The sequence below is a fragment of the Lissotriton helveticus genome, chromosome 4_1, assembly GCF_964261635.1.
Source record: "Lissotriton helveticus chromosome 4_1, aLisHel1.1, whole genome shotgun sequence".
NCBI lineage: Eukaryota > Metazoa > Chordata > Amphibia > Caudata > Salamandridae > Lissotriton > Lissotriton helveticus.
Genome location: NC_136063.1, coordinates 23,617,327 through 23,905,684, shown reverse-complemented (window position 1 = coordinate 23,905,684; position 288,358 = coordinate 23,617,327). Strand labels below are relative to the sequence as shown.

General features: G+C 45.8%; 2 protein-coding genes and 1 long non-coding RNA gene across 4 annotated transcripts; all 3 read left to right on the top strand.

Moving 5' to 3' along the window:
- The first annotated feature begins 86,106 nt into the window (after positions 1-86,106).
- On the top strand, positions 86,107-155,586 carry LOC144826918 (uncharacterized). Its single transcript, XR_013609970.1, has 4 exons — positions 86,107-86,240; positions 100,535-100,648; positions 125,638-125,808; positions 155,392-155,586. It is a non-coding gene; the product is annotated as an uncharacterized LOC144826918 (long non-coding RNA).
- Positions 155,587-165,643: 10,057 nt separating this feature from the next.
- LOC144826917 (lymphocyte antigen 6E-like) lies at positions 165,644-194,549 on the top strand. Its single transcript, XM_078685375.1, has 4 exons — positions 165,644-165,784; positions 176,081-176,200; positions 186,992-187,135; positions 194,180-194,549. The coding sequence occupies exons 1-3, from the start codon at positions 165,733-165,735 to the stop codon at positions 187,132-187,134; spliced, it is 315 nt and encodes a 104-aa protein (XP_078541501.1). The 5' UTR covers positions 165,644-165,732; the 3' UTR covers position 187,135; positions 194,180-194,549.
- A 47,336-nt stretch (positions 194,550-241,885) lies between these two features.
- Positions 241,886-287,827, top strand: LOC144826915 (lymphocyte antigen 6E-like). 2 transcript variants are annotated; one of them, XM_078685374.1, is made up of 4 exons: positions 241,886-242,041; positions 248,566-248,685; positions 258,063-258,251; positions 287,493-287,827. In XM_078685374.1, the coding sequence occupies exons 1-3, from the start codon at positions 241,990-241,992 to the stop codon at positions 258,248-258,250; spliced, it is 360 nt and encodes a 119-aa protein (XP_078541500.1). In that variant the 5' UTR covers positions 241,886-241,989; the 3' UTR covers position 258,251; positions 287,493-287,827. The 2 variants fall into 2 exon arrangements, with proteins under 2 accessions (XP_078541500.1, XP_078541499.1); XM_078685373.1 differs by lacking the exon at positions 287,493-287,827 and adding an exon at positions 278,042-278,411 and having other exon boundaries at positions 241,887-242,041.
- The last annotated feature ends 531 nt before the right edge of the window (positions 287,828-288,358 follow it).

Below are 288,358 nucleotides of genomic sequence, written 5' to 3'. Positions count from 1 at the left end.
CTGGGAGTGGTCTGTACTGACAGCCCACTCCCTCCTCACTCCCAACGGTGCATGCCTGTCACCCTGGGGAGAGTTCTTTACTGAGAGCTCACACCCTCCCCACGCCCTACAATGCATGCCTGTCACCCCGTGGAGTGGTCTGTATTGAGAGCTCCCTCCCTCCGCTCGCCCTACAATACATGCATGATACCCTGGGAGTGGTATGTACTGAGAGCTCACTCCCTCCCCACGCCCTACAATGCATGCCTGTGCCCCGGGGAGTGTCCTGTACTGAGAGCTTACTCCTTCCCAACGCCCTACAATGCATGCCTGTCACCCTAGGAGTGGTCTGTACTGAGAGCTCACTCCCTCCCCGCGCCCTACAATGCATGCCTGTCACCCTAGGAGTGGTCTGTACTGAGAGCTCACTCCCTCCCCACACCCTACAATGCATGCCTGTCCAAAGGGATTGGTCTGTACTGAGAACCCACTCCCTCCCCACGCCCTACGGTGCATGCCTGTCCCCCTGGGGAGTGGTCTGTACTGAGAGCTGACTTCCTCCCCACGCCCTACAATGCATGCCTGTCCCCCTGGGGAGTGGCCTGTACTGAGAGATCACTCCCTACCCACGCCCTACAATGCATGCCTGTCACGCTGGGGAGTGGTCTGTACTGAGAGCTCACTCCCTCCCCACGCCCTACAATGCTTGGCTGTCACCCCGGGGAGTGGTCTGTTCTGAGAGCCCACACCCTCCCCACGCCCTACAATGCATGACTGTCACCCTGGGAGTGGTCTGTACTGATAGCTCACTCCCTCCCCACGCCCTACAGTGCATGCCTGTCACCCTGGGAGTGGTCTGTACTGAAAGCTCACTCCCTCCTCACACCTTACAATGCATGCCTGTCCCCCTGGGAAGTGGTCTGCACTGAGAGCTCACTCCCCCCCACGCCGTACAATGAATGCCTGTCACCATGGAAGTGGTCTGTACTGAGAGCCCACTCCCTCCCCACACCCTACAATGCATGCCTGTCACCCTGGGAGTGGTCTGTTCTGAGAGCTCACTCCCTCCCCACGCCGTACAATGAATGCCTGTCACCCTGGGGAGTGGTCTGTACTGAGAGCTTACTCCACCCCACGCCCTACAATGCATGCCTGTCACCCTGGGGAGTGGTCTGTTCTGAGAGCTCACTCCCTCCCCACGCCCTACAATGCATGCCTGTCACCCTGGGAGTGGTCTGTACTGAGAGCTCACTCCCTCCCCACGCCCTACAATGCATGCCTGTCACCCTGGGGAGTGGTCTGTACTGAGAGCTCACTCCCCCCCACGCCCTACAATGCATGCCTATCACCCCGGGAAGTGGTTTGTACTGAGAGCTCACTCCCTCCCCACGCCCTACAGTTCATGCCTGTCCTCCTGGGGAGTAGTCTGTACGGAGAGCTCACTCCCTCCCCACGCCCTACGGTGCATGCCTGTCACCCTTGGGAGTGGTCTTTACTGAGAGCCCACTCACTCCCCACGCCCTATGGTGCATGCCTGTGACCCTGGGAGTGGTCTTTACTGAGCAATCACTCCCTCCCCACGCCCTACAATGCATGCCTGTCACCCTGGGAGTGGTCTGTACTGATAACCCACTCCCTCCTCACTCCCAACGGTGCATGCCTGTCACCCTGGGGAGTGGTCTGTATTGAGAGCTCCCTCCCTCTGCACGCCCTACAATACATGCATGATACCCTGGGAGTGGTATGTACTGAGAGCTCACTCCCTCCCCACGCCCTACAATGCATGCCTGTGCCCCGGGGAGTGGTCTGTACTGAGAGCTTACTCCTTCCCAACGCCCTACAATGCATGCCTGTCACCCTAGGAGTGGTCTGTACTGAGAGCTCACTCCCTCCCCACGCCCTACGGTACATGCCTGTCCCCCTGGGGAGTGGCATGTACTGAGAGCTCACTCCTTCCCAACGCCCTACAATGCATGTCTGTCCAAAGGGAGTGGTCTGTACTGAGAACCCACTCCCTCCCCACGCCCTACGGTACATGCCTGTCCCCCTGGGGAGTGGCATGTACTGAGAGCTCACTCCCTCCCCACGCCCTACAATGCATGCCTGTCCCCCTGGGGAGTGGTCTGTACTGAGAACTGACTTCCTCCCCACGCCCTACAATGCATGCCTGTCGCCCTGGGGAGTGGCATGTACTGAGAGCTCACTCCCTCCCCACGCCCTACAATGCATGCCTGTCACGCTGGGGAGTTGTCTGTACTGAGAGCTCACTCCCTCCCCACGCCCTACAATGCTTGGCTGTCACCCCGGGGAGTGGTCTGTACTGAGAGCCCACACCCTCCCCACACCCTACAATGCATGCCTGTCACCCTGGGAGTGGTCTGTACTGGGAGACCACACCCTCCCCACGCCCTACAATGCATGCCTGTCACCCTGGGAGTGGTCTGTACCGAGAGCCCACTCCCTCCCCACGCCCGATGGTGCATGCCTTTCCCCCTGGGGAGTGGTCTTTACTGAGAGCTCACTTCCTCCCCACGCCCTACAATGCATGCCTGTCCCCCTGGGGAGTGGCCTGTACTGATAGCTCACTCCCTCCCCACGCCCTACAATGCATGCCTGTCACCCTGGGAGTGGTCTGTACTGAAAGCTCACTCCCTCCTCACACCTTACAATGCATGCCTGTCCCCCTGGGAAGTGGTCTGCACTGAGAGCTCACTCCACCCTACGCCCTACAATGCATGCCTGTCACCATAGGAGTGGTCTGTACTGAGAGCCCACTCCCTCCCCACACCTTACAATGCATGCCTGTCACCCTGGGAGTGGTCTGTACTGAGAGCTCACTCCACCCCACGCCCTACAATGCATGCCTGTCACCCTGGGGAGTGGTCTGTTCTGAGAGCTCACTCCCTCCCCGCGCCCTACAATGCATGCCTGTCACCCTGGGAGTGGTCTGTACTGAGAGCTCACTCCCTCCCCACGCCCTACAATGCATGCCTGTCACCCTGGGAGTGGTCTGTACTGAGAGCTCACTCCCTCCCCACGCCCTACAATGCATGCCTGTCACCCTGGGGAGTGGTCTGTACTGAGAGCTCACTCCCCCCCCACGCCCTACAATGCATGCCTATCACCCCGGGAAGTGGTCTGTACTGAGAGCTCACTCCCTCCCCACGCCCTACAGTTCATGCCTGTCCCCCTGGGGAGTAGTCTGTACGGAGAGCTCACTCCCTCCCCACGCCCTACCGTGCATGCCTGTGACCCAGGGAGTGGTCTTTACTGAGAGCCCACTCCCTCCCCACGCCCTATGGTGCATGCCTGTGACCCAGGGAGTGGTCTTTACTGAGCAATCACTCCCTCCCCACGCCCTACAATGCATGCCTGTCACCCTGGGAGTGGTCTGTACTGACAGCCCACTCCCTCCTCACTCCCAACGGTGCATGCCTGTCACCCTGGGGAGTGGTCTTTACTGAGAGCTCACTCCCTCCCCACGCCCTACAATGCATGCCTGTCACTCCGTGGAGTGGTCTGTATTGAGAGCTCCCTCCCTCCGCACGCCCTACAATACATGCATGATACCCTGGGAGTGGTATGTACTGAGAGCTCACTCCCTCCCCACGCCCTACAATGCATGCCTGTGCCCCGGGGAGTGGTCTGTACTGAGAGCTTACTCCTTCCCAACGCCCTACAATGCATGCCTGTCACCCTAGGAGTGGTCTGTACTGAGAGCTCACTCCTTCCCCGCGCCCTACAATGCATGCCTGTCACCCTAGGAGTGGTCTGTACTGAGAGCTCACTCCCTCCCCACACCCTACAATGCATGCCTGTCACCCTAGGAGTGGTCTGTACTGAGAGCTCACTCCTTCCCCGCGCCCTACAATGCATGCCTGTCACCCTAGGAGTGGTCTGTACTGAGAACCCACTCCCTCCCCACGCCCTACGGTGCATGCCTGTCCCCCTGGGGAGTGGTCTGTACTGAGAACCCACTCCCTCCCCACGCCCTACGGTGCATGCCTGTCCCCCTGGGGAGTGGTCTGTACTGAGAACCCACTCCTTCCCAACGCCCTACAATGCATGCCTGTCACCCTGAGAATGGTCTGTACTGAGAGCTCACTCCACCCAATGCCCTACAGTGCATGCCTGTCACCCTGGGAGTGGTCTGTACAGAGAGCCCACTCCATCCCCACGACCTACAATGCATGCCTCTCACCCTGGGAGTGGTCTGTACTGAGAGCCCACTCCATCCCCACACTCTACAATGCATGCCTGTCACCCTGGGAGTGGTCTGTACTGAGAGCCCACTCCATCCCCACGCCCTACAATGCATCCCTGTCACCCCGGGTAGTGGTCTGTACTAAGAGTCCAATCCCTCCCCACACCCTACAATGCATGCCTGTCACCCTGGGAGTGGTCTGTACTGAGAGCTCACTCCACCCCACGCCCTTCAATGCATGCCTGTCACCCCGGGGAGTGGTCTGTACTGAGAGCTCACTCCCTCCCCACACACTACAATGCATGGCTGTCAGCCTGGGGAGTGGTCTGTACTGAGAACCTATTCCCTCCCCACGCCCTACGGTGCATGCCTATCCCCCTGGGGAGTGGTCTGTACTGAGAACTCACTCCACCCCACGCCCCAAAACGCATGCCTGTCACCCCTGGGAGTTGTCTGTACTGAGAGCCCACTCCCTCCCTACGCCATACAATGTATGCCTGTCACCCTGGGGAGTGGTCTGTACTGAGAGCCCACTCCCTCCGCACACACTACAATGCATGCCTGTCACCCTGGGAGTGGTTTGTACTGAGAGCTCACTCCCTCCCCGAGCCCTATAATAGATGCCTGTCACCCCGGGGAGGGGTCTGTCCTGAGAGCCTATTCCCTCCCCACGCCCTACAATGCATGCCTGTCACCCTGGATAGTGTTCTGTACTGAGAGTCCACTCCCTCCCCTGTGGTAAATAAATAAATAATACCCTATTTTTGACTATGCATATAGTATAACAGATAGCTCAATAAATAAGAGTCAAGATTCGAGGTAGTAGGAGTTTCTGCAGGTTTATTACAGCATAAGGACAGGATCAGGACAACCTGCATAGGAACAGAATGACAGGGCCCAGCAGGACAACTGGGGCCCAGCAGGGGAAAAGAGGCCCAGCAGCTGCTGGGGCTAGGTCTGGGATGAGCGCGCTAACATTCAATAACAAAACACAGGCATATATACATAGCGCGAACACATAGCATTACATTGCAGTAGGCGTAGCAGTGGGTGGAGCAGAAGGCGTGACGCGTAGCAGTCGCGAAAGATAACAGTAAAAAGAGGTGTAACTGGGAGTATACATAGACATGTGATGCAAACGTAACAGAATATGTCATGAATGGGCGGAAACATAGGAGGGGGCTACCTAAGGAGCCGGGACCTCTAACCTAATGGTGCGCGAAAACTGGCAATGACGTGTTACTAGGAGAAGCTGGGGGCTACGAACTCTGTGCTAGGAGCAGAGACTAGAGTCTGGAGGGTCGGAGCGACATGTACCTAAACCCTATCTGGTATCTGATGTTTAGGGAACATGTTGATATAAACTAGAAGTCATGAGGGGAGAAGCTAACTTGACTCTAAGACTGGACCATGCATTATTCTACATGTAGTGCGTGATGAAGAATATTAAATGACCATTAATACAGTATTTCTCTAACATGGAGACGAGAAGGCTAGACAATGACGGAAACTATTGATGCAGTTCAGTAGCTTAGGAATGCAGAAGAGGAGGACTGAACTGATAACTGGAACTATAACATACTTTTGGCAGACTCAGAGGCAGAGCCAAGCTGCACCGGGCACTGCGAGGCAGGAAGTAAGTGAAGGGTCGAGGATACAGGTGGGGGCTGTATCGCTCCTCAGCGAGGCTTTCAGGAGACAGGAGCTGAATCTGATGTCCGGGCCCTTTTGAGGCCTGGAAACGGGGACTTTATAATGGAATAACGTGCACACTGAGAAACGTGGCAACATTACTTTACATAGGCCTGATATTCGTAGTATTCACGAGGACTGGAAAATGACATACCAGAGGTGGACACAACTGTAATTGCGTCATTAATCAGACATGGGGAATAACATATGCATATTGGTCATGCACACATAACATATGATGGATGAGGCGTAGGGACACAGAACATGGCAAAATTTACTTTTCCACATTCCCTCCTTGTCACTACGTTTCCATCAGGAAACATCAATTTTCATGATACCGTCTATCATTTCATACAGTACCATTTGCTCGTCTCGAATTGTCTTGGAACGGGATTTAGAACGGGGCTTGGGACTAGGAATACAAGAGGTAGCACACATGCCGCAAATCGCAGGGCCACATTGTATACAGAGGCAGCAGCTAAATATGATCGCTACTGCTATACTTAGAAAGGACAGGACTTTCCATCCCCATGCGGAAATTATATTCCAGAACCAACCGGACCATGTCCAGGTGCCTGGATCTTGATGTAACAGATGGGCAATTTTATGGAGTCTGGTTATAGCTGAATAAACAGACGGCGCGTTATTTGGAATGAAAATGCAGCAACTAGATCCGATGACTCTACAGGCCCCGCCCCTATCGGCCAGTATGACGTCAAGGACGAGACGATTTTGCAAAACGACAAATCTCATAGCAGATTGTTCTTCGGTTAGGTTACCTAAAGCAGAGGCAGTCTCATTTACTACAGCTTCAAGGGTTCTTGTTAACCTACGGATCAGTTTACTATTCTGGACAGGTCCTACGAAGAAGAAGAAACCTTTATTGAAATCTGTATACTGTTCTAGAGTAGTTTCAGTATAATCGACAATTGGGGACTCCCTTCTATGCCTAATGTGTACTAGACGTGTGTTTCTGTGATAATCAGATGGGGCTAGAAAAACAGGTGGCAGTAGGAAGGCAATGTAACAGGTTCCCTCCCAATCGAGGGGCAGACGGACATATGCAGTTTGACCACAAATAAAATAAGAATGACGTGAAGCTTTGAAAACAGATTTCCCACTGTCACTATACTTGATAACAGTAGTACATTCACTATGACCTATATGTACAGAACCATAACTACGGACACATAATTCGCCTTTGACAGGTAGTACTGAAATAGCAGGTAAGTCTGGAGTAGTATCAGACTGAACATTCAGGACCATGAAATTCGACGAATAATTACCTAAATTATATACTTCATTTTCTAGATCTAAACCTGTTCTGTGGGGGAGACCTTGCTTGTCTGGAAAACATGTACTGTTAAGAAAAGACATATCTGTTGAGGATGACGTTAACGTGAACCATGCTCCACACGAACCATTATGTGAGAATGGATAAGGAAAGAGTGGCAGAACTCCCTTTGATGTCTGGAAAGGGGGGAGTCGACCACACACCCAACAATTAGTGGCATTGCTGGTCTGGTGTGAATAATGTAACATACGGATGAATGTGTTGTTACGCATAGCGAGGCGGTAAGAATATTCGTGAGGAGGCAGATCACTAAATGTGTGCTCTACTGTAGCATTAGCAGACATATTTACATGAGGAACCGGGAAATACAGATAGAAGGCATAGCTGGTGCAGGAAATCATTATGCTGAAGAATAATACGAAACTCAGAAAAACGATACATCTGATTGAACTTCGACTGACTCTCTCACTATGGGGGTCTATTTTATACATGTCAGAAACAGTCTAACCGTTTCACCTAGGGGAGGACTTATACAATCAAACTGACTGACTTATTTTACTAGACCTGAGCTTTAACTTATACTCCTGTTGCGGAGTTTTCTCTAACAAGGGAGGGGTTGTAATAATGTCTTGTGCGGGACAGTCCTTTAAAACAATGTTCTGGCAATCTTTCGAATCCTGGAAATCCTTGGAAATGTTTTTGGAGACTGATTTCAATCCATTGAAAAGTTTTACATGAGAAAGATGGACCCACCCCTTCCTGCCTTCCAACTTGACGGCAGTTCGGGTGGTCAAGAGGACCTGACGTGGCTCCTTCCAACGTGGTTCCAGCGGACTTGATCTGTCGAAATTCCGGACCATTACTAGGGAGCCTGGAACGATCTCGTGCGGTGCCACCTCGGTATTGTCTGGAAATGCGGCGGCAACCTGTGAACGACATGAGTTGAGGGCAGACATCAAGGAAGCTAGGTAATCTGTCAGCATATTACATGAAACATCGGTAATACTTCGGGGTCTAGGAGTACCCCACATGTTAGGGGGGCGGCCGAATACGACCTCATACGGGGACAGACCTGATCTGGAATGTGCGACCATGCGCATATAAAACAAAGCGACTGGCAGAGCTACTAACCAGTCCACACCTTTGTCCTTACAGACTTTTGCAATGCGGATTTTCAGAGTCTGATTATGTCTCTCTACGAGACCGGCTGCTTCAGGATGGCGTACACAATGGAACTTCCACTGGTACCCTAACAAAAGGGAAACGTGCTTCATGAGTTCGGATGAGAATGGTTGACCGTTATCAGAATATACGACTCTAGGGAGTCCGTATCTAGGGAAAAATTCACGAACCAACTGCTTGGCAGTGGTCGCGGCTGTGTAATCTGGGACTGGATATGCTTCTGTCCACCTGGACAAAGCGCATACAACTACAAGGACATACTTGAAACCTCGACATCGCTCCATCTGAATATAATCCATCTGGAGGACCTCAAAAGGGTGGTCAGGGGGCTGGAAACCACCTTGTTCCACCGGGACACTTTTACCTGGGTTAAACTGACAACATATCATACAGGTACGGACTTTCTGCTTGGCTGCAGCTCGTAAATGCTTGTTGAACCAAATGTTCTGGATACTGTCTAACATAGCTTTTTCTCCTAAATGTGCTGGACTATGTGCGGTATTGATAATGACTTGAACCATAGAGTCGGGGAGAAACCATGTGGCTCTACCCTTCGTTAACCATCCTTGATCTGTCTGGACCCCTCCTTGTTCAGACCATTTCTTGATTTCTTCGGGAGTAGCATGTAACTGAATATCTATGACATCTTGTGTAGGGTCCTTAACTGTCATGCATGTAATCGGATCTGAAGTATGTGTCATGTTAACTGGACTGTCTGGAGTCTGTGCTGTAAGCTTGGCTGTGCGGTCTGCTAGATCGTTACCTTGGGAAATAATGTCTGTAACTTTCGTATGTGCTTTGCATTTCATGATAGCAATGGATGTCGGTAAATGTATGGCATCTAACAGGGCTTGAATAAGGAGACCATGCTGAATCTTGGTTCCATGAGAAGTCATGAAACCTCTCTCCTGCCAAAGCACTCCGAAGTCGTGTACAACTCCGAATGCGTAACGTGAATCTGTGTAAACATTAACTTTCAGGTTTTTGGCATGTATACAGGCTTGTGTCAGAGCGACTAGCTCTGCTGCTTGAGCGGACAGGGTGTCAATACGGTGTGTTTCAATAACTTCAGTGTCAGTAGTCACTGCATACGCGGCGACTAGTTCTCCTGTACTAGTTCTCATACATGAACCATCCACATAAAGTGTCAGGTCAGGATCTGGTAACGGAATATCTGTCAGGTCTTGTCTTGGCTTTGTCGTAATGTTAACTACTTCCACACAGTCATGTGGGTCTGGATTTGAATTAACTGATGGTAACAGTGTAGCAGGATTCAGAACGTTGCAGCGTCTAATTTCTATGTGTGGCTGGAACAGTGTCAATTCATAACCTGTTAAACGTGCAATTGTCAAGTGCTGAGTTTGTGTTCGGTTTAAAAGAACTTCTACTGAATGTGGGACTTGTACTGTCAGGGAATGCCCTAAAACTATGGAATCACTTTGTCTGATAGCTAGTGCTGTGGCTGCAACTGACTTGAGGCACGCAGGCAACGCCTGGGCTACTGGATCTAGTGTGCTCGAAAAATAAGCACAGGGCTTGTATTGTCCTGCTTGATCTTGTGTGAGAACAGATAATGCTGTACCTTCACGTTCAGTAACAAAAAGTGTAAAAGGCTTACTGTAGTTCGGTGTAGCTAGAACTGGAGCTTGACATAGGGCTTTCTTTAACTCGTTAAAACTAAGTGTATGTTCAGATGTCCAAGGGAGGACAGTCGATACGGCTGCCTCCTGTGTCGTTAACTGTATCAGTGGCTTGGCTAGAAATGCATACTGGGGAATCCATTGTCTACAATAAGAAGTAAGGCCGATAAAGGCACGTACCTCCTTCTGGGTTCTGGGCTGGGGAAGACTCGCTATTAACTGGATACGGTCTGGTGTCAACTGCCTACCCCTCTTGGACAGCAAGTGTCCTAAGTATACCACTTGCTGGACACAGAATTGGAGCTTCGAAGGTGACACCTTGTGCCCCATCTCGGCTAGGAAATACAAAACTGTAAGTGATGCACGCTCGCAGTCATGTTCAGAACGGGCAGTGATCAGTAGATCATCGACATACTGGAGTAGGGCAGTGTCAGTTGGCATGTGAATGTTGTCTAGTTGTCTCTTGAGTGCCTGACTGTAAATACTAGGACTTTCTGTGAAACCTTGAGGAGCGCGTGTAAACATATAGCTCCTTCCATTTAAACAGAATCCGAAAAGAAACTGGCTATCTGGATGAATTGGAACACTGAAAAATGCATTCTTGAGGTCTATGACAGTGAAAAACATGGCTTCGGAATCAATGGCTGTTAACAGGGAAGAAATATCTGGGACAACTGGGTACTGAGGAATAATACATTTATTAAGCTCTCGTAAATCAATCACTAATCGATATACTGGGGGTGCATTTGGATCAGTACGTTTCATGACTGGAATGATCGGAGAATTACATACATTGGAGTCAGTTTCTACGACTACTCCTTGAGCCATGAGCTCGTCAATAATTTTGGATAAGGCTGCTACAGCCTCAGGTGGCAATCTGTACTGTCTGATTCGGGGTAACACTACACCTGGTTTGAGAGTCACACGATAGGGTGTGATTTGCATATAACCTACATCAGTTGGACCTTGCGCCCATAAATGCTGTGGAACATTAGACAATCTTGAATCAAAATCTCGTAATACATAGTGACCCTTAAAGTCACGTAGGAACAGACGTATTCCCTCTGGGGAACAGCAAATAACTGCACCTAACTCTTTCAGTGTCTTAATGCCTAATAGGTTTTCTGGACATGACTTAGTAAGTAACAGATCAGTAGTACGGGACAATGGACCTACTTCTAGAGTAACTGGCTTAGATATCTCATTAACTATTGGCTTTCCTGAAAATCCAAGGGAAACATTTCTTGAGCCTGAGAGCGGAGCCCCTGGAACTTCGGCATGACTAATTGTGGTCCTACTTGCCCCTGTATCGATCAAAAATTTTCTGTCTTTCCCTAATACTTGACTGTGAACATAGGGACCTTCTTGATCTACAGGTATCTCGATGAGAGGCAAGCCTACCTCCCTCTCTAGGCTGTTTCATGAATATGACTGGTACTCGGGATACTCGGACTGTGCATACTGGTACATCTGCGATGTAACGTGCTGTGTTGCAGCTATAGGCTGCGGTGCTGTAACTGTCTGTTGCGCATTCTGTGACTGAGGAATCTGTGAAACTTGTTCTTGTCTAGGCGGACGTGGTCTTTCTTTAGTCTTACCAGTAGCTATGTTGTGTTTCAGAACTGCACACTCGTTTATAAAATGACCTGGCTGTTTACAATAATTGCAGTTCCCTTTAACGGGAGCTGCAGAATGACTGGCTTGATTCGGACCCCTCTTCTGACTGTCTTGAGGAACAGATTGTGCAACTAGCACTTTCATTTTCGTGTCTTTCATACGTTTTCTTTCGTGTTCTTGCTCTTCCCTGATTCTATTCTGGTGATACTGGAGCATCTGGAGCATCTGGGACGGAGTATTTGCTTGCCAGGTGCTTTCGACTTTTAAAACTCGATTTTTAATTTGTGGACTTGAATTCTCGACTAATTTAGTAACAAAAAGATGAGGGTATGACTCACTACTTGTCTTGAGACCACTGTTAATACTGAAACATTTTTCAAATCTAGAATAGAAATCACTAATATCTTCATCTTGTTTCTGTTTACAGGCTGAGATTGCATCCCAGTCTTCCTTCCTAGTTGTCAATAATCTGGGTAAAACTTGAATCAATAATTCTGGTAATTCTTTACATTTATCTCCAAGACCGATACCTGGTACTCGTGCCTTGTCTTCAGCTTCTAGAGCTGTCCAATCGATCTTTTTCTCTCCCACCTCCCATTCTTTTTCCTTTAACTTTTCATATACCCCTGCGGGTAACAGGACCTTTAACATTTTAATGATATCTGGGTAAGTGTATTCTCCCATACGGAGCATGTCTTTTAATTCTCTATGGAACCCTGCTGGATCTTTGTCATGACAGGGAATTAATTTCTTCATTTCAAGAAGTTCCATCTTTGAAATCGGAGTGTATACAAACACTCGTTGCATTACGCCACCCGCCCCTTGGACTGGGTGGACTTCTCGTAACGGATTCTGTCTGTCTATGTAGAATGGTTTACTTTCTGGGGGTGAGACATGAACAAAATGTGGGTTCAGGAACGTTCTATATTTGTGGCGCTGTTCTAGAATGACACTAATTAAATCGGTACCTAGACCTCTCCATTTATACTGGAGTAACTCGTTCAGGATATCGTGTAACGGACCTGGATCAGAAAGTTGACCCTCATACAGAGTAATGAGGTGCTGGATCATATACATACCCACCAGTCGTTGCTCGGCTGGGGGCAATTTCAGAAACATTTGTGCCACTATTTCGTCTGGAAAAGTGGTAGAATCAGTAATCCATCGGACTGCTGATCGGGCTAGTTCTTGTTCATGCATGGTACTTAATTCACTGTAACCGACTCGTGATTTCAGAATGTGATCGGTAGCTTGAAATACTTGTTCTAGAGACCCTTGTTCTGGTGCTGTATGATGAAAAATAGACTTGTGTTCTAGACGTAAATGGCGATCTGGGAATCTAGATTTTCCTACATACGCTATTCTGGCGGGATTCTCGTTCTCTTCCTCTTCAGGATCAGAGATACTTTCTTTCTCGCTTACTTGTGCTGCTTTACGCTGTTCGTGTAACCTTATTATTTCTTTACGAATTTTCTTGTACATACTCTCCATGGCACCGACGGTCTTGTGCTTACCCTCGGCTATATTATCACTCCACCTTGTCAGGATTCTCATTTCGGCGGAATCTTTAGACGGGTAATCTTGTTCTCTTATTAGACAATTGATCAGGAACTTTAATATCATGAGCTGAATCTCGGCTTTCCTTTGAGACATAATCTCGCCAATACTTTCTGGATCATCCCCTGTACGGATGAAACGATATATTCTGTCTAGATCTTCTTTCATATTCGGTAAGGTGACTAGATACTCGGTCACTCTCCTTACACGTAAGGAATATAAAACCATAGTATATTCGCCTGGAACTGGATCATAGACACATTCGTTAAGGGCTTGCCTGATTTCTGTAACAGACTTATTACTTTTAGGAGTACGCTGTGATGCTTGAGCATGTAATTCGAGTGCTGATAAACGCTTGTGTGGCGGCGGGGTTTGAGGAGGACCTCCCCCTGCGGCCCCTAGACTAGAGTCGTCTACTGAGGCTCTACGTCCTGGCAGAGTGGGAAATGGAACTGTAGGCTGGACCGGGGGTACCGTAACAGGTACTCCGGTGTCTGGAGGAGCGGGAAGTGCCTGATGTACAGGGACTGGCGGAGCGCGAACAGGATTTGCATATTCGGGGACTGTGTCGTCCAGATAGGACGAAATAAAAATATCAGCTGCGGTCGGTTTGTGACGTAGCTTGGTCGGAACTAATGGTGGCGGGAAATTACTGGATGCCTCTGGGGTCGTTTTTGGCAAACCTTCGGCAAGAAGAGGATACATACCCTTAATGAGGGCATGCCTCTGTCTGTCTGACTGTTCTGCTTTGACTTGTTCACCTATCTCGATTAATTCTCTTTCTTGGGCTCGTTCCTGGGATTCTCTACTTAACTCTGACTTTCTGACTTCTTTTTCCGTTCTTCTATGCGCCTCTTTACGCCATAACTCGATGGCATCTTTCTGTGACTGTCTGGCTTTCTTTTTCCATAATGCTTCTTCTACTCGCATGATACATTCGGCATCCCATGTACCCGATACGGGCCATCTATACTTTTCTTCTAACTGTTTGGTATACTCTACCCATAAATCTAGATACAATATGGCGCTTATGCCATGTTTCTGATACATAAAGTGACCTGGACTGTCCCTAGGCGGGACAGGAACCGCTTCCTCTAACAGACCCTTTCTAGTTTTTAACTGACGTAACTTGGAAAATATAGGCATGACTGAACTGTAATCTGGACACAATACAATACACAATAAAAACACGAAATCACATCGCACTCATACCACAACAGTAAATTACATGAAGAACATTATAAATAACAGTTCGAACAGAATATTACCTGGAATACTGAAAACAGAAACAGAACAGAATTCTCGAGAACGGAACAGACTAGAGTTACTGGATGCACTGCTGTAACAGTACGGAACATACCGGTCCCATAAAGGAACGCATCAAGACCCGTATCCACCTAGGTGAACACTTCGTTTGTGGGCTTGGGTACCACCAACCCACGGACCAGGAGTCAATTTAGACTGACCCTGTCTAGATACTACCCCAGCAATGGTACTCACCGGGCAGCACGGAACGGAAAGCCTCGGACGGGACTGGACGACGGACGACGAACTTCGGACTTCGGACTTCACTTAGAGGTGGGCCTCCGGATACCTCGGACCTTGGACTCTCGGCTTGGGCTCTGGTCGGGACTCGCCGCGTTCCTCCACCGTCTCGTTTGGATGCTGGACCGCCTCCTCCGTCTCCTCCGTGGGCCTGAGGGATACTTGAAGCAGAAATATCTGCACTTGGCCGGTATGGTTCCGTCACGGCTGCAGAGGGTCAGGGGGTCGGCGTGGCTTCACCGACGCGTGGGGAAAGGGCAAGTCCCTATTCGGGCGCCATTATGTGGTAAATAAATAAATAATACCCTATTTTTGACTATGCATATAGTATAACAGATAGCTCAATAAATAAGAGTCAAGATTCGAGGTAGTAGGAGTTTCTGCAGGTTTATTACAGCATAAGGACAGGATCAGGACAACCTGCATAGGAACAGAATGACAGGGCCCAGCAGGACAACTGGGGCCCAGCAGGGGAAAAGAGGCCCAGCAGCTGCTGGGGCTAGGTCTGGGATGAGCGCGCTAACATTCAATAACAAAACACAGGCATATATACATAGCGCGAACACATAGCATTACATTGCAGTAGGCGTAGCAGTGGGTGGAGCAGAAGGCGTGACGCGTAGCAGTCGCGAAAGATAACAGTAAAAAGAGGTGTAACTGGGAGTATACATAGACATGTGATGCAAACGTAACAGAATATGTCATGAATGGGCGGAAACATAGGAGGGGGCTACCTAAGGAGCCGGGACCTCTAACCTAATGGTGCGCGAAAACTGGCAATGACGTGTTACTAGGAGAAGCTGGGGGCTACGAACTCTGTGCTAGGAGCAGAGACTAGAGTCTGGAGGGTCGGAGCGACATGTACCTAAACCCTATCTGGTATCTGATGTTTAGGGAACATGTTGATATAAACTAGAAGTCATGAGGGGAGAAGCTAACTTGACTCTAAGACTGGACCATGCATTATTCTACATGTAGTGCGTGATGAAGAATATTAAATGACCATTAATACAGTATTTCTCTAACATGGAGACGAGAAGGCTAGACAATGACGGAAACTATTGATGCAGTTCAGTAGCTTAGGAATGCAGAAGAGGAGGACTGAACTGATAACTGGAACTATAACATACTTTTGGCAGACTCAGAGGCAGAGCCAAGCTGCACCGGGCACTGCGAGGCAGGAAGTAAGTGAAGGGTCGAGGATACAGGTGGGGGCTGTATCGCTCCTCAGCGAGGCTTTCAGGAGACAGGAGCTGAATCTGATGTCCGGGCCCTTTTGAGGCCTGGAAACGGGGACTTTATAATGGAATAACGTGCACACTGAGAAACGTGGCAACATTACTTTACATAGGCCTGATATTCGTAGTATTCACGAGGACTGGAAAATGACATACCAGAGGTGGACACAACTGTAATTGCGTCATTAATCAGACATGGGGAATAACATATGCATATTGGTCATGCACACATAACATATGATGGATGAGGCGTAGGGACACAGAACATGGCAAAATTTACTTTTCCACACCCCACGCCCTACAATGCATGCCTGTCACCCTGGGAGTGGTCTGTACTGAGAGCTCACTCCCTCCTCACACCCTACAATGCATGCCTGTCACCCTGGGGAGTGGTCTGTACTGAGAGCTCACTCCACCCCACACCCTACAATGCATGCCTGTCACCCCGGGGAGTGGTCTGTACTGAGAGCTCACTCTCTCCCCACGCCCTACAATGCATGCCTGTCACCTGGGAGTGGTCTGTACTGAGAGCTCACTCCCTCCCCACGCCCTACAATGCATGCCTGTCACCCTGGGAGTGGTCTGTACTGAAAGCTCACTCTCTCCTCACACCCTACAATGCATGCCTGTCACCCTGGGGAGTGGTCTGTACTGAGAGCTCACGCCCTTCCCACGCCCTGCAATGCATGCCTGTCACCCTGGGGAGTGGTCAGTACTGAGAGCTCACGCCCTTCCCACGCCCTGCAATGCATGCCTGTCACCCTGGGGAGTGGTCTTTACTGAGAGCCCACTCACTCCCCATGCCCTACGGTGCATGCCTGTCACCCTGGATAGTGTTCTGTACTGAGAGCTCACTCCCTCCCCACGCCCTACAATGCATGCCTGTCACCCTGGGGAGTGGTCTGTACTGAGAGCTCACTCCACCCCACACCCTACAATGCATGCCTGTCACCCTGGGGAGTGGTCTGTTCTGAGAGCTCACTCCCTCCCCACGCCCTACAATGCATGCCTGTCACCCTGGGGAGTGGTCTGTACTGAGAGCTCACTCCCCCCCCCACGCCCTACAATGCATGCCTATCACCCCGGGAAGTGGTCTGTACTGAGAGCTCACTCCCTCCCCACGCCCTACAGTTCATGCCTGTCCCCCTGGGGAGTAGTCTGTACGGAGAGCTCACTCCCTCCCCACGCCCTACCGTGCATGCCTGTCACCCTGGGGAGTGGTCTTTACTGAGAGCCCACTCCCTCCCCACGCCCTATGGTGCATGCCTGTGACCCAGGGAGTGGTCTTTACTGAGCAATCACTCCCTCCCCACGCCCTACAATGCATGCCTGTCACCCTGGGAGTGGTCTGTACTGACAGCCCACTCCCTCCTCACTCCCAACGGTGCATGCCTGTCACCCTGGGGAGTGGTCTTTACTGAGAGCTCACTCCCTCCCCACGCCCTACAATGCATGCCTGTCACCCCGTGGAGTGATCTGTATTGAGAGCTCCCTCCCTCCGCACGCCCTACAATACATGCATGATACCCTGGGAGTGGTATGTACTGAGAGCTCACTCCCTCCCCACGCCCTACAATGCATGCCTGTGCCCCGGGGAGTGGTCTGTACTGAGAGCTTACTCCTTCCCAACGCCCTACAATGCATGCCTGTCACCCTAGGAGTGGTCTGTACTGAGAGCTCACTCCTTCCCCGCGCCCTACAATGCATGCCTGTCACCCTAGGAGTGGTCTGTACTGAGAGCTCACTCCCTCCCCACACCCTACAATGCATGCCTGTCCAAAGGGAGTGGTCTGTACTGAGAACCCACTCCCTCCCCACGCCCTACGGTGCATGCCTGTCCCCCTGGGGAGTGGTCTGTACTGAGAACCCACTCCCTCCCCACGCCCTACAGTGCATGCCTGTCACCCTGAGAATGGTCTGTACTGAGAGCTCACTCCACCCAATGCCCTACAGTGCATGCCTGTCACCCTGGGAGTGGTCTGTACAGAGAGCCCACTCCATCCCCACGACCTACAATGCATGCCTCTCACCCTGGGAGTGGTCTGTACTGAGAGCCCACTCCATCCCCACACCCTACAATGCATGCCTGTCACCCTGGGAGTGGTCTGTACTGAGAGCCCACTCCATCCCCACGCCCTACAATGCATCCCTGTCACCCCGGGTAGTGGTCTGTACTAAGAGTCCAATCCCTCCCCACACCCTACAATGCATGCCTGTCACCCTGGGAGTGGTCTGTACTGAGAGCTCACTCCACCCCACGCCCTTCAATGCATGCCTGTCACCCCGGGGAGTGGTCTGTACTGAGAGCTCACTCCCTCCCCACACACTACAATGCATGGATGTCAGCCTGGGGAGTGGTCTGTACTGAGAACCTATTCCCTCCCCACGCCCTACGGTGCATGCCTATCCCCCTGGGAGTGGTCTGTACTGAGAACTCACTCCACCCCACGCCCCAAAACGCATGCCTGTCACCCCTGGGAGTTGTCTGTACTGAGAGCCCACTCCCTCCCTACGCCATACAATGTATGCCTGTCACCCTGGGGAGTGGTCTGTACTGAGAGCCCACTCCCTCCGCACACACTACAATGCATGCCTGTCACCCTGGGAGTGGTTTGTACTGAGAGCTCACTCCCTCCCCGAGCCCTATAATAGATGCCTGTCACCCCGGGGAGGGGTCTGTCCTGAGAGCCTATTCCCTCCCCACGCCCTACAATGCATGCCTGTCACCCTGGATAGTGTTCTGTACTGAGAGTCCACTCCCTCCCCACGCCCTACAATGCATGCCTGTCACCCTGGGAGTGGTCTGTACTGAGAGCTCACTCCCTCCTCACACCCTACAATGCATGCCTGTCACCCTGGGGAGTGGTCTGTACTGAGGGCTCACTCCACCCCACACCCTACAATGCATGCCTGTCACCCCGGGGAGTGGTCTGTACTGAGAGCTCACTCTCTCCCCACGCCCTACAATGCATGCCTGTCACCCTGGGAGTGGTCTGTACTGAGAGCTCACTCCCTCCCCACGCCCTACAATGCATGCCTGTCACCCTGGGAGTGGTCTGTACTGAAAGCTCACTCCCTCCTCACACCCTACAATGCATGCCTGTCCCCCTGGGGAGTGGTCAGTACTGAGAGCTCACGCCCTTCCCACGCCCTGCAATGCATGCCTGTCACCCTGGGGAGTGGTCTTTACTGAGAGCCCACTCACTCCCCATGCCCTACGGTGCATGCCTGTCACCCTGGATAGTGTTCTGTACTGAGAGCTCACTCCCTCCCCACGCCCTACAATGCATGCCTGTCACCCTGGGGAGTGGTCTGTACTGAGAGCTCACTCCACCCCACACCCTACAATGCATGCCTGTCACCCTGGGGAGTGGTCTGTTCTGAGAGCTCACTCCCTCCCCACGCCCTACAATGCATGCCTGTCACCCTGGGAGTGGTCTGTACTGAGAGCTCACTCCCTCCCCACGCCCTACAATGCATGCCTGTCATCCTGGGAGTGGTCTGTACTGAGAGCTCACTCCCTCCCCACGCCCTACAAAGCATGCCTGTCACCCTGGGGAGTGGTCTGTACTGAGAGCTCACTCCCCCCCACGCCCTACAATGCATGCCTATCACCCCGGGAAGTGGTTTGTACTGAGAGCTCACTCCCTCCCCACGCCCTACAGTTCATGCCTGTCCTCCTGGGGAGTAGTCTGTACGGAGAGCTCACTCCCTCCCCACGCCCTACGGTGCATGCCTGTCACCCTTGGGAGTGGTCTTTACTGAGAGCCCACTCCCTCCCCACGCCCTATGGTGCATGCCTGTGACCCTGGGAGTGGTCTTTACTGAGCAATCACTCCCTCCCCACGCCCTACAATGCATGCCTGTCACCCTGGGAGTGGTCTGTACTGACAGCCTACTCCCTCCTCACTCCCAACGGTGCATGCCTGTCACCCTGGGGAGTGGTCTTTACTGAGAGCTCACTCCCTCCCCACGCCCTACAACGCATGCCTGTCACCCCGTGGAGTGGTCTGTATTGAGAGCTCCCTCCCTCTGCACGCCCTACAATACATGCATGATACCCTGGGAGTGGTATGTACTGAGAGCTCACTCCCTCCCCACGCCCTACAATGCATGCCTGTGCCCCGGGGAGTGGTCTGTACTGAGAGCTTACTCCTTCCCAACGCCCTACAATGCATGCCTGTCACCCTAGGAGTGGTCTGTACTGAGAGCTCACTCCCTCCCCGTGCCCTACAATGCATGCCTGTCACCCTAGGAGTGGTCTGTACTGAGAGCTCACTCCCTCCCCACACCCTACAATGCATGTCTGTCCAAAGGGAGTGGTCTGTACTGAGAACCCACTCCCTCCCCACGCCCTACGGTGCATGCCTTTCCCCCTGGGGAGTGGTCTGTACTGAGAACTGACTTCCTCCCCACGCCCTACAATGCATGCCTGTCCCCCTGGGGAGTGGCATGTACTGAGAGCTCACTCCCTCCCCACGCCCTACAATGCATGCCTGTCACGCTGGGGAGTTGTCTGTACTGAGAGCTCACTCCCTCCCCACGCCCTACAATGCTTGGCTGTCACCCCGGGGAGTGGTCTGTACTGAGAGCCCACACCCTCCCCACGCCCTACAATGCATGCCTGTCACCCTGGGAGTGGTCTGTACTGGGAGACCACACCCTCCCCACGCCCTACAATGCATGCCTGTCACCCTGGGAGTGGTCTGTACTGGGAGACCACACCCTCCCCACGCCCTACAATGCATGCCTGTCACCCTGGGAGTGGTCTGTACCGAGAGCCCACTCCCTCCCCACGCCCGATGGTGCATGCCTTTCCCCCTGGGGAGTGGTCTTTACTGAGAGCTCACTTCCTCCCCACGCCCTACAATGCATGCCTGTCCCCCTGGGGAGTGGCCTGTACTGATAGCTCACTCCCTCCCCACGCCCTACAATGCATGCCTGTCACCCTGGGAGTGGTCTGTACTGAAAGCTCACTCCCTCCTCACACCTTACAATGCATGCCTGTCCCCCTGGGAAGTGTTCTGCACTGAGAGCTCACTCCACCCTACGCCCTACAATGCATGCCTGTCACCATGGGAGTGGTCTGTACTGAGAGCTCACTCCCTCCCCACACCCTACAATGCATGCCTGTCACCCTGGGAGTGGTCTGTACTGAGAGCTCATTCCACCCCACGCCCTACAATGCATGCCTGTCACCCTGGGGAGTGGTCTGTTCTGAGAGCTCACTCCCTCCCCACGCCCTACAATGCATGCCTGTCACCCTGGGAGTGGTCTGTACTGAGAGCTCACTCCCTCCCCACGCCCTTTAATGCATGCCTGTCACCCTGGGAGTGGTCTGTACTGAGAGCTCACTCCCTCCCCACGCCCTACAATGCATGCCTGTCACCCTGGGGAGTGGTCTGTACTGAGAGCTCACCCCCCCCCCCACGCCCTACAATGCATGCCTATCACCCCGGGAAGTGGTCTGTACTGAGAGCTCACTCCCTCCCCACGCCCTACAGTTCATGCCTGTTCCCCTGGGGAGTAGTCTGTACGGAGAGCTCACTCCCTCCCCACGCCCTACCGTGCATGCCTGTCACCCTGGGGAGTGGTCTTTACTGAGAGCCCACTCCCTCCCCACGCCCTATGGTGCATGCCTGTGACCCTGGGAGTGGTCTTTACTGAGCAATCACTCCCTCCCCACGCCCTACAATGCATGCCTGTCACCCTGGGAGTAGTCTGTACTGACAGCCCACTCCCTCCTCACTCCCAACGGTGCATGCCTGTCACCCTGGGGAGTGGTCTTTACTGAGAGCTCACTCCCTCCCCACGCCCTACAATGCATGCCTGTCACCCCGTGGAGTGGTCTGTATTGAGAGCTCCCTCCCTCCGCACGCCCTACAATGCATGCCTGTGCCCCGGGGAGTGGTCTGTACTGAGAGCTTACTCCTTCCCAACGCCCTACAATGCATGCCTGTCACCCTAGGAGTGGTCTGTACTGAGAGCTCACTCCTTCCCCGCGCCCTACAATGCATGCCTGTCACCCTAGGAGTGGTCTGTACTGAGAGCTCACTCCCTCCCCACACCCTACAATGCATGCCTGTCCAAAGGGAGTGGTCTGTACTGAGAACCCACTCCCTCCCCACGCCCTACGGTGCATGCCTGTCCCCCTGGGGAGTGGTCTGTACTGAGAACCCACTCCCTCCCCACGCCCTACAGTGCATGCCTGTCACCCTGGGAGTGGTCTGTACAGAGAGCCCACTCCATCCCCACGACCTACAATGTATGCCTCTCACCCTGGGAGTGGTCTTTACTGAGAGCCCACTCCATCCCCACACCCTACAATGCATGCCTGTCACCCTGGGAGTGGTCTGTACTGAGACCCCACTCCATCCCCACGCCCTACAATGCATCCCTGTCACCCCGGGTAGTGGTCTGTACTAAGAGTCCAATCCCTCCCCACACCCTACAATGCATGCCTGTCACCCTGGGAGTGGTCTGTACTGAGAGCTCACTCCACCCCACGCCCTTCAATGCATGCCTGTCACCCCGGGGAGTGGTCTGTACTGAGAGCTCACTCCCTCCCCACACACTACAATGCATGGCTGTCAGCCTGGGGAGTGGTCTGTACTCAGAACCTATTCCCTCCCCACGCCCTACGGTGCATGCCTGTCACCCTGGGGAGTGGTCTGTACTGAGAGCCCACTACCTCCGCACGCACTACAATGCATGCCTGTCACCCTGGGAGTGGTTTGTACTGAGAGCTCACTCCCTCCCCGAGCCCTATAATAGATGCCTGTCACCCCGGGGAGGGGTCTGTCCTGAGAGCCTATTCCCTCCCCACGCCCTACAATGCATGCCTGTCACCCTGGATAGTGTTCTGTACTGAGAGTCCACTCCCTCCCCATGCCCTACAATGCATGCCTGTCACCCTGGGAGTGGTCTGTACTGAGAGCTCACTCCCTCCTCAAACCCTACAATGCATGCCTGTCACCCTGGAGAGTGGTCTGTACTGAGAGCTCACTCCACCCCACACCCTACAATGCATGCCTGTCACCCCGGGGAGTGGTCTGTACTGAGAGCTCACTCTCTCCCCACGCCCTACAATGCATGCCTGTCACCCTGGGAGTGGTCTGTACTGAGAGCTCACTCCCTCCCCACGCCCTACAATGCATGCCTGTCACCCTGGGAGTGGTCTGTACTGAGAGCCCACTCCCTCCCCACGCCCTACAATGCATGCCTGTCCCCCTGGGGAGTGGTCAGTACTGAGAGCTCACGCCCTTCCCACGCCCTGCAATGCATGCCTGTCCCCCTGGGGAGTGGTCAGTACTGAGAGCTCACGCCCTTCCCACGCCCTGCAATGCATGCCTGTCACCCTGGGGAGTGGTCTTTACTGAGAGCCCACTCACTCCCCATGCCCTACGGTGCATGCCTGTCACCCTGGGAGTGGTCTGTACTGAGCAATCACTCCCTCCCGATGCCCTACAATGCATGCCTGTCACCCTGGGAGTGGGCTGTGCTGAGAGCTCACTCACTCCCCATGCCCTACAATGCATGCCTGTCACCCTGGGAGTGGTCTGTACTGAGAGCTCACTCCCCCCGCCCTACAATGCATGCCTGTCACCCTGGGAGTGGTCAGTATTGAGAGAGCACTCCCTCCCCACGCCCTACAATGCATGGCTGTCACCCTGGGGAGTGGCCTGTACTGAGAGCTCACTCCCTCCCCACGCCCTACAATGCATGCCTGTCACGCTGGGGAGTGGTCTGTACTGAGAGCTCACTCCCTCCCCATGCCCGACGGTGCATGCCTGTCCCCCTGGGGAGTGGTCTGTACTGAGAGCTCACTTCCTCCCCACGCCCTACAATGCATGCCTGTCCCCCTGGGGAGTGGTCTGTACTGAGACCTAACTCCCCCCCCCACGCCCTACAATGCATGCCAGTCACCCAGGGAGTTTTCTGTATTGAGAGCCTACTCCCTCCCCATGCCCTGCAGTGCATGCCTGTCACCCTGGGAGTGGTCTGTACTGACAGCTCACTCCCTTCCCAAGGCCATACGGTGCATGCCTGTCACCCTGGGAGTGGTCCGAAATGAGAGCTCACTCTCTCCCCACGCCCTCCAATGCATGCCTGTCACCCTGGAGTGGTCTGTACTGAGAGCCCACTCCCTCCCTATGTCCTACAATGCATGCCTGTCACCCCGGGGAGTGGTCTGTACAGAGAGCTCACTCCCTACCCACGCCCTACAACGCATGCCTGTTACCCCAGGGAGTGGTCTGTACTGAGAGCCCACTCCCTCTCCACGCCCTACAATGCATGCCTGTTACCCCGGGGAGTGGTCTGTACTGAGAGCCCATTCCCTCCCCACGCCCTACCATGCATGCCTGTCACCCTGGGGAGTGGTCAGTACTGAGAGCTCACCCCCTTCCCACGCCCTGCAATGCATGCCTGTCACCCTGGGGAGTGGTCTTTACTGAGAGCCCACTCACTCCCCATGCCCTACGGTGCATGCCTGTCCCCCTGGGAGTGGTCTGTACTGAGCAATCACTCCCTCCCGATGCCCTACAATGCATGCCTGTCACCCTGGGAGTGGGCTGTGCTGAGAGCTCACTCACTCCCCATGCCCTACAATGCATGCCTGTCACCCTGGGAGTGGTCTGTACTGAGAGCTCACTCCCCCCGCCCTACAATGCATGCCTGTCACCCTGGGAGTGGTCAGTATTGAGAGATCACTCCCTCCCCACGCCCTACAATGCATGGCTGTCACCCTGGGGAGTGGCCTGTACTGAGAGCTCACTCCCTCCCCACACCCTACAATGCATGCCTGTCACGGTGGGGAGTGGTCTGTACTGAGAGCTCACTCCCTCCCCATGCCCGACGGTGCATGCCTGTCCCCCTGGGGAGTGGTCTGTACTGAGAGCTCACTTCCTCCCCACGCCCTACAATGCATGCCTGTCCCCCTGGGGAGTGACCTGTACTGAGAGCTCACTCCCTCCCCACGCCCTACAATGCATGCCAGTCACCCAGGGAGTTTTCTGTATTGAGAGCCTACTCCCTCCCCATGCCCTGCGGTGCATGCCTGTCACCCTGGGAGTGGTCTGTACTGACAGCTCACTCCCTTCCCAACGCCATACGGTGCATGCCTGTCACCCTGGGAGTGGTCCGAAATGAGAGCTCACTCTCTCCCCACGCCCTACCATGCATGCCTGTCACCCTGGAGTGGTCTGTACTCAGAGCCCACTCCCTCCCTATGTCCTACAATGCATGCCTGTCACCCCGGGGAGTGGTCTGTACAGAGAGCTCACTCCCTACCCACGCCCTACAACGCATGCCTGTTACCCCGGGGAGTGGTCTGTACTGAGAGCCCACTCCCTCTCCACGCCCTACAATGCATGCCTGTCACCCCGGGTAGTGGTCTGTACTGAGAGCCCACTCCCTCCCCACGCCCTACAATGCATGCCTGTCACCCTGGGAGTGGTCTGTATTGAGAGCTCCCTCCCTCCCCACGCCCTACAATGCATGCCTGTCACCCTGGGAGTGGTCTGTACTGAGAGCCCATTCCCTCCCCACGCCCTACGGTGCATGCCTGTCCCCCTGGGGAGTGGTCAGTACTGAGAGCTCACGCCATTCCCACGCCCTGCAATGCATGCCTGTCACCCTGGGGAGTGGTCTGTACTGAGAGCCCACTCACTCCCCATGCCCTACGGTGCATGCCTGTCACCCTGGGAGTGGTCTGTACTGAGCAATCACTCCCTCCCGATGCCCTACAATGCATGCCTGTCACCCTGGGAGTGGTCTGTGCTGAGAGCTCACTCACTCCCCGTGCCCTACAATGCATGCCTGTCACCCTGGGAGTGGTCTGTACTGAGAGCTCACTCCCCCCGCCCTACAATGCATGCCTGTCACCCTGGGAGTGGTCAGTATTGAGAGATCACTCCCTCCCCACGCCCTACAATGCATGGCTGTCACCCTGGGGAGTGGTCTGTACTGCAAACCCACTCCCTCCCCACGCCCTACGGTGCATGCCTGTCACCCTGGGGAGTGGTCTTTACTGAGAGCCCACTCCCTCCCCACGCCCTGTGGTGCATGCCTGTGACCCTGGGAGTGGTCTTTACTGAGCAATCACTCCCTCCCCACGCCCTACAATGCATGCCTGTCACCCTGGGAGTGGTCTGTACTGACAGCCCACTCCCTCCTCACTCCCAACGGTGCATGCCTGTCACCCTGGGGAGTGGTCTTTACTGAGAGCTCACTCCCTCCACACGCCCTACAATGCATGCCTGTCACCCCGTGGAGTGGTCTGTATTGAGAGCTCCCTCCCTCCGCACGCCCTACAATACATGCATGATACCCTGGGCGTGGTATGTACTGAGAGCTCACTCCCTCCCCACGCCCTACAATGTATGCCTGTGCCCCGGGGAGTGGTCTGTACTGAGAGCTTACTCCTTCCCAACGCCCTACAATGCATGCCTGTCACCCTAGGAGTGGTCTGTACTGAGAGCTCACTCCCTCCCCGCGCCCTACAATGCATGCCTGTCACCCTAGGAGTGGTCTGTACTGAGAGCTCACTCCCTCCCCACACCCTACAATGCATGTCTGTCCAAAGGGAGTGGTCTGTACTGAGAACCCACTCCCTCCCCACGCCCTACGGAGCATGCCTGTCCCCCTGTGGAGTGGTCTGTACTGAGAACTGACTTCCTCCCCACGCCCTACAATGCATGCCTGTCCCCCTGGGGAGTGGCCTGTACTGGTAGCCCACACCCTCCCCACGCCCTACAATGCATGCCTGTCACCCTGCGAGTGGTCTGTACTGAGAGCCCACTCCCTCCCCACGCCCGACGGTGCATGCCTGTCTCCCTGGGGAGTGGCCTGTACTGATAGATCACTCCCTCCCCACGCCCTACAATGCATGACTGTCACCCTGGGAGTGGTCTGCACTGAAAGCTCACTCCCTCCTCACACCTTACAATGCATGCCTGTCCCCCTGGGAAGTGGTCTGCACTGAGAGCTCACTCCACCCTACGCCCGACAATGCATGCCTGTCACCATGGGAGTGGTCTGTACTGAGAGCCCACTCCCTCCCCACACCCTACAATGCATGCCTGTCACCCTGGGAGTGGTCTGTACTGAGAGCTCACTCCACCCCACGCCCTACAATGCATGCCTGTCACCCTGGGGAGTGGTCTGTCCTGAGAGCTCACTCCCTCCCCACGCCCTACAATGCATGCCTGTCACCCTGGGAGTGGTCTGTACTGAGAGCTCACTCCCTCCCCACGCCCTACAATGCATGCCTGTCACCCTGGGAGTGGTCTGTACTGACAGCCCACTCCCTCCTCACTCCCAACGGTGCATGCCTGTCACCCTGGGGAGTGGTCTTTACTGAGAGCTCACTCCCTCCCCACGCCCTACAATGCATGCCTGTCACCCCGTGGAGTGGTCTGTATTGAGAGCTCCCTCCCTCCGCACGCCCTACAATACATGCATGATACCCTGGGAGTGGTATGTACTGAGAGCTCACTCCCTCCCCACGCCCTACAATGCATGCCTGTGCCCCGGGGAGTGGTCTGTACTGAGAGCTTACTCCTTCCCAATGCCCTACAATGCATGCCTGTCACCCTAGGAGTGGTCTGTACTGAGAGCTCACTCCCTCCCCGCGCCCTACAATGCATGCCTGTCACCCTAGGAGTGGTCTGTACTGAGAGCTCACTCCCTCCCACACCCTACAATGCATGCCTGTCCAAAGGGAGTGGTCTGTACTGAGAACCCACTCCCTCCCCACGGCCTACGGTGCATGCCTGTCCCCCTGGGGAGTGGTCTGTACTGAGAACCCACTCCCTCCCCACGCCCTACAGTGCATGCCTGTCACCCTGGGAGTGGTCTGTGCAGAGAGCCCACTCCATCCCCACGACCTACAATGCATGCCTGTCACCCTGGGAGTGGTCTGTACTGAGAGCCCACTCCATCCCCACACCCTACAATGCATGCCTGTCACCCTGGGAGTGGTCTGTACTGAGAGCCCACTCCATCCCCACGCCCTACAATGCATCCCTGTCACCCCGGGTAGTGGTCTGTACTAAGAGTCCAATCCCTCCCCACACCCTACAATGCATGCCTGTCACCCTGGGAGTGGTCTGTACTGAGAGCTCACTCCACCCCACGCCCTTCAATGCATGCCTGTCACCCCGGGGGGTGGTCTGTACTGAGAGCTCACTCCCTCCCCACACTCTACAATGCATGGCTGTCAGCCTGGGGAGTGGTCTGTACTGAGAACCTATTCCCTCCCCACGCCCTATGGTGCATGCCTATCCCCCTGGGGAGTGGTCTGTACTGAGAACTCACTCCACCCCACGCCCCAAAACGCATGCCTGTCACCCCGGGGAGTTGTTTGTACTGAGAGCCCACTCCCTCCCTACGCCATACAATGTATGCCTGTCACCCTGGGGAGTGGCCTGTACTGAGAGCCCACTCCCTCCACACGCACTACAATGCATGCCTGTCACCCTGGGAGTGGTTTGTACTGAGAGCTCACTCCCTCCCCGAGCCCTATAATAGATGCCTGTCACCCCGGGGAGGGGTCTGTCCTGAGAGCCTATTCCCTCCCCACGCCCTACAATGCATGCCTGTCACCCTGGATAGTGGTCTGTACTGAGAGTCCACTCCCTCCCCACGCCCTACAATGCATCCCTGTCACCCTGGGAGTGGTCTGTACTGAGAGCTCACTCCCTCCTCACACCCTACAATGCATGCCTGTCACCCTGGGGAGTGGTCTGTACTGAGAGCTCACTCCACCCCACACCCTACAATGCATGCCTGTCACCCCGGGGAGTGGTCTGTACTGAGAGCTCACTCTCTCCCCATGCCCTACAATGAATGCCTGTGACCCTGGGAGTGGTCTGTACTGAGAGCCCACTCCCTCCCCACGCCCTACAATGCATGCCTGTCACCGTGGGAGTGGTCTGTACTGAGAGCCCATTCCCTCCCCACGCCCTACGGTGCATGCCTGTCCCCCTGGGGAGTGGTCAGTACTGAGAGCTCACGCCCTTCCCACGCCCTGCAATGCATGCCTGTCACCCTGGGGAGTGGTCTTTACTGAGAGCCCACTAACTCCCCATGCCCTACGGTGCATGCCTGTCACCCTGGGAGTGGTCTGTACTGAGCAATCACTCCCTCCCGATGCCCTACAATGCGTGCCTGTCACCCTGGGAGTGGGCTGTGCTGAGAGCTCACTCACTCCCCATGCCCTACAATGCATGCCTGTCACCCTGGGAGTGGTCTGTACTGAGAGCTCACTCCCCCGCCCTACAATGCATGCCTGTCACCCTGGGAGTGGTCAGTATTGAGAGATCACTCCCTCCCCACGCCCTACAATGCATGGCTGTCACCCTGGGGAGTGGCCTGTACTGAGAGCTCACTCCCTCCCCACGCCCTACAATGCATGCCTGTCACGCTGGGGAGTGGTCTGTACTGAGAGCTCACTCCCTCCCCATGCCCGACGGTGCATGCGTGTCCCCCTGGGGAGTGGTCTGTACTGAGAGCTCACTTCCTCCCCACGCCCTACAATGCATGCCTGTCCCCCTGGGGAGTGGTCTGTACTGAGAACCTATTCCCTCCCCACGCCCTACGGTGCATGCCTATCCCCCTGGGGAGTGGTCTGTACTGAGAACTCACTCCACCCCACGCCCCAAAACGCATGCCTGTCACCCCGGGGAGTTGTTTGTACTGAGAGCCCACTCCCTCCCTACGCCATACAATGTATGCCTGTCACCCTGGGGAGTGGTCTGTACTGAGAGCCCACTCCCTCCGCACGCACTACAATGCATGCCTGTCACCCTGGGAGTGGTTTGTACTGAGAGCTCACTCCCTCCCCGAGCCCTATAATAGATGCCTGTCACCCCGGGGAGGGGTCTGTCCTGAGAGCCTATTCCCTCCCCACGCCCTACAATGCATGCCTGTCACCCTGGATAGTGGTCTGTACTGAGAGTCCACTCCCTCCCCACGCCCTACAATGCATCCCTGTCACCCTGGGAGTGGTCTGTACTGAGAGCTCACTCCCTCCTCACACCCTACAATGCATGCCTTTCACCCTGGGGAGTGGTCTGTACTGAGAGCTCACTCCACCCCACACCCTACAATGCATGCCTGTCACCCCGGGGAGTGGTCTGTATTGAGAGCTCACTCTCTCCCCACGCCCTACAATGAATGCCTGTGACCCTGGGAGTGGTCTGTACTGAGAGCCCACTCCCTCCCCACGCCCTACAATGCATGCCTGTCACCGTGGGAGTGGTCTGTACTGAGAGCCCATTCCCTCCCCACGCCCTACGGTGCATGCCTGTCCCCCTGGGGAGTGGTCAGTACTGAGAGCTCATGCCCTTCCCACGCCCTGCAATGCATGCCTGTCACCCTGGGGAGTGGTCTTTACTGAGAGCCCACTAACTCCCCATGCCCTACGGTGCATGCCTGTCACCCTGGGAGTGGTCTGTACTGAGCAATCACTCCCTCCCGATGCCCTACAATGCGTGCCTGTCACCCTGGGAGTGGGCTGTGCTGAGAGCTCACTCACTCCCCATGCCCTACAATGCATGCCTGTCACCCTGGGAGTGGTCTGTACTGAGAGCTCACTCCCCCGCCCTACAATGCATGCCTGTCACCCTGGGAGTGGTCAGTATTGAGAGATCACTCCCTCCCCACGCCCTACAATGCATGGCTGTCACCCTGGGGAGTGGCCTGTACTGAGAGCTCACTCCCTCCCCACGCCCTACAATGCATGCCTGTCACGCTGGGGAGTGGTCTGTACTGAGAGCTCACTCCCTCCCCATGCCCGACGGTGCATGCGTGTCCCCCTGGGGAGTGGTCTGTACTGAGAGCTCACTTCCTCCCCACGCCCTACAATGCATGCCTGTCCCCCTGGGGAGTGGTCTGTACTGAGACCTCACTCCCTCCCCACGCCCTACAATGCATGCCAGTCACCCAGAGAGTTTTCTGTATTGAGAGCCTACTCCCTCCCCATGCCCTGCGGTGCATGCCTGTCACCCTGGGAGTGGTCTGTACTGACAGCTCACTCCCTTCCCAACGCCATACGGTGCATGCCTGTCACCCTGGGAGTGGTCCGAAATGAGAGCTCACTCTCTCCCCACGCCCTACCATGCATGCCTGTCACCCTGGAGTGGTCTGTACTGAGAGCCCACTCCCTTCCTATGTCCGACAATGCATGCCTGTCACCCCGGGGAGTGGTCTGTACAGAGAGCTCACTCCCTACCCACGCCCTACAACGCATGCCTGTTACCCCGGGGAGTGGTCTGTACTGAGAGCCCACTCCCTCTCCACGCCCTACAATGCATGCCTGTTACCCCGGGGAGTGGTCTGTACTGAGAGCCCATTCCCTCCCCACGCCCTACCATGCATGCCTGTCACCCTGGGGAGTGGTCAGTACTGAGAGCTCACGCCCTTCCCACGCCCTGCAATGCATGCCTGTCACCCTGGGGAGTGGTCTTTACTGAGAGCCCACTCACTCCCCATGCCCTACGGTGCCTGCCTGTCACCCTGGGAGTGGTCTGTACTGAGCAATCACTCCCTCCCGATGCCCTACAATGCATGCCTGTCACCCTGGGAGTGGGCTGTGCTGAGAGCTCACTGACTCCCCATGCCCTACAATGCATGCCTGTCACCCTGGGAGTGGTCTGTACTGAGAGCTCACTCCCCCCGCCCTACAATGCATGCCTGTCACCCTGGGAGTGGTCAGTATTGAGAGATCACTCCCTCCCCACACCCTACAATGCATGCCTGTCACGCTGGGGAGTGGCCTGTACTGAGAGCTCACTCCCTCCCCATGCCCTGCGGTGCATGCCTGTCACCCGGGGAGTGGTCTGTACTGACAGCTCACTCCCTTCCCAACGCCATACGGTGCATGCCTGTCACCCTGGAGTGGTCTGTAATGAGAGCCCACTCCCTCCCTATGTCCTACAATGCATGCCTGTCACCCCGGGGAGTGGTCTGTACAGAGAGCTCACTCCCTACCCACGCCGTACAACGCATGCCTGTTACCCCGGGGAGTGGTCTGTACTGAGAGCCCACTCCCTCCCCACGCCCTACAATGCATGCCTGTCACCCTGGGAGTGGTCTGTACTGAGAGCCCATTCCCTCCCCACGCCCTACGGTGCATGCCTGTCACCCTTGGGAGTGGTCTTTACTGAGAGCCCACTCACTCCCCATGCCCTACGGTGCATGCCTGTCACCCTGGGAGTGGTCTGTACTGAGCAATCACTCCCTCCCGATGCCCTACAATGCATGCCTGTCACCCTGGGAGTGGTCTGTACTGAGAGCTCACTCCCCCCGCCCTACAATGCATGCCTGTCACCCTGGGAGTGGTCAGTATTGAGAGATCACTCCCTCCCCACGCCCTACAATGCATGGCTGTCACCCTGGGGAGTGGTCTGTACTGCAAACACACTCCCTCCCCACGCCCTACGGTGCATGCCTGTCACCCTGGGGAGTGGTCTTTACTGAGAGCCCACTCCCTCCCCACGCCCTATGGTGCATGCCTGTGACCCTGGGAGTGGTCTTTACAGAGCAATCACTCCCTCCCCACGCCCTACAATGCATGCCTGTCACCCTGGGAGTGGTCTGTACTGACAGCCCACTCCCTCCTCACTCCCAACGGTGCATGCCTGTCACCCTGGGGAGTGGACTTTACTGAGAGCTCACTCCCTCCCCACGCCCTACAATGCATGCCTGTCACCCCGTGGAGTGGTCTGTATTGAGAGCTCCCTCCCTCCGCACGCCCTACAATACATGCATGATACCCTGGGAGTGGTATGTACTGAGAGCTCACTCCCTCCCCACGCCCTACAATGCATGCCTGTGCCCCGGGGAGTGGTCTGTACTGAGAGCTTACTCCTTCCCAACGCCCTACAATGCATGCCTGTCACCCTAGATGTGGTCTGTACTGAGAGCTCACTCCCTCCCCGCGCCCTACAATGCATGCCTGTCCCCCTGGGGAGTGGCCTGTACTGAGAGCTCACTCCCTCCCCACGCCCTACAATGCATGCCTGTCACGCTGGGGAGAGGTCTGTACTGAGAGCTCACTCCCTCCCCACGCCCTAAAATGCTTGGCTGTCACCCCGGGGAGTGGTCTGTACTGAGAGCCCACACCCTCCCCACGCCCTACAATGCATGCCTGTCACCCTGGGAGTGGTCTGTACTGGGAGCCCACACCCTCCCCACGCCCTAAAATGCATGCCTGTCACCCTGGGAGTGGTCTGTACTGAGAGCCCACTCCCTCCCCACGCCCGACGGTGCATGCCTGTCCCCCTGGGGAGTGGTCTGTACTGAGAGCTCACTTCCTCCCCACGCCCTACAATGCATGCATGTCCCCCTGGGGAGTGGCCTGTACTGATAGCTCACTCCCTCCCCACGCCCTACAATGCATGCCTGTCACCCTGGGAGTGGTCTGTACTGAAAGCTCACTCCCTCCTCACACCTTACAATGCATGCCTGTCCCCCTGGGAAGTGGTCTGCACTGAGAGCTCACTCCACACTACGCCCTACAATGCATGCCTGTCACCATGGGAGTGGTCTGTACTGAGAGCCCACTCCCTCCCCACACCCTACAATGCATGCCTGTCACCCTGGGAGTGGTCTGTACTGAGAGCTCACTCCACCCCACGCCCTACAATGCATGCCTGTCACCCTGGTGAGTGGTCTGTTCTGAGAGCTCACTCCCTCCCCATGCCCTACAATGCATGCCTGTCACCCTGGGAGTGGTCTGTACTGAGAGCTCACTCCCTCCCCACACCCTACAATGCATGCCTGTCACCCTGGGAGTGGTCTGTACTGAGAGCTCACTCCCTCCCCACGCCCTACAATGCATGCCTGTCACCCTGGGGAGTGGTCTGTACTGAGAGCTCACTCCCCCCCACGCCCTACAATGCATGCCTATCACCCCGGGAAGTGGTCTGTACTGAGGGCTCACTCCCTCCCCACGCCCTACAGTTCATGCCTGTCCCCCTGGGGAGTAGTCTGTACGGAGAGCTCACTCCCTCCCCACGCCCTACGGTGCATGCCTGTCACCCTGGGGAGTGGTCTTTACTGAGAGCCCACTCCCTCCCCACGCCCTATGGTGCATGCCTGTGACCCTGGGAGTGGTCTTTACTGAGCAATCACTCCCTCCCCACGCCCTACAATGCATGCCTGTCACCCTGGGAGTGGTCTGTACTGACAGCCCACTCCCTCCTCACTCCCAACGGTGCATGCCTGTCACCCTGGGGAGAGGTCTTTACTGAGAGCTCCCTCCCTCCGCTCGCCCTACAATACATGCATGATACCCTGGGAGTGGTATGTACTGAGAGCTCACTCCCTCCCCACGCCCTACAATGCATGCCTGTGCCCCGGGGAGTGGTCTGTACTGAGAGCTTACTCCTTCCCAATGCCCTACAATGCATGCCTGTCACCCTAGGAGTGGTCTGTACTGAGAGCTCACTCCCTCCCCGCGCCCTACAATGCATGCCTGTCACCCTAGGAGTGGTCTGTACTGAGAGCTCACTCCCTCCCCACACCCTACAATGCATGCCTGTCCAAAGGGAGTGGTCTGTACTGAGAACCCACTCCCTCCCCACGGCCTACGGTGCATGCCTGTCCCCCTGGGGAGTGGTCTGTACTGAGAACCCACTCCCTCTCCACGCCCTACAGTGCATGCCTGTCACCCTGGGAGTGGTCTGTACAGAGAGCCCACTCCATCCCCACGACCTACAATGCATGCCTGTCACCCTGGGAGTGGTCTGTACTGAGAGCCCACTCCATCCCCACACCCTACAATGCATGCCTGTCACCCTGGGAGTGGTCTGTACTGAGAGCCCACTCCATCCCCACGCCCTACAATGCATCCCTGTCACCCCGGGTAGTGGTCTGTACTAAGAGTCCAATCCCTCCCCACACCCTACAATGCATGCCTGTCACCCTGGGAGTGGTCTGTACTGAGAGCTCACTCCACCCCACGCCCTTCAATGCATGCCTGTCACCCCGGGGGGTGGTCTGTACTGAGATCTCACTCCCTCCCCACACTCTACAATGCATGGTTGTCAGCCTGGGGAGTGGTCTGTACTGAGAACCTATTCCCTCCCCACGCCCTACGGTGCATGCCTGTCCCCCTGGGGAGTGGTCTGTACTGAGAGCTCACTTCCTCCCCACGCCCTACAATGCATGCCTGTCCCCCTGGGGAGTGGCCTGTACTGATAGCTCACTCCCTCCCCACGCCCTACAATGCATGCCTGTCACCCTGGGAGTGGTCTGTACTGAAAGCTCACTCCCTCCTCACACCTTACAATGCATGCCTGTCCCCCTGGGAAGTGGTCTGCACTGAGAGCTCACTCCACACTACGCCCTACAATGCATGCCTGTTACCATGGGAGTGGTCTGTACTGAGGGCCCACTCCCTCCCCACACCCTACAATGCATGCCTGTCACCCTGGGAGTGGTCTGTACTGAGAGCTCACTCCACCCCACGCCCTACAATGCATGCCTGTCACCCTGGTGAGTGGTCTGTTCTGAGAGCTCACTCCCTCCCCACGCCCTACAATGCATGCCTGTCACCCTGGGAGTGGTCTGTACTGAGAGCTCACTCCCTCCCCACGCCCTACAATGCATGCCTGTCACCCTGGGAGTGGTCTGTACTGAGAGCTCACTCCCTCCCCACGCCCTACAATGCATGCCTGTCACCCTGGGGAGTGGTCTGTACTGAGAGCTCACTCCCCCCCACGCCCTACAATGCATGCCTATCACCCCGGGAAGTGGTCTGTACTGAGGTCTCACTCCCTCCCCACGCCCTACAGTTCATGCCTGTCCCCCTGGGGAGTAGTCTGTACGGAGAGCTCACTCCCTCCCCACGCCCTACGGTGCATGTCTGTCACCCTGGGGAGTGGTCTTTACTGAGAGCCCACTCCCTCCCCACGCCCTATGGTGCATGCCTGTGACCCAGGGAGTGGTCTTTACTGAGCAATCACTCCCTCCCCACGCCCTACAATGCATGCCTGTCACCCTGGGAGTGGTCTGTACTGACAGCCCACTCCCTCCTCACTCCCAACGGTGCATGCCTGTCACCCTGGGGAGTGGTCTTTACTGAGAGCCCACTCCCTCCCCACGCCCTCTGGTGCATGCCTGTGACCCAGGGAGTGGTCTTTACTGAGCAATCACTCCCTCCCCATGCCCTACCATGCATGCCTGTCACCCTGGAGTGGTCTGTACTGAGAGCTCACTCCCTCCACACACCATACAATGCATGCCTGTCACCCTGGGAGTGGTCTTTACTGAGCAATCACTCCCTCCCCACGCCCTACAATGCATGCCTGTCACCCTGGGAGTGGTCTGTACTGACAGCCCACTCCCTCCTCACTCCCAACGGTGCATGCCTGTCACCCTGGGAGAGGTATGTACTGAGAGCTCACTCCCTCCCCACGCCCTACAATGCATGCCTGTGCCCCGGGGAGTGGTCTGTACTGAGAGCTTACTCCTTCCCAATGCCCTACAATGCATGCCTGTCACCCTAGGAGTGGTCTGTACTGAGAGCTCACTCCCTCCCCGCGCCCTACAATGCATGCCTGTCACCCTAGGAGTGGTCTGTACTGAGAGCTCACTCCCTCCCCACACCCTACAATGCATGCCTGTCCAAAGGGAGTGGTCTGTACTGAGAACCCACTCCCTCCCCACGGCCTACGGTGCATGCCTGTCCCCCTGGGGAGTGGTCTGTACTGAGAACCCACTCCCTCCCCACGCCCTACAGTGCATGCCTGTCACCCTGGGAGTGGTCTGTACAGAGAGCCCACTCCATCCCCACGACCTACAATGCATGCCTGTCACCCTGGGAGTGGTCTGTACTGAGAGCCCACTCCATCCCCACACCCTACAATGCATGCCTGTCACCCTGGGAGTGGTCTGTACTGAGAGCCCACTCCATCCCCACGCCCTACAATGCATCCCTGTCACCCCGGGTAGTGGTCTGTACTAAGAGTCCAATCCCTCCCCACACCCTACAATGCATGCCTGTCACCCTGGGAGTGGTCTGTACTGAGAGCTCACTCCACCCCACGCCCTTCAATGCATGCCTGTCACCCCGGGGGGTGGTCTGTACTGAGAACTCACTCCCTCCCCACACTCTACAATGCATGGTTGTCAGCCTGGGGAGTGGTCTGTACTGAGAACCTATTCCCTCCCCATGCCCTACGGTGCATGCCTATCCCCCTGGGGAGTGGTCTGTACTGAGAACTCACTCCACCCCACGCCCCAAAACGCATGCCTGTCACCCCGGGGAGTTGTTTGTACTGAGAGCCCACTCCCTCCCTACGCCATACAATGTATGCCTGTCACCCTGGGGAGTGGTCTGTACTGAGAGCCCACTCCCTCCCCACGCACTACAATGCATGCCTGTCACCCTGGGAGTGGTTTGTACTGAGAGCTCACTCCCTCCCCGAGCCCTATAATAGATGCCTGTCACCCCGGGGAGGGGTCTGTCCTGAGAGCCTATTCCCTCCCCACGCCCTACAATGCATGCCTGTCACCCTGGATAGTGGTCTGTACTGAGAGTCCACTCCCTCCCCACGCCCTACAATGCATGCCTGTCACCCTGGTGAGTGGTCTGTACTGAGAGCTCACTCCACCCCACACCCTACAATGCATGCCTGTCACACCGGCGAGTGGTCAGTACTGAGAGCTCACTCTCTCCCCACGCCCTACAATGAATGCCTGTCACCCTGGTAGTGGTCTGTACTGAGAGCCCACTCCCTCCCCACGCCCTACAATGCATGCCTGTCACCCTGGGAGTGGTCTGTACTGAGAGCCCATTCCCTCCCCACGCCCTACGGTGCATGCCTGTCCCCCTGGGGAGTGGTCAGTACTGAGAGCTCACGCCATTCCCACGCCCTGCAATGCATGCCTGTCACCCTGGGGAGTGGTCTTTACTGAGAGCCCACTCACTCCCCATGCCCTACGGTGCATGCCTGTCACCCTGGGAGTGGTCTGTACTGAGCAATCACTCCCTCCCGATGCCCTACAATGCATGCCTGTCACCCTGGAAGTGGTCTGTGCTGAGAGCTCACTCACTCCCCATGCCCTACAATGCATGCCTGTCACCCTGGGAGTGGTCTGTACTGAGAGCTCACTCCCCCGCACTACAATGCATGCCTGTCACCCTGGGAGTGGTCAGTATTGAGAGATCACTCCCTCCCCGCGCCCTACAATGCATGGCTGTCACCCTGGGGAGTGGTCTGTACTGCAAACCCACTCCCTCCCCACGCCCTACGGTGCATGCCTGTCCCACTGGGGAGTAGTTTGTACTGAGAGCTCACTCCACCCCATGCCCTACAATGCATGCCTTTCACCCCGGGGAGTGGTCTGTATTGAGAGCTCCCTCCCTCCCCACGCCCTAAAATACATGCATGTCACCCTGGGAGTGGTCTGTACTGAGAGCTCACTCTCTCCCCACGCCCTACAATGCATGCCTGTCACCCTGGGAGTGGTCTGTACTGAGAGCCCATTCCCTCCTCACTCCCAACGGTGCATGCCTGTCACCCTGGGGAGTGGTCTTTACTGAGAGCTCACTCCCTCCCTACGCCATAGAATGTATGCCTGTCACCCTGGGGAGTGGTCTGTACTGAGAGCCCACTCCCTCCCCACGCACTACAATGCATGCCTGTCACCCTGGGAGTGGTTTGTACTGAGAGCTCACTCCCTCCCCGAGCCCTATAATAGATGCCTGTCGCCCCGGGGAGGGGTCTGTCCTGAGAGCCTATTCCCTCCCCACGCCCTACAATGCATGCCTGTCACCCTGGATAGTGGTCTGTACTGAGAGTCCACTTTCTCCCCACGCCCTACAATGCATGCCTGTCACCCTGGGGAGTGGTCTGTACTGAGAGCTCACTCCACCCCACACCCTGCAATGCATGCCTGTCACCCCGGCGAGTGGTCTGTACTGAGAGCTCACTCTCTCCCCACGCCCTACAATGAATGCCTGTCACCCTGGGAGTGGTCTGTACTGAGAGCCCACTCCCTCCCCACGCCCTACAATGCATGCCTGTCACCCTGGGAGTGGTCTGTACTGAGAGCCCATTCCCTCCCCACGCCCTACGGTGCATGCCTGTCCCCCTGGGGAGTGGTTAGTACTGAGAGCTCACGCCATTCCCACGCCCTGCAATGCATGCCTGTCACCCTGGGGAGTGGTCTTTACTGAGAGCCCACTCACTCCCCATGCCCTACGGTGCATGCCTGTCACCCTGGGAGTGGTCTGTACTGAGCAATCACTCCCTCCCCACGCCCTACAATGCATGCCTGTCACCCTGGGAGTGGTCTGTACTGAGAGCCCATTCCCTCCCCACGCCCTACGGTGCATGCCTGTCCCCCTGGGGAGTGGTCAGTACTGAGAGCTCACGCCATTCCCACGCCCTGCAATGCATGCCTGTCACCCTGGGGAGTGGTCTTTACTGAGAGCCCACTCACTCCCCATGCCCTACGGTGCATGCCTGTCACCCTGGGAGTGGTCTGTACTGAGCAATCACTCCCTCCCGATGCCCTACAATGCATGCCTGTCACCCTGGAAGTGGTCTGTGCTGAGAGCTCACTCACTCCCCATGCCCTACAATGCATGCCTGTCACCCTGGGAGTGGTCTGTACTGAGAGCTCACTCCCCCCGCACTACAATGCATGCCTGTCACCCTGGGAGTGGTCAGTATTGAGAGATCACTCCCTCCCCGCGCCCTACAATGCATGGCTGTCACCCTGGGGAGTGGTCTGTACTGCAAACCCACTCCCTCCCCACGCCCTACGGTGCATGCCTGTCCCACTGGGGAGTAGTTTGTACTGAGAGCTCACTCCACCCCATGCCCTACAATGCATGCCTTTCACCCCGGGGAGTGGTCTGTATTGAGAGCTCCCTCCCTCCCCACGCCCTAAAATACATGCATGTCACCCTGGGAGTGGTCTGTACTGAGAGCTCACTCTCTCCCCACGCCCTACAATGCATGCCTGTCACCCTGGGAGTGGTCGTTACTGAGAGCCCATTCCCTCCTCACTCCCAACGGTGCATGCCTGTCACCCTGGGGAGTGGTCTTTACTGAGAGCTCACTCCCTCCCTACGCCATACAATGTATGCCTGTCACCCTGGGGAGTGGTCTGTACTGAGAGCTCACTCTCTCCCCACGCCCTACAATGAATGCCTGTCACCCTGGGAGTGGTCTGTACTGAGAGCCCACTCCCTCCCCACGCCCTACAATGCATGCCTGTCACCCTGGGAGTGGTCTGTACTGAGAGCCCATTCCCTCCCCACGCCCTACGGTGCATGCCTGTCCCCCTGGGGAGTGGTTAGTACTGAGAGCTCACGCCATTCCCACGCCCTGCAATGCATGCCTGTCACCCTGGGGAGTGGTCTTTACTGAGAGCCCACTCACTCCCCATGCCCTACGGTGCATGCCTGTCACCCTGGGAGTGGTCTGTACTGAGCAATCACTCCCTCCCGATGCCCTACAATGCATCCCTGTCACCCTGGGAGTGGTCTGTACTGAGAGCCCACTCCCCCCGCCCTACAATGCATGCCTGTCACCCTGGGAGTGGTCAGTATTGAGAGATCACTCCCTCCCCACGCCCTACAATGCATGGCTGTCACCCTGGGGAGTGGTCTGTACTGAGAGCCCACTCCCTCCCCACGCCCTACAATGCATGCCTGTCACCCTGGGAGTGGTCTGTACTGCAAACCCACTCCCTCCCCACGCCCTACGGTGCATCCCTGTCCCCCTGGGGAGTAGTTTGTACTGAGAGCTCACTCCACCCCATGCCCTACAATGCATGCCTTTCACCCCGGGAAGTGGTCTGTATTGAGAGCTCCCTCCCTCCCCACGCCCTACAATACATGCATGTCACCCTGGGAGTGGTCTGTACTGAGAGCTCCCTCCCTCCCCATGCCCTACAATGCATGCCTGTCACCCTGGGAGAGATCTGTATTGAGAGCTCACTTCACCCCCACGCCCTACAATGCATGCCAGTCACCCAGGGAGTTTTCTGTATTGAGAGCCCACTCCCTCCCCATGCCCTGCGGTGCATGCCTGTCACCCTGGGAGTGGTCTGTACTGACAGCTCACTCCCTTCCCAACGCCATACGGTGCATGCCTGTCACCCTGGGAGTGGTCCGAAATGAGAGCTCACTCTCTCCCCACGCCCTACCATGCATGCCTGTCACCCTGGAGTGGTCTGTACTGAGAGCCCACTCCCTCCCTATGTCCTACAATGCATGCCTGTCACCCGGGGGAGTGGTCTGTACAGAGAGCTCACTCCCTACCCACGCCCTACAACGCATGCCTGTTACCCCGGGGAGTGGTCTGTACTGAGAGCCCACTCCCTCCCCACGCCCTACAATGCATGCCTGTCACCCTGGGAGTGGTCTGTATTGAGAGCTCCCTCCCTCCCCATGCCCTACAATGCATGCCTGTCACCCTGGGAGTGGTCTGTACTGAGAGCCCACTCCCTCCCCACGCCCTACAATGCATGCCTGTCACCCTGGGAGTGGTCTGTACTGAGAGCCCATTCCCTCCCCACGCCCTACGGTGCATGCCTGTCAACCTGGGGAGTGGTCTTTACTGACAGCCCACTCACTCCCCATGCCCTACGGTGCATGCCTGTCACCCTGGGAGTGGTCTGTACTGAGCAATCACTCCCTCCCGATGCCCTACAATGCATGCCTGTCACCCTGGGAGTGGTCTGTACTGAGAGCTCACTCCCCCCGCCCTACAATGCATGCCTGTCACCCTGGGAGTGGTCTGTACTGCGAACCCACTCCCTCCCCACGCCCTACGGTGCATGCCTGTCCCCCTGGGGAGTAGTTTGTACTGAGAGCTCACTCCACCCCATGCCCTACAATGCATGCCTTTCACCCCGGGAAGTGGTCTGTATTGAGAGCTCCCTCCCTCCCCACGCCCTACAATACATGCATGTCACCCTGGGAGTGGTCTGTATTGAGAGCTCACTCTCTCCCCACGCCCTACAATGCATGCCTGTCACCCTGAGAGTGGTCGGTACTGGGAGCTCACTCCCTCCCCACGCCCTACAATGCATGCCAGTCACCCAGGGAGTTTTCTGTATTGAGAGCCCACTCCCTCCCCACGCCCTGCGGTGCATGCCTGTCACCCTGGGAGTGGTCTGTACTGACAGCTCACTCCCTTCCCAACGCCATACGGTGCATGCCTGTCACCCTGGGAGTGGTCCGAAATGAGAGCTCACTCCCTCCCCACGCCCTACCATGCATGCCTGTCACCCTGGAGTGGTCTGTACTGAGAGCCCACTCCCTCCCTATGTCCTACAATGCATGCCTGTCACCCCGGGGAGTGGCCTGTACAGAGAGCTCACTCCCTACCCACGCCCTACAACGCATGCCTGTTACCCCGGGGAGTGGTCTGTACTGAGAGCCCACTCCCTCCCCACGCCCTACAATGCATGCCTGTCACCCTGGGAGTGGTCTGTGTTGAGAGCTCCCTCCCTCCCCACGCCCTACAATGCATGCCTGTCACCCTGGGAGTGGTCTGTACTGAGAGCTCACTCCCTCCCTATGCCCTACAATGCATGGCTGTCACCCTGGGGAGTGGTCTGGACTGAGAGCCCACTCCCTCCCCACGCCCTACGATGCATGACTGTCCCCCTTGGGAGTGGTTGTTACTGACAGCTCACTCCACCCCACGCCCTACAATGCATGCCTGCTACCCTGGGGACTGGTCTGTACTGAGAGCCCACTTCCTCCCCACGCCCTACAATGCATGCCTGTCACTTTGAGAGTGGTCTGTACTGAGAGCTCCCTCCCTCCCCACGCCCTACAATGCATGCCTGTCACCCTGGGAGTGGTCTGTACTGAGAGCTCATTCTCTCCCCGTGCCCTACAATGCATGCCTGTCACCCTGGGGAGTGGTCTGTACTGAGAGCTCACTCTCTCCCCACGCCCTACAATGAATGCCTGTCACCCTGGGAGTGGTCTGTACTGAGAGCCCACTCCCTCCCCACGCCCTACAATGCATGCCTGTCACCCTGGGAGTGGTCTGTACTGAGAGCCCATTCCCTCCCCACGCCCTACGGTGCATGCCTGTCCCCCTGGGGAGTGGTTAGTACTGAGAGCTCACGCCATTCCCACGCCCTGCAATGCATGCCTGTCACCCTGGGGAGTGGTCTTTACTGAGAGCCCACTCACTCCCCATGCCCTACGGTGCATGCCTGTCACCCTGGGAGTGGTCTGTACTGAGCAATCACTCCCTCCCGATGCCCTACAATGCATCCCTGTCACCCTGGGAGTGGTCTGTACTGAGAGCCCACTCCCCCCGCCCTACAATGCATGCCTGTCACCCTGGGAGTGGTCAGTATTGAGAGATCACTCCCTCCCCACGCCCTACAATGCATGGCTGTCACCCTGGGGAGTGGTCTGTACTGAGAGCCCACTCCCTCCCCACGCCCTACAATGCATGCCTGTCACCCTGGGAGTGGTCTGTACTGCAAACCCACTCCCTCCCCACGCCCTACGGTGCATCCCTGTCCCCCTGGGGAGTAGTTTGTACTGAGAGCTCACTCCACCCCATGCCCTACAATGCATGCCTATCACCCCGGGAAGTGGTCTGTATTGAGAGCTCCCTCCCTCCCCACGCCCTACAATACATGCATGTCACCCTGGGAGTGGTCTGTACTGAGAGCTCCCTCCCTCCCCATGCCCTACAATGCATGCCTGTCACCCTGGGAGAGATCTGTATTGAGAGCTCACTTCACCCCCACGCCCTACAATGCATGCCTGTCACCCAGGGAGTTTTCTGTATTGAGAGCCCACTCCCTCCCCATGCCCTGCGGTGCATGCCTGTCACCCTGGGAGTGGTCTGTACTGACAGCTCACTCCCTTCCCAACGCCATACGGTGCATGCCTGTCACCCTGGGAGTGGTCCGAAATGAGAGCTCACTCTCTCCCCACGCCCTACCATGCATGCCTGTCACCCTGGAGTGGTCTGTACTGAGAGCCCACTCCCTCCCTATGTCCTACAATGCATGCCTGTCACCCGGGGGAGTGGTCTGTACAGAGAGCTCACTCCCTACCCACGCCCTACAACGCATGCCTGTTACCCCGGGGAGTGGTCTGTACTGAGAGCCCACTCCCTCCCCACGCCCTACAATGCATGCCTGTCACCCTGGGAGTGGTCTGTATTGAGAGCTCCCTCCCTCCCCATGCCCTACAATGCATGCCTGTCACCCTGGGAGTGGTCTGTACTGAGAGCCCACTCCCTCCCCACGCCCTACAATGCATGCCTGTCACCCTGGGAGTGGTCTGTACTGAGAGCCCATTCCCTCCCCACGCCCTACGGTGCATGCCTGTCAACCTGGGGAGTGGTCTTTACTGAGAGCCCACTCACTCCCCATGCCCTACGGTGCATGCCTGTCACCCTGGGAGTGGTCTGTACTGAGCAATCACTCCCTCCCGATGCCCTACAATGCATGCCTGTCACCCTGGGAGTGGTCTGTACTGAGAGCTCACTCCCCCCGCCCTACAATGCATGCCTGTCACCCTGGGAGTGGTCTGTACTGCGAACCCACTCCCTCCCCACGCCCTACGGTGCATGCCTGTCCCCCTGGGGAGTAGTTTGTACTGAGAGCTCACTCCACCCCATGCCCTACAATGCATGCCTTTCACCCCGGGAAGTGGTCTGTATTGAGAGCTCCCTCCCTCCCCACGCCCTACAATACATGCATGTCACCCTGGGAGTGGTCTGTATTGAGAGCTCACTCTCTCCCCACGCCCTACAATGCATGCCTGTCACCCTGAGAGTGGTCGGTACTGGGAGCTCACTCCCTCCCCACGCCCTACAATGCATGCCAGTCACCCAGGGAGTTTTCTGTATTGAGAGCCCACTCCCTCCCCACGCCCTGCGGTGCATGCCTGTCACCCTGGGAGTGGTCTGTACTGACAGCTCACTCCCTTCCCAACGCCATACGGTGCATGCCTGTCACCCTGGGAGTGGTCCGAAATGAGAGCTCACTCCCTCCCCACGCCCTACCATGCATGCCTGTCACCCTGGAGTGGTCTGTACTGAGAGCCCACTCCCTCCCTATGTCCTACAATGCATGCCTGTCACCCCGGGGAGTGGCCTGTACAGAGAGTTCACTCCCTACCCACGCCCTACAACGCATGCCTGTTACCCCGGGGAGTGGTCTGTACTGAGAGCCCACTCCCTCCCCACGCCCTACAATGCATGCCTGTCACCCTGGGAGTGGTCTGTGTTGAGAGCTCCCTCCCTCCCCACGCCCTACAATGCATGCCTGTCACCCTGGGAGTGGTCTGTACTGAGAGCTCACTCCCTCCCTATGCCCTACAATGCATGGCTGTCACCCTGGGGAGTGGTCTGGACTGAGAGCCCACTCCCTCCCCACGCCCTACGATGCATGACTGTCCCCCTTGGGAGTGGTTGTTACTGACAGCTCACTCCACCCCACGCCCTACAATGCATGCCTGCTACCCTGGGGACTGGTCTGTACTGAGAGCCCACTTCCTCCCCACGCCCTACAATGCATGCCTGTCACTTTGAGAGTGGTCTGTACTGAGAGCTCCCTCCCTCCCCACGCCCTACAATGCATGCCTGTCACCCTGGGAGTGGTCTGTACTGAGAGCTCACTCTCTCCCCGTGCCCTACAATGCATGCCTGTCACCCTGGGAGTGGTCTGTACTGAGAGGCCACTCCCTCCCCACGCCCTACAATGCATGCCTGTCACCCTGGGAGTGGTCTGTACTGAGAGCTCACTCCCTCCCCACGCCCTACAATGCATGCCTGTCACCCTGGGAGTGGTCTGTACTGAGAGCTCACTCCCTCCCCATGCCATACGGGGCATTCCTGTCACCCTGGGAGTGGTCTGTATTGAGAGCTCCCTCCCTCCCCACGCCATACAATACATGCCTGTCCCCCTGGGGAGTGGTCTGTACTGAGAGCTCACTCCACCCCACGCCCTAAAATGCATGCCTGTCACCCGGGAAGTGGTCTGTACTATGATCCCCCTCCCTTCCCACGCCCTACAATGCATGCCTGTCACCCTGGGAGTGGTCTGCACTGAGAGCCCATTCCCTCTCCACGCCCTACAATGCATGCCCGTCACCCTGGGAGTGGTCTGTACTGAAAGCCCACTCCCTCCTCACAACTCATACATTCTTGGATACACCTCAACACTCATACACACATGCATTCTGACATACACACACACACAATCATAAAGACCCATACACTCTGTCCTACATACACATTTCACATACACCATAGACACATACACCCTTTCCCACTCTCACACAGTCACAGAGACACACACAGCACATTTTGACACTCACTCACCCATACATACATTCTTAGATACACCCAAACAATCATACACAGAGCCACACTCTGACATACAATCACACACACAATCACATGAACACAGACACTCTCTCACACACTCACACACATAAACAAATGCAGACACATATTTACCGACTCTCAAACGCAAGCACAGTTTCACACATATAAACTCAGAAGCACACACTTTTACACTTAATCGCATACTGATAATACATAGATACGCATTTCCTTACATCCTATCACATATGCACAGGGACACCCACACATACATATATTCTTGGATGCACCCAAATACTCGTACACAAACATGCATCATGGCATACAAACACACACACAATCACACAGACATATGCATTCTCTTTCAGTTTCACACACATGCAAAAACACGCCCACACACATATTCTAGCACACATAAACACAGTCACACACGTGTACACACACAAATATATGACATACAACATATATATATATAGTGGCCTTGCGTGGGTTAATAAATCGCGTTTTGGGTTTGCATCGTACATGTTCCACGCTGTGCTGTGAAAACATGACTCAAACTACCTCATAAATATTCACCAAAGTGTTTAGTAAGTGCAGAGGTATCTGTTCGGAGACAGCACTCCTTTACCAAATCATACTATGCAAAGGCTTCTCCAAGTGCAGAGTGTATGCAGAAATGCTACTGCGCTGTCACTCCCCCCTATCTAAAGATTTCAGAAGGTCATGCTGTCTTTTCAGAGACGCTGCTCCCTAAAGTAACCTTTGTACACAATGGCTTTGCCCAATGTGTCCGTCCTTGCAGAAATGGCACTTCATCTCCAGATTGGCACTTAACCTTCATCTCCACTAGCATTTCATATACAACCATACTGTGAACAAAGTTCGCTTTGTACACGATTACGGTGGTGATGCCAGATTCATCGCAACTTTTAGGCCACCCACAAATTTAGGGAAATCAGTATACAGAACAAACAAAATAAGTGTTGGTGCTTTCCATGTATATGCACTTGACACTTGGGGTGTAGTAGCCAAAACCAGGGAGACCTTAGTTTGGTGTACAAGTAATCAAGGAAATACAGGGAGTGGGTGACCCCAAAAAAGAGAGGACCAAGACAGAGAAAGAGAGACCCGCTATCTAAGGTTAAAATTACCCCCTCATTAAGGACCTACTTTAATGCAGCGCCCAAGGTAGCAGTGTTGTAAATTACCTGCGATTAGGTTAAGCATTAGCAGAAGACATCTTGTATTTAGAGATTATCTTGTCCATGTGTGGAATCCATTTTGTATTTCCATCGGCCATTTTGTTTGCCATGTGCTCGCCTTGTGCTCTGTCCTACCTTTATGTTAACTGCTCATTAATTCTGCCTAGAGACAGATTATATTTAGCTTCTGCCACTCCACGCATGCTCAGTTGAGCTTGCAGCTGTCCCTAGCATGTAACTGTCAGGATGTGTTTACTCCAACTAGCTAACTGTTAGCTCCTCCCATTTGTCGACTGTGCATTTTCTGTATGACCTTGTATGTACCTATCAGCAGCAGTTCTCACTTGTACCGCCTTCATTTGAGCCCCTGTGCGGGTATAAAAGGACCCAGCTCCTTCCAGTCAGTGTGGTACTTCATGCATTACCGAAGGGTGTTGTGTGAATGTATTTCCACCTCATGAGGTTTAATAAATACTTTGTTTTCTATTCCAGTTTCTGTGCCAACTTCTATTCTATGGTCTGAGGACTCTGTGCAGAGAAGGAAGAAACCCTAGCACTGGTAGGCCTTGCTGAGGCCCACTACTACAGTAGAATGAAAAAAAATCCACGCTGACTTCGGTGAATTCAAGAGTGGACGGAGCTATCGTGAGCCCTAATAGATTCCAGGTATTAGGTGAATCTCTTGAACGTTGGGGGCCTTTATTCTTAGCTCTCCAAGCAAAGCAAATATCACTACAGGTAGATGTAGGAGCTCTCCTCCCCTCCGTTAAAATGAATATGCAGCTCTCCCAAACAGAGGCACTAAGTAGTAAAATCTCACCAGGAGCACAGACTAGCATAGATGTTGAGCCCCTGGGTGACATAGCTGGTACTCAACTGCAACATAATTTTCAAATGCAGGCACAACCACAGACACAACCGCAATCAGTTACAGACCTCATTCCTAACTATGGAGGTGTAGAATAGATTTGAGACTTCTAAAATAAATCAAAAAGAGATTAGAGCATCCTGCGACAGTTTGGAGAAAAAATTGGATGATATTACAGCTAGGACGTTGCAGCTGGAGTGTGCAGTAGGAGACTTAGAAGAGAAGTCTGAGGAAATTTCAAAGGAGATCACAATTTTAAAGGGTAATGAGGCTATGCTAAAGGAAAAGTTAGAATCAATGGAGAACAATCAGAGAAGAAACAATATTCATATTCTAAGAGTTCCGGAAGGGTCTGAAGGAGAAGATATCAAGTTTTTTGTGGCGCGATTAATTAAACAAGGTGTTCACATAGAATGCTCAGAAGAAGACTTGATTAAAGATATACAGAGAGTCCATACAGAACCCTTCATACCAAATGCAAAGAAATCACAACCCAGGAGAATACTAGTCAATCAATCAATCAATCATATCATTTGTAAAGCGCACTACTCACCGGTGATGGTCTCAAGCCGCTGGGGTGAGGTATGCTGCTACTGCTCGAAAAGCCAGGACTTGAGGAGTTTTCTAAAGGTCAGCAGGTCTGAGGTCTGCAGTAGGTGGATGGGAAGGGTGTTCCAGGTCTTGGCGGCGAGGTGGGAGAACAATCTGCTGCCGGAGGTCGCTCTTCGGAAGCAGGGGATTGTGGCGAGGGCAAGGGCGAGGTAGGCGGAGCGGAGCTAGCGGGTGGGGGTGTAGAAGCGGAGTCCCGTGTTGTGGAGTGCCTTGTGTGAGTGGGTGAGGAGCTTGAAGGTTATCCTTTTTTTGACCGGGAGACAGTGCAGGTCTCTCAGGTGGGGTGATTTGTGGCTGTGGCAAGGGATGTCGAGGATCAGGCGTGCAGAGGCATTCTGGATGCGTTGGCGCAGTCTCAGGAGTTTGGCCGAGGCTCCTGCGTAGAGGGCATTTCCTTAGTCCAACCTGCTGCTGACAAGGGCCTGGGTGACAGTTTTTCTCGTTTCAGTGGTGATCTACTTGTAGATCCTGCGGAGCATGCAGAGGGTGTTGAAGCAGGAGGAGGAGACAGCGTTGTCCTGTTTAGTCATGGAGAGGGTTGAGTCGAGGATGACCCCTAAGTTGCGTGCGTGGTCGGTGGGTGTTGGGGCGGTTCCTAGTGCGGTTGGCCACCTGGAGTTGTCCCAGGCCGAAGGGGTGGATCCGAGGATGAGGACCTCCGTCTTGTCCGAGTTCAGCTTCAGTCGGCTGTTTCTCATCTATTCAGCGACTACCTTCATTTCTTTGTGACGGTTGATTTTGGCCGTCTGGGGGTCCTCGGTGAGGGAGAGGCCCAGCTGGGTGTCATCGGTGTAGGAGATGATGTTGAGGTCATGCCGACGGGCAACGTGGGCGAGCGGTGCCATGTAGATGTTAAACAGAGTTGGGCTGAGGGATGAGTCCTGGGGTATGCCGCAGATGATCTTGGTGACTTCAGAGTAGAAGGGGGGAAGGCGGACGCTCTGTGTTCTGCAGAAAGGAATGAGGTGGTTCAGTCCAGGGCCTTCTCTGGGATACCAGCGTTGTGGAGGCGTGTTCGTAGTGTGTGGTGGCAGACCGAGTCGAAAGCGTCTGACAGGTCCAGGAGGATGAAGCCCGCCATTTCTCAATTGTCCAGCAGGGACTTGATGTCATCGGTGGCGGCAATGAGGGCAGTCTCAGTGCTGTGGCTGCTGCGGAACCCAGACTGGGTAGGGTCCAGGATGTTGTTCTCCTCGAGGTAGCGGGTCAGTTGTTCGTTGATGGTCTTCTCGATGACCTTTGCCGGGAACGGGAACAGGGAGTGGGGCCAGATGTTCTTGAGGTCCTTGGGATCCGCCTTGGGTTCCTTGAGTAAGGCGTTGATCTCGGCGTGCTTCCTTCTCTACCGGAAGGGTGCTGTTTTGAAGGATGTGTTGATGACTTTCCGGAGATGGGGTGCGATTGCTCTGCTGGCTTTTTTGAAGATGTGGTGTGGGCATGGGTCTGACGGAGAACCAAAGTGGATGGTGTTCATGATCTTGATGGTGTTGTCATCGTTGATGTTGGTCTAGTTAATTTTTGTAAATAGATGTAGATGTGATTGTCTTTGATAGCAGATCTGATGTCTCCCAAATTTCAGCCAGTAAGCAATGGGAATGTGGTAAACTGATTGAGCCATTCAGGAAATGGGGGGCGACAGTGCAATTAAGATTCCCTGCTAGTTTGAGGATTATGCATAATAATAAAATGTAGACTTTTCAAAATGTAGAGGAAGCAGAAGCATTTTTCAAATTAACATCAGACTCTAATGAAAATTAGGAAGTAGAGAATGGTTTTAGCACCGGTTCGATAACTTCCCTATAGCCTCTACCCCCTATTTGATATCTCTACAGACTTATGGGTATATGGTCCATAGCTCTGCATTTTTATTTTTTATCTCATTTGTGGCCACAAGTAGCTTTGTCTATTTTGAGTAAATGTATATTTTAACATTTTTTTCATGCACTGAATAATGTTTGTCTTATAGATCTCGAACCTCTGGAAGTCTCCTCAGGCGTAGGCCATGAACAAAACAGAAGAGGAGGGTTTTCCAAGCGAGGGAAAGGGGGGAGCACAGTCACAGGTGGAGCAGCAAAGGGAAAAGATACAAAAAAATAGTTGTCCTCTTTTAATGCCCTGGAACTCTGATCATAGGGGAGTGATGAGAGTGAGGATTAGAAAATGAGCACCACTAGGGAGGTTCATATAGAGGTACTGGCTTGGAATGTTAATGGTCTTAGAGTGAAGCAGAGAAGGGAATCAGGTTTACAATATATAAAGGATGCCTCTGCTCAGATCATAATCCTACAAGAGACTCATTTATCAAACAAGGAAACTATGGAGATTTTTAAGTCCAGAAGATGGATTCAGAAAGTAATATGCACAGACTACCAATTAACCATAAGAGGTGTGGATTATTTCTGTTAAAACTAACCCCCAAATAGTCATTGAATGTAGCAGAGTTGATAAACTAGGCAGATGGGTAATAGTCAAAATGAAATGGTATAACCAGATCTATACAGTGGTCGGCTGCTATGGACCAAATTTAGATGACCCCATCCCATTTAGCAATTTACTCTTAGAACTCTTAGACTTTCCTGACCCTATCATAATGTCGGGAGATTTCAACGTGATGCTGGATGATAGGCTAGATCGTTCCACCAAAAGTAGTGCTACACTTCACAATAAAACACCCTCTCTAATCATTAACTCAATTTAAAATGTAGGCTGGTGTGATATCTGGTGGGAAAGGAAGGGGTCTTTAAAGAGTTTTACGTTTAACAACAAATATAGGCATCAGTCGAGAATAGATTTATTTTCAATCGATCAACTTATAAAAGACCAGGTAAGGTATGTTAGCCATGTAGGATCTCATTTATCGGATCACTCAGTTGTAACCCTACTTTTGGCCCCATTAAACACGGAATGCCAAAAAGGATGGGCCATCCATCGTACCATACTGACGGATGAGGAGAGAATGAAAGAACTAGGGATAGAATCCCAGCGTTTTTTAACAGAAGCTAGATAGTGCCCCAATAGGCGTAGTATGGGACGCCAGCAAAGCCTTTCTAAGAGAAAAGCTAATGTCTATTCAGACCTATAAATATAAACAACCTAGGGCAGAAATAGTTTCCATCGAAGAGAAAATTAACATTTTAGAACAACAGATGCAGACCCAAGAAAGGACAGAGGAAGATGGGGTGGCTGCTATTGAAGTCTTGAAAGTGGAGTTAAGGGTATCCTGGAAAGAAGAGTACAGGATAGATGGAAAGCTAGTAGACTGGCCCATTTTAATAATGTAGAAGGCTAAGGCAAGTTAATTGCCCGGAGGATAAAAAATGACCAAGCAAGGAACTTTATAAAAGAGTTAAAATTGAATGGGCCAGAATCTCTAGTTAGATCAAGGGAAGGGATTGAAGAGGCTCTAATTAGTCATTTTGGGGAAGTGTATTCTTAAAACCTAGTTACAAAGGGAGAGAAAGTGAAAGAGTGGCTGGGTCGAGCAGCTCCCCATAAGCTCTCTGAGCCTCAAAGGGAAGATTTAAATAGTCCAATTCTAGACTCTGAAATAAGGAATGCTATTAAAGCAGGGAAAATGAATAAAGCTGCAGGGCCAGATGGTATCCCTGCTGAGATATATAAAAAGTTGGAGAGTTGTTTAGTCCCGGTAATGGGTAGATTGTTCATGGAGACTTTTGAGGGTGGTAAGGAGATCCCAGAATCTTTTAATGACACCATCATTACTCTGATCCTCAAGCCAGATAAACCATCTAACTTGTGTGACTCCTACAGACCCATCTCATTACTAAACTCAGACAATAAAATCTTTGTGAAAGTGTTAGCAGATAGACTGAGTGGAGTATTGGATGTGCTACTAAACGAGGATCAGAAGGGTTTTATGCATCGCAGGGAAATTAAAGATCTAACCTACAACCTAATTGGCCCAGTGGACATAGCAACCACTTTTAAAATACCTTTAGCAGCCATTACCGTGGATGCAACAAAAGCATTTGATTGGATTAACTGGTCATTTTTGCAGGAAATTTTACAACTTTCTAACTTAGGGGATAATTTTGCAGGGCAATAGCTCTCATATACAAGAATCCTACTGCCACAGTTTTAGTGAATGGAAATATATCCAGTAGTTTTAATATCTATAGGGGGACTAGGCAGGGATGTCCTCTATATCCGCTGCTTTTTAACTTGTACATCGAGTCGCTGGCCGAAAAGATAAGATGTCACGAGGGCATACAGCCTTTTATTCATCGGGAATGGGTGAAAAAGTAGGTCTGTACGCAGATGATTTAGTAGTGTACACCTCAGACCTTAATACAGCATTACCAGCAGTTTATGACCTGGCAGCATGGTTCGGTCAGCCCTCTGGGGATGAGATTATTAAAAACAAAACGGTTGTAATGAAATGGAATATTAACTCACAACTAAACTGTGTTAAGGAAGAGATGAGGTATCTAGGAATTCAAATTGTGCAGAAAGTAGAGCAAATCCCTGAAGTTAATTATGTTATGTTAAATTGTTATGTTAAATTGCGTTTATATAACGCTCGGCTACTCTAACAGAGTGTCCCGGCGCTTTCCACAGGCAGCTCAAGTGTAGAACAACATAACAAGAAAAAGCAGACTCAAAAGAAAAAGACACCCACTAAACAGAAAGATTAAAAAGCCAGGTCTTCAGATTTTTCCTGAATTGAAGCAGATTGGGGATACTGCGTAGTGCCAACGGAAGCAAATTCCACAGCTGGGGGGCCTTGAGGCTAAAAGAGCGCCCCCGATGCGGGCCTTCCTCACACGCGGAACCACAGCAGTGAAGAGGGATTCAGAGCGCAGTGAGCGGGCAGGGCGATAGAAAGCCAATCTCTTCTGCAAATATCCCGCACCTGAGCCAAACAATGCTTTGTGCATCAGCGTCAGGGATTTAAACATAATCCGCTTCCGGATCGGCAACCAGTGGAGTGTCTGCAGCAACCCAGAGGCTCGTGCTCGCCTATGCAGACCAAAAATCGCACGGGCTGCAGAGTTTTGTACCACCTGCAGGCGCTGGACCAAGTAATCCCGGAGGCCTAAGAAAAGGGCATTGGCATAGTCTAGCCTGGATCCGATGAGCGCCTGCACCGTAATCCGCCTGTGCTCCGCAGATAATAAAGGAAGAAACTTGCGGAGCATCTTCATAATGCCGAAACAGGTGCCGGACAGGCCGAGAACGTGCGCTCTAAATGAGAGCTTGTTATCCAGCTTAACGCCAAGGTTCTTGGCAACCAAAGAGGATTGTGCCGGGGACACATAACGGCCGGCCACCATTGCCGCCACTCGGGGTCGGTGGCACAACCAAAGAATAAAACCTCCGACTTGCTGGAGTTGGCCTTCAGACTGTTCCGCTGGAACCATCCAAAAACCATACCCAGACAGTCCCGAATTCTCTCCCCATCAAATGGCTGATCTTTACCACATGGGAAACCCAGATCGTCTGGCGGCGGCCATCCAAAAAAGATGTAAACCATTTGAGCACCGTCCCCCTTAGGCCGATGTCATAAAGCCTGGCCAGGAGCGCCTCATGGGGGACGGTGTCGAAGGCCGCCGACAGGTCCAGCATGACTAACATGGCCTTGCCACCCACATCCCAGGTCTCCCTGATGATCTCTGAGACCTCCACCAACGCCGTTTCCGTGCTAAAATTGGGACGGAAACCGGATTGGGATGGATGGAGCAAATTGTTGGATTCTAGGAAGCTCGACAAGACGCCATGAACATGTTTCTCAGTGATCTTAGCCAAAGCTGGGAGAAGTGAAATTGGCCTGTAATTGGCCAAAACCTCGGCATCAAGACCAGGCTTTTTCAGGAGGGGGATCACCATCGCCCTTTTCCAGGTGCGTGGGACACTCCCCTCCCTCAGGGAGGCATTGAGGATCGGGTTGACCAGAGGGTTCACCACCGCCGCCATCCCAGCCAAAAATTTGGCAGGGCAAGGGTCAAGTGGCGAGCCAGATTTAAGACTGGCCAGCAGCACCCGGGACGCATCACTGGAGACCGGTGGAAAGTCTACCAGCACTGCCGTCGACGTGGACGATGTTCCATGTCCTGCCCCGGGGCCGCAACAACCCTCCTCCGAGCTCTCCAAGAAGGAGGCCTGAATCGCCTTAATCTTGTCGGTGAAAAAAGTGGCAAGGTCACACGCCCACGCATCTGATGATACTGGCGGGGGTGAGTAGGAGCTCGGGGTCGTGAACTCCTTCACGATCGTGAAGATCTCCTTACAGGAGTTCGCCGACACCTCAATCCTCCTGGCAAGGTATTCCCTCTTGGCACCAAGAATATCACGGTGATAGGCCTTCACAGCCGACCTGTAGGCAAGTTTAGCCTCCCCGTCATATTGAAGGCGCCAGGCCTGCTCAGCAACCTTGCATTGGCTGCGAGCCACACGCAGCGCCTCCGTGAACCACGGCGCAGATTGCCGTATTGCCGTGGACCGGGGGGTTGCCCTTGGGGCAAGATCGTCCAGCCTCTCAGTCAGCCACCGCTGCAAAGCTTCAGTGTCTCTTTCCGGATCCCCCGAAAGATGACAAGGATGTTCCATGAGCGCCTGTTCCAACATAACAGGCGTCACTCTGTGCAACGCTCTCGAGGCTGATCTATGCACCGTGGGGGCGCAGTTGTCAAACCACCCATTCTCCAGCACGGAAAACCTAATCAGTCTATGATCCGCCCAGAGCACCGGCAGCGTTTCAATGTCAGCAATTGGGACTGACGAGAACACTTGATCGAGGGTATGCCCTTTCTCATGTGTAGGCCCTGACACAAACGGTGTCAGGCCAAGCGGAGATGTAATGTCCAGCAATTTAATCACATCCGGATTCATCAAGATGGAAATTAAAATCGCCTGCCAGCAAGCAGTGCTGTGCAGACAGCGCCAGCTCTAGAATGGCTGTCTGTAGGTCCTCCCAAAAAGAACCCACCGGGCCGGGTGGCCTGTAAACCAACAGCCCCTTAAACGCTTGACCCGGGGATAGTCTGAGCAGAAAGGCAAGGCACTCAGAGCCCTCGATGGGATTCACGGGAAGAACTGAACAAGAAACGTTCTTCTTCACCACCACAGCGACTCCACCCCCCCTTCCCTTAGCTCTATCCTGCCGAAAAATGTTATATGTAGAAGGGATGGCAGTAAAGATGTCCGGGTTGGACGCCTCTCCCAACCAAGTTTCGGTCAAAAGAAGACATAGAGGATTTTCCCTGACAAGAAGGTCATAAATGTGCTGGGCATGGCTTCCTACTGACCTCGTATTGAGCAGCAGGCAAAGATGTTTCACACGCGCCTCGGCTGGCCTATGGACGCTGACCGGAATCCCAGTAGGCGACCAGCCGCAGGCGGGACAGCGTCGTTTGCCCTTGTGGCACCCCGGAAATACTGAGCGACACGAGCAAGATGAAGTACGCATGGCGCGTAGCGTCGCCGAAGTGTAGTGGATCATCCTCACCCACGCCTGGCCGGACCGTCGCTCTCTGCCGCCCCGCCGCCTCCGGGACATGGACGGGCGCAGACGGGCAGGACTCCCGCACGACTCAGGCTAAGCGAAGGCGTCCACCTGCGCGTCCCGCTGCGCGTAGGGAGTGACTTTAAATAGGCTCTCCAGTGAGCCCTTGGCGCGCGAGTCCGCTCCAAGATGGCGGCCGCCGCCGGATGAGAAGCCCCAAACAAAGATGGCGCCCGAAGTTGACCCACAGGACCCAAAACCACCAAAGTGGTGGTGCTTTAGAGGCACAAGGTGAATAAAGCTTTAGGGAAACTCATACTCAGTTGGTCCCATCTCCTGTTAACAATTTATGGCAGAGTAAATCTAGTGAAAATGGCAATTCTGCCTAAGTTTACCTTTCTGTTCCAAAATATCTCAATGGCTTTTAAAGAAATTTGGCCAAAAAAATCTCAATCAAAGATTAGTAGCTTTATTTGGGCGTCGAAAGGGACCAGAATTGCCTGGAAAAAACTCAGATGGCAACATGATAAAGGAGGCCTACGATTACCAGATCTGTCTTATTATGCCTGGGCTGTCTTACTTAAAGGAGAAAAATGTCTATTAAGTAAACCAGACAGCTCAGATACTGGAAGGATGTTTAAAGCTATGTTATCTGAGGTACAAGGGGGTGAGCATGAGTTCATACAAAAATATGGAGACCCACAATATTTTAAAAAGGTGCGATTAAAGACCCTGCAGACCTTTGCAACAATTTGGTTCAACATCAGGAGAGATGTCAACATAAGTTATTACAGTGAACTTGCCCCGGTTTGGGATTCTCCGGGGTCCCCAGAATGGTCAAGAGATAGTCTGGCACGTCCTCTGAAAGAGGCAGGGATAACAACCTGGGGTCAATTGATGAATGAAGCGGTGCTGATCTCTTGGGAGGAGGCCCAGAAGATAGCCGATGGGAAACTGTCATAATTTAAATACCTGCAAATGAAAAGTTGGAGCCTCACGGATAGGAGAGACGCAGGACAATAGAATGCTTTAGAAACCCTAATAATATCTGGTGGACCCAGTGGAAAAGAGGTGGTGAGATGGTATTGGATTCTAGTGGAAGGCTCGTATGGGGACCTCAATCTGCCAGGAACACTGTGGGAAAAGAACTTGCCGGGAGAACAGTCGACACATTTATGGCAAGTATCTTGTAACATGCTATACTCCACGGTACGTGCTGTAAATTTAAGGCAGAACCACCTTTTTGGCCTCCACAGGGTCTACTGGACGCCATATAAGTTGGCAAAATATGTTAAAGGTGTTACCCTGAAATGTCCCAAATGTGGGGAAGAAAGAAGTAATGATGAACATAAGTTCTTGGAGTGCCCAGCACTACAAGCCTTTTGTAGGAATTTGAGTGATATAGTGTATCTAATACTCGGAGTGCAGCTCCAGGTAAGCATACCTCTTGTATTCTTTGAGCTACCAGAGAACCATGACTCTCTCACTCAAAACACTAAAAATCGAATTTTCTATTTAGTGTTGTTGGCTCGCAGGGGAATATGTAAAAAATGGATTAAAGCTATACCCCCAAACAAAGCAGAATGGTTATACTCAATAAAATACATAGTTACGTTAGACAGAGCTTTAACGTGTAGGCCTAAATGAGTTATGGCTCCCTTTTGAGAAGTCGGTAAATGCCGGTGTGATTATACAATAATAGTCCTATGATTAGGCCTTTATACCATTTTAGCTTGTTCACCCTGAAGAGAGGGTCTGGTAGTTGACAAGGCTACCTATGGTCGGAGTATGAGAAGCAAGGTATAGTGTGTTCCAACTTAGGTCAAATAAACAAAAGGGCTCTGGATGGTACTATTTTCAGGGAGACTCCGGAGATCGATACTTATACCTTTTGCGGACCTGGGCTGATGAGGACGAAGAAAAGAAAAAAAAAAGAAATACCAAAGTACATAAAGGAGTCCAAAAACATGAGATGCAGTCAAGGAAGAAGTTCTGCAAAACTTTTGTTGTGTATCGTGTGATTCATTCTCTCTACAGGTATTCACATTCTTTTGTTAAAACCTAATATCTAGTGCAGACAGACAGACAACCAACACATGTTTTGTCATAGAGACTTTTTCAAAGTTGAAAGGTTTGTCAAAAGACAGTAATCTTTGTAAACGTGTGGCAAACTTAATGCCTCACTGCAGTATACAAGTGTGGCAAATAAATGTGGTAAGCAATGAAAGGAAAACGTGTGCATGGAGCTCAGGTAAGCCTTAAGGTTGTCTGTGTAGTATGTGAGGAAAGTATGTAGGCAGAATAAACAGTAAAAATCAGGACCTTGACAAGCCTGGAAAGGTGGCGAAGAATCCTAGGTATGTTGCCAGAACAAAACAAGTCCTTTGAAATTCACTGGACAAAAAAACAAAGGTTAAACTAAGTTTATAGTTAGGGAAAATGTAATTTAAAACATACAAATTTAAAATGAAAACCACTTAAGTTCACCAGTTGCTTATCTGAGCGTACTATAACGCGCGTCTCCTCCTGCACTGCTTTTGACTTCACATATATTATTACTGTTGACATCCCAAATAACATAACTGATGATACCACTGAGGACATCACTGATGACATCACTGATGACATCGTCCACTACACTGGTGTTTAAGTTACTGTACAAACCAGCACAACATTTTTAATAAGGGGCAAATATAAGAAGCATTTTGGAAGTTGCAAGCAGCCTACTCACAGATTCAAATGCTTTTTATTACATACAAACACCATACTGAAATTCTACATTTGAGTTCGCAAATGGGTATTTGGAAGAGGCATGTTTAGGGCATCCCTTTCTAGTGCCGTCTCGGTGTGTTATGGAATTATGTTTTGTGACCACATTCTGGTTGTGAACCAATAATATTTTACCACGTCATCAAAGGAGGAGGTAAGTCATTCACAAATGAGATGGCACAATAAAGCAAAGAATAATCGATTGGGCTCTGTTTTCTTTTTTTTGATGCGCTAAAGTTCTAATTTCAACCATGGTGTAATTTTATATGTACGTATCCCATGTGATTTAAATCTGAAGTGTCTATGCTGATATAAATACCTTATGGCTTCTTTCAATGTGATTCTGGGAAGCAAAGGCTAAAATTAATGCAAGGCATTGGTCTTTCAATGCATGTTAAAATCTTAAAATTCAATATTTCAGGTCAATGATTCTTACCTCTATAAAGGTAATACACCAATTTTAATCTCTATCTCCTTGTGAAATCATAGTCAACATTTTATTGTGATAAGTATCCAATACCCTAGAAGGTAACATACCATAACCTAAAATCATTAATTACTTACACTGGTATAAATCAACCTTATTAGTTGTAGACTAAGTATTCCTTACCTTAAACTAATGAAGTTCTCCAAATTATAAATATGTGCAATGCAAATTGCGAATACTTTCATAAATCCAAAAACCTTTTATACTTCCAACATCAATATTAATGTAATGTGTCACTCCTACAAGAATTATAAAACAATTTGTAACACCACAAGCTGGCCATTTTAAATCCAAATAAGAATACATCAATGTTAGGTTCTACCGTGATGATGTGTCTGCCACATTCAACACCCATCTGTAAAGTCACACGCTATCTTTGTTAATAAAATACTACTAAGCCCTACCGTGGCTTATCTTTGCCGCGCTATCCCACAGAGGACAGGGTTCATTACCTTCATATATCGTAACCAGACAATAGGTCCCCCAAATACCAGGCACCTGAAGCAAACAATATACAAGAATACGCAGGCTGTAAAATTTGTCTACCATGCGGGCCAAGTGAATACAAAACTTCATAAGTACTCAGGACAGGTACATACCTTCTCATGCCGCAACTGCACCCGATTACAGCCGAAGTCACCAAGGTTTCTGGGTTCACAGCAGAAGTAGCTTGAAGCCGAAAGTATCAAAGGACTATCCCGCGTCATGCCCGGAGTCCGCACCACCTTGGTGTGGTAAATCCTAGTTTAAATTGCTCTTATAGCCTTATAGCCCACCATAGAGGGCTATATCGGCTATTAGAACATTGGAATGTTGGGAGCTCCATTGAAAACAATGGAGTGCTCCGGGCTTATAATGGCTGGTATAAGCCTGGAGCTCCAACATTCCAATGTTTCTTTGTTCACAGCTCTGGCTGTGAACAAAGGCTTCAGGGACCCTGAGGGGATTCCAATCACCTCACGCTCCCTGAAGGCTTTGTTTTTTTTGTTAGAACATTCTGTCCTCTGGTGACAGAATGTTTTAATAGCCTTATAGCCCTTCGTAGATGGGCTATATACCGCTACTAAAGTCCCTATCCCTTGTTAAAGGCCCTCGCCTTCGGCTCGGGGCCTTTAACGCTGGAGAGGGCCTTTAATAGCCGGTATAACCCTCTATGGCGGGCTATAAGGCTATATTAAAGCCCCTCGCCAGTGTTAAAGGCCTGAGCCGAAGACGAGGGCCTCTAACAAGGGAGAGGGACTTTAACCCGTTGCTAGTGCTGCCGTCGGCCCCACCCACCTTTTAGAACGCCCGCACTGCGCCGAAATAACGGCCACAGTTAAGGCGTTAATGGCAGGTATAGCCCAGCTACGAAGTGCTATAAGGCTATGAGAACATTCTGCCACTAGAGGGCAGAATGCTCTAACAAAAAAAACAAAGCCATATGGAAGGGCGAGGGGATTGGAATCCCCTCAGGCTCCCTGAAGCCTTGGTTCACAGCCAGAGCTGTGAGCAAAGAAACATTGTAATGTTGGCGCTCCAGGCTTCTCCCAGCCATTATAAGCCCGGAGCACTCCATTGTTTTCAATGGAGCTCCCAACATTCCATGTTCTAATAACCTTTAATTTTGAATGTTCCCTACTTTCCTACAACTAGACTGCACAAAATATTAAGCAAAGCTGTCCTTGCCAATAAAAACTCCATAAGAAATTACTATATGGAAATTTTGCAGCTAAGAAGCTCCATGTCTTGATCTTATGTGAACTGGAGTGCCCGATGGATGATGCCAGGCAATGGTTGAAAATTTGCTTGTGGCATTCAATTGTGAACTATCTGTAAAGGGTTGAATGTAATAAAGCTTGTGGCATACATTTCTGTGTACACTAGCCTATCATGTCTTAAAAGCATATTTTTTACTAAGCAAGGTTTAACCTTCTTTATAAAAGGTCCAAACAATCCACCATTGAAGATACTGCAATGCATCTAAAATTACGTATATTTTATAGCACTAAAGTTTGAGTGCTAAATTGTTGGTTAGACAGTTCCACGCAATTATCCATCAATCACCTCTCTATAATAACCTTACAGAGATACATTAGGGAATATATCAATTCAGTAATGAGTATACCGGGAATTCTCAAGCCTAGTGGAATACACTAGGCTTGTGTAATACTCATATAACTGACATGAAACTCACAACTGGAGGGTAAACACAGCATCAGTGAGCTCCACTCACTTAAATCAATAGTCACAAAACCTTATCAGAGCATTACTCTAGTGGCGTCATCTACTGAATTATACGCTCAGTCACCTAGAAAATATTGCAGTTCTTGATCAAAATTTAGGCCGTCCTTTATGACCCTCATATGCATGATCCACCTTGCTTCATGCCTACGCAGTTTCTGCTCTCTGTTACCCCTTTGTGGGTCTAGTTTAACATGTTTAATGCCAAAAAACCTGGAAAGTTTTGCTATGACCAGATCAAGAGAAATTACAGGAAACTCACTCTATGTTGTCCACTGAACGTTCATCTGAGCTTAGATCCGCTGCTCGAAAAGCGGTTCGTAGTACTGCTCCTGCTTCTGAACTTATAACTTATTTCACCGAGGTATTTGCCGCAGAGGTCATTGAGCGATTTAGGAAACATTCTGAGGAATTGGAGCCCGATGATATAGCAAATAATTGTAAGCAAATGCTTGATGGTCTTTTTGTCTTCTCCCAGGTGGCTGATTCCATCAGATGTTTGGTTAAACTGCATGCTGAAGCAGTCCGCTTGCGAGAGGAGAAAAAGTCAGAAGACGCAGCTGCACAAACATTTCACTCCGGCATGGCACAGGCTTCTATCTTCGTAACAGATAAGACTATGATAGTTCATGCAAAATCTATGCGGGAAGCTGCACCTTTGTATGGTCCTCCTAGAGGTACGGGAACAGATGAGAATAAGGATTCCACTGATGCAAAGGGTTATTTTATTTATAATTGGGTTTATACTCCTTGGAAAAGAGCAGATATTATGGCTCTTACAACTGCATTATCAGAAAAACATGGAAGGGGAGTTCCCAAAGGTAAAAGGGAAAAAATTCCCAATTCTACAGGAAAGCCCAACAAAAGAACAAGCTAAATAATATCAAATATTTCTTTTTATTGACATAGAAAAATATATCAGTTCAAGAAAAATAATTAATACACAACGCATTTCTTTATCATAATTTCGTTTGAAGGTATCATAAAAAAACACATACAGCAGCCTAGGACAAAAAGAGCATATACCAATTGGAACACAATTCACTCACTCTTCCAATCAAACCAAAATCATACCCATTCCAATACACACATTCACATTCAAACAAGAAACAAAGGGCTTTGAGTGCAACTTCATACTGAATCCGACAAACCCTTACGCAGCAAATATCATCTTATGGCAACTCTATATGGATGACCTGCTCTTGATCTGGAAAGGTGACCAGACTTTACTATTCAATTTTTTCACCTGGGTCAACACTTGTGACAACCATCTAAAATTCACACATGAACACTCAATGGACAACATCACCTTTTTGGACGTCAGCATCAGTAGGAAGGGCAGTCAACTTGAGACCAAAACCTTCTACAAGCCGACTGCGAAGAATAACTTGCTGCACTTTACTAGTTATCATCCCCGGGCCCTGCGGGAGAATCTCCCGTATGGGCAGTATCTCCGTATACGCCAGAATTGCAGCAATCTATCTGATTACAAACAGCAGGCGAAGGACCTGACTACTAAGCTGGAAAGCAGAGGGTATCATAAAGGCATAATTGATAAGAGCCAAAAGAGAGCTAGAAACCAGCAAAGAGATGGACTACTGGATGATCACCCCAAGACTGGAAATGAGGAGATTCCTTTGACTTGTGTAACTACTTTCAACCCCTTATCAAATGCAGTAAGTAAATGCATCTCAAGGAATTGGAAGATACTTACTAGCAACAAGAACAAATGGGAGAAGCCCCTTTTTTCGTACTAAAAGACTCTTTAGTACACACAGGTCCCAGGGAAGTGACAACAGGCATTCGTGAATTGAATGTCCTAAATGCTTGGGGTCTACCCCCAGTCACAGGGCATTTTCCTTGTGGAAATTGCAATATGTGCCACCTTACTACCCACACAAAATTTCTGAACCTGGCTGATGGTAAACGATGGGAACAACGCAGCCACACTAACTGCAACACTACCAATGTTGTGTATTTAATAACCTGCCGATGTAGCCTACAGTACATAGGCATGACAACCAGACGCATAAAAACTGGGATATGCGAACATCGAAACAACATTCGTTGTAAAAGAGCAGCAACCAAGCTGACGGCACATTTTTTGGAGAAGAACTACACTCCGAATGATTTGAACTGGACTGTCCTGGAGCATCTGGAAACAGGCTCAGAAGCTGCGCTGTTTGAGAAAGAACAGCATTGGGTTTATCGCCTAGGCACCAATAAAACCGGTCTGAACGATGACATACCATGGGGAAGTGTGTTAAGATAGTATTCAAGGTCTTGTCATTGTCTGAAATATTTTATCACGCCATTTGGGTCTGTTAAAATCCAGGCATCAACACTGATACTCATGCGACATACCTTTGCAATCGGACATCCTGGCATTTACAAACTCCAGACTGGCACTACCTGCTATGTTTACGCCAAGGGATATTCGATTGTGCTAATACCAATTTCATATACCCATGAGTTCACGCATAAAACAGGTTCTGCTGCGCGAACAGTGTATTTAACTGCAGTTTGTAGAAAAGATATGCCATTCCCCTTGAACCATCTGAGGAACCCTGTTGCTCGCTAGGTATGATCTACACAGTGGTTGATAGCCACTTGAGGGGAGGATTCCCGTCGGTTCATGCGTTATGCGTGAGGTACAGAAGAGCGCATTATATAGATGTGAGTTCCCTTTCTTTTAGCTGAATGCTGCTAAATGCGGAATACGAGCCCATTGATAATTTGGATGTTGAAATCACCATTATTTAGGAGGGACTTCTATGATCCTCTGACTTTTTTGGGTACATCAGGGTATCGAACCATAAATGTAAGCGTAATATAAGGAACTGTCTCTTTAAAAGATAAGGCCAAGCGTCAACGACGCAACGTCACGCGACCCACGTGATCAGGTTACGCTTGTTACTGCGAGATAAATGTGTTCCCGTGCTCTTTACCTGCATTTCCGGGGAGACAGCAGCCCAGAGTGCAGGTACAAGGCGGGGAGTGGCGTGTGCTCAAGTAAGTTACGATCATTTATTCTAGGCAGTCGCAATACGTATAGTCACTTGCTGTTCGAGGGGTAACCGTATCTTTCCTCTTTTAAGATAGACACCACGTGAAGTGATCCCGCGCTGTCTTTACCCAAGGGGAGAGTTTTTTGCCCTCGCAAAGTGAGTTTACATGTTTGTACCCTCTTCTGTTTATGCGCCACTAATCTCTTGTTAAAGGGGGCACGTTCTTGTTTTCCTAGTACCATGATAAAAGCACACTACCACTCCTGACGAATATCTACAACTATTTTCCTCTTTTTATTACAATCGGCAATAGCGTGTTGAGCAAAGATTGCTCGCATTTTTAAGCTGCTCGAATATAGCGCTTGAATGTGGTTTTAGGTGTATAAGTTTCTCATTCCGCCTAACCCAAAACCTAGAGGGCCCTCTGTGAATATTGGATGGCTCTTCTTAAGTCACCTTAAATGGAACAATAGCTTTGACACCATTTTGCCAATGGGCATGTAATGTGGCTATGCAGCATATGGCAATTACTATTGCCTATTCTTTGTCAATGTGTGTCAATATGTGTTATTGTTTGTCTTTTTTCTCTCCACAGGTTGTTTGTGTTCCTGCAAACCGCAGTGAGCAACCACGGATACCAACCGTGAGTCACACTATATTGACTATCTTTAAAAGAATTTTTCACATTCAGAGCCTCTCGGGAGGGTGCGCCTTAGCGCGCGCATACCACCGGAGGACTTTGTGTAGGTCCTGACGAATGCTGAGCGAATTTGCAGTCCAAACAGCAGAAACATGTTGACCATTTGTTTGTTTTTAAGGACCCAGGTTTCGTAATATAAAACCTTGGGAGTCCGTTCACCTTGTTTTTAATCCAATACGGGTTGGCCCATATTAAAGATTTTTGTAGAGGCTACAACCTTGTACTTTTTAATCTTGCACCCACAGTTATATTCACATCTTAATTTGGGCACTGTTGCACTCATCACATCCCGCTCCGCTGTAAATCAGGCGTTGTAGCACGCTGGGGGGGCATTCGGCTACCCCAGCGGGGACAGACTCACATAGGGAGCTCAGAGGGAATAAGGAAAGGGTTGCCCTCCAATCAAAACATGTCATACAACAAAAGACCCAATCCTAAGGCATCAAAACATGTCAGTGACTCCAAGAAGGGGCAGTCAATATATACTGCTACCTATCGCACTCGTATATATTTTATAAGGAGATATGCACTGCACTACCGCCCCCGTTAAAAGCCCCGCTTGTTCTCCTCGACAGCGCCACAGAACAACAATCGTGACCTAAATATGTTAGTCACAAGTGTCCACACAGTCGTGTTGGACTAAATTCTCCTTAGAAAAAATGTGTGAGAAAGCAAGGGACACCTCACGGAAACACCACCAACGAGGTAACTGGTATGCAATTTCCAGACAGGCCCCTGTCTCATCATTGGTCGTCACTTGCTTCTCAAAGAAAAAGAAGAAAGAAAAGAAGTGTCCAAAACAAACAACATAAATTGTGAAAAACAGTGGACAGCAGTGGTATCTGCTAGTGACAAACACATAACATACAGAAGTGCATAAAAACCAGCATAACAAACCCTTAACCAACTTTATTTATAGGGAAAGTCTTATGCTGCAGTGTTAAAAAGGTTGGTAGCTATTATTGTCTACCATTACCTAGTACCAGTGCCAACATGTTTCACTGCTGTAACACTTTAAGCAGTTTCATCAGGGCTGCACTCATATGCCACCACTCCACTTTTGGACACTAGTTCTGTGTTTGCTGTCAACGGAGAAAAAGCGAGGCAAAAAAGTATTTAAAATCATGTGAACCAATCGTTTGCAATCTGTATGTGAACCAAATGAAACAAAAGACAGAGCAACTGCTATTACCCAGAGTCAGCCAAAGTTAGTCATACCAGCCGCTCCGGGGTTGAAAAGGTGTCAGGGTGCTCCAATCGTGAGCTATCACCTCTGCTTATCTTTAAGTTTTCTATTTGGAAACAAATTTCACGTTTGTAAAATCAATCAGCCCAAAGTTGCAATCTTATCATTGTGTGGAACACAAATCTTAAGAGGTTAACCCCAATGTTTAGCGTTCTATGTACTACGACCCACACATTCAGCTATCCTAGGACAGTCTTCAAAAAGGGGGCTGCTCACAGACAATCATTGTGATCGTGCCACACTAGGCAGGTTAGAAACACCAAGAAGCAACCCTCGCTGCAGACACAGAAATGGATGAGTTGCTTCAATTCGCCGTGTGTATCTGGCCACACCCGGCTCCCTTATTACTCTTACAGGTGCCCGTGTACTGCACTCTCCGTATCCTCGGGGTGGTCAAGCCACTAACAAACTTCACACTCACCGTTTGTCAGTCATGCCCCCCGTCTCGGCGCCAGAGTGGCCCCGAGCTTCATTACCGTCTCCTCACCGTAATACCGTAGGGTAGGCGCTTTTACTCCACCTCTACTTTGTGAGGACCGGGCGTGCCGGGGAAATAGCTTCCGGCGGTCACAAACCCTGCGCTACTATCCTGTAGCTCGGAAGCCGACCATGGCGGCCATCTTGAACTAGTAAAAAACCACGAGTTTAAGCCTGTAAACCAACCAACTCCTACACCCTCGTAGTTATACCACAGCTGTTTATACACCCTATAACCAGGTCTTTTCACAACAGATGTAGGGGGTAAAAACTGTACCAGGAAAAACCATAATTCCCATTTTGTGCGCAGTTATGCTATTAAGGTGGTATCAAATAAAGTTCCTATTTGCATTTTTGGTCAAACTTCAAACTCAAATTAAAAACTTTGGTGATGAAAACAACCTTGGTTCCCATATTCTGTGCAATGGTGTTTTTAAGGTGGAATCAAGCACCATTTTTTAATATATATTTATTTAAAGAACTCCGAACTCATAATGCCACACTGCTAAACCAAACGGCCATCTTCAAATGCATCCTGATACATGAGGGAGGACATAAAAGATCAGTATTCAACCAACAAATCGAGCATATATATGGGGATCGGCTATGACTGCAACAAACCAAATACGCCGATGTGTGTGCCCCATACCAGTGAAGGCCCCCTGCCCAAAGGGTCAGATAGTCAACTCACACTTTGACCTTGTTCCATTCTATAATTTCATTTATAATACAAGGGCCTGGGTGACAGTTTTTCTCGTTTCAGTGGTGATCTACTTGTAGATCCTGCGGAGCATGCAGAGGGTGTTGAAGCAGGAGGAGGAGACAGCGTTGTCCTGTTTAGTCATGGAGAGGGTTGAGTCGAGGATGACCCCTAAGTTGCGTGCGTGGTCGGTGGGTGTTGGGGCGGTTCCTAGTGCGGTTGGCCACCTGGAGTTGTCCCAGGCCGAAGGGGTGGATCCGAGGATGAGGACCTCCGTCTTGTCCGAGTTCAGCTTCAGTCGGCTGTTTCTCATCTATTCAGCGACTACCTTCATTTCTTTGTGACGGTTGATTTTGGCCATGTGGGGGTCCTCGGTGAGGGAGAGGCCCAGCTGGGTGTCATCGGTGTAGGAGATGATGTTGAGGTCATGCCGACGGGCAACGTGGGCGAGCGGTGCCATGTAGATGTTAAACAGAGTTGGGCTGAGGGATGAGTCCTGGGGTATGCCGCAGATGATCTTGGTGACTTCAGAGCAGAAGGGGGGAAGGCGGACGCTCTGTGTTCTGCAGAAAGGAATGAGGTGGTCCAGTCCAGGGCCTTCTCTGGGATACCAGCGTTGTGGAGGCGTGTTCGTAGTGTGTGGTGGCAGACCGAGTCGAAAGCATCTGACAGGTCCAGGAGGATGAAGCCCGCCATTTCTCCATTGTCCAGCAGGGACTTGATGTCATCAGTGGCGGCAATGAGGGCAGTCTCAGTGCTGTGACTGCTGCGGAACCCGGACTGGGAAGGGTCCAGGATGTTTTTCTCCTCGAGGTAGCGGGTCAGTTGTTCGTTGATGGTCTTCTCGATGACCTTTGCCGGGAACGGGAACAGGGAGATGGGCCAGAAGTTCTTGAGGTCCTTGGGGTCCGCCTTGAGTTTCTTGAGTAAGGCGTTGATCTCGGCGTGCTTCCTGCTCTACCGAAGGTTGCTGTCTTGAAGGATGTGCTGATGACTTTCCGGAGATGTGGTGCGATGGCTCTGCTGGCTTTTTTGAAGATGTGGTATGGGCATGGGTCTGACGGAGATCCAAAGTGGATGGTGTTCATGATCTTGATGGTGTCGTCGTCGTTGATGTTGGTCTAGTCAATTTTTTTACCTATAAAATAAAGGAAGAAATACATGTAGATGTGATTGTCTTTGATAGCAGATCTGATGTCTCCCAAATAACAGCCAGTAAGCAATGGGAATGTGGTAAACTGATTGAGCCATTCAGGAAATGGGGGGCGACAGCGCAATTAAGACTCCCTGCTAGTTTGAGGGTTATGCATAATAATAAAATGTAGACTTTTCAAAATGTAGAGGAAGCGGAAGCATTTTTCAAATTAACATCAGACTCTAATGAAAAATATGAAGTAGAGAATGGTTTTAGCTTCTGTTCGATAACTTCGCTATAGCCTCTACCCCCTATTTGATATCTCTACAGACTTATGGGTATATGGTCTATAGCTCTGCATTTTCATTTTCTCATCTAATTTGTGGCCACAAGTAGCTTTGTCTATTTTGAGTAAATTTATATTTTAAAATTTTTTCATGCACTGAATAATGTTTGTCTTATAGATCTCGAACCTCTGGAAGTCTCCTCAGGCGTAGGCCATGAACAAAAATGAAGAGGAGGGTTTTCCAAGCGAGGGAAAGGGGTGAGCACAGTCACGGGTGGAGCAGCAAAGGGAAAAAATATAAAAAATGAGTTGTCCTCTTTTAATCCCCTGGAACTCTGATCATAGGGGAGTGATGAGAGTGAGGATTAGAAAATGAGCACCACTAGGGAGGTTCATATAGAGGTACTGGCTTGGAATGTTAATGGTCTTAGAGTGAAGCAGAGAAGAGAATCAGGTTTACAATATATAAAGGATGCCTCTGCTCAGATCATAATCCTACAAGAGACTCATTTATCAAACAAGGAAACTATGGAGATTTTTAAGTCCAGAAGATGCATTCAGAAAGTAATATGCACAGACTACCAATTAACCATAAGAGGTGTGGTGATTCCTGTGAAAGCTAACCCCCGAATAGTAATTGAAGGTAGCAGAGTTGATAAACTAGGCAGATGGGTAATAGTCAAAATGAGATGGTATAACCAGATCTATACAGTGGTCGGCTACTATGGACCAAATTTAGATGACCCCATCCCATTTAGCAATTTACTCTTAGAACTCTTAGACTTTCCTGACCCTATCATAATGTCGGGAGATTTCAACGTTGTGCTGGATGATAGGCTAGATCGTTCCACCAAAAGTAGAGCTACAATTCACAATAAAACACGCTCTCTAATCATGAACTCAATTTAAAATGTAGGCTAGTGTGATATCTGGTGGGAAAGGAAGGGATCTTTAAAGAGTTTTACGTTTAACAACAAATATAGGCATCAGTCGAGAATAGATTTATTTTCAATCGATCAACTTATAAAAGACCAGTTAAGGGATGTTAGCCATGTAGGATCTCATTTATCGGATCACTCAGCTGTAACCCTACTTTTGGCCCCAATAAACACGAAATGCCAAATAAGATGGACCATCGATGGTACCATACTGATGGATGAGGAGAGAATGAAAGGACTAGGGATAGAATCCCAGTTTTTTTTTTAACAGAACCAGATAGTGCCCCAATAGGCGTAGTATGGGACGCCAACAAAGCCTTTCTAAGAGAAAAGCTAATGTCTATTCAGACCTATAAATATAAACAACCTATGGCAGAAATAGCTTCCATCGAAGAGAAGATTAACATTTTAGAACAACAGATGCAGACCCAAGAAAGGATAGAGGAAGATGGGGTGGCTGCTATTGAAGCCTTGAAAGTGGAGTTAAGGGTATCCTGGAAAGAAGAGTACAGGAGAGATGGAAAGCAAGTAGACTGGCCCATTTTAATAATGGAGAAGGCTATGGCAAGTTGCTTGCCTGGAGGATAAAAAATGACCAAGCAAGCAACTTTATAAAAGAGTTAAAATTGAATGGGCCAGAATCTCTAGTTAGATCAAGGGAAGGGATTGAAGAGGCTCTAATTAGTCATTTTGGGGAAGTGTATTCTGAAAACCTAGTTACAAAGGGAGAGAAAGTAAAAGAGTGGCTGGGTCGAGTGGCTCCCCATAAGCTCTCTGAGCCTCTAAGGGAAGATTTAAATAGTCCAATTCTAGACTCTGAAATAAGGAATGCTATTAAAGCAGGGAAAATGAATGAAGCTACAGGGCCGGATGGTATCCCTGCTGAGATATATAAAAAGTTGGAGAGTTTTTTAGTCCCAGTAATGGGTAGATTGTTCACGGAGACTTTTGAGGGTGGTAAGGAGATCCCACAATCTTGGAATGAAACCATCATTACTCTGATCCTCAAGCCAGATAAACGATCTAACTTTTGTGACTCCTACAGACCCATCTCATTACTAAACTCAGACAATAAAATCTTTTACGAAAGTGTTAGCAGATAGACTGAGTGGAGTATTGGATGTGCTACTAAACAAGGATCAGAAGGGTTTTATGCATTGCAGGGGAATTAAAGATCTAACCTACAACCTAATTAGTGCAGTGGACATAGCAACCACTTTTACAATGCCTTTTGCAGCCATTACCGTGGATGCAACAAAAGCATTTGATTGGGTTAAGTGGTCATTTTTACAGGAAATTTTACAACTTTCTAACTTAGGGGATAATTTTTCAGGGCAATAGCTCTTATATACAAGAATCCTACTGCCACAGTTTTAGTGAATGGAAATATATCCAGTGGTTTTAATATCTATAGGGGGACTAGGCAGGGATATCCTCTATCTCCTCTGCTTTTTAACTTGTATATAGAGCCGCTGGCCGAAAAGATAAGATGTCACAAGGGCATTCAGCCTTTTAGTTATCGGGAATGGGTGCAAAGTAGGACTGTGCGCAGATTATTTAGTAGTGTACACCTCAGACCTTAATACAGCATTACCAGCAGTTTATTACCTTGCAGCATGGTTTGGGAAGCTCTCTGGGTATTAGATTATGGAAAACAAAACGGTTGTAATGAAATGGAATATTAACTCACAACTAAACTGTGTTAAGGAAGAGATTAGTTATCTAGGAATTCAAAATGTGCAGAACGTAGAGCAAATCCCTGAAGTTAATTATCAAAAGGTGAATAAAGAAGTAGGGAAACTCTTACTTAGTTTGTCCCATCTCCCGTTTACAATTCATGGCAGAGTAAATCTAGTGAAAATGGCAATTCTGCCTAAGTTTACCATTCTGTTCCAAAATATCCCAATGGCTTTTAAAGAAATTTGGCTCAAAAAATCTCAATCAAATATTAGTAGCTTTATTTGGGCGTCAAAAGGGACCAGAATTGCCTGGAAAAAACTCAGATGGCAACATCATAAAGGAGGCCTACGATTACCAGATCTGTCTTATTATGCCTGGGCTTTCTTACTAAAAGGAGAAAAATGTCTATTAAGTAAACCAGACAGCTCAGGTACTGGAAGGATGTTTAAAGCTATGTTATCTGAGGTACAAGGGGGTGAGCATGAGTTCACACAAAAATATTGAGACCCACAATATTTTTAAAAGGTGCGATTAAAGACCCTCCAGACCTTTGCAACAATTTGGTTCAACATCAGGAGAGAAGTCAACATAAGTTATTACAGTGAACTTGCCCCGGTTTGGGATTCTCCGGGGTCCCCAAAATGGTCAAAAGATAGTCTGGCGCATCCTCTGAAAGAGGCATGGATAAAAACCTGGGGGCAGTTGATGAATGAAGCAGTGCTGATCTCTTGGGAGGAGGCCCAGAAGATAGCCGATACGAAACTGTCGAAATTTAAATACCTGCAAATGAAAAGTTTGAGCCTCACGGATAGGAGAGACACAGGACAATAGAATGCTTTAGAAACCCTAATACATTCTAGTGGACCCAGTGGAAAAGAGGTGGTGAGATGTTATTGGAGTCTAGTGGAAGGCTCGGATGGGGACCTCAATCTGCCAGGAACACTGTGAGAAAAGAACTTGCCGGGAGAACAGTCGACAAATTTATGGCAAGTATCTTGTAACATGCTATACTCCACGGTACGTGCTGCAAATTTAAGGCAGAACCAGCTTTTTTGCCTCCACAGGGTCTACTGGACGCCATATATGTTGGCAAAATTTGCAAAGGGGTTTCACTGAAATGTCCCAAATGTGGGGAGGAAAGAAGTAATGATGAACATATGTTCTTGGAGTGCCCAGCACTACAAGCCTTTTGTAGAAATTTGAGTGATATAGTGTATCTAATACTCGGAGTGCAGCTCCAGGTAAGCATACCTCTTGTATTCTTTGAGCTACCAGAGAACCATGACTCTCTCACTCAAAACACGAAAATCGAATTTTCTATTTAGTGTTGTTGGCTCGCTGGGAAATATGCAAAAAATGGATTAAAGCTATACCCCCAAACAAAGCAGAATGGTTATACTCAATAAAATATATAGTTACGTTAGACAGAGCTTTAACGTGTAGGCCTAAATGAGTTATGGCTTCTTTTTGAGAAGTGGGTAAATGCCAGTGTGATTATACAATAATAGTCCTATGATTAGGCCTTTATACCATTTTAGCTTGTTCACCCCGGTGGTGGCTGAAGAGAGGGTTTGGCCGTTGACAAGGCTACCTATGGTCAGAGTATGATAAGCAAGGTATAGTGTGTTCCAACTTAGGTCAAATAAACAAAAGGGCTCTGGATGGTACTATTTTCAGGGAGACTCCGGAGATCGATACTTATACCTTTTGCGGACCTGGGCTGAATGGGACAAAGAAAAGAAAAAAAAGAAATACCAAGGTATACAAAGGAGTCCAAAAACATGAGATGCAGTCAAGGAAGAAGTTCTGCAAAACTTTTGTTGTGTATCGTGTGATTCATTCTCTCTACAGGTATTCACATTCTTTTGTTAAAACCTAATATCTAGTGCAGACAGACAGACAACCAACACATGTTTTGTCATAGAGACTTTTTCAAAGTTGAAAGGTTTGTCAAAAGACAGTAATCTTTGTAAACGTGTAGCAAACTTAATGCCTCACTGCAGTATACAAGTGTGGCAAATAAATGTGGTAAGCAATGAAAGGAAAACGTGTGCATGGAGCTCAGGTAAGCCTTAAGGTTGTCTGTGTAGTATGTGAGGAAAGTATGTAGGCAGAATAAACAGTAAAAATCAGGACCTTGACAATCGTGGAAAGGTGGCGAAGAATCCCAGGTATGTTGCCAGAACAAAACAAGTCCTTTGAAATTCACTGGACAAAAAAACAAAGGTTAAACTAAGTTTATAGTTAGGGAAAATGTAATTTAAAACATACAAATTTAAAATGAAAACCACTTAAGTTCACCAGTTGCTTATCTGAGCGTACTATAACGTGCGTTTCCTCCTGCACTGCTTTTGACTTCACATATATTATTACTGTTGACATCCCAAATAACATAACTGATGATACCACTGAGGACATCACTGATGACATCACTGATGACATCGTCCACTACACTGGTGTTTAAGTTACTGTACAAACCAGCACAACATTTTTAATAAGGGGCAAATATAAGAAGCATTTTGGAAGTTGCAAGCAGCCTACTCACAGAATCAAATGCTTTTTATTACATACAAACATCATACTGCAATTCTACATTTGAGTTCCCAAATGGGTATTTGGAAAAGGCATGTTTATGGCATCCCTTTCTAGTGCCGACTCGGTGTGTTATGGAATAATGTTTTGCGACCACATTCTGGGTGTGAACCAATAATATTTTACCACGTCATCAAAGGCGGAGGTAAGTCATTCACAAATGAGATGGCGCAATAAAGCAAAGAATAATCGATTGGGCTCTTGTTTTCTTTTTTTGATGCGCTAAAGTTCTAACTTCAACCATGGTGTAATTTTATATGTACGTAACCCATGTGATTTAAATCAGAAGTGTCTATGCTGATATAAATACCTTATGGCTTCTTTCAATGTGATTCTGGAAAGCCAAGGCTAAAATTATTATTTAGTAATGCAAGGCATTGGTCTTTCAATGCATCTGTTAAAATCTTAAAATGCAATATTTCAGGTCAATGATTCTTACCTCTATAAAGGTCATCCACCAATTTTAATCTCTATCTCTTGTGAAATCATAGTCAACATTTTACTGTGATAAGTATCCAAAACCCTAGAAGGTAACATACCATAACCTAAAATCATTAATTACTTACACTGGTATAAATCAACCTTATTAGTTGTAGACTAAGTATTCCTTACCTTAAAATAATGAAGCTCTCCAAATTATAAATATGCCCAATGCAAATTGCGAATACTTTCATAAATCCAAAAACCTTTTATACTTCCAACATCAATATTAATGTAATGTGTCGCTCCTACAAGAATTATAAAACAATTTGTAACACCACAAGCTAGCCATTTTAAATCCAAATAAGAATACATCAATGCTAGGTTCTATCGTGATGATGTGTCTGCCACATTCAACAACTATCTGTAAAGTCACACGCTATCTTTGTTACATCAAAATAAAATAAAATACTAATAAACCCTACCGTGGCTTATCTTTGCCACGCTATCCCACAGAGGACGGGGTTCATTACCGTCATAAATCGTAACCAGACAATAGGTCCCCAAAATACCGGGCACCTAAAGCAAACAATATACAAGAATACGCAGGCTGTAAAATTTGTCTACCCTGCGGGCCAAGTGAATACAAAACTTCATAAGTACTCAGGACCGGTACATACCTTCTCATGCCGCAACTGCACCCGATTACAGGCAAAGTCACCAAGGTTTCTGGGTTCACAGCAGAAGTAGGTTGAAGCTGAAAGTGTCAAAGGACTATCCCGTGTCATGCCCGGAGTCCGCGCCACCTTGGTGTGGTGAATCCTAGTTTAAATTGCTATTATAGCCTTATAGCCTGCCGTTGAGGGCTATATATTAAAGGCCCTCGCCAGCGTTAAAGGCCTGAGCCGAAGGCGAGGGCCTCTAACAAGGGAGAGGGACTTTAACCCGTTGCGTGCTGCCGTCAGCCATTGGCAGACGGCAGCACTACCTCGCTAGTGCTGCCGTCGGACGTTGGCCGACGCGGCCCCACCCACCTTTTAGAACGCCCGCACTGCGCCGAAATAACGGCCGCAGTTAAGGCGTTAATAGCCGGTATAGCCCAGGAACGAAGGGCTATAAGGCTATTAGAACATTCTGCCACTAGAGGGCAGAATGTTCTATTGGACTCCCCTCAGGCTCCCTGAAGCCTTTGTTCACAGCCAGAGCTGTGAGCAAAGAAACATTGGAATGTTGGCGCTCCAGGCTTATACCAGCCATTATAATCCCGGAGCACTCCATTATTTTCAATGGAGCTCCCAACATTCCAAAGTTCTAATAACCTTTAATTTTAAACGTTCCCTACTTTCCTACAATTGGACTGCACAAATTATTAAGCAAAGCTGTCCTTGCGAATAAAAACTCCATAAGAAATTACTATATAAAAAGTTTGTAGCTAAGACGCTCCATGTCTTGATCTTATGTGAACTGGAGTGCCCGATGGATGATGCCAGTCAATGGTTGAAAATTTGCTTGTGGCATTCAATTGTGAACTATCTGTAAAGGGTTGAATGAAATAAAACTTGCGGCATACATTTCTGTGTACACTAGCCTATCATGTCTTAAAAGCATATTTTTTATAAGCAAGGTTTAACCTTCTTTTTAAAAGGTCCAAACAATCCACCTTTCAAGATACTGCAATGCATCTAAAATTACGTATATTTTGTAGCACAAAAATTTGAGTGCTAAATTGTTGGTTAGACAGTTCCACACAATTATCCATCAATCACCTCTCTATAATAACCTTATAGAGATACATTAGGGAATATATCAATTCAGTAATGAGTATACCGGGAATTCTAAAGCCTAGTGGAATACACTAGGCTTGTGTAATACTCATATAACTTACATGAAACTCACATCTGGATGGTAAACACAGCATCAGTGAGCTCCACTTACTTAAATCAATAGTCACAAAACCATATCAGAGCATTACTCTAGTGGCGTCATCTACTGAATTATACGCTCAGTCACCTAGAAAATATTGCAGTTCTTGATCAAAATTTAGGCCGTCCTTTAAGACCCTCAAATGCATGATCCACCTTGCTTCATGCCTACGCAGTTTCTGCTCTCTGTTACCCCTTTGTGGGTCTAGTTTAACATGTTTAATGCCAAAAAACCTGGAAAGTTTTGTTATGACCAGAGCAAGAGAAATTACTGAAAACTCTCTCTATGTTGTCCACTGAATGTTCAGCTGAGCTTAGATCCGCTGCTCGAAAAGCTGTTCGTGGTACCGTTCCTGCTTCTGAACTTATAGATAATATGAAAAGCTGGCAGGAAAGGGAGCAAATATATTTTACTGCGGTATTTGCTGCATAGGTCATTGAGCGATTTAGGAAACATTCTGAGGAATTGGAGCCCGATGATATAGCAAATGATTGTAAGAAAATGCGTGATGGTCTTTTTGTCTTCTCTCAGGTGGCTGATTCAATCAGATGTTTGGTTAAACTGCGTGCTGAAGAAGTCCGTTTGCGAGAGCAGAAAAAGGCAGAAGACGCAGCTGCACAAACATCTCACTCAGGCGTGGCACAGGCTTCTATCTTCGTAACAGATAAGACTATTATAGGTCATGCGAAACCTATGCGGGAAGCTGCACGTTTGTATGTTCCTTCTAGAGGTACAGGAACAGATGATAACAAGGATTCCACTGATCCAAAGGGTTATTTTATTTATAATTGGGTTTATACTCCTTGGAATAGAGCAGATGTTATGGCTCTTAAAACTGCATTGCCTGATCCGCGGAAGAATCCAGCCGCTTTTTATGAGGAAGTTGAGGGAGCCATTAGCTCTTGTACTATGACTCTGCCTGATATTGACATGTTTTTCGGATTGATATTACCCCCTGATATGTGGAGAACCGTTCGGAAAGTTGATGATCGTGCGACTTTTGGGTGCGGAATGGAAAGATTTAGAACAAATGGATGAGGAAAGGGAACCCGCACAGAAACCTTGTCAGCTAGATGTTCCCGTGGCGAAATTAGTTAAATTAAAGACAATTATTCCTCCTAAAAAGATAGACTGGACTATATTAGTATCTTGTAAACAAAAAACGGACTTCTTTACACGCTTTGAGGAGGCATTCCATGATTATAGTGGCCTCTCATTGACAGATGACCCAGGCAGGCATCAGTTTGTCGATAAATATGTCGCCAACCTGTTGCCAGGAATAGCTAGTTGCCTAAAGGCCAGTGAGTGTTCATGGACTACCTCTTCTCCGGTTTCTATTTTGACTATGGGTCAATATAATGAACAAGAGGAGTTAGTTATTAGTTTGATAACTAATATGCGTGGACAGGATGGTTTTAACACTTTTGATAGACAGAATCAATATCAAATGTCTGATTATTTGCCATCTGATTTGAATGATTCTGCTTATGCATAGGACTGCCTAGGATGGGGTAAGGAATCAGTTGAAGTTCCAGTAGATCAGAAGGGTCCCTATGTTACAGCACATGTTTTGGGTTCTACTGATCAGTTTCTGGTTGATACAGGAGCTACTCGTATCGCCTTATCTAAACAATTGGTTTCAAGGGCTCCCCTGTCTGGCTTAACCATTACATCGATAGGATTCGATGGAACACCTTCCCTTAGCCCACTGTCACAACCACTTGCATTTCATGTTGATAGATTCACTGCTCCATGTCCATTTTTGCTTTCTCCGAATACACCGGACAATATTGTGGGTCTTGATAAGCTCAAATATTTCAGGGCTAAGGTACGATGTTCTCCGGAAGGAGTACGTGTTATGTTGAATGACAACTACCCCGTGATTGAGAGACCCTGTCTTGTTAAAGAGGATATTGCATTAGCTTCACTCCCTAGTACTTTGTGGGCTACTTCAGACACCGATGTAGGGAATATGGTTATTCCACCAGTACATATGTGTGTCAAGGAGGGCGCTTCATTGCCACGATTGCCTCAATGTAAAATTTCTCAAGAAGTCGAAGAAGCACTTGTACGCATTGTCAATGATTTAATTAACCCCTTCGACGCTCATGACGAGCTGGGCTCGTCATGCAGTAGCCTCCCAGCACACTCATGACGAGCCCAGCTCGTCATGTATAATGGGTTTTTGCATATTCCAGCACAGGGGCGGAACTCATCGAGCACCGATGTGGTTAAAGTGGGGGTTGTGGAAAAAGTTCCTTATAATGTTTGCAACAGTCCTATTCTTCCCATTTTAAAAAAAGACACTGACACTAGGATTTACAGATTCATTTTTGATTTGCGAGAAGTTAAAAAGATTGTGGTGCCACAATACCCCGTGGTTTCTGACATAATAACACTTCTTACTTTAGTTCCTCCGACAGAAACTACATTCACTGTGATTGAACTGAAGAGCGCTTTCTTTTCGATTCCTATTCATCCTGATAGCCGATATTTGTTCGGCTTCACTTGGAATAATCGATGGTATAGATTTTGTAGAATTCCTCAAGGGTATACTGAGAGTCCTAGCATTTACAGTCAATCATTGAAAAGACAACTTGATTCTTTCCCTTTGCCTGAAGGAGTGGCTCTCATACAATATGTCGATGACATCTTGTTGGCAGCCAATATGCCTGAACAGTGTGAAAAATGTACTTTGTCTTTGCTTTCCTTTCTTGCTTCACACCACCATAAAGTGTCACGGAAAAAAAGGGTACTATTGTAGACCGAAGGTTTCCTACTTAGGTCACCTTCTGTCTAAGGAGGGATGTGCACTTACACAAAATCGCATTGAAGCATTTTAGACACACCAGTGCTTTCTACTCAGAAAGATGTCTGTGCATTCATTGGTCTGACTTCGTTTTGTGGGCAATGGATATTAGGTTTTTCACACATTGTTAAATATTTGTTGGCGCTTCTGACTAAAGACATTCCAATGCCCCTTCTATGGATGATTGAATGCCAGAATGCTTTTCGTCAGTTACGACAAGCTCTTTGCTCTGCACCAGTGTTAGGCACTCCAGATTATATGAAGGTTTTTATACTCTATGTACACGAGAAAGATGGGTGTGCATTGTCAGTTTTAGTACAGGCTCACGGTGACAAGCAGCGTCCCTACCATAATTTATAGCGGTTCTTGATCCTGTTGCTCGTGCATTGCCTGAGTGCTTTTGTTCAGTTGCAGCAACAACTGTGTCCATACGTCAGAGTGATGGGATAGTTTTGTCACACAAATTGTTTGTGCTAGTACCCCATGTGGTTGATGGCCTTTTGAATCAGTCTAAGACTTGACTAGTGCTCGTTTGACAGGATACGAATTGACACTTTTGGCCCCGCACATTACCCTGATAGGGTGTGCAAATCTAAACCCAGCTACTTTGTTGCCATATCCAGTGACTCAGCCTCAGTCACAGAAGTCTCACGATTGTATATTCCCTACTGAGGAACAGTAGGTTGCGTCGATTTGCAAGGTACCCCCCTTTCAGATGTAGATGGGGAAGTCTGGGTTGATGGGTCTTGTTTGAAATTACCAGATGGCACGACTTCAGCGGCATATGCAATTACGATACTTCAGACAGTAGTGGAAACTGCCTGTAGCCTATTTACAGCCTATAGTTCAGATGGTACATGGGCGAGCACATGTTCTAGTGGTGGTATGTGCCTTCAGTAAATGGATAGAGGCGTACCTATAAAAGATAATACGGCTCTCACTAAGGCAAAGGTGCTTTTAAAAGAATTCTTCCCTAGATATGGTGTTTGGAAACTTTTGTGGCATGACAACAGACCTCATGTTATTGGGCAAGTTGTTGAGCATGTCCTGAAAGAATTAGGGATCAAACAGAAGTTCCATGCAGTCTTCCACCCACAATCAGCAGGATTAGTGGAAAGATATAACGATACTTTGAAATTGAAATTAGCAAAAATAGTGTCGTCCACGTCCTTGAAATGGCCTGATGCGTTACCCTTGGAAGAACTGGGTCCATAGCACTCACTGAAGCGAGTGTTGCCTACCTTGGTGGAACCTGCTGTGCTGACTGACCATCAAGAGGTTCTGGAAATGGAGAAAGGACACACTTTTTCACCTGACAAATCTAAGGAAGTATTCCCGGCCCACACGATCCCTGGAGTATCCCGATACCAACTGAGACTGAGGAAAGAGTCTACATTGTTGAAAAAGACTGGTTGAGCGACCTTCCTGGGTTGGTAAAACGGCGCTGATGTGGCAAGGGGGGATCAGTCCTACATAGTGACACCCATCTTGACCCTCGGTGAAGAAACCAACGGCTGCCTAGAACTTTAGAGCTTCAACGATTGTTTCAACAATGAAGTGACCATGTCTGCAGGGAGATTAACTGTTGCTAAAGAACTGTAATAAAAAGACCATTTGTGCTGTAGGTTTTGTTGTTGCTATGGTGGCTATAGCAGTGATAACCTGGTTTAATTAGAAAGTGGCTCCTGCTCTGCAACTGCTGATCGCCACTACTCCAGTACCAGCTGAGCATTGTTAATTTACGCTTCCGTACCATGAGCAGAAACATCGACAATCCTACCTCAACAACACGTTTATTCAGATGCTGCATCACACTGACAATGCCACAAATACTACTGACTGTTGGGTGTGTGGGATGATACCTGCTCACCAGAAGAAAGGAGGAACACCATTTATTCCTCTTCCTTTCTCGCATAATGGTTCTTGCCAAGCTTGGTTTGCACTTTTAAATGCTTCTGGAAAGGCGGCAGTAGGAAGGATTAATTATCATCTCAATAAAGTGTTTTATCCAGATGAAGATGGTTATCCACGAGCTGAAGGGACTAAATGGGAATGGGAAGAGTACCGACCTGAGAATATTTCTAGGCCATATGTTTTCCCAAATATGAGAACTATTAAGAACAATAGACCATTTGTGATTTCTGTTATCAGAGCTAAAGCAGACTTATGTATAGGAAGTGGTTTTGACTATTGAAGGTGCCAAAAACAGTAGTTTCATATCTTCACATAATACTTCACTTTGTCTGCGGTAATAAAGGATATTACCAACAACCTGTTGGATGGTCTGGAATATGATATGTGTCCTTTTTGTTGCCCCCTGTGTTTCTGGCACCTGCATCGTATCACAAAGACTTTAAGTTGTATAACAATATCTCTAGGAACGGATGTAAGAGGACAACAAGTACTGATGAAGTAGACCAGACTGACACCACTTTGCAACAATACGTTGATTTCAACTTGGGCTTGTTTTTCTTTGTGGGTGCTGCATTAAACAGCAGAAAGATAAGACGATTGACTCGTGTTGTGGAAGCTGTTACCAATCAGACAGCTATGGCACTTGGGAACATTACAGAAGAGCTGCAAGTTGCGAGGATTGTAGCACTCCAGAATCGTATGGTTCTAGATGTGGTTCTGGCTGCTGTGTTTACATTCCAGACCACTCACCTTCAGTGTTTGATGCAATCTCTAAACTACATAAGATTTCTGCTGAAATTCACCCAGAGACTGGCACCTGGCCTTTTGGACACCCTTTGTCACTTAGCGCTGGAAGCTGCTGACCACCCTATGTATAATGCTAGTGATACTATTTACATGCTGTGTATGTATACAATGTGGTCCAATGCTTTGCTCTGTCTCCATTTCTGCCTGTACACCTGCCAATCGAAATGTTGCAGAAATAAAAGCCCAACGTTTGCTGAATAAACAGGTCACTGAAATGATGAATATTAATGTACAAGATATGAATCTAGATTATCCCAAATAAGTGAATGTGTTCAGGCAATGCTAAAAGGGTCATCTGTTGTAATTTGGCAGTGATCGGGGTTAGCATTTAACTGAAGTCATTTTGTATTCGGCAGCCATCTTGACTGCCATGTGCTCACCATGTGCTCTGTCCTTGCTTTCTGTTGTTTGCTCTTGTACTCTTACTAATCATAAATTGACCCAGTCCTAAAGGCAAACAATAATGTAGAACTGTAAACAGCTATAGTTTGTCAAATGATCATTCTAATTATATCTCTAATTATAGAGATTATTGCTCTGTTTCAGTCCAATGCCATAAATAAAAGATAGCCCGTCTCTGATAAACAAATAACCAGACAACACAGTACAGACATCCACTAGAAGGACAACATTAGAAAAAAGTGTGAATAGCTAGATGACACCTCACGGGCGCACCACCAATGGGACCCCTGGTTGGTACTCACCAGGATGGCCCTGTTCTCATCATCGGTGTCAAATAGCTTAACGTAAACGTGTCCGAAAACCCAAAGTAAAGAGAAAGACAGTGAATGGTGCAGTGTACGTAAAACGTATATGTGACAAGGACTAACAACGTTCAACATATAACACACACAATACTGCGCAACTAGATGCAACTATCTCTTTATTTATATTTTCTTGTTGCTTACAGTAAACATGTAATATAAAAAAGGGGGGGGTACGAATACTACCTATTTCTCTCTACCTACCTATCCCTAGCTCTTGTACTCTGCCAATAGACAGACTATATTTAAGCTCCTCTACTCTGCACACGTGCAGAGGAGATTGAAACTATTCACACATGTTCTAAATTGTAACTGTCAGGGTATTTTTACCGTAATTAGTATACTGACAAGCTCCACCCTGTTGTTGACTGTGCGTTTCTGTATGAACTTTTATGTATGTAAACCTTCTATTCTGTCATATTACCGCCTTCTTTTGAGCCCCTGTGTGGGTATAAAAGGGGCATTTTCCTTCTATTCGGTGTGCTACTTGATACACTACTGAAGGTTGTTGTGTGAATGTAGTTCCACCTCTTGAGGTTAATAAAGAGCTCTGTTTTGTATTGCAGTTTTCGTGCAGAGAAGGGCGAACCCCTAGCAGTGGTAGTCCTAGCTGAGACTCACCACAAGAGTATGCATGCCATGAAAAAGAATAAAGACAAAATTCCCTTAAGCAGAAGTGTTAAGTAACATGGATTGAGTGACTGCAGTGGATTCATTCAACCAATAAAATAACACAAACTAAACTACTAAGAAAAAAATAAATTACCACCTCACAGCATGTTGCCAAATAGACAGTGACATTGCATTAAGCAAGATCTCAAAGTCCTGCATAGATAGGAGAACAAACAGACTAAATGGGACCTGTTAAGCCTTTGTCCTGTTAATTTATACACATATAAGTATCATCATTACCAATGCCCCACATTACAAGAATATGCTCACTATTTACAAACCCTTTGTAATGGCATGTTTCTATTCCCACTAATTTCAACTACAGTCACTAGCTGAGTGGGTCTTTCTAGGCTATCCCTTTATCTAAAAGCACCCACTCTGCGTACTGCGCTAACAACACTTTCGTAACTCCAGTGGCCCACAATCCACATTCCTACTCAGTACCAAACTTCTCTCCGCCACTCTCCCCTTTTCAAACACCCAGTGCCACTGCAGAATTGTAGCTTTACCTAAAGGTAAACATCCAGGCTCACCTTTCTGCAGGGCTTCCACTTCCTGTTCACCTTTCAGCACTGCAACAGCGTCCACTTTTACTAGTACTTGGACTATACTGGCAGAATATCTTTCCTCTGTGGTGCAGCAAAAAAGTGGAAAAACAAAACAAGCAAGCAAAAATGAGAATTAATAAGAGAAAGAGGGAAGGGTTTTCACATCATTCTGTGTCCATCAATATCCACTGTGTCTTTTTTTTCTTATATGTGGGAAACTCTTTGTAATTAAGTACACAGCAGAGACACAGGACCACAGGATCTCTAGTTCTTGAGATTTACACACCCAAGTATATTTGTAACCTTCAGGATTCCATTTCTACTCCTGCCCTCAACTCTGAGGGGCAGATTTATGATGACTGGCGCATCCCCAGGGATGCGCCAGTCATCCTGCGCCGCTGCTCTGCCACCCATGGTGCGCCGCATTTACAATGCGGTGCACCATGGGGCAAAAACGGCACAGATGCGTTACGCATCTGTGCCGTAAAGGTGGCGCATTGCTGGAGCTGTATCGCAAGCGCGACGCAGCTCCAGCAAGGCTCAGGGGTGCCCCATCTATACAATGCTGCATCAAGACCTATGCCTGCTTCAAGCAGGCGCAGGGTTTTGACGCAGCATTGTCCTGAAAGTGACTGAGTGAAATCTCATAGATTTCACTCAGCCACTTTCAGGAGGCGTTCCTGCGCAGGAACGCCCCCCCTGCGCAGAAACGCCTCCTTATGGTGCAGGGCTTTACGACGTGACGCATCTCCTAGATGCGTCACGTTGTAAATAGGGCACATTGTTTGCGCCGCTGTTGCGTCAAATAAAGTGACGCACCGGCGGCGCAAGACCTTCATAAATCTGCCCCTAAAAACCCAATTATTCAAGTTCATGAATAAAGAGAGAGTGCACATCCCAACCTGGAAAATTCTGGCACCCCTCCCCCAGACCCCAGCCCCCAATCACTACTCAAAACAACAACTGTTACTGGGTCTCTCTCCAGGAAGAGGCAGAGACCACTGCTCCACCCACTACTTTCTTGAAGCTGAACTGGCCAGCCCCCAGCCGTTGCAAATAATGGGGAGCTTCAGACTCCTCCGTGGGCTCTACGAAATTCAGCCAAATTAAAAGCTTTATTCGGGCAGTGATACACAGGTCCTGCCCCCCTGTGTGTCATCACTGCTCTGCTTTCTGGCTCCAGCTTGAAGAAATCTTCTCCCAGCCAAAAGCATGCACAGCAGAGGCAGAGGCAGATCCAGCCAAGAGCCAATACGCCTCCGCCCCCACCCCTCAAAGAAAACCCAGATTTGCCCATGTTTGTTCACCGAGCAACCAATCCAATTGATTGCTAGCTGCTCGGAACTCCACCTCACATTTTGTTAATCCCCCAAGGGTGGCAGGGCAGTGCCCATCTCACCCATGAAAACCAGCCACCCCTGTAACATATACTTCTACGTAAACTGGTATAATATTAAGAGGAAGAAGAAGTGAAAGAGAAGGAAGAGGGTTCACTCAACTCTAGATACCCCTCCCTCTTGTGATGAGCAGAGCTGTGGGAGTACAGCATGTGTGTGCATATATAGTGTGCCACATCCTCCCTCCCACAGGCACTTCACCCACACACACACATACACATCCTTGGTTTGCATGCGCCCTCCAGCATCCTGAAGAAATGAAGAGCCTCTTCGTCTGTCTCCTGGCTGTGGCTCTCCTGATAGGGGCAGGTAAGACTTCATCTCTAGAACCAACATTATAGGTGTTTAAGGCAACAGCTCCCATGATGGGCATCACCACAGGTGCCCCTAGGGAAAGCCATGAGCACAAGGAGAGATTTGAAAGCGTCATGAATAAAATGTGTTAAAAAGCTGAGTGGCTGTGCATGTCTTTCAGTGAATGTGCTGTATTTCATAAATAAGGGGCATTCCTGTCCAGGATGTGGCATAACTGCTAGAGTGGTCAACCTTGAAGCTGGGGAACTGAGTCGAATCTCAGAATAAATTCTCAACATTCTGTGATTTTGAGCAAATCGCTTAATCTCCCCTCCCCGTGCCTAACAAAATGAATGTGTCTGTCTGTACCACAACTGGTGCTCATATAAAGCGCTCGGATACCAGTTCATGTAATATAAAACTCACAGAAAATGCATGTTTCTAAATTCATGTTTAAAAATGATCACGTTAAACAAATACTTCTTAAATTACTTTATATAATCTGATTTACTAAGGTGAAACGGTTCTGCATGTCAATGAAATACACTTTTTGAATTTTGAAAATACTTTCTTACTTTTACACATTTGCTGCAGGATGTCTTTGAAAGTATATGTGCTTCTAAAGTTTAGCGGTGCAGGACATCCTAGTTGCTTCCTTATTTTACTTCAATTAACCTTTAAATAAATGACTGCCCATTACTTTAGCATTTTTTTCAATGTTAGTGCTGAGTTGAGTAAACTACTAATAACAAAATAGGGCTGGCTCTAATCAGTAAGGCTGAGCCTTAGAAGTGCAACAACAAAGAGGGGATGCCAGTACTGATATGTTCTTTTTATAACAATTACTTTCACCAAAGTACAGACACCAGTTCAATACCTGGGGTGGCTATAAGATAGCTATTTGTTCAAAATAATTCAAAAATTGAACACCATTTCAAATTTAGTGCGCCTTTACAGGTTATATTCTTAACAAGCAATAGGAATAAGAATTAGGACACAAAACAGTAAAAAGTTTCAACCATATCATCACTTTTCAGGCATGTCACATTCACACCACTTTCATTCAAACATAAAATACACAGAAACTGGAAAATAATGAATTGGAAAAATGTCGGGTCAACTATAAAGTAATTTTTATAAAAAGAACATATCAGTACTAGCATCCCCTCTTTGTTGTTGCACGAGTTGAGTAAACAGCAGCCCAGTGCTGCTGCTGTTGACCAGGGGACCGTATGTGTGGGTCAGGAGGGCCGCATGTGGCTCCGGCCGTACTTTGAGTATCTCTGGTCTCAATCATGAGGGCTCGGTGAGCCATTCAAAATCCCTCCCTCCAGGAGATCAGACCAGGGTATATCCACAAGGCATGTAGAGTGAATAACTAAAAGGAAAAGGTCTTTCCCACCTGCTGCCCCCATCTCCGCTGTCAAGGGTGACAGTAAAAGTTGTCAGGGTTCTGCCAGACTCCTTTTTAGACACACACTTAACCCAACAAGCCCCACAGCTTTTTAAGGACTGGCGGCTTAAAACCCTAGCTGGATTTGATTTAACCACATCGCTGCGGCGGCTATTCCTCCTCAGCGCTAAGGGGGCAGGGCGGCCGCATGCTGGTGACGGAACCGCTCCGTCATCAGCCACGGTTGGGCTGTGCTCATGACGGAGCTGTTCCGTCATGGCCCCACCCGCTCAATAGAACGCCCAGCGCAGGTGCGGAATCTGCGCCACGCAGGCGTGGCGGCCGGGCCATGACGAAACCGCTCCATCAGCACAGCGCCACCGCAGCTGATGATGGAGCGGTTCCGTCATCAGCATAGAAAGGGTTAATGCATTTTCTTGGCCAAAATAACTCTAAACAGCTACTAAAAAATGGTGGTGTAAATGTCATCAAATGCTCATGCTCAAAAGTTTTACTCTCTAGAGACGCATGGTTAGTGGGGAAGATTTGGGAGACCGGCTGGGTTTATGAGGATTGGTCAATATGGATTAGTCGATATAAAGGGTTTCGGCAAGACCTCCTGGAGCCATCACAACTTGGTCACCACTAGAGGGGTGATGAGTGAGAAAGACTGCAGCCATGTGACCCAAAATGGAGCTAGATAGGAGACGGGTAGAGTCGTAGGGAGCGGAGAGCAGAGGGATGCTGTCAGTGTCAGGATCTGGTGTCAGTTAAAGGAACTTGAAGAACTACAAGTGATTTTATCTGTAAGGCAAGGTTTACTTCTGATGTTTGTTGAGAATAGACCTATTGCCTTTTCAGGGCCTTAATAATTTATTAGTTGAAAATGATCAACCAACTCTGAAATTAATCATATAAACAAGTAATCGCTAACTCGAGCCAGCACTGATTCGATTCTGATGTACTTCAATGTACTTTTTTCACATGAAATACTGAAATTTCTTTTTTTTTTCTTTTTTTCATTGAAAATTGATTGACACAGTACAATAAATAACTTCATTATTCAAGAAATAAATATTATCCAACATTAAAAGAACAAAATCCTTAAAACAGATTGCAGCCTATAAATAAGAGAGACATCATATATACACAATCATACAGATACAAATTATGCAATCAATCAATCAATCAAGCATTTGTATAGCGCGCTACTCACCCGGAGGGTCTCAAGGCGCTTGGGGGAGGGGGGTCCTCTACTGCTCGAACAGCCAGGTCTTGAGTTGCTTCCTGAAGGAGAGGTGGTCCTGGGTCAGGCGGAGGTGGATGGGGAGGAAGTTCCACGTCTTGGCAGCCAGGTAGGAGAAGGATCTTCCTCCCGTTGTGGCTCTTCGGATGCGGGGAACGGCGGCGAGGGCGTGGCTGGTCGATCGTAGCTGGCGGGTGGGAGTGTACAAGGTCAGGCGGTCGTTGAGGTATCTGGGGCCTTGGTTGTTGAGAGCATTGTGTGCGTGGGTGAGGAGTCGGAACGTGATTCTCTTGCTGACGGGGAGCCAGTGCAGGTCTGGATAAAAGGTAAGTATAAAGAAAAAAAAACATTACATACATCATTATATAGTTCAGCGTTATATTGTTAGCTACAGCAGACTGGTGACCCTCCATTTATTCACGGGTGCCCAGATCTTTAGACCCATCTCCCGTGATTTTCTATCCTTGAGCTCATATACGGCCGCCTCTAGATTATGTATATCTAAAAGTCTGGTTAGCCACATCTGGAAAGATGACGCAGCCGTATCTTTCCAGGCTGCTGAGATAAGGATTCGGAGAACTGCTACTGAGATAAAAAACCAAGGCCTCCGTCCCTGCTTTCAGGGCCAGCTTGCTTTCACAGCCTAGAATCATCAGTGCTGGGGATAGACTTATCTTAATGTCTTGCAGCCCCTTCCAGAATGCCTCGATCTCTCTTTTGATCATTTTTCACACTAGCAGAACATATGTATAAGATCAGCTGGGCCTTCCGAGCGCCTGGGGCATCTATCATCCTCCCCCTTCCCCCATTCAAATAGTTTGGAGGGTGTATAGTTTAAATTAAAAAGCGTTTTAAAATGTTGCGCCTTTAAGTTAGATTACCGCAAGAATCTTTTATCCTGCTGTAATGCTCTATCCAAGTCTACATCAGGATCTTACCATTTTATGGCCCATGAAGCCTCGTTTTTTTCCATGTCATCCTGAATTCCCTCCATTAATGTTCTATCTATGCCTTTTATTCTGCGCCCTCCTCCCATCAGATAGTCAAGTATACTACACCTTTTCCCTAACACAATGCGTGGCGTCTTATATTTTATAGTTTGGGTAACTTGAGCATACTTAAAACCTTGATTACCTAGTGGGGATACCTCTGTTGAAGATCTTCTAGGGGTCTAATCTCTTCCCTGACCATAATATCCCCCACTGTCAGAATGCCCTGTTGTTCCCAGTGTCTCCACATACCGTCACTACATAGGTTTGGGAACAACCCCGAATTCCACAAGGGTGTATGATGGTTATATCTAGGGTTTCCCAAACATTTCTGCACTGCCGTGCAGAGCCCCCAGATACTTTCTATCGTCTTGTATCTCAATTTCTTATAGTAGCGCCGCTCCTTCCTTCTCAATAATACACCAATTGCCTCCCTTCCTAGTATTAATTCATATATTGACGGGGAGTTGTCATTTCTATAAGAGGCATTTGGTTCATTCACGGCAGGGTCGAATAGGACTGCCATTTGAGTTAATAAACAGGTCCAATGATAAAACCTTATGTTGGGTAGCCCCAAGCCCCCTCTTTCTTGCGGCAATGACATACATTTCAGGGATCTTCTGACCTTACGTATAGCCATAAAAAATTCATAAATGTAGCTTCTATTAGTTTAATACGTTTTTCATCTATTAGGAAGGGGATAGCCCGAAACAAGTATAAAATCCTAGGAAACATTGTCATTTTGAGGACGTTAGCACGCCCTATAGTTGACAGATGTAATGTATCCATTCTTTTCAAATCTACCTCCATTGATTTTAATATTGGGGTAAAATTGTCTCTGATGATATGGTCGGGTAGAGCATTAATCGTTACTCCTAGATACACAGCCGAGTCGACAAACCTCGGAACCGATTTAGTTATATTCTGGTAACAGAGCACTTGAGTCTTCTCTACATTAAGACGATAGCCCGAACACCTCCCAAATGACTTGGTGATATCAACCAGGGCCCGCAGAGCTCCATCCAGTTCCACAGACATAACTGGCAGATCATCGGCGTACGGCAAGATTTTAGTTTCGAAGCCCTTAGTAATTACAGGTTTTATTGTTAAGTTATCCATTATCCATTGTATCAAGGGATCTATAATGAGCGCAAACAAAATGGGTGAGCAGGGGCACCCCTGCCGTGTCCCTCTTGTTATATAGATCTTATCTGAACTTTCACCCATCATTTGAATCTTAGCAACTGGGTCTGAATACATCGCTTGGATAGCCTTCCGAATTCTTGGTCCAAACTCTCTTTCCCCCAGCACTCCCCACAGATAATCCCACCTAACACGGTCGAATGCTATTTCCGCATCGAGGAGGATCATTGCCATCCCCCCTCCCCCGCAGCATGGATATCAAACAGAGTAATTGCAAGGGAGAGACCAGACTCCCACTGATCTTCCCCAATCGGACTGCCAACATTTTTGCATACATTTTATTGTCTGTGTTTATAAGGGATATAGGTCTATAGGAGCCAGGATTTTCTTTTGGCTTTCCCTTCTTATGAAACACCACTATATTTGTATTTTTCCATGATTCAGTTATTTTACCCGTATTTATTATCCCATTAAATAAAACCAAGGAGCAATGGGGCTATTTCTTCTGATACCTTTTTATATACTTCTAGGGGTATGCCGTCTGGGCCCGCTGCCTTACCTAGTGCTAGATGTTGTATAGGCCCTAGTAGTTCAACCAGAGTGATATTCTTCTCCAAGATTTCCCTTTCCTCCTGACCAAGTTTAATTCCTGACTCCCCCAGCTCTCCAATTGGTATCTCTACGGTTAATTCCTCCTGGTATAGTGTTTGATAATACCTTTTAAAAACATTCAGAATTTCCGGAGGTTCAACATAATCCTGGCCCTTCTCCACGATACGAGTTATACCATTTTTAGAGGCAGCCTGTCTAATACGGAGTGCATGTGCCCTTCCTGCCTGTTCACCTGTCTCGTAAAGCCTACATTTCTGCACTTGATATTCGGAGGCTGCTTTTTTTGCCATTTGTTTATGTAGTTCAGCTTTGATAGAGCTGACTCTTGCTTGACTTTCGGTCCCATCTCTGCCCTGCGATATATCAGTTCCATGTTGCTCCTCTGCTTCTACCAATTTGTTCCCTCTCTAACCCAATCTTTTTCCACGATTGGGCTGCGTAACTAATGGTCTCCCCCCTTAGTGCTGCTTTATAACTATCCCAGACAGTATTTCGTGATGCGCTAAACCTGTTTGCGTCGAAATACCCCATAGACCAAATCTTAATATGCTCCACATAGGCAACGTCTGCTATTAGCTTTCTATCGAAGGTCCAGGGCCTATGCTTCTTAACTGGCAAAGGTAAGTCCAGAATCAGGTTTAATGGGTTGTGATCTGAAATTATTTTTGGTAATTTCTGAATCTTTACCTTGCTGAGTTCTGTAGTGGAAACCATAAAATAGTCCAATTTAGTATACTTCTGGAATGGGGATGAGAAGTATGTGAACCCCGGGTTTCCCGGTTCCTAGTTCCCCCACACATCAATTAATCCATGCAACAGTAACATGGAGCCCGGTAGACCCTGGGTTTGCCAACAGCATATGGAGTTTCTCCCCCAAAATCTGCTGCAATATTCAGGTCCCCACAGACCACACTAGGGGCAGGCCAACCGGCCAATTCCTTTTCAATGTGTTCGAAAACCTCTGGGTCATTCTGGTTTGATCCATATATCCCACATATGGTGATACCTATATTCATTTCACACAGTGCCCATCTGCCCTTGGCGTCTGCCCTAAAGCGCTTTGCCCTGCCAAGACCAACCATTCCTATGATAGCCACCTCCCTCACTGTTGAGGTCTGGGAGGAGCATGATAAGATCTCATATCCCCTTAAATTCAACAGATCTTTTTACCCCCATGGTAGATGCGTCTCTTGTAGACACAGGATGTCCATCTGTTCAGACTTTACAAATTCAGCCAGTCTTACCCTTTTTTCCCATCATTTAGTCTCCCAACATTCAGAGAACAGATCCTAAGTTTGAACATATTTCTGTTTACATTCTACTGTCTTTTTAGACCACATAAATTGACTAAGGAAACGTATTTGTTACATAAGTCACATTTCACATGTCGGATTACATTTACATTTGTGCCAAGAATTCTCTTTTTAGCATTTTTTTCCCCCACCACCGCAACGCCCCTCAACCAACCCTCACCCTCTACCCTCCCCTCCCCCCACTGCCCCCATCTCCCCTGAACACTGCACCCTCCCTCGTGAAGCGCTCAGACCTATGTCTGTGCATGTGATGGTTTGCAACGAAAACAGTGAGGACTAACTTAAGGACTACTTCAAAAAAACTTAATACCCCTTATTACATTTATTGCATTTTTTTTCTATCAACTAACCGTGCTCTACCGATCCTGCTATAATAGGGTGTACATAATAATTCACTGACTACCAAGAGAGTCCAGATATTCTTGCCCTTTTACTTCTGATGCAAAATATTGTGTCCGCCCTTCATTGATTATCTTCAGTTGTGCTGGATTTATCAGGTACACCTGCATTTTTTTTCCTCCTGGAACGGCTTGATCATTTGTCTTAACCTCCAGTGCCTCTCAACCGTCGTATGGCAATAGTCTGGGCAGACAAAAAATGAAACTCCTTCGCAGGACCTCTTTGCGTCCGGTCTTGCTTTTTCTGCCTCAAAATAAAATTGCCCAGGAAGATTAAAATCGCCCTTGGTTTGTCCCCTTCCATCGCATTGCGGCAGATTTTAAAGGGAGTCCGGTGCGCCCTCTGGATTTCTCCAGACCAATTCTAGCTAGATAGCTCCGGGAATGCCAACTCAAAGAGCTTGATGACATCCGTCCCTTCTGATCCCTCGGGTATTCCCAAGACCCTCAGAATATTCCACCTGAGCCTGTTCTCCATGTGCTCTAGCTTCCATTGGATATCAATAACTTGGGCGCTATGGGATTTAACCTTACTGGTAGCCGTGGCGACCTCTGCCTCTACTGAGACTACCCTTTCCTCAAGGTTCGATACTCTGTCCCCCACGTTGACACAAGCTTTAGATAATTTCCTGACCACGCCCTGCATCTTCCTCATTGCAGGTTGAGATTTGCGGCTGTCCTGCCATGTTTCTTCCCTGTGTGCAAGGATTTCTTGATGAATAACTTCCAGTAGCGAAAATTGGGTCGTTTCCAGACTAGGGCTGCCCTGGAGTTGCATTGCGGAGGAAAGATCCCAGCTTAAATCTCGTTGGGGCCTGTCACGTGTTTTTGATAGGGTGGTAAATTTAATCGCCGTCGCCGGGAGTACATGCTCAGGATCACTCTTGGACTGCACGTTACTATCCCCCATATAAGAGCTTCGTTCGTCTTCCTCTTCTGACCATTCTGCCCCTTCTGACCCTGAGTAGAAACACTCGCTAGGGACCTTCTCCTTTTCTTTCTCTGAATCCAGACTAGTCTTGCTAAACTCTGCTCCGAGGTGCCTGAATTTACAGTCTCAACCCCTACCATCATGTCACCGTTGATCCTTATGGGGGCTTTGAGACCCTGCTGAGCCTGCTGATCCATGGTAGTTTTCATAGCCAAACCACTCTGCTATTGAGTGCTAGCTCAGTCTCGCTCCTTGCTCATAGATACATTGTTAATAGTTTGTACCCCACTGTCTGGCCCTGTCAGGGTATGCATTGTAGCGGTATTTGCCATTTGCGGGGGTTTTAGCCAGGGAACATCCAGTATCTTCCCCCAGGGGGGGGGCTTGCGTATCACCAGTACCCCCTTTTCGCCCTCTGACTGAATCTCCAGCCTCCTGAGAGTCAGCATTGTCCCCCACATTCATAGCCTCTGTTGCCTTTGTGTCCTTTTCCTTACTGCCTCTGGTGAGCAATCCAGTGATTGAAGCTGTAGCCTACCGGGTCCTGACCGATGGCTGTTTGCTTCTCTTGGCTGGGTCCACCGGGGGCGTCTGCACCTTCGGCGATACTTCTCCTTCTTCCAGTGCTGCTCCATCCTTCCCAGCCTTCTTTTTGTCCATCGTAGCCTTTGTGCTGCCGGTTATTTTCGGTGCCATGACCCCCCCCACGTGACCTCCGCTCTCCCTGGCTTGCTCCCAGCCAGCTTCGTCCGCTCCGCCTACCAGCACTCGCGCGGGTCCGGCGGCTGGAATAGAGGATAGCCTGGACAAACACTGCCGCCTGCCTGAAGCCACTCGCCGACCCCCGCCAGGACAGCCGACAGGACATCATGCCCTTATTACACAGGTCATTGTGCTCTTAGTACACAGGTCATTGTGCCCTTAGTACACAGGCGATTGTGCCCTTAGTACACAGGTAATCTCACCCTTAGTACACAGGTCATTGCTTCCTTAGTACACAGGTCATTGTGCCCCTAGTACACAGGTCATTGTGCCATTAGTACACAGGTCATTGTGCCCTTAGTACACAGGTCATTGTGCCCTTTGTACACTGGTCATTGTGCGTTTAGTACATAGGTCATCGGGCCCCTAGCACACAGCTTATCTTGTCTTCAGTACACAGGTCATTGTGCCTTTAATACACAGGTCATTGGGCCCTTAGTACACAGATTATCTTGGCTTCAGTATACAGGTCAGCCTGCCCTTAGTGCATAGGTCATTGTGCCCTTAGCACACAGGTTATCTTGCCTTCAGTACACAGGTCATTGTGCCCTTAGTACACGGATCATTTTGCTCTTAGTACAGAGGTCATCATGCCCTTAGTACACAGATCATTGAGCTCTTAGTAGACAGTCATTGCAGCCTTAGCACACAGATCATTGTGCCTTTAGTAACCTGGGCATTATGCCCTTAGTACACATGTGATTGTTCCCTTAGTACACAGGTCATCTCACCCTTAGTACACAGGTCATTGCTTCCTTAGGACATATGCCATTGTGCCCTTAGTACATTGGTCATTGTGCTCTTAGTAGACAGTCATTGTGCCCTTAGTACACAGGCCATTGTGCCCTTAGTACACGTCATCTCACCCTTAGTACACAGGTCATTGCTTCCTTAATACACAGGTAATTCTGCCTTTAACACAGAGGTCGGTGTGCCCCTACTACTCAGGTTGTTGTGCTCTTAGGTCACAGGTCATCATGCCCTTGATGCACAGCTCATTGGCCCTTAATACACAGGTCATTGAACCTTTAGTACAAAGGTCATCAGGCCCTTAGTACACATGTCATCATGCCCTTATCACACAGGTCATCACGCCTTGAGTACACCTATCCTTAAGCCCAAAGTACGGAGGTTATCACGCCCTCAGTACAGGAGTAACTTTAGTACACAGGTAATTGTGCCCTTAATACACAGGTCATCATGCCCATTAGTACCCAGGCCATTGTGCCTTTAGTACACAAGTCAAGGTGCACTTAGTACACAGGTCATCATATCCATTACTATACTGGTCATACTTCCATTGTTACACATGTCATCATGTCCTTACGACACAGGTCACATTGCCCTTAGTACACAAGTCATTGTGCTCTAAGTACACACGACAGTGTACACTTATTATACATGTCAGTGTGCCCTTAGTACACAGGTCATTGTGCCCTAAGTACACGCAAGCGTGTGACCTGAGTACACAGGTCATTTTGCCCTTAGTATTCAGGTCCTTGTGCCCTTAGTAAACAGGGCATTGTCCCCTTAGTACACATGTCATTGTGCCCTTAGTACACAGGCCCTTGTACCCTTAGTACAGAGGTCATTGTGCCCGTAGAACTCAGGTCATCATGCCTTTAAGACACAGGTCAATGTGCCCTTTGTATTCAGGTCATCATGCCCTCAGTACACAGGTCATCATGCCCGTATTACACAGGTCATCCTGCCCTCAGTATACAGGACATCATGCACTTAGTACACAGGGCATCATTCCTTTAGTACACAGATCATCAGGCCCCTACCACACAGGTTATCTTGCCTTCAGTACACAGGTCAGCCTGCCATTGGTATAGGGACATTGTGCCCTTAGAACACTAGACATTGTCCCCTTAATACACAGGTCATTGTGCCCTTAGTACAGAGGTCATTGTACCCTTACTACACAGTTCATTGTGCTTCTAGTAGACAGCCATTACACCCTTAGCACACAGGTCATTGTGAACTTAGTACATAGGCCATTGTGCCCTTAGCACACAGGCCATTGTGCCCTTAGTACACAGGTCATTGCACCCTTAGCACACAGGTAATTGTGCTCTTAACAAAGAGGTAATCCTACCCTTAGTACACAGATCAGTGTGCCCTTAGTACACATGCCATTGTGCCCTTAGTACAGAGGTCATTGTGTCCTTAGTACACAGGCGTTTGTGCCCTTAGCACATAGGCCATTGTGCCCTTAGTAAACAGGTCATTGCATCCTTAGTACACAGGTAATTGTACTCTTAGTACACAGGTCATTTTGCCCTTAGTACACAGGCGATTTTGCCCTTAGTGCAGAGGTCAGTGTGTTCTTATTTCAGAGATCATTGTGCTCTTAGTAGACAGTCATCACACCCTTAGTACACAGGTCATTGTACCCTTAGCACACAGATTATTGTGCCCATAATACACAGGCAATGGTGCCTTTATTACAGAGGTCATTGTAACCTTAGTACAAATGTAATTGTGCCCTTTATACACAGGGCATTGTGCCCTTAGTACACAGGTTATTGTGCCCTAAGTACACACAACAGTGTGCCCTTAGTACACAGGGTGTCTCACCATTAGTACACAGGTTACTGGCCCTAAGTACACAGGCCATTGTGCCCTTAGTACAGAGGGTATGGTGCCCTTAGTACACAGGGCATTGTGCCTTTAACACACAGGTCATTGTGCCCCTACTACTCAGGATGTTGTGCTCTTAGCAAACAGGTCATCATGCCCTTAGTACACAGCTCATTGTTCCCTTAGTACACAGATAATTGTTCCCTTAGTACACAGGTCATTGTACTCTTAGTACACAGGTCATTGTACCCTTAGTACACCTTTTCACCAGGCCCTTAGTACACAGCTTATTGCTTCCTTAGTACACAGATCATTGTTCCCAAGTACACAGATCATTGTACTCTTAATACACAGGTCATAGTGCACTTCGTCACCGACCAATGTGCCCTTAGTACACAGGTCATTGCTTCCTTAGTACACAGATAAGTGTCCCCTTAGTACACAGACCATTGTGCCCTTAGTACACAGGTCATTGTACCCTTAGCACACAGATTATTGTGCCCATAATACACAGGCAATGGTGCCTTTATTACAGAGGTCATTGTAACCTTAGTACAAATGTAATTGTGCCCTTTATACACAGGGCATTGTGCCCTTAGTACACAGGTTATTGTGCCCTAAGTACACACAACAGTGTGCCCTTAGTACACAGGGTGTCTCACCATTAGTACACAGGTTACTGGCCCTAAGTACACAGGCCATTGTGCCCTTAGTACAGAGGGTATGGTGCCCTTAGTACACAGGGCATTGTGCCTTTAACACACAGGTCATTGTGCCCCTACTACTCAGGATGTTGTGCTCTTAGCAAACAGGTCATCATGCCCTTAGTACACAGCTCATTGTTCCCTTAGTACACAGATAATTGTTCCCTTAGTACACAGATCATTGTACTCTTAGTACACAGGTCATTGTACCCTTAGTACACCTTTTCACCAGGCCCTTAGTACACAGCTTATTGCTTCCTTAGTACACAGATCATTGTTCCCAAGTACACAGATCATTGTACTCTTAATACACAGGTCATAGTGCACTTAGTCACCGACCAATGTGCCCTTAGTACACAGGTCATTGCTTCCTTAGTACACAGATAAGTGTCCCCTTAGTACACAGACCATTGTGCCCTTAGTACACAGGTCATTGTGCCCTCAGTACACAGGTCATTGCTTCCTTAGTACACAGGCCATTGTGCCCTTACCACACAGGTCTTTGTGCCCCTACTACTCAGGTTGTTGTGCTCTTACCACACAGGTCATTATGCCCCGAGCACATAGGCCATTTAGTCCTTACCACACAGGTCATTGTGCCCTTAGCACACAGGCCATTGTGTCCTTACCACACAGGTCATTGTGCCCTAAGTGCACATGTCATTGTCCCTAAGGAAACAGGTCATTGTGCCCGTAGCACACAGGCCATTGTGTCCTTAGGACACAGGTCATTGTGCCCTTAGCACACAGGTAATAGTGTCCTTACTACACAGGTCATTGTGCTCTAAGTACACAGTTAATTGTGCCATACGTGCACAGAACACTGTAGCCACTGTAAACAGGTCATCATGCCCTTAGTACCCAGATCATCATGCCTGTAGAACACAGGTCATTGCGCCTTTAGTACACAGGTCATTCCTTCCTTAGTACACAGGTCATTGCTCTTTTAGCTCACAGGTCATTGTGCCCTTAGCATACAGGTCATTGTGCCATTAGTACACAGGTTATTGTGAACTCAGTATACAGGTCATTGCTTCCTTAATACACAGGTCATTGTGCCTTTTGTACACAGCTCATTGCACCCTTAGTACACAGGTTGTTACACCCTCAGTATACAGGTCATTGTGTCCTTAGTACACAGGTCATTGTACCCTTAGTACACAGGTTATTGTACCCTTAGTACACAGGTCATTGTGCCCTTAGTACACGTTCCTTCAAGTCAGACATCTATGCATTCAGAGTTACTGACCTCTGCCCTAGGGGCACCTGTGTATTGCTATGCAGCAGCTTTGCGTTTGGTGGTCCCCAATGACTTTCCAAAGTTTCTGTGGTTTCCTTCAGAGAACAGAGCTAATATCTGCAACAGTGAATTGTGAATTCATCCATCTATGTGCACATCCAGTCTCGATCATTCCTCTTCCAACCATCAACTTATTCTAATAATTACCCACTGACCCAATCACACATCCACGTCCACACACATACACACACACACATGCACACTTGTGCACACACACTTACACATAAACACACCTACACACTCACACCTAAATACACACACACGCTCACACCTAAACACACACACTCGCACATAAACACACACACAAACACACACACACACATATCTAAACACACACATATAAAGACAACCACACACTCACACCTAAACACACACACACACATGAACACACCCACACACTCACACATAAGCACACACATACACTCGCACATAAACATACACACACACACAAACACACCTACACACTCACAACTAAATACACACACACACTCACATCTAAACACACACACACACTCACACATAAACACACACACACACAAACACACATACACACTCGAACCTAAGCACACACATATAAACACACCCACACACTCGCACATAAGCACACATACACATTCACTTTCCAATCAATAAAGTAGCATTTTCAGTTCTATGCCAGATGCATTGAATTTGTCATTGTTTGTTTACTAAAACAAGATCAAGTTGGTAAGAGCAGGCTCTGGTTAAAACCAGATCACAGCAGTCACAAAGTGATGGAGAAGGAAGTGAGCATGCAATTGCAACAGGCCACGATGTACATTGCTCTACTCATACATACCATGCTGGGGCAGAATGATGACATCACACCTGTTCTCATAGTGCACAGTATAAAGAGAGAGTCAGAGGATGTGCTGGGAACCCCTTGTTAATCCATCTTTTTGTTTGTTTTACAGCACATTCCTTGAGGTGTTACTACTGCGCTGGAGCATTTATCCGTCCTTCGTGCAACAATGCCATCAACTGCCCCCCAGGGTTCTATTACTGCATCAAAGTCGTGGACTCTAGCTGTAAGTGCCGTCTGCATCATCACTTTATGTACAGACACATATATATCATACACAGATATCAAACATAGCGCCTTTACAGGCAAGCCAGGGTCTGTTTAAGCACTTGTAACAGAAAAATTAAAATCAGTCCAGACCTCCTCAAATGCCATTATTAACAAACAATATATGCCATGCAGCTGCTTACTAAGCATTGCACAGCCATAGTTCAAGCTAGGACAATGATGGTCCTACCATCTCTTGGTTTGACAGTTTATCAACAGCTATGGTAGCAGTGCTGCGAGCCCCACACACATCAGGTCCTGGTGCTACTGCACCTGCTGCACTATTCATAACTGCACCTCCGAGTCCGAACTCTTGCACCAGAACCTCTTGGCTGCTAAATTCCCAGAGCTGGGACCTTGGTGTTTCCTTCCCACCCCACGACCTCAGAAAGACTGGGATGTGATGCCTGCTACAGAGCCCAGAGGGGCTGGGGAGAGGGAGAGGGGGAACACTTACCCCAGACCTGCCTTTCCTTAGGTGAAGCAAACAGCCTTGATGATGATGAGGAAGTGATGCGTGAGCATTTCCTCACGAGCCAGCTGTGGGTCTGAGGGTACTCATGTACAGCTTCAGCTGAAAGTACTAGCACTGCACATCTGTACAGTGTTATGGAGAACTCATGAAACACAAAACTGCATATCTGTGCACTAAAGAAGGAATCTCAGGCATCACAACACTACACAATAATGCAGTGATAAATGGAACTCAGGCATCGCAACACTGCACAATAATACAGTGATAAATGGAACTCAGGCATCGCAACACTGCACAATAATGCAGTGATAAATGGAACTCAGGCATCACAACACTGCACAATAATACAGTGATAAATGGAACTCAGGCATCGCAACACTGCACAATAATGCAGTGATAACTGGAACTCAGGCATCGCAACACTGCGAGGAAGAGGTGTGGCGCTGCGGCCAGGGCGACTGACGCTGGAATCTGGGGACCACGGTTCGATCCCCGGCTCCGGCGGCAGGTTAGCCCAGCACCATGTGACTCTGGGCAATAGCTTGCTTAATCTTCCCGACGGAACTCAGACATCGCAATACCGCACATCTGTGCACAGATAAAGGGATCTTAGGCATTGCAACACTGCTTAACAGTACAGTGATTAAGGGAACTCAGGCACTGCAACACTGCACAACAGTACAGTGATTAACCCTTTCTCTGTGGCGGCAATTCCGCCGCAGCGCTAAGGCGGTGGGGGGGCCACGCGGTGCTCCGACGCTTATGACAGAACCGCTCCATCACGCCCCTCGGGTGGGCTGTGCCTGTGACGGAGCGGTTCCGTCATGGCCCCGCCCGCTCTATGGAACGCGCCACGCAGGCACGAAATCAGCACCGCGCGGTGAGCGGGCCATGACGGACCCGCTCCGTTACCAGCACAGCCCACCCGAGGGGCGTGATGGAGCGGTTCCGTCATAAGCGTGGGAGGGGTTAAGGGAACTCAGGCACTGCAACACTGCACAACAGTACAGTGAAAAAGGGAAGTCAGGTATCGCAACACTGTACAACAGTACAGTGATAAAGGGAACTCAGGTATCACAATACTGCACACCAGTGATAAAGCCGAACTCAGGCATCGCAACACTGCACACCAGTACAGTGATAAAGGGAACTCAGGCATCACAATACTGCACAACAGTACAGTGATAAAGGGAACTCATCTATCGTAACACTGCACAACAGTACAGTGATAAAGGGAACTCAGGCATCACAACACTGCACAACAGTACAGTGATAAAGGGAACTCATCTATCGTAACACTGCACAACAGTACAGTGATAAAGGGAACTCAGGCATCACAACACTGCACAACAGTACAGTGATAAAGGGAACTCATCTATCGTAACACTGCACAACAGTACAGTGATAAAGGGAACTCAGGCATCGCAACACTGCACAACAATACAGTGAACAATGGAACTTAGGCTTTGCAATACAGGACATCTGTGCACAGATAAAGGGATTACAGGGCATTGCAACACCGCTTAACAGTACAGTGATTAAAGGAACTCAGGCATCACAACTCTGCACAATAGTACAGTGATAAAGGGAACTCGGGTATCGCAACAATGCATGACAGTACAGTGATAAAAGGAACTCAGCTATCACAATAATGCACAACAGTACAGTGATAAAGGGAACTTAGGCATTGCAATACAGGACATCTGTGCACAGATAAAGGGATCTCAGCCATTGCCATTCTACTTAACAGTACAGTGATTAGGGAAACTCAGGCATTGCAACACTGCACAACAGTACAGTGATAAAAGAAACTCAGCTATCACAATAATGCACAACAGTACAGTGATAAAGGGAACTTAGGCATTGCAATACAGGACATCTGTGCACAGATAAAGGGATCTCAGCCATTGCAATTCTGCTTAACAGTACAGTGATTAGGGAAACTCAGGCATTGCAACACTGCACAACAGTACAGTGATAAAAGGAACTCAGCTATCACAATAATGCACAACAGTACAGTGATAAAGGGAACTTAGGCATTGCAATACAGGACATCTGTGCACAGATAAAGGGATCTCAGCCATTGCAATTCTGCTTAACAGTACAGTGATTAGGGAAACTCAGGCATTGCAATACAGCACATCTGTGCACAGATAAAGGGAACTCAGGCATCACAACACTGCACAACAGTAGAGTGATAAAGGGAACTCAGGCATCACAACACTGCACAACAGTACAGTGATAAATGGAACTCAGGCATCGCAATACTGCATATCTGTGCACAGATAAAGGGATCTTAGGCATTGCAACACTGCTTAACAGTACAGTGATTAAGGGAACTCAGGCATCACAACACTGCACAACAGTACAGTGATAAAAGGAACTCAGGTATCGCAACACTGCTCAACAGTACTGTGATAAAGGGAACTCAGGTATCACAATACTGCACAACAGTACAGTGATAACGGGAACTCAGGCATCGTAACACTGCACAACAGTACAGTGATAAAGGGAACTCAGTTATTGCAACACTGCACAACAGTACAGTGATAAAAGGAACTCATCTATCACTATACGGCACAACAGTACAGTGATAAAGGGAACTCAGGCATCGCAGCACTGTACAACAATACAGTGAAAAATGGAACTCAGTCATTGCAATACAGGACATCTGTGCACAGATAAAGGGATCTCAGGCATTGCAACACTGCTTAACAGTACAGTGATTAAGGGAACTCAGGCATCACAGCACTGCACAACAGTACAGTGATAAAGGAAACTCAGGCATTGCAATACAGGACATCTGTGCACATATGAAGGGATCTCAGGCATTGCAACACTACTTAACAGTACAGTGCTTAAGGGAATTAAGGCTTCGCAACACTGCACAACAATACAGTGATAAATTGAACTCAGGCATTGCAATACAGCACATCTGTGCACAGATAGAGGGAACCCAGTCATCGCAACACTGCACAACAATACAGTGATAAATGGAACGCAGGCATTGCAATACAGCACACCTGTGCACAGATAATGGGATCTCACGCATTACAACACTGCTTAACAGTTCAGTGATTAAGGGAACTCAGGCATCGCAACACTGCACAACAGTACAGTGTTAACGGAAACTCAGGCATCGCAACACTGCACAACAATACAGTTATAAAGGGAACTCCGACATCACAACACTGCACAACAGTACAGTGATAAATGGAACTCAGGCATCGCAATACAGCACATCTGTGAACCGATAAAGGAAACTCAGGCATCAAAACACTGCACAACAATACAGTGATAAATGGAACTCAGGCATTGCAATACAGCACATCTGCGCACACATAAAGAGATCTCAGGCATTGCAACACTGCCTAACAGTTCAGTGATTAAGGGAACTCAGGCATCGCAACACTGCACAACAGTACAGTGATAAATGGAACTCAGGCATTGCAATACAGGACATCTGTGCACATATGAAGGGATCTCAGGCATTGCAACACTACTTAACAGTACAGTGCTTAAGGGAATTAGGGCTTCGCAACACTGCACAACAATACAGTGATAAATTGAACTCAGGCATTGCAATACAGCACATCTGTGCACAGATAGAGGGAACCCAGTCATCGCAACACTGCACAACAATACAGTGATAAATGGAACGCAGGCATTGCAATACAGCACACCTGTGCACAGATAATGGGATCTCACGCATTACAACACTGCTTAACAGTTCAGTGATTAAGGGAACTCAGGCATCGCAACACTGCACAACAGTACAGTGTTAACGGAAACTCAGGCATCGCAACACTGCACAACAATACAGTTATAAAGGGAACTCCGACATCACAACACTGCACAACAGTACAGTGATAAATGGAACTCAGGCATCGCAATACAGCACATCTGTGCACAGACAAAGGGATCTCAGGCCTTGCAGCATTGCTTAACAGTACAGTGATTAAGGGAACTCAGGCATCGGAACACTGCCCAACAGTACAGTGATAAAGGGAACTCACGCCTCACAACACTGGACAACAGTACAGTGATAAAGGGAAGTCAGGTATCACAATACTGCACAACAGTACAGTGATAAAGGAAACTCAGGCATCTCAACACTGCACAACAATACAGTGATAGATGGAACTCAGGCATCATAATACAGCTCGTCTGTGCACAGATAAAGGGATCTCAGGCATTGCAACACTGCTTAACAGTACAGTGATTAAGGGAACTCAGGCGTTGCAACACTGCACTGCAATACAGAGATAAAGGGAACTCAGGCATTGCAACACTGCACAACAAAACAGTGATAAATTGAACTCGGACATTGCAATACAGCACATCTGTGCACATGTAAAGGGATCTCAGGCATTGCAACACTGCTTAACAGTACAGTGATAAAGGGAACTCAGGCATCGCAACACTGCACAACAGTACAGTGATAAAGGAAACTCAGGTATCACAATACTGCACACCAGTGATAAAGGGAACTCAGGCATCGCAACACTGCCCAACAGTACAGTGATAAAGGGAACTCACGCCTCACAACACTGCACAACAGTACAGTGATAAAGGGAAGTCAGGTATCACAATACTTCACAACAGTACAGTGATAAAGGGAACTCAGGCATCTCAACACTGCACAACAATACAGTGATAGATGGAACTCAGGCATCACAATACAGCTCGTCTGTGCACAGATAAAGGGATCTCAGGCATTGCACCACTGCTTAACAGTACAGTGATTAAGGGAACTCAGGAGTTGCAACACTGCACTGCAATACAGAGATAAAGGGAACTCAGGCATTGCAACACAGCACAACAAAACAGTGATAAATTGAACTCGGACATCGCAATACAGCACATCTGTGCACATGTAAAGGGATCTCAGGCATTGCAACACTGCTTAACAGTACAGTGATAAAGGGAACTCAGGCATCGCAACACTGCACAACAGTACAGTGATGAAGGGAATTCAGTCATTGCAACGCTGCACATCTGTACAGTGCCATAGGGAACTCAGGCATCACAACTCTGCATATCTTTACAGTGATGTGGAGAACTCAGGCATCACAACACTGCATATCTGTACAGTGATGTGGAAAACTCAGGCATCACAACACTGCATATATGTGCAGTAATGGAGACAACTCAGACATCACAACAATGTGCTTCTGTATAGTGACACAGATAACTCAGGCATCACAACTGTGCTTATCTGTACAGAGATGTGTAAAGTTCAGGTATCACAACAATGCACATCTGTAGAGCGACATAGATAACTGAAGCATCACAATACTGTACATTTGGTGAGAGAAATAAAATGTAGTAACACAAAAGGAGAGTAAAAGATTTTCCACAGAGGTGGAAGGAGTTACTCCTGGTCCCCTGGACCTTAATTAAGATACACAACAGAAGGAGTATCCCAAAAGGACCAAATAGATGGTCCTAAATGGGACAAGAGAAAATGGAGAAATAAAAGAAAAATATTCTTTTGTTAAAAGACCCCTCACTCACCAACCTGGTTGGTGACATGCTTCATCATCCGGGTCCCACCTCGACAGCCGAGTGCCATCCAGGTGTGCTTTGACACCTGGCTACAGTGGAGCGGGTTTTTTGTGAGTGCAGTGCAAAAAAGTGATGTTAAAAATTGTCCAAGTATAACTTTGTGAAAAGGATTTTTATTCTGAAGCTACTGGACTATATTAAAAATATGCAATAAGATACTTCAGTTGGCTTCAATGACCGGCTGTATCTATGTAAAATGTGGAATAGAGGTCTACATGTTTCAACCTGCGATGGGATCTACCAGGTTTTCTTCAGGACCAAGTGTGTGGAAACTGGGCGGTATACACACACTAACGTGCACCCAACCCTCGAGTCCAAAAATACCTCAATGTAAACTTACAGTAGGTGTCCTCACAGCCTGGATTAGGTGAGGAAAAACAGTGAAACCTGTGGAAGAAAATACAATAATCACAAACAAACAAATTACGTGCCTGTAACGTAGTGTAGTATCTCAGTAAGCAAAATTCTCCATGCGAATCCCTTTATGCTGAATAAAATCACCCAGTTTGTGCATACTAAATGGTGGTCTAAAATGTTGACATTTGCCAGCATTTGTGTTCTTAGTATGCAAGGATTAAAGTTGTGAAACTCCAGATTACAAGCTAGATTCGCCTGTGTTTCAATATCTCACACACTCAGAAATTCACACTGATCAATAATAGTGAGAAAGTGGGTGCGAAATAGTATTTTAAGTCACTCTGACACGAAATTTGAGAGTGACTAACGTCGCTCACATCAATTCGTGTGAACGTTGTTCATGCATGCATTGTAAACTTAATATGGCATCATAAAACAATGCTATGGGAGCGGTAAAAACAAGGACTGTGGGTAGAATCCTACTCAGAATTGTCGTTTCATGTGCTTCACGGGGTTAAAAAGGGGAGGCTTAGTCTTCACAAGACTGATTCTGAAAAAGAGAAAAGCCCGTGAGCCGAGGTGGGCTGGGACACGAGTCCTAAGGCCGACTGTGGAGCACAGCATGATCATCTACCGTAGGTGTTGACGGTAACGCTGTGTTCCGAATTGCAATAATCGGCTATAGCAAAAACTTACAGCTTTGTAGACAGTGAAAGGCCGATGTGCCTAAATGCCTTCCGACGAACCCCGGAGCCGTTGAGGACTGCCGATGGTACAGTTAAGAAGGGCAGTTGGTTCCGGGTGTGGGCGGGGCTATGGGTCACGTGGCTGGCATGATGTGTTGGTGTTAGAAAGGCGACCCGGGGGAGACAGAAGATGTCTGACTGACCACCCCTAGGTCCACCCCTCCGTCGAGAAGTAGCCGAGCGTTTACCGAGAGGCCTCCTGAATGGGGGTCCTCTCCTAGGATCGTACAGCAGAGTAATCACAACACTACAAACGGACACCACACAGGAGGTCAAGTTCTCAAACTTTATAAGTAGTAAACGGTGGGTGGCTCTTGGCAGTATGTACAAGCATATCGAGGGATCTGGAAAGTCTCGTAAAGGGGGGTAAGGTAGCGGGACTGTCTTACTCTGGGCGGAGGAAGGGATACCCTACGCACAGCTCTCAATCCTCGAGCTGGGGGGTTCCGAGCGGTTCGAGCCGCGGCAGCGCCAGCAGGCTAACAAGATGGTTCAGCAAGGTAGGCCGCGGCAGCGCCAGCAGGCTCTCAGATGGTTCAGAAAGGTAGGCTGCGGCAGCGCCAGCAGGCTCTCAGATGGTTCAGCAAAGTAGCTGCGGCAGCGCCAGCAGGCTCTCAGATGGTTCAGCAAGGTAGGCCGCGGCAGCGCCAGCAGGCTCTCAGTTGGTTCAGCAAGGTAGGCCGCGGCAGCGCCAGCAGGCTCTCAGATGGTTCAGCAAGGTAGGCCGCGGCAGCGCCAGCAGGCTCTCAGATGGTTCAGGTTACAGGAAGGAGGAGTTCGTCTGGTGGCGGCCGTGACAGCGTCCGCAGGGCTTCCAGTCCAGGATACAACTGAAGACCTGATCCAGGGCTGGCCCAGATATAGGTCTGGAGGTCTTTGAAGTCCGGACTCTCGCGCCTGGGGGTCAGAGGGGCCGGGACGAAGGTGTCCAGACACCCAGCAGGGGGGTGGAGCCAGCGCCCAGGGAGGCCGGAGGGCGATCGATACCAGGCGTCCGGGGACGGCTGGAGGGCCATCGAAACTCCTCTCCCTCCGGGATCTGTCGAGTGGCCCCTCTCTCTATTCACAGGATGGGTCAGGGACATCAGTCAATCACAAGGACCTGGGAACTCCCAGATGTGAAGGGCCACTTTCGTTGTGGAGACTGCAGCGTCTGCCACCTAACCAGCAATACCAAAACCCTGTGCTTGGAGCCCGGAAGAACTGGGAATCAACTAGCACACACCAAATGCAATAGCCCCAATGTTGTCTGTCTTATCAAATGCCCATGCAACAAATCATACGTGGGCATGACAAGCAGAAAAGTCAAACTCAGGATCTGCGAACATCGCAGCACTATCCGATGCAAAAAAAGTGCGACCAAATCGATAGACCACTTTCTAGCAATGAACCACACTACCAATGATATGGAATGGACTGTCATTGAGCAGGTGCAGATAGGGACCAACATACACAAACAGCTCTTTGAAAAAGAGCAACGCTGGATTTACAGGTTATCCACGCACATATCTGGCCTGAATGATAATATTCCTTGGGGTTCAGTCCTCCAGAGATGACCATTGACTTATGAAAAGGGACACACTTATGATCTATACCTTCTTTCCCCCTTTCCCTTTTCTACTGTCCAAACATGATGGGCCAATGCCGTTACGCTCTTATAAATACACCACTCCAATCAGTATTTCACCAGTCGATGCTATCACATTGAATTTCACCGTGATATAGACATTAACCCCGTCTACAAATATACACACAGGATGGGGGGCCCCCTATTATTGTGTTTCCCCCCATTATAGTGTTTTCTTGAATTTATTGCTTTATGGATACATTGTATTTTTTCCTGGTTCAATCTCCCACCTCGAGAGAATGGACACCCCTTTCAGCCATCAAATAGTCATACGGGACATCAGTTTACATCCCGTCAAGTTTCCTTTCCTTTTCAGAGCTCTTCTGCAAGGGATAACGGTCACTCCGCTTCCCATCCAATCCGTGCCTCCACTTTTTTGAGCCTACCGGGACACCACACTCTTGGCTTCCTGTGTTTCCTTGGTTACCAACACATCACTCCAGCCACGTGACCCGTGGCCCCGCCCACACCCGGAACCAACTGACCTTCTAAACTGTACTGTCGGCAGTCCTCGTCGGAAGGCATTTAGGCACAACGGCCTTTCACTGTCTACAAAACTGTAAGTTCGGATGACAGCGTCACCGTCAATACCTACGGTATACGATCACGCTGTGCTCCACAGTCGGCCTTACGACTTGTGTCCCAGCCCATCTCGGCTCACGGGCTTTTCTCTTTTTCAGAATCAGTCTTGTGAAGACTAAGCCTCCCCTTTTTAACCCCGTGAAGCACATGAAACAACAATTCTGAATAAGATTCCACCCACAGTCCTTGTTTTTACCTCTCCCATAGCATTGTTTTATGATGCCATATTAAGTTTACAATGCATGCATGAACAACGTTCACACAAATTGATGTGAGCACCGTTAGTCACTCTCTCAAATTTAGTGTCAGAGTGACTTAAAATACTATTTCGCACCCACTTTCTCACTATTATTGATCAGCGTGAATTTGTGAGTGCGTGAGATATTGAAACACAGGCGAATCTATGCTGGCAAATGTCAACATTTTAGACCACCATTTAGTATGCACAAACTGGGTGATTTTATTCAGCATAAAGGGATTCGTATGGAGAATGTTGCTTACTGAGAAACTACACTACGTGACAGGCACGTAATTTGTTTGTTTGTGATTATTGTATTTTCTTCCACAGGTTTCACTGTTTTTCCTCGCCTAATCCAGGCTGTGAGGACACCTACTGTAAGTTTACAGTGAGGTCTTTTTGGACTCGAGAGTTGGGTACACGTTAGATTGTGTATACCGCCCAGTTTCCACACACTTGGTCCTGAAGAAAACCTGTTAGATCCCATCGCAGGTTGAAACATATAGACCACTATTCCACATTTCACATAGATACAGCCGGTCATTGAAGCCAACTGAAGTATCTTATTGCATATTTTTAATATTGTTCAGTATCTTCAGAATAAAAATCCTTTTCAGGAAGTTATACTTGGACAATTTTTAACATCACTTTTTTGCACTTCACTCACAAAAAAACCCGCTCCACTGTAGCCAGGTGTCGAAGCACACCCGGATGGCACTCGGCTGTCCGGGTGGGACCCCGATGATGAAGTATGTCACCAACCAGGTTGGTGAGTGAGGGGTCTTTTAACAAAAGAATATTTTTCTTTTGTTATTTCTCCATTTTCTCTTGTCCCATATAGGACCATCTATTTAGTCCTTTGGGGATACTCCTTCTATTGTTCAACCCGAGTGAAATAAAACACCAATACACCACAACACCGTACACCTTTACAGTGCCATAAGTCACCCGGCATCACACATGCATATCTGTGGGCTAATATAGGACACTCAGGCATCACATTATTGCACATTAGTACAAGGGGCTTAAACACTGAGACATTATCTAAATGTACATCAGCCCAGGGATACTGAACACTGTGTCTCACAACACTGTACATCGGTACCTCGGTACAGAGCACCGAAGCATCATAACATTTTAGAGCTATACAGTGATATACAGCTCTCACCCGTCACAACACTCTATATGTGTACATTAATGTAGAGCACTCAGCTATCACGACACTGGACACCTTTACAGCCATTTGGAACACTCAGGCATCACGTCACTGTACGTTTATACATTGATATAGAACATGCATGCATAGCAAAACTGCTCATCCATACAATGATATAGAAGACACATGCATTCCAACACTGTGCAACTGTACAGTCATATGGAACACTCAGTCATCATAATTCTGCACATCTCAATTAATTAATTATTTCTCTGCATATGGGTATAGAGCATTAAAGCATCACGAAATTTTACTTCTGATTATTGATACACATCATACAGAATTGAGAACACTCAGGGAGCACAACACGTTGTGATATAGAGCACCCAGGCATCAAAACACTGATCCTCTGCACAGGGACACTGATGTATAACCTGTGACCCCATAACCGCAAACTCTGATCTAATCCTATACTCATTTGTCATTGCACTTCCAAAAATGCTTACCAAACAAAGCATTCTTCTGTTCTTAAATGCATGTGTATTTGTGGTAAATGTAATTCAAGCTTTTATCATTGTGCTTCTAAGACCGCCACATGTTTTAAGCTAAGTTAATTGTATGCATCCATTGTCTAATCAGGTTACAATCTGTTTGGAAGCATGGAGTGTGTGCTAGTGATATCGTGTGCTAAACCCATACATATCTTCATGCTCGCTAAACACAAATTGTGCTTTAGCTGAAACCATTTCAATTCACTTATCCCATTATGTCCACAAGTGAACCACCGCCAAGCTCCAGAAGAGACTCCAGCGTATCCAGAACGCCTCGGCGAGACTCATCTGAGGTTCCGTGACGATTTTACTCGTGTTTGTAAACATTGTCGTAAATACATAATTTCGGTATCAGTGAACCGCAAATGATCCATTTAGTATATCCTGGTGTTTTCGCTATGCTACGAGCAAGAGCACTCCTGTTACCAACACATTTGTGATTTACCCATGGCATCCATCTTAGAACACGGAAGCCATTTTGTATTCCTTGCCCTCACATAGTCAATGGACACGCAATGACCTCTTTTTATTTAAGGACACGTAGGCCTTAACCGGCGATTCACCTTGCTAGTGACACGTGCACCTTAGGCCAGCAACGCTGTGGCAGCATGACTCGGCAAGAGCTGCCTCCCCAGCCTGAGGCCAGTCCTGCTATACTGGTTCTTGTGTTCGTTGGCCTGATCATGATTAGGCGGCCGAAGCTGGTAACCGTGCCCATTTACGACCCACAAACATTTCTTATCCTGTCTTTCTATCTTCTGCACCTGGCTCTGCTCCTTTCCTTCTGGGCCTTTATTAGGGGGAGGTAACGAAATTTACGATGAGGCGGTCCGGGTCTTGAATGAAGAATTGACATGGGATTATGATGGACTAGTGGGAACCCCTCATTCGTAATGTTTTGACATCAGATACTGTTGACGATTCCTGTGCAACGCCAAATATTTATTGTTTAAGACACGAATGTTTAGAACTGTGGTAACATGTAAAGAATTTGCCTGAAGCCCAATATTTAGTATATAAGGAGCAACCCTCTTTGTACAAATCGAACAGGCTCCTAGACACTGCCCGTGTGCAGTTTCTGTGACTTCTGTGTCCCTGCAGTAATAAACCTTTGGTCTTTGACGCCACCATCGAGAAGCCCGTGTTTCTGTTTGTTTGTGCACCGAGACAGGTTGAACTCCGGGGTCTTCGGGTGTTGTCCCTGACACCTCTGGACGGAACCAAAAAGTCCAGAACTCCAATTGGCGCCCAACGTGGGGCGACGTCATTCGGTACCGGTCCAAAAGCCTGAAGAGTTCGAGGAGCTTCGTGTGAAGATTTCAGAGGGAGGCGCCCCACTTCATCGATCCCGGCATATCGCAAAAGTGGCCCCGACGTCCTCTTCCACGAGGGTTCCCGTTCAGACGGCTGCAGTGGTCCGTTGCCTTGACCGTCGCCCTGTCTTGGACCCGAGGTGCAGTCCTCAGTACGGCGAGACGTGACGGGTTTCTCCTTGGTGACGTCTTCAGTACCTCAGTTAAGTATTTTGTGAGGGTTGCTCCTGTTTGGATAATCCTTTTAGTTCTCAGTTCAGTTCAGTTCTGTAAGATTATCACTGGTTATTCTGGTTACGATAATCATTCTGTTCAGTTCAGGTATCGATACATTTGTCAGTTCTGGTAGGCCTAAGTTCTTGGTTCGAGTGCGCATCTTTTCTGTTTGTGTCTTGTTTGTTTTGTGTTCCGGATTATAAAATGGTAAGTCGGAAAAATTGTATGTTGTCTTGTTTTAGTTGCAACAGTGATTCCCAGTTGGAGGACTCGTGTTTGGTTCCTCCGATTGGAACTCCCCTTTATGATCTATATTGCAAATTTGGTGTGGGCCCTATCTCTTATAATGAGGTATGGATCCGCTTCACAGAGAAAGATGGTGTCCTTAGTTGGCCACTACATGGTAGTTTTGAACCTGAAGTTCTCGATAATCTAGAAAGAAGGTTGTTTAAGAAGAAAGCCCGGCCGGCAATGTTTGATTCTTTTCGTTATTGGCGAAAAGAATCTAAACAGAGAGAAATTAAAAAGTTGAAGAAAGAACAGAAAGAGCAAGAGTTGACTTTAGAACAGTCTGCTAGGCAGCTGCAACTCAACGAATCTGAAAAAGCGATGGAGGTGGCCGATAGAGAGCGTAATTTAGCAATAGACAAGTGCTATCCTGCTTTGCCATCGAGTACAGCTAAGATAGTAGAGGACCCTGAAAAGGATCCCCTGTTGTCTTACTTGTTACGATCACCCCCACCGTATGCACAGGGTGCTACGGCTCCACCTATACCGAATGTTCAATTACCGGTTGCTGGACAACCTGGTGTCCCTGTTCCCGCTCCCCTGAATCAAGTTCCTGTACCTCCTGTGGTCAATATTAATGTTCCTTCGACAACCCCTCTTCTAGGGTTGCCGGCTTCTTTACCTATGCCTGTGTCGCTCACACCTGCTACTTCACAAGCTATTTTGCCTGCTACTCCTACTGTTCCTAATCTATCTGTTCCAACTGCTACTCTATTTACTGCTTCTGCTAATATTATGACTCCGCTTTCTGTTCGTCGGAGAATCACCGATTCTGTCTCTAATATTCTATCTCCCTTCTATAAAACTCTGATTAAGACTCCTACCTCTGACTCTGTGCAGAGACGTAGCCAGCTTCCCAGTACTGAAGAAAGAGGAATACTAGATTCCACTGCTCTTAGATGGGTTTCGAAAGTTGGAAGATATAATGTACAAGATGTATTAGATACATTTATGCAATGGAATGAACCGACACAACGATATGTGTTCGATGAAATGTGTTTCCTTCTACGTGAGGAATTGGAAGAGGATGACCCTGAATCAAATCTAGAAGAATTAATTAATGTTCAGAAAGAGTTTGCTGCAGGTATGATAGTTGGACAAAATATAAAAGAAGCGATGGAACTGGTTCTAAGTTATAGAACCGACTCATCCCTTCGTTCACCAAGAGAGTTAGGGAAACGCAGTACGAAACAAAATCGTCAATACCCAATGAGAGAGGTTCCACCAATTTGGCGTGAAGCTGTGCAAGCTAACGCAAACCTTGGTATTGCAGCCGCTCCGGCCCAATTCCAGAGAGTATGGATACATATTCCATGGAAGCGAGCTGAAGTATTAGCAGTGAAACAGGCCTTGCCAGATCCGCGTAAAAATCCTGCAGGGTACTACAAAGAGTTGGCTCAAACAGTTGACGCTTGTGTATTGAATCTTGCTGACATAGATCTGCTATTTGGTAATGTAGTACCGCAACCAATTTGGGCTAAAATTCGTAAAGAGAATCATCCAGTTGCCCTAGGTGGTGACTGGGCAGCTATAATTGCAGCGGATGGTCAACAAATAGGTGGTTCCAAACCAGAACCCCTAATTGCTAATTTGCCTGGTAGAATAATCGATTTAATGAAAACCTGGATGCCAGCATTGCGCGTTAACTGGGACAAATTGTCCGCGTGCAAACAAAAGAAAGACGAAAGCGTCTCAGACTTCTTCACAAGATTTGAAGAGACTTTTGTGGATCATAGTGGTCAGGATATGAGCACAGAAGGAGGCCAGAGATTATTTGTTGATAAATTTGTGCACAATCTGTTGCCAGAACTTAGTGGTAAATTAAAGAATTCTGAAAGTGCGTGGGCTGTCTCTACGACTGCGCAAATACTTGCGACTGCCCAGTACTATGAAAATAGGGATAAAGAAGAAAAGGAAAAATCAGATAAAAAGACGAAAGATTTAAAAACTAAAGTACTTTTACAGCAAGCTTATCCGCCTCGCACGAATCAGACGAATATGCAGCAAGGGTCATATCAAAGAACGGAATATAATTTTCAAAGACCACAATACCAATGGAATCAATGTGCTTATTGCAAAGTAGAAGGTCATTACAAAAATGAGTGTCCAGTTCGGGCACAAAATAATGCTGCGGCAGCTCAGAGAGGTCGTGGTAGTTCTATGCAAAACTCTAGAGGTCGAGGACGAGGTGCTATGCCTCCACAGACAAGTGATCGCCCCTCTAATTATTTCGACCAGCGAAATGGACAATCTGCCCAACAGAATAGGTCTCCACAATATCATGTGGAAGACTATTATGAAGCTAGTGAGGAAGGTCAGCAAAGCGAGTACTAGGACAGCCATGGACAAAGAGAGGGAGTAGTATCAGTACCAGTAGATCAGAGTGGGCCTTATGTCGCAGTAGCAACATCAGGTATAGTCGAACCGTTTCTGTTGGATACTGGTGCAGCAAAAAGTTCTATCATACATGCGAAACTCCCTGGCGCACCTTTGTCTGGCTCAACAAACGTTTCAGTAGGTTTTTCGGGCGCCCCTGTTCATAACCCTGTTTCTGGTCCTTTGTCTATTTCAGTTGGACCCCGTCAATTGAAAGCACCCTTGATTTTGACGACAGGTTGTAACGAGAATCTGCTTGGTTTAGACTTGTTAAAACGCCTGTACGCGACATTGTACTGTTCTCCAGCGGGAGTACAGCTTACGTTGGGTAAAAGAATAACTTCCCCGATGTACTTGTCGATGGATGCGCTCCCACCAGAGCTGCGTTCACTCCCTGATACTCTTTGGGCGACTGGTCCTAATGATGTAGGTCTCTTGGAAATTCCACCCTATGTAGTAACTTTGAAAGCAAATGTCAAACTTCCACGAATTCCGCAATATAGAATCTCTAGTGAAGGTGAGCGTGCGCTCCTACTGATAGTACAAGACCTGATCAAGAAAGATGTTGTAGAAGAGACTAGAGGAAATGTCTGTAATAGTCCTGTACTGCCTATTTTGAAACGAACTGACCCAACAAAGCCTCCAGTATATAGGTTCGTAATTGATCTTAGAGAGGTTAATAAAATTGTGATCCCACAGTTTCCTGTGGTTCCAGACATTACTGCATTGTTAACGTTGATTCCTGCTACAGCAGCATGGTTTTCGGTTGTCGACTTGAAAAATGCCTTTTTCAGCATTCCGATAGCCGAGGAAAGCAGAGATATCTTCGGTTTCTCTCTAGGAGGACGAAGCTTCAGATTTAAACGCGCTCCACAAGGTTATTGTGAAAGCCCATCCATTTACAGTCAAGCATTAAAAAGCCAGTTAGATTCCTTCGTACTTCCTCGTGGTTCTGCTTTAGTACAATATGTCGATGATCTTCTAGTGGCTGCTGATGACAAGGAAACTTGCAAAACAGCTACGATTTCTTTATTGCATCACTTGTCAGATTTGAATCACAAGGTGTCACCTTCAAAAATGCAATACTGCTGCCAAGAAGTGACCTACCTAGGTCATCTCTTGTCAAAGGAGGGAAGGAAGTTGACCCCAGAGAGAATAAAAGCAATTACACAGATGAATGTTCCTAGCACGCAGAGAGAAGTACGTGCCTTTTTAGGTATTACCTCATATTGTAGGCAATGGATCCCGAATTTTTCTCTTCTAGCAAAACCATTGGTAGCCTTGACTGGAAAAGGTGTTCCGAGTCCGGTGCCATGGTCTGCTGAATGTCAGCAGAGTTTTTCTGAATTGCGAAATGCACTATGTTCAGCACCTGTATTGGGTACACCCGACTACAGTAAGCCATTCACGCTCTATGTCCACGAGAGAGAAGGTTGTGCATTGAGTGTTTTGACGCAGAAATTTGGTGATAAACAACGCCCTTGTGCGTATTTTTCATCAACATTAGATCCAGTAGCTAGAGCATTGCCTAGTTGCTTGAGATCTACAGCCGCAGCTGCAGCTTCCATTCGACAATCTGCTGGTTTAGTAATGAACAACATGCTAGTAGTTATGGTTCCTCATGCTGTGGATACACTCATGAACCGAACCAAGACGCAACACCTTACCAGTGCTAGATTATCAGGTTATGAACTGACACTATTAGCTAGTCATATTCAGATCAAGAGATGCAATGTATTGAATCCAGCAACATTGTTGCCGACTAGCCAAGAGTCGAGTGATTCCGAACCACACGACTGTTGTTTCAAAACTGAGGAAGAAACAAAAGGACGAATCGATCTAAAAGACACTCCGTTATCAGATCCAGATGGCACGTTGTATGTTGACGGGTCTTGCTTCAAATTGGAGAATGGTGATGTGACTGCTGCTTATGCAGTAACGACTTTGAGTACGATTGTGGAAACTGCAAGAGTGAGTCAGAATTCTGCCCAGGCTGCAGAATTGATCGCGCTAACAAGAGCGTGCGTTTTAGCTAAGGGAAAGAGAGTGAATGTGTTCACAGATAGTCAGTACGCATTCGGCGTGGCCCATAGTTTTGGCCGTTTGTGGAAAGAGAGAGGTTTCATTACGTCCCATGGGACTAAGATTCAACATGGTCAACTAGTTAATGACTTGTTGGAATCTCTAACCTTACCGGCTGAAGTTGCGATTATGAAATGCAGTGCTCATAAAGCAATCACGGATGATGTTGGTCGTGGGAATGCTTTTGCTGATGAGACTGCAAAACAGACAGCTAGAAATATGATGAGTAGAATGTATGTTGCAACGTCTGCAAGATGGATTTCTGAGTCTGGAATGTGTGAAGACACAGTGGAAAGCGTGAAAGAAATTCAGAAAGAGGCGACCGAGGAGGAAAAACTTGCATGGAAAGAGAGCACGGGTAAATTGGACCCGAGTGGGTGTTGGATTGATTTGTCGGAACAACAGCGCTGGATGTTGCCTGATGCGTATGTGCTTGCAGTAGTAACGATGGCACATGGAACAGCGCACATCAGTTCAAAAGGGATTTGTAAGATGTTGGCTCCGGGCTGGAAGAATGATGGGATTAGTAAGTGTGCAGAGAGAGTGGTGAGAAATTGTATGGTATGCTTGATGCATAATCCTGGCAAGGGAATCCCCACACCTGCAGGTCACTTCACTCCTCCTTCCTGCCCCTTTGAAGTGATCCAGCTAGACTTCATTCATATGGATCGTTGCAATAATCTGAAATACGTCCTAGTGGTAGTTTGTGCTTTCTCCAGATGGATCGAAGCATACCCACTGAAGGACAATACTGCCTTATCCACTGCCAAAATTCTTCTTAAAGAATACTTCCCCAGATACGGAATGCCACGGATTGTATGGTCAGATAACGGAAGTGAGTTCGTAGGGAAAGTTATGCAGAGTGTGTGTGCCGGCCTAGGGATTAGACAGAAGTTTCATAGTGCGAATCATCCCCAGTCCGCGGGTTTAGTCGAGGGTTACAATGGCACCCTTAAGCTGAAACTTGCTAAGATACAAGCGTCCACGGGTTTGTCCTGGCCAGACGCATTGCCTTTGGCTTTGCTATCAACAAGAGCAACTGTACATTCTAGAGTAGGGCTTAGTCCTTATGAAATAGTTTTTGGCCGTCCTGCAAATGTTTGGGGGGTACCTAGACCAAAAGAATTTAAGCAGCTGGAATACCCAATGTTAATTGATTACCTTTTCGACTTGACTGCTAAATTGAGTCTTATTCACCAACAGGTTTTCGATGCATTGCCAAAGCCACCGGAGAGTCCAGGCCATCAGCTGAAACCGGGTGATCAGGTGGTCATCAAAAATTTTGCAAGAACAAAAAATCTTCAGCCCAGATTCATTGGCCCTTTCCAAGTCCTGCTAGCAACGAGAACTGCTATTCGTGTGGCCGGAAGGAAAAACTGGATCCATACGACACATGTCAAACGTGTGCCTCTGCCACTTCCTTACGATAACTGGGTAAAGAAAGGAATCGGTACCTCTGAAACCGAACAAGTCCCCAGGTTCATACCTTTCAGCGATGCAAAACTAATCACTGATTCACCAAATTCTGACTCTCCTCCTGAAACTGCTCTTTTGAACCCTGAACATTTGCCATCTGCACCAAAAGAACATTTGCCATCTGCGAACGTGAACATTGCAACGTCAGTTGAAAATACATTGTTTCCAGATCAGACAGCTCCTGCAAAACTGAGATACAACTTGCGACCTCGCAATATGGACAAATAAAGCAGGAAACTGCCTATTTTCAGATTTGAATTTGCTATACATTGCCTCCAGCCAGGAAGTTTGCTAAATACTTTGTATTGTTTCTTTTTGTTTTAAAATTGCCTTGCCGTCTGGGTAGCCGTAGGGTCGTGGCTGTGTGCCTAGTTGAATCTGCGGGGGTCAGACACAAGGTTGATCTTTCTGTTAGTTCTGGGAACTCCCAGGGCTGATAGAGGCATTTTCATCTACGTACACATCATCAGTGGTCGCGAACGGTCGTAGAAGATGGAGCTTCCTGAGCTGCTACAAGAAAATGTAATTTATGTTCGTAGAAATAGACTGTACAGAATACTTCACAGCAAATGCTTTCTAATGCAATGTGCAGTTACATTTTTAATTGTTTTGATAACGTTGGTGGGTGGAATCGTCTTTGGTGTACATTTGATTTTTATGCCAGTAACTACAGTACCTTCCCTTGATCCTACTACTTCTACGGTTTCTTCTATGCATTCTTTTCACTCATTTCCTGAACACGAACAAGCTCGACGCTCAGAATTTATTAACAATACATTTGTACAGCTCTTGCATCAACACCAACTGGTAGTTAATACTACAGACTGCTGGGTGTGTGGCTTGATACCTCACACTATGGATAAAGGCATTCCCTATCTAGTCTTGCCTTTTAGCTACAATGGATCATTTCAGGCCTTTCAGACCATTTTTTCATATGCCCTTGAGACCTATCCTCCGCGTCCACCACGGTCCACTAAATACAACTCAGCCAACAAAGCTTTAGTCCAGGGAATTATTGACATGATTAAAGACGTCAATAATACTCCATCTTACCCTAGAGATGAATTACGGGTGTATTTGAGTTGGAACTCTACAGAGTATCGCCTTAGTTTGGGAGAAAGCAAGCGTAAAAGCTCCACTTCAGTTTGGGTAGTGCCTCACCGAGGTCAGGTCTGTTTGCAAGGAAATGGGAGAAATCTGAGAGCTCAGCTAGGGAGGAGTGAGTGCGTTGAGACTTACGTATTTCCGTCTAACTCCTCCCCTGCCTTTCTGACTGCTAGGGGTACCTACTTCATCTGTCAGGACAGAGCATATACATGGCTGCCTGCTGACTTTTCAGGTTCATGTTATATTGCTCGATTGTTACCCCCGACATACACTGCTTCTTCAGATTATCACAAGACCAGAGTAGCAAGAGGTGTCTTCAGCAAGGAAGATACCGCTGGTCAAGAAGCTGGAGACTTTTTCAAAGGTTTCCTTCCGTTTTGGGGGCCTATGGCCAATAGTAGAAATCTACGTCAACTAACACGGGTAGTTGAATCTACTATTACAGAAACTGCTGGTGCCCTTAGTAACTTAACAGCTGAGCTTCAGGCGGATCGTCTCATGACGTTGCAGAACCGTATGGTTCTAGACGTAATACTTGCAGATCGAGGTGGGGTATGCAGAATGATCCAATCGAGCTGCTGTGTCTTTATTCCAAATAATGCTCCAACAGTCTATGAAGCAATCTCTAAGCTACACAAGATTTCCGACTCTATACACGTAGATAAGGGAAACTGGTCCTTCATGGAGTGGTTTTGGACTCTGGTATCAGCGTGGGGATGGGAGGTTCTGATGGTCATTGGTGTCATCCTAGTATTTCTGTTCTCGTGCTGTCTTATTATCCAATGTGGTCCCGCTCTGTGTAGTCTCTGTGCTGCAACCTGTTTCAGAAAACCACCTGCATTAGGAGAAAAGGCACGAGACAGGATGATGATACAACAACATGTCACTGACCTAATGAGCATAGAATTAGACTCTGACTCTGATATAGACTGAGTAATTGCCTATGTAAGGGCAAAAGGAGGGTCTGAGGTTCCGTGACGATTTTACTCGTGTTTGTAAACATTGTCGTAAATACATAATTTCGGTATCAGTGAACCGCAAATGATCCATTTAGTATATCCTGGTGTTTTCGCTATGCTACGAGCAAGAGCACTCCTGTTACCAACACATTTGTGATTTACCCATGGCATCCATCTTAGAACACGGAAGCCATTTTGTATTCCTTGCCCTCACATAGTCAATGGACACGCAATGACCTCTTTTTATTTAAGGACACGTAGGCCTTAACCGGCGATTCACCTTGCTAGTGACACGTGCACCTTAGGCCAGCAACGCTGTGGCAGCATGACTCGGCAAGAGCTGCCTCCCCAGCCTGAGGCCAGTCCTGCTATACTGGTTCTTGTGTTCGTTGGCCTGATCATGATTAGGCGGCCGAAGCTGGTAACCGTGCCCATTTACGACCCACAAACATTTCTTATCCTGTCTTTCTATCTTCTGCACCTGGCTCTGCTCCTTTCCTTCTGGGCCTTTATTAGGGGGAGGTAACGAAATTTACGATGAGGCGGTCCGGGTCTTGAATGAAGAATTGACATGGGATTATGATGGACTAGTGGGAACCCCTCATTCGTAATGTTTTGACATCAGATACTGTTGACGATTCCTGTGCAACGCCAAATATTTATTGTTTAAGACACGAATGTTTAGAACTGTGGTAACATGTAAAGAATTTGCCTGAAGCCCAATATTTAGTATATAAGGAGCAACCCTCTTTGTACAAATCGAACAGGCTCCTAGACACTGCCCGTGTGCAGTTTCTGTGACTTCTGTGTCCCTGCAGTAATAAACCTTTGGTCTTTGACGCCACCATCGAGAAGCCCGTGTTTCTGTTTGTTTGTGCACCGAGACAGGTTGAACTCCGGGGTCTTCGGGTGTTGTCCCTGACACCTCTGGACGGAACCAAAAAGTCCAGAACTCCACATCCTCGACGTCCCCAGACGAAGCCACATCTCCAGACACCTGAGAGACCTGCACTGGCTCCCGATCAACAAAAGAATCACCTTCCGGATCCTCACCCACGCACACAAAGCCCTACACAACCAAGGCCCAGGATACCTCAACAGCCGCCTCAACTTCTACGCTCCCAAACGCCACCTCCGATCGACCAACCACGCCCTCGCCGCCGTCCCCCGCATCCGAAGAGCGACAACAGGAGGAAGGTCCTTCTCCTACCTGGCCGCCAAGACCTGGAACTCCCTTCCGACCCACCTCCGCCTGACCCAGGACCACCTCTCCTTCAGGAAGAAGCTCAAGACCTGGCTGTTCGAGCAGTAGCAGCCCCCCCCCAAAGCGCCTTGAGACCCTCCGGGTGAGTAGTGCGCTCTATAAATGTCTTTGATTGATTGATTGATTGACTCTTGTGAGCCCAATTGCTTTGGCCTAAACTGGTATTAACCATGTACACCTCTGTCTTTTCTACTCATAATTGTTGCGCTATGTTCTCGGGTGCCACATTTTCTGCATGTTTATATTTTCTGCGGTGTGTTCATATTTTAAATTTCCTATAACATAACCTAAGGGACAAGGTTTACAAACACATATGGGCATACTCTCATGCATGCATACATATATATACACACATCTAACCTTGGGCATTGTGTCTAACCCTGGGCGAAGCACTACGCTACGCTCGCGTAGTTTGTGAAGTTTGCGCAACTTCGGAATACGCGAGCTGCACGTAGCACAGTGCGAACACGCGTAGTGCAGCGGTAATTTTTTGCGGTCCTCAACATCATGTTCGCGACCGCGAGCAAGCAAAATGACATCCCGGCGAGACTCTCAATGTGGGGAGGTCAGGTTTCTCATTGCGAGTGGTCATGCATGCTCGCGACCGCTCTCGATGAGAAACTACCAGTCGCGTTGAGAAAGCTGCCGCTCGAGTAAAAATCTACTCGAGCGGCAGAAAACTACAGCTCGCACTGTGCAAGATGCTGTTTTCAATGATTGCACAGTGCCGGATGCTTGTTTGCACTGTGCAATCATTGAAAATGCATCTTGCACAGTGCAAACATGCTACTACGCAGCTCGCATAGTGCTATGTGAAGTTCGCGTAGTGCGAAGTGCACTTCGCGTAGCTTTGCGTAGCGCTACTTCGCGAACTACACCCACCCTGTGTCCACATTGCAACCTTCATGGTCGGCCATCTCACAGCAACCTCAGTGACACGGACATGAGCCTGCCTTCATAAGATGGAAACCTCCCCCAGGTGTTTGCTGTGCCAATAGGTGTAGAAATGCCACCTAGGCAACCAACAGTAAGAGCAGTGGTTAAACCATGGACTCTTGTAGAGGTCTAGCTTCAGCAACCAAGTTCACAGCATAGATGATGCACATCAGCGGGACTCACTTGCATAGTATTGAAGCAACCCCTTGTGAACTTGGAGTTTGACTTTGTCGGGTTAGGCAGTGGCAGCAGGACTCTGGGCTTGACATGTGCTGTTCTGTCTCTTGAAGCAGCAGGTCCAGTCCTTGCTCTGTGCCGGTGTGCTCAGCTTTCAAGCAGGCAATGGTGAACTTATGGTCCTAGCCAGCAATGTATTTGTCTAAGTTATGCAGGTCAGTGCCCATCTAACTACAGTCTCAGTTACTGACCTAAACTTAGGTATCTTAAGAGAAGTAACCAAAGTTAATTGGATCTCGTTCTTATGGAATGTCCGGTTCCATGGTGGAGAAGCATCCCATAAGACTTCTAGTGGTGTCTGCTGGTGACTCAAATATCTAGTAGGTCCTCTGAGAAGGAGTAAAGTACAAAGTACATCACTTGGAATATGACAAATAATGTCAGTAAAGACACAATTGAAGGCATCAGCAAACAGACAGTCTGTTGCATTTTTTAAATTTTGCTTCTTGTGGGATTAGAGTAGGCCTGGGCACTAAATTCCGTTCCGCTCACGGAATTTGCAGAACTTGGGTAATTTTGCGCTCTGTGGAGAACGTGAAATTGCTCAAAATTATGCGTTTTGCGAGTTCACGATATGTTTTGCTTGTTTGCGTCCTCAAATACGTGTTCGCGAGATATTTACCCCCGAGCACGGAAACAGCGATTGCGAACAGTAAAAACACATCGTGAACAAGCAATTTCGCATGTTCGCGGAATTTCTGCGTGTTCGCAGAGATTTTTTACCGTTTAGCGGAGATTTGCATAACGCGATTACGCAAATTCAGCCCACCCCTAGATTACAGTCTCGTATAAATGGCAGGTAGTTGTCAAATTTGATATTAAATGCTTAGATCTTGTTTATTGTGTGTGAACATAAATGTTGTGAGCAGAACTCTGCATAACATCTGTAAGGACATCTAGTTGCAGACAGTACAACTGCAGGTGTTACTGTCTGCAGTCTCTACGAGGAAAGCTGTGCTGTGAAACTGTAACTGTTCTCTTGCAGTTACAAATGATGTGGCCACTGGCGGATGTTTGATGTTGTTAATGAGTTTGTGTGTGAGGCCATGAGCAGTGCAGTGTTCCATAGCTAGTCTTAACTGTGGTATTTAAGAGGTTGTAATTACACTCCTCCTCACAACTAGTTTTTTTGGCAGATTTTATATTTTTATTATCTTGATAAGTAACTTAGTTTAGGTGATATTGCTTCTTAACTATGGTGTACACTTGTAAATAATAACTACACTAATATACACCATGTTTAGTTTTTCTTGTCTCGAGGACTTTAAGTTGGTAGAGATATTGGGATTCATTCATTTTTATCTTTAATCAGGTGAGGATCTAATGTTAAAATGTGAAGGCATGTAGGTAGTGGATTCCTACAGATTAACCCTTTTTGTTTCTTGCTATATCAGCGTTTTACATGAGCTGTACTCCATCTTGTAGAGAAGACCCCACCGGTGTGCCAACTGTTTCCTGCTGCACATCTGACCTGTGCAATGGTGCTTCCAGCGCTAGGATCAGATAAACCCTGCTCTCCCTGGCAGCAGGCAGCAGTGCACTAGTTGCCAGAGCTGTGCTTTAAGGTAAGTAGTATTATAACCCTTGGAAGGTGTTGGTAGCTGTCTAACTGTCTTACTGTGCTGCAGCATGTCCAGGATGTAAGAAAAGGAAAAAGCACACAAGCACACCTTTCTATGCTGGCCCAGTGACCCATGTGTGCCTACATGGGTGGCACTCATTGTCAGTGCTGCCCATGCCAGATGTCAGCAAGTATGCACAGCACACATTATGCCAAGGACAGCTGCTAACTGGGATTGTTGCAACTGGGTGTGTTTTTCATGAATCAGGCAAGTGTCATCCAGATTCAAGAACTGATTTATGGGAAAATGTCCTGGGTCCTGCTGCCCACTCACCCACAGCAGCCTGCCCTCTAGAACTAGGCTCCTCTAGCTGTCCCCTGCCAAAGCATAATTTTACTCACTCGACTATCAGTTTCCCTTTCTACTCCAGGCTGCAGAGTATCCCGGCATGTAGCAGGGTGGATGGGGGTGGTGGTACAGTGCCATCAGGAGCTAAGGGGGATGCAAGCCTCAGGAGTGCTTGAAATGGAAATATAGATGTGCAGCTACCCCTTGTCTCAGAGTACCTGTTTGGTGCTGAGAAGTGCCAGCACTCTCCCATTAAAAGCGTTGGTTCATTGCTGATAAGGGCTTGCCCCAACCCTTCCAAATTCAGAAACTGTCTGTCTCCTATGAGATTCTCAATTGAGGCACAATTTTCAGCCCCCTGCCCAGAAAGCCAGAGCTTGCTGATTGGCTCCCTAGATCCCAGCCTACCCTGAGCCCTCCCTCCTCTCACACCTGCCAGGCCCCTTCAGGGTCTGTTGGGTGAACCCCAAAACATTTACCTCAATTTTTGTGAACTGTAGCTTCCCTGTGCCCAAGTGATGCAAGAGACAGGAGGTGGTAAGAAGGCAGTATTTGTGTTGTCTATCTGCTGCCATTTAAAAGCATTATCCTCTATCCATGACTGCATCATTTTCACCTGTTTTGTTTGAAGTTGTTACAGTTTAAAAAGTGAAGATTTCCCTGCTCAAGATTGTCTGATTTTACCTGTTGCATTGTTGGCTTTGTAGTTAACAAAATGCAGTTTTTCAATTGCCTTTGGTTACCTGTTTTTCCCTCCACATTTCTCCGTTAATCTGTGTTCCGACCTGTGTGTAAGCAAACCACTGCCAGACCCCATTTTGTCTTAGCAAGTGAGTACAACCAGATTAAACAACCCCAACACCCCAACTCCCAAAGAGACAATGTGTACCCCAGAGAAAAGGTAGAGAGTGCTTTCAGGCTGCTGTAATTTGCTGTTAGTTGTATAAGTGGTGTTAGGAAATGGCTAGAAACACTTGTTTTTTAGCTAAGGGGGTGAGTCTGTTTCAGAGTCGGAAAAGCAGTATTGTTAGAGGGTAACATTTTAGGCCCTTACCTGCAGATGTCCAGAGTGGATTGAGCCTGTCTGTCTCATATGAGATTCTGAATTGAGGAGCAGCTTCCAGCCCCCTGCCCAGCAACCTGTGCCTGAGGTCACAGGCACCTCATATGAGCGGCTATTGGATGCTACATCTGTGCACTGATTGGTGGATACATCTTATGTTTCTATTGAATTAGGGTTAGTGTTCATATTGGGCGATAATTCAAGAGTTTTGATTGGTTCCCGGGTCATTGATTCTCTTGGATTTAGGGCTTAGGGTTACTGATCTGATTGGTAGATCGGTTTAGAGTTTCTGATTGGTTCCTGGGCTTAGGCATTCTTTGGGGCATCGGGGTTAGGGTGTCATTCCTCATTGGCTGCTCTGACTAGGTCTGGGACTAGGGTTGGATCTAGGGTGTTCATGGGACGTAGGGCTCAGGGTTTCATGTTAGATTGGCTGCTGGGACTAGGGCTGGGACCAGGGCTGGGACTAGGGCTGGGACTAGGGCTGGCCTCCCCACCCCATTCCTGACCAATTGGAAGTCCAAAAAGGAAGCCAAAAGTCCCAGAAAGTCTTAAAGCCTATGCCTGGCTCCAAGATGGCCGACGCCGAGGACATCTCCACCTAATAGTCTGCAGCATCCACTAAGCTCTCCGTGTCACCACCCACTGATTCACTCACTTGGATGAAGGCTCCCACCTCCACCTCAGACCTGCCCAAGGAAACCCCAAAAAGGAGCCTGACCACGCTTTGGACTAGCATGGAGTGCATGCCTGACCCTCACCGCGATACAAAAGGGGATGATGGACGGAGCGTTTGAGCAAATCAAACACTCACCCCCAGTCAACTGATCTGGGTTTAATCCATCACCATTCTTTAGCTCACTCAGCCACCCCAGTTCAGACATGGCCATATGCAAATTAGTCTGACCCTGTGCCTCATGGGAACAGTCCAGCCCGAACTGCCAAGCCATGTCTTCCCTGGATCGGAAACAAGCATCCTGGGACCGGTTTCGGATTCATAATCCTCATCAGCCAGGCCATGTCTGAACTGGGGTGGCTGAGTGGGCTAAAGAATGGTGATGGATAAAACCCTGATCAGTTGACTGGGGGTGAGTGTTTGATTTGCTCAAACGCTCCGTCCATCATCCCCTTTTGTATCACTATACCTCACCAGCAAAAGAGAGTAAGGCACTTACTCTCTTTAGGTCCCCTACGCACTGGAAGGCGATACCTAGGACGCCAAAGCTGTCTTGCAGAACATCGGCTCCGTGGAAGATAACGGTCGCGAGCCCTGGGTTCCCCTTATCGACCCCCGCACCCGAGGTGAGCAGACCTCCAGAGGGGATATTGAGAGGTGCTACCTGTTTTGCTGAGAGGGTTTTTGCCCGAAAGGGGTGCCTTTTGGTTGTCTGACTCTGCAATTGCAGCACCCGTGACCCAGCAGTGCTGCTAATTCTCACTGCTCACCGTGTGGACTCCTGGGGCATGGTGTCCCCTGTTTGCTGCTGAGGAGCCCGTCATGGCGGCGGCTTGCAGATACGGAATCGAGCCTCCATTCACCAGACTTTGGGTCTCCCCCAAGTCTGCACGGCGCGCAAACTGTGCCACAGCACACTCCACAGCACCCACCTCCCCCCGCGACGACAAATTGGCAAGAGTAAAACACTGAGGTGACCAGAGCGACCCCATCGTGGCCGAAAATGATGACTTCTTCCCCCCCCCTGAACTTTGACTTACTCTTCCATTCCAGGACTGCGCCTACCCTTATGCGAACATCTGCAATTCTTTCTTTCCTCCCCGCCCTACTCCTCTCCACTTACCTGCTACTGACCTCTGCCCTCACCTTGTCCTTGCCCTAGTCCCCACCCTGCTTACCCGTGAATTTTCCCTTGGTATGTGAAATCTACCTATTTTGCCTGATGCCCGATGGAGCTACCTGGTTTAGCTAAAGGGGAGAAAGGTCGGGGATTCCATCCTTGGACGTCACCTACCCAGTAGGTCTTCAGCCAGACTTCCTTTCATCTCTCCTGTCATCTCTTCCCGCATCCTCCCTCTATGTCTCTCCTTCTCCTTCTCCAAGCTCGTTTTATGTTTCCCTTGAGACCTAGCTATTTGGCCACAGACCAGTGGAGCTACCTGATAGCTATAGAGGAGATGGGTTTAGGGACTCCCCCTCGACCTTCACCTACCCAGCCGGACTTTGGGCAGACCTTCCTTCGTCTTTCTGCTGCATCTCCCCTTCCCCTCTATACTCCACTTATCTCATTCTCTATGATCTTGTAATTGTTTTTCTATCAACTGTTGTATATTGAAATGGATGTAATCTTGTAATTCTGTTGAACCTCATTTAAAGCGCTCTGATACCTCCGGGTCTAGGCAGCGCTATATAAAACTCTTTAAATAAATAAATAAATAAAAATAAATAAAACCTGAGCAATAGAGCTAGTTAAGGGCAAGATTCAGGGCATTTCCGCCTGGGTGTCAAGGCTAAAATTAGAGAGAACAAGGGCAGCTGCCTGTTTGAGCCTGTTCAGGACAGGTCTGAACTAGGGCCAGAAATGCTGCCCAAATGTACTTACACCAGCACCCAAGCTGCCCCATCCACAGCCACAAACAGATTAACACACTCACAGCACATGTACTCAACTCATTTACCACAACCTACCCACACACAAACTTCATTATTACAACACCAACTACAAATCCCCATAATCCACACCTATACACCCTTCTATCCCAGATACCATACTTTTGCACCATCCCTTACACACAATACACCCTTCTATCCTATAACACAAAAGAGTCCACTCATCAGAAATCAAAAGCAAAACATCTCATATTAAGTATATTCCATCCAGACACATACTACTAACTCTAATTACTCCAAACAGACCATTTTTTTCACAAACAAACCTGTTCTCAGCCTTCAAGCGTTTCACCCACCAACACCCTCCTTTTCTTACTATCACAATAACACAACCACACAACACTCCAATGTACCACACTTATTACCGCTTTCAGCATTCAAATCTAACTTAAACACTCTTAACTCTAGATCAACCTCTCTCATACTACACTTGCACTCTATTCACAAACACATCACATCCCCTTTAACTTACAGCTTCCACTCACCAACAATAATTTACATACAAATCCTTCTCCGAAAACAAATTCATCAACATCAGCACCTCCTTTCACAACTCCGCTAAAACAAAACCAAACACACACACCAGCACAACACGATTTTAAATGCACAGCACCTCATAATACTTCCCCCCACAAACTACAAACATACGCCCACTCACACCTTCCTGACAACACAAATGATACACACCATTAACAAACACCAATGCCAAGCTTTCTCCCTCTCACCACACCTAACACATATACAGCAACTCAGCAACTCTCTTCTAACCGGCTCTCATCCATTGGACAATATACAGTCTGAGCCGCTCGTAGCCGTTTTCTGGGCTGAGGACTCTGGGCATAATACTCCAGCAACTAAGGACTTCGAGGAGCCTGATAGCGGGAGAACTGTGACTTCTTGGGACGACCGCCGTGTTTGCAAGGGGTCGGGACTGCGAGACCCAGGAGGCATCGCGCATTTCTAACACAGCGCACCTGATGTCTCTTCCCGCCCCTGCGCCCTCACAGCCATTTACGGCTCGCGGCCCCCGCTTCGCGGGAGCCGCTCGGAGCCGTTTTCTGAGCTGAGGACTCTGGGCATAATACTCCAGCAACTAAGGACTTCGAGGAGCCTGATAGCGGGAGAACTGTGACTTCTTGGGACGACCGCCGTGTTTGCAAGGGGTCGGGACTGCGAGACCCAGGAGGCATCGCGCATTTCTAACACAGCGCACCTGGTGTCTCTTCCCGCCCCTGCGCCCTCACATCCATTTACGGCTCGCAGCCCCCGCTTCGCGGGAGCCGCTCGTAGCCGTTTCTGGGCTGAGGACTCTGGGCATAATACTCCAGCAACTAAGGACTTCGAGGAGCCTGATAGCGGGAGAACTGTGACTTCTTGGGACGACCGCCGTGTTTGCAAGGGGTCGGGACTGCGAGACCCAGGAGACATCGCGCATTTCTAACGCAGCGCACCTGGTGTCTCTTCCCGCCCCCTGCTGCATCTATTTAAACACGCCCATTGCGGCGGCCGCGGGACGCGCGCGGGCGGGCACCGGTCGAAGCCCGGGACAAGGGCGGGCCGGTTTGAGCCCGTTAGAGACCGGGTAAGACCGGACCGGGCTCCCCCCCTAAGTCCTTTGACTGTATGTTATAAGGTCTTGTGTGTATGTCTTCCCATTGTAGAATAACGTTTTTGCACATTGCTTTAATATAGTTAGCTGGCTGGTTCAGTACATTCCTTCTCTTTTTTTTTTTTTTTTGAGTAACAATGTCCACACGAGGAACCTGGAGTAAAACTGCGGCTGAAGGGTGTCAAATAGTTGGACCCATAGATAATTTTCTAATAAAGGCAAATTCCTTTATCGACCAAGGCTTCGCTGATCTTGAACGCAGAGTCTCTCAAGATCTAGCTGTTGCCTACCAAAAACGATCCTCCTTGGGTAACCTAGCTACTGCCAAAACCCCTGATCGGCATAGAAAATCCTCTCTGATAGAGGTGCGTGCTGATGTATATAGTCTACCAAATGTGGTGGACCTATCGGCGTCAGCATGCCTGTCAGACTCCCAGATTAGCTTGGAGATGGAAAAATCCCCAAACTTATCACTGCATATCACACCAGATGCAACTAGACAGTTGAGAGGCAAGAGGGAGGGTGCCGTTAAGAAAAAAAGGAATCAACAGAAAACCAAAAGGGCAAAAAAGTCACATGAGCACCAGGGAAATAATGTAAATAATCTTGCACAGAAGAAGGGGGTTAATAGAAATCAAAATTTATTAAATTCTGCTACAGATGAGCCACCGGGAATTATGTCCACTGATATTTTGACCACCCAAGTAGGGGGAGAAAAGGAAAATGAAAACGATACTGAAAGAGAGATAGATAACCAGCTTTTAATAAGAGTGGGTGAGTTAATTAAATTCTATCTCTCACCGCTAGAAACCAGTTTGCTACGTATTGAAAAACAACTAGTTGAATTACTTAGTGTCTCCAAAAGGAAAGACCCACTGCCATCGGGACTACCAAAACCAGGGGGGGCTAATTTGTTAACAAATAAACCTGCTGTTTCACAGGTAATAAAAGTAGTGGCTGCAGGGCAAACAACTTCGAAATCTCCGGCTGTAGTAGTAGTAGCAGAGGAGAAAACTACTGGAAAACCCAAAGATCCGGTTGTTCAGGATAAGGTGACCATCAATACCCCCTTAGCTCCCATGAAGAATGATAATAGGGACTATTATAGGAATACGTCTCATAATAGATTCTCTGCTAACCTCCCCCCTGAGGCAAGTCCCTTTGTGGTAGTGTTGACTGGTGTCCCAGTATTGTCGGATACCACAGATGAACCTCCCTGGGCGCTAATGAATAAAGTTCAACACTGGCTCAATAAGAATCGCCCTCTACTATCTTACTTGTCTAGTCAGATTTTAACAGTTCGTAGAGTCCCTTGGGTGGGCCATGGGAAAAAATTGATTGAGGGAGATTGTATACTGGTTAATTTCAAGGACCCCGGTACAGTGAACCACATTTGCTCATGGGGTCCCCGGTATACCAATGAAGGGATAGACACAAAACGACTCTCCTTTTTCTATCCCCCTGGGACCCATTACGACTTAGGCCACAAACAAAATTGGCAAAGAGTAGGCCATCGAGCTTCTGATAGAGAGTGGGAGGACTGGGGCAGAAATCCCATCAGACATACTTTTGGGGCAGACTGGGGAGGAAACCCCAATAGATATCCCACACAGGAACCTTCCTTTAGGGACCAGTGGAGAGGAATCCCCACCTCGAACAGATATAGCTGCTTGGAGATGGTGGATTGACCACCAACTCCAAGCGGGTGTCAGACAGATGTCTGGATTCAGAGTGTGGATATCTCACCACAGGGCGAAAGAAATAGCCCCCGCCAGGTAGAATCTACCCCATTGGTTTCAGGTAGTAACTCACTGGTAGTAACACTGAGAGCTGACGAGGTAATTGAGTGACAAATTGTTACATATACGGAGGATCCGGGTAGTATGATTGACGGCCACCTATTCCGCTTGTTCTCGTGGAATATAGCAGGTCTATCACGGAGATTAGAGGATTTGGCTTGGTTAAAACTTGTGGAATCCTTCGATATAGCTTGTTTTCAGGAGACATGGAGTAGGGGGTCCCCCGGTTTGGATGGCTACCAATCTTTTAATGTTGCAGCAGAACCTCACAATCCGGACGAGCTAAGGGTGGCCTTATGACAGCCATCTCTATAAAACTTGATAGCTTAAAAACTGATACAATGGTGTCGTGCCCTTGGTTCCAACTACTAATTATTAGGTCTTATTCTTAATCCCCTTGCTTTTAATCAATTGGTATTACAACTTATTTGACCCTCAAACCACAGTGGTTATACAAAAACTACAAGACGAGATTGGCAAAATAACAAATAGTATATCTCCGCTTTTCATTATGTGGGTAGGCGATTTTAATTGTTGTTTATGTAAGTTTAGCGGTTCTAGAGTCTGTGGCCTGGAAGATTTAAACGGGCAACCGCTTGCACATTTTAAACATTCAAAGCAAGGGGAGGCCCTAAATAATATTAAATATATTAATGACCTTTGTGTTTTAGATATGCTCAGTTTCTCAAGACCCTCGAGTATTCCTACCTTACATGGAGTGGGAGGTCAGATGAGTGTTATAGATTTTGCATTAGTCTCTAGAAAATATATTCATCTTATTAACGACTTTCAGATCCAGGTTAATCCAGCAAGTGATCATAACCCACTTGTCCTGAGTTTGTCCCCCGCGTTCAAGAGACCAGTAATTGTAGAACATCCAATTAAGTATAGTAAGAGCAAGGGGGTTACCCTAAGGTGGGACAGGGTGGATGCAAAACTCTTGGAGAAGGAGATCTTTAAGATGAACAAAGCAAAAATCGAAGCTTGCTTAACGCCCCTAAATGAGCCAGATGTAATAATTGATAGCTTCGAAGCTCTTCTAACAAATGTGGCCTCCCATCTTTTGAAACCTATGGGGGGGAAAAAGGGCAACACACATAAATGGGGGGATATCATGATTAACCCCAATTTAGATAGATCGCCCCCAGGAAGACAATTTAATCTACCAAAAATGAGAGAGTGGCTAAACATATACAAAAAGGACCTAGACCTGGTCGATATGTGGAGAGAGAAAGGGAACAAAGAGCACCCATTTACCTTACACAACAAAAAACTAGGCCACAAGTCTAGAATTGATTACTTCTTGATCAGTAAAAAACTCCATAAAAATATCAAAACGCTGGACCATGTGCCTGAACACCTATCCGATCACTCTGCGGTGCTTCTGGCTGTACATCTGGAAATAAATAAATCTAAATCTAGATGTACAGTAGATCGCACTCTGTTTCTTGATCCGGAGATAAGAGAAGATCTGAATATAACCTCAGCAAATTTTTTTGAGGATAATAGAGTAGGTACCTCAGACCAAATAACCTGGGACGCCTACAAAGCAGTTATCAGAGGTAAACTCATGAGCTTGGGGGCATATAGATCTAAACTCACCAAACAAAAGATTAGTGAAAAAGAAAAGAGTATAAGCCAACTAGACATACAGATAAACACAGCACCAAACATAGAAATAAGAAATACATTAGAAAAGGAAAGAAAAGTTCTAAGCGAAGAGTTGGCAGACTATCTTGAAGACAGAGTGAAAACAAAGTGGGAGGCTAGTAAACTGGCCACGCATGAGTATGGAGAAGGGTGTGGAAAACTACTGGCCTGGAAAACAAAAACAGAACAAACCAGAAATAAAATAGATAAAATACAACTAAGTAATCAGTCGGGAACAACTTCTGATGAATCAGAGATTAAGCAGGAGTTTGAAATTTTTTTCTCCGATTTGTATAGGGAAGATGCCTCCTCTTCCTCCGAACAATTAGGAGAATATCTGGGTTCACTAAATTTACCAAGGCTATCAGAACAGGAAAACGAAGAGCTAAATGCAGAAATAACACCGGAAGAAGTAAGAACAGCCTTAAAATCCTTGAAAAAAGGGAAAGCCGCTGGGCCCGATGCTTTACCAAATGAACTCTATTCAACGCTAAGGGAAGTTATAGTCTCGCCACTAACACGACTATTAAACAAAATCTATAGGGGAAAAGAAAAAATTCCTGATACCTGGCATGACGCTATTATTAGCCTGATCTTAAAACCAGGAAAAAACCCTACAGTCTGTGAGTCATATAGACCCATATCCCTGCTAAACTGTGACTATAAAATCTTCACCAAAATAATAGCAGGTAGACTAGCGTTGGTAATGCCAAATCTGATACACCCAGACCAAAAGGGTTTTATAAAAGAGAGGCAAATATCTGATCTCACCCACGAACTTCTTGCGGCAGTTAATATAGCCACTAGCGAAAAAATCCCCCTTACAATAATAACCTTTGACGCAGCAAAAGCGTTCGATCGAGTTAATTGGTCTTTTTTAAATAGAGTGGTCAACAAATACAACCTTGGTCAAAATTTTAGCCATCTGATAGTTGAGACTTATAGAACCCCAAGAGCAAAGATTCTAATTAACGGAGGCCTAACCAACAATTTCACAATACAAAGAGGAACTAGACAAGGGTGCCCGCTCTCTCCCTTGCTTTTCAATTTATATATTGAACCTCTGGCAGCCTCAATCAGAATAAATGATTCAATAATTCCTTTTCAATATCAGGACTGGGTCAAAAAGGTGGCACTCTATGCAGACGACTTAATGATTTTTACAGGGAACTATCAAAACTCCTTCCCAGCAATAAATAAGGCAATTATAAAGTTTGGGAAGGTATCTGGATACTTAACAAATGAAGCAAAAACTGAATCAATGAGTTGGAACACTCAACAGAATAATCCATACACAAGAGATAAAATAAAATATCTGGGTATAATCGTAGTAAAGAACTTGAAAAAATCCCCCAAATAAATCTGAACAGGATTTTATTAGAAACGAAAAAACTTTTAAAAGTATGGGACAAGCTACCCTTAAACATGATTGGAAGATCTAATTTGGTAAAAATGTCGATTCTTCCCAAATTTACCTTCCTTTTCAACTCCATTCCTTTGGAATTCAAGAAAGATCAATTGAAAAAAATTCAAGGAGTAATAACAACCTTCATATGGGCCTCAAAAAGTTCAAGGATTGCATGGAACAAAATGAGAAGAAAAAAACAACAAGGAGGAATAGCTAGCCCAGATATTATGGAGTATTGTAGAGCTTTCCAATTCAAGAATGCAAGAACACTGTTGAATCGCCATGATTGTTACCCCCAGTACCTCCAAATTTTAACAAATAAAACAGACCATTTCTTGTTTAAATTCGGACACCCCAAATTCTTTAAAAAAATAAAATTAAAGGTATTAAAAAGTTTGGCAAAACTGTGGTATCAAGTAAGAAGTGCATTAAATATTCCCTACTACAGTAATGCAGCCCCTATATGGGATTCCCCAGGCACCCCTGAGTGCTTAAAAGATGCCCTATCAACTCCACTAAGATTGGCAGGAATTAACAATTGGGGACAACTAATGACAGAGAAGTCAATAGAGCCTTGGGAACAACTTACAGAAATCACCAACGGGACACTCTCAAAATTTAAATACTATCAACTTACAAGCTGGTCCAGTTCTTTGTCAGAGAAAAAAACTGGAAATACAGAGATGGAGAAAGAGATCATGAAAATCTCCCCAATAAAAAAGGAAATTTCAATATGATACTGGGCTATAATCACTTCAGGAGATGATAACGTCTCAATCTCGGAATCAATCTGGAGTAAAAATATCCTGCACTTGGACCTCGACAATCTATGGCAGAAATCTTGCGAAAAATGTTGGACTATTGTCAAACCAGCGCGATTGAAGAGAAATCATCTATTCACACTGCATAGAGCATATTGGACACCTAAAAGATTGTCAAAATTCAAGGGAGCAAGCATAAAATCCTGCCCCAAGTGCGGATTAGAAAAAGCCGACGATATCCACATGTTCCATAGATGTCCACAACTGGAATCCTTCTGGCAAGAAGTAGGTAACACGTTAAGTCGGATATTGGGAGCAACCCTAAAAGTAAGTACAACATTAATTATTTTTGGGATATGTACCGAGTTAAATGTAAGTAACGAAAGATTAACCAGGAAACAAGAAAATGTATTATTCATCCTGATACTCCTTGCTAGAAGAGAGATTTGTCTGAATTGGGTTAACCCAACATCTCCATTACATAAAGACTGGCTTAATTCTGCCATAAATATTAATAAATTAGATAGAAAGGGAAAATTCTCCCAAAAATTTAACTTCTGGGAAATTTGGGAAAACTATTATACTAATCAATATACAAGAGATACCTGAAACAATAACAATATGTCCGATGATTAAAGCGGTGACAATAATTCAGACGGGAATTATTTCCCGCCGAGTAGTCAAAAAGGCTAGCTCTACCCCCTCTACGTCATGAATTATTGAATATGGTAAAGGACACAGAAGGCTTATAATATGACAGTTCCACCAAAGGGGTACTCTATATGGCCGGATACATACAAGAAAAGAGTGAAGGAATAAAAGTGGAAGTCTCCAATTCTTTTGTGGTACTCCTTATACATTCATACGCAAAATGAGGATAAAGAAAAAATAATTAAAAAAAAAAAAAAAAAAACACACATAAATGGTTTGACTCTGAATGCTCCAAAGCACAATCTAGCTTAACGAAAGCTTTAAGTCTAGTGCCTCGCGATAGGGGTTTGATTAGAATAGCAAGGAAAACTTATAGAGACGCCATCACCAAACGTAAAAGTGAACTGAAAAGACAGGCATGGGAAGATCTGGGTAGAGCTTCAGATTTAATGGATAGTCGTTTATTTTGGGAGGTCATAAATCGTCCTTTTTTAAAAAGCAATGAAAAGGACACTTTGCAGACTCACATTCCAGCGGGCACATGGGAGGCTCATTACGGGGGAATTTTTAACCCAAAGGGGGTTCCTCTTGTAACTTGTCCTGAAGGGCTCCCCGATATAAGGAGGGAATCAGCAGTCACACTCAGCCTCTCACTGACCCTCTCTGAGGTAGAGGCCGCACTCAGAAAGGGCATAGCTCTAAAAGCCCCAGGGCCGGATGCAGTGCCATTGGACTTTTTTTTAAATATAATACTGATGTGTGGGCACCCCTTTTATTACTCCTGTTTAAAGCAGTTGTGGTTGGTCGCATCCCGAGTTCATGGAAAGAGGCGGTGTTGGTCCCAATATTTAAAAAAGGCAACAAATGTGATCCTAGTTGCTATAGACCAATATCCCTAATAGATGCGTCCTGCAAATTAATGGGTAGAGTGATTCTAGCCCGTTTAGAATCCTGGGCCGAATCTAACGGTATCATTGTTGAGTCCCAATACGGGTTCAGGAGGGGAAAGGGCACTAATGAGCAGTGCCTAAATTTGGCGCTGATCATGGGTAAGTACATGAGAGCCAAGCCTGGTTGTATTCACCTGGCTTTCATGGACTTATCCAGTGCCTTTGATACTGTTTGCAGGGGAAAATTATGGCAGATGATGGAGTCCATGGGGTTCGAGGAGCCTTTGGTCACCTTACTTCGCAGACTCCACGCTGCTACCACAGTAAAGATTAGATTCGGTCCCACTGGGGAGATGACAAAGCCCATACCCTCGACTGAGGGCGTCCGCCAGGGGTGTATACTGGCTCCTTTTTTGTTCCTGGTTTATACCAACGGGTTGGAAGCCTTTTTGTTGGAAACTTGTGCAGATTTTCCCCAGGTAAATGGCAAACGTATACCGATGTTATCTTATGCGGATGACACGGTTTTAATGACCCTAACTGCAAATAGCATGCAAATTTGCCTGAATGCTTTTGAAATCTTTATGCAGGGGTTAGATTTAAGGGTACATTTTGCCACGTCCTTTGCTATGGTCTGTGTCCCGAAAGGGGTAAAAACCCACAGGCTTGTGGTAAAGAACTCGATTATTGCGAAAGTTGATAGCTTCAATTACCTGGGGAACCTTTTCAACAAAACCTTAAGCTGGGATCCACTGACATCAACACGTGCACAAAAATCTACTCAAATTGTTGAGGCAATCTTTCGCTTTTCCAGCAAATTGGGGCAGAGACCGGTTGCTGAATTGAAATCCCTATACAAAGCAAAATGTATCCCGGTTGTAACATACGGTGCGGGTTTATGGGGTACGCAATCCTGCAACAATATCCAAGTAATAGAAAACAAGTTCATAAAATGCCTCTTATGTGTTCCAACAAGTACTGTTAACATCTTTTGTCACACTGAGGTAGGCTTAGAATTTGTGAGTGACATCATCCACGTCTCCCCTTTCCTGCTTTGGATTAAGGTTTGGCACTCCGATGAACTGAAACTAACTAAGGAAATACTACTAGACTGTCTTAAGCTTGAGCACTACGAGAAGATCCCATGGTTATCATATGTTAAGGATACCTTCCATAGGATAGGTTTGGGCCAGATCTTTTCAAATACTGATACTATTGGCGTCGAAACAAAGCAATTAACCAAAGAGGCCTGTCGCTCAGACTTAGGCATGCTGCGAAGCAGTGAGAGTGCGGCCTACCATAGGGGGAGGTTGAATCATCAACCTTATCTTACATATATAGGGCAGACACAATGGCGTTTTTATTTAACTAGGTTTTGTTTGGAAACATTACATTTTCTATTTGCATTTCCACAACAGGCGGGCTGGTGTGAGAATTTACCCTTGTGTGCTTGTAACAATAGAGTTTCCCAAAACACCCTCCATTTAATACTCTTTTGTTCCTTGTACAAAGATCCAAGGAGTAGATTTATTAGACCAATTTTGTTATCTCTTGGATCTCAATACTACAAAGAGGGATATGAACATCTACTCTCACTATCCACCCCAGCAATATGCAATGCTGTTCTTAGTTTTATCAGAGTAGCACTTAGCATCAGAAACCGATACTAATTAATGTCATGGACTGTTGACTCCCTTAAATGCAATTAGTCTGGAGCTGGGCATTAATATTTAATTATTGTATCTGTATTGATAAATTGTCTCTTTTAACATATATGACATTTTTTTAATTGATTTGTAAACCATGTATTGAGATTTATAATGTTTGAAAGACTACTGCATGGTTAAATTGTATTATATGCTATGTCATACTTTTATGATTCTGTTTTTATGAATCGAAATAAACTTTCAAATTCGTGTTCATTCGAGTCTGAGAACATGACCTACATGCTGCACCACAAACCCCTAACTCAAACACCTTCAATCCTAAACAGATTCAAACAAATTAAGCAACATGCTACCCTTCACAACTGTGCCTCAACATGTCTACTCAACAACAAGGCTACACTACATAAACAACACTGCTGAGCAACTCACTTTCAACCACCACCTCCACCTCAACCACACAGACCCATCAAAATAATTTCTGAGCCTGCTGGAAGAGGTATACAATACAGAACAGCTGCACTATTGCTCTCCTCAAGCAGCTAATACCAGCGCTAAGAGCACACATGCAATAACTCCACAAAATACTGTTCAATCAAACAAAGTCGCACTATCACCAAATCAGATTCTCTAATCTGCCAACCAATAAATGCCTAATCACTCTCTAAAAACAAGCATCACCTCCACAACCTTCTCACTGACGACACAAAACCTTACTTACTCTTCCTAACAGAATCATGGATGAGAGATGATATGGCTCCAGTCCTGCATGAAAGCATTCCTGTAGACTGTCAAACGATCACCCAAAATCGTATAGGCAAAAGTGGAGGTGGTCAAGCTGTTTTTGTTCAGGCAAACATTAAATATCACCAAAGCTGACAATGTCTTCATGAAAGGTTGTGAGACCCTCTTCAACAGATGCAACTCTACACCCTCTTCCCCCTGTATCTTCCTGCTTCTTTACAGACCTCCAACAAGCAATGTAACATTCCCTGACACACTTATATACATGGTTTCAAACTTAATAACACTACATTCCAACCTATGTATCCTTGGTGACCTCAACATTTGTTTTAACAAATCAAATATGCCCCATCCTAAAGCAATCAGCAATGCACTAGATGCACCGAACCTGCATCAGATCGTCCACAAACCCACACATTGTTGGACACATCCTTGAGGTATTTTTTGCTAATACCATCAAGTTACATTTCTAACAATGACCCGACTGACGTGGTCAGACCTCAGGAAGCTTTTGATATCCTAATACCACTAAAAAGGGCACAACAGAACAAAAGAAAACAGGCACCTTGGAGAAATACAGCTAAAACAACAAATTAGAAGCAACAGCATATCTGACGCGAAATAGACGCCAATCAAAACAAACATCACCTGCAGAAACTTAACAGATTATACAATCAGCGGTCATAAAAGCGAAGAAAAGATACTCCTCAGACACAATTAAGAATTTTTAATGTGCAAATATAGAATTCTATAAAATTGTAAATGAATTGCTTAAACCAAATTGCTTTGAAGGGGCTCATCCCTCAGGATTTCACAGATAAATTGGCAAATCATTACACAGCCAAAGCAGACACATTGGACTCATTTATAAAAAGAAAAACAACTAGCAACAACTCTTTTCCAAAACAACAATCCATGAATATGCTAACCCTGCCTCTCCATTCCTTCCAACAAATTTCACACCATTAATTTATGGACTTGGGCAAAGCAAGCAGGCCTGCCGGCAGCACTTTTGACCCTTACCCATTACAAACCTTCAAGAAAATATTCTACTGCTACCACATCAGTAAGAAAAATCATCAACAATTCCTTAATAATAGGAATATTTTCCAAAGAACTCAAAAAGTCATACATATGCCCGTTCCTAAAGAAAAAAAACCTGGACCTGTTAAACCCGACAACTATAGACCAATTAAGAATTGACCTTTCCTGGGCAAGCTGATAAAAAGAGCAGCATTTGCCCAGATGACACAATTCATTAAAGATAATGCTATACTTTCAGACTTCCAAATGGGATTCCGTCCAGTAAGAGGTACAGAATCTGCCCTCCTTGCCATCTGAGATGACCTGAAGAACAAAGTTGACCGCATTAGCGTTGCTGCATTAATTTTCTTGGACCTCTGAGCTGCCTTTGACACTGTTGACCATGATACTCTGATACAAAGACTCTACGAAGCCGGCATAGAGGGGACTGCTCTAGACTGGATCGCATCCTACCTTCGCAACAGAACTAACATCCATACCGCAACTTTGTCTTCCAAATAGTACTCCATAAAAGCAGGTGTCGATCAAGGCTCTATTATTTTACCCATGCATTTCAACATCTACATGAAGACATTAATGGCACTGATCAATCAATTTCACCACTCATGATATCACTCTGCAGATGACACCCAAATACTCCTTCAGCTGGAATGCCCCAAAGACATAGGAACATCACCAGTTTTCTCTTGTTCCAGAGCTGTGGATCAATGGATGATATGTAGCCATCTCAATTTGAATACTTCAAAAATGGAAATACACACGTGAGGTGATTGGAAAAATGATGATCCCCTCACCGCATAGCCTGATGATCTGGGAACTCTGCCTGAAGTATCAAAGGAAGTAAGAAACGTCAGAATGACCTTGGACTGCAAACTCTGACCAAAGTATCAAAGGAAGTAAGAAACCTCAGAATGACCTTGGAGTCCATCTTATCAATGAATGCCCAAATGGATAAACTAGCTTTGTTACCACAAAAACTCTGTGATGCATCTTCCCCTACCTGGGATTCTCACAGAAGGTGCAGGCTGCCATCTCTCTTGTTCTGTCCAAACTTTGATTACCCGAATACCCTCTACCACGGATCACCATGAACAACCATGAAAAGACTACAAGGGTTTCAGAAATGTTCTGCCAGACTACTCTTACATATGAAGGCATAAGCCCACATTTCACCTGCCTTGAAAGCCCTACATTGGTTACCGGTTGCCAGAAGAGCCACAAAAAGCAGCTTTGCAACACCCACAGAGCGATGCATGGAACAGGGCCTCTCTTTAATGGAAATAAAATCACTAAAAACATTCAATAAAGGAACCACCGCCCGAGACTGGGACTTTGCCTCAAAATCCCACCAGACAAGAATAAAAACATGGGTGGCACATCTTTCTCTGTTGAAGCATCCAAACGACAGAACTTTTTACACCCGAGCATAAAATCCACGGATAACCATCTTATCTTCAGCAGACTACTCAAGAAATGTATCTTACCCAGATAAGCAATATACTCAAAAATAAATATAAAGCCTATACCTCTCGATTTAAGCATTCATTTGGACTATAGATGTGTATCTACATATGTGTAGTGCTTTGTATAAACATGTATAATTATTTTGTTTTTAAAGATATAGGTATTCATTAGTTTTGCTTAACAAATGTATATTTTACTTATAGTTCCATTACCCTATGTTTAATATGTATATAAGTGAATGTATAAATAACGTAATCTTTTTTTATCATACTATTTATTTACATTTGATTCACTAATGAAAAAAAAACTAAGAAAAATACAAACAAATACATGGTTTTGCACTACAGCAACATTTGAAAGTTGAAATGTATTACATGCAGCTTTAATCTACAAATATTTTGCATGTACTTTTGTATCTTTATATGTATTACTTTGCTTATAGTTCAACATCTCCAATGAACTACCCTATATCCCAATATATACTTCTCTCAACATGTCCTCTACCTCCATGCTGACTTATGTCAAACCTCATTCCACTACTCTTTTCAATGCACTACCCTATTTCTTAACCTATCCTGCTCTCAATATATCCTCTAGGTCAACTCTCTGACTCATCTCAAACTTCATTATACCACACGTACCAATGCACTGCCCAATTTTTACCCTATACCCCTCTCAATATATTCTCTACCTCCAGTCTCCCATTTACCACAAACCCCATGCCACTACTATTATCCCCAAAATAACCCATTCTAGACTCTTCCCTCCTCTACCCCTCCTTGCATTATCTCATACCTCTTATACTATTCAGATCTTCCAAGCCTTTCTAAACCCTTCCCTCTAACTTTATTCCTCCCCCACTCCTTTACTCACCCCCCTACTGTTATAAAATCCACAAACAAACAAATAAATCCTTCTACTGTCTACCCACTATCCCCTTCACAATCCAAAATAACCTACTAACATGTCCACCACGCACATTAAATTAATTTCATATTTCCCTACATTAATTCATGACTCATGCTTTTTGGGTTCCAGAGTAGTGTGCTTCTCGCCAAAAAGGGGGAGCAAACACTGTATAAATACAAACCCTCCATCTTCCATCCTTTAACTATCCTTTTTCAATCCAAATAATAGACTAACATTTCCACAACTCAAATTAATTTGATATTTCCCTAGACTAATTTAACACTTATCCTTTTTCTGGTTCTGGAGTAGCAAGCTACTCATCGAACAGCGATTCAACACCTCATCAGGGTTAGCAAGCGCTTCCTCTTCTATTACTCCACTATCCTTTTCAATCCAAATAACAGACTAACATATCCACCACTCTAATTAATTTCATAGTTTACTGCACTAATTCGCCTCTAATCCTTTCTGGGTTCAGAAGTAGCGTACTACCCGCCAAAACAGCGCTTCAAGGCCACATCATGGGTAGTATGAAATGAAATGAAAATGGCTTTTATATAGTGCATGGCTAATGAGAAGCATCCCAGCGCTGAGAGCATAACCAGATAGACTAAACACCCTAAGGGAAGAGCCAGGTTTTTAACTGTTTACGGAAAGTAATATGGTTGGATTACCTACAAAGAGACAGTGGTAGGGTCTTCCAAAGTCTATGAAAAAAGTAGGCCACCACTTCTGGCCTTCTTGATCCTCGTGACAACTGCTAGATGGAGCTGGTCTGAGCGGAGTTTTCTGTGTGCTCTATAAGGACGATGTTACATCCTACACTGTTACCTTGTCTTCCATTACTTCCCCTTTAAGTGCATGAGCCTTTCTGCATGGTGTTCTGGTTCTCAGAACTTTCCTAATGATGCATTCTGCATCTCAATGTCAGTTGTTCTTGGACTTGTAGCTGATTACATGATGCTGTGCTGCTGAATAAAACTACTTGGATTTTAATCTGCTTCTTGGATTATTACAAAATTTGGCGACGAGGACTCCAGCCATCTACAGCACAGGAGCAGAGTGAACCCTATTTCATTTCTTCTGGAACTAATTTGGAACTTTTATGCGACCTTTTCTTTCTTTCCAGTGAAGAAAAGTAAAATCCTGGATCTGTGCTCTTTGGATTTATTCCTCTAATTTTCCCACCTCCTGAACATATTTTCCGGCGTTTTATTGGAAAATTTCATGGATTTTCGACTTGTGCATCCTTCAAATCTCCCACCGGCTCAGCGCGTTAAACTCACTGCCTAGATACCACAACGCGGAGCTGGAGAATTCTCTCTCGGATGCAGGCGTTCTGTTTTGTTGCCTAGGAACGTGCACGCCGAACTTGACGAACAGAGCCGCCGAGCTTCACAAACGGAGTATCAACGCGTCAACGTTGCCCAGCAACCGAGCTTTGTTATTAACGCGTCATCTCCAGGAAACGCGTGTTTACTTCTAAGCGTCTTCCCTGCAGCGCGGCTCTTCACAACACACGCAGCGTGAGTAGCGTCTCACCGACGCTGCGTGCAACGTACCGCCATTTTGTTCCTGTTTACAACCTATCTCCTAGCAACGGTTCAGCCAGTTCCGATCTCCCGATCCTGTTTTAGATAAATAAACTGCACTCGCTGGCAATTTCTGCTGCATTTCCTGACGTCCGAATAAAACAAACAAACTACGCTTTGCAAGCAACCACTGCTACACGTTATGATGTAACGATTGTGCCGATTGTGAGTGAAAGGACACACTTCTGACTGACAATTACTGCTAAGTGTTTTTTTTTTTACAACGTTTCCTTCAACAACAGTTATTATTTACTGTACACTTTTATATTCCTTTTGCTTTACTAATATTTTACAGTGTATCTTCTATAACTTACTACAATGTGTTCATAATACCTATCTACATTTACATTTCTGTACATTCCATAACCTTAGTGTTATTATTACACACTTTACTGTCATTGAATTAATTAATATGCAATTTGATCCTTTGAAAGTCCAAGATAAATTATGGTGTTTAGGTGACCCTACCCTGGAGGAGAGTATTGCAATTGCTAAGTCCACAGAGATGTCTGAAAAATGGATGAACATTGTAGAGAAACAGAGTACCAATACTAGCAAAACTAGTGTTGAGGAAGAAGTATGCCTTGTTAAGCCCAAAAATGATGGAAGAAATTTTTCTGCTACACATGTGGGTATTAAGAATACGTCAAGTAGCAATTTCAGAAAACCTGATTATAATAGTAATTCAGTTTCTTGTTTCAGATGTGGAAACAGATCTCATATTGCCTCTTTCCAAGGTTGTCCTGCCATTATTAGAACCTGTACTATATGTGGAAAAATGGGACATTTTGCGAATGTCTGTAGAGAAAAACGTTTCAATACACAGGGGCGAGCGGGGTTTCCACGTACTTTTTCTAACTTTCCTACTGCTGCCAAGGTTTCTTCTGTTAATACTCCTGAAACCACAACACAAGAACTGGATACAGGATATGTTGTCTCTATCATCCAAAGTGGTACGGTTGTTTCAATTAGTAAGAAATCACCTAAGTGTATGTTTAACATTTGGGGAATTGGAGTTGAATTGATGGTAGATTCTGGATCCCCATGGACCATTATTACTAAGCAATATTTTGATGAAATGTTACAAGGTGTATGTGATTTTTCCAAGTTACAACCATCTGATATTCTAGCAGAAAGTTTTAATAGAGGCGACATTTCTATTGAAGGATTTTTGTGTGTCCCTCTAACTTTCATGGGTAGGTTGGCTCACATCAAACTATACATTGCTATCAAGGGTACAAATGTTTTGGGGTGGCAAGATCAATGGGAGCTTGGCATCAAGTTGAATCCACGTGCTAAAAATCCTATTGAGCTTTGTAGCGACCAAGAAATGGTTAACACCATTAGTGATGGGGGAGAGGATGTCACTTCAGTGTGGAGCAGTAAATTTAATAAGGTGTTTTGTGATCAACTGGGGAAGTTGAAAGGGTTTGCACACAAAATAGTGCTAAAAGATGGAGCCATTCCGGTTAAGCAGAAATTAAGAGGCGTACCTCTAAATGTCAGGTCTGAGTTAAAAGGTTTGTTTAATGACCTATTAAAAGAGAACATCATTGAACCTATAGAGTCTTCAGAATGGGTTTCACCCATAGTTCTCGTACGCAAACCGGATCAAAAGTTGAGAGTCTGTATTGATTTGAGAGCTCTCAATTCTAATATTGTTATAGACTGCCATCCGCTCCCAAATATTAATGAACTTGTTTCTCTGTTTGATGGTGCGCAGATTTTCTCTACTTTAGATCTCAGGTCAGCGTACCATCAAATAGAGCTGACGGAAGAATCCAGAAAATTTACTGCCTTTATTACACCCCTGGGTCTATTCCAATACAGAAGAATGCCATTCGGTTTGGCTTCGGCTGCTTCTGTTTTCCAGCGTGTAATGTTTCAGATATTCAGGGATCTTGATGCTTTTGTTAAGTGCTTTCAAGATGACATTTTGATTTTTTCTAAAAATACTGTTGAACATTCTGCACATCTTGACGAAGTTTGTTCCAGATTGCAAAGCCATGGTCTTACCCTTAAAGCACATAAATGCAATCTATTTAAAAAATCTGTAGAGTATCTGGGGCATACTCTTTCAGGAAAAGGTTTGATTCCAAAGAAATCTAATGTTGAGGCCATTCTCAATGCCCCGGCTCCTAGTACTAAGGAACAACTTCTATCTTTTTCGGGAATGTACGAGTACTACAGCAAGTTTGTTGCTAACTTTGCTACTAAAATGGAGCCTTTAAGGAAATTGTTAAGGCAGAAGAATGAGTTTGTTTGGGCCTCAGAGCAAGAAAAGGCTTTTACTGAGATAAAAAGAGATATTGTAAATTCACCAACTTTGGGACCTTTTAGGATGGGCAAAGAGTGTATTATCACTACGGATGCGAGTTTATATGGTTTGGGGTGTGTATTGTCTCAGACTGATGGTGTGTCAGAGTGGAATGTTGCTTTCTCTTCCAGGACCTTGAGTGAAACGGAACGCAGATATGCAGTTATCGAGCAAGAGCTGCTGTCATGTGTGTGGGCAATTGAACACTATAGGATCTATATTTGGGGAAGCAAGTTCATATTAAGAACTGACCACAAGCCCCTTATTCATATTCTTTCAGTAGGAGGAGGATGGAACTCTACAGCGAGAATTGCACGATTAACATCAAGACTACAGGAGTATAGTTTCACAGTAGAATACATACCAGGAAAGAAAAATGTCACAGCTGATTGTTTATCACGCCTTCCATGTCTTAGTGTGGTTGATGGTATCTCTGGAAGTAAGGATGTTGATTTTGTGTCTGGTTTGCAAGATTTTATTGGTACTCAGTATCAAGATATTACTGAACAATTTTGGCTCAAGTGTCAGGAGAAGGATGATAGACTGAATACTTTAAGGAAATATTTGTTGGAAGGTTGGCCCAACAAAGCTAATGTCAGAGAAGATATCATGCCATTTTTTAATGTTGCTGATGAGTTGTTTTGTGAAGGGAATTTAGTTTTTAAAGGTGACAAGTGTGTCCCACCTGTTGGAGTTCAGGATCTGATACTCAAGTTAGCACATAAGACCCATCCGGGAATTTCTGCAATGAAGCGGCTTATTAGATTGAACTTTTGGTGGCCGGGTTTGGACAGGTTTGTGGATCGTGTGGTTAGAGAATGCAGTGAGTGTTGTGACAAAGATAAAATGTTGAAGGTCTTTGTTCCTCCTCTTAAATCTGTAGCGTGGCCTGAATTTCCGTGGAAAAAAATTGCTTTTGACATCTCTGGTCCTTTCAAAATTTTACCTGAGTCTTCGCGTTTTGCTCTGGTAATTATAGATTACCATTCCAAATGGCCAGAGGTGAAATTTGTATCTAGGATTACTTCTGAGGTCATTATTTTGTTTTTTCAGGAAGTGTTTTCCAGAGAGGGTTGTCCTTCTGTTTTGGTGTCAGACAACAGAGTTCAATTAGTCCCGTCAGAGATGCAGTCATTTTTACAGTCCTGTAATATCAAACATGTCAGAACTTCTCTTTATGAACCGCACGAAAATGGTCAGGTTGAGCGTTTTAATCGAGTGTTAAAAAACTTTGTTGTTGATTCCATCAAGGAAAAAGGTAACTGGTTGAATGCTCTTAGAGAGAAACTTTGGAACTACCGGATAACTCCCCACACTACCACTGAAGTGAGTCCCTTCAAACTATTAAAGGGCAGGGATCCAGCATCTGTCATCTGTCCTTGGTGGTTCAAGGCGAAATGTAAGGGTTTTGGTGAAGATACTGTGGATGTTAAGAGTCTGGCGGACAGAGTTTCTTGTAAACAAAAGAAATCGGCTGAATGGTATAACAAGAGGTGGAAAGTAAGAGAGCATGGTTTGGATGTTGGTGATTGGGTCAAGATTATGAAACCTTCTTTTGTCAATAAGGGAATGAGCAAGTATGGCAGACCTATCCAGATCAAAAATGTTTTCAATAACTCTGTTATCACACAAGATGGAAAGGTCTGGAATGTAAGCAAAGTTGCAAAGTGCCCTGTCCAATTTGATGTAAATACCCATGATGTGAATACTCATCTTGGTTCTCATAATTGTTATAATTCCGCACCAGATTTGTGTTCTAGACTTCCTCCTGACACTATTGCCTCTAGGATCAAGGAGGATTCCCGCATTCGTAAGACATCCATGTCTTTACGAGACTATGTATAAAATATTGCCTTGCTTGTTTCATGATTTTGTACATTTGTTTAATTGTTTTATGATTTTGTACATATGTTTTATTTCTAGTTTTTTTAGGGGGAAGATGTGTTACATCCTACACTGTTACCTTGTCTTCCATTACTTCCCCTTTAAGTGCATGAGCCTTTCTGCATGGTGTTCTGGTTCTCAGAACTTTCCTAATGATGCATTCTGCATCTCAATGTCAGTTGTTCTTGGACTTGTAGCTGATTACATGATGCTGTGCTGCTGAATAAAACTACTTGGATTTTAACCTGCTTCTTGGATTATTACAGACGAATCAGCTATTTATTGATCAAAGGTCTACTCCCTCCCAAAGACTTATGGGTGAGGCAGAGGGCCTTAAAGTTGATTCTCTCCTGCACTCGAAGCCAGAGGAGGGAGCTCAGGGCGGGCCTTGCTGAACAGCAATTAGGGGTCCCTGTAAGCAGTCTTACTGCACAGTTTTGCTCCAGCTGCAATTTCGCAACCACTGAGTTTTGGGCACCTAAGTAAAGAGCATTACCATGAGCTGTCCTTGATAGAATTAATGCTTGGATCAACAGTTTTCTTGCTTGAAAATGTAGAAGAGGAGGACTTTGCGGGTCATCCTGAGCAGGTCATAACATGAGGCGACAGCCGTTTTAGCCTGCGTTTTCAGAGAGAGATCTTGGTCTAGCCAAATTCCCAAACTTTTTATCTCTCTTTTGGGGGCTGGCACTGGGCCAGTACATGCTTGCCACATCGTGCTCGGTTTTGTCACCATTAAGTTTTAGATGAGACAGGGTCATCCTGTTGGCAACTTCTTCGAGACAGGAGTGAAGGTTATTGAACATCTGGTCAGCATGGTTAAGTTCTACGACCGGCTGTGTGTCGTCAGCGTAGGTTATTATATGGATCCCGGAGGGGGATACAATATCTGCCAACGAGGCCATATGGATATTAAAAAGAGTGGGGCTCAAGGATGAGCCTTGAGGAACTCCACTCTGTCGAGGGATGGGGTTTGAGGTGATACCATTTACAAGTGCATTAACAATGGCTAAAAGGTAAAAGAATCTACAATAAAAAAGAAATGAAATTAATACAATAACAATAAAAAATAAAATAATTAATTCATGCCGCAATCACAAAAACGGAGCGGTACTGACCTGACTCTTCCTCCTCCATTCATTCTACCTCTACCATCTCCCTCCCCTTTGTAGGATACTAAGGGGTGTGAAACGTGGTGAGAAGTAATTGTGTTTGAATCACCTTCACCCGATAATGAGGGAGAAATAGTAGAATGGTCAGAATGAGAAGCAGGCGACTGAACAGAGGAATCTTCAGGTGCAATGATATTGTCACCAACCCCAAACAAATATGAATTAGAGTTGTCATTCACATTAGTGTTACACTTGTTTTCACGAATAATGACAGCTTGTCTATTGGATATTTTAACCAACCTGTCTTGGAGAAAGACTGCCAGGCGTGAAAATCTTAAAACTTGGACAGGTGCAGAAAATTTGGACTGATTTTTTGAAACTTTAATGGGTTTTTTGATAATACCCCAATCTCCAGGATACAAAAGTTTGACAGAAACATGCATGCGTTTATCATAATTATGTTTGTAAATTGCTTGTTTTTTTTTACATATTCTCTCACCCTATTTAAATCCACAGGAACTTGAGTGGATTTCTCAAGTAGCCATGCAGGATTAAGTTTGGAAGATGGCAAGCGACCTCTTAACAAAATAAATGGTGATACACCTGTAGTACTCTGAGGTGTGATGTTGTAATTACAAACTTTCTGGAATAAGAATGGAGGGATGTTTAATCCATTAGCTACAGTAGTTTTCACACCATCCTTTAGTAAACGGTTAGCACACTCAACACGTCCATTTGATGATGGACTGTACAATGGAACGAGTATGTGTTTGACATCTAATTTACTTAAAAACAAGTCTACTTCATGAGCTGTAAGGTGTGACCCATTGTCAGTTATAAGTTCTTCAGGTGTACCAACAGTGTAAAATAAATGTTGTAAAAACAAAACAGAGTTAATATCAGCATTTTTGACACATGCAAAATAAATCCATTTAGAGAAATAATCAACAGCAACAATTAGATATTTCTTGTCTGTACTCAAAACAGAAAATGGACCAGAAAAATCTAAACCAATTTTCTTCCAAGCTCCGCTAGGCCACTGAACAGGACAGAGGTGAGAGTTAGACGCTTTCCAATGTTTATCTGGGCAGAGACATTGGGGGCACTGGTCAACATGTGTTCTAACTTGATTGTCAATCCCAGGCCACCAATAAGTTTGTTTGAGTTTGTTAAAGTTGGCAGTGGTGTCCAAATAAGAGGAGTCTCAGGGGGAAGAAAAGGGCACAGGCCGCCCCCCACTCAAACCATAACACACAACGATAGGCCTGTCACCCAAGACACTCTTAGGAAAATACTAATATGGCATGGATAATGGTGATACAAATAAGCTTTATGTTTTATCACCACCCCTCAGTTTTTCTGGTGATTCAAATCCAGCTGGATTTGAATCACCAGAAAAACTGAGGGGTGGTGATAAAACATAAAGCTTATTTGTATCACCATTATCCATGCCATATTAGTATTTTCCTAAGAGTGTCTTGGGTGACAGGCCTATCGTTGTGTGTTAAAGTTGGCAGTGGTGCCTGGATGTCCCTCATGTGCTAAAGACATTATAGTGTCTCTAATACCCCTGGGTGGAACACATTTATCCTGGTGAAGTAAAATGTCATTAGAAAAAGATAATTCAGAAGCAATTTGAGCAAAAGTTTTTCTTCTAAAGATAAACTCCTATCCATGGGCCAGCCATTAATAAAATACTTTTTTACATTTTGTAAACAATCATCCTCTGCAAAATTGCGAAGCCAATCATTCTGTGTAATCTTATAGATTTGTACTATATCTTCAATTGAATACACACACTCAAAATCATCCTCTGATTTGAAAGACTCTTGAATATGTGGTAGTGGAATACGTGAAAGACAGTCCGCACGCACATTTTTCCCACCAGGTAGGTTTTGATATCAAAATTGAACTCTTGAAGTCTAGCCAACAATCTAATAAGCCAAAAAGATGCGTTGTTAGAACAACTATCACCGAGCATGAACATTAAAGGTTTATGATCGGTGTACAGCTGAAATTTTGTTCCCCAAATATATTTTCTAAATTCTTCCACCAACCAAGTGCATGCTAAGGCTTCACGCTCGATAGTACTATAATTAAGTTCAGCAGATGTTATGCTTGGGTGTACCTACATTGTGGTGCACCTCAATCATCGTCTCCATTTTAGAAAAGGGAAATGTCCATGATGTAACATGCTAACGTCCAATAGCTCTCCTAGGGCCCGATGTAGGTAAATTTGATTTACCGACTCTAGAATACCGAATTTTACCGATTCGGTATTCTAGATTCGTTAAATCAGATGTAGGAAAAAATTCTGTAATTTTTACCGAATCTGTATGATTCGGTAATTACCGAATCGGTATTTACCGATTAGGTAATTGCCATTGATTTCTATGGGCCTTGAGGCCCATACGAATCAATGTCAATTACCGAATCGGTAAATACCGATTCGGTAAAATTACCGAATTTGCAAGGGGGACAGGGTGTCACTTTGACACCCTGTTGTACCCCTGATTCTGGCTAGTGTGCCATGTATATCTGTGCCATGTGGCACATATACATGCCCGTAGGGCATGTATATGTGCCACATGGCACAGGTATACATGCACAGATGTGCATGTACACAAGAATTCATTATTTACCATGACACGATGACATAGTATGTCATGGTAAATAACAAATTCTTAAGGGCCGGTGGCACTGTTTTCAGTACCACCTACATCACAAATTTGCGATTCGATAAATTTACCGATTCGGTAATTTACAGAATCGGTAAATTTACCAAATCTGTAAATATACCGAATCGGTAAATATAAGACCCCCCACATCTGTAACTCCAAATACAAATACCGACTGGTATTTGGCCTCCTACATCTGGCCCCTAGACTCTACAGCAAATAATTTTGGGAGAGTAGTCGTGGATCGACTTCTTGTCTGGATAAACAAAAATAACATTCTATCCCAAAATCAGTATGGGCTTAGTAAGGGGCTTGGGACGATCGAACAGTGCCTCAACCTCCATCTTATTGTGGCACAATATAAATATGCAAAGGTCGCCTTCATCCATCTAGATTTGTCCAGCACTTTTCCATGACTAAAATATATCAAGGATTGCTCTCTAGCTCTTAGTTGTGCACATTTATTTGAGCACCCGGAGACTATCATGAAGTAGGTCAAATATTGGGTCCAGGATAGCTTTGTTAAGGATAGATAGGACTCTCGGGATATGCTTTCTGCTGGCACAATAGTCCTCAGCTACCATTGGTATTTGGCCGTGCGACTAGTATTCTAGCCCAACTTTACGGCATTTTGAATTTTTTGTTGATGTTATCTATCATTCACAAGGAGGTTTTTACTACCATTGCTGCATGGACATAAAATCAAAAAGGCTGCCCTATTCTTTTTATTGCAACTGACCGATCAAGACACATGTTACTCAGTTGCTATCCATTAGAACTGCAATTTAAATTTATATTGTATAGAGAGCCATATGTATCATGAATTGTCGGTTCTTCATTATGATGTTATTTCTGAATTAATGCACTTTAATTTCCCTTAAAGCACTTGTAAGGGGTAGCAAGCTCATCTGGATAATACATTGCTATTCTTATATACATTTTATAGGTTTTTTACTCCTCTGAATGTAGTCAGTCATGAATTTTATTGCAGATATTTTTAATATTCCTACTCTTTTCTCTTCATTTGTTTATCTTTTATGATCTACTTTTGGTTGAGTGAATGCACATTAAGAATAAGACTTAGAAAACTAATGTTGACCTTCCAGTGTTCATCATGCCCAAGGTCTTTCATGCACAGACCAACTTTGTGCCCCTGGGCACCTTTAGAAGGATGCAAAGGCTGCTGTCTGGTGTGGCTTCCTCTGCCCTATCTCCTGGTAAGGTAGGTGGGTCCTATTATGGGGTTCTATTGGTAACCTGAAATCATGAACACCCTTGTCTGAATCATAATGTAATAACTTAGGTGTCAGTAATAATTGTATTTATTGTGTTTTAAATGATCATGATGTGATCTCCTGTTTCTTTCTTCCTAGCTTGCGTGACCAAGGTCACAGAAAGGTCTGCATCCAGTCCACCTGCACTTCGCCTGCTGTCTGTGATTTTGAGGCAACATTACCAGTTCCAATATTACTAATGAAGAAATAATATCTGTTTCCCAGAATAAAAATGCATATACCTGTGTCCTCTGTGCTCTTTTATAAAGCAATATATTTAAGCTGGGCTGTTTTCTATCAGTAATTAAAATGACTACAGCCCAGCTGTCATTGTCTATGGTTTATCAACAACAAACAAAGGGTTCTTTGACAAGGCTACAATTGAAACAAGAGTGATCTCAGATTCCTCCTGCATGATCTGATCTGTTACCAATCCTGTTCCAAGCCTAAAACAAACCATTTGGAGATTTAATGATGATATCTCATTGGGCAAAATCAACAGGCCCCTAATCGAAAACTCTATCAAGAACTTCCTTATAGATATTAGAGAAAATGACTCATCAGACCTTGTGAGATGGGAAGCATTAAAGGCAACAGTAAGAGGAGTAATTCCCAAAACAAGTGCAAATATGAAATACAACTCGCCACTAGCAGAGATAATAAAATCGGAAGCTAGTATTTGGATAAGCCATCAAAGCCTTATCATCCTATCTAAATGTCACCTACAAAAGTATTCCATCGACACAATCAAAGACATGAATGGCACCATACATACCATACGATTAAGATAGCAGATATATTCAAAGTTTTCTACCAAAAACTATATAACCTAAAATAGCCTATATTAAATGCAAACACTACTTAGAAGAAGCTAGGATGCCTATCCTATCAGAGCAGGGAAAAAACGAAAGTAATGGTCAAATCACCCGAGAGGAAATTGATTAAGCCATTAAATAGCTCAAAACCAGCAAAACACCAGGCCCTGATGGCTATAACATAAAAAAACTGCAAGACGTTTTCAACATCTTTAACCCCACCTCTCTTAAGACTCCACACACACACTGTGCAAGGTCAGGTTATAGTCACAGGTACCCCAGCTGAAGCTATCATAACAGTAATACCAAAATATAGTAAAGATTGTCTGCTCCCAAAATATTATAGGCCAACCTCATTAATCAATCCTGACTGTAAAATGTATGCCATGATATTATCCAGCCATCAACAAAAATATATATCCAAACTTATTCACCCCTCCAAAGTGAGATTCTTGAAACACAAACTTTCTGGTGAATCTTACACCATGCCCCAGAGAAAGCCAAAGTAATAAAATCCCCAACAGTAGCATTTAGATTGGTCCAGAGAAAGTGTTTGACAAGTATGATTGGACGTACTTAAACTTAGTCCTAGAGAACTTCAGCCTATGCGAAACTCTGATTGCTTGATTATGGCCCTCTACCACAAACCAATAGCTACATTCAGAGCAGTTGGCACTATCTCCTCTTCTCTCCAGACAAAACAGGGAACCAGACAAGGGTGTTCCATTGAAGAAAATAGAAATCTTCTCAGGGGTCTCACTGATACCTGATTCTTTTAAACTAACAAAGACGAGATTGGCACAGAAGCTGAAAAATAAAAAGAATGCATTTATTCACCTCAGATGAGGGAGACTATGTCACAGAGTACCCTCAGAAACTGTATGAGGCAGTCTAAGGAGTACAGAAAGCTGGGGCCTTTTATATGCTTAGGGTTACATAGTCAGCATAAAACCAAGGGGCAGTCCTGGCTCATGTAAGCATGCAAAATGCCTAATATGGGCATGCAAGATCTGCTTGCTCAACAACGTGGGAGGAGAGTTACTTCTCCAGACATCAGTAAAAATAGCCTGACAGTTATACAAGAGGAGCAGGTGCATTCTACTAGCTAGGCCCTTCTAAGCATGTGCAAGGCTCTGAAGAGGGAAACAGCACATGGCGAGCACATTGCTAACTGAAATGGATGCCAAATACAAAAATGGCTTTCAGCTCATGCTAACAAATCCCTGCAATCTTTAACATCCTCTTGCCACCTCTATTCGCACTGGAACCTTTTCTACACCACCTGAGAGATGAAGAAGAAGACATACCTGTCATCACGTTTGGTAAAACCACAATCCCATTTTCTACCTATGCGTATGACATCTAGTTGTCTCCAAAAAGTCACACTCCACCAAACCAGCCCAAATGTCTTCAATCCATTAATTCTCAGTGATCTTTGGATACACTCTTAAAGACAAGTCCGAATTTAAACTTCTTAATAACCAAGTTAACAAAGACATAACAGGGAACTCTGGGATTGCATGGCAACTGGACTGTATTAAATAGTTAGGAATAACATTCACCAAGATCGTATAACCACCGTAATCAATCAATCAATCAATAATCAAGGAGATCAATTAAAATACTTTACTTAATAAAATAATTCACTGCAGGATGGATGGTCACTTAAATCCCTTTCATGGTGGGGGAGAGCCAAACCATTACACATGGTGAGTAAACTGCTTGTTAATTACTTCATCAGCATGCTACCTATGACACTCACTGAAGACTTCTTGAAAAATTTCAATAAAATGTTTAGCAAATTTCTATTGCAAGCTAAGAAACACAGGGGTGGACGAGGCTCCCCAACTTCAGAAACTACCAAACGGCCTATCTCTGTAAACAGGGCACCAATTGGTTTTGTTAATGACTCAGAATCAGTAGCAGCTGGTGTTGTGAAATAGTGGCTGGTGTGGGGAAAGAGTCATGGGACAACAAAATACAAAAAAAATTTTTTTTAACCCCTTCCATGCTGATGACGAGCTCAGCTCGTCATCAGCGTTACCTACCGTGTGCTGATGACGAGCTGAGCTCGTCATGTAATGCCGTAATTCGAAAAATGCCACGGGAAAAACGGCCACACGCATGCGGTTAATGTCCCTGCCGCCGGCCGCTTTGTGCACCTCTATTACGCAGGCACAGACCCCCAGATTCCACTGGGGTCAATCCTGACAGTTCCCCTATGCTGCTCGAAGCATCATCAGGATTGACCTCAGAAGTCTGAATTTGCACTCCCAGTGAGAAGGGGAGCCTGAGCTTGGCATCTCCAAGCTAGCAACTTAACTCGGGTTGGAGAGAGCCCGACACAGCCAGCCAAACCGTCATGCGCACTGACTACAGTGCTCACCACTCTTTCTACAGCATATCATTCCCCATGGCAAACCTGCTAAGACTGGCAGAAAAAAATAATTAAAACGATAATAAAATGTGTTTATATTTGTTTTATTTTTCCTTTCCTGCCGTTTTGAGGCAGCTGACAAGAGCGGCGATGCTCCTCTGCCATAGCAGGGGAGCTGCCACTGCTCGAAATACTAGCTGGTCTGGGTTGCAGGGTATGCCTCTGACTGTAATGCTGCCAATGCACATCTCCCAACTTCCCGGCTTTAAATACATGATACAGAATACTAAGAAAGCTCTCTTGAGATTAGACTCCTGCTCTCAGATCAAAATTTGTAACTACAAAATGGCATCCAAAAGGCATAACCCCAAACTCAAAACTGTGAGGGGGGTTCTAACACATCTGCTCCCTCGCCCTTGGAGGGCCTGAAGCTTGCAGCCAATGATGGTGTAGCAGGTAGGCAGTACTATCCCCCGCAGCCCTTTTGAGCTATTGTGCCCTACTTTGCTTCACAGGAGCATTGTGTGGGTGGTAGATGGGTGCTACCAATCATCCACCACATAATGATGCCTTCTCAAAGCAGGTGTTACAGCACAGCAACTTTACAGCACTGTACAGCACACCTGAGAAGTGGAAAAAATATGAATGCATAGTTTTTATACTCGACAAGTCCTCTTCCAGTACAGACCCTATGCTTGACAGAATCCAATAGCTATAGTGCTCTTCTGTCTATCTTTCATGCAATGCAGTGTAGTAACTATGGCTGCACTGCGTTGTGTGAAAAATTTGCAAGTCTGACCCAATATTTTTTGTGAAATCTGCAAATTATGTGGCAAACCCAGTAAAGCAATAAATATGTAGTAAACTCAATGCACACAGAGTTGCATACCTCTAATTGCCTATCAACAATGTGTTGTAACGCAATTGTGTTATCACCATTGTATTCTTGAAGGGTAAACATGAAAGGTATACAAAAAAGAACTAATTAGCCCAAAATGTGCATTATGTTTGGTGTGTTAATTATGTTGTGTAATATATGCTTTGTTCAGCAAACCGTTCATGGGGGATTTTGGGGTCGTTTTTAATTTTATATTTTACTATAACTACACTTTAACTTTTATCAATTTTGTAAGCTGCATTTTAAGATAATGACCTATTCTAACCAGAGTTTCACATTAGTTGTTTTTTCTAATATTTTACTAGTGGTTGTGTGAATGTATGTGTCCGGTGTGTGGTAAGCGAGTTAGTGGCTGATAATACATCACTCTGCAGCCCGCCCCATGCTCTGCAGGCACTTAAGCCTTGTGCAGCCAGGCTGACTGCAAGGCCTGGACACAGGCCAGAGCCTGCTCCAACCCACCCATCCTGAGGCTAACCACCTCTGCCCGTAACCCTCCCTCATGCGCAACGGTGGTTTCAACTTCCCATTCAGCCAACTGCCAGCAGCACTTGTAGGTTTCAATTTTACCCAGTTCTGAGGTCTCAATTTTCATGTAAATGAAACAAAGTTAATAACGATTCAAAGATTCTTTGAACAAAATTTTAATTTTATATCTTTAGTCCTGGTATTGAGGGCCTTTTACATACAGACAAATAAGAACTCAGTGTCCCCCGCAAGAAAATCACGCTATCAGCAGGAGCTAAAACATGCCAAGGGTCTCCTGTTTTCATGGAAATAGAAAATTGCACCAAACTCATAACAAATGAAAGCATTTTGAACCTCTCCTTAAACTTTGGCCCCCTGGTTGGACCTCATTGCAACCTGATACCCCTGGACTGCAATTACCTTACTAACAGCTTGCACAGTCCCTTGCAGATTCATAATAATCGTTTACAACATGGGCATGCTTTTATTAACCCCCTTTAATTGAGCCCCCTTTATAAGTTCCTCAAAATATCACAAGTGAGCTAATTGTCTGCCAGTTATCCTGCACATTTATGAGACTGGTACAAAGTTATCATGCCGGTTACATAAAACTGCTCCCTGTATAGACAACCCTGTATCCAACACTGTTTAGTCATTGTTAGTGCACCAGTCACTCTGGACCCTCTCACTTCTATTCTGGATACTGTCTCGCACTGCCCCATATGCAACGTTTTTTTTGTTGTTTTTTTTTAATCGCCCTTTCTCTGAACTGGTTCCCATTTGGAACTCGGGATTTTTAATTCCAACACCATTTCGCACTGCGCCATCACTTCTCCTTCCTTTTTCCTCGTCCGCTCCGAGCACACTTCACTATCTAAACTCACTGCACCGATGTTTCAGTGCACAGTTTGACATCGTTGCTCCAGCACTAAGCAAAGAACGGTCCTTGAGGTGTGAATAGTAAAATGCACCACCGTGTCTTTTTTGTTTTAAACATGCCTAGCCACGTAATTACATTGTTTTTTTCTCTTCTCTCCCTCATGTTTTTTCCCCACTAATGTCATTTGTATGTAGCATGAAAGGCAATTGTTTATAATTCCAAGACAAACATGATTTATATATTTGTCCTGAAGATGATGCCATTTATCTTGTTTTTCGGCATCAAAACGTCGCCGACACAATAGGATCACATGTACTGAATATGTTTGTGAATATTATGTGCAATGGTCACTCAAACTACAATCAAGTCTGTTCACTGATTATAAGTATACAGACCGATTTACTCGCTCTTGCCTATACTTGTTGTTTTGTCTTGTTCACTGTGGGTAACGGGCTGTGCCCCCTTGACATTACTTTCTGATTGTGTGCATCGCCAAATAAATTCCTGTCCGGCTGGACAAAGGACATAAATACTATTCCAGTTTGTGTCTAATCTTACCCTGATCACCCAAACTACTAGGGTCCACTGTTTTTGTAATAGGTTAAACGCCCAAGGTCCCTAGTGTACTACCTTGGGGTTCCCTTGTTTCCTATAACTGGGCCAAAGTTATGAGCACATACATTGTTGTTTGAACCCCTTTTGTCTTCCCTTGTTGTTCTGCACGAAACCTGAGATTTCTGCTCCAGACTTCACTTGCTGATCACCTGTCAAAGTTCTTGTAGATTCCTTGAAAAGCATCAACGTTGTTAGCACATGAAAGCATGTTTCACCCTCTTTTAACTTTGTCCCACCCCAAATCTGCACAGAATGTCTCATAATCACAGAAGGCTAAACACACAATAGCTGTGCCAAATTCAATGTGGTTTGACCTTGGAAATCAGCATTATTAACAAGGGAGCACTTCTCTGTACCTTCTTTCAATTCTGACACTGACAATCTGAACCAACTTACAACAAAGAAGAGTGAAGAAAACATGCCAGCAGAATTCTGAGATGGAAAATTGCAGCACAATATGGGGTATATTTACAAATCCATATCACCACCACAGCATTCACATTGGGGCATTCCCTCATTCACATTGGGGTGTTCTGTCATTCACATTGGGCAGTGCCCTCATTCACATTGGGGTGTTCCATCATTCACATAGTGGTGTTCCGTCATTCACATTAGGGCGTTCCCTCTTTCAAATTGGGGTGTTCCATCATTCACATTGGGGCGTACCCTCATCCACATTGGGGCGTGCTCTCATTCACATGGGGCGTGCCCTCATTCACATTTGTTACAGACAAAGTGGTCCTAGACGTTGATTCTAAATACGGTTATTATATTTATAAAAAATATATAATTTATTAGATTTTTTATTCCTCATGCGATTCAATTCTGCAATTGAAAACAAAAAGAGAAAAAACATTAGCCCAATGACATTAGTTGATCCACCAGACCACGAATGAACCGTAGACGTGTCTCACAGAGGACTCAGCTATTTATTTTTCAGATGATCCTCAAGGCTCTTCAATACACAATTTATACATCTGAGATAAACGGGGGGGTTACTATCAGGTAGCGTGAAAAGGATAGAGTGAAAGTAAGTGCTAGTGTGAATAGAGAGGACCGAGAAGGTCAGAGAGGATGAAATCTTTGATTCGGTAGGTCTAAGGTTAACGAATCCTTAGACAAAACAAACAGTGAGCCTGCCCTAAAAAAGTCATTCGTAAAATTTTTTATTCTTTCTTGCTGTGCCACGGTGGGAAATTCATCCGTGTTTTCATTATGGAGAAGAGGGGAGGGGCAGTAGAAAATGCAGTCTCGAGGGGGATGGTCGTCGACGTTTCGACCAAAAGGTAAGCAGGGCAAATGATATCCTCATGGACGGGTCTTCATCAGGACGGGAGGGATGATGGGGGAGACTTAGTTATAAGGAAAAAAACAAGTAACCCCAGTGGTATAGGTGGACACCCTTTAATGGTGTGCCACTGACGCAAAATCAATTCGCTGTATAAAGCCGTCCAAAAGTGCTTTTATGTACCACGCTGCATGTAACGGCGGGGGAACTCTGGTTAATAATTCAAAAATCCCAGTGGTTATCTCAAATGTCACAATGCGCGAGCTGTCCTCGGGCTCCGTCTAACAAAAGACCGCCGGTCTTTTGTTAGACGGAGCCCTGAGGACGGAGGCCCAAATGTTGGGGTTCATCTCTGGGAACTTCTGTGAGAAGTTAGCGACTTGGGCCTGATTCACAAAGATAAAGTTAAACCAAATGTTCAAATTTAGACCTGAAGTGTAAGTTTATACCTACATTATAACTGAACATCTGAAGTCCAACATATAGCTGAAGTTGAACTTCATACCTGAAGTCCATCTTTATACTTGAAGTCTCACTTTACACCTATAGTCTAAGGGCCTGATTCAGAAAGGTAAAGTTAGAACAAAAGTCTAACTTTAGACCTAAAGTCTAACTTTACAAGTAGTAAAGTTAGACTTTTTGTCTAAGTTAAACGTTTGGTCTAAATGTAGACTTCAGGTCTAAACTTAAACTTTTGGTCTAAGTTTACCTTTGTGAATCGGGCCATTAGTATAGACCTGAAGTCTATACTAATGACCAAAAGTCAAACTTTTTTACACTATTAAAGTTAAACTTTATGTCTAAACTTAGACTTCAGGTGCAAAGTTAAACTCCAGATCTAAACTTCGACTTCAGGTCTAAAGTTACACTTTTTGCCTAACTTTACCTTTTTGAATCAGGCCCTCAGTGTGTGTTCACATAAGGAAACAACCTTTGCAACGCAGTCATCACATCACACTACATTTACAACGCAGTCATTACATCACAACATCCTTTGCAACTCAAGCATTAGTAAAGCGCTCTACTCACCAGTGAGGGTCTCAAGGCACTGGGGAAGTTGGAGTAACTACTGGTCAAATAGCCAGGTCTTGAGGACTCTACAACGTATGTCACTACAACGCAGGCATCACATAGCATGTCATTACAACGCATAGTACCCCTACACTATCCAACATTTACGCTACTGTTGCACCCCCTGGAGTTAGAATAGTAATTTTTACCCCTACACTATCCAACACTTACCCTACTGTTGCACCCCTGGAGTTAGAATAGTAATTTTTACCCCTGCACTATCCAACACTTACCCTACTGTTGCACCCCCTGGAGTTAGAATAGTACTTTTTACCCCTACACATTCCAACACTTACCCTACTGTTGCACCCCCTGGATTTAGAATAGTAATTTTTACCCCTACACAATCCAACACTTACCCTACTGTTGGACCCCCTGGAGTTAGAATAGTAATTTGTACCCCTACAGGATCCAACACTTACCCTACTGTTGGACCCCCTGGAGTTAGAATAGTAATGTGTACCCCTACACTATCCAACACTTACCCTACTATTGCACTCCCTGGAGTTAGACTAGTAATTTTTACCCCTGCACTATCCAACACTTACACTACTGTGGTGCTCCCTGGAGTTAAAATAGTAATTTTTACACCTACACAATCCAACACGTACCCTACTGTTGCACTCCCTGGAGTTAGAATAGTAATTTGGACCCCTACACTATCCAACACTTACCCTACTGTTGCACACCCTGTAATTAGAATAGTAATGTTTAACCCTACACTATCTAACACTTACCCTACTGTTGCACTACCTGGAGTTAGAATAGTAATTTGTACCTCTACAGGAACCAACACTTACCCTACTGTTGGACCCCCTGGAGTTAGAATAGTAATTTTTACCCCTACACTATCCAACACTTACCCGGCTGTTGCACCCCCTGGAGTTAGAATAGTATTTTTTACCCCTGCACTAATCAACTCTTACCCTACTGTTGCACCCCCTGGAATTAGAATATTCATTTTTACCCCTACTCAATCCAACACTTACCCTACTGTTGCACTCCCTGGAGTTAGACTAGTAATTTTTACCCCTGCACTATCCAACACTTACACTACTGTGGCACTCCCTGGAGTTAAAACAGTAATTTTTACACCTACACAATCCAGCACTTACCCTACTGTTGCACTCCCTGGAGTTAGAATAGTAATTTGTACCCCTACACTATCCAACACTTACCCTACTATTGCACTCCCTGGAGTAAGAATAGTAATTTTTACCCCTACACTATCCAACACTTACCCTACTGTTGCACTCCCTGCAGTTAGAATAGTTTTTTTAACCCTACACCATCCAATACTTCCCTTAAATGCAATGTAATGGTATGCGTTGTAATGGTATGCGTTGTTAAGGTATAATGCTATGTAATGAAATGCGTTGTAAATGTAATTTTAAAACATTTGTTGTAATGGTATGCGATGTACATGGGTGCATTGTAAGGGATGTTACGGTGTAAAAACTGTGTTGTAAAGGCAATGTATGTATTTTAACATCATACATTCATTCACATATATGCCTCTCCTTTGTTCCTCGGTACTTTTCTCATCAGCCAGTGGTCATGTTTTTCTTTATGGGGTTCTTTGATAGACTAATGGGTGGTGTTCTTATCTTGTCCTTCAAAGGCAGGTCCAACAAACTTAAGATTGTAGGGACTAGCTGTTATTGGGTGTTCATGAGGGTGTCTATTTCCTGGACCTTGCTGCAGTACATTCAGTGCTGGTGCCTGTGAGTCTGTTACCCCAGGTGCGTGTTTTGCTTGTAATGCTTCTCAGTGCATTACACTTTAACATACACTTCTATGCAAACTTGTATAATAATGAGAGGAAGAAGAAGTGAAAGAGAAGGGAGGAGAAGGAAGAGGGTTCCCTCAACTCTAGATACCCCTCCCTCTTGTGACGAGCAGAGCTGCCTCTCTGTGGGAGTGCAGCATGGGTGTATATAAAGATCCTCACATCCACCCTCCCACAGGTATTTCACTTACACATACACACACACGTGGTTTAGCTGAACCCTCCGGCACCCTGAAGACATGAAGGGCCTCTTGTTCTTTCCTCTGGCTGTGGCTCTCCTGGTTGGGACAGGTAAGACTTCATCCCTAGAACATCAATTATGGGGGTTTAAGGTAACAGCTCCTGTGAAGGGCATCACCACAGGTGCCCCTAGGAAAAACCATGAGCAGAATGAGAGATTTGAAAGCGTCTTGGATAAAAGAGGTTAAAAAGCTGCATGTGTCTTCTCTGTAAAGCAGCTTTTTTTGGGGGGGAGGTGCAGTTCTTAATGAGCTTCAGTGTGAACTGAGCTACATCAGCGCATAACAGAGCAATTTATTTTTAAATCATGTTTTCAATGTGCATAAAATAGTATTAATTTCTTCACATTCCAATCCCTTTGCCAACGCGTTTCGCCGTGGTTAATTCACCTGCGGCTTCATCAGGGCTGGAAACAATGCCGAGTTTTGCATTTGTAATTATTTATTTCCTATGTATCACATTTGTCACAAGCCCACATTGCGACAACCATAGTGCAAAGAAAAACTATTCAATTGTGCATTCATAAGCCAGCCTATATTGGTTGCTTAAGATTCCTAAGGTAAATACATAGATACAATCTTATATCGAAAGCATTTCACAACTCATAGAGTAACATGTCCAAGTGAACCCTGATTCATAAGTATTCCGTGATATGGTGACCAATAATCATTAGCATACATTACCTATCAAGAAACGCGAGGCAAGGTGCAACATAGCATCGAGCTGTCTGTAGCTTTATACTTTATAAATAAAATATCCTACCTCGCTGTAGTCAGAATACAGCGAGGTAGGATATTTTATTTAAGCTTACCATTAAAGCTACAGACAGCTCGATGCTATGTTGCACCTTGCCTCGCGTTTCTTGATACGTAATGTATTTCCTTGCTTGCCCCATTAGGAATTCTTCCATTTGAGAAGCTTAGGGTAAAAGCATCAATTTGGATGCTTTACTTTATTTGTTACACATGGGTTTTATAGATCTAAATACACTATGGTTGTAAGAGGTGGTATGATGTGAATAATAATGATTATTGGTCACCATATCACGGAATACTTATGAATCAGGGTTCACTTGGACATATAAATAATTGCAAATGCAAAACTCTGTATTTTTTCCAGCCCTGATGAAGCCGCAGGTGAATTAACAACGCCGGAATCCAGGGGAAGGCACTGGAATGGATCATCTCCTTCCTCGACGGAAGAACACAAAGAGTCCGCCTACCACCGTACAAGTCAGAGGCCACCGAAGTCATCTGCGGCGTCCCCCAAGGATCCTCTCTGAGCCCCACCCTCTTCAACGTCTACATGAGCCCCCTCGCGGCCATCGTACGCAAACACAACCTCAGCATAATCTCCTACGCCGACGACACCCAGCTGATCCTCTCCCTGACCAACAACCCCGCCGCCGCCAGAGCCAACCTGCACGAAGGGATGAAAGAGGTAGCCGAGTGGATGACGACCAGCCGCCTGAAACTGAACTCAGACAAGACGGAGGTCCTCATCCTGGGCTCCTCGCCCTCCGCCTGGGACGACTCCTGGTGGCCCCCCGCCCTGGGCACCGCACCCAAACCGACGGACCACGCACGCAACCTGGGCTTCATCCTGGACTCCTCCCTCTCCATGACCAGGCAAGTCAACAACGTCTCCTCGGCGTGCTTCAACATCCTACGCATGCTACGGAAGATCTTCTGGTGGATCCCCATCGAGACCAGGAAGACCGTCACCCAGGCCCTCGTCACCAGCCGGCTGGACTACGGCAACGCCCTCTATGCCGGGACCACCGCCAAGCTCCAGAAGAGACTCCAGCGGATCCAGAACGCCTCAGCCAGACTCATCCTCGACCTCCCACGAACCAGCCACATCTCCGGACATCTGAGAGACCTTCACTGGCTCCCCGTCAACAAAAGAATCACGTTCCGCCTCCTCACCCACGCACACAAAGCCCTACACGACCAAGGCCCGAGCTACCTCAACAGCCGAGTCAACTTCTACGCTCCCAAACGCCACCTCCGATCAGCCAACCACGCCCTCGCCGCCGTCCCCCGCATCCGAAGAGCGACATCAGGAGGAAGGTCCTTCTCCTACCTGGCCGCCAAGACCTGGAACTCCCTCCCTCCCGACCTGCGCCTGACCCAAGACCACCTCTCCTTCAGGAAGAAGCTGAAGACCTGGCTGTTCGAGCAGTAGCGGCACCCCCCCCCCCAGCGCCTTGAGACCCTTCGGGTAGGTAGCGCGCTTTATAAGTGTCACTGATTGAATTAACCACAGCGAAACACATTGGCAAAGGGATTGGAATGTGAAGAAATTAAAAGTCAAGAACTGCAACAATGCCCCAGTGTTTATTTTGAGAAATTTGCTGTACATAAATGTACCTAATTTGAATGATAATTGTATTTTGAGTGCTCCAGAAAGTTAGTTTTCTTGTGGATTCTCAAAATTCTTCTGAGTCTAGGGAAGTTGGGTGTTTTCTTGCCAAACTTTGGATGCACCTAAAGGATAGAATAAAACGGTAAATAAGAGTGCTGATAACTGTATGAGCGCGATCTTATCGGCGAATACAACCACAAGGTTTGCATAAAATGGTATTAATCTAGATTATTGGATGTTTTTAAATAGCCATATGGCAACTCATGCTTTACTTTTTTTTTATTTCACACAAACTATTATTTTAGTTTTTGACGAATACAAATTTCTGATACAAAAGTAAACAAATAAAAGAGAATGAATCCACTTTAGTGCTTCTTGCATTTTTAAAATTTGTAGAATGCTAAACTATAACCCTGACAGATTAAAAAACATGCATGCTTTCGTCTTTGCTCCTGAATTTATTATTGCCCTTAGCAATTCTTAGGAACAGATTATAACAAAGTCATATTGTCACTGACATGTTATGAAACAGTTTAGTGGAATAGAAATAAAATCTAGACAGTAATTTTGTGCAAGATTCCCATATTTGGGTGCATCATATTTACTGGACATTGGAAGACCAGAGGTGTCCATGTTGGTGAACCTACATAAAAGTGATCTTCCTAGCATCTGACAAAGCACTGTCTCCTCACAATGGATCAATCTACTTGATCCCAGATGTCCAATAGTCCCAATTTGACCTTGCAAGGCTGCTTTGTTTGCATTAGTAATAAGCCCTGTAGAAGACCCGTCAGATCTGCTGAACTTCAGCTGAAACATTTAGCCGTGGTGGCTCCTGGGGTTGATTCTTAGTGTAGCGCAATATGAGATTATAAAACTAGACACATTGAGAAGTGGGGGGTTCCCCTGCCTAGCCCTTCACTGTGCTGGGATGTGAGATGCATGGGGTTAGCAGACCTATTTTCATTTGGAGTCCATGAATTCTGTTGAAGTTGAGTCACAGTAGTCATGATTTCCCATTGAAATCCCATTGCTTGAAGGTCTCCACATACCAATGTGCAATTTAGATCTCAAAGGCAGTCTCCTGATTCTCAAAATTACAGTAATAGTGAGTAATTAGGGATTTGATGTCACTCTGATACTAATGTGGGATGTGAAAGCCATAAGAGAAGGAATGTCTTTCAAAAACTGACTAAAGCATGTGGGCTCCCTGCACCATCCAGGGTCCCTCCTTCCAGGAGGTCAGACCAGTGTGATCCACAAGTCATGTGGAGTGAGTGACTGAAGGCAACAGCTCCTTTCCACCTGCTGGCCCCATCTCTGCTGTCAGTGGTGACAGTAACAGTTGTCAGGGCTCTGCCAGACTAATTATTAGACACACACTTAACCATACAGCCCCACTGCTTTTGAAGGACATGCCTCTTAAACTCCCCCCTGGATTTGATTTAGAGCAAGAGTAGGATAATGTGTTGTCTTGGCAAGAATATCTCCACCTGGCTACTAAAATAAATTGACATAAATGATAATGCACACTCTTGGTTAAGTGGGGGAGATAGCTCAGTGGATCAAACTGCAGCTGCTACAGAGAACATGTGATCTGTGACCTATAAGGCCATAGATGCAAAGTTTGAAAGGCACATCTGATCATTTCCACCTTTGTAGTCAAGGAAATTAATACTATTATGTGCAGTAGGAGTAACACTACTTTTTACCCAACTTGATGTAATTTGTTCCAAATGTCCTATACACGCAGCAGTGCCTGGTTTGCTCCTACTACAAGTGATTTCATCAGCCCTTGCGATAGGGGATCTTGAATGAGTTGAACGATGCCTTCAGGAGCCAGCAGATCATGGAAAACTCTCTGTGCAACATGGTATGAAACGCCTATTTTAAGCTGGTAAGATAGATGTGTCTAACCCTTAAGATATACTTCAGAAAGATGTGCGTAACTTTAAGGTCATGGTAAAACTGCACTATTGTTCTCATTAGGGAGCAATAGTGCAGTTGCTCCCTAATGGGAGATGAATCCCCATAGCCCTTCTTTGCTAAGAGGGGGAAGGTATATCGGCTCTGCACCCCTCCACTTTAAATGTTTATCTGCGTGTAAACTGGAAGAGACACTGGGTGCTCCGGCAACTGCTAAGAAACCAAGAGGGCAGATTTGGGAGACCAGCCGAGTTCATGAGGACTGGTCAATATGGTTTAGTCAATGATAAAAAGAATTTCAGCAAGACCTTCTGGAGCCATCACAGCTTGACCACCACTGGAAATGTGGAAGATGAGTGAGAAAGACTGCAGCCATGTGACCCAGAAGGGAGCTTGAGAGAAGTAGAGTAGAGGCAGATGGATATTGTCAGTGTCCCTTGATCTGGTGTCAGTTGTAGGGACTTGTAGAACTACAGGTGAATTTTCTGTAGGGCAATGTTTACTTCGGATGTTTTTCTCAGCACAGATCTAGAGGCTTTCCAGGGGCTTATAATTTATCAGTTGAAAATTTCCAAGCCCCTCCCAAATTAATCATGGAATTTGATTCTGATGTACTTCTATGCACTTTTTCCACGTGAAAAACTGACATTTCTATCACTGACTCCATCCAGTTATTTCAAATTCACTTTGTTTGCCCTGTTCTCCTAAACACATGCTGGCTATACTTGTGATCTAATTGTGAGTTCTTGAATTACGGTATCAATATAAGAATAAAACTACAATAACACTGGTCATGTAAAGCTTGTCTAACAAACTTTCTTTTTTGACTTTTGCAACCATTGTGTTTGACAAGCTCTCTTCATTGGGAGATGGTGTGGATAGGTGTATGCTGACTGTCACCCATTTATTGTATGCTGATTTGAACAGATTTATTTTCTGCTGCCTCCTCTCCCCCCTCTGTATTCAGGAGGTTGCTGCATGACTCCCCTATAGATTCCATAAAAAGTTGCTGTCAAATGTGATATCACAATCCTCTTTCACATACAAATTGTGACCTTTGCCTTTCACAAGTTGTAGCTGAGACCAGCTGAAGTTGACCTCCAATCCTCCAAGGAACTTATGGTGGTGAGGGCGTGGTCTTCTGTGGAGTGCACCAGTAACCTTCCCACCCCTCCAGTGTGGTAGTGCTGAGGGCAGCCATCCATTCAAGTCCTCAGTACATATGTCAACAAGCCATACGTGCAGGGCTCATCAGTACCCTGGTCGTCATACCCATTAATATGCAAGTCATCAAACCCTTAATACAGAGGTCATTGTGCCCTTAGTACACATGGTATTGTGCCCTTAGTAGACAGGTCACTGTGCCCTGGGAAACAACCTTTACAACGCAACTTTTACAACTCACTACCATTACAACGAAACTTTTACAACGCAACATCCATTCCATAGCATGCCATTACAACGCAACCATTACAACACATGACACTAAAACGCATACCATTACAGCGCATGTCATTACAACGCAGTCATGACAACGCATACCATTACAATGCATACCATTACAATCCAACACTTACCCTACAGTTGCACCCCCTGGAGTTAGAATAGTAATTTTTACCCCTACACTATCCAACACTTACCCTACTGTTGCGCCCCTTGGAGTTACAATAGTAATTTTTACCCCTACACTATCCAACACTTACCCTACTGTTGCACCCCCTGGAGTTAGAATAGTAATTTTTTACCCCTACACTATCCAACACTTACCCTACTGTTGCGCCCCCTGGAGTTAGAATTTTAATTTTTACCCCTACACTATCCAATACTTACCATACATGCAATGTAATTTTATGCGTTGTAATGGTATGCGTTGTAAAGGTAGTATGCGTTGTAATGGAATGCGTTGTAAAGGTAGTTTTTAAAAATTAGTTGTAATGGCATGCGTTGTAATGGAATGCTTTGTAATGGATGTTGCGTTGTAAAAAATGTGTTTAAAGGTGTGCGTTGTAAAAGTATGCATTGTAACGTCATACAACCCCTTGCCCTTAGTGAACAGTCATTGTGCCTTTAGTACACAAGTAATTGTGCCCTTACTACACATGTCATCATGCCCTTAGCATGCAGGTCACTGTGCCATTAATAGACAGGTCATTGTGCCCTTGCCACACAGGTCAGCGCACCCTTAGTACGCAGCTCATCCTGCCCTTAGTTCACGGCCATTGTGTCTTTAGTACACAAGTCTTTAAAATTATGATTCTGCCAAAATTATTGTATATTTTCCACATGATCCCCTTGAAAATCCACAATTATTGTAGGTAGGTTTGGTAGGCACACCCCTATTATCGGGAATGATCAGCTCCATAGGGCCCTACAAGATGAGTTTCTGGCAAGGTGGGGGAAAGGTGGCTTTTACAGGATAGGGGATCTTTTGACAGGGGATCACATTGCTTCTTTTGACATAGTTATGGGAAGATTTAGTATTGGCCCCCAGGATTTTTTCAAATGTTTACAGCTGAGATATTTCCTGCTTAAAAAAGCCGGCGGAGCAGCGGGCTTTGGGCAGGTATCTCCAATGGAATTGCTAATTAAGAGCTCAGGCTCCTCAATCTTGCAAATATACAGAAGCTGGAAGGAGTACCTGATAATCTAGATAAGCACAGGGTGAGATGGCAGGATAAGTTGGGGGTCCCGAAGTCTTGTTTTTTAAAATCATTAGAAATAAGGGATACCGTACTCAGCTCTGCCAATCTGCATTCACAAAACTTTAAGACTTTTTTTTACCTTTACATTACCCTGGCGAAATTTGTTAGATAGGGAGGAGTGGAGGGAAGTCTTTGTTTTAGGTGTAAGGCACACGGTGCGGATATTGTACACGTTTTCCTTACATAGAACAGATAGGCCATGACATTTCTGTTTTTTTAGAGCATGTATTAAAAGAAGACGCCCTTTGTCATCCCAGCTTAGGCTACTTGGTATAAATGAACAAGAGGGGAAAGATGGAAAAGAGCTCATCTTCATTTTCCCACGTTATAGTTAGTTGGACTCACTATAACTTGCGCGTGCAATGCACTGCTGATGACGTCACATATTACATCACTCATGACATGGTCAGTGACATCACTCATGACATCACTGATGACATCTCAAATGACATCACTGATGACAACATCCTTGTGACAAAGTGGCAGACCTCCTATCAGCATAAAATAACCTTTGACACACACATTCAAAAATAGAAACTAACATTTTCTTAAAAAAGGAGAAACCAATACCAATTACAACAACTTATTAGGTAATTTCAACATCTACATACACATCCACTCATTCACCAACAGTTCTATCATCTTTATAGCAATGGCAGTTCTTAGACTCCTCAGCCTGGCTAGATCCGCAACCTCCATCTTCTCAGCAGTGCAAAGGCCGATTTTTCTACTTGAAAAAAAGCACTTTATGAAGGGGGAGGTAGAAAGGGCAGCATTAAAGGGAATAGGATTTGGGCCCTTTTACTACTTGGGCTACCCAATTCACTCAATTGGAATGATCTCCATGGCATCTATTTATACATGATTGGGTGTATACACTGAAATATTTTAATCTGACAATGTTTTTGGTCTACTGCATGCTTTCAGCTTTTATACTCTATTCTCTAGCCTATGGCATACTGCTTTATAGGATCATTGTACTAAAAAGCGGATTGTTATTACAAATGAAATGTGGTTTTAGGATTGTGTGTATTGTTTGCTGTATTGGCACTGTGTTTTTTGGGAAAAAAATATTTAGGTATATATAAAAGTACACAGGTCATTGTGCCTTTAGTACAGTGGTCATTCTGACATAGTACAGGTTTATTTTGCCTTTGGTAGACATGTTATCATCTATTTAGTACACAGGGCATCCTGCCTTTAGAACACAAGTCATCCTGATGTCAGTACATGGTCATCGTGCCTTTAGTACACAGGTCCTTATGCCCGAAGTACACAGGTCATTGTTCGATCAGTACACAGGTAATCCTGCCCTCATACACAGGTCATTGTGCCCTCAGTACACAGGTCATATTGTCCTTATTACACTGGTCATCATGCCTTTAGTACACAGGTCATTGTGCCCTTAGCGCACAGGTCATTGCGCCCCTACCACACAGGCCGTGGTGCACTTAGTACACAGGTCATTGCACCCTTAGTACACTGGTCATTGTGCCCTTAGTACACAGGTCATTGTGCCCTTAGTACACAGGTCATTGCACCCTTACCACACAGGTCATGGTGCACTTAGTACACAGGTCATTGTGCCCTTAGTACACAGGTCATTGTGCCCTTAGTACTCAGGTCATTGTGCCCTTAGCACACAGGTCATTGTGCCCTTAGTACTCAGGTCATTTTGCCCTTAGTACACAGGTCATTGTGCCCTTAGTACACAGGTCATTGCGCCCTTACCACACAGGTCATGGTGCACTTAGTACACAGGTCATTGTGCCCTCAGCACACAGGTCATTGTGCCCTTAGGACACAGGTCAGTGTGCCCTTAGTACACAGGTCATTGGGCCCTTACCACACAGGTCATGGTGCACTTAGTACACAGGTCATTGTGCCCTTAGCACACAGGTCATTGTGCCCTTAGCACACAGGTCATTGTGCACTTAGTACTCAGGTCATTGTGCCCTTAGTACTCAGGTCATTGTGCCCTTAGTACACGGGTCATTGTGCCCTTAGTACTCAGGTCATTGTGCCCTTAGCACACAGGTCATTGTGCCCTTAGTACACAGGTCATTGTGCCCTTAGTACACAGGTCATTGCGCCCTTACCACACAGGTCATGGTGCACTTAGTACACAGGTCATTGTGCCCTTAGTACACAGGTCATTGTGCCCTTAGTACACAGGTCATTGTGCCGTTACCACACAGGTCTTGGTGCACTTAGTACACAGGTCATTGTGCCCTCAGCACACAGGTCATTGTGCCCTTAGGACACAGGTCAGTGTGCCCTTAGTACACAGGCCATTGGGCCCTTACCACACAGGTCATGGTGCACTTAGTACACAGGTCATTGTGCCCTTAGCACACAGGTCATTGTGCCCTTAGGACACAGGTCATTGCTCCCTAAGCAGACAGATAATCTTCCCTCCAGCACACAGCTCGACATACCCTTAATACTCCAGTCATCATGCCCTTTGTACAACATTTAAAAAAAAGAAATATGGAGGGAGGCACTGAGGCACCTTGCATCTAATTCTGATAAGGGAACGCCAAAGCCAAGGTCTGCTACTAAATCTACTAATCCCCTTACAACCAAACAGGCACTCACAAAAATCCATGCACTCTCACCCATTCATCCATGTGCACGGTCATTCACGAAGTCAGACATCTATGCATTTAGAGTTACCTACATCTACGCTGGGAGCACTTGTGCGTTGCTGTGCAGCAGCCATGTGTTTGGTGGTCCCCGAAGACTATCCAAATGTCTCTGTAGTTTGGTGTCATTTAACTGAGCTAATGTTTGCATTAGTGAATTGTGAATTCATCCATCCATGCGCACATCCATTTTTCTATTTGACTGCCAACCCACTGGCCCAATCCCACATCCACGCGTGCACACACACACACACACACACACACACACACACACACACATACACACACCCCACACACCCACACACAGCACACACACCCCACACACTCACACACACACACAAATAAACACACAAACACTCACTCACACACAAGCACGCCCACACACACACTTTCTATTTTAAACCTTCCAATCAATGAACTGGAAGTTTCAGTTGTTAGCCAGATGCATTGACTTTGTCGCTGTTTGTTTAGATCAAGTTGGTAAGGGCAGGCTCTGGTTAAAACCAGATCCCAGCAGTCACAAAGTGATGGAGAAGGAAGTCAGCTTGCATTTGCAACAGTCCTCGATTTACATTGCTCTACTCATACATACCATGCTAGAGCAGGATTATGACATCACACCTGTGCTCTTAGTGCACAGTTTAAAGAGAGAAGCAGAAGAGGAGCTGGGGTCACCTTGTTAAACCATCTCTTTGTTTGTTTTACAGCACACTCCTTGAGGTGTTACACCTGCCTCAGACCATCCACCAATGCTGCGTGCAACACTGAAACCAACTGCCCCTCGAGGTCTGAATACTGCTTGAAAGTCCAGGAATCTGTCTCTGGAAGTAAGTGCCAGCTCGTGCACCTGTGTCATCACTTTATGTACAGAAACATATATATCCTACACAGATCTCAAGCATAAGAGCCTTCACAAGCATGTTGGCTCCATCTCAGCACTTGTAACAGAAAAATAAATTCAGACTATCTGATCAAATGCTATTATTAACAATATATATGTCCTACCAACTCCTGGTTTGAAAGTGTAACAACAGCTATGGTAGCAGTGCAGCGAGCCCCACACACATCAGGTCATGGTGCTACTGCACCTGCTGCACTATTCATAACTGCACCTCTGAGTCTGAACTCTTGCACCTGAACCTCTCGGCTGCTAAAGTCCCAGAGCTGGTGCCTTGGTGTTTCCTTCCCACCCCACAACCTCAGAAAGGCTGGGATGTGATGCCTGCTACAGAGCCCAGAGGGGCTGGGGAGAGGGAGAGGGGGCACACCTACCCCAGGCCTGCCATTCCTTAGATGACGCCAACAGCCTTGATGATGAAGTGGAAGTGATGCTTGAGGATCCCCTCAAGAGCCAGCTGTGGGTCTGAGGGTACTCATGTACAGTCCTTCAGCGGAAAGTCCCCAGCACTACACATCTGTACAGTGCTATGGAGACCTCAAGAAACACAATACACCACATCTGTGCAGTGATGAATGGAACGCAGGCATTGCAATACGCCACATCTGTGAAGTGTTAAAGGGAACACTGCACACCAGTACAGAGATAAAGGAATCTCAGGCATCACAATACTGCACATTGGTACAATGATATGGAGAAATCAGGCATCATAACATTGCACATTTGTACAGTAATATAGAAAAACTAGGCATCACACTACCTATCTGTCCAGTGCATTAAAGCACACGTGTGCAATAATGTGGAATCCTCAGGCATCACAACACTGCTTTTGTACGGTGATATTGATTGTGCAGTCATCACAACACTGTATATCTGTGCAGTGATGTGAAGGTTTCAGGTATTCCAACACTGCACATCTGTACAGTGATAAAGGGAACTCAGGCATCAGAATGGTAACTAGCCATAATATCGAGAAAAAAATATAGAATGGACATAATATCGAAGTAAAAATATAGAATGGACAAAATATCGAATGGACACAAGATAGTAGTTAAAAATATAATATTGAAGGTAAGTAATATCGATTGTCAAAATATAGAAGTCAAAATATCGAAGTATATAATATAGGCATTCAAATATATAGAATTTTTAATAATATCGATTTTTTTAAAGTGTTTTGTATGTTAGTATATGTGTGAAAGTGTAATTTATTTTTGTAATGTATGTTTTATTTATTTTAAGTAAAGAATTTTAAGTTATTTAATTTTTGCGTAATTTAATTCTGTAGCGGGTTGTGGGTTTATAGGGGAATAGGGTGGGAAGTCATTTAATTATATTAAATTGGATATTCATTTTTAGAAATTATTAATAATTTTTCATTTAATGTTGCTTTTTATTTCTGTAGCGGGTAGTGGGTTTATAGGGGAACAGGGTGGGAAGTAATTTAATTGTAATTAATTAAATATTTTTATTTATGTATTGGTATTCATTTTGAATTTATTGTTAATTAATTTTTAATTGGTAATTCATTTTTATTACTTGATTAATTGATAATCATGTTAATTGTATTATTATATTTTCCGTAGCGGGTTGTGGGTTTATAGGGGAATAGATGGGAAGTAATTTAATTGTAATTCAGTAAATATTTGTTTATGTATTTGTATTGATTTTTTATTTATTGTTAATTCATTTTTAATTGGTAATTCATTTGAATTAATTGGTAATTCATTTGTATCAATTGATTAATTGATAATTATGATAATTGTATTAATGTGTTTTCCGTAGAGGATTGTGGGTTTATAGGGGAATAGGGTGGGAAGTAATTTAATTGTAATTAATTACATATTGAAAATATTTGTTGTGTATTGATAAGTAATTTACTGTTAATTAATTATAAATTGGTATACATTTTTATTATTAATTAGTTTTTGTTATTGAAAATTAATTAGTTGTTAAATAATTATGAATAGGTAATTCATTTGTATTAACTAATATTTATTAGTATTTCTAATTGATTAATTATTACATAATATTACATTGGTAATTAATTTTAATTAGTTTTTTATTGGTATTGATATTTAATTTATTGTTAATAATATATTAAATCATTACTTTCCCTACTGTTAAACTCACTGGAGTGGGAATAGTAATTTTTATGCCTACGCTATCCAACGCTTTCCCTAACGTTGCACTCTCTGGAGTGGGAATAGTAATTTTTACCCTCCCGCTATCCAACGCTTTCCCTACTGTTGCACTCACTGGAGTGGGAATAGTAATTTTTACCCCTACGCTATCCAACGCTTTCCCTACTGTTGCACTCTCTGGAGTGGGAATAGTAATTTTTACCCCTACGCTATCCAATGCTTTCCCTACTGTTGCACTCTTTGGAGTGGGAATAGTAATTTTTACCCCTGCGCTATCCAACGCTTTCCCTACTGTTGCACTCACTGGAGTGGTAATAGTAAATTATACCCTCCCGCTATCCTATGGTGAAAATATGGTACATTTTGTATTAATATTACGTAAATATATATGTATTTAAAAATAAAATTGTATGTTTCTTTTTTTTTTACTTTCAATTATTATTTATCAATGTTAACGTTATTTAAGTATTTTTAAGTATGTTTTAGTTAATTATATGTATTATTTCATTAATTTTAAATTACTTTTAAGACATTTAATAAAATTCGATATTTTGACTATCTATATTTTTTACACTATATTTTTGATTCAATATTTTTGTACTTACCTGTTTGCAGAGAGGAATTTGATATTTTTGCATTCTACATTTTGTCCACTATATTTTGGTAGGTCGATATTTTGGCATTCTATATTCTGTCAGTGATCCCCCAGAACACTCCACTGCTGTACAGTGACATGGACAACTCGGGCTTCACAACACTGCACATTTGCACAGTGATATAGGGAACTCAGGCATCACAACACTGCACATCTGTACAATGATATGGAGAATTCAGGCATCGCAAAACTGCACATCTCTACAGTGCCTTAGAGAACTCAGGCATCACAACACTACACATCTGTGCAGTGATTTAGGGAACTCAGGCATCACAGCACTGCAAAACTGTACAATGATATGGAGAACTCTGGCATCACAACACTACACTTCTGTACAGTTATATAGACATCCTAGGCATCACAACACTTTCTATCTGTGCAGTAATCCCAGGTATTACACCACTCTGACCCTCTACAGTGATATGGACTGCACAGGCATAATAACACTGCATATCTGTGCAGTGATGTGGTGAACTTAGGCATCACAACACTGCACATCTATACCGTGATAAATGGAGCTTAGGCATTGCAATACTGCAAATCTGTTCAGTGTCAGGGATAACTCAGGCATCACAACACTGCACATTTGTACTGTGACATAGAGAACTCAGGTATCCCAGCACTGCACATCTGTAACGTGATAAAGGGATAGCAGACACGACAACACTGACTATCTGTACAGTGATGTGGGGAACTCAGGCATCACAACATTGCACTTCTATACTGTGACATAGAGAACTCAGGTATCCCAGCACTGCACATCTGTAGAGTAATAAAGGAATATCATACATCACAACACTGACTATCTGTACAGTGATGTGGGGAACATAGGCATCACAACGTTGCACTTCTATACTGTGACATAGAGAACTCAGGTATCCCAGCACTGCACATCTGTAGAGTAATAAAGGAATATCAGACATCACAACACTGACTATCTGTATAGTGATGTGGGGATCACAACATTGCACTTCTATACTGTGAAATAGAGAACCCAGGCATCACAACACTGCACAGCTGTAGAGTGATAAAGGGAAATCAGACATCACAACACTGACTATCTGTGCATTGATGTGGGGAACTCAGGCATCACAACATCGCACTTCTATGCTGTGACATAGATAACTCAGGCTTCACAACACCTTACATTTGTTGAGTGAAATAAAACACCCATACACCACAACATCAGATGCCTGTACAGTGATAAAAAACATCCATTCATCACATCTGCATATTTATAGGCAGACATATGACACACAGGCATCACATCATTGAAATCTGTACAGGAATATTTAACACTGGGGCATTACCTCAAAGTACATCAGGACAGGGATAATGAACACAGTGGCTCACAACACTGTACATCGGTATATGGGTACAGAGCACCCAAGCATCACAACAATTTAGAGCTATACAGGGATATACAGCACTCATCCATCACAACGCTCTATATTTGTACAATAATATAGAGCACTCAACTATCACAACACTGTATATTTGTACAATAATATAGAGCACTCAGCTATCACAATACTGTCTATTTGTACAATAATATAGAGCACTCAGCTATCACAATACTGTATATGTGTACAATGATATAGAGCACTCAGCTATCACAATACTGTATATGTGTACAATAATATAGAGCACTCAGCTATCACAATACTGTATGTGTGTACAATATATAGAGCACTCAGCTATCACAATACTGTATGTGTGTACAATAATATAGAGCACTCAGCTATCACAACACTGTATATTTGTACAATAATATAGAGCACTCAGCTATCACAACACTGTATATGTGTACAATATTATAGAGCACTCAGCTATCACAATACTGTATGTGTGTACAATAATATAGAGCACTCAGCTATCACAACACTGTATATGTGTACAATAATATAGAGCACTCAGCTATCACAACACTGTATATGTGTACAATATTATAGAGCACTCAGCTATCACAATACTGTATGTGTGTACAATAATATAGAGCACTCAGCTATCACAACACTGTATATTTGTACAATAATATAGAGCACTCAGCTATCACAATACTGTATATGTGTACAATAATATAGAGCACTCAGCTATCACAATACTGTATATGTGTACAATAATATAGAGCACTCAGCTATCACAATACTGTATATGTGTACAATAATATAGAGCACTCAGCTATCACAATACTGTATATGTGTACAATAATATAGAGCACTCAGCTATCACAATACTGTATATGTGTACAATAATATAGAGCACTCAGCTATCACAATACTGTATATGTGTACAATAATATAGAGCACTCAGCTATCACAATACTGTATATGTGTACAATATTATAGAGCACTTAGCTATCATAACACTGTAAATTTGTACAATAATATAGAGCACTCAGCTATCACAATACTGTATATGTGTACAATAATATAGAGCACTTGTTGTGTTTCTATCTAGGACCATAATTCGATATTCCCGATTTATGCCCTCATGTGGTTATAACAAATAATATCCTTATAAAGGCATAAGAATCATATCCATATTTAGTAATAGCCCATGCAGTCCAAATACGGCAAGGCTACTCCCCTAGACTCCTAGAAAGTACAACGCGTTCTTTAAACAAACCAAGCCTCCAGCAGCCCGTCAAATCCCCCTGCTCTTGTTTTGATTTAGACAAGAACTCCTAGAGTCCAGAAAGAACTGTTAGTTCTTAGTGACGTCTTATGTCCAACCTTACGTCAAACCCGGCACCTTTCAGGTATAAATATACCAACAGTTGCCTTAAGCAAACACACGGTGGTTTGGAGCAGAGCCGCTATCTACTTGCCCGAGAGCCGAGCTGATGCGAGAGCCCACGGAAGCCGCCCCTCCGTTTTGACGCACTGAGAGAGACGCTGTCTTTTTCTCCAGCTGAGAAGATTCCAGCTCCGGTGTTTCCAGCCACCCTTGCGGGTTGCTGGGAGATCGAGTCCTGAAGAAAGAGATACAAGACCTCCCACATTCTATTACCAAGGTACGGAGCTGACTAAACCCTTAAGAGAATTCTTGATTCAGATTCTTGGCAAAACCAACTTAACTTAAACTGCTACTTACTTACTCCTTCCCACGTATTAGGCTTAGGTCAGGTACACCGGGGTAGGCGTATTTAGAAGCACCAGTTGAGTACGTTAGTCAATGTTTTTATGTATGTATATATTTTATCTATTTTAAAGTATCATATGGCTAAGAAACCATATCAATGCTTTTACAGTATTATTTCATAATACTACTTTTACTGTACGCACTTTACTTTATGATAAGTATTGCAATTGTGGCAATTCATTTCTCTTGCATGACAAAGAAGACTGCTCAATAAATAACACCTTTTATTGAAAACGCCCAACTCTCTATTTCTCTGCACTCTGGTGAAACTAAGTACGCACGATTGACTGAGTGAAATAGCTGCCTATTGTTTTCACACGACTCTAGAGATACACTCTTTATTCTGAGGGAGCAAAGTTGTCATGTTATATGGTTGTCAGACGCTAATCCCTTCTTGTCTATCCAGGGATGTTTAACTCCTCCTTGTTTACTAGAGAAAGTTTCTAGTGACCTCTGAGCTAGCTGCAAAACTAATTAAGTCTAATATAGTCAGTAGAGACCTAGTTGACCTCAGTCCTACGTCTACACTGCTGTTTATATTATTCCAATGCGCAGAGCCTATTGGGAATATAGGAACTACACTACACACTCAGCTATCACAACACTGTATATGTGTACAATAATAAAGAGCACTCAGCTATCATAACACTGTATGTTTGTACAATAATATAGAGCACTCAGCTATCACAATACTGTATATGTGTACAATAATATAGAGCACTCAGCTATCATAACACTGTATATTTGTACAATAATATAGAGCACTCAGCTATCACAATACTGTATATGTGTACAATAATATAGAGCACTCAGCTATCACAATACTGTATATGTGTACAATAATACAGAGCACTCAGCTATCACAATACTGTATATGTGTACAATAATATAGAGCACTCAGCTATCATAACAATGTATATTAGTACAATATTATAGAGCACTCAGCTATCACAATACTGTATATGTGTACAATAGAGTACTCAGCTATCACAATACTGTATATGTGTACAATAATATAGAGCACTCGGCTATCACAACACTGTATGTGTGTACAATAATATAGAGCACTTGGCTATCACAACACTGTATGTGTGTACAATAATATAGAGCACTCAGAATTCACAACATTGCATATGTGTACAATAATATAGAGCACTCAGCTATCACAATACTGTACACCTTTACAGACATACGGTACACTCAGGCATCACAGCCCTGTAGGTCTATACAGTGATATAGAACACACATGCATAACAAAACTGCATATCTGCACAGTGATATAGAACACACATGCATTGCAACACTGTGCATCAGTACAGTCATATGGAACATTCAGTCATCATAATACTTCACATCTGCACTGGGAGTTTGAACACTTGGACATCACAACACCATATCTCTGCACATGGGTGTAGAGCATTGAAGCATCACAATATGTTACATCTGAATATTGATACACTTCATGCAGAACAGAGAACACTCAGGGAGAACAACACTTTGCATTTTGGAGGGATATAGAGCACCCAGGCATCAAAACACTGACCATCTGCACAGGGACACTGATACATAACAATGAACACCTGTGCAGTGATACAGACCTCTCACACATTACATCACTGAACATTATAATAATGATATAGGCCACTCCAGCATCACAACAATGAGCAGCTCTATAACATGCATGCATCTCAACACAATACACATGTAGGGCAATTTAAAACACCCAGAGATTCCCATACTGCACATCTGCATAGGGGTATTGAACACAGAGGCACCACAACACTATACATCGGTCACTGTGAAAAGAGCACTCAAGCATTTCAACATTTTACATTTGAACTGTCATAAAAAGCATGCAAGCATCACAACACCCTACATCTGTACAGCAATATAAAGCACTGAGGCATCACAACACTGTGCATTTGAACAATGATACAGAATGCCCAGGCATCACACCACCACCCATTTGTAAAGTGATATAGAGCACTCAGGCATCAAAAATCACACCACTGATTGTGCCACCCACATGAGTAGCCCTAAAATGGTGTCTAAGGCCTACCACCACAGTGCCTGTGTGCAGTCTGTGAACTGCCAGGTCCTCCTGGTCAGTGTCCCCATTGGCCAGGCCTAACCCTTCCCTTTCTGTACACATTGGTCACCCCTATGGAAGGCCCAAGGTACCCCCTTGGGCAGGGTGCAGTGTATGTGAAAGGTAGAGCATGTACTAGTGCAGGTGATATGCTCTGGTAGTGAATTACAGCCATTTTCGTTTTTCACTATTGTAAGGGGAACCTTGCCCATAGGCTATCAGGGGGAATGCTGGCTACAGTGGCTACCAGCATACCTTCCTATAGGAGCACGGTAGGACATAAAAGTCTGGTATCCCTGAACTCAGAATTAAATAACACATCTTTTAGGAAAGATGATTTTTAAATCCTGTGTTTGAGAACAGCACCTTTAGAAAGTTGCTGTTCTCTTGTCTGACCTTTCTGTGTGCCTTGGCCCGTTTGTGAATTGACTGTCTGGTTTGAGAGTGACAGGGGCTGGGGAGCCCCCAGGAGGCTGGCTGAGTCAGCCCTAGGCTGAATGACTACATCTGCATCTTGAGTGGTGGGAGGGGATAGTACCTGGGCCCGAATAGGGCTGTGCCTACCTTCCACAATGCTGGCTCCACCTCCTGCTGGGCGGCTGACGACCCTGGCCCTCACTAAGAAAGGAAAGGAGAAGCCATGAAAACAAAGTGCTCAAGGAACACCCATAACTGGATCAGACTGGGTTCAGAGCCCTCCTGCACAAAGGGAACAAAGACTTTTAGGGGTATAAGTACAGGACCCCTGACTACAGAAAATTAGATCATCCTGGAATCAAGATGGAACCTCTGCCAAGGAGAAAGCTGGAAGACTGAAGAAGAAGGACTGCCCTGCTGTGTGATGCGGTGTGACGCATCGTCGTCACACCAGAGATCGTCGCTTCCCCAGAGATGGTCGCATCGTACCTTTTGCGAGCCGCTTCCACCGAAACCTGTGCAACGGAATCAACGCAAGGTATCGCAACCCTCCCCATACAGACCAAAGTCACCGCAACACGCCCTCTATGTCCAGCGGGGTTGTCGCATCGCCTCCCCAGGGTCTCAGGAGTGACCCATTGCTTGCTATTCAACGCTACAGCTTTCACTTGGAACTTTTGTCGCACCTAAAGGTACTGTGGCTGAAACATGACGCAACTGTGGATTATTTTAACGCAAACTTAAGAACACTTTTGAAACCATATTCTTCAACTGTGTATGTTGGATTTTTGTTGTTTTGGTCTTGTGTAGTTTAGATTAAATACCTTTATTTTTCTAAACTATTGTGGAGTCAGATTGCACCTTGCATGCGAGCGATGATTATCGCTAATGACATGCAGAGTAGGCTTTCCCAACTCGACTGAAAACAGTCGCTAGCACTACTTCCCCCTATTAACAACGCATGTGAAGCGATAAAAAAATTTGCGCTAAACGCGATGAGTACACCTTCATTAGATGGAAATCTACACCAGGTTCTTGCTGTACCAACAGGTGGCAACCAACAGTAAGTGCGGTTAAACCACAGAGCCTTCTGCAGGACTCACTTGCATAGTATTGAACAATCCCTTGTGACCCTGGAGTTTGACTTTGTCGGGTTAGGCAGTGGCAGCAGGACTCTGGGCTTGATATGAGCTCCTCGCTTTCTTGAAGCAGCAGGTCCAGTCCTTCCGCTGTGCAGGTGCACTAAGCTTCTAAGGGAACAGTGGACTGATGCTAATGGTCCTAAACAGCAATTTATTTGTCTAAGTTATGGAGGTCAGTGCCCATCTAACTACTGACCTAAATGCAGGGATCTGAAGAGAAGTAACCAGAGTAAATTGGATATCGTTCTTATGGGATGTCCGGCTCCATGGTGGTGAAACATCACATAAGACTACTACTGCTGTCTGCTGGTGACTCAAAAATATTTGCGACGGCCTTGCCCTGTGCCTCATGGATCCTCCGAAAAGGGGTTATGTACAAAGTACATCACTTGGAATATCAAATATGACCTCAGCAAACACACAATTGAAGGCATCACCGAATGGACACATATTTGTATTTTTTATCTTTTGCTTCTAGTAGGATTACTGCCTCTTATAAAAGGCAGTTTGTTGTCAAATTTGAGATCAAATGCTTACATCTTGTTTTTTGTGTGTGAACGTATCATTTTTGTGAGCAGAATTACAGCAGGGTTTTTCCTTTGCATAATATCTGTAAGGACATCTAGTTGCAGACAGTGGAATTGCAGGGTTTAATGTCAGCAATCTCAATGTGAAACTGTAGCTGTTCTCTTGCAGTTACAAATGATGTGGCCATTGGGGAGCAAATTATTCAATGTTTGATGTTGTTAATGAGTTTGTGTGTGAGGCCATGAGCAGTGCAGTGTTCCATAGCTAGTCCTAACTGTGGTATTTCAGAGGATGTAATTACACTCCTCACCACACTAGATATTTTGGCAGATTTTATATTTTTATAACTGTGACTAGTAACTTATTTTGGATGATGACACTTATTAACTGCGGTGTGTACTAGTAAATAATAGTTATTGATAAATATACTTAAATAACGTCATGGTTTGTTTTTCTCATCTCCAGGAATTGAAGTTGTTAGAGATATTGAGACTCAGTAGTTTTTATAATTATTCAGATTAGGATGTAATATATTAAAATGTGAAGACATTTAGGCAGTGGGTTCCTACAGAGTAACCGTTTTCTTTCCTTACATCTTCAGTGGTTTCCAAGGTCTGTTCTCCAGATTGTCAGGAAGGACTTGTCCATGGGCCAGGCTTGTCAGGCACGTCAGCTACGATTAGCTACACCCTGCTCTCCTTGGCAGCGGTCATCAGTGCCTTGGTGGTCAAAGCTGCACTGTAAGGTAAGGGGTATTAGGACTAGATAAAAGCGTTCCACAGCAGAACCCTTGGAAGATGTTGGTAGCTGTCTAACTTTCTCACTGTGTCACTATACATGCAGTGTGTCCAGGATGTCAAAAAAGGAAAAAGCATACACACCCACCTTTCAATACTGGGCCAGTGCACATGCGTACCATTCCATCCGTGGGTGGTTCCTAAATGGGTGTCACTCACTGTCAACGCTGCCCATGCCAGATATCAGCAAGTATGCGCGGCTCACATTATGCAAAGGACAGCTGCTAACTGGGCATGTTGCAACTGGATGTGTTTTTCATGAATCAGGCAAGTCTCACCCAGATTCAAGAACTGATTGATGGGGAAATCTCCTGGGTCCTGCTGCCCCACTCACCCACAGCAGCCTGCCCTCTAGAGCCCTGCACCCCTCTTGCCGTCCCCTGCCAAAGCATTGTATCACCCACTCGTCTATTGGTTTCCCTTTCTGCGCCAGGGCTGGAGAGTATCCCGGCATGCAGCAGGGTGGACGGGGGTGGTACTATGCCTTGTGGGGCCAAGGGGAATGCATGCCTCACCAGTGCTTGAAATGGAGTTCCTCCTTGTCTAAGAGTATCTGTGTGGTGATGAGAAGTGCCAGTACTCTCCCATTAAAAGCACTGGAGAAGTGATGAGAAGGGCATGCACTACCTTTTCCAAATTCAGGAACTGTCTGACTCCTATGTGATTCTGAATTGAGAAGCATCCTCCAGCCCCCTGCCCTGAAAGCCAGAGCTTGCTGATTGGATACCTAGCTGCCAGTCAACCCAGAGGCCTCCCTCCTCCCACACCTGCCCAGGCATACATTCACCTCCATTTTGTGAGCTGCAGCTTTCCTGTGCCCAAGACTACAGTGACCCAAGAAACAGAAGGTGGTTAGAAGGATGAATTTGTGCTATGTATTTGCTGACATTTTAAAGCATTTTTCCTCCACCCGTGACTGCACCATTTTCACCTGTTTTGTTTGGGGTTGTTCTAGTATGAAAAAGTAAAGTTTGACCTGCTTGTGACTGTCTGATTTTTACCTGTTGCATTTTGGGTTTTGTAGTTAACAAATCTGTAGTTTTGTCATTGCCCATGTTTACCTGGTTTTCCCTCAAATTTTCTCCCTTATTCTATGTTTAGACCTATGTGTAACAAACCACTGTCAGACCCCTTTTTCCCTTAAGTGAGAACAACTAGATTAAACACCCCGAACACCCCCCTAAGCCCCCTCCAAACAGACATATTGTACCCCAGAGACAGGGTAAGTGTTTTGAGGTTTCCGTAATTTGCTGTTAGTTGTTTAAGCTGTGTTTTTTAGCGTATAGAGTGAGTTTGTTTCAGAGTTGGACAAGCAGTACTGTTAGAGGGCAAAATTTTAGGCCCTTATCTGCAGACATCCAGGGGGTGAATTGAGCCTGTCGGTCTCCTAGGATTTTTTAATGGAGGAGCAGCTTTCAGCCCTCTGCCCAGAAACCTGTGCGGAGGTCACATGCACCGCAAATGAGCTGCTATCAGATAATACATCAGTGCACTGATTGGAGGCTGTATCTAATGTTTCGATTGGATTATGGTTAGTGTTCCTATTGGTTGATAATTGGATGATTTTCATTGATTCCTGGGTTAGTGATCCTCCTATATTTAGGGCATAGGGTTATGGATCTGATTGATGGATAGGTTTAGAGATTCTGATTGGTTCTGAGGCTTAGGATTTCTATGGGACATAGGGTTTAGGGTTGCGTACCTCATTGTTTGCTGGGACTAGGGTTAGGACAAGGGACAAGGGCAGGGACTAGTGTTGTAGTTAGAGTATTACTTGGTTTCATGTCTTATTAGCTGCTGGGACTAGTGCTGAGACTAGGGCTGGGACTGGTCCCCTATTGGTCCCACTGCTAACGGCTAGTGTTCTGACTGGTTAGGGTTAGGACTAGGGTTTCCATTGACCGAATGTGGTAACCTGATCACTAGCGCTAATTAAGGTCAGTGTTCAGGGTGTCTCAGCCTGAGCATCAAGGCAAAGGGTGGAGAGGACAAGGGCAGATGACTGAGCCTGTTCATGACGGGTCGGGACTAGGGCTAAAAATGCTGCCCAAATATACTTACACCAGCACCCACCCTACCCCATCCACGGACCACAACCAGCTTAACACACTCACACCACATGTACTCCACTCATTTACCACAGTCTACCCTTTATTATCAAAACACCTACTACAAATCCCCGTTAACCAAAACTATACACCCTTCTTCCCCAGCAATCGCATATTTGCACCATCACCTGTACACAATACACCACTCTTCCTTTAACACTAACCAATCCATTCATAGCAAAATCACACCATATTTAACTATGTTCCATCCAGACACACACTCCCTCATCTAATGACTTCAAGCAGACCCCTTTTTTCACAAACAAACCTATACTCAGCCTTCCATCTTTCCATACACCAACACTCTCATCTTCTTGCTATCACAATAAGACAACCCCACAAAACTTACACTTCACTGCACCACACTTATAACCTCATTCAGCATTCAAATCTGACACACTCAACTGTAGTTCAGCCCCTCTCACACAACACATATACTCTATTCACAAACACATCACCACCCCTTTAACATACAGCTTCCACTCACCAACAATACTTTACATACATATCCTTCTCGGAAAAGAAGTACATCAGCATCAGCGATTTCACATGCGTAACACCTCATAATACTTTCCCTCTCAAACTACAACTATGCATCAATCTTCCTGACAACCAAAAAGGTACACAACATGAACAAACACGAATGCCAAGCTGTCTCTCTCTTACCACACCTAACAGATATACATAAAGCACATGCTGCACCTCCACCTCTAACTCATACACCTTCAATCCTAAACAGACACAAACAAAATAAGCAGCATGCCACTTCTCACAACTGTGCCTCTCTGTGTCTACACATCAACAAGGCTACACTATATAAACAACACAGTTCATCAACTCACTTTCAATCACCATCTCCACCACCCACACACACAGACCCATCAAAATGCATTCTGAGCCTGCTTGAAGAGGTATACAATACATAACAGCTACACTATTGCTAATCTCATACAGCTAATACCAGCACTAGGGGCACACATGCAATAAGTACACAAAATACTGTTCACTCGAACCAAGTTGCACTATCACCAAATCACATTCTCTTAACTGACTACTAATAAATGCTCAATTGCTCTCTAAAAACAAGCATCACTTCTGGGACCTTCTTACTGACACAACCTGACATACTCTTCATAACAGAATCATGCTTAGGAGATGATATGGGTCCAATCTTGCATGAAGATGCTTCTCTAGGCTATCAAACTATCACCCAAAACATTTAGGCAAAATAGCAATTGTGGTTGGGCAAACATTAAATATCACCAAAGCTGACGTCATCTCAGTGCAAGTTTGTGAGGCACTCTTTACCAGATGCAACCCTACACCATCTTCCTCCTGTAATTTCCTGCTCCTATACAGACCTCCACCTAGCAATTCAACATTCGCTGACAAACTTATAGACATAGTTGTAAACTTAATAACACTAAATTCAAACCTATGCATTCTTGGTGACCTCAATGTTTGGTTTGACAAACCCAATATGTCCCATCCCAAAAATTCAGCAATTGACTAGACCCACTAAACCTGCATCTGATCGTCCACAAACCCACACACATTGCTGGACACATCCTAGATGTTGTTTTTGCTAATACACAACTAATTACCTTTCAAACAATGACTTCACTCACGTGGTCAGCCCGCCTCTTGCTTGCATTCCAACATAAAAGAACACTAAGCAACACACCTAAATCAACCTTACATTCATACACTTATCGACCATGGAACAAACTCAATTTGGAACACTTAGATACACAACTAACATCCAGTACAGATCTAGACTCAATAAACTCTGTTCAAAATATATGTGATTGGCTACAGGAAGCTTTCGATATCCTGTTGCCACTAAAAACGGCACAACAGAACAAAAGATAGCTAGGCACCTTGGAGAAATACAGAGCTAAAATAGATAAAATAACAAATTGGAAAGCAACAACATACCTGGATAAAAACAAACACCAGTCAAGACAAACTTCACCTGCAAAAACGTAAGAAAATATACTACTCTGAGAGAATTCAGAATGCTAAATGTGCAAATAAAGAATTCTAGAAAATTCTAAATTAATTTTGTAAACCAAATTGCCTAGAATGGGCTCATCCCATCACTCAAGACCTTACAGACAAATTCGCAAATCATTACACAGCCAAAGCAGACACATTGGACTCATATTTAAAACAAAGAAAAAACATCAGCACCAAGCCTTTTCCAAAATAATCCATTTATACGTTAACCCAGCCTATTCCTTCCAACAAATTAACACACAAAGAATTTATTGACCTGGTCAAAGCAAGCATGCCTGCCAGCAGCCCGTCTGACCCCAGTCCACCACATACCTTCTAGAAAATTGTACTAGCAATCTTTGCTGTCACTCCAGTAAGAAGAATTAGCCCTTTGCTACAGAAAACAAACCTAGACCCACTAAATCCTGACAACTAGAGACCCATTACAAATAGACCTTTCCTGGGCAAACTTATAAAAAGAGCAGCCTTCGCCAAGATATCACAATGCATAAAGATAATCCCATACTTCCAGACTTTCAAACAGGATTCCTTCCAAAAAGAGGCACAGAGTCTGCCTCCTTGCCATCTGGGATTACCTTAGGAGAACAGTTGACCGCAACGGGTTTACTGCTCTAATTCTCCAATGTCATCCATACCCCCCCTTTCACATCCAAACCACACTTCACAAAAGCAGGGATCCCTCAAGGGTCTATTATCTTGTCAATTAAGTAATTACCGGCATTGATCAATCAGTTTCACCTCACATGTTAAAACTATGCAGATGACACACAAATACTCCTTCAGCTGGAATGCCCCTAGGACATACGAACATCACCAATTTCCAGTTGTCTCAGAGCAGTGAATCAATGGATGACCTGGAGCCATCTCAAATTGTATGCTTCTAAAATGGAAATACTCATGAGTGGTGATTGAAAAAATTATAATCCACTCACCACATGGCCTGATGATCTGGGAACAATACCTAAAGTATCTAAGGAAGTAAAAAACCTTGGAATGACCATGGACTCCAAGGTATAAATGAATTCCCAAGTGGACAAACTAGCAAGATCAAGCGTTGTTACTATTAAAACTCTGCAACACATTGTCCCCTACCTGGGATTCCCACACAATGTCCAGGCTACCATCTCTCTTGTTCTGTCCAAACTCAATTATGCCAATAGCCTCTACCACAAGTTATCTTTAAGAACAATGAAAAGACTGCAACAGATTTAGATCTGCTGCCAGACTACTCTTACATATAAAGCTACAAGCCCGCATCTCCCCTGCCTTGAAAGTCTTGCATTGGTTACCGGTTGCCATATGATCCACATTCAAGCAGCATTATATCACCCACAAAGTGATGCATGGAACAGGACTGCTCTTTATCAGAAATAAAATCATTCAATACATTCAACAAAGGAACCTCTGCTTTACACTGGCATCTCGCCTCAAAAACCCACTATGCAAGAAAAAAACATGGGGGGCACATCCTTCTCTGTTCAAGCAGCTAAACTATGGAACTCTCTACCACCAAACATCTTATCCATTAATAACCACCTTCTCTTCAGAAGACTCTGTCTCTTCCCTACATAACCACTATACTCTATGCAAAATATAAAGCATATCAGTCTGTATATAAGCATTTATTTGGACTATAGCTGTGTACAACACCCAGCTCTCTCTCCTCAGCAGGGGTTCACCCATCCCACGCAGTGAGGTGTTTAGCTCCTGTAAAGTTGCTCTGGAAAGAAGAGAGCCCCATTAGATTCAGTGCATTCATCGTGATCTGAGCTGCACTTTCTGGGATAGCACTCACATGGACTGGAAAAAGGTGAGGCGCTATATTCCATGATAAATTCTGAGCCTCAACAACACTGGTTGTTTTCAGGGACAAAGGTCACTGTCTCTTAGGTGACCTCTCAGTCCCAGGGCACACCTAGCCTTCCGTTTGTTACTGTGGAGATCCGAAAGAAGCTGGACGTGGTACAAGGGTGTCTGTGTTGCATGCAGTATTGTTTTTGAGCAGGAAGGGGCTCCTTCAATCCAGTGAGGGTTTTTTTCTCTTTCCATATGTGGTGCAGAATGCAGCACATATGGAAAGAGGAAAAAAACGAGGAGAAATATATATTTCTCCTTGTTACGCCTGGTCCTCGGAGGTGTAAGGTTTGGGCGCTGTCCCAGGTTTACGTGAAAAAAGTAAATCTAGGTCATTATCAAAATTCGTGGGTGATGCAGGCTAAAATCCACTGCAATGCCCAAGGAACACCTCCCTGGTGCAGAGTAGGGCAGCACAGTGATTGAGTTGCTTAGTCTTACTCCATATCTATGAGGCTATGTAAAGCGGCTTTGCGTGGCCTCATAGACATGATTGAGAGGCTTGTGCCACTGTAGCATCTGAAAAAGTGATGCTTCAGTGGTGCAGGCCTCTCTTGAATTAGTTCACTAGTTCCTTACCTTGAGCTGTGCCCTCGGAGCAGCACTTTCTACTATTGAAAATGACCATTCCAAAAATACTTGGGTATTATATAACTTTCCCTAAAAGTTCCCAGGTCTGGAGTTAAAAAAGTTATTTTGACCTTCGAGTGTTTGCCACGCCCACTGCTGCCCTGAGGACCCTGACAGCCTTGTCCTTCATTCAAAGAACTACTCTGTGTCCCAGGGGTACCTTTGTTAGGATGCTAAGTCCGTTGTCTGGTGTGACTTTCTCAGCCCTATCTTCTGGTAAGGGAGGTGTGTCCCAATATGGGGTTCTATTGGTACCCTCATATTATGACATCCTTGTCTGTATCATGCTTTAATAGAAAGGGTTGTTTTAGGCATCAGTAATAAGTGTATTTATTGTCTCTTAAACCATCATGATGGGCTCTCCTGTTTGCTTCTTCCTAGATGAGGTAACCAAGGTCACAGAAGGGTCTGCTTCCAGTCCACCTGCACTTCTCCTGCTGTCTGTGATTCCAAGAAAAGGCAACATTACCAGTTCCAATATTACTAATGAAGAAATAATACCTGTTTCACTTAATGAAATTGCACATACCTGTGTCCTCAGTGTTCTTTTATAAAGCAATACATTTAAGCTGGGCTGTCACTTTATGCTTCCATAGGTACTTAAAAATAATTACAGCCCAGCTATCATGTTGTGTTGTTTATCAACTGTAAACAAAGGGTATCTTGTACTAAGCTGTTGTTTCCTTGCACATGTCTCTATAAAGGCTTCGTGGCACTTTGTATTTGTTAAATAAAGACCCACAAGGATGTTTTCTTTGCACTTCTTTCATTCAGTCCTAAGCACCTAAATGTACAGGTGTAACTAGGCCTGGGGTTACAGCATCTCATGGAAACAATCATAAGGTCATCAGAGCAACTGTCTGATCCTCGGCAAAAACATATCATCCTGTGCAGCCTAGCAGTAACACATAGTAGGAAGCTGTTGCTGGAAGCCTTGTTTGGGACATCAGAGGTTAGAGGTCATCCGGTCAACAGGCTGCATCCTCAAAATGTACAACCTCGACACACCCCTAAATCGACATCGCCCCAAAGTGATCCTGACCCCAGAGCTGGTTCAGCTCTGGTGGTGCCCAGTTTGACAATCTGTGTTGGTGGTCTCCCAATGACCTTCTTCTCCATGCATCCCTCACCCCCTACCTCCAGAGGTGCCCAGGAAGGTGTCCAGAAGTGACACCTTCCTGCAGAAAAAACACCCTGAGTGGTATTTTCTGCTTTCTATGTGTGCTGCTTAGAAAGAGGGAGTAACAAGGAGAAATTAAGATATTTCTCACCTTACACCCCTCTTGGGCAGGCGCGTCTTTTTGGTGCATTCCCAGGTTTACAAGTTCTTGTAAATCTGGAAATGCGTCAATATCCATGAGAGTTAAGTGTGCACACCCATGTGATGCCCATGATATGCCTTCCCAGGGCAGAGCAACGCAACGCAGTGATTTGTGCTGTTTTGTGTTACGCCCGATTGTTAGAGCGAAATTGCTTCATAAATCTGACTTAACACTTGCATCGCTCTTGCATCATGTTGCATTGGTGCACGAGCGACACAAACAGGGTCATAAATATGTATTTATGTGTCAAGAGTGCATTGTTAGGAGAAACAGAAAAATAGGCTTTAAAATGTAATGCAAATGAAATGGTTACTACCCAAAGGAGCCATTCCAGCAACCTTAGAATAACAAACGATTCAGGGAATGAAAGAAAAATGTTCTAAACCTAGGTCTAGCAGTTGGCAAGCAGCTCTTCATAGGTAACTGTGCTCAGACTGATGAAGTACTGTTGCAATTAGATTCAAAAAAGAAGTCCAGGCAAAACTAATGGAACAGAAGGAATGAAGGAGCCAGGAACGTCCTGGACAACCTCCAACTTGATGATAAGCCACTGGAGGGTGTAAAGCAAGGGTGACAATGAGGTCAAGAGATGACACTACCACAGACCACCGCCTTTGCTGCGAGCGATAGCACCATTCAACACACCTCTTCCCCTCCCATCTGTCATAAGTGTCATCTCCAAGGCCACGGAGTAGATCAACAAGGATTTCATATTACTGTCCCCTACAACCAACACCGTCTACTCACTGATGTTGAGGAGAGAACAGGAGACGTGGAGGGAGGCTGAGGAGGGGCATGGGAGAAGGGGATATGGGCAGAGAATACAAATGAAGTCATAGGAGGTATGTAGTATTGGCTTAGAACAATGAGTGAGAAAATGTATGCGTTTTGTTTGTAATGGGAAATTTAAAACAATATTTCTCTGCTTTAACCCCTTTACCGCGGCGTAAAATCCACCACTGTGCGGAGGTTTCTGTGCACAGGCGGGGCCGCACCGTCCAACGGACGAGCGCAGCACTCCGAAGGTAGTGCTTGCGACGGCCGTTGGCCGACACCAGCACGCAACGGGTTAAATAATTTCTGTTTATGTAATAATACTGCAGGAAAGCAATGAAAGAAATCAAAAGTCAATCGATAAGGTGTTGTAGGTGGAGCCAGGGAGCTGTTTTTCTCCACTTCTGCACAAGGGATGATCAAAGCCATTTTGACCATTTTAAAACCTCTACTTTGGATTCTTCTGCCAGATCTGGACCAGACCATGGTAATGTGGATTGGCCGAATGACGTATTTAAAAAGAAATTGTCACAGTTAAGCTCCTGTTCGCAGTGGTACTGAGGGAAGAAAAACTACATAATTTGTTTGGGGAAAGAAAAGATCCAGGATATCATACCATGTGTAGAGGGGGTCTTCACTCTGCCAGAGATGAAGGCATATTGTAGAGTATCTCAACTTAGTGTGTTTGCAGACCACCTGAGAGAGATTAACCGGAGACAGTGAATATATTTAAAGCACTATCCAACTTCTTCTCACAAAGTAGTCAGTTAAGTGTTGTCTCCCATAAAAGATATCAAGAACACTAAAGGACCACCTTACCTTTGGTGACTTATGATGTGGAATAATACAAGCCGGAAGGGACCTCAACAGGCTGGCGTGAGCGCCATACTTCAAAGCTCTTTGGTGAGCTTCATGAATGTTGAAATAAGGATCATCCGAAAGTACAGAAAATGAAACCATACTGACATGCATACCGCAATTGTATGAGTACTCCAATATTAGCAAGCATCACTTTGAACTGTGAGATACAGCGAGTGACAGCACCGGCAGTGACTATATTTAATTGATTTAAAGACATGATATGGAATAACTCTAACAATATTTTCAAAATCTGGGCCACATTTACTAAGAATTTGAGTACGGCAGCAAAGCAAGTCATTTTGCTGCGCTGCCTTATGCCATTTAAAAAATGCAGTACTGCACCAAATGTACAAGATACCTTATGGTCCTGTTCTTCGAGGCAGCGCTGGCACACAATTTGCAGCCTAGCAACAATGCAGGCTCCCGTTAAAGCATCGTGCAAGTGTGTCTGTATTGCTGGCATGATTGTTTTTGTGCAGGAAGGGGCACCGTCCTACACAAAAACAATCCATGGAGGCAAAATGCAGCACACAAGAGGAGAGTGAAAACATTTCTGTGAGGAGGCATAAGGTTTTGGTGCTGCCTTAGGCTTACCGGATTTAGTAAATCATGGCATGCCTCAAAATCAATGGGTGTTGCGTGGGAATACCCGGAGCAACGCCCAATGAACGCCTTCCTGACACAGTGTAAGGAAACACAGTGACTTGTGCTGCATTGTCTTACACCATGCACAGACTATGATTGTGGCGCCTGCTTGAGAGGGTGCATACCTCTGCCAACCAGATACTCGATTTCTAACATACACCATTTCATATTTATCATTCATGCCATGTGGTTGAAGAGTATCAAGTTATTTGTTCCAAAAAGTTTCTCTTTACAAAAGTCTTTTGTGGTCATCTGTATCAGGTAAAAATTGCACCACTTCCAAGATATTGGGGAAATGTTATGCTTTTGTTCAATCCAGCGTGCTGCTAAACTTGAATTTGCATTTAAATTCCTGATTGTAATTTGGGTTCTGTAATTAATATTTTCATTTTTCTTTGAGTCTTATCAAAATACAGCAAACCACAAGCTCATGGTATGCTGTACTCAACATTCTCAGTGTAGTACTCTGCTGAATGCTTTATCAAAATAATATATCTTCTTTGCGGGTGGATCACATTGTTTCCTGAAGTCATATTGTTTCAGTGAAAGCAGTGGTACTATTTGTTGGTCGCAATATATTTCACCATATTAAAAAACCTTGGCTTTGATAACAGTTCTTTGAGATTATAAGAGCAATTATATGAGAATAATCGTTTTGTGATAAACAGTTCCTTGCAATCAGGAGCACCTGTGATGATGTGCTTAGTTGCTTATTATTGAATGGAACATTTAGGGACACAGTCTATCCTCAAAGGTTGCTCTAATAGTCTTTTTCAAAAGTGTCTCCCTTTCAATAACTTCCACACACTGGATAGCATTATCCAATGTTGCCTCAGGGTAACCTCTCAGAAATGTGTTCTCTTTAGTGGGAGACATCCCTTACTACGCAACCTTTACAACTTGCGTTGGGTGGCGCTGTACACAAAGAAATAGTATGATATACTATTCCAACACCTTTCCTACTGTCCGCATAGACTGGGGTTGGAATAGGAAATCATACTATTCTAAAGTCCAGCGCCCCCAGCGCAAGTCGTTGTAATAACTTGTGAAGTAAAAACCGCAATGTAACATACCGCGTTGTAATGAAACGTGTTGTATCGTCATATATTCCTCTTTAGCCCACAGGCTATGTAATCAGCTCTGCATCTTGGGGCTGGATTTACACCAATTTCACATTCGTGCTTGTTTGTTGACGGACAGTACACACACCAATATTCACACACAAATAAAGTGAAGACATGTTTTTAAGTAAGTCGGCAATTTGAAAGAAGTGTAGTTATTGCTGAATTCTTCTCATTTTTTAGCCTGCCACCTGTGCAGAAGAAATCTCAACCACTAACCAAAAACCTTCAACAGAGGTACAGAAAAAAAATATTCCCATGGCACCACCTCAAAGCTTTGCATCCAAGACACCAGTCTAGAGCTGAACTCCAAAGAGATGTTCAACAGCCATCAACACTGGTGACATCACTCTGTTTGTCAGCTGAGCAGTGGGGTCTTGCCGGTTTGGAAGCTCAGGAGTACCGGCCCCTTCCGAATGCTCGGCAGGGCATGTAACAGGGCGGGTCTTGGACTACTCTCCTCACAGCTGTGTGTGACATCACTTCCTCCTGCACCACAGGAACAACCATCAGCTCAAGATCTTGATCAGAAGTCTGACATCACTCCTGGACAAGGCTCTTTATTGTTGGCAGTGCTCAGTAATATATGCTGTATGTTATATGTATGTGCATGTACATGTTTGTGAGTGTGTTTATGTGTGCTAGTGTGTGTGCGTCCGTGTGTTTCAGCATGGGTCTGAAAGTGTAAAAGAGAATCAAAATATGTCTGGATGATTGTGTGTGTGTGTTTGTCTGCCAGGCTGCATGCCTCTGTATGAATGTATGAATGTATGGGGCTTCTAAGAATATACGTATGTGTGCATGTTAAAATGTGTATTTGGGGCTGGGTTTGTGTTACTATCCTTGTGGGGACTCAGGCGTAATAACACAATCGTGATGTGAGGATTTGATTGCACCTAAACCAAGTCGCCACAAGCCACTGTCCGTTAACCCTTTCCATGCGGCTACCTGCCCAGTGCTGCCGTCGGCCAATGGCTGACGCGGCCCCGCCCGTTGACGCATGAAACAGGTTCAATGATAGATAGACATCCATAGCATCTGTGTTAACAACTTTTATTTAAAATGAACTTGTGGGGTCCTATGTTTCATCGTGTTTGTTTATTTTTTGTTCAGCTGTGCCCCTGTAGACAGGTGGTGGTGCTGCAACTTTAACGCCTTAACCGCAGCAGCAATTCCGCTGCAGTGCGGGTGTTCTAAAAGGTGGGCGGGCTGTGACGGCTGTTGGCCATTCGCAGCACCAGGGAGGGAGCCGACGGGAGCACGGAGCAGGTTAAACACACCGAGAAATCTAAACGCATTTCAGGAACCTGATCACAAGGCTAGGAGCAGACACTTTGTGATGGAAAGGCAGAATAGCTGTCACAGGCTACATTCAACCAACTGAACTGTCATTTAAATCTCATCTAAGCTTTTCTCTTTTTGGTTAAAATGAATTTTAAATCAAATGACATAATTTGAACATTGTTATGAAGATTTACATAAATGCAGCAAATGTATCAAAAGGTTTACACTGAAGTAATTGACTGTGTTTGTGCAAAAAAGTCCCTAGTATATAAAAGGGCATAGCAGTTTAGAGGCCAGCATACCTTTCTGCACTTGCATCTGTGCACTGCTGCGGCCTGGGATCAGTTTAAAAGCAGTCCTCTGTTGCGGGGCTGCTATTAAAATGCAAACTGTGACCCAAACTTGGCTTTGGTGTTTGAGCCACTTAGATATTGATAAAGTACAATATTATGGCATATTAGTTACCACAAGGGTCTCCCCTAGGTGTCTTATAAAATAGGTTTTATATTCCAAGGGGGTAGTGAAATTGCAAATCTAGGTCAAACTATTTTAGTATATTGAATTTGATGTTCAATTCTGAGAGTCTAGTGCTTCCCCCTGCACCTTGCTTTCCTTTACCACTCACTTTTCACATTGAGGCCAATGCTTTGAGCCGCATAGTTTCCTCCTTCAGACCACAAGTCCATCTGTAGATGACTGTGTGCCACCTCAAAATGAGACTTTCCACTCTTCGGTTAGGCTTCTCATATGTCCCAGTTGCCCTGTTCATAGTCTATCCTTAGCCTTGTTTGCTCCATCTCTTTATGAGATCAGCTTTATTGTAAGGCTTCACAAATTTCACTCACATCTCAAGTGTGTTCAGTTTGCAAAGCTAGATTTTTTCTTCCTCATATAAGTTGTGGTGTACTTTCCTACAGTGGGAGGATTGTTTGACCAGAAAATGTCTTCAGGGAAATGTAAAATTGGATGCCTGCTGTTGCCCTTGTGCCATAGTAGCAATGTTCTCTATGTTACTTCAGAAATTGAAAAAAACATTGAGCCTGTGTATCAAATAACTTGTTGTATGTGCAGGTATGCTTCATGAAACAGATGACTGTTCACTGGTATTTGGTGCAATATATGCATATGCTTAATACAGGTGTACATTTTACAACACATTCTGCTTAATTTACATGGAAAAAGTTTTGCCCACTTCTTATCTGATGCATCTCCTATTACTGCCTTTGGTTTTGAATTATACTGCAGAGAAACACTAAGTAAATTGCATTCTGGGTAATAAAAGAAAGCATTTGTGATACATACTGTAGGCTTTTATTCCTGGCTACTTGATGACGCGAAAAAACATTACAATGCCATAAAAAAATCATATGTCTCTTCATAAACATTGTAATACCATATCTTCTTCATTTCTATGTCCTGTAATTAATATAATCTCATTAAATAACATAATATCAAACATTATATTATGTAGTGCATATTTCAGAGGTTGGCGTTTAACTCACTGAGCCACCCGGGTGCAGGTTACTTGCCAACAGTCATTTGTTATACCTTACATATAATATCATAAACAGAATTTTACTAGCAGTGACATTTCTACCTCCAGTGAAATTTTCTGTGGAAAATTATTACAAAGTGGAAAATGTGATAACAATGTGCCTCTTGCATTCTGCACGTCCCAGGGAGTTTAAAAGCTTGCTTTCAATATCAATCTTACCCAGTGTATTTCTTGTATATGTATTTTCGATATTTTATTAAGGCACACTTTAAAAATCAAGACATCAAACACGTTCAAACAATCTCTACAAATTCAGAATAGTCCATGTTGTGTTAAAATAATGTGTTTTATTTTTTTTTTTTTATTTACCAAAACAATTTGATAACAGAAGCATTTCCCCTTTACTAATAATGTGTTTTTTAATTGTTTTCCCTCCTGTTTCAGTCACTCATTTGAGGATGCCGATACTATTTGCCTTGAGAGGAAGTTCAAGTCACGTCTATAGGCTTATTCATTAGAAACTTTTTTTTGACAATCCGGTGGCACAGATCATAAAATCATATCTATGAGGCAATGCAAAGCCACCCAGTCTTATAGATTTTGAGTAAGAAAAAGAAGGGCAAGTCGCTGCCTTGCCCTATTCTGCATCAAGGAGCCATTCCATGGGTGTTGCAGTTGGTTTTCCCACGCGGCACCCATGGATTTTGCCGCTGCCCCAGATTTGCTTAATCACGTAAACCTGGGCACTGCCAAAACCATACGTCTCCCCAGAAGAGGTGAAACAAGGAGAAATATTTAAATTTCTCCTCATTTTTTCCTCTTTCCATGTGTATTGCTTCCTGCAGGACTCGATGAAATAGGAAAATGCCTCTCTGTATTGTTTTTTTCAGGAGGTGTCCCTACACTGGTACTAGGCAGCCAATTGTGCACCAGAGCAGGTGAAAGAACAGGATTGCTCCATCTTTCAAAAATGCAGTGCATTCGTGCTCTTTCACTTTGGCTTAGGGAGGGCAGCAGATGACTCTTTGCATGTGGAGGCATACCTCATGAAACAGACGACTGTTCACTGTTTTTTTTAGCAATATACGAATATACTTAATACAGGTGTACTTTATACAACACGTTCTGCTTATTTTTCATGGAAAAATATACATTTTTCACACTTCTTATCTGATGTATGTCCTATTACTGTCTTTGTTTCTGAATTTCCACATCTAAGATGTGGCCATTACTTTTCTACACTACAAACCTGGTCACTGGGTGGTCTATGAGCTCACATCTGCAGTGTTCTCAGCATGGTGTCTTTATGTACCAAGTAGTGTTTAAGGAATGTGGAAGCCTGAAAGCCACATAACAAAAGGACCAGTAGATTAACAAAAGGACTTTGCCATACAAACCTTATAAGTTGGGTGCTCTTTCTACCTGGGGGATGAGCCTTGCTGCTTTGAACAGACCTTCCTGCAGAAGAGCAGTGGGAGATGAGACTGTCCTCACAACCTGATAGAAGCCAGAAATGCACAACCTGATCTTGGAAGTATATTTGGAAGTTGTTTTTTCAACCTCCTCACATTCACTCCATTTTGGATTGCATCAACTGATCACATGTTGACCTGGAAGTTTACAAATTTAAACTAAAATAATATTGTACAGAATTTGGAACGTTGTTTTGATATACCTTGAGCATCCTTGGGAACATTAGGGACCTGATTTACAACGAATGATCAGGTGCAATGTCATGCACAAGAAGCAAAAGCACTGCATAGACTTGTAGGTGTATTTACATTCAGGTTCTGAATGTATTTTGAACTGAAAGTGTTTTCTTTTCTTCACGCAAAAGGATCTTTGCGCTGCTTTGAGCCACTCTGGGGCATATTTAACAGCCCCTATTGTCCCCACAACTTAACTTTCGGTGATGTTGTCATGGCGATACGGACCTCACCTAATTTACAACTCAGCATTAAGCCACTTAACGTGGCTTAACACTGCCTTGTAAATAAGGCCTCCTTTCAAGCTGTGTTTAGTAAATTGTGATGGGAAAATGTACGCAAAAATCCTGGTGTCCCGGTTGGTCAAAGTCATTTCCTCACTAGTTTTAAAACGACAACATGGGTTTGTTCACACTAGGGGTACAATTAGCCTCATTAATTGAGTTGTGACCCTGTTTGATACTGCAAATGTTCAAGGTGGCACGTTTCGGTTGGTTTTATTGGTCGCCGAAAAGGCATTCGACTGGGTTGCCTGGGACTTTTTGTGGAGGGTTTTCAAACAGCTGGGGTTTGGTCCCAGCTTTATTAAAGCTATTTAGGCTCTGTACCAGTCTACCAATGCTAAAATATGTATGATGAGCCTAGAGTCCGAACCAGTACGCATCACTAGAGGTATGAAACAGGGCAGTTTCTGCGCCCCACTTTTGTTTGTCCTATATAATAATCCTTTTTAGGTTTTGCCTGCAAGTGCGCACGTAGTGCGCATGCGCTAAAAAACCTCTTGAGTTCTATGTGGGATTGATGACCCGCCTCTGTCTCTCATTGGCTAGCTCCATAAATGGAGGCTAGCCATTGGGAGACAGAGGCTGTCAATCACGCTTTCTCGGGGAAAACGCGATTCGGGGGCGTTTCTCTGGCTTTTTTAAGCCACGCCCCTTTGTCCCGGGCCGCGCTGTGATTGGCTGCCGGCCCGGGACACCCCCGTGACGTCATTCCCGGGCCGCGCTGTGATTGGCTGCCGGCCCGGGACCTGAAATTTTTGTTTGTTTTCGTCGCCATGTTTTTTTCATTCAGGATACCAAACGAGTGCTGCGCCCTCGCTGCTCTTCTGTGGCTGTCCGTTCCCGCCCGCCCCTCCCGCTTCCGTATCTTTCCGTCCCCCCCTTCCGTGTCTTTCCCGCCCCCCCTTCCGTGTCTTTCCCGCCCCCCCCTTCCGTGTCTTTCCCGCCCCCCTCCCGCTTCCGCGTCTTTCCCCCCCCCGCTTCCGTGCCTTTCCTTGTTGGCTTTAGGCTACGTCATCATACGTCAGCCAAAAGCCGGGAACGCCCCCGAATCTGGTCCGGCCGGCCCGCAAGCAAGCCGGAAGTCCCGCCGCCGCTTGTTCTTTGCCAGGGGAAAAGTGCCCGGGAGAAAGGAGTGCGGCCGCCAGCGAGGCCCCGTGCAGGAGAGCCCCGCCCTTGGTGAGTGCATTCAGGATTAGGTGGTAGCAATGAATCGACGGGAGGGGGCGGGGGTGGATGCTGCAGCTTGCGCGCTGCGTGATGGCAGTCTCGAGATCCGCCTGTTCTGTCACACTTTCCAGTAGTTGAATTAAGCCAAGGCCCTGCACTGGGAGGCTTCCTGCTCAACTTCGTGCTTCGAAGGCAGGACGGGAACAGAATCCGCGAAAAGAGAAACTCTTCACTAGTGGGGCTTTCTTTGTGATCAAAGAGAGCACCCGGGGGTTCTGGGGCTTCCTGCGCAGCACTTACCTCTGTGCCGCGCGCCTGGACCGGCCTTTGTGCTTGTGGCTGCAGGGCCCAGCCGGAGGGTTTCCTGCTCAGCACTTCCCTCTGTCTCGCGGCACACAGAGCCACGCTACTGCTGGAGGCCCCGGGCCAAGCCCAACTGGAAGCATGTGTTAAACTCATGCATCCCGCCTTCGCCCAGCCTGCTGCTCACCCCGCCGCCTCCATGGCCCAGCTGCGCTGTGTTTACTTCCGCCTCTTTTCCTCACCCCTCGCCTGTTTGTTTGTTGCTTTCCTATGGCCCGTTCTGCCACTTCCCGCCGCCTGCTTTCGTCATTTTCTTTTTACCCTACTGCATTTTCTAGAAACCCCCCTCCCTTTCTCCACCCTGCCCATCCCTTTCTCTGCCACTCGCACCCGTTCTCTGTCGCAGTCCCTCATTTTCTTTGCTCTGCCCCTCTCGGCTCACCAGCCCTCCTTTACCTCCCCTCTTTCTTGGTTTGTGTGGTCCTTTTCCTCTTACGCTCTAAAATCCTCGCCACCTTTCTATACCCATCTGCCCGTTACGTCACCAAGTTCTGTTTTGCTTGTTTTCTCTCCTCATGTTAGTCCCATTTTCTTTCTCTCTCATGCCTCTCACTGCCTTCCCTTTTTCGTCCACTTTCTCTCTCATCATTTCTAGCTTCTCTTGGTCCCTTCGCTCTCTGCCCCCACAGCCTCATCTCTCTCCTCTCGCCCGTGATAGCCCCTGGCCTTCAATAAAGACTTCACACCTGTTCGGAGCTGTGAAGCAAACATTTCTCTGGGGTTTGTGTTGTGGGAGGCATGTCAGACAGCACGGGTGCTGGGCCTCTCTCCCGAGAGCGATGCTTTGTGCCAAGCCGCACGAGGTCTGTGCCAAGAGAGCAGGGGAAGCCACAGAACAGCGAGCCAGCCTGCCCCAGACAGACCCGAGCAGCATGAGTGATGTGCCCTCCTTCCCACAGCTAGGCCAAGCTGCACGGAGCTGTACCCACGGGGCTGGGAGCTGTGTTCGGCTGAATAAGACGTGTCTGTTTCACAAGCACCATGACTCAGACGGAGAATTGAGCCTTGATAGGGGGTACCAGAACGGCGCCAACTTCCTGAGAGTTTTACCAAAATAGTTAAAAGTGTAGCCATGATATCCCAGAGGCAGCCTCGGATTGGGATCACAATTAGTCCCCGGAATTGCCCCAAAAAATGCGCCACCATCTGGTTAGTCTAATTAGCTTTATACAGTGTGAACACATCACAAAGGCACTGACTAGAGCAATGCCCTTAAGCACCAATCACATTGAACATTTCAAATGTATTTTTATTTTAGGGAAACTAATTTTACTTTAGGGAAGATAAAATGATTTATCCATAATCACAGGATGTTGAGCTGATGCCAGGACTTGAACATAGTTCCAACGTTTGCAGCTCTGACCATAACGTGGAGTATGAGATTTTGTATGACTTTCAACATTCTCAGTTGATTGTAAAATGTTCTTTGGTTGGTCAATTGCCATCTGAAATGTGTTGACAGTGGTGAGGTTTCTTGGATTTTTCATACTTCATTTATACATTTCGTACTGTTGCTGCTTGCCTACCAGATAGCTTTTAGCTGTCTGTAGGCCAAAGACTTATGTGTACCATGCCAGAAACCTACAGTGGGCTTACAGCTTTGCTATTGCGTACCATAGTTTGGCTTTGTTATTACTCTTGCTTGCTTCTTAATGGATGGCTTGTGTTTGTCCCTTCTCTGAAGCATTGCCTCTTTGCTCTTTTTACCACTCTTTTGATTGGCTACTTCTATTCTTCCGCTGCACACATTTAGGTAGCTAAATTGTTTCTTTAGCCCCTCCATGCTCTCTCCCTTATGTGCTTCTCCCCCCAAAGGCCTGCCACACATGCTTCGTGTTGCTCTCTACTCCCCCATCTTCTCTTTCCCTCATGTGCAACTGTTTCCATAATTCCAGCTTCATCATCTCTCTACTTGCTTTCACTCTGGTGTGCTATTCTTCGTGTCTATATATCACTACGTGTTCCTCTCTTCTTTCCAGCCCCACCATTTTATTTATTTTTTATTCAACCCCCCGCCCCCTGGCTGCGCTTGCTTCCCTGCCCCCTCGCTGTGCTTGCTCTCCTAGGTGTGTGTGTCTCTGGGTGTGTGTGTTATGATTATATATTATATTATATAATGATATTATATTTTATTATTATTATTATATAATATAAATATATTATATAAGGGCTCATCTATATTGTGCAACTTTTGTATATTTAAACTGTGTTTTGTTTTAACGCATTTGCTTCTGTGCTCATAAAGAGTATAGGGGAGATTTGTAGTAAATAAATATATATATATTTTCAATATATATCTGTGTGGTGTCCTTTCATTTGGTATTCAAGGGGATTGTGTATGGTAAAACAGCTTGCTTCACATGCCTTTACAGAGTTTAGCCTAAGACTGCTTTGTCCACGCTACTAGGATAGCTGGTCTATAAGGTTGACTTACATGTACATGTAAATGTACAGGAATTTATATAGCGCAAATCACCAAGCGGTTTCTAAGCGCTTGCTTAGAGAACCCGTCTTGGTATTCCCCTGTGAGATAACCCCGGCAGGGTATCCGCAAGGTGAAAGCCAGGCATCCCGCCGCAAGGGGCCGTTGTGGAGATTAAGCAAGCTATTGCCCAGAGTCGCAGAGTGTGAACCCGTGAATCGAGTAGGCACCGGAGCGGGAATTGTCGAGTCCATGGACATTTTAGGACTCAAGACCCCGCCGAGCCGGGAATTGAACCCTGGTCCCGGGCTAGACCTCTGCTTCCAGGTCTGCCTCCTCTAACCAGTGAGCCACACTTCTCCACTTACAACCAATCATCATAAGGGTTGCTTGGCATGGTACAAGGTGATCACTAGAACTAGTGAGCATCATATACCAGGCCAACTTCTCATAGTTAAGAGAAACAGAAAAATAGGCTTTACAATGAAATGCAAATGAAAGGGTTACTACCCAAAGGAGCCATTCCAGCAACCTTAGAATAACAAACGATTCAGGGAATGAAAGAACAAAGTCCAAAACCGAGGTCTTGCAGTTGGCAAGCAGGTCTTCATAGCTAACTGTGCTCAGACTGATGAAGTACTGTTGCAATTAGACTCAAAAAGTAAGTCCAGGCAAAACTAATGGAACAAAAGGAATGAAGGAGCCAGGAAATGTCCTGTACAACCTCCAACTTGATGATAAGCCACTGGAGGGTGTAAAGCAAGGGGACAATGAGGTCAAGAGATGACATTACCACAGACCACCGCCTTTGCTGCGAGCGATAGGACCATTCAACACACCTCTTCCGCTCCCATCTGTCATAAGTGTCATCTCCAATGCCACGCAGTAGATCAACAAGGATTGCACATTACTGTCCCCTACAACCAACACTGTCTACTCACTGGTGTTGAGGAGAGAACAGGAGTAGTGGAGGGAGCCTGAGGAGGGGCATGGGAGAAGAGCATATGGGCAGAGAATACAAATGAAGTCATAGGAGGTATGTAGTATTGGCTTAGAACAATGAGTGAGAAAATGTATGCGTTTTGTTTGTAATGGGAATTCAAAACAATATTTGTCTGCTTTAATCCCTTTACCGCGGCGTAGAATCCGCCACAGTGCGAGGTTTCTGTGCGCAGGCGGGGCCGCTCCGGCCAACGGACGTGCACAGCACTACGAAGGTAGAGCTCGCGACGGCCGTTGGCCGACGCCAGCACGCAAATGGTTAAATAATTTCTGTTTATGTAATAATACTGCAAGAAAGCAATGAAAGAAATCAAAAGTCAATTGATAAGGTGTTGTAGGTGGAGCCAGAGGCTGTTTTGCTCCACTTCTGCACAAGGGATGATCAAATCCATTTTGACCATTTTAAAACCTCTACTTTGGATTATGGTAATGTGGATTGGACGAATGACGTATGTAAAAAGAAATTGTCATCGTTCTGCTCCTGTTCGCAGTGGTACTGAGGGAAGAAAAACTACATAATTTGTTTGGGGAAAGAAAAGATCCAGGATATCATACCATGTGTAGAGGGGGTCTTCTCTCTGCCAGAGATGAAGGCATATTGTAGAGTATCTCAACTTAGTGTGTTTGCAGACCACCTGAGAGAGATTAACAGGAGACCGTGAACATATTTAAAGCACTATCCAACTTCTTCTCACAAAGTATTCAGTTAAGTGTTGTCTCCCATAAAAGATATCAAGAACACTAAAGGACCACCTTACCTTTGGTGACTTATGATGTGGAATAATACAAGCCGGAAGGGACCTCAACAGGCTGGCGTGAGGGCCATACTTCAAAGCTCTTTGGTGAGCTTCATGAATGTTGAAATAAGGATCATCCGAAAGTACAGAAAACAACACCATACTGACATGCATACCACAATTGTATGAGTACTCCCATATTACCAAGCACCACTTTGAACTGTGAGATACAGCGAGTGACAGCACCGGCAGTGACTATATTTAATTGATTTAAAGACATGATATGGAATAACTCTAACAATATTTTCAAAATCTGGGCCACATTTACTAAGAATTTGAGTACGCAGCAAAGCAAGTAATTTTGCTGCGCTGCCTTATGCCATTTAAAAAATGCAGTACTGCACCAAATGTACAAGATACCTTGTGGTCCTGTTCTTCGAGGCAGCACTGGCACACAATTTGCAGCCTAGCAACAATGCAGGCTCCCTTGAAGCATCGTGCAAGTGTGTCTGTATTGCTGGCATGATTGTTTTTGTGCAGGAAGGGGCACCGTCCTACACAAAAACAATCCATGGAGGCAAAATGCAGCACACAAGAGGAGAGTGAAAACATTTCTGTGAGGAGGCATAAGGTTTTGGTGCTGCCTTAGGTTTACCGGATTTAGTAAATCTTGCCATTCCTCAAAATCAATGGGTGTTGCTTGGGAATACCCGGAGCAACGCCCAATGAACGCCTTCCTGACGCAGTGTAAGGAAACAGAGTGACTTGTGCTGCATTGCCTTACACCATGCACAGACTATGATTGTGGTGCCTGCTTGACAGGGTGCATACCTCTGCCAACCAGATACTCGATTTCTAACATACACCATTTCATATTTATCATTCATGCCTCAGGGTAACCTCTCAGAAATGTGTTCTCTTTAGTGGGAGACCTCGTTTACTACGCAACCTTTACAACTTGCGTTGGATGGCGCTGTACACAAAGGAATAGTATGCTATACTATTCCAACACCTTCCTTACTGTCCGCATAGACTGGGGTTGGGATAGGAAATCATACTATTCTAAAGTCCAGCACCCTCCAACGCAAGTCGTTGTAATAACTTGCGAAGTAAAAACCGCAATGGAACATACCGCGTTGTAATGGAACGTGTTCTATCGTCATATATTCCTCTTTAGTCCACAGGCTATGTAATCAGCTGTGCGTCTTGGGGCTGGATAACCTGCTGATTTACACCAATTTCACATTCGTGCTTGTTTGTTGACGGACAGTACACACACCAATATTCACACACAAATAAAGTGAAGACATGTTTTTAAGTAAGTCGGCAATTTGAAAGAAGTGCAGTTATTGTTGAATGCTTCTCATTTTTTAGCCTGCCACCTGTGCAGAAGAAATCCCAACCACTAACCAAAAACCTTCAACAGAGGTACAGAAAGAAAATATTCCCATGGCACCACCTCAAAGCTTTGCATCCAAGACACCAGTCTAGAGCTGAACTCCAAAGAGATGTTCAACAGCCATCAACACTGGTGACATCACTTCCTCCTGCACCACAGGAACAACCATCAGCTCAAGTTCTTTAGCAGAAGTCTGACATCACTCCTGAACAAGTGTCTTTATTGTTGGCAGTGCTCAGTAATATATGTTGTATGTGATATGTATGTGCATGTACGTGTATGCGAGAGTGTATTTATGTGTGCTAGTGTGTGTGTCCGTGTGTTTCAGCATGTGTCCGAAAATGTAAAAGAGAATCACTATGTCTGCATGATTGTGTGTGTGTTTGTCTGCCAGGCTGCATGCCTCTGTATTAGTGTCTGGGGGCGTGTAAGAATATATGTATGTCTGAGTGTCAAAATGTGTATTTGGGGCTAGGTTTGTGTTACTACCCTTGTGGAGACTCAGGCTTAATAACACAATCATGATGTGGGGATTTGATTGCACCTAAACCAAGTCCTCACACGCCACTGTCCTTTAAATGATAGATTGGCATCCATAGCATCTCTGTTAACAACTTTTATTTAAAATGAACTTGTGGGGTCCTATGTTTCATCATCTGTGTTAATTTTGTTGTTCAGCTGTGCCCCTGTAGGCAGTTGGTGGTGCTGCAACCTTAAACACACCGAGGAATCTAAACACACTTCAGGAACCTGATCACAAGGCTAGGAGCAGACACTTTGTGATGGAAAGGCAGAATAGCTGTCACAGGCTACATTCAACCAACTGAACTGTCATTAAAATCTCATCTAAGCTTTTCTCTTTTTTGTTGAAATGAATTTTAAATCAAATGACATAATTTGAACATTGTTATGAAGATTTACATAAATGCAGCAAATGTACCAAAAGGTTTACACTGAAGTAATTGACTGTGTTTGTGCAAAAAAGTCCCTAGTATATAAAAGGGCATGGCAGTTTAGAGGCCAGCATACCTTTCTGCACTTGCATCTGTGCACTGCTGCGGCCTGGGATCAGTTTAAAAGCAGTCCTCTGTTGCGGGGCTGCTATTAAAATGCAAACTGTGACCCAAACTTGGCTTTGGTGTTTGAGCCACTTAGATATTGATAAAGTACAATATTATGGCATATTAGTTACCACAAGGGTCTCCCCTAGGTGTCTTATAAAATAGGTTGTATATTCCATGGGGGTAGTGAAATTGCAAATCTAGGTCAAACTATTTTAGTAGATTGAATTTGATGTTCAATTCTGAGAGTCTAGTGCTTCCCCCTGCACCTTCCTTTCCTTTACCACTCACTTTTCACATTGAGGCCAATGCTTTGAGCCGCATAGTTTCCTCCTTCAGACCACAAGTCCATCTGTAGATGAATGTGTGCCACCTCAAAATGAGACTTTCCACTCTTCGGTTCGGCTTCTCATATGTCCCAGTTGCCCTGTTCATAGTCTATCCTTAGCCTTGTTTCTTCCATCTCTTTATGAGATCAGCTTTATTGTAAGGCTTCGCAAATTTCACTCACATCTCAAGTGTGTTCACATAGTTTGAAAAGCTAGATTTTTTCTTCCTCATATGAGTTTTGGTGTACTTTCCTACAGTGGGAGGATTGTTTGACCAGAAAATGTCTTCAGGGAAATGTAAAATTGGATGCCTGCTGTTGCCCTTGTGCCATAGTAGCAATGTTCTCTATGTTACTTCAGAAACGGAAAAAAACATTGAGCCTGTGTATCAAATAACTTGTTGTATGTGCAGGCATGCCTCATGAAACAGATGACTGTTCACTGGTATTTGGTGCAACATATGCATATGCTTAATACAGGTGTACCTTTTACAACACATTCTGCTTAATTTACATGGAAAAAGTTTTGCCCACTTATCTGCTGCATCTCCTATTACAGTCTTTGTTTTGAATTATACTGCAGAGAAACACTAAGTAAATTGCATTCTGCGTAATAAAAGAAAACATTTGTGATACATACTGTAGCCTTTTAATCCTAGCTACTTGATGACGTGAAAAAACATTACAATGCCATAAAAAAATCATATGCCTCTTTATAAACAATGTAATACCACATCTTCTTAATTTCTATGCCCTGTAATTAATATAATCTCATTTAATAACATAATATCAAACATTATATTATGTAGTGCATATTTCAGAGGTTGGCGTTTAACTCACTGAGCCGCCCGGGTGCAGGTTACTTGCCAACAATCATTTGTTATACCTTACATATAATATCATAAACAGAATTTTACTAGCAGTGACATTTGTACCTCCCAGTGAAATTGTTTGTGGAAAATTATTAGAAAGTGGAAAATGTGATAATGTGCCTCTTGCATTCTGCATGTCCCAGGGAGTTTAAAAGCTTGCTTTCAATATCAATCTTACCCAGTGTATTTCTTGTATATGTATTTTCGATATTTTATTAAGGCACACTTTAAAAATCAAGACATCAAACACGTTCAAACAATCTCTACAAATTCAGAATAGTCCATGTTGTGTTAAAATAATGTAGTTTTTTATTTGTTTTATTTACCAAAACAATTTGATAACAGAAGCATTTCCCCTTTACTAATAATGTGTTTTTTAATTGTTTTCCCTCCTGTTTCAGTCACTCATTTGGGGATGCCGAAACTATTTGCCTTGAGAGGAAGTTCAAGCCAGGTCAATAGGCTTATTCATTAGAAACTTTTTTTTGACAATCTGGTGGCACAAATCATAAAATCATATCTATGAGGCAATGCAAAGCCACCCAGTCTTATAGATTTTGAGTAAGAAAAAGAAGGGCAAGTCGCTGCCTTGCCCTATTCTGCCTCAAGGAGCCGTTCCAGGGGTGTTGCAGTTGGTTTTCCCACGCAGCACCCTGCCGCCGCCCCAGATATGCTTAATCACGTAAACCTGGGCACTGCCAAAACCAGACGTCTCCCCAGAAGAGGTGAAAGAAGGATAAATATTTTCATTTCTCCTCATTTTTTCCACTTTCCATGTGCATTGCTTCCTGCAGTACTTATTGAAATGGGAAACGCCTCTCCGCATTGTTTTGTCCAGGAGGTGTCCCTACACTGGTACTAGGCAGCTAATTATGCCCCAGGCCAGGTGAAAGAACAGGGATACTCCATCTTTCAAATATTGAATGCATTTGTGCTCTTTCACTGTGGCTTTGGGAGGGCAGCAGATGACTTTTTGTATGTGCCGGCATACCTCATGAAACAGATGACTGTTCACTGGTATTTTGTGCTATATATGATTATGCTTAATACAGGTGAACTTTTTACAACTCGTTCTGCTTATTTTTCATTGAAAAAATAAGTTTGCACGCTTCTTATCTGATGTATGTCCTATTATTGTCTTTGTTTCTGAATTTCCACATCTAAGATGTGGCCATTACTTTTCTACACCACAAACCTGGTCACCGGGCGGTCTATGAGCACACTCCTGCAGTGTTCTCAGCATGGTGTCTTTATGTACAATGTAGTGTTCAAGGAATGTAGAAGCCTCAAAGCCACATAACAAAAGGACCAGTAGATTGACAAAAGGACTTTGCCATACAAATCTTATCAGTTGGGTGCTCTTTCTACCTGGGGGATGGGCCCTGCTGCTTTGAACAGTCTTCCTACAGAAGAGCAGTGGGAGATGAGGCTGTCCTCACACCCTGATAGCAGGCAGAAAGGCACAACCTGAGCATGCAAGGATAGTTGGAAGTTGTTTTTCCAACATCTTCACATTCACTCCATTTCGAATTGCATCAACTGATCATATGTTAACCTCAAATTTTACAAGTTTAAACTAAAATAATATTGTATAGAATTTGGAACGCTGTTTTGCCATACATTGAGCATCCTTGGGGACATTAGGGACCTGGTTTACAATGAATGATCAGGTGCAATGTCATGCACAAGAAGCAAAAGCACTGCAAAGACTTATAAGTGAATTTACATTCAAGTTCTGAAGGTATTTTGAGCTGAAAGTGTTTTCTTTTCTTCACCCAAAAGGATATTTGCGCTGCTTTGAGCCACTCTGGGGCATATTTAAAAGCCCCTATTACCCCTACAACGTGACTTTTGTTATGTTATGTTATGTTACTATTTGGTAGAGCGCGACAGCTGCCCCAGCAAAGAGGCGTCCCGGCGCTAAGAAGACCACATCAGCTCCAGTAGAGGAAGAGAGGGGAAATAGCTAGGAGAGCTAGGGAGAGGGAAACAGATGGGTTTTGATGGCTTTTCGGAAAGCAGTCAAATTTTCCAAAGAGCGAATATACAGAGGAAGGGTGTTCCATAGTTTGGCTCCCAATACCCTAAAGGAGCGTCCGCCAGTGCGAGCAAGCTTTGTCCGGGGTACAGTCAGTAGGTGTTGACCTAGTGAGCGAAGGTTGCGTTGTGGCACATATGGTGTTAGAAGTGGGCGGAGTAGTTCTGGGCGTCCAGTTTTAAGTATTTTAAAAATCATGATGAGTGTTTTGAACTGGATACGCGATTCGATGGGTAGCCAGTGCATTTTTCGAATTGTAGCTCTGGCTGAGCATCTGCGGGGGAGACCAACCAAGGCTCTTGCCGCGGTGTTCTGCACGCGTTGTAATCGTGCTATCTCCGCTTTGTTGGCGCCCAGTAGTAGAACATTGGCGTAGTCCAAGCGGGAGAGAATAGTAGCCTGGACAATGAGCTGGCGAACCTTGGAGTTGAAGAATCCGAGTATTGGGTTGAGGCTCCTCAGCAGGCCCACACAGGTGGCTGCCACTTTTTTTGTGTGGGTCTGGAAGCTAAGTGCGCAGTCCATCCAGGCGCCAAGGTTTTTGACCAGGGATTTAGGGGGTGGGATGGTGCCCAGCGATGAGGGCCACCAGTGCTCGTTCCAGTAGCTGGTGTTCTTACCTAGGAGCAGCACCTCCGTCTTGCCTGCATTGAGCTGCAGGCAGTTGTCCGTCATCCACTGGGCTACGGCAGACAGACCATCTCTAAATCTTGAGGCCGTTGTGGAAGGGCCTTCAGTGAGAGTGATGGCCAGCTGCGTGTCATCTGCGTATGACACCAGCTTGAGATCCCATTCTTTAGTCACTGCGGCAAGTGACTGCGCATATAGGTTAAAGAGGGATGGGCTAAGAGCAGAGCCCTGAGGGACACCCTGTCCGATGGGGTGAGGCTGGGAAAGAAATGGGGGAGCTGACACCCGGAAAGATCTGTCTTTCAAAAAAGAGCGGAACCATTCCAGGGCAAGACCTGAGATTCCTACATTGGCCAGACGATTTAAAAGTATGTTATGGGAGACCGTGTCAAAGGCTGCGCTGTGGTCTAACAGAATCAGCGCAGCACTTTGACCGGCGTCAAGTATCGTCCGTAGATTTTCAGACGTGGCTAAGAGGGCAGACTTGGTGCTGTGGCCCGGCCTGAATCCATTTTGGGATGGGTCTAAGATGTTATTAAGATCCATGTGCTGGGATAGGATGGTGTTTACATGGGCCTCTGCAAGTTTAGATAGCCGTGGGAGCAGTGAGATAGGTCTAAAGTTCTCCAACTTGGAGGGGTCCAGGGTCGGCTTTTTGATGATGGGAGAGACGCAGGCTTGTTTCCAAGCGGTCGGGACATTGGCCGAGGAGAAGGAGAGATTCAATATAGATGCCAAGGATGGCAGGAAAAATTCTAGGGATTCAATAATTTGGGCCGGCTGCATCGGGTCTGCAGGGGATCCAGATTTGACTTTTTTACAAAGTTTCGTAAGATCCTCTTGTGAGATTTCAGGTATGAGCATCATAATGGTGCCATTGCTGATGGAATTAGGGGAGTTAGGTAGAGCAGAGCCGGTCTGTGGGAATGATTTGTAGATTTTTTGCACCTTCTCTATGAAAAATGTGGTGAGGTCCTCACATTGTTGCGTGGAGGTGATATTAGCAGAGGGAGATCTGCTACTCTGCAGTTCTTCTACCAGTTTAAAAACAACTTTAGCGGGGTTAGGGCTAGAGTTAATTTCCTCTGCATAGAAGGTGGTACGCGCGGAGCAGATGACTTTGTGGTAGAGTTTTTGTTTACCCCGGTAGATAGCTTTGTCACTATCATTGTATTCTCGTCTCCAGACTCTCTCGGCTTTCTTGCATTCCTTCCGCATGGATTTTAAGGTGTTGTTATACCATGGGTTGGAAGGGGAGTTACGTCCCTTAGACCATTTGAGAGGGATGAGGGCAACTAGTCCCTTCGTGATCCAGTCATGGAAGGCAGCATATGTATTGTTGATATCCATATGTGCTTCATGCCGGAATTCTACAAGAGCGGAGTGTAGGTCACTGGTTGAGAGTTTGTGCCACGGTCTTTTTAGGTGACGAGTAGGTTCGGCCTTCTTGAATGTTTCTGTGATCAGTATGGTGAATTTGATTAGGTAATGGTCTGTCCATCCCATGGGTTTGGGTGCCTCTATCAAAGTCTCCAGGATGTTAGTAAAAACAGGGTCTAAAGTATGCCCGGCCGAGTGGGTGGCGGCCTGGATCAAAGGATATAGTTGTAAGGCTGATAGGTCAGCTAGGAGGTTTTTATTGATGGAATCTTGGTTCAGGTCGAAATGGAGATTCAGGTCTCCTAGTATGGTAAAATTGGCCGAGCTCACCACTAAGGTGCTTGCCACTTCAAGGAGAGCTTCAGTATATTTAGAAGCAGGTCCGGGGGGGCGGTAGATATAGAGGCCAGATAGGGAGAAGTGGGGGCCCGTTGTGCACTTTTGCAGCTCAAGATATTTTCTTTAGTAAAAGAACAGATGTATTTTTTTCTGTAGATGACAGCGATGCCGCCTCCTCTGGCGTCTCTATTTAACGATTTCATTAAGTAGTTTTCTGGTAGCGTGAGGTTCTGTATGCTGGTCATGTCATCACGGAGCCAGGTTTCGCATAGAAATAGAATGTCAGGGTTCTCTTCAAGTAGAAGAGTGTTTACTTCTAAGTGGTGTTTAACGAGGGACCTGACATTAAGTTGAAGGATGATAAGGGGGGTTTGATTATGAGCGCCCGAGAGGTGCCTAAGTGGGCAAGGGCTTGGTGTAGAGCAATGACAAGACTTACATTGGAGGCAAGTCTGCCCGAGAGGTCCTGATATCACCTCGCAGCTCTGTCCGGGGTTGAGGGCAACTAGGGAATTTCTATCATAGCGGCGGATTTCTAGTGGAGTTTGGCCATGGCGACAGGCGAGAGGTGATGTCTTGGCGATGACAGGCGCAGACGGGCTTGCCTTAGGCGCGCCTTCAGCGCGCAAACGTCGCGCCTGCTGCGCGTTCGAAATAAGCACATAGTTTATAGGGTGTAGGCACTGGGAAGGAGGGGCGTGGCCTCCGAAAAGGGGCATGGGAGTAGTGAGGAGACTGAGTTTCGGTGAGGTGAGTTTTTTACATCAACACACTTCAGGCATGACTCTCAGTATTAAAAGCAACAACACACTACAATTGTGACTCACAAAGTTAAAAATAAAGTGCTCGCTACGTTCGGCTCCCGGCTTCCGCCTCAGGATACGGGCGATATGGACCTCACATTATTTACAATTCAGCATTAAGCCACTTAACGTGGCTTAACACTGCCTTGTAAATAAGGCCTCCTTTCAAGCTGTATTTAGTGAACTGTAATGGGAAAATGTATGCAAAAATCCTGGCATCCAGTTGGTCAAAGTCATTTTCCTGCTTGTTTCAAAACGACAACATGGGTTTATTCCGACTAGGGGTACAATTAGCCTCATTAATTGGGTTGTGACCCTGTTTGATTCTGCAAATGTTCAAGGGGGCACATTTGGGTTGGTTTTATTGGACCCGGTTGCCTGGGAGTTTTTGTGGAGGGTTTTGAAACAGCTAGGGTTTCGTCCAGGCTTTATTAAAGCTATTTAGGCTACCATTGCAAGAATATGTATGATGGGCTAGAGTCTAAACCAGTAAGCATCGCTAGAGGTACGAAACAGGGCAGATTCTGCTCTCCACTTTTGTTTGCCCTATATAATAATCCTTTTTTAAATATGCTAGAGTGGAGCTCCAGGATTAAACCGATTCATTTTAGACAAGATCAATTTCGAGCCTTGGCTTATGCTGACGACATAGCGTTTGTAACATCTGACCCTGCGGTAGGTATGCCAGAAATTGAACAACTCGCACATAGGTTTGGTTCCGTGTCAGGCTACAAACTTAACATTTCTAAAACCCAGAAAGGTGGGTGGTCAGTTCCTGATTTCACATTATATTATTATGCCTGTATACTGCAGAATATGCAGATATTGTTGACAAGAGAGGAGGGGGTAATATTGCTGAAGCCCCGTCCATATATCAGATGTTGCTGGGTGCAGAAGCTAAGAATTGCTTGTTTATAATGTTGGAATTTAGATATTATAAAAAAACTTGCTATAGTAACGCCTTTTAAGATTTGGAAGGCAGTGTGAAAAAGTTATCTGTTCAAAGGTATTTCCTATTAAACACCTACATCTGCTACAACTTTGTTTCTGGAGCCTGCCCTGGGAGGTGAAGGTCTCCAGGGCCATGAAGGGCTCCTGGAGGTTCCCTCACATCTCATGCAGAGCCCCAGGGAGGTGTCAGTCCCTGGGGATGTTTGGGGGCTGGCGCCTTCTATGCATTATATTTTGATATAGCACCAGGGAGGTGCTGTACCCCTGGGTCTGTGCGTGCCCCCCGCATTTCAGTAAATCAGTGTTGGCAGCCAATCAGAGCTCAAGCAGGAGATCCAGAGGGTTCGTGGATCCACCATTACCACTGTTGTATATCTGAGAAATCTTTAAATTTCTCAACAACTACAGAACACATTTACACAATTTAACAACAAGAGTGCTTTCTGGACCAATAGCTACCTTTTTGCCAAATTTGGGGAATTCCGTTCAGCAGTTCGGAATGTAGCCGTTTCCAATATTTTTTTAGGGAAATTAACATGGAGAAAAGTGTTGCGATCCCCCCCCCCCTTTGATGTATTACCCTAGAATTTTGAGGACAGGAGGGATGTAATATGTGAGGTCAGAAGCAATGATTTACGGGGGTTTGAGTTATAGTTGGCCCAGCTAACTATAACAGCTGAATTTCTCTGGTTTTTCACAAGTGAAATTTCAGCCTAACTATAACATCCATTAAACCTAAGTTGTTTCAGTGCATTGTTAAGGTTTGTTTAATTATATTTCCTAACTGTAACAGCTCTGTAACCTTCATTTCTTCAGTGTATTTCTATGTTTTTTTACGTAGCAATGGTGTTTGCAAAGTGACAGAGAAAGGGGGGGGGGGGTTTGACCGGCTTTTAGTATTCCTGCTGTGTAGGTCCTACAGAAAGTACCAGGAGGGCTTCTTGGTCTCCAATGTCCCTTAGCATCCAAGAAAAATGAATTCCCCAACCTGTAGTTTGCCAGGAAATGCGTTTGCAGATTTATGGAGAAAGGGGGCATGTCTTCTAAATACCTCTTGAGAAACTCACTGTGTGGGACTTGTTGGAGGTAACATATGGGGTAGTTGGCCCCTAACAACCCTTAATAGCAAAGGGGACAGCTATTCACTCTTGTGGTAAACAAAAGAACGATCGATTATACCCAGATCGTTGTGACTGGGGGTGAATGGTTGCATTTTTCAACATTCCGTTCATCAATTGTTTCTATTGCATATGGACAAATCAAAGAATGCCTCTACCAACGAATACACAGCTAATTTTTGCCAGTTATCAATATTTACTTGTGCAATTTTAAAATGCAAATCCACAGTCTGTGTTTTAATCTTCTAGTGATTGTGTCAACAACATTTACAAACATACTCTGTGTTTTGGACCACACTCTGTTAAATTTTGTAATCTCTTCTTCAAAACTATCAACTGAAATATTCTTCTCCTGTTCTGCAACTCCTCCTCTAACCATTTCTTCATTGTCTCTATAAACCTGCTGAGAACCAAAGAAACAAAACTGCTATCATCATACACCATTTCTATGTCTGACACACTACCATGCAAAAGCACTCTATTCATTTCTCCTAAACATAAAGCATGAGTTTTCACAAAGTACAGCCTTGTAACTAAAGTTTGCATTGCTGAGTGGTGTACAGCTGATTTCCTGAAATGATGACGCTAGTGAGTGTCCCTGCAAATTTGTACGCTTTCTTATCTTGCAAGGATGCAATTCTTGTAGCTTGAATTTTATTTTCATTATTTCATAATCTTTGGCGATGTCCACATATTCTTTTAAGAAGTGACTTGGTCCTCTTTCCAAAATCTCTTTTTGTTTGCCACTTTTTCAACACTGTGCCCATTTGAGTCTCAGTTCTGAATAGATGTTGTAGTTGTGTCAGTTCCTTTCCCCTCTGAGCTTTTGTAGACATTCCGTCCATATTTATGCAGACATTGTTCTGTAAAAAAATAACTATATTTTAATTATTTTTCTAGCCAATGTACCAACTACTTTATTACTGGTTTAAACATGATACAAAAACAGTTGTTATGTTATGTTGCAGTTTTAAATGTACAAATCAACCTACCTATAAAACAACAATCACTTATTTTGCAATTAAAAAGCATGTCACAATTAACACTTACAATAATACATTACAATAAAAAGTTTTTTTTCATGTTGTTATTACTTACATACCTTTCTAACCTATACATAGACAAGCTATACACCACACATCTAAAATGTATATTTAAATGTATAATAGCTATTAAATTATTAAAGCAAATTAACTACTAATAAAACAAATATTATTTAATAATTTAATATTAATCTTTTCACCCTTTATAAGTCCAAACAAACAACCCACACCTAATATGTACATTTTTAAAAATTAATTAAAGTATTCACATAATTAATAATCAAACAGTTAATATTGCTATTTAACTAAGAATACATTATTTATATTTAATTAACTTTCCACCCTTCACCCCGACAAATATAACATACATATGTAACCTAAACAATATTTAAAATACTTCTTTAGATATTTATTAATAATTTAAATAGGTATTACAAAATAACAATATTTCTTAATTACTATAAGTTCAGCACATCCTTTACCTACACAAAACCCACAAAAATATATATTACAAAATTTACATTTTTAAAAAAAATAATGATAAATATTTACTTCCTGTGCTGTACACTTAGAAAACCCACAACTCGCACACTAAAAGTAATAATTTTTTTATATAAGTAACATAAATAATTATCAATTAAATATATATATACATATTTAAAAAATAATTATTATTATATTAATGTTAATTAACTTCCCACCCGATAGGTCTATAAAACACAGAACCCACATCTCACACCTAAAAATAAAAATTATACCAGTTCAATACATAATTATCATTTAAATAATTAATAACAATTACGCAATAATTATACATTAATCATAATTAATTGACTTCCCACCTTGTACCCCTATAAAACCCTTAAACCACACCTAAAACTAAAAAATAAAAGATATTAATTATACAATAACATAAATATTTTCAATTAAATCATTGATATTAATTAAGAAATGTTTATTAATTAATTATAACTAAATTACTTCCCACTCTATACCCCCAACAAAACGCAAAGCACACAAGTAGAATATAACTAAATGAAAAATGAATTATACAAATAACATAAATACTTATGAATTGAATAATTATTAGAAATTAAAAAAAAATATCATTATTTTTAATTCATTGACTTCCCAGCATATTACCCTATAAACCCCACAACCCACTACGGTACTTAAAATAACAACAAAATGTTACATTCAATTTCAAAACTACTATACATTTTCAAACCATAATAAAAAACTAACAATACTGAAACAAACATTTTAAGACTCATACAATTAACATATATAAGAAAATACAGAAAAATAATAAAAAATGGATATTATTAACAAATATATTTTAACATCGATATTACTTACCTTATAATCGATATTCTTGTGCACTATATTTTTGCTCATGATATTTTTGTCACGATATTTCCAAGACGATAATTGTGTCAGTCCATTTTACTGATGATATATTTTGTCTCATTACCAAATGGTGATCTTAAACAACTTTTCTTTTTTCCCTTTCCCTTGCCACTGTCATCATTTTTATTCCAACCCTTCTTTAGAGCATTTACCTTGTTTACAGACTCAGATTCCTTCTCCTTCGATCCAGCACAACCCAACTCCTTAACATAACGAGAAGTATTTTCGAATGTGCCTTGCCTTCATCAATAGTTTTGTCCAACGTGGGATCTTTAGGCCCAATATTCGTTCTTAAATCCGGATTTTATGTAATCTATTTATAAATTGGTCTCTAATTATCTCATCCCTGAGATCCCTCAACTTGGACGAGACTGCTACATGCTTCAAAACTGCCACATACTGGACTGTGGTTTCACTTTATTTTCACACACAGGAAATAAATTATGACTTTCAAAAACAATGCCACTATGTGACATACACATCTTCTTCATCGGTGTCAGAGCCAGCATCTCCACTCCTGCCACCTGTTTCTGACATAGCCAGGGTTTTAAGACCTTGCTCCTTTCAATAAACAAACTGTGTTTAAGAATTCCCAATTTCCTCTTTGTAACATCTATATCCCCACTTCCCAGGACAGATGTGTGTTGAAAACCTCACTCAAAAGAATATGCAAAGTTTATAAAATGCAGTAGTCTTGTCTATCAATCTATCAGATATCCCTCTTTTCCATTCTACACACTGTGACCATCAGTGAAGGAGATTTCATTGTGCATATCTTCAACTCCTGCATGTTAGCAACTGTTCCCCAAATACGAGCAAATTACACTGCACACTAATGTTTTCTCAAGGCTCAATCAGTGTCCCGAACACCCTCAGGAACAAATTTTTATGACAAAGCACGTCAGTGGAAAAATTGCAGCTTGCAGTCACCACACCATAATACAGATCTCACCTCAGTACGATGAGCTTGAATGCGACATCAAGTTCTCTCACATGCATGAGATAATGCCCCCCGCACTATGTCAATGCTGCTCCAATAGAATTCTTGTAGCCAAGGGGTTGCACTTCTGAGAACTTCAACATGGTGACTCGCACCCTCAGCGTCCCCGCGCACTTACACTCCTCTTAACACTGTCCACGTCTTACACATCCCATTCTTATCGCAACTTTTAGGGTGAAAGGACATGGGGCAGATTATCAAGCATGGTGATAACATTATCGTGATTTAAGAGCTAGAGGGTTTTATTAAGTAACATGAAATGACCCCTGATCTGTGTGTATCCTCAGCAACTGACTACAAGCTTCAGCTTAAAAGGATTCTTGAAGTGGAAGCCATGGTTGCCAAGTGACAACATCCCAGCACCAGAATCAAACACTATTAACACTTGATAGTCACTCTCATGACCATGGACCAGCCTGCTCAGACTGGGATAGGCTCCTAATAAAGACAAGTCAGAATTTAAACTTCTTAATAACCAGGGTAACAAAGACATAACAGGGAACTCTGGAATAGCATGGCAACTGGAGTGTATTAAATAGTTAGGAATAACATTCACCAAACTGCTTGTTAATTACTTCATCAGCATGCTACCTATGACCCTTTCTGAAGACTTCTTAAAAAAGGTTGAAAACATTTTTAGCAAATTTCTATTGCAAGCTAAGAAACCTAGAATCTCAATTAAAAAAACTGAAGTGGCCAAAGACAGGGGTGGACTAGGCTCTCCAACTTCAGAAACTACCAAACAGCCTATCTCTGTAAACAGGGCACCAACTGGTTTTGTTCATGACTCAGAATCAGTAGCAGCCGGTGTTGTGGAATAGTGATGTGTGCGGGGAAAGGGTAAAGGGACAACAAAATAAATTAAAAACATTTTTAACATCCCTGCAGCCAGCCGCTTTGTGCACTTCTGCTCCTCTCCTCTGCAGGCACAGGCTCCCACATTCCACTGGGGCCCAATCCTGATGCTTCCCTTATGCTGCTCGAAGCATCGTCAGGATTGACCTAAGCAGTCTGAATTAGCAATCCCAGTGAGAAGGGGAGCCTGTGCTTGGAGTCTTCAAACTAGCAACCTAGAACGGCTTGGAGACAGCCTGAGACAGCCGTCCAAACCGTCATGCGCACTGACAACAGTGCTCACCACTCTTTCTACAGCATATCATCCCCCATGGCCTACCTGCTAAAACTGGCAGAAAAAGAAAATTAAAACGATAATAAAATATGTTTATAAATGCTTAATTTTTCCTTTCCTGCCATTTTGAGGCAGCTGACAAGGGCGGTGATGCTCCTCCCGGAGGGGCTGCCACTGCTCGATATACCAACTGGTCTGGGTTGCAGGGTATGCCTCTGACTGTAATGCTGCCAATGCACACCTCCCAACATCCCTGCTTTACATAAATGATACAGAATACTAAGAAAGCTCTCTTGAGATTAGACTCCTGCTCACAGATCAAAATGTGTAACTGCAAAATGGAATCCAAAAGGCATAACCCCAAATTCATAACCCGGAGTTTGGTTCAAACCCATCCGCTTCCTCGCCCTTGGAGGGCCTGAAGCTTGCAGCCAATGATGGTGTAGCAGGAGCTTTGTGTAGGTGGTACAAGGGAGCTCCCAATCACCCACCCATAGGTTTGTTTTGATTAGAATCCCTTTTGTAGACAGATGTTTGTGCCACATAATGAGGCCTTCTCAAAGCAGGTGTTACAGCGCAGCAACTTCACAGCACTGTGCAGCACACCTGAGAAGTGGAAAAATAAGCATAGTATTTATCCTTGACATATCCTCTTCCAGTGCAAACCCTATGCTTGACAGAATCCAATAGCTATAGTGCTCTTCTGTCTATCTTTCATGCAATGCAGTGTAGTAACTTTGGCTGCACTGCGTTGTGTGAAAAATGTGTAAGTCTGACCCAATATTTTTTGGGAAATCTGCAAATTATGTGGTAAATCTGGTAAAGCAATAAATATGTAGTAAACTTTGCACACATAGAGTTGCATACATCCAACTGTCAATCAACAATGTGTTAGAACACAATTGTGTTATCAACAATGTATTCATGAAGGGGGCGTGGCTTGGCAAGCCACGATGGCGGCTGTGTCCTGCTGAGGCTCCGCGATCGGGCTAGCATCCTGCCCCTACCAGAGCCCGACCCGCGCACAAGCCCAGCAGCGACACACGCTGCCACCCCCGCAGATACCCGTTGTATTTTTCCCCTAGTGGGACATTTGTTTGGATATGCCACCTCCGGTGAATTATCCTCAGTATTGGGACTGTTTCCCACCCCGAGTTCTGTTTACGGTTAATTCCCTGAGTCCCTCCCCCATGATTGTGGAAGCATGGCGCATTAGAAATACTCGAGACGCATACACACTGGCGGCTGACGGGGGATTCAAGGGGGTCCCTCTCCCACTCTTGTCACTGTATGAATGGCAGACTCACGGTCAGACATTAATATCCTCACACTGAATGTGCGAGGCCTGCACACGCCCAGCAAACGCTACACTGTCTACTCATACATTAAGCGCATGTCAGCCAATATTGCGTTCCTGCAAGAGACGCATATGAACGCCACTGAACTCTCTCGCCTGCAGCTCAAATGGCGAGGGACCCTCTGTGCCACACACTATTCAGCGTTTGCACGCGGCGCGTTAATTTGGGTTAGGCCGGGTACTCCCTTCCGAGAGCTCCGACGGGTGATAGACAGAGAGGGCAGGTATGCGCTCCTAGAGGGAATACTTGATGGACAGGGTATACTCCTTGGCAGCATTTACGCCCCCAATATAGATCAGGATAAATTCTGGGATCACCTCACGGGCGTTCTAGCCCAGTTCACTACAGTCCCGTGGGTATTGGGGGGTGATTATAACTGCACGCTGGACCCCACCCTGGACCGCTCACATTCTCCCCCCGCACACTCCCCGGCCCCCCGACAGGCAGAACTCTTCAGGGCATGGACCACGCACTGGACACTCACTGATGCATGGCGACACCTACACCCACTGGCTCGCATTTATTCCTTTCACTCGATCCCACATAACCTTAGGGTCCGCCTGGACCGTTTCCTCTGCTCTGCACCTATCCTCCCTAAGATCACTTCCACGGATTACCTAGGTCGGATCCTCTCGGATCATGACGCTCATATCATCCGTCTAACCTGGCGCCCCCCGCACCCACCTGTCCCCACCTGGCGTCTCCCTAGGGACTGCCTTTTAGATCCAGTGTTCAGAGACGCACACGAATCCAGTATCCGCGATTATTTTGCGCACAACACTAACACGGCATCGTCGGTACTGGTTGAATGGGATGCGTTTAAGGTGGTGGCACGAGGGGAATGCATCAAACAGGTGGTGGGAGTGCGTCGCACCTTGGAACGGGCGCTCCAAACCTCGGAACAATCTCTAGCCGCGCTTACTAAACGGCTTGACGACTCGGAGGAGCAAGCTATACTCATGGCCAAGACGAAGACGGAGTATCAGACTGCCTGCGCTGACCTCCGCAGATACAATTTTAGGGCCTACGCCTCTAGGGTTCATAGGGACAGGGACAAGACTGGAACGCTACTGGCCTGGATGGCGAAACAGGACACCGAAATCAAGCCGATCACGGATATTATCAACCCGGATGGTGTCTTGGTGCGCTCGCAGGCCGAGATCCTCCTTGCGTTCCAGCGCCACTACACGCAGGTGTACGGGACCCCGTCCCATTCCTCCCCATTGTCTGTGGACCGCTTTTTGGACCCACTGACGCTGCCCAAAATCTCGGACATAGACAAGCGCGCCCTTGACGTCAGGATAAAACCCTCTGACATTACCCAGGCGATTCGTGCCATGTCCCGGAATAAAGCGCCGGGACTGGACGGTTTTCCGCTGGAATACTACTCGACTTTCTCGCCTCTATTAGTCCCCCATTTATCACGGGTGCTCGAGACGTCTCTTCATCTGGGGAGATTACCCCAGTCACTACGGGAATCCGTGATTGTCACCTTTCCCAAACCCTACAGAGACCCACTCCACATGGGGTCGTATCGCCCCATCACGCTCCTTTCGGCCGACTGTAAGATCATGGGGAAAATTCTGGCTGAACGTTATGCGCAGATCATACGCCCGCTGGTCCACCCGGATCAATGCGGCTTTGTTCCGGGAAGGAACACCTCCCAGAACCTCCGCCGAATCTTCCACGTTCAAGACCAGATACGTGACAGATTTCCCCGCGCCGCCTGCCTCATTATGGACCTGGAGAAGGCGTTCGACACCCTCACCTGGCCTTATCTCTTCTCGGTCTTGCAACGCCTGAATGTCGGCCCAACACTCATGGCGTACACACGCCTCTTGTACACCGACTTGACCGCGCGGGTACGTATCGGGAAACGCATATCACCGGCATTCGCAGTTCGGCGAGGTACGCGACAAGGGTGCCCCCTGTCGCCTCTCTTATTTGCGCTAGCAGTCGAACCGCTGGCGGTTCGGCTCCGCCGGGAAGGGTTGGAATGGGGCATTCCACTTGCAGACAGTACGCACTGCGTATCCATGTACGCGGATGATCTTCTCATTTACGTCCGAGACATCGAAACGGACATGACCCCTATAGGAACGGCACTAGCGGACTTCGCAGAGGCCTCGGGACTACAGGTAAACTGGGACAAGTCCACGGTTTACCCCTTACACCCGAACCTACCCCCCCGGGAGGTCGGGCTCGGTGCGCGCACCCTCTCATGGTCCGCGGAAGCCCCCCGTTACCTTGGTGTCCGCTTGTATCATTCCCCAGCTGACCTTTTCGAGGGGAATCACCGTAAGACACTTGCCAGTTTACGCCCGACGGTCGCTTTTTGGAATAAGCTCCCACTGGCCCCGATAGGAAGAATAGCTCTAGCCAAAATGATTATGCTTCCCCGACTCCTTTACCACTTCACGAATTTGCCGGTAATACCGCCCAGATCCTTCTTCCGTGATGTGGACTCCCTCCTAGGGACCCTTATCTGGGGCGAGGGCCGCCATAGGGTCGCCCTGAAAACCCTTCAACTTCCTACGACACTGGGAGGGCTCGGGGCTCCGTCCTTCGAGTCATATTTCCTCGCGGCACAACTCCAATGGCTGTCATACTGGACGGCGGATCGTTACCCTCAGGAGACTGTCACATCGACGGGCAGAATCGCAACCCCGGAACTCACCCGTCTTCTTCTCCCGGGAACCAAGCCACGACGTACGTACCCCCTACAGGTGGCGATAGCGCGCCGGTGCATGATGCGGATCCACCGATTGTCCCCTCATAGGCCTCCGTATTCCCCGCTGTTACCATTGATAGGCAGCCCCAGGCAAGACTCCTACTTTACGGCGCCATTCTTCACCGAATGGTCGCACTGCGGCATCACGGATCTGGAATCGTTATTTGAGGAAGGCCACTTAAAATCACTTGACCGCTTGACCGCTGAATACGGTCTCCCCCCGGGCCAATTCCTCAGGTATCGACAGCTGATAGCCGGATACCGACCCCATTTTAACCTCTGCACTGGCGAGCCAGACACGCATCCAGTAATACACGCTGTCCTGCGTATGGGGGTGGGACGCCACTTAGTTACCTGGCTGTATAAATCCATTCGGGAACTTTCACAAGCACCTCTGACAACCTTGCGGGCTACATGGGAGGAGGACATAGGTCGCGCACTGCATGACTCGGAATGGACTAAAGCGCTTGAGGCCCCTAAACGCGTCTCTAGGAATGCCCGCTTCAAGAACATACAATACTATATCCTCCACAGGGCGTACCTCACCCCAGCGCGCTTACAGAAGTTCTATCCCTCCACACCATTCTTATGCCCCAGATGCTGCTCCCCTGCCGCAGACTTTCGCCACATGTTCTGGAGCTGTCCAGACCTTCACTCCTTTTGGCAGGCGGTACACAACACGCTGTCTGACCTGACGGGCCTTACTACACTATCCACCTGGGAATCCAGCGCGTTAGGTATCCTCCATGTCCCTAAGCAAGCCCCAGTGCATAGGCGCTTCGTGTCCTTAGCGCTCCTGTTGGCGAATAGATGCATAGCCATGCGTTGGCGATCCCCGGAAGGTCCCCCTATAGCAGCTTGGACGGGGGCGGTCAGTAAATGGGCGGCGGCGGAGGAAGATGCTCTTAGAGAGGAAGAAGCCAGGGGCGCGCGAAAATTTCCCATTTCCATGGAATGGGCCATGCTTCTCTACAGTTTTCGACAGTCCACGCGAATGGGTGACCCTCCTACTCCCTCTCCCCCCCCGGCCCGTGGAGACCGTTTACACCTGGCTGTTGCTCCCCTTCCTGCGGCAGGTTCTGGATGCCCCCTGCGTCCTAATTGACTTCCCACCCTCCTGGAATGCGAGCTGAATAGCCCCTCGGGCTAGTTTCCCCCCGCCCCCCCCCCCCGACGCCCACCGCCGATGTTTCCACCACACTTACGCCTACACGCTTCCCCCCCACGGTTTTGTCCCCCCTGTTTTCTGGTACCGCCATTACGTGGACTATACAGGCCCCGCTCCACCGCCCTTTGAGACGGAACATTATACTCCTGTTAACATGCACTGTCCTCCTTGCTCTACCAGTTCATGGTCTCCTAACCCACACGCATGGTTGCATGGCATGTACTGATTTTTAGAGGAAATGGATATTTGTACCAGTTGTTTAAACGAAAAACACGTTGCACGCATGGCTGAATGTTGAGGCCACGTCAGCGGCTTATTCACGATGTACCGTATACTTTGATGCAACAATAAAACAAATTTAAAAAAAAAAAAAAAAAAAAACAATGTATTCATGAATGGTAAACATGAAAAGTATACAAAGAAGAGCTAATTAGCCCAAAATATGTTTGGTGTGTTAATTATGGTTTGTAAGAAAGGTGTGCAATATATGGTTTGTACAGCAAACCGTTAATGAGGGATTTTATGGTCGTTTTTATTTTATCTATTACTATAACTACACTTTAACTTTTGTCATTTCTTTAAGCTGCATTGAAATATAATGACCTATTCTAACCAGGGCTTCACATTAGTTGTTTTTTCTAGTGTATTACTAATGGTTGAGTGAATGTATGTGCCAGGTGTCTGGTAAGCGAGTTAGTGGCTGATAATACATCACTCTGCAGCCCGCCCCATGCTCTGCAGGCCCTTCAGCCTTGTGCAGAGGGGCTGACTGCAAGGCCTGGACACAGGCCAGAGCCTGTCCCAACCCACCCATCCTGAGGCTAACCACCTCTGCCCGTCACCCTCCCTCATGCGCAATAGTGGTTACCCTCAGGCACTCAACTTCCCATTCGGCCAACTGCCAGTAGCACTTGTAGGTTTCAAGTTTACCCAATTCTGATGTCTCAATTTTCATGTAAATCAAACAAAGATTCTTTCACCCACATTTTTATTTTATATCTTTTGTCCTGGAATTGAGCGCTTTTTACATACACACAAATAAGAACTCAATGTCCCCTGCAAGAAAATCAGCAGGAGGTTAAACATGCCAAGGGTCTGCCTGTTTTCATGGAAGTAGAAAATTGCACCACACTCATATCATATGAAAGCTTTTTGGACCTCTCCTTAAACTTTGGCCCCCTGGTTGGTCTTCATTGCTACCTGATACCCCTGGACTGCATTTAACTTACTAAAAGAATGCACAGTCCCTTGCAGATTCATAATAATCGTTTACAACATAAGCTCCTCAAAATATCACGAGTGAGCTAATTGCCTGCTAGTTATCCTGTATATTTATGAGAATGGGCCAAAGTTATGTGAAAATAAATTATTGTTTGAATCACCTTTGTCTTCCCTTGTTGTTCTGCATGAAACCTGACATTTCTGCTCCAGGCTTTACTTGCTGATCACCTGTCAAAGTTCTTGTAGATTCCTTGAAAAACATCAAAGTTGTTAACACAAGAAAACATGTTTCTCCCTCTTTTAACTTTGTCCCATCCTAAATCTGCCCAAAACGTCTCATAATCACAGAAGGCTAAACACACAATAGCTGTGCCAAATTCAATGTGGTTTGACCATGGACATCAGCATTAGTAACAAATGCATACTTTCCTGTACCTCCTTTTCACTTTGCCACCGACAATCTGTACAAACGTGTAAACTACGAAGAGTAAACAAAACGTGCCAACAGAATTGTGAGATGGCAAAAAGCAGCTCATTCTGGGGTATATTTACAAATCCCTATCACCACCACAACATTCACATTGGTGCGTTCCCTCATTTACATAGGGTGTGCTCTCATTCACATGGGGCGTACCCTCATTCACATTGGTGCAATCCCTCATTCTCATTTGAGCGTGCCCTCATTCACATTGGTGCGTTCCTTCATTCACATTAAGGAGTTCCCTCATTCATATTAGGGCGTGCTCTCATTCACATGGGGCGTGCCCTCATTCACATTGGTGCGTTCTCTCATTCACATTTGAGCGTGCCCTCATTCACATTGGGGCATTCCTTCATTCACATTGAGGAGTTCCCAATTTCATATTAGGGCGTGCCCTCATTTACATTGGGGCGTTCCTTCATTCACATTGAGAAGTTCCCTCATTCACATTGGTACATTCCCTCATTCACATTCGGGCGTTCCCTCATTCACATGGGGCGTGCCCTCATTCACATTGGTGCATTCCCTCATTCACATGGGGTGTGCCCTCATTCACATTGGTGCATTCCCTCATTCACATTGGGGCGTTCCTGCATTCACATTTGCGCGTTCCCTCATTCACATGGGGCGTTCCCTCAATCACATGGGGCGTGCCCTCATTCACAAGGGGCGTGCCCTCATTCACATTGGTGCATTCCCTCATTCACATTGGGGCGTTCCATCATTCACATTGAGGAGTTCCCTCATTCATATTGGGGCGTGCTCTCATTCACATTGGGGCGTGTTCTCATTCATATTGGGGCATGCTCTCATTCACATGGGGCGTGCCCTAATTCACATGGGGCGTGCTCTCATTCACATTGGGGCGTTCCTTCATTCGCATGGGGAGTGTTCTCATTATCATAGGGGGGGCCATCATTCACATTGGGGCGTTCCTTCATTCACATTAGGGCGTGCCATCATTCACATTGGGGCGTTCCTTCATTCACATTAGGGCGTTCCTTCATTCACATTGGGGCGTTCCTTCATTCACATTAGGGCGTTCCTTCATTCACATTGGGGCGTTCCTTCATTCACATTAGGGCGTTCCTTCATTCACATTGGGGCATGCTCTCATTCACATGGGGAGTGCTCTCAATATCATGGGGCGTGCCCTCATTCACATTGGGGCGTTCCTTTATTCACATTGGGGCGTTCCTTCATTCACATTAGGGCGTTCCTTCATTCACATTGGGGCGTTCCTTCATTCACATTGGGGCGTTCCTTCATTCACATTGGGGCATGCTCTCATTCACATGGGTAGTGCTCTCAATATCATGGGGCGTGCCCTCATTCACATGGGGGCGTTCCTTCATCCACATTGAGGAGTTCCCTCATTCATATTGGGGCGTGCTCTCATTCACATGAGGGAAACACTTTGTCATTGTGCCTGCGCTGTATTTAGGAGAGGCACTTAGAGTAATATAGGCCGCCAGGAGGAGCATTGAGGGGCTTCTTTGCACGCCCCTTGCGTGCCCGTGCATCACTTTTCATGGCCTCGTAGATACGGTGTAAGGCAACTTCATCATGGAAGCGTTTTTTAGAATTCACTGATTTACAAGTATCTGTAAACCTGGGAATACGTCAAAATTGCACCGGGGCAATGAGGAGAAATATGTCTATGTGCGTCGCGTTTTGCAGGTCACATAGAAAAAGAAAATGCCTCCATGGATTGATTTTGTGCAGGAAGGGGCACCATTTAACCTGCTTAGACTGCCTAGAATCTAAGGTAGACAAATCTCGATTCAACATAGAGGTTCCACCACAATCGATTCCGGAGCTACATGACGTTTGATCCATGGAATCATTCAAAACATTGTTGTTTACAATCGTAGTAGAATTTACATTAACATTGTCCACAGTACCACTAAATCCTCCAAATCAAGAAAATGAGTGCAAGAAGAAGGCGCCGCACATTTAGCAATTCCCTTAAGGTTCCAGACCTTCCCATCAGAAAGACGTTCTGCATTGTTCATTATTTCATTCACTTGCAAGGGCTTATAAAAATTGCTAACTTCTTTAGAAATGTAACCAGGTTTTTTCACTTTCACCAATTGTCCAACCATGATATTGGACTCTTTTACACCATGTCTAGAATCATACCATTACTTTCTCTTAGTTTGAAAAACATCAGCTCTTTCTCTAACAGAATCCTCTTACCAGTGTACAATGTTGGATTTAAATAACCATCCAGCCGTAAATTTCGTTCTGGGTTGTCTGCCCCGCATACGGACAAAAGGTGGATAACCTGTAACATCACAAATGGACACTCTAATTGCCCAAACCATTTTTAAGACTTGAGTTTCTCAATCACCATGTTTAGCAGTCATTTGAATAGTGTTCTTTATAACTCCATTAAAGCGCTCAACCATTCCATCACTGTTTGGGTTATATAACGCAGTACTTTTATGCTTTATTCCTAGTTTGTTAAAGTCTTATTTTGCTTTATTTGACATAAATTGGACACCATTGTTATTTAAAAGAACAGAAGAAATGCCTTCCATTTGAAAAGATTTGTCAAGAAAATGAAGTCAGTATCTGCTCTACTGACAACTTTAACAATAGGCCATCTTGTAAATACATCCATTAATACTAAAATATATTTCTGTTTGGTGCCTATAGGACCCATAATATCAATTGCAGTGTGTTCCCAAGGTGAACTGGGTCTACTAATCATGACACCTAAAGGAGGTGTACACGTTACTAGAGATTTGTCAGCAACCTTGCATAATTCACAGTCAGGTACAAATGCTTCTATTTCAGCATCCATAGCTGGCCACCAAAATGAAGTTTCAACAGTCTGTTTGGAACAAACTATACGAAAATGGCCTTCATGACAAAGAGCAATTATAGGAGAATGTGGATTCTTTGGAGGAATAACTCTTTCACCTCTCCGAAAATTTTCATCACGAATACTTATTTCAAATCTAACTTCCCAAAATGGTTTGAGAAAATGGTTGGTACTTAATTTCCTTGGCCATGAATGTCTAAGATAAGATTTGACTTGACATAAATCAACATCTTTTAACTATTTTTCATCCCATTTCTCTTTAACAATTCCACAGTTTCCGAAATCCTGAACATAAGCAACCTGGAAAGAATTCTTGATTTCATCTTCACATTCTTTTTGGCATCCTGGAATGAAAATCAGCCATACAATTTCTCTTGCCAGGAATATATTCCCTTTTGTAACAAAAATCTTGTAACCTGATAGCTAATCTAGCAACTCTTGCAGATTTATTAATAGTTCTTTCAGTAGTAGGAACCTTGAGTAAAGGCTTATGATCACAACGCAAGATGAAGTGTTTTCCCCAAACAAATGCTCGAAAGTGATCCACAGCCCAAACGCAAGCCAGTGTTTCCTTCTCAATAATTGAGTGTTTTTCCTCAGTGGGTGACAAGGATCTAAAAGCATAAGCAATTATGTGTTCCTCACCTTTTGTATTAATCTGAGCGAGCACAGCACCTAAACCTTTGATGCTAGCACCTGTGGTTATTATGCTATGAGCATTGGGGATAAAGCTTTTCAAAGAAGCTACTCTCGATACACAATCTTTAATATCGTCAAAATCTTGTTGACACTCCGGTGACCATTCAAATTTGTTTCTGTTTTTTTAACAATTGCCTCATATAATAAGTTCTTGACTAAAAGCTTTGAATGTACTGGAACAGATTTCTGCCAGACCTATAAAAGATCTAACATTGTCTTTACAGTTTGGAGCAGGAGCACACTTAATAAAATCAATGAGGTTGGATTTCGGTTTGATTCCCTTAAAATCTATAACATGTCCTAAATAAGTGGCACTATCGCTAGCAAATGTGCATTTGGAATATTAAACAGTTAATCCCTTAAATGGACAACTCTTCATGTAATGTTTTATCATGGTCCACTTTGTCTTTTCCCAAAATAAGAATATTATCTTGGAAAAATTTGGTGTTTTTAATATTAGAAAATACATTATGCATAATACGTTAGGAAACGGCCTCAGCAGATGCCAAGCCAAAAGGCATCCTTTTAAATGGAAAGCAACCCTGCGGTGTAACAAATGTAGTGGATTTCCTGCTGTCTTTATACAGTGGAATCTGGTGATAAGCAGCAGATAAATCAATTGTGGAAAATCACTTTGCACCGTCCAATAAAGCTAACATTTCATTCATTTTAGGCAATGGGAATTGATCAACAACAATGTTTTCATTCAAATGGCGCAAATTCATACATAGTCTCAATTCCTCATTACTTTGTATGACTACAACTAATGAAGAAACCCATGCATAAGCCTCAACGCGTTCAATTATGTCTGCAGAAACCCGTCTGTCAAGTTCTTTGGCTACATCATTTCCAAAAGCAATAGGAACACTTCTAACGTCAAGAATTTGGGGTATTGCATTGTCCTTAAGTATTATTTTATGCTCAAAACCCTTTTTTGCCAATATTTTTGCGAAAAACAGGAACATTTTTCTAAATGTTTCTAACCAACGTTCGTGCCCTCATCCATAATCAAAACCTGCTCAGCAGAGTTTGGGTCTAAAATGACGTGCACATTTTTCTGGTCTTTCCATCCAAGGACAGATGGACCTTTTTTTGAAATGTATAATTTGCCATATCAATGGCAATTTTTAAACTCAAATTCAAACCAACGATAACCAAGTATGTCGATTTTTTCTCCCCCATAACCATCCGGATCAATATCAGAGGGAAAACATTTTGTACCAACTTTACCTGCAAACTTTTTCCTCCATACCTCTTAATTTACAATTGAATAAGGTGAACCAGCGTCTGCATACATGTTTACACGCACTCCACCGATGTGAATCCAATACTCAGGTTTGTTTTCAATTACCAAACAAAGATCTCTAATGTTTAAAAGTAATTTCTCCTTAACTGCAACTGAACATTCAGATATGTGTTTATCATCACTGCTCAATTCACTATCGGAATCAACATCATCTTGAATACATTTAACCGATTTGTTTTTTCTTCTGCAAGATTTTGTATAATGCACATATATACCACACGCAGTGCATTTAACTTTCCTAGCCAGACACAATTTAGCAAAAGCCAAATGTTCTAGGCTTCCACATCTGTAACATCTGGGAGGCTCACTGTTAGGTTTATACTTACTCCATCCATCAAATTTTGGTTTGACATTAAAAAATGTTTTTGAAGTGGACTTGATTTTAGCCAGTTTCATTTACCACAGCTTCCGTTTCTAAAGCATTGGCACATCTACTGGATGTCTCAGCCTTGCGGACAATAGCAAGAATATCTTTTAGACAAGCATCACCATTTATCCACACACGTTCCTGAATGGCAGGATTGGAAGCATGCATTACTACTTGATCACACACAACATCCTCCAATAATCCCCCAAATGCACAATCAAAAGCTAATGTCTTTAACTCATTAACATACTCATCAATAGATTCATTTTTGAATTGTTTCCTCTGAAAACATTTGTAACGAGTTATGCCAATACACACTTTAGGTGCAAAATACCTATCTAAATTAGCAAGAGCTACCAAAAAACATTACTATCACCACCACCAACAACAGGTTTGTTCATTTGGTTACATCTTTTAAGACCTTGGGGACCTAAAGAATGTAATGAAATCCGCTTTTTGTGCTGAGCTGCCATTTTCCGTCAGAATTCCACTTGAGTGTAGGTTCAGACCCTGAAGACCAAAAGTCTTGAGGAGAGCTGAGTGAAAAGGTTTGTTGACTCATAGTTGCATCAAAGATGAAACTTAATTTTATTAAAGTTTTGGTAAAGTGGAATTATTCAGTGTGGTGTTTATTTAGCACTGTCCATTCTTCACCACTTATAATTGAAATGGCGAATGCTGAACAATCCTTTTTATTTATTTTTCGATTAACAACACAAAAAAACACCTCAAGGAGAAGAGAAGATTCCAACAGAAGACGTTGACTTGCTGCTTGATGACGATAAATAACAAAGGTGAAAGCGCTCCTTGTTTAAGTGTTTTGTTACCAAACTCGTATTAGTTCCATGCAGTGGATTCTTTCTTTTTTTATAATTCAACCTTCCCACTTCAAAATGGCAGGTGTTCGTAAACGTAATGGGCTTAAACGTAATGACGCACTACGGGGCAGATTTACAATTACTGGCGCATCCCTGCATATCGGCAGGGATGCGCCAGTAATTGTGCGCCGCAACTCCGCCACCCTTGATGTGCCGCATTTACAATGCGGCGTACCATGGGGCAAAAACGGCACAGATACGTTACACATCTGTGCCGTAAAAGTGGCGCATTGCTGGAGTTGCTTCGCAAGCACGACGCAGCTCCAGCAATGATCAAGGGGGCCCAATGTGCACAATGCTCCGTCAATCCTTACGCCTGCTTCAAGCAGGCGCAGGGTTTTGACGCAGCATGGGCCCAAAAGGGACTGAGTGAAATCTTGTAGATTTCGCTCAGCCTCTTTTGAGAGGTGTTCCTGCGCCGGAACGTCTCCCCCTGCGATGGTACGCCTCTTCTGGCGCAGGGCTTTCCAACGTGACGCATCTGGAAGATGCGTCACATTGTAAATACCCCGCACCATGGCGCACCTTTTGCGCCGCCGCTGCGTCACAAAAGTGACGCAACGGCGGCGTAAAAGCAGCGCAAGGGGCTTGTAAATCTGCCCCTCCGTTGCTATTGCAGAATGTCTGACGCAAGGCAAAGCAGATTGTCCACGAGCAAGGATTGAAGCGTTGCCCGGCAGTCCGAGTTTGAAATATAAGCATTCGAACTCGGTAACGGAAGCCCTGGATAAGGTCATTATAACCAACAAAGATATAAAAATATGCCGTGTTGCTCACCGGAATGACAGATGTCAATTCTCCAGAAGTTCTGCTTAAGTGGCAGTTCTAGTTCGTCTGCTTTCTTCTGCTTTGCGCAAAAATGTCACAACAGCGCCAAAATTCAATAAATCAATTTCCTCCTTCCTTATTGCGGTCCTTTTTAAATCCCGACAGTCGCCAAATTTGTTACGAAGGCTGCGGAGGTTATTTCATGTAGATTCATTTTTTTAAAGTCGGCAGGTACAGGTAGTATAACTTGTAGATCTCAGGTCCCAGTAGTAACTGACTCCTGTCCTCTTGCTCACTCCACGTTCCATATTCTATGGAACGTGAAGTCAGCAAGATGACACAGGTGGAGATGACATATTACATAACAAACCTATTTTCCAACTTCTCCTCCCACCAATTTGAAATCAGTTGCAAATGGAAACCAATGGTCCCTTTGCACATTTCTACTTGCATTTTAGCTGCGGCAGAATGCAGGCTTTGCCATCAGACCTTGTGAAGCTCCTTGTAGGGCTAAGATAGACTGAACACTAGGCTGACTTTGTGCAACAGCAGGAGTGGATCGGAGTCTGTCGGTTGTTTTAGGAAACCTGAACACCTGCTAAAATAGTAGCCCAAAAGATGGCCCACCCTCGAACAAAGAGATGCGTGTGATCTGCAGCATCAGACTTTGCTGTGAAGGAATGAAGACCCAGCTTTGTACTGCATCTGGAATTAACGGATCGATCAGAGGCATCTGAAACAGGGAAACATCCTTTACGACGCAACTTTTTACTACGCAATGCTTTTACATCGCAACTTTTACAACGCAAACCATTACAACGCATTGTGCTGGGGGGGCGCTCTAGGATAGGGAATAGATTTAATTTACTATCCAACACCTTCCCTACTATCCACGGGGACTGGAGTTGTAATAGTAAATTAAACTACTCACTATCCAGCACCCCTCAACACTATGCGTTGTAAAGGCATGCGTTGTAAAAGTTGCGATGTAAAAGCATGCATGGTAAAAGCATGCGTTGTAATGTCATACATCCTCTGAAACATTCTGGGGGCCCTGGTATAAACATGTATTGGGGGCTTCTGTTCGGAATAACTTTGATTTTATGAATCAATTTTAGCTCTCTCATGCCCTCGTGCGACAGATCACTGACAGTGGACGGGCACACTCCTCCAAATTCTGAATGTGTTAATCAATCAATCAGGGTTTGTAAAGCAGGGCTACTCACCTGTGAGGGTCTCGAGGCGCTCAGGGGTAGGGTGGGGGTAGCTGCTGAACTGTCTGAGCGCTGGGGCTCAGTCGAAGAGCCAGGTGTTGAGATCCTTCCTGAATTGAGTCAGCGACAAGGATTGCCTGTGGTGGAAGGGCCGGGTGTTCCAGGTTTTGGTGGCAAAGTAGGAGAAGGATCTGAGGGACAGTGGTGAGGGCCTGCTGTGTTGAGCGGAGGTGTCTGGTGGGTGCGTGGAACGAGAGACGGTGGTTTTGATATGCTGGTCCTGCATTGTGGAGGGCTTCATAGGCCTGTGTGATGGGCTTGAAAGTGATTTTTTTGTTGACTGGGAGCCAGTGGAGTTCTCAGAGGTGTTTGGTCATGTGGCTATGGAGGGGGGTGTCAAGGAACAGTCTGGTTGCAGCATTTTGAACGTACTGTGATTTCCTGAGACATTTCTGGGTGACGCTGGTGTAGAGTGCGTTGCCATAGTCGAGACTGCTGCTGATGAGGGCGTGGGTGACCATTTTTCTGGATTTCATGTGGATGCATCTGAATGTCTTTCGAAGCAGGCGAATACATCTAAAAATAAGGGATAGGTACGTGTTTCAATTTTGTAACACAGTAGCAGCTCACTAATAATAATGCAAATAACCTCTTTGGCACCCTCCAATTTTTCATATGAGAGGTCCTTTCATCCACGCAAGACCCTGCAGAACAAAGCCTTGGGGTCCTGGGCAGCACCCCACTTTGCCCATGCCTTAAAATATATCTTTACAAGATGAGCTCAGCCGGGAACCAGAACAAGAAGGAGAAACCGAAACTGAAAATAACGGTGAAAAAGGAATTTGTGCTTGAGTCCAGTAAGTGAACCATGTCATGCCAGGAAGGATGTTTCTGAAAGCTGTTCCCATCGGGTACTCTATTTTGAAATTGTGGTTTAAGTATTGCTTAGTGGTCTATTTTACAGCTTCCAGTCATGGCCTCTGTTTCTGTGTGGTGAACGGGGTTTTCCAGGAATTAGGTGAGGTCTGTTACCTTCTGGATGAAGGGAGCTCTGTAACCTGTGAACAGATACGTTGTATAGTGCTGAGAAGCCAGTTATCCCTTGCACTAGTTAACTTGACTTGCTTGACTACATTGAGCTGAACAATCACTGGGGATCTGCTGTTGACTTCCTTATTGGCAATCATTAGGGCCCTATGTACTTATCACTAACACTTTATTACAGGAGAAGGCCTGGTGTAATATTCAGCCTGGTGCACAAACCAGACTATTTGTAACAAAGAGGAGCTAGAATGCGAATGCTCTCGATAATGTCCTCACCTTTCTGAGGTGACCTAAGGAACAGTGGTTGGTGGATGCTGTTACAGGCATGCCTAAATGTTGGGGTTCACCTTCTGTGAGAATTTATATACTTGGGCATGATTCACAAAGATAAAGTTAAACCAAATGTTCAAATTTAGACTGAAGTCAAAGGTTAGACCTAAAGCAGAACTTTACATCTGAAGTCCAACTTTATACCTGAAGTCAAAGTTTATACCTAAAGTCCAATTTTATACCTGACGTCTAACGTTACACCTGAAGTCTAAGGGCCTGATTCAGAAAGGTAAAGTTAGAACAAAAGTCTAACTTTAGACCTAAAGTCCAACTTTACAAGTAGTAAAGTTAGACTTTTTGTCTAAGTTAAACTTTTGACATAACTTTAGACTTCAGGTCTAAACTTAAACTTTTGGTCTAAGTTTACCTTTGTGAATCAGGCCATTAGTTTAGACTTAAAGTCAAAGTTTAGACCTAAAGTCTAACTTGACCAAAGTCTAACTTTTCTACCATTAAAGTTAGACTTCAGGCCTTAACTTGGACTTCAGGTGTATAGTTAAACTGCAGATCTTAACTTAGACTTCAGTTCTAAAGTTTTTATCTAACTTTACTTTTGTGTATCTGGCTCTCAGTGTGTGTGCACATATACACCTCTTCTTTGTTCCTAGGTACTTTCCTCATCAGTCAGTGGTCATGTATTTCATGATGGTGTTCTTTGATAGACTAATGGGTGGTGTTTTTATCTTGCCCTTCAAAGGCAGGTCCAACAAACTTGAGATTTCAGGGACGAGCTGTTATTGGGGTTATATGAGGGTGTCTTTTTCACTGTACTTGCTGCAGTACATTGAGTGCTGGTGCCTGTGAGTCTGTTACCCCGGGTGCGTGTTTTGCTTTTAATGATTCTTAGTGCATTAAACTTTAACATATACTTCTCTGCAATCTTTTCTAAAAATGTGAGGAAGAAGAATCAGAAGAGAAGAAAGGAGAAGTAAGAGGGTTTACTCAACTCCAGATACCCCTCCCTCTTGTGATGAGCAGAGCTGCCTCAGAGTGGGAGCAGAGCATGTGTCTATATAAAGATCCTCACATCCACCCTCCCACAGGCATTTCACTCACACACACACACACACACACTTATGTGGTTTGGCTGAACCCTCCGGCACCCTGAAGACATGAAGGGCCTCTTCCTCTTTCCTCTGGCTTTGGCTCTCCTGGTTGGGGCAGGTAAGACTTCATCACTAGAACTTCAATTATGGGGGTTTAAGGGAACACCTCCTGTGAAGGGCATCACCACAGGTGCCCCTAGGAAAAGCCATGGGCAGAATTAGAGATTTGAAAGTATCTTGGATAAAAGAGGTTAAAAAGCTGCATGCGTCTTCTCTGTAAAGCAGCTTTTTTTGGGGGGTGCAGTTCTTAAGGAGCTTCAATGTGAACTGAGCAACAACAGCGCATTACAGAGCAATTTATTTTTAAATCATGTTTTCAATGTGCATAAAATGGTATTAATCTAGAATATTAGATGCAACTCATGCATCACTTTTTTTTTCACACAAACTATTATTTTAGTTTTTGACAAATGCAAATTTCTGATACAAAAGTAAATAAATAAAAGAGAATGAATCCACTTTAGTACTTCTTGAATTTTTAACATTTGTAGAATGCTAAGCCATAACCCTGACAGATTAAAAAACATGCATGCTTTCGTCTTTGCTCCTGAATTTATTATTGCCCTTAGCAGTTCTTAAGAACAGATTATAACAAATTCATATCATCACTGACATGTTGTGAAACAGTTTAGTGGAATAGAAATAAAATCTAGTCAGTAATTCTGTGCAAGATTCCCATATTTGGGTGTTAGTAGAGTTGCATCACATTTACCTGGACATTGGAAGACCAGAGGTGTCAATGGTAGTGGAATTACACAAAACTGATCTTCCTAGCATCTGACAAAGCACTGTCTCCTCACAATGGATCAATCTACTTGATCCCAGATGTCCAATAGTCCCAATTTGACCTTGCAAGTCTGCTTTGTGTGCATCAGTAATGAGCCCTGTAGAAGACCAGTCAGACCCGCTGAACTTCAGCTGAAACATTTAGCCGTGGTGCCTCCTGGTGTTGATTCTATGTGTAGCCCAATAAGGGATGCTAAAACTAGACACATTGAGAAGTGGTGGATTCCCCTGCCTAGCCCTTCACTGTGCTGGGATGTGAGATGCTTGGGGTTAGCAGACCTATTTAATTTGGAGTCCATGAATTCTGTTGACAGTAGTCATGATTTCCCATTGAAATCCCATTGCTTGCAGGTCTCCACATACCAATGTGCAATTTAGATCTCAAAGGCAGTCTCCTGATTCTCAAAATTACAGTAATAGTGAGTAATTAGGGATTTGATGTCACTCTGACACTAATGTGGGAAGCGAAAGCCATAAGAAAAGGAATGTCTTTCAAAAACTGACTAAAGCATGTGGGCTCCCTGCACCATCCAGGGTCCCTCCTTCCAGGAGGTCAGACGAGTGTGATCCACAAGTCATGTGGAGTGAGTGACTGAAGGCAACAGCTCCTTTCCACCTGCTGGCCCCATCTCTGCTGTCAATGGTGACAGTAACAGTTGTCAGGGCTCTGCCAGACTAATTATTAGACACACACTTAACCATACAGCCCCACTGCTTTTGAAGGACATGCCTCTTAAACTCCCACCTGGATTTGATTTAGAGCAAGAGAAGGATAATGTGTTGTCTTTGCAAGAATATCTCCACCTGGCTACTAAAATAAATTGACATAAATGATAATGCACACTCTTGGTTAAGTGGGGGAGATAGCTCAGTGGATCAAACTGCAGCTGCTACAGAGAACATGTGATCTGTGACCTATAAGGCCATAGATGCAAAGTTTGAAAGGCACAGCTGATCATTAATAAAATGAGTACTATTATGTACAATAGGAGCAACACTACTGTTTAGCTAACTTGATGTAATTTGTTCCAAATGTCCTATACACGCAGCAGTGCCTGGTCTGCTCCTACTACAAGTGATTTCCTTAGCGTTTGTGATAGGGGATCTTGGATGAGTTGAACGGTGCCTTCAGGAGCCAGCAGATCATGGAAAACTCTCTTTGCAACATGCCATGAAAAGCCTATTTTAAGCTGGTAAGATAGATGTGTCTAACCCTTAAGATATACTTCAGAAAGATGTGCGTAACTTTCAGGTCATGGTAAAACTGCACTCTTGTTCCCATTAGGGAGCAATAGTGCAGTTGCTCCCTAATGAGAGAAGAAACCGCATAGCCCTTCTTTGCTATGAGGGGGAAGGTATATCGGCTCTGCTTCCCGCCACTTTAAATGTGTGTCTGAGTGTAAACTAGAAGAGACACTGGGTGCTCCGGAAACTGCTAAGAAACCAAGAGGGCAGATTTGGGAGACCAGCTGAGTTCATGAGGATTGGTCAATATGGATAAGTCAATGATAAAAAGAATTTCAGCAAGACCTTCTGGAGCCATCTCCGTTTGACCACCACTGGACATGTGGAAGATGAGTGAGAAAGACTGCAGCCATGTGACCCAAAAGGGAGCTAGTGAGAAGATGGGTCGAGGAGTAGGGAGCAGAGAGCAGAGGGATATTGTCAGTGTCCCATGCCCTGCTGTCAATTTTAGGGACTTGTAGAACTACAGATGAGTTTTATGTAAGGCAAGGTTTAATTCTGATGTTTGCTGAGCACAGAACTAGGGGCTTTTCAGGGGCTTATAATTTATCAGTTGCAAATTAACAAGCCCCTCCCAACTTAATCATGGAATTCGATTCTGATGTAATTGAGTGCACCTTTTCCACATGAAAAACTGAAATTGCTACCACTGACTCCATCCAATTATTACTAATTCTCTTTGTTTGCCCTGTTCTGCAAAAACACATGCTGGGTGTACTTGTGATCAAATTGTGAGTTCTTGAATTACTGAATCAATATAAGAATACAACTGCGACAAAACTGGTCACATGGTAATTCATGTAAAGCATGTCTAACAAACTTTTCTTTTTTTAACTTTTGCAACGAATGTGTTTGTCAAGCTCTTTGCATTGGGAGATTGTGTGGATATGTGCATGCTGTCTGTCACCCAGTTATTGTATGCTGCTTTCAGCAGATTTATTTTTCTGCTGCCTTCTCTCCCCGCTCTGTATTTGGGAGGTTGTTGCATGACTCCCCGATAAATCCCATAAAAAGGTAATGTCAAATGTTGTACCACAATCCTACTTCACATACAAATTGTGACCTTTGCTTTTCATCAGTTGTAGCTGAGACTAGCTGAAGTTGACCTCCTATCCTCCAAGGAACTTCTGGTGGTGAGGGTGTGGTCTTCTGTGGAGTACACCAGCAACCTTCTCACCCCTCCAGTGTGGTAGTGCTGAGGGCAACCATCCATTCAAGTGCACAGTACACAGGTCATCAAGCCCTAAGTGCAGGGCTAATACGTTTCCTGTTCATCATACCCATTAATATGCAAGTCATCAAACCCTTACTACAGAGGTTATTGTGCCCCTAGTACACGTCATCGTGCCCTTAGTTCACAATCATTGTGTCTTTAGTGCACAAGTCATTGTGCCCCTACTACACATGTCATCATGCCCTTAGCACACAGGTCATCATGTCCTTAGTACACAGGTCATTGTGCCCTTATGACACAGGTCAGTGCGCCCTTACAACACAGGTCATTGTGCCCTTTGTACACAGGTCATTGCGCCCGTAGTACAGAGGTCATCCTGCCCTTAGCACACAGGTCATTGTACCCTTACCATACAGGTCATTATGCCCTTAGCACAAAAGACATTGTGCCCTTGGTACACAGGTCATTGTGCCCTTAGCACACAGATAATCATGCCCCCAACACACAGCTCAACGTGCCCTTAACACTCAGGAAATTGTGCCCTTACCACACAGGTCATTGTGCCCTTAGTACACAGGTCATTGTGCCCTTAGTACACAGGTCATTGCGCCCTTACAACACAGGTCATTGTGCCCTTACCACACAGGTCATTGTGCCCTTACCACACAGGTCACTGTGCCCTTACCACACACGTCATTGTGCCCTTACCACAAAGGTCATTGCGCCCTTACCACACAGGTCATTGTGCCCTTAGCACACAGGTCATTGCACCATTAGCACACAGGACATTGTGTCCTTAGCACACATGTCATTGTGCCCTCACCACACAGGTCATTGTGTCCTTACCACACAGGTCAGTGTGCCCTTACCACACAGGTCATTGTGTTCTTTGTACACAGGACATTGCGCCCATAGTACAGAGGTCATTCTGCCCTTAGTACACAGATCAGTGCACCCTTATCACACAGGTCATTGTGCCCTTTGTACACAGGTCATTGCGCCCTTGGTACAGAGGTCATCCTGCCCTTAGTACACAGGTTATTGTACCCTTAGCACACAGGTCATCCTGCCCTTAGCACACAGGTCATTGTGCGCTTGGGACACAGGTCATTGCACCCTTAGCACATGGATAATCATGCCCCCAGCACACAGCTCAAAGTGCCCTTAACACTCAGGTCATTGCGCCCTTACCACACAGGTGATTGTGCCCTTAGTACACAGGTCATTGTGCCCTTAGTATTCAGGTCATTGAGCCCTCACCACACAGGTCATTGTGCCCTTACCACACAGGCCATTGTGCCCTTTTCACACAGGTCATCGTGCCCTTACCACACAGCTCATTGTGCCCTTAGCACACAGGTCATTGTGCCCTTACCACACAGGTCATTGTGCCCTTAGTACGCAGGTCATTGTGCCCTTGGTACACAAGTCATTGTGCCCTTGGTACACAGGTCATTGCGCCCTTACCACACAGGTCATTGTGCCATTACCACACAGGTCATTGTGCCATTACCACACAGGTCATTGCGCCCTTACCACACAGGTCATTGTGCCCTTACCACACAGGTCATTGTGCCCTTATCACACAGGTCATTGTGCCCTTTGTACACATGGCATTGTGCCCATAGTACAGAGGTCATCCTGCCCTTTGTACACAGGTCAGTGCGCCCTTACCACACAGGTCATTGTGCCGTTTGTACACAGGTCATTGCGCCCTTAGTACAGAGGTCATTCTGCCCTTAGTACACATGTCATTGTACCCTTACCACACAGGTCATCCTGCCCTTAGCACACAGGTCATTGTGCCCTTGGAACACAGGTCATTGCGCCCTTAGCACACGGATATTTATACCCCCAGCACACAGCTCAAAGTGCCCGTAACACTCAGGTCATTGCGCCCTTACCACACAGGTCATTGTGCCCTTACCACACAGGTGATTGTGCCCTTAGTACACAGGTCATTGTGCCCTTAGTATTCAGGTCATTGAGCCCTTACCACACAGGTCAGTGTGCGCTTGGTACACAGGTCATTGCGCCCTTACCACACAGGTCATTACGCCATTACCACACAGGTCATTGCACCCCTACCACACAGGTCAGTGTGCCCTTGGTACACAGGTCATTGCTCCCTTACCACACAGGTCATTGCGCCCCTACCACACAGGTCATTGCACCCCTACCACACAGGTCAGTGTGCCCTTGGTACACAGGTCATTGCTCCCTTACCACACAGGTCATTACGCCATTACCACACAGGTCATTGCACCCCTACCACACAGGTCAGTGTGCCCTTGGTGCACAGGTCATTGCTTCCTTACCACACAGGTCACTGTGCCCTTACCACACAGGTCACTGTGCCCTTACCACACAGGTCATTGTGCCCTTAACACCCAGGTCATCATGCCATTAGTACAACATTTACAAAATGTTTTATGGAAGGGGGCACAGAGGCACTTTGCATCTAATTCTGATAAGGGAACGCCAAGGCTGTGCTACTAAATCTACTAATCCCCTTACAACCAAAGAGGCACTCACAATAACCCATGCACTCTCACCCATTCATCCATGTGCACGGTCATTAATGAAGTCAGACATCTATGCATTTAGAGTTACCTACATCCACGCTAGGAGCACTTGTACATTGCTGTGCAGCAGCCATGTGTTTGGTGGTCCCCGAAGACTATCCAAATGTCTCTGTAGTTTGTTGTCATTTAACTGAACTCATGTCTGCATTAGTGAATTGTGAATTCATCCATCCATGCTCACATCCATTTTCGAACACTTACTCTTCCCTTTGTCTGTGAACCCACTGGTCCAATCCCACATCCATGCGTGCACAAACCACACACAGGACACACACACACCCCACACACACACACCCCGCACACTCACTCACACACACAAATAAACACACACTCACCCACACACATGCACGCGCACACACACACCCCACACACAGCACACACACACACCCCACACACACACACACCCCGCACACTCACTCACACACACAAATAAACACACACTCACCCACACTCACACACGCGCACACACACACACTTTCCAATCAAACCTTCCAATCAATGAACTAGAAGTTTCAGTTGTTAGGCAGGTGAATTGACTTTGTCGCTGTTTGTTTAGATCAAGTTGTTAAGTGCAGGATTTGGCTAAAACCAGATCCCAGCAGTCACTAAGTGATGGAGAAGGAAGTCAGCATGCATTTGCAACTGCCCTCGATGTGCATTCCTCTACTCATACATACCATGCTGGGGCAGGATGATGACATCACACCTGTGCTCATAGTGCACACTTTAAACAGAGAGTCAGAGGAGGAGCTGGGACCACCTTGTTAAACCATCTCTTTGTTTGTTTTACAGCACACTCCTTGAGGTGTTACACCTGCCTCGGAGCGTCCACCAGTGCTGAATGCAACACTGAAACCAACTGCCCCTCGGGTTCTGAGTACTGCGTGAAAGTCAAGGCCTCTGTCTCCGGAAGTAAGTGCCAGCTTGTGCACCTGTGACATCACTTTATGTAGAGAAACATATATATCCTACACAGACATCACGCAAAAGAGCCTTCACAAACATGTTGGCTCTATCTAAGCACTTGTAACAGAAAAATAAATTCAGACTATCTGATCAAATGCCTTGATTAACAATATATGTGTCCTACCAACTCCTGGTTTGAAAGTGTAACAACAGCTGTGGTAGCAGAAGTGATGCTTGAGGATTCCCTCAAGATCCAGCTGTGGGTCTGAGGGTACTCATGTACAGCTTCAGCTGAAAGTCCCAGCACTGCACATCTGTACAGTGCTATCGAGACCTCAAGAAACACCATACGCCACATCTGTGCAGTGATGAATGGAACGCAGGCATTGCAATACACCACATCTGTGAAGTGATAAAGGGAACACTGCACACTAGTACAGAGATAAAGGAATCTCAGGCATCACAATACTGCACATCGGTAGAATGATATGGAGAAATCAGGCATCATAACATTGCACATCTGTAAAGTGATATAGAAAAACTAGGCATCACAACACTACCTATCTGTCCAGTGAACTCAGGCATTAAAGCACACGTGTGCAATAATGTGGAATCCTCAGGCATCACAACACTGCTTTTGTATGGTGATATTGAGTGTGCAGTCATCACAACACTGTATATCTGTGTAGTGATGTGGAGGTTTCAGGTATTCCAACACTGCACATCTGTACAGTGATAAAGGGAACTCAGGTATCAGAATGGTAATTAGCCATAATATCGAGAAAAAAAATATAGAATGGACATAATATCGAAGTAAAAATATAGAATGGACAAAATATCGAATGGACACAAGATAGTAGTTAAAAATATAATATTGAAGGTAAGTAATATCGATTGTCAAAATATAGAAGTCAAAATATCGAAGTATATAATATAGGCATTAAAATATATAGAATGTTTAATAATATTGATTTTTTTAAAGTGTTTTGTATGTTAGTATATGTGTGAAAGTGTATATTATTTTTGTAATGTATGTTTAATTTATTTTAAGTAAAGAATTTTAAGTTATTTAATTTTTGCGTAGTTTAATTCTGTAGCGGGTTGTGGGTTTATAGGGGAATAGGGTGGGAAGTCATTTAATTATATTGGATATTAATTTTTAGAAATTATTAATTATTTTTAATTTAATGTTGCTTTTTAGTTCTGTAGCGGGTAGTGGGTTTATAGGGGAACAGTAATTTAATTGAAATTAATTAAATATTTTTATTTATGTATTGGTATTCATTTGAATTTATTGTTAATGAATTTTTTAATTGGTAACTAATTTGTATTACTTGATTAATTGATAATCATGTTAATTGTATTAATATATTTTCCGTAGCGTGTTGTGGGTTTATAGGGGAATAGATGGGAAGTAATTTAATTGTAATTCAGTAAATATTTTATTTATTTATTGTTATTGATTTTTAATTTATTGTTAATTAATTTGTAATTGGTAAATCATTTTAATTAATTGGTAATTCATTTGTATTAATTGATTAATTGATAATTATGATAATTGTATTAATTTGTTTTCCGTAGAGGATTGTGGGTTTATAGGGGAGTAGGGTTGGAAGTAATTTAATTGTAATTAATTACATATTAAAAATATTTTTTGTGCATTGATAATTAATTTACTGGTAATTAATTATTAATTGGTATACATTTTTATTATTCATTAGTTTTTGTTATTGAAAATTAATTAGTTGTTAAATAATTATGAATAGGTCATTAATTTGTATTAACTAATATTTATTAGTATTTCTAATTGATTAATTATTACATAATATTACAATGGTAATTAATTTTAATACATTTTTTTATTGGTATTGATATTTAATTTATTGTTTATTAATATATTAAATCATTACTCTCCCTACTGTTAAACTCACTGGAGTGGGAATAGTAATTTTTACGCCTACGCTATCCAACGCTTTCCCTAACGTTGCACTCTCTGGAGTGGGAATAGTAATTTTTACCCCTACGCTATCCAAATCTTTCCCTACTACTGCACTCACTGGAGTGGGAATAGTAATTTTTACCCCTACGCTATCCAAAGCTTTCCCTACTGTTGCACTCTCTGGAGTGGGAATAGTAATTTTTACCCCTACGCTATCCAACATTTTTCCTACCGTTGCACTCTTTGGAGTGGGAATAGTAATTTTTACCCCTACCCTATCCAACGCTTTACCTACTGTTGCACTCACTGGAGTGGTAATAGTAAATTATACCCACCCGCTATCCTATGGTAAAAATATGGTATATTTTTTATTGATATTACGTTAATATATATGTATTAAAAATAAAATTGCACTTTGCTCATTTCTCCCCTGAGGCGGAAGCCGGGGGTTCTACAAGCCTATCCCTATTTTTGGTAATAACTTTTAAAAATTGTATAAATTTTACTAGTGTCACATTTAATTTACCACTTGAAGGATCACTCGAGTGCAAGAATCGCGTTGCACCGAGGCTCGCTCTACACGCCCCCATTCATCCCGGCACAGCCGATTAGGGGCTGACGACGCGGGGTAAAGGCTGTGGGCGCCATCTTGCAGGGAGAAAGGGTTGGCGGTCCAGTTGCAGGACGCCTCCCACCCTCCCCGATATTTAAAGAGTGGTGCTCACTGAACTCTGCACTTTGCTCATTTCTCCCCTGAGGCGGAAGCCGGGGGTTCTACAAGCCTATCCCTATTTTTGGTAATAACTTTTAAAATTGTATATATTTTACTAGTGTCACTTTTAATTTACCACTTTTAGGATCACTCGAGTGCAAGAATCCCGTTGCACCGAGGCTCACTCTACACGCCCCCATTCATCCCGGGGCAGCCGATTAGGGGCTGACGACGCGGGGTAAAGGCTGTGGGCGCCATCTTGCAGGGAGAAAGGGTTGGCGGTCCAGTTGCAGGACGCCTCCCGCCCTCCCCGATATTTAAAGAGTGGTGCTCACTGAACTGTGCACTTTGCTCATTTCTCCCCTGAGGCGGAAGCCGGGGGTTCTACAAGCCTATCCCTATTTTTGGTAATACCTTTTAAAAATTGTATATATTTTACTAGTGTCACTTTTAATTTACTACTTGAAGGATCACTCGAGTGCAAGAATCGCGTTGCACCGAGGCTCGCTCTACACGCCCCCATTCATCCCGGCGCAGCCGATTAGGGGCTGACGACACGGGGTAAAGGCTGTGGGCGCCATCTTGCAGGGAGAAAGGGTTGGCGGTCCAGTTGCAGGACGCCTCCCACCCTCCTCCTCATAGTACAAATAGACGATGCCCTTCCGTCCGCGCAGCGGGCGGGCGCAGCGGGCGCGCCGGCAGCGCGCCGAAGGCAAGCCCGTCTGCGCCCGTCCGCGCCGGGACCGGGCCTAGGGCCACAACCCCTGGATCTCTCGGTACAACCATCGGGCCTTCCATCTTATTGATCCCTAATGCTGACTGATTTACGTACGCCGCCCACAGATAGATGCATCAAATATAATCTGGAGTCTGTTACAGATATCACCTCTCTCGAATGTAAGAATTGCCAGGCAACCATACCCTTAATAAATAACCTAGCGGAAGGCAATAATCAGAGACACTCTAAAAAAACGATAATAGCACTCACTAACTGAAACATGGATGGACAAGTCGTCCGATCCAGATCTCGTGATTGCTGTCCCAAATGGATATAGAGCCCACAGATATGATAGACAGGGCAAAAGAGGAGGTGGGATAGCTATAATCATCCGAGATATATATAACATCCGGACTTCACCGATACCCACGGCTACTTGTGAAGCATTGCAGTTTGATATCTATCTATCCCCCACATACAATTTTAGGGGAATGCTACTGTATAGACGGCCAGGAGCACGTTCCGGATTTCTCACTGAAGTCGGTACTATTTTGGAATCACTGGCAATCGAGAAGTCCCTAACAGTATTGGGAGACTTCAACTTCCATCTCGACAGATGCGATGATAAAGATACTTTGTCCCTTCTGTCTGAGATGGAAATTTTGGGGCTCTCACAACTAGTAAACCAACCTACTCATGATGCAGGGCATACGTTGGATGGTATCTTCACTAATTTAGAAGATCTCCAAATCACCAACGTTCTCCCACTGACCTGGACTGATCATCACATAGTTCTAGGTACCATCACAACTAATGAGGCCTCCATCTCAAGAACACCCCCTCTCAGTCGTGAATCATTTAAGGCCTGGAAAGAAATCAACATTCCTAACCTCAAGATCTCATTGGAGAGGTGTGGCGCCGCGGCCAGGGCGATGACGCTGGAATCTGGGGATCAGGGTTCGATCCCCGGCTCCGGCGGCAGGTTAGCCCAGCACCATGTGACTCTGGGCAATAGCTTGCTTAATCTTCCCGACGGCCCCCTGCGCCTAGAGACCCTAACGGGTGATTGTGCGCTATACAAATGTGGATTATTATTATTATTATTGGACAGCACTAAACCAACCCTGTCCAATGATCCAGATATGGCAATTAAGCAATACCAAGACTAGTTAGGCTAAGCCATTAATAAACTAGTACCGATTAAACTTATAACTAGGAACAGGAATTCCCCTTCAGCATCTTGGTATTCTGAGGAATTAAGAAAGGAGAAACAATTCTGTAGAAACAGAGAAAGGCACTGGAGAAAAAACTATGATGAGGAAAGTAAATAAATCTACAAGGAATTGATAGCTCAGTACAAATATATGACTACAGAGGCTAAAAAAAAGTATTTTAGCGAGCAAATAGAGAGTGCAAAAAACTCCAACAAAAAGCTATATGATATAACTAAGCAGTTGGCAGGAAACACCCCTGATCATAATCCCCGACTTCACAAATCTTTTGTGACTCATTAGCATTATTTTTCTTCACAAAAGCGAATGATATTTACTCAGCCTTCGCCTCCACTGCTACTCACAGCACCAATGATATACATACTGCCCCCCTTAGTAACACATTCTCACAGTTTGTAGATATTTCAGAGACCCAAGCTAGAGATATCATAAGCTCTATTAAATCGGGTTCAGCACTGGATCCATGTCCCTTGAAAACCCTTGTCCCAATCATGGATTCTTTGATTCCAGCTATCACACAAATCTGTAACCTTATGTTCAGCACTGGAATCTATCCTAGTCTGTTAAAAAAAAACCTCCCGAAGCCCCTTCTGAAAAAACCAGGCCTAGATAAAACAGAGCTGAAAAATTACAGACCTATCGCCAACCTTCCTTTTCTGGCTAAGGTGGTGGAAAAGGCTATGTACACCCAACTAGCAGCTTTTATCGAGGAACATCACCTACTTGATGAGACCCAATTTGGGTTTCGCAAGTTCCATGGAACAGAGACGGCTCTGATTAAGGCTGCGGACGACATTAGAGTCGTCCGAGTCCAAGGAGGCTCAGCATTGCTGGTGCTCTTGGATCTCTCGGCAGCTTTCGACACGGTCGACCATCAGATTTTCGTCGACCGTGTCGAGAAAATGGGTGTGCAGGGCTCAGCTAAGATTCTACTGGCTTCATTTCTGAATGAAAGATCGCAAGCAGTGATGCTAGGACCATTCGAATCGGCTAATTTGTCCTTGCCGTGTGGGGTACCTCATCCCTAAGTCCGACACTATTTAATATCTATGTGTCGGACCTAGCTAAAACCATCAAAGCCCATGGGATGAACCTTACCTCATACGCAGACGACACACGTCAAAAATGACGGAGAAACAGTGACAGAGGGTTTTAAAACAGGTATGCTGGCAATCGGACAATGGATGTCGGCAAACTGTTTAAAACTTAATTCCGAAAAAACTGAGGTGGTAACTTTCGGACATCTTCTTCCCAGTTGGTCCCCAGTTTGGTGGCCAACATCTTTCGGAACCCTGCCGACACCAACTCCCAAGGTGAGGAACCTGGGTGTTATCTTTGATAACTACCTTAATTTTATGGCTCACGCCAATCAGACGGCCACGACTGGTAAAAAAAATCCTCCCTTCTCTCCCAAAGAGTGCAGGCAAGACCCTGGTAAGCTCTTTAGTCTTATCTGCATTAGATTATTGCAATGGCTTATTCGCCAATGCCCAGATCAGGGTCATTAAGAAAATGCAGACAGTACAGAATGCGGCTGCCAGACTTCTTTCGGGAATTCCCAGATATAAACCTATAGCCAACACCATCAGAAGTTATCACTGGCTCTCCATTAGGAACAGAATTAAATTCAAGACCCTATGTATAGTCTATAAATCACTGCATCAACAAGCACCTCAATTTTTGAGAGATCAGCTTATCCCATACAATCCCTCTCGACCTCTCCGCTCGGCCAATCTCAACGACATGGTGGTGCCTCGTACTAAATTGGTTACTTGGGTTGATCGTCGTTTTTTGGTTGTGGCTCCAAAACTGTGGAACACACTCCCCCAATCTATCAGGACAAGCCCAAATCTCATGTCATTTAGAAAACAACTGAAAACCTGGTTGTTTAACCATTAAGGTTTGAAGCACAGCTATGGAGAAGTCTGCAATAGTAATAGCGCCGAGACGCCTGCGGGCAATTGTTCGCGCTTTATCAAATATCAAAAATAAATAAATAAATAATAAATAAATATGTTTCTTTTTTTTACTTACAAATATTATTTATTAATTTTAAGGTTATTTAAGTATTTTTAAGTATGTTTTAGTTAATTATATGTATTTTTTCATTCATTTTAAATTACTTTTAAGACATTTAATAAAATTCGATATTTTGACCATCTATATTTTTTACAGCTATATTTTTGATTCGATATTTTTGTACTTACCTGTTTGCAGATAGGAATTCGATAATTTTGCATTCTACATTTTGTCCACTATATTTTGGTAGGTCGATATTTTGGCATTCTATATTCTGTCAGTGATCACTGCTGTACAGTGACATGGACAACTCGGGCTTCACAACACTGCACATCTGTACAATGATATGGAGAATTCAGGCATCACAAAACTGCATATCTCTACAGTGACTTAGAGAACTCAGGCATCACAACACTACACATCTGTGCAGTGATTTAAGGAACTCAGGCATCACAGCACTGCAAAACTCTACGGTCATATGGAGAACTCTGGCATCACACCACTACACTTCTGTACAGTTATATAGAAACCTAGGCATCACAGCACTTTCTATCTGTGCAGTAATCCCAGGCATTACACCACTCTGCCTCTCTACAGTGATATGGACTGCACAGGCATAATAACACTGCATATCAATGCAGTGATGTGGTGAACTCAGGCATCACAACACTGCACATCTATACCGTGATAAATGGAACTTAGGCATTGCAATACTGCAAATCTGTTCAGTGTCAGGGATAACTCAGGCATCACAACACTGCACATTTGTACTGTGACATAGAGAACTCAGGTATCCCAGCACTGCACATCTGTAAAGTGATAAAGGGATAACAGACATCACAACACTGACTATCTGTACAGTGATGTGGGGAACTCAGGCATCACAACATTGCACTCTCACCCTATTCTTGTCAGCCCATGACTTGGGCCTAAACTGGTTTTAACCTTGTACAGCTGTTTCTTTACTTGTGTGTGTTTGTGCGCTATGTATTTGTGTTTTACATTTTCTGCATGTTCATATTTTCTGTGGTGTGTTCATATTTGACATTTCCTACAACATAAACTAAAGGACAAGGGGACATATTAGCAAGGGCTTTGTTGCCTGTTTAGCGGCACTTTTTGTCTCTTAAGCAGCGATTTATTCATTGCCCTATCAGCAAGCTGTCGCTAACAGGTGTTAGCAACAGCTTACTGGCGATAGCAGCCGGTTTTCCTATCACCTTGCATGCGAGCGATGATTATCGCTAATGACATGCAAGGTAGGCATTCCCAACTAGACTGAAAACAGTCGCTAATACTACTTCCCCCTATTACCAACGCAGGCGAAGCGATTAAAAAAGTAGCGCTAAGCGCGATTATCGCTAGTATTTAACTCCTGCTGGAAACCTGACTTACCTGTATTCCTCAATGGGAGGTGGATTTTCAGGCTGAGTCCACCATGGAGTTAATGCATGAATATTGCTGAATTTCCAGCGATATCCAGGCATTTCACCGCTATCGCTGGATATTTCATCACAGTGGAGATAAATGTTGCTAATAGCATGTTTTCTCTGCTAAAGTATCCAGCGATAGGCAGCGATAAAAATAAATGCGCTAAGCCCATTTTGCAATGAATTTAGCTAGTTCTTGGCCCAAGAAGTTTCCAAACACACATGGGCACACATGCATTCATATAAACACACATCTAACCATGGGCATTATGTCCACATTTCAACCTATATGGTCGGCCATCTCACATCAACCTCAGTGACAGGGACATGAGTACACCTTCATAAGGTGGAAATCTTCACCAGGTTCTTGCTGTGCCAACAGGTGGCAACCAACAGTAAGTGCAGTTAAACCACAGAGCCTTCTGCAGGACTCACTTGCATAGTATTGAACAATCCCTTGTGAACCTGGAGTTTGACTTTGTCGGGTTAGGCAGTGGCAGCAGGACTCTGGGCCTGACATGAGCTCCTCACTTTCTTGAAGCAGCAGGCCCAGGTCCAGTCCTTCCGCTGTGCAGGTGCGCTAAGCTTCTAAGGGAACAGCGAACTGATGCTGATGGTCCTAAACAGCAATTTATTTATCTAAGTTATGGAGGTCAGTGCCCATCTAACTACAGTCTCTGTTACTGACCTAAATGAAGGGATCTGAAGTAACCAGAGTAAATTGGATATCGTTCTTATGGGATGTCCAGTTCCATGGTGGTGAAACATCACATAAGACTACCACTGCTGTCTGCTGGTGACTCAAAAATATTTGCGAAGGCCGTGCCCTGTGCCTCGTGGATCCTCCGAAAAGGGGTTATGTACAAAGTACATCACTTGGAATATCAAATATGACCTCAGCAGAGACACAACTGAAGGCATCACCGAATGGACATATTTTTGTATTTTTTATCTTTTGCTTCTAGTGGGATTACTGCCTCTTATGAAAGGCAGGTTGTGGTCAAATTTGATATCAAATTCTTACATCTTGTTTTTTGTGTGTGGACGTATCATTTTTGTGAGCAGAATTACAGCAGGGGTTTTCCTTTGCATAATACCAGTAAGGACATCTAGTTGCAGACAGTGGAACTGCAGGTTTTACTGTCAGCAATCTCTATGAGGAAAGCTGTGCTGTGAAACTGTAACTGCTCTCTTGCAGTTACAAATGAATTGAAGTCGTTAGAGATATTGAGACTAAGTAGTTTTTATAAATAATCAGGTTAGGATCTAATATTAAATGTGAAGACATTTAGGCAGTGGGTTCCTACAGATTCATCCTTTTCTTTCCTTACAGATTCAGTGGTTTCCAAGGCCTGTGCTCCAGATTGTAAGGAAGGATCTGCCACTGTGCCAGGCGGGTCAGGTACCGTTTCCTGCTGCAAGTCTGACCTATGCAATGGCGCTTCCAGTGCACATTTTAGCTACACCCTGCTCTCCCTGGCATCGGTCATCAGCGCCCTGGTGATTAAAGCTGCACTGTAAGGTAAGGGGCATTAGGACTAGATACAAGCGTTTCCCGGAAGAACCCTTGGAAAATGTTGGTAGCTGTCTAATTTTCTCACTGTGTCCCTATACATGCAGCGTGTTCAGGATGTCAAAAAAGAAAAAAAGTACACACACCCACCTTTGACCAGTGGCCCATGCGGAGGAGTGTGGCTCAATGGTTGGAGCAGTAGACCTTGATGCAGAGTTCTGGCCAGGGACCAGGGTTCGATTCCCACCTCGGCGGGGTCTCGGGCTCAATTTCCTCTGGCCTGTTAATTCTCGCCTCGGGCCTATTCTAATCACGGGCCCCACGCTGCAACTCTGGGCAATAGCTTGCTTAGCCTCCACACCGGCCCCAACAGCGCTAAGGATGCCTGGCTTCACCCTGGGGGTGCCCAGGAGTGGACACTTCACAGGGAAAGCCAGGAGGGGTTCCACAGCGGTATGAGTATCAGCGCCAGGAAGCCGAATAGGCGACACCGCAAGGTGACCGTCTGGTGACAGTGCGCCCTATAAGTACCATGACATTTACATTTTACATTTACATGTGTACCATTCAAACCATGTGGGGTTCATAAATGGGTGTCACTCACTGTCAACGCTGCCCATGCCAGATGTCGGAAAGTACGCTTGTCTCACATTATGCTGAGGACAGCTGCTAACTGGGCATGTTGCAACTGGATGTGTTTTTCATGAATCAGGCAAGTGTCATCCAGATTCGAGAACTGATTGATGGAAAAATCTCCTGGGTCCTGCTGACCCACTCATCCGCCTCAACCTGCCCTCTAGAGCCCTGCCCCTTTAGCTGTCCCCTGCCAAAGTATTTTATCACACACTCAACTATTGGTTTCTCTTTCTGCACAAGGGCTGCAGAGTATCCCGGCATGCAGCAGGGTAGACAGGGGGGGGTGGGGTGGTACTATGCCTTCTGGGACCATGGGGGAAGCAAGCCTCAGGAGTGCTTAAAATAGAGATATAGATGTGCAGCTACTCTTTGTCTAAGAGTACCTGTGTGGTGCTGAGAAGTGCCAGTACTCTCCCATTAAAAGCATTGGAGAAGTGCTGAGAAGGGCATGCACTACCTTTTCCAAATTCAGGAACTGTCTGACGCCTATGCAATTCTCAATTGAGAAGCTTCTTCCAGCCCCCTGCCCAGAAAGCCCAAGCTTGCTGATTGGCTCCCTAGCTGCCTTGCAACCCTGAGGCCTCCCTCCTCTCACACCTGCCAGGCCCCTTCAGGGATTGTTGGGTGAACCCCAAAACATTCACCTCCATTTTGTGAGCTGAAGCTTTGCTGTGCCCAAGACTGCAGTGACCCAAAAGGCAGGAGGTGGTAAGAAGGCTGACTGTGTGCTATGTATTTGCTGAAATTTTAATGCATTTTTCCTCCACCTGTGACTGCACCATTTTCACCATTTTGTTTGGTGTTGTTCTAGTATACAAAAGTAATGTTTAACCTGCTTGTGACTGTCTGATTTTACCTGTTGCATTTTCGGTTTTGTAGTTAACAAATCTGTAGTTTTGTAATTGCCCAAAAAGACCTGTTTTTCCCTTCAAATGTCTCCCTTAATCTGTGTTTAGACTTATGTGTAACAAACGACTGTCAGACCCCCTTTTCTATTAAGTGAATACAACTGGATTAAACACACCCAACAGCCCCTAACCCGCCTCCATACAGACATGGTGTACCCCAGAGACAGGGTAGAGAGTGCTTTGAGGCTCCTGTAACCTGCTCTTAGTTGTTTAAGCTGTGTTTGAAAAGGGCTTGAAACACTAGTTTTAGCTCATAGAGTGAGTTTGTTTCAGAGTTGGACAAGCGGTATTGTTAGAGGGCAACGTTTTAGGGCCTTACCTGCAGACGTCCAGGGTGTGAATTGAGCCTGTCTGTCTCCTAGGATTGTTTTAATTGAGGAGCAGCTTCTAACCCCCTGCCCAGAAAACTGTGTGGAGGTCACATACACCTCAGATGAGCTGCTATCAGATAATACATCTGTGCACTGATTGGAAGCTGTATTTAATGTTTCTATTGGATGAAGGTTAGTGTTCTTATTGGTTGATAATTGGAGGATTCTGATTGATTTCTGGGTTAGTGATTCTCCTAGATTTAGGGTTTAGGGTTAGTGATCGGATTGATAGATAGGTTTAGAGTTTCTGATTGGTTCAGAGGCTAAGGATTTCTATGGGACATAGGGCTTAGGTTTGTGTACCTCATTATTTGTTGGGACTAGGGTTAGGACAAGGGACAAGGGCTGGCACTCGGGTTGTAGCTAGGGTATTACTTGGACGTAGAACTTAGGGTTTCCTGTCTTATTGGCTGCTGGGACTTGTGTTGAGACTAGGGCTGGGGCTGGTCACCTATTGGTCCTACGGCTTTCGGCTAGTGTTCTGACTGGTTTGGGTTAGGACTAGGGCTTCCATTGACCGAAGGTGGTAACCTGATCACTAGGGCTATTTAAGGCCAGGGTTCAGGGTGTCTCAGCTTGAGCATCAAGGCTAAGTGTGGAGAGGACAAGGGCAGATGACTGAGCCTTTTCAAGCCAGGTCGGGACTAGGGCTAAACATACTGCCCAACTGTACTTACACCAGCACCCACCCTACCCCATCCATGGACCACAACCAGATTAACACACTCACAGCACATGTACTCCACTCATTTACCGCAGTTTACCCTTTATTATCAAAACACCAACTACAAATCCCCATAAACCACATCTGTATACCCTTCTATTCCAGTTACCACACATTTGCACAATCACTTACACACAATACACCGCTCTTCCTATAACACTAACCAATCCAGTCATCACAAATCAAAAGCAAAATCATCACACCATATTTAACTATATTCTATCCAGACACACAATCCCTCATCTAATGACTTCAAGCAGACCCCTTTTTTCACAAACAAACCTATACTCAGCCTTCCATCTTTTCATACACCAACACTCTCCTCTTCTTACTATCACAATAACACAACCACACAAAACTTACACTTCACTGCACCACACTTATAACCTCATTCAGCATTTAAATTTAACACACTCAATTCTAGTTCAGCCCCTTTCACACAACACCTATACTCTATTCACAAACACATCACCACCCCTTTAACATACAGCTTCCACTCACCAACAATACTTTACATTCATATCCTTCTCGGAAAAAAAATACATCAGCGATTTTACATGCATAACACCTCATAATACTTTCCCTCACAAACTACAAATATACATAAATCTTACTGACAACACAAATGATGCACAACATGAAGAAACACGAATGCCAAGCTTACTCTCTCTTACCTCAGCTAAAACATATACATGAACCACATGCTGTACCACCACGTCTAACTCATACACCTTCAATCCTAAACAGACACAAACAAAATAAGCAGCATGCCACTCCTCACAACTGCACCTCTCTGTGTCTACTCATCAACAAGGAGACACTTTATAAACAACACAGCTCACCAACTTACTTTCAATCACCATCTCCACCACCCACACACACGGACCCATCAAAATGCCTTCTGAGCCTGCTTGAAGAGGTACACGATACAGAACAGCTACACTATTGCTAACCTCATACAGCTAATATCAGCACTAAGGGCGCACATGCAATAAGTACAAAAAATACTGTTCACTCAAACAAAGTTGCTCTATAACCAAATCACATTCTCTAAACTGTCTACTAATAAATGCTCTATTGATCTCTAAAAACAAGCGTCCCATCTGGTACCTTCTCACTGACACAAAACTTGACTTACTCTTCATAACAGAACGGTTAGGAGATGAAATGGGTCCAATCTTGCATGAAGATGTTTCTCTAGGCTATCAAGCTATCACCCAAAAATATTTAGGCAAAATAGGAGGTGGTCTAGTGTTAGAAACAGGGATTCCGGGTAGGCTAGGGCACGCACCAGAGCCAGGCAGAAACCCCCAGTCTAGTCAGGGCGAGGGAAGTACACCCTGAGGTTAACTCCTGCTCACCCCCTTGGTAGCTTGGCACGAGTCGTCAGACCTATCGCAGAGCCAATGTGTAAAGCGTTGGTGCAACACACAGACACACAGCGGCAACACAGTAGGCACACTACAAAAGAGACTCCAGACAAGGTTACATAAAAATTGCCTTTGTATTATAAAAACACATTAGAATCACAGACATATACACTGTGCCTACCGGCACCAGGACATTATTTACAGGGGATTATGTACAAGGCAGCGCCAATCGGGTCGCTGCCAGAACCAATGCAAAAGTACACGTCCTCAATAAAGAACACCCAGTACCTACTGGCAAGCTCATAAACTTAGCATCATATTAACATGAGGCATAAAAGAGGGGACCTCTACTGTTGTTTACAGGGCTTACCGCTGTGTTGCCAGAACTGCCAGGACTCCAGCCGGGACTCTAGCCTCCCTTGCCTTCCCTGCCGCCCCCGCCGCCGCTGACCATTCGCGGCCGCCGAGAGGGGCCGGGAGAGGGTAAAAATTACATTTCCCAGCGTCCCCGGAGCTGCGGGGACGCCGCCTGCCACCAGGGACTTCCGCCGGAGGCGTATTTGAGAGCGCCCTTCCCTCGGCAAAGCGGGGACCTCTACTGTTGTTTACAGGGCTTACCGCTGTGTTGCCAGAACTGCCAGGACTCCAGCCGGGACTCTAGCCTCCCTTGCCTTCCCTGCCGCCCCCGCCGCCGCTGACCATTTGCGGCCGCCGAGAGGGGCCGGGAGAGGGTAAAAACTACATTTCCCAGCGTCCCCGGAGCTGCGGGGACGCCGCCTGCCACCAGGGACTTCCGCCGGAGGCGTATTTGAGAGCGCCCTTCCCTCGGCAAAGCGGGGACCTCTACTGTTGTTTACAGGGCTTACCGCTGTGTTGCCAGAACTGCCAGGACTCCAGCCGGGACTCTAGCCTCCCTTGCCTTCCCTGCCGCCCCCGCCGCCGCTGACCATTCGCGGCCGCCGAGAGGGGCCGGGAGAGGGTAAAAACTACATTTCCCAGCGTCCCCGGAGCTGCGGGGACGCCGCCTGCCACCAGGGACTTCCGCCGGAGGCGTATTTGAGAGCGCCCTTCCCTCCGCGTCGCGGGACGCGCGCGGGCGACGCCGGGCGGAGCCCGGGCAGAGGGCGGGCCGTCTAAGGCCGTCCGAGGTCGAACTAGGTCGGGTTGGGCCAGGGATTCTGCCTGTTTTCTCCAAAGTTTCTTCATTGCGCACAGAATACCAGGCCTGTTGAACACCAGGTAATCAGAAACTCATTTTTCCTGTGTATTATAACATTTTGTTCAAGTGTATTACTGCTGAGCAATGCCTGCTAAAAAGCAACCTACTGTCTCAAACACAATGGAGAACTATCTTGTTCAAGTGGTGACAAAAATTAACACTGATAGAAGGACTTCTTTGGGACTAGAATCCCCTATACAATCACCACTGGTAGATATTGAGAATGAGGACTCATTCGCTTTGCTAAATAATACTCTCTTGGGTGGGGCACATGACTCCCTCCAGGACACAAATAGCATCCAGCCCAGTGGCATAGTAGCCAACACCGAAGAAAACTGCGACATTGACGCATTGACTGTGCTTTCTACAAATAGTGAGTCCATCATCTCTATCGCCCCCCCATCCCCGCACCAAGGGTTTCAGGGGGTAAAAGAAAAGCCATTCAAAAGCGAGGAGGCCTAAGATCAGCCAAAAATAAAGCTGCTACGCCACCTAGGAAATCTACCGATGATGATGAGGAAGACCTGACTGGGGAAACCTACGTGACTCTCTCCGATGATCTATTACAGAAACTCTGTTGCCTGATGGATACAAAAATCAAAGGGATGGTAAAACCCCTGATTAGTAAAATCGATAAACTAACCGCTGAAGTAAGCAAACTGGAAGGTCTATTGGGAAAAACTTTGGGGGAAGTGAGAAAACTTCCAGAAGTTATTACAAATAGTGTCCAGCCACTGATGAGCGAAATTCAATCTGGCAAATCTAACGGACCGACTCCTGATGTTGCACCATATCCCCCGCTGCCTTTATTGATAAACTTATCTGATAGGCCCTCCGGAGACGTAACAACTGCTTATCCCCAAGGGGAACCTAACTCCTTGAAAGGATCATCAGAGCTTGTTGTGGAAGCTTCACCTTTAGTTCTTGTTCTTGCAAATGTACCTCCATTAGCCCCCGGTGATGTTGAATCAACTGCATCATTGCTAAATAAATCTTTATCATGGCTAACCAACAACATGGCCATAACCTCCTGGGGCAAGGAGCAACTAGCGGAAGAACTGGTGAATGCAAGAAGGGTTGAGTGGATTGGGAATAGGGTACAAAAATTCAAGGGGGACTGTGTTGTGCTTAACTTCTCTGACCCCGAGGTTTTGCCAAATATCTTGCCCAATCTCCACCCACCTCAGAAAAGAATTACCCCAATCGTCCCATTGACCGTAGATTTCTTCTATCCTAGGAAAGGCAGAGGTCCTAATTGCAGTACACTAAGAACAAAATGGAACGTTGTAACCAAGAGGGGCGGCAAGAACCCTGATTTTGCCGAGTGGGGTCTAGGATTGGAAAACAGATTTTCCACTCTTTCCAACCTAGACGCATGTGATTGACTACCATCTATCCCCACCACCTTGCTGCAAATTCCTGCGGCTACATGCTCTTCAGAGGTGTTTAGCTGCCAAACATCTTCACAAAATGTCACAGACATCATTGTTCCTAGAGCTGTTTTAACTGCAGTAAATACACATGAAATTGGTATTGTCGATTTAACAACAAAAGGGTCAGCTCATTGTAATTATCCACTAATGGCAAATGCCAAAGGGAATTTATTGTCTTGGAATATTGCTGGGCTTTGTTCCAAAATGGATTATGGAGAATGGTTTGGTTTTGTCAGCCTGTATGATGTTTGCATTTTTCAAGAGACCTGGGCTTGTGATCCTGTATTTGCACTAGGCTACCTGAACTTTTACCTTCCGGCCACCAAGGGCCCTAAAGGGCGACCGATGGGGGGACTCACTATATGGGTGCGCCAGTCTCTTATGATTGATGTGAGAAATATTGAGCTTCATCAAAAAGACATCCAGCTCATTCGACTAAAGGGTAACCCATCCACCTCCATAGATATTTACAACGTATATGCTAGAGGGGGTTGTGTAGGAAAATCTGAGGTCCTTTTGTCTTTGCATAATCTGTTAGAAACTCACTCATCTGGGAAAAATATACTAATAGCTGGCGACCTAAATCGCACTTTTGAACCTCTAGACATTGGTGAAGCACAATTGGGCATGGAGGAAGATACGTTATGGGATATCCCCGCTCTTAATACAACTCCAATAACACGCTGGACTGAGGACATTCTCGGCCTTAACGCCATGTGTCTTGAACATGGGTTAAGGGCTTTGAATGGTCGGACAAAGTCTGACAGAGTACCAGCCATGACATTTAACAATGGGAGAAATAAAAGCCGTATTGACTACGTTATATGTAGCATGTCCCTATGGCCAAATGTCATAGACATGGTTGTTTCAGAAAGGCTCGAGAGCGACCATGATCCCTTATGTGTTCTACATAATTGGTGGCTGTCTGATGTTGTGTCAAGTACCTGTGTTGAACCTCTTCCACCATTGACGGTACCCTCCAATGATATGCGCAGGCTGAGGTGGACTAGTGTTAGAACTGACCCGCTGGTCTTAGAAAAAATAAGCTTGGCAACCGATAAGGCTATACTGGCCCTTGAGGGAGAGGCTGGGCATTCTCCTACCCAAAATAATGCTACCAATGTCCATAATGACCTTTTTAAAGAAATAAAATGCCATTTCCTAAAACCGGCAAATAAAAAGAAGCCTGGGGCCCATAGGCCTGCTAAATGGTACAACCAAGACTGCAGGGGGGCCAGGGCCCGCCTGGGTGCCGCAATTAAGAACAATAACAAGGAGGCTACTAGGATAGCTAGGAAAGAATATAAAAACTCCATAGCTAAAGCGAAAAAAGGTTGGGATGAAGCCCATTGGAACTTGCTACAGAGTGCCAGTGACCAAAATCACTCCAGGTTATTCTGGCATATAGTTAAATGGGGTCATGACAGGCTTGAAGATGCTACTACAAACAATGTCCCCCAGGATGCTTGGGTAAAATTCTTCAGCGAACAATATGCTTCTAGTGACCAGTCTGGGGGTAGTGTACGTCCACCCTCTTCCTTGACAGAAGAAGACATTTTTATGCAGTCTGAAATATCGATTGCACTTAAAACTGTCCAACGTGGTCGTGCCCCCGGTATTGACGGGGTTCCCGCAGACGTTTTCCTAAACGATACTGCAAGATGGTGTAAATATATCCATCTGTTAATAAATTATATTGCCAGAGGTGCAGATATTCCAGAAACATGGAGGGGTGCTGTTATCATTCCGATATATAAGAAAGGAGACCGTGCTCTGCCTAGTAATTACCGCCCAATTAGTTTGATCGACACTATCCAAAAAATAGTGGGGCGAGTAATCGTTAATAGGTTGCTTGATTGGGTTGAGGATAACAACATTTTATCCCCCTATCAGGCCGGTTTTCGCAGGGCAACCAGCACTGTGGACCAAGTCTTCCGTCTCCAGCTGATCCAGTGGAGGACCGTGGTACTAGGCGGAGGCAGCCTGTATGCAGCTTTTGTTGATTTGCGGGCTGCCTTCGACCTGGTACCAAGGACAAAATTGTGGGAAGTTCTTGCGACTCTTGGGGTCCCTGGTGAACTGTTGTCCTTAATTATGCGTTTACACGAGGGCAATTTCGCTAAAATCCGCTGGGGTGGGTATGGTAACGACACCGCCGAATTCCCAGTTGAGCGTGGGGTTCGGCAGGGATGCTCAATGGCCCCCACTCTGTTCACCCTTTTTATTAACGGTGTGGTTTCTTGTATGCAAACGCAGGCAGTGGATGCTCCCTCTCTTGCAGGTGAAAAAGTTCCAATTTTAATGTTCGCCGATGATACCTTAATTTTATCAAAAACACCAGCTGGGTTGCAAAAAGCATTGGCAATATTCGATGACTTCTGTGTAGTTCACGGATGGGAGGTAAACTGGTCTAAGACTAAACTCATGGCTTTCAATCCTCACAGAAATTTTAAACCAAAAATTTCTCTGAGTGGTCGTACCTTGGAGGTTGTTAAATCCTTCACTTATCTAGGGATTCATATCTCTAATGACAACAGGTGGCAGCAACATCTTAACATTGCTACTTTAAGGCATAAACAGTTAGCAGGTACAATCATTAAGGAGCAAAGGAAATCACTCACCAAGCCCATTAAACCTCCACTGATAATTTATGAGGCAAAAGCAATAGGGTCTGCCTTGTATGGTGCGGAGTTATGGGGGCATGAAAACCTTCAGGAACTCCAAACTTCTGAAAATAAATTTTATAGGACACTGATAGGTGTCCCACAGAGCAGCCCGCTATTGCCATTAAGATACGAATTAGGCAGGAGAGCGATCTCTGATAAAGCCAAACTGCGGCCGATTTTATACTGGCGCAGGCTTTGGACTACGCCAGAGCTCTCTCACTATGCGAATGGGTTTAAAGATGTTGTTACAACCGACTGCTACAACAAAATTAAGTGGTTTAAATCATTGAAGATTGCTTTGTTCGACCTAGGACTCAATGCTTTATGGACCGATCCAGCTGGGGCTTTATTCCCTTCCAAGTCCACCCTAAAAAACATTTACTGGGAACATGTTGTTAACAAGAGTATGCTTAGTATAAACAGTGGGTCTATGACCACTAGCTACTTAGAGATCAAGCTGTACCCAATTTATGAAATGTATTGGGATTACATATTAAAACCCATGGACAGGAAACTGCTTTTCCAACTGAGGGTAGGTTCCCTCCCCCTCTGTAATTTAACATCTAAATGGAAAGCAGGGGGTGTATCAACCTGTCCAGTCTGTGGGGTTGGTAATGAGACTCTTGGTCATTTTTTGTTCTCATGTACAATGTACTCTGCACCAAGGCGAGCTTGGCTAGCTCCCATGTGCAGGAACCTAGGTACAAAAAATAGTATGGTAGCATTGCGGATTCTAAGATCTACTTCTGTCAACTGGATTATAATTGCCACTGCAAAGTACCTGGGGTGGGCCTGGATTTTAAGACAGAGATTGTTGGCAGGATAATCATTTATCGCATAGTCAACTCTATTTGTTAGACACATGTCTATTCTCTGTAATAATTCAATGTAAATCCAGAGACTGCTAGACTATTGTTTATTCTCTGCAAATGTTGATTAGTTGGCCAGAGACTGCTTGACTAGTGTCTATCTCATTTTCAATGCAACATATTTATTTAACGTATCATCGGTTGAAATTTTATGATATGAATTTTCTTATAAATTGCCTCTTGTGATTATCACTCAGGCACTTTTTTTAAATTCACCTGCACTTGATATTTTAAAACGTGTATTGTTTCTTAAATATTATCTATGTGCTTATGTCTAACAGACTATGTAAATTTAATTGTTTTTTTATTAAATGTTTGTATGTCTGCTTTTATGAGTATACACTCGAATAAAGCACTTTTGAATTTGAATTTGAATTTGATTAGCTCAGGCATGAACCAAATGACCTGAAGTCGGGCAACCCCCTAAGCACAAATGCAACATCATAAGGCATGACCCCAATAGGCATAGATTACATTTAGACATGATAACCTCAATGCATCCCATTAGGCGTAAAACACATCATTCATCAATACATTAGGCAAAATATAGGGAATCTCACTAGGCATAAACATATGCTTTAGGCATTACCCACACATCTTAGTATGACATTAGGCATCATCATCTTTGTAAAAACATAAGGCATAATCCTATGGGCATGGGGCATAAATCACATTTAGATCAGGCAAACAGCACATCACATTAGGCATAAATCATGATCTTCATAATAAGGGTAGCCAGTGACTATCAACTAGGGCTGCTCCTGGCACAACACATTATGCCTAGACCTCATTAGGGCGCCTTAGGGATTACTAGCCGTGAGCACATGGTATCGTAGGATCACTGCTAGGAAAAGAGATCACCACATGTGCCTTTCCGCTCAGGCACTAGAACCACGAGCAGTACTAGGTATGGGACGCAAAATTATGATTAGAAGGAAGGCAGGACCACCTCAAGACACATCATATCCCCCGTTGCAGCTGCCCACGCTCTCGTGGTGCAGCTGTAGGAATAAGCAATGTGTAAATTGGAGCCCCACTCTGGGACTCCACAGTACAGAATTGAACCCATTGAAACTGCCCTCTGGACGGCGGGGCAGTAGTGTGAAAGGAAGTCAGTACTGGTCCGTTGGAAAATGCCCAAACGTTGCAGTGGCCCGCAACTGCGGCGCCGCTGTGACAATCAGTAGACCCTAGCAAGTTGGAGCCCCCACTAGGACTCTAAAATAAAAAAAAATCCCCACCTTTCAGCTGCCCGCTGCTGCGGTGCAGCTGTGAATGCAGAGTCCCCTTCAGGCCGCCACTCAACCCAGGGATGAAAAAGAAGAGAGGCTCAGCCCCACTCACCACTCCTGGGGGGTGAGAGAAGAAGTCAGCTGCCATCGGCTGTACACCGCGATCTCTGCTGCCGACATTGGAGTCGCCCGCCGCCCTGCTAGCCCGCTCAACACCGAGCCCCTACTCACCTGGGGATTCCTTGGGTCTCCGCTCTCCTAGGCTGGCCTGAACTCATCGGGAAACACCTCACGGGGCACAGTAACAGGGATGTTACGAGTGCCTGCGGGCTCTCCTCATGGCTACGGGAGCCCCGCCTCCGGTCCAGCTGCTTCCTTCTCGGGCAGCTCCCTGAGTGGCCGGTCCCCACCTCACCCCCCGGCTTCCTGTTTCTTAGCAACTACCAGCACCAATCTTCCCCCTCTGATGTCAGCGGGGGAGCCCGCGCGGTGCTCCGGAAGCTCCCGGGCCGGCAGCGGTGATTCATGGTGGATGCGGGGTGGGCACCCACTCTGTAGAATGCGGCATAAAGCGGGGTAGGCTCCCGTTATCGAGTGAAAACCCACGGGGTGGACACCCGTTCTCAATAATTCGCCATAAAGTGGGGTAGGCACCTGCTCTTCCTGGTGCAACGCAGGGTGGGCTCCCGCTGTAGTTTAAATGAGCAAAGGGTGCATAAGTGTGGGGTGGGCACCCTCTTGTCTCAGGAGTGCGGGGGGGAATCCCACATGCCGAGGTTCCCTCCCACAACGGTGGCAGCACAGCGCTGCATGGTCCATGCTTGTTCTTGTCCTGGGTAAAATTTTGCGCTCACGAGGCACTAGGGAAGCGGGCAGGGTTTGGCAAAGGTCAGCAGCCTACAGAGCAGCTATTCCCCAGTGGAGTAGCAAGCCCTTGGGACAGTCAAACGCAGTGAGGATGGATATCCTGAAGTGAAGCAGCCCTGGCTCCAGCGTAGCTCCTTCCCAGTCCAGAAGAAGGTAGAGGGGCAAAGTTGGGCTCAGGGTGTCCCCTCCATGTCAGCACAAGCACCCCCAAGGGCTCACAGGCCCTGTAATTACACACCTCCCTGCCCTGTGTCTGGAAGGAGGTAGAAGCTTCTGGAAGGGTCTGGGGTAGGGGTTTCTGGAAGGGTCTTGGAAGTTCCGGTCCCAACTGGCACTGGGAGGGATGTTAATAGGGGGCGGAGCTAGCCTTGCACAGGGCCTGCACTGACCTAGCCAGGGAGAGGGGATTCCTGCGCCCACTACTCTAGTTACAGACCTCCCACTCAGCCTGACCCTGCCTCCTTGGAGCCACCCACTCCTCACCAGCCCCGATCACTTCTAGAAACAGACCGGCAGGCAGGCACACAGCACACAGAAATGCCAACTTCTAAAAGTGCACACATCATTGTGCAGCATTTATCATTCCCATTCCACACATACCAAACATGACATACTTGTTTTGTCTTATTTAGGAATTATCCCATAAGGGGGGGAGGGGTCCCAATGTTAGCCTATGGAGGGCAGAGAGTGCATGCACTCTGCACTGCTAACGAGTGCTAAAGTGCCCAGAGTCCTAAAACTACCGTCACCACATCAGCAAAAAGGCAAGGAGGAAAGCAAAACGTTTAGGGATGACCCTGCAAAAAGGGCCAAGTCCAACATCTAGCCATTGATTTTGGGCAAACTTAAATATCACCAAAGCTGATGTTGTCTCAATGCAAGTTTGTGAGGCCCTCTTCACCAGATGCAACCCTACACCATCTTCCTTTCCTGCAACTATACAGACCTCCACCTAGCAATTCAACTTTGATTGACAAACTTCGAGACATAGTTTCAAACTTAATAACACTACATTCAAACCTATACATTCTTGATGACCTCAACATTTGGTATGACAAACCCAATATGCCCCATCCCAAATATTCAGCAATTGACTAGATCCACTGAACCTGCATCAGATCATCCACACACCCACACACATTGCTGGACACATCCTAGATATTGTTTTTGCTAATACACAACTAATTAAATTTCAAACAATGACTTCACTCACATGGTCAGACCGCCATTTGCTTGCATTCCAACATAAAAGAACACTAAGCAACACACCTAAATCCACCTTACATTCCTCCCCTTATCGACCATGAAACAAACTCAATTTGGAACACTTAGAAACACAACTAAATCCAGTACAGATCTAGACTCAATAAACGCAGTTCAAAATGTATATGATTGGCTACAGGAAGCTTTCGATATTCTAGTACCACTAAAAACGGCACAACAGAACAAAAGATAGCAGACACCTTGGAGAAATACAGAGCTAAAAGAGATAAAACAACAAATTGGAAAGCAACAGCGTACCTGTATAAAAACAAACACCAGTCAAGACGAACTTCACTTGCAGAAATGTAAGAAATTATACTACTCAGAGAGAATTCAGAATGCTAAATGTGCAAATAAAAAATTCCAGAAAATTCCAAATGAATTTCGTAATCAAAATTGCTTAGAATGGGCTCATCCCATCACATAAGATTTTACAGACAATCTTGCAAATCATTACACAGTCAAAGCAGACACATTGGACTCATATTTAAAACAAAGAAAAAACATCAGCACCAACCCTTTTCCACAATAATCCAGGAATATGCTAACCCAGCCTATTCCTTCCAACTAATACCACATAATGCATTTATTGACCTGGTCAAAGCAAGCAGGCCTGCCAGCAGCCCTTCTGAACCCACTCCACCACATACCTTCTAGAAAATTGTACTATCAATTTTTGCTGTCACTCCGGTAAGAAGAATTAGCCCTTTGCCACAGAAAACAAACCTGGACCCACTAAACCAAGACAACCACAGACCCATTAAAATTGACTTTTCCTGGGCAAACTGATAAAAAGAGCAGAATTCGCCCAGATGTCACAATGCCACGCCTGCAAGTTCTCCTGCATCCGGACCTGCCTCGCACCAGCACCAGCCAAGCCGAACACCAGCAGTAACCACCTCAAGTGCATCCTGCTCAACACCCGCTCCGTCCACAGACACGCCATCGAACTCTGGAACCTCCTCGACACCACAGCTCCTGACGTTGCCTTCCTCACGGAGACCTGGATGAACGCCTCTTCAGCTCCCGACATCGCCATCGCCATCCCAGAGGGCTACAAGATCACCCGGAGGGATCGCACCGCCAACCAGATGGGAGGAGGCATCGCCATCATCCACAGGAACACCATCCGTCTCACGACCAGCACCGACAACACCCTGACCACCCTCGAACACCTGCATTTCCAGATCCACACCGACCCGAAGACCACCCTCAGAGGCACCCTGATCTACCGACCTCCGGGACCACGCACCCAATTCAGCGAGGACATCGCCGACTTCGTCAGCCCGCATGCCCTCCCCTCCGCTGACTACATCCTCCTGGGGGACCTCAACTTCCACCTGGAGAACAACAACGACCCCAACACCAGCACCCTGCTCGACAACCTCGCCAATCTTGGACTCAAGCAACTGGTGTCCACCCCCACCCACCTCGCCGGACACACACTCGACGCAGTCTTCTCATCCAGCACAGACATCGCCTTCAGCCACGCCACAGAGCTTCAATGGACGGACCACAGCTGCGTCCACTTCACCTTCAAAAGAACGACGACCCACCACTACCAGCAACAGGCTGCCCGCAGAAGCTGGAACAAGATCACAGCCGACCAGCTCGCCACCTCACTGAGCCAGCACCCGCCTGCCAGCTCAGCGAACCCCAGCCAGGCCGCCGTCAACCTCACAAAGTGGATCAGCAACTGCGCAGACAAACTCGCCCCGCTGAGGAGCCCGCCCAACAGACCCGGCAGCAAGAAAGCCCCATGGTTCACCGACGAACTCAAGAGCTCCAAGAAGAACTGCAGAGCCCTCGAGAAAGTCTGGAGAAGGGAACCAACACCGGACAACATGACCACCTTCAAGCTTGCCACCCGTAAGCACCACCAGCTGATCCGCGCCGCCAAGAAAACTGCATTCAAGGACCGGCTGGACAACAACGCACACAACTGCAAGGAACTCTTCAACATCGTGAGAGAGCTTTCCAACCCCAGCGCAGGAAACAACGACATCACCCCATCGCAAGACCTCTGCAACTCCCTCGCCTCATACTTCCAAAACAAGATCGCGGACATACACAACAGCTTCAACAACCAACCAACGCACACCAAGACCGAACAACCACCCCCCACCACCACCCTCCACGCCTGGACTCCGATCAGCACCGAAGACACCATCCGCACGATGAACTCCATCCACTCCGGATCGCCGACCGACCCCTGCCCTCACCACATCTTCAACAAGGCCGACGCTGTCATCGCACCCCACCTGCGAGACATCATCAACACATCCTTCGACACCGCCACCTTCTCTGAGAGCTGGAAGCACGCCGAACTCAGAGCTCTACTCAAGAAACCCACAGCGGACCCCACCGAACTCAAGAATTACCGCCCCATCTCGCTCCTCCCGTTTCCAGCCAAAGTCATCGAGAAGACCGTCAACAAGCAGCTGGCCGCCTTCCTTGAGACGAATGGATCCCTCGACCCCTCACAGTCTGGCTTCCGAGCCAACCACAGCACCGAGACCGCCCTCATCGCCGCCACCGATGACATCCGAGCCCTGATGGACAAGGGAGAAACAGCGGCCCTCATCCTCCTAGACCTCTCCGCGGCATTCGACACTGTCTGCCACCGCACCCTAGTACAGCGCCTCAGCAACGTCGGAATCCAGGAGAAGGCTCTGGAATGGATCATCTCCTTCCTCGACGGAAGAACACAGAGAGTCCGCCTACCACCGTACAAGTCAGAGGCCACCAAAGTCATCTGCGGCGTCCCTCAAGGATCCTCGCTGAGCCCCACCCTCTTCAACGTCTACATGAGCCCCCTCGCGGCCATCGCACGACAACACAACCTCAGCATAATCTCCTACGCCGACGACACCCAGCTGATCCTCTCCCTGACCAACGACCCCGCCGCCGCCAGAGCCAACCTGCACGAAGGGATGAAAGAGGTAGCCGAGTGGATGACGACCAGCCGCCTGAAACTGAACTCGGACAAGACGGAGGTCCTCATCCTGGGCTCCTCACCCTCCGCCTGGGACGACTCCTGGTGGCCTCCCGCCCTGGGCACCGCACCCAAACCGACAGACCACGCACGAAACCTGGGCTTCATCCTGGACTCCTCCCTCTCCATGACCAGACAAGTCAACAACGTCTCCTCGGCGTGCTTCAACATCCTACGCATGCTACGGAAGATCTTCTGGTGGATCCCCACCGAGACCAGGAAGACCGTCACCCAGGCCCTCGTCACTAGCCGACTGGACTACGGCAACGCCCTCTACGCCGGTACCACCGCCAAGCTCCAGAAGAGACTCCAGCGGATCCAGAACGCCTCAGCCAGACTCATCCTCGACATCCCACGAACCAGCCACATCTCCGAACATCTGAGAGACCTACATTGTCTCCCCGTTAACAAAAGAATCACCTTCCGCCTCCTCACCCACGCACACAAAGCCCTACACGACCAAGGCCCGAGCTACCTCAACAACCGAATCAACTTCTACGCTCCCAAACGCCACCTCCGATCAGCCAACCATGCCCTCGCCGCCGTCCCCCGCATCCGAAGAGCGACTACAGGAGGAAGGTCCTTCTCCTACCTGGCCGCCAAGACCTGGAACTCCCTCCCGACCGACCTGCGCCTGACCCAAGACCACCTCTCCTTCAGGAAGAAGCTGAAGACATGGCTGTTCGAGCAGTAGCGGCACCCCCCTCCCCCCAGCGCCTTGAGACCCTACGGGTAAGTAGTGCGCTATATAAATGTCTTTGATTGATTGATTGATGCATTGAAGATAATGACATACTTCCAGACTTTTAACCAGGATTCCATCCAAGAAGAGGAACAGAATCTGCCCTCCTTGCCATCTGGGATTACCTTAGGAACACAGTTGACCGAAACAGGGTCGTTGCGCTACTTCTCTAATGTCATCCATACCCCCCCTTGACATCCAAACCACACTTCACAAAAGCAGGGGTCTCTCAAGGGTCTATCATCTTGTCAATGAAGTCCTTACCGGCATTGATCAATCAGTTTCACCTCACATGCTATAACTATGCAGAGAACACACAAATACTCCTTCAGCTGGAATGCCTCTAGGACATAAGAACATCACCAATTTCCAGTTGTTTCAGAGCAGTGGATCAATGGATGGCCTGCAGCCAACTCAAATTGTATGCTTCTAAAATGGAAATACTCATGTGTGGTGATTGGAAAAATTATGACCCGCTCGCCACCTGGCCTGATGATCTGGGAACACTGCCTAAAATATCTAAGGAATTAACCTGATGCGTGCGGGCGGAATTCCGCCCGTACGCTGGGAATCTGTAAAGTGCATGTTACATGACGAGCTGGGCTCGTCATGAGCGTGCGAGGAGGCTACCTCATGACGAGCCCAGCTCGTCATGAGCGTCGAAGGGGTTAAGAAACCTTGGAATGACCATGGACTCCAAGGTATCAATGAATGCTCAAGTGGACAAACTAGCAAGATCAAGAGGTGTTACTATAAAAACTCTGCTACGCATCCTCCCCTACCTGGGATTCCCACACAATGTCCAGGCTACCATCTCTCTTTTTCTGTCCAAACTCGATTATGCCAATATCCTCTACCACTAGTTATTTTTAAGAACTATGAAAAGACTGCAACAGATTTAGAACTCTGCTGCCAGACTTCTCTTACATATAAAGCTACAAGCCCGCATCTCCCCTGCCTTGAAAGTCCTGCATTGGTTACCGGTTGCCAGAAGATCCACATTCAAGCAGCAATATATCACCCAAAAAGCGATGCATGGAACAGGACTGCTATTTATCATAAATAAAATCAGTAAATACATTCAACAAAGGAATTTCTAGACTGGCACCATGCCTCAAAAACACACTGTGTAAGAAAAAAAACATGGGTGGCACACCCTTCTCTGTTCAAGCAGCTAAACTATGGAACTCACTACCACTCAACATCTTATCCATTGATAACCACCTTATCTTCAGAAGACTACTCAAGAATTGTCTCTTCGCTACATAACCACTATACTCTATGCAAAATATAAAGCATATCACTTTGTATATAAGCATTTATTTGGACTAATGATGTGGACAACACGCAGCTCTCTCTACTCAGCAGGTGTTCACCCATCCCACGCAGTGAGGTCTTTAGCTCCAGTAAAGTTGCTCTGGAAAGAAGAGAGCCCCATTAGATTCAGCACATCCATCGTGATCTGAGCTGCACTTTCTGGGATAGCACTCACATGGACTAGAAAAAGGCGAGGTGCTATATTCCATGATAAATGCTGAGCCTCAACAACACTGGTTGTTTTCAGGGCAAAGGTCACTCTCATCTTAGATGACCTCTTAGTACCCAGGCACACCTGGCCTTCCGTTTGTTACTGTGACGATCCGGAAGAAGCTGGACGTGGTACAAGAGTGTCTGTGTTGCATGCAGTATTGTTTTTGAGCAGGAAGGGGCTCCTTCAATCCAGTGAGGGTTTTTTTCCCATGGAAAGAGGAAACAAACAAGGAGAAATATAAATATTTCTCCTTGTTACACCTGCTCCTAGGAGGCGTAAGGATTGGGCCCTGTCCCAGGGTTATGTAAATAAGTAAATCTAGGTCAGTATCAAAATCCGTGGGTGATGCAGGAGAAAATCCACTGCAATGCCCAAGGAACACCTCCCTGGTGCTGCTTCGTCTTACTCCATATCTATGAGGCCTTGCAAAGTGGCTTTGCGTGACCTCATAGATTTGATTGAGAGGCTTGTGCCACTGTAGCGTCTGAAAAAGTGATGCTTCAATGGTGCAGGCCTCTCATAAATTAGTTCACTAGACCTTACCTTGAGCTGAGCCCTCAGGGCAGCACTTTCTACTATTAAAAATGACTATTCTAAAAATACTTGGGGATTATATAACTCTCCATAAACTCTCCCAGAACAGGAGTTAAAAGTTATTTTGACCTTCAAGTGTTTGCCACGCCCACTGCTTCCCTGAGGACCCTGACAGCCGTGTCCTTCATGCAGAGAACTACTCTTTGCCCCTGGGGTACCTTTGTTAGGATACTAAGGCTTTTGTCTGGTGTGACTTCTTCAGCCCTATCTTCTGGTAAGGGAGGTGGGTCCTAATATAGGGTTCTATTGGTACCCTCAAATTATGACACCCTTGTCTGTATCATGCTTTAATAGAAAGGGTTGTTTTAGGCATCAGTATTAAGTGTATTTATTGTCTCTTAAACCATCATGATGGTCTCTCCTGTTTGCTTCTTCGTAGATGAGGTAACCAAGGTCACAGAAGGGTCTGCTTCCAGTCCACCTGCACTTCTCCTGCTGTCTGTGATTTCAAGAAAAGGCAACATTACCAGTTCCAATATTACTCATGAAGAAATAATACCTACTTCACCGAATAAAATTGCATATACCTGTGTCCTCAGTGTTTTTTTATAAAGCTATACACTTAAGCTTGTCAGTCACTTTAAGCTTTTATAGGTACTTAGAAATGATTACAGACCAGCTGTCATGTTGTGTTGTTTATCAACTGTAAACAAAGGGAACCTTGTACTAAGCTGTTGTTGCCTTGCAAATGGCTCATTAAAGGCTTCGTGGCACTTTGTATTTGTTAAATAAAGACCCACAAGGATGTTTTCTTTGCACTTCTTTCACTCAGTACTAAGCACCTACATGTACAGCTGTAACTAGGCTTGGGGTAAGAGCATCTCATGGAAACAATCATAAGGTCATCAGAGCAACTGTCTGATCCTTGCCAAAAACATGTCATCCTGTGCAGCCTAGCAGTAACACATAGTAGGAAGCTGTTGCTGAAAGTATTCCTTGGGGCGTCAGAGGTCAGTGGTCCTCCCGTCAACCTCGACATACCCCTTAATCGACATCACCCCAAAGTGATCCTTACCCCAGGGCTGGTTCAGCTCTGGTGGTGCCCAGTGTGACAATCTGTGTTGATGGTCCCCCAATGACCTTATCCTCTGTGGATCCCTCACCCCCTACCTCCAGCGGTGCCCACATTGCTTGATAACCCCTCCTTCACAGGTATTTAATTATTTTATGATGCTGGTCATCCCAAAGTAGTGTGTCACAGTTCTTTACATCAAACAAACATATTATTCACAGACAATAAATCATATGTGTGTAAATTAATGTATAGGGAAAATGACATAAAACACGGTCTATGAGTCGCATATCATCCAGACTGGTTTGCATGGGGAATATTTATGAAATAGTCGCAAAGGGCAGTGCTGCAAGTCACCTTGCTGTGCAGCGTCACTGGGAGGGGGCAGGAATGAACCATGTTTAACCCCTTCGGTGCTCAGGACGAGCTCAGCTCGTCATGGCATATACCTCCCAGGTGAGCTGAGCTCGTCATGACCACACCCGTTTTTATTACGGCCCAGCACTGCAGGGAATCGCTCAAGCAGCCATGAGGTTAAGGCATACAGTGCATTACTGACTTTTTACCCTGTGCTGGTGCACAATGCAGGCACTCTTGCACAATGGTGCAAGGGTTATTATTGTTCCTTGCTGTATTACTTTTGTGCATGAAGTGACAACTTCCTTCAGAAAAACCACCCTGAGAGGTATGTTCCCCTCTCTATTTGTGCAGCATAGAAAGGGGAAGAAACAAGGAGACATTAAGATATTTCTCGCCTTACACCCCTCTTCGGCAGGTGCATCTTGCATTCCCAGGTTTACAAGGTCTTGTAAATCTGGAAGTGCCTCAATATCCACGGGAGCTGCATGGGACATCACTAGGGCTATTTAAGGCCAGGGTTCAGGGTGTCTCAGCCTGAGCATCAAGGCTAAGTGTGGAGAGGACAAGGGCAGATGACTGAGCATTTTCAAGCCAGGTCGGGACTAGGGCTAAAAATACTGCCCAAATGTACTTACACCAGCACCCACCCTACCCCATCCATGGACCACAACCAGATTAACACACTCACAGCACATGTACTCCACTCATTTACCGCAGTTTACCCTTTAATATCAAAACACCAACTACATATCCCCATAAACCACATATATATATACCCTTCTATCACAGTTACCACACATTTGCCCCATCACTTACACACAATACACCACTCTTCCTATAACACTAACCAATCCAGTCATCACAAATCCAAAGCAAAATCATCACACCATATTTAACTATATTCCATCCAGACACACAATCCCTCATCTAATGACTTCAAGCAGACCCCTTTTTTCACAAACAAACCTATACTCAGCCTTCCATCTTTTCATACACTCTCCTCTTCTTACTATCACAATAACACAACCACACAAAACTTACTCTTCACTGCACCACACTTATAACCTCATTCAGCATTTAAATTTAACAAACTCAATTCGAGTTCGGCCCCTCGAACACAACACCTATACTCCATTCACAAACACATCACCACCCCTTTAACATACAGCTTCCACTTACCAACAATACTTTACATACATATCCTTATCGGAAAACAAATACGTCAGCATCAGCGATTTCACATGCATAACACCTCATAATACTTTCCCTCACAAACTACAAATAAACATCAATCCTCATGACAACACAAATGATGCACAACATGAAGAAACACGAATGCCAAGCTTACTCTCTCTTACCACAGCTAACACATATACATGAACCACATTCTGCAACACCACGTCTAACTCATACACCTTCAATCCTAAACAGACACAAACAAAATAAGCAGCATGCCACTCCTCACAACTGCACCTCTCTGTGTCTACTCATCAACAAGGAGACACTTTATAAACAACACATCTCACCAACTTACTTTCAATCACCATCTCCACCACCCACACACACAGACCCATCAAAATGCCTTCTGAGCATGCTTGAAGAGGTACACGATACAGAACAGCTACACTATTGCTAACCTCATACAGCTAATATCAGCACTAAGGGCGCACATGCAATAAGTACACAAAATACTGTTCACTCAAACAAAGTTGCTCTATAACCAAATCACATTCTCTAAACTGCCTACTAATAAATGCTCAATTGATCTCCAAAAACAAGCATCCCATCTGGTACCTTCTCACTGACACAAAACTTGAGTTACTCTTCATAACAGAACGGTTAGGAGATGAAATGGGTCCAAACTTGCCTGAAGATGTTTCTCTAGGCTATCAAACTATCACCCAAAAACATTTAGGCAAAATAGGAGGTGGTCTAGTGTTAGAAATGGGGATTCCGGGTAGGCTAGGGCACGCGCCAGAGCCAGGCAGAAACCCCCGGTCTAGTCAGGGCGAGGAAAGTACACCCTGAGGTTAACCCCTGCTGACCCCCTTGGTAGCTTGGCACGAGTCGTCAGACCTATCGCAGAGCCAATGTGTAAAGCGTTGGTGCAACACACAGACACACAGCGGCAACACAGTAGGCACACTACAAAAGAGACTCCACACAAGGTTATATAAAAATTGCCTTTGTATTATAAAAACACTATCGAATCACAGACATATACACTGTGCCTACCGGCACCAGGACATTATTTACAGGGGATTATGTACAAGGCAGCGCCAATCGGGTCGCTGCCAGAACCATTGCAATAGTACACGTCATCAATAAAGAACACCCAGTACCTACTGGTAAGCTCATAAACTTAGCATCATGTTAACATGAGGCATAAAAGACATTAGCTCAGGCATGAACCAAATGACCTGACGTCAGGCAACCCCTTAAGCACAAAGGCATGACCCCAATAGGCATAGATTACATTTAGACATGATAACCTCGATGCATCACATTAGGCGTAAAACACATCATTCATCAATACATTAGGCCTAATATGGGGAATCTCAATAGGCATAAACATATGCTTTAGGCATTACCCACGCATCTTAGTATGACATTAGGCATCATCATCATTGTAAAAACATAAGGCATAATCCTATGGGCATGGGGCATAAATCACATTTAGATCAGGCATACAGCACATCACATTAGGCATAAATCATGATCTTCATAATAAGGGTAGCCAGTGACTATCAACTAGGGCTGCTCCTGGCACAACACATTATGCCTAGACCTCATTAGGGCACCTTAGGGATTACTAGCCGTGTTCACATGGTATCGTAGGATCACTGCTAGGAAAAGAGATCACCACATGTGCCTTTCCGCCCAGGCACTAGAACCACGAGCAGTACTAGGTATGGGACGCAAAATTATGATTAGAAGGAAGGCAGGATCACCTCAAGACACATCATATCCCCCGTTGCAGCTGCCCACACTCTCGTGGTGCAGCTGTAGGAATAAGCACTGGCCCTAACAATGTGTAAATTGGAGCCCCACTCAGGGACTCCACAGTACAGAATTGCACCCATTGCAACTGCCCACTGTGTGTGAAAGGAAGTCAGTACTGGTCCGTTGGAAAATGCCCAAACGTTGCAGCGGCCCGCAATTGCGGCGCCGCTGTGACAATCAGTAGACCCTAGCAAGTTGGAGCCCCCACTAGGACTCTAAAATCAAAAAAAAAAGCCCCACGTTGCAGCTGCCCGCTGCTGCGGTGCAGCTGTGAATGCAGAGTCCCCTTCAGGCCACTACTCAACCCAGGGATGAAAAAGAAGAGCGGCTCAGCCCCACTCACCACTCCTGAGGGGTGAGGGAAGAAGTCGGCTGCCGTCCGCTGTCCACCGCGATCTCTGCTGCCGACATTGGAGTAGCCCGCCGCCCTGCTAGGCCGGTCAACACCGTGCCCTCCTGGAGCCCCTACTCACCTGGGGCTTCCTTGGGTCTCCGTTCTCCTGGGCTGACCTGAACTCATCAGGAAACACCTCACGGGGCACGGTAACAGGGATGTTACAAGTGCCCGCGGGGCTCTCCTCATGGCTACGGGAGCCCCGCCTCCGGTCCAGCTGCTTCCTTCTCGGGCAGCTCCCTGAGTGGCCGGTCCCCACCTCACCCCCCAGCTTCCTGTTTCTTAGCTCCCCTCTGACGTCTGCGGGGTAGCCCGCGCGGTGCTCCGGAAGCTCCCGGGCCGGCAGCGGTGATTCATGGTGGATGCGGGGTGGGCACCCGCTCTATAGAATGCGGCATAAAGCGGGGTAGGCTCCCGTTATGGAGTGAAAACCCACGGGGTGGACACCCGTTCTGAATAATTCGCCATAAAGTGATGTAGGCACCCGCTCTTCCTGGTGCAACGCAGGGTGGGCTCCCGCTTTAGTTTAAATGAGCAAAGGGTGCATAAGTGTGGGGTGGGCACCCACTTGTCTCAGGAGTGCGGGGGGAAATCCCACATGCCGAGGTTCCCTCCCACAACGGTGGCAGCACAGTGCTGCATGGTCCATGCTTGTTCTTGTCCTGGGTAAAATTTAGCGCTCATGAGGCACTAGGGAAGCAAGCAGGTTTGGGCAAAGGTCAGCAGCCTACAGAGCAGCTCTTCCCCAGTGGAGTAGCAATCCCTTGGGACAGTCAAACGCAGTGAGGATGGATATCCTGAAGTGAAGCAGCCCTGGCTCCAGCGTAGCTCCTTCCTAGTCCAGTAAAAGGTAGAGGGGCAAAGTTGGGCACAGGGTGTCCCCTCCACGTCAGCACAAGCACCACCCAAGGGCTCACAGGCCCTGTATTTACACACCTCCCTGTCCTGTGTCTGGAAGGAGGTAGAAGCTTCTGGAAGGGTCTGGGGTAGGGGTTTCTGGAAGGGTCTTGGAAGTTCCAGTCCCAACTGGCACTGGGAGGGATGTTAATAGGGGGCGGAGCTAGCCTTGCACAGGGCAGGCACTGACCTAGCCAGGGTGAGGGGATTCCTCCGCCCACTACTCTAGTTACAGACCTCTCATGCAGCCTGACCCTGCCTCCTTGGAGCCACCCACTCCTCACCAGCCCCGATCACTTCTAGAAACAGACCTGCAGGCAGGCACACAGCAGACAGAAATGCCAACTTCTAAAAGTGGCACTTCTAAAATAGTAAACGTAAATCTGCACACATCATTGCACAGCATTTATCATTCCCATTCCACACATACCAAACATGACATACTTATTTTGTCTTATTTAGGAATTATCCCATAAGGGGGGAGGGGTCCCAATGTTAGCCTATGGAGGGCAGAGAGTGCCCGCACTCTGCACTGCTAACCAGTGCTAAAGTGCCCAGAGTCCTAAAACCACCGTCACCACATCAACATAAAGGCTAGGAGGAAAGCAAAAAGTTTAGGGATGACCCTGCAAAAAGGGCCAAGTCCAACATCTAGCCATTGTTTTTGGACAAACATTAAATATCACCAAAGCTGATGTTGTCTCAATGCAAGTTTGTGAGGCCCTCTTCACCAGATGCAACCCTACACCATCTTCCTTTCCTGCTCCTATACAGACCTCCACCTAGCAATTCAACATTCATTGACAAACTTCTAGACATAGTTTCAAACTTAATAACACTAAATTCAAACCTATGCATTCTTGGTGACCTCAACGTTTGGTATGACAAACCCAATATGCCCCAACCCAAATATTCAGCAATTGACTAGATCCACTGAACCTGCATCAGATCATCCACACACCCACACACATTGCTGGACACATCCTAGATATTGTTTTTGCTAATACACAACTAATTACATTTCAAACAATGACTTCACTCACGTGGTCAGACCGCCATTTGCTTGCATTCCAACATAAAAGAACACTAAGCAACACACCTAAATCCACCTTACATTCCTCCCCTTATCGACCATGAAATAAACTCAATTTGGAACACTTAGAAACACAACTAACATCCAGTACAGATCTAGACTCAATAAACTCAGTTCAAAATGTATATGATTGGCTACAGGAAGCTTTCGATATTCTAGTACCACTAGAAACGGCACAACAGAACAAACGATAGCAGGCACCTTGGAGAAATACAGAGCTAAAAGAGATAAAACAACAAATTGGAAAGCAACAGCATACCTGGATAAAAACAAACACCAGTCAAGACGAACTTCACCTGCAGAAATGTAAGAAAATATACTACTCAGAGAGAATTCAGAATGCTAAATGTGCAAATAAAGAATTCCAGAAAATTCTAAATGAATTTCGTAATCAAAATTGCTTAGAATGGGCTCATCCCATCACATAAGATTTTACAGACAATCTTGCAAATCATTACACAGTCAAAGCAGACACATTGGACTCATATTTAAAACAAAGACAAAACATCAGCACCAACCCTTTTCCACAATAATCCAGGAATATGCTAAGCCAGCCTATTCCTTCCAACAAATAGCACACAATGCATTTATTGACCTGGTCAAATCAAGCAGGCCTGCCAGCAGCCCGTCTGACCCCAGTCCACCACATACCTTCTAGAAAATTGTACTAGCAATCTTTGCAGTCACTCCAGTAAGAAGGATTAGCCCTTTGCCACAGAAAACAAACCTGGACCCACTAAACCAAGACAACCACAGACCCATTAAAAATAGACCTTTCCTGGGCAAACTGATAAAAAGAGCAGAATTCGCCCAGATGTCATTGAAGATAATGCCATACTTCCAGACTTTCAAACAGTATTCCATCCAAGAAGAGGCACAGAATCTGCCCTCCTTACCATCTGGGATTACCTTAGGAACACAGTTGACCGAAACAGGGTCGCAGCGCTACTTCTCTAATGTCATCCATACCACACTTCACAAAAGCAGGGTCCCTCAAGGGTCTATCATCTTGTCAATGAAGTCCTTACCGGCATTGATCAATCAGTTTCACCTCACATGCTATAACTATGCAGAGAACACACAAATACTCCTTCAGCTGGAATGCCTCTAGGACATATGAACATCACCAATGTCCAGTTGTTTCAGAGCAGTGGATAAATGGATGGCCTACAGCCTTCTCAAATTGCATGCTTCTAAAATGGAAATACTCATGTGTGGTGATTGGAAAAATTATGACCCGCTCGCCACCTGGCCTGATGATCTGGGAACACTGCCTAAAGTATCAAAGGAATTAAGAAACCCTGAAATGACCATGGACTCCAAGGTATCAAGGAACGCCAGAGTGGACAAACTAGCAAGATCAAGAGTGGTTACTATAAAAACTCTGCTACGCATCCTCCCCTACCTGGGATTCCCACACAATGTCCAGGTTACCATCGCTCTTGCTCTGTCCTAACTCGATTATGCCAATAGCCTCTACCACTAGTTATCTTTAAGAACAATGAAAAGACTGCCACAGATTTAGAACTATGCTTCAGGCTACTCTTACATATAAAGCCACATGCCCACATCTCCTCTGCCTTGAAAGTCATGCATTGGTTACCGGTTGACAGAAGATAGACATTCAAGCAGCATTATATCACCTAAAAAGCGATGCATTCGACAGAACTGCTCTTTATCATAAATATAATTATTAAATACATTCAACAAAGGAACCTCCGCTTCAGACTGGCGCCTGCCTCAAAAACCTTCTCTATAAGACAAAAACATGGGTGGCGCATCCTTCTCTGTTCAAGAATCAAAACTATGGAACTCTCTACCACCCAACATCTTATCCATTGATAACCACCTTATGTTCAGAAGACTACTCGAGAATTGTCTCTTCCCTACATAACCTCTATACTCTATGCAATAAAAGCATATCACTCTGTATACAAGCATTTATTTGGACTATAGATGTGTATAGCACCCAGCTCTCTCTCCTCAGCAGGGGTTCACCCAACCCACGCAGTGAAGTCTTTAGGTCCTCTATAGTTGCTCTGGAAAGAAGAGAGCCCCATTAGATTCAGTGCATTCATTGTGATCTGTGCTGCACTCTCTGGGAAAGCACTCACATGGACTAGACAAAGCTGGTTATTTTCAGGGCAAAGGTCACTGTCTCTTAGGTGACCTCTCAGTCCCAGGGCACACCTGGCCTGGGACACCTTGTTACTGTGGAGATCTGAAAGAAGCTGAACGTGGTGCAAGGGTGTCTGTGTTGCATGCAGTATTGTTTTTGAGCAGGAAGGGGCTCCTTCAATCCAGTGAGTGTTTTTTTCTCTTTCCATATGTGCTCCTTGTTACGCCTGCTCCTCGGAGGCGTAAGGATTGGGCGCTGTCACAGGTTTACGTAAATAAGTAAATCTGGGTCAGTATCAAAATCCGTGGGTGATGCAGGAGAAAATCCACTGCAATGCCCATGGAACACCTCCCTGGTGCAGAGTAGGGCAGCACAGTGACTTGCGCTGCTTTGTCTTACTCCATATCTTTGAGGCCATGCAAAGTGGCTTTGCGTGGTCTCATAGATATGATTGAGAGTCTTGTACCACTGTATCGTCTGAAAAAGTGATGCTTCAGTGGTGCGGGCCTCTCATAAATTAGTTCACTAGTTCCTTACCTTGAGCTGAGCCCTCAGGGCAGCACTTTCTACTATTAAAAATTACCATTCTAAAAATACTTGGGGATTATATATCTTTCACGAAACGTTCCCAGGACTGGAGTTAAACAAGTGTTTGCCACGCCTACTGCTGCCCTGAGGACCCTGACAGCCGTGTCCTTCATTCACAGAACTACTCTGTGCCCCTGGGGTACCTTTGTTAGGATGCTAAGGCTGTTGTCTGGTGTGACTTCCTCAGCCCTATCTTCTGGTAAGTGAGGTGGGTCCTAATATGGGGTTCTATTGGTACCCTCAAATTATGACACCCTTGTCTGTATCATGCTTTAATAGAAAGGGTTGTTTTAGGCATCAGTAATAAGTCTATTTATTGTCTCTTAAACCATCATGACGGCCTCTCCTGTTTGCTTCTTCCTAGATGAGGTAACCACGGTCACAGAAGGGTCTGCTTCCAGTCCACCTGCACTTCTCCTGCTGTCTGTGATTTCAAGAAAAGGCAACATTACCAGTTCCAATATTACTAATGAAGAAATAGTACCCGCTTCACTGAATACAATTGCACATACCTGTGTCCTCAGTGTCCTTCAATAAACTTAAGCTAGTCAGTCACTTTATGCTTCCATAGGTTCTTAAAAATGATTACATCCCAGCTGTCATGTTGTGTTGTTTATCAAATGTAAACAAAGGGTACCTTGCACTAAGCTGTTGTTGCCTTGCACATGTCTCAATAAAGGCTTCGTGGCACTTTGTATTTGTTAACCTTTTCCGTTGGGGGGTAATAGAAACAGGCGTGGTCATGACGGAACGGTTCCGTCATGAGCATGGAAGGGGTTAAATAAAGACCCACAAAGATGTTTTCTTTGCACATTTTTCATTCAGCTCTAAGCACGGCAGGAGAGCGTATGTTAAACCTCAGCAACTAAATGTACAGGTATAACTAGGCCTGGGGTTACAGCATCTCATGGAAATAATCATAAGGTCATCAGAGCAACTGTCTGATCCTCGGCAAAAACATATCATCCTGTGCAACCTAGCATTAACACCATAGTAGGAAGCTGTTGCTGGAAGCATTCCTTGGGACGTCAGAGGTCGGTTGTCCTCCGGTCACCAGGCTGCATCCTGAAAACGTACAACCTCAACACACGTAAATCGACAGGGCTGGCTTTAGCTCTGGTGGGGAAACATCCTTTACAACGAAAATTTTACAACACAGTGCTTTTACAACGCAGGTTTTACAATGAAAACCATTCCAACGCATTGCGCTGGGGGGCGCTCTAGGATAGG

What these genes read in the sequence shown, in the direction of transcription:
- LOC144826915 (XM_078685374.1), top strand. Translation starts at nt 241,990, where the DNA reads ATGAAGGGCCTCTTCCTCTTTCCTCTGGCTTTGGCTCTCCTGGTTGGG. An exon ending in GGCTCTCCTGGTTGGGGCAG is followed by an intron (nt 242,042 to 248,565) that starts GTAAGACTTCAT and finishes TTTGTTTTACAG; the next exon opens with CACACTCCTTGAGGTGTTAC. An exon ending in CAAGGCCTCTGTCTCCGGAA is followed by an intron (nt 248,686 to 258,062) that starts GTAAGTGCCAGC and finishes CTTTCCTTACAG; the next exon opens with ATTCAGTGGTTTCCAAGGCC.
- LOC144826917 (XM_078685375.1), top strand. Translation starts at nt 165,733, where the DNA reads ATGAAGGGCCTCTTGTTCTTTCCTCTGGCTGTGGCTCTCCTGGTTGGG. An exon ending in GGCTCTCCTGGTTGGGACAG is followed by an intron (nt 165,785 to 176,080) that starts GTAAGACTTCAT and finishes TTTGTTTTACAG; the next exon opens with CACACTCCTTGAGGTGTTAC. An exon ending in CCAGGAATCTGTCTCTGGAA is followed by an intron (nt 176,201 to 186,991) that starts GTAAGTGCCAGC and finishes TTACATCTTCAG; the next exon opens with TGGTTTCCAAGGTCTGTTCT.